The sequence below is a fragment of the Astatotilapia calliptera genome, chromosome 14, assembly GCF_964374335.1.
Source record: "Astatotilapia calliptera chromosome 14, fAstCal68.1, whole genome shotgun sequence".
NCBI classification, from domain to species: domain Eukaryota; kingdom Metazoa; phylum Chordata; class Actinopteri; order Cichliformes; family Cichlidae; genus Astatotilapia; species Astatotilapia calliptera.
The window spans coordinates 27,710,794-27,917,552 of record NC_137435.1 but is presented as its reverse complement, the minus strand read 5'-3'; the positions used below and the strand labels follow the sequence as shown (position 1 = coordinate 27,917,552).

The 206,759-nt window shown below is 41.2% G+C and overlaps 4 protein-coding genes and 1 long non-coding RNA gene across 11 annotated transcripts; 4 read left to right on the top strand and 1 right to left on the bottom strand.

Moving 5' to 3' along the window:
* Nucleotides 1–36,934: 36,934 nt before the first annotated feature.
* Nucleotides 36,935–166,622, top strand: sphkap (SPHK1 interactor, AKAP domain containing). 6 transcript variants are annotated; one of them, XM_080288900.1, is made up of 14 exons: nucleotides 36,935–37,103; nucleotides 57,820–57,915; nucleotides 100,594–100,693; nucleotides 132,919–133,021; nucleotides 134,230–134,340; nucleotides 154,559–154,618; nucleotides 155,019–155,159; nucleotides 156,137–156,389; nucleotides 156,628–159,961; nucleotides 161,276–161,431; nucleotides 162,286–162,369; nucleotides 163,956–164,005; nucleotides 165,130–165,311; nucleotides 165,488–166,622. In XM_080288900.1, the coding sequence occupies exons 3-14, from the start codon at nucleotides 100,650–100,652 to the stop codon at nucleotides 165,641–165,643; spliced, it is 4,674 nt and encodes a 1,557-aa protein (XP_080145026.1). In that variant the 5' UTR covers nucleotides 36,935–37,103; nucleotides 57,820–57,915; nucleotides 100,594–100,649; the 3' UTR covers nucleotides 165,644–166,622. The 6 variants fall into 6 exon arrangements, with proteins under 6 accessions (XP_080145026.1, XP_080145027.1, XP_080145028.1 ...); XM_080288901.1 differs by lacking the exon at nucleotides 57,820–57,915; XM_026191847.2 differs by lacking the exons at nucleotides 36,935–37,103; nucleotides 57,820–57,915; nucleotides 100,594–100,693 and adding an exon at nucleotides 125,073–125,948.
* A 1,008-nt stretch (nucleotides 166,623–167,630) lies between these two features.
* On the bottom strand, nucleotides 167,631–179,852 carry daw1 (dynein assembly factor with WDR repeat domains 1). Of its 2 annotated transcripts, none has more exons than XM_026191850.2 (13): nucleotides 179,715–179,852; nucleotides 179,377–179,449; nucleotides 178,630–178,774; nucleotides 177,869–177,927; nucleotides 177,658–177,780; nucleotides 177,431–177,530; nucleotides 176,784–176,891; nucleotides 175,659–175,765; nucleotides 175,415–175,517; nucleotides 174,910–175,024; nucleotides 174,591–174,667; nucleotides 168,634–168,796; nucleotides 167,631–168,442 (listed from the first exon to the last, which is right to left on the bottom strand). In XM_026191850.2, exons 1-13 carry the CDS (start codon nucleotides 179,752–179,754, stop codon nucleotides 168,408–168,410), a joined length of 1,248 nt encoding a protein of 415 aa, XP_026047635.1. In that variant the 5' UTR covers nucleotides 179,755–179,852; the 3' UTR covers nucleotides 167,631–168,407. The 2 variants fall into 2 exon arrangements, with proteins under 2 accessions (XP_026047635.1, XP_026047636.1); XM_026191851.2 differs by having other exon boundaries at nucleotides 176,784–176,867.
* Nucleotides 179,853–181,492: 1,640 nt separating this feature from the next.
* On the top strand, nucleotides 181,493–190,696 carry slc19a3b (solute carrier family 19 member 3b). The gene is made up of 8 exons (XM_026192686.2): nucleotides 181,493–181,784; nucleotides 187,302–187,481; nucleotides 187,820–187,985; nucleotides 188,107–188,407; nucleotides 188,601–188,752; nucleotides 189,614–189,806; nucleotides 190,036–190,177; nucleotides 190,411–190,696. The coding sequence occupies exons 1-8, from the start codon at nucleotides 181,635–181,637 to the stop codon at nucleotides 190,561–190,563; spliced, it is 1,437 nt and encodes a 478-aa protein (XP_026048471.2). The 5' UTR covers nucleotides 181,493–181,634; the 3' UTR covers nucleotides 190,564–190,696.
* A 244-nt stretch (nucleotides 190,697–190,940) lies between these two features.
* Nucleotides 190,941–206,082, top strand: LOC113036121 (thiamine transporter 2-like). The gene is made up of 7 exons (XM_026192211.2): nucleotides 190,941–191,118; nucleotides 191,433–191,668; nucleotides 191,751–192,231; nucleotides 204,980–205,058; nucleotides 205,187–205,379; nucleotides 205,528–205,669; nucleotides 205,761–206,082. The coding sequence occupies exons 1-7, from the start codon at nucleotides 190,972–190,974 to the stop codon at nucleotides 205,869–205,871; spliced, it is 1,389 nt and encodes a 462-aa protein (XP_026047996.2). The 5' UTR covers nucleotides 190,941–190,971; the 3' UTR covers nucleotides 205,872–206,082.
* LOC145420123 (uncharacterized) lies at nucleotides 202,686–203,314 on the top strand. The gene is made up of 2 exons (XR_013901423.1): nucleotides 202,686–202,788; nucleotides 203,217–203,314. It is a non-coding gene; the product is annotated as an uncharacterized LOC145420123 (long non-coding RNA).
* Nucleotides 206,083–206,759: the final 677 nt, after the last annotated feature.

Genomic DNA, 206,759 nt, shown 5'->3' with positions numbered 1-206,759 from the left:
AATTTTACACAAGCAAAACTAAAACTGTGTTTTCCTAATCATGCACCATTACCACCTTCATGCTTTGCTTTAGCTTCTACAGTTGCCACACATCTGCAGGCTGCTTTGCAACCCGTCTCAAGCCGTGCTGCTCCCATGCATGCTGTCTTGCAGCTGCTCTCCCACATGGAAGGTCATAGAAGTCCCAGAAAAAAACTAATTAGTGTATGGAAATGATGATCTTCTTTTGGACTATAGTGGACTTAACTGAATTAGTGTGTCTCTGTTTTTCTGTAGCACCAATAAAAAAACAAAAAACAAAAACCACATAGCTGTTCCAGGAAACTTCAGTGAAAACTACTGGGAAATTATCAGGAAAATATTAGATCTGGAAAAGAAACCATGACAATGCTACAAATCGAAAGACTAGTTTAAAAAAAGCAAAACTAAAGTACTGAGTAATGTATCCCCCAGACCTGAGCGTGAATTATTTCTTTCAGACATACAAAGCATTTCCTCTGATCATATCCAGATCCCCCCCCCCCCCCCCCCCCCACTACCACGCATCCCTCCTGTTGGATAGTCCCTGAAGTCTTCATGTGATTTAAGATTCCTGTCATAATGAAATGTGGACTGGAATGAAGAGGGGGTGCCTGCGCCTGTCTGTCACAAGCTAAGACTCCAAACTGTCTCTTAACCTAAACCCAGAGGATTCAGCACACATTGCTGTTGCTATTGCTGCTGTAATACACGTAAGTCACATACAAATGAGATGCTGCCCTGAATCCCTCGGGGAAATGTCTGGACTAAGATCCAGGGGTAGCTGGTTTCTCAGGAACAAGGGATAAAGCTCTGAAAGAACAATAAGCTAAAACAGATCCCGAAGGAATGTCAGTGGCTCTGTCTGTAAAATCCCACCGTGTACTGTTTTTCTTATTATTGCAGGCCGTTACATACCTACTGTTATGTAGAGGTTTCATAGAAGTACGCTTGCAAAGGCACTTGCCCAAGATTTATAGTTTTCTGAACAGGACAAGCGGCCTGTTTTAGGTACCATGTAAGATATTCCAGCGTTCAAACCTCTGACACAGCAGAGAACTGTGATTGGACAGCAACCACGTGTCTGGCAAGATGTGGCTGTGATTTAGTGGTAGGTGTTGTGCTTGCTTGATTTCTGGAGTAAGATTGGCAGTGTAAGCAGCCTTAATGTAGCTCAGCACACACAGTTGGAAACAAGGGAAAGCTATACTGTCATTTAAAGCAGAGACCAAAGGTTTGTCTACCAGCAGAGATAACAAAAGTGCAGACATTCTTTACTTAAGTAGAAGTACAAATACTTGTGTTAAAAATACTATGGTAAAAGTTGAAGTACGGACTCATCTTCTTTACTCGAGTAAAAGTGAGAAAGTCTGGCGTGCACGCAAAGTAAGAAGTTAGGTCTTTGAAGTATGCATCTCTTAGCTATTTTTGTGCAAAGCTAACTGAACCTGGTGCTATATTAATGTAATAATAAAATAATATTAGTACATAGGAACTCTGATCGGCTGATCTATGCTAAGCGCTGCTGCTCTGAGCTGTACTGCTCTTTGTAGTTATACACAACGAGATGCAAGCACATGTCTCATGAGCTATCTGGCTAAATTCTATTCCCTTCACTGACAGTATACTGTTTATACTGTCTCTACACTAGACGGTTATTCCTTTGGTATAAAGGTCGAATAGATCTAAACATCATAACTGACCATGAACGCCACAGCTGCTCTGCAGCAGTCCGAAACACTGTTCTTTACTTAAATTAACCACATTACTGCAAGCTAACCTGTTAATCAAGCACTAAACCGCCGGGTGTTTTCATGCAACCTTTGAATAACACATATAATATAAAGTTCCAGTTTATCAAATGCCACGAGCAGCCCTTACCTTTGAAAGCAACCTCTCGTCTTCTTATCTTCTCCTGTCTTTCTCTTATCGTTGTCCATCTCTGAGTAAAGTTATCTCACACTCTTTTCTTTCTTTTCATTCCCCAAACAGTTTCAACACTAGTTTTTTACATAAATCTGTAACTTAGCCCATGTTCAGAAAACATGCTTCTGCTTTATGATTTCTTTCTTTATAACTTCAGACAAAAACAGATTTGGACTGTTCTAAGCCAGAGGTAGTAAAAGGAAAGAAGGGGTAAGGAGACACAAATGAGAGCATAGAAAGTGGAAAAGAATGCGTGAGGACAGTAGGGGGAAGGGGGGGGGGGGGGGGGAAGAAAAACGATGAATAGGTGACAGGAGTCGAGATGGCTCATCTGGCTAGGCATGTTGCACCCAGATGTTGTGGGAGGAGTTTGGGCAATCCAACTCTGTCTGAACCAAACAGCTCACCAAATAAACAACATATGCATCAGTCTTGTAAATGAGGCCAATGACGCAAATATATCAATGCTTTAAAAGGAAGAGAAAAACTTCCCTCTTTGCAGCTATGTTAACCGAGCCTATACCAAACCACAAATACTGTATCCAGCTGGTGTTAACAACTTTGTCCACTTGGTGTCGTCATAGCTCAGCCTTTGAAAGCAAGTCACAGACTTGCAGCTTGTTTGAAGCAGGAGCACTAAAGGTACACCACAAAGTCCTTCCACACCTCTCGCTCTTTAATTTTTAAACAGAGTGAAAGGTGATTGGATCGATGACTCAACAGCTATTTTATGAAAATATGTGGGCCAGTTCTTTGTTATTTGCTTATAACAAAGCAAATTTTATTTGCTTAGGCAGATATTCCTGGCATTTGAATTTGGAAGCTCTTGCTCTGAACCCACAACATGCTAACAAAAGTGCTCTAACTGTGGGTCAGACTGCAAAAACCAAACAAATTCTCTAAAAAATATATTATAAATCAATAGTTTGGTACATTCTAAACAAAAAACAAAATGCACAACAACATGAAAAATCTCAAGGACCTCTTCAGAACATCCTGCCAACTCTCCAAGTCTATGAAAATTGAAGCGGTCACAGAAGAAAACCCCACTCCAGATGAATGACACAAACATAAATCTGTTTGAGTATTACTTTAAGTAAGGATAAAGCTCTGAAGCACATAACATAATTTGCAAGACATGTTGGAGCCAGAAGCAGCAGGATGAATTCTGAGTGCTCAACTTTATGCTGAGATTCAGCCAAATGCAGGAAAGTTTAATGCGAGTGCTCTTCAGTACAGCTGGACAAAGAACCGCAGGACACCTTGAAAGCAGTGCAGGACTCTTTGAAGGTAGAGGTGGAATATTCAGCAAAAGGCTCTCTCAGTCACCTCCAACCCAAAGGAGCATACGGGAAAAAACTAACTGGAGCAAGGAATACCTGAGAACAGCTGCAGTGGAGGTCTGGCAAAGAAAGGTGTTATTTGGTGATGTCCACATGTTCCAGACATAGAAGACAACACACACACACACACACTCACAATACTCAAATAAAATTATTTATAATGTGTAACCCTAACCTTTTTACTGGGTATAACAATGTCCAAAAATTTCCCAACATAACTGTAACTTGCTGAGGCTGTAAGACGGGAAACGGTGTGAACAGCATTAAATTTGGCATCAGCAAATATCCGGATATGACCGAAGCAAGACAAACACAGTCCATTTCAACAGCAATTCAATTCAATTTTATTTATATAACGCCTCAATGCAGCCTCAAGGCAGCCTCCTCAAATTAATCTAAATGTTAGAGGTGCCAAAAGGATATGTGAGCTATTCTCCCTCTTCTCAGTCACTGCAGGGTCTCTTTATTGAAAATGTCACGATGTCTTCTGGTTGAATAGCCTTTCACCTTTGCTGCCCTCCCCGCACCTCAGAACCTTTGAGATGAGCGTCAAGACGAGATCACTGAGCATTGAAGACATATCATGGTAACAGGTCATGTGGCCACAGATGATCCTGTATTCAGTCCAGAATTCAGCAAACAACCACATCTGACCAACAACCACTCACTTGCAGAGAATTTCTGTCCTAGCATCGTGCCTCAGGATTCAAATCCAGCCTCTGCCGACCCCTTAACAGCAGCTAAATGTGTGTCTCGGGTAATCCTGAAGCCAGAGGATCTGCAGGGTGTTGTGAAGATGGATCTTAGAGATCATCTTCAGAACACCCTGCAGATCCTCTGGCTTCTTAGAGATCATCTTCAGAACACAGGACAGATCTCACAGCGCCGCCTTATTTCATCTGATGTTGTGTTTGTGTGGAAAGGATTTGTCCCCTTAAGCCAAGACTTCTAAACAGTGTGTGACAAAGACAGGCAAGCTTAGAGTAGAGCTGTCCTCACCACCAGCCAGATAACATAGCTTTATGATATCCTTTATGTATCGTTATTAGTTATAAAGCAAATAATCAAGAAGATTCTAACCTTGGTTGCCAACCTTCACCTAAATGAGCCGAAGCAAAGGCAAAGAAAATCTCCCCCAAAAGAGATTTTCTCTTCCTGAAGAACATCTTTAAAATGCTTTGAATTGCTCAGCCTGTTAATTAAAACAAATAACTAAGTTCACAATGAGAAACTCAGATTTTCTCTTGTATTATATGCGTGTATGTCCTAGCTGATGTGGTCTTAGAGTTGGCTACTATCACAATAACTGAAAATGAAAATATAACCTCACCATATGTGCAACAGAAATCATGGAAATCTGATAGAAGCAAACAAAATACTCTTTGAAAACTGTCAGGTTCTTTTTATCAGTACAGAGGAAAAAGGGTTTACAAATTCCTGCCAGTCTGGTTCTGCCTCAGCTGCCAACTGTTTGAAATTGCTGTGATTACATTTCGTACGCCAAAGCTTTTATTACACAGAATGTTTGAGTTTCTTTTAGCTGCGGATGCTAACAAAATATTTTCATCTGGATTAAACTGGCAATCTGCTCGAAGGGTAGTGAGCAGCAGATAGTGGTTAACCTTGGAATATGATGAATGTGACACAGATTGGAACCAAAATAGCAGAAGACAGCAAACTTTGCATAGAACTTTTTTTTTAAAAATGATACTCCTTTTTTGTGATATAAGCCTTTTTCTTTTAAATACACTCACGGGCCACTTTATTAGGCACTGTATTTAGTATTAGGGTGGTCTGCTCCTGTGTCATAATTTAAAAGCTCTTTGATATATGCTGGTAAAAAATGCAAAAAATGTCAGAGAAGTTTTATTTTGCATCTTTTTATCCGTTATATCTGCCTATGCTTGTCTGCACTACGTTCACAAGACTAGACACATCTTATTAGAAATAACTGATGACTGTATTAAAATACACACACCTGCCACTTTATTAGGTATACCCCGTACTGGGTTGGACCCTCTTTTTCTGCCTTCAGAACTGCCTTAATTCTTCATGGCATAGATTCAAAAAGGTGCTGGAAACATTCCTCCTTTCAGTCCATATTGACGTGACAGTGTCACACACTTGCTGCAAATTTGTCGGCTGCACATTCATGGTGAATTGTCCATTGCACCACATCCCAAAGGTGCTCTGTTGGATTGAGATCTGGTGACGGTCGAGCTGAGTTCATTTGAGTACGGTGAACTCAGTGTCACGTTCAAGAAACCAGTTTGAGATGATCTGAGCTTTGTGACATGGTGTGTTAACCTGCTTGGAAGCGGCCGTCAGTAGATGGGCACACAACAAAGGGAAGGACATGGCCAGCAACAATACACAGGTAGGTTGTGGTGTTTAAACGAGTTGATACTAAGAGTCCGAAAGTGTGCAAAGAAAACATCCCCTGTGCCATTACACTACCATCACCAGGAACATGAACCGTTGATAAAAGACAAAATGTGTCCAAGTTGTTCACTCCAAATTCTGATCCTACCATCTGAATGTAGAAATCGAGACTCATCAAACCAGGCAACATTTTTCAATCTCCAGTTCTCCTCTGTGAATTGTAACCTCAGTTTCCAGGAAGTAAGCTCCCAGCAGCTTCCTTCCCCTACCAATCATATTTTTTTATAACGACTTAAAGTAAGATAATGCTGCGTCTATGTCTATTCTCAGCTACTAACAAGATCATATCATTAGCTCTGCCAAACTATTTCATCTAACCCCCTGAGAATATGTTTTCCAGTAGCAGAGCATAGTGACAGTTGACAAATTAAAGGAAAGAATACAAGCGAGAAAACATAAAGAATGCAAATATTTCCATGGAGGACAAAAAGGACTAGCCAAGAATAGCCATTTTTCACAGCAGGAAAGGTCCTGCGTGAGGGAGGCATTGTTGAACCGCCCAAACACCTCAGAAAGTGTTGCCAGATTTTCAGGCCATGAGGAAGAATAGATGACTACGTCATCCAAGTATGCCTCGCACCTAGGCACTCCACACAGCACCTGCTGCATAAGGCGTTGAAACGTTGTGGGCGCATTACGTAACCCGAAAGGCATCACTGTGTATTGGAGGAAGTGATCGGGCGTTACGAACGCAGAGATCTCCGAAGCTCTAGGTGTTAATGGAACCTGCCAGTACCCCTTCAATAGGTCCAGCTTTGTAACATACTGAGCAGAACCAACACGATCGAGGCAATCTTCCATCCGCGAGAGCGGAAATGAGTCCGGTTTCGTAACCGCATTCATTTTCCGGAAATCTCTGCAGAAGCGGGGCGTATTGTCCGCTTTTGGTACCAGAATACAAGGCGAGCTCCACGCGCTACGACTGGGAATGGCAAGACCATGCTCAATAAGATATCCAACTTCTTGCTGCATCAAGCTTCGCTTTGTGGGTTTTACACGATAAGCGTGCTGTTTTATCGGCCTGTCAGTTTCCACCGTGATGTCGTGACACAGCACAGATATTTGACTAGGGTGTTCAGAAAACAAAGGTTGATGAGCTGTCACTAACCCTAGGACATCCCTGCGAGTAGAGAGTGGCAAATGAGAGACAGAGGACTCCAAAGTTGCCAACATCTCGGAATTCCTCAACCGAGCCCCCGGCATACAGCCACTTTTCTCCATCAAAACATTGTCTTGTGGGTGGTACTCAGCTTCCGATCAGGCGTTTTAACGACGTAGTTAGTATCGCTGATTTTCCGATCCACCTCATAAGGACCAGAAAATCGAGCTCGAAGGTTAGACCCAGTCACCGGGAGCAGAACCAGCACCTTCTCCCCTGGGGCAAAAGTCCGAACCACAGATTTCTTGTCAAACCGTGCTTTCATGCCGCCCTGGGCTCGCCTCAAGTGGTCGTGGGCCAACTGACATACACAAGAGAGACATTCCTTAAAAGCACACAGATAATCCAACACATTATGCTCCACCCGATGCGATTCGGACAACCATTTCTCCTTAAGCAATCGCAACGGCCCGCGTACCATGTGTCCAAGAACGAGATCAGCTGGGCAGAAACCGAGGGATTCCTGCTTGGCTACTCAAACGGCAAACAACAATAAGGGAAGCCCCTCATCCCACTCCTTACCAGTCCCGAGACAATACTTTGACAACATAGACTTCAATGTCTGGGGAAACCTCTCCAGAGCCCCTTGCGACTCAGGATGATACGGACTGGATGTCTGATCTCAACTCGCAGCTCCTTTAATAGCTGCGTGAATATCTTTGACATGAAATTCGTGCCCTGATCAGTTCGTATTACCCTGGGCAACCCGAAAGTGGAAAAGAACTTCGTAAGAGCTTTCACTATGCCTTTGGTCTTCACAGTACGCAATGGAAACGCCTCAGGGAAACGAGTAGCGGCACACATTACTGTCAATATATACTGATGGCCAGATTTCGTCTTCGGTAAGGGGCCCACACAGTCCAACAACACACGCTCAAAGTGCTCCCCAATCACCAGGATAGGTTGGAGGGGCGCAGGCAGAATCGGCTTGTTCGGTTTTCCCACCATTTGACATGTGTGACACGAGCGACAATGTTTTGCCACATCAGCTTTAAGCCCAGGCCAAAAAAAAATGGCGCAGCACGCGCTGATATGTCTTATTGATGCCAAGATGCCGAGCCGAGCTGGCATTGTGTGCAAGGCTCAGAACCCGAGATCGGTACTCCTTCGGCACCACCACCTGGTGTACCTTGTGCAGGCCAGTTGGAGCAGGAGACCACGATCTCTGTAACACACTGCTCTCAATAAAAAACATCACTGGCATGTCAGACTCCCCCTGTTTTGCAGCGAAAGTGTAACAGGGCTTTAGCGTCACATAACACTGTTGAGCTTCAATTAGCAGGTCCTTCATGATATTTAGGCTCAAATTCATATCTATGGGCAACATAGCCGAGTCATTACCCCTCACCACACTCTCAGAGCCCTCGGAAGTGGCCCCCATCTGCAGTAGCCAAAAACGAGTTCTCCAAATCTACCACTCCCTCCATTTTGCGAGCCTGGGCCCGCGTAATTGCGCAGGAAGAAAACAGTCCCAGCGGGAGGGAGGCAGGATCAGCAGCAGAAATGTGAATCCCCAAAATCTCCGGAGACGGGAAAACACGCCCGCCTGCTAAATCATTCCCCAAAATGAAAGAAACTCCCGCGATTGGCAACCGCGTGTGCACAGCGACTTTCACATACCCTGAAACCAAAGGCGACTGCAAAAACACCATGTGCACAGAGGTGCTTGTAACACTCATTTTAATATATATATATATGTGTGTGTGTATAACTCTGTAACTTCTGTCGGTGCTGTGCTTTTTTGGAAATCGAATTTCCCAGAGGAACCCACCCGAGGGATTAATAAAGTTCTATCTTATCTTATCTTATCTCTTATCTTAATCCCCCACACCAATATGTTCGAGCCACATGATGACTGCTCCGATAAGGGCAACACAGACTCCAACAGGAGAGAATGATAAGCACCGGTATCCCTCAAAATAGTCACCGGCACCCGATCAGTTTCCTCACCCGTTAAGGAAGCAAACCCATGGGAAACAAACAGGGAAAAGTGCGGATCAACGTCACCCATTGTATCCCCACCCACGTCGGCAGGGGGTAACACCGATGAAGGCGCCGTTTCAATCAGCCCCACCCTGCCAGACACCGCCACACCCCTGGCTTCTTTTCTTTTCAGCGCCGGACATGCGGCGATTAAATGCCCAAAGCCATGACAATAAAAGCACGCATGGGGAACGGTCTCCGTTCGGGCACCTCGGCTGGGAACAATTTCTCCACACAAAACACACTTTTATGGGTTAAAACAAACTCTTCCGCCAGAAGCGCGGCGTCAGGAGTGTCAGTGAAGATGGTGCAGGACACGAATGAGGACAGTGACAGAAATGGTAGATGAATTCAAGGTGGGAGGGGGATTACATCAGGGATGAGCTCTAAACCTTTTCTTGTTTACGATGGTGATAAACAGGCTGACAAATGAAGCCAGGCAGGAGTCTATGTGGACTATGATGTTTGCGGCATGACACTGTGATTTGTACTGAGATCAGGGTTTAAGCAGATAAGAACGGAGCGTCAACCACCCCAAGCAACGATGCACAAGAGAGTCTATCTCCAGTGGGTGGAGATGAGTGTTAGGGGTGATTTGAAACAGAAGGATAGCAGCAAGCTTGAAAGGAAAGACCTGCTACGATGTATGATTAGGAAGCAGTGGCAGTGACACAAAAGGAGGTGGCAGTAGAGTTGCAGATGTCATTATTAGTCATTGGGAGTGAGCACAATGGACAGGATTAGAAATGAATGCATTAGAGGGACAGCTCAGGTTGATCAGTTTCAGATGGAAGACTGAGATGATTTGGACATGTACAGGATAGTGAAGGAGGAAATGCAGAGGGTTGTAGTGACAGAGGAGGACGCTAGAGGTATGATGATCCACTGGAGTGGCACACAAAAAGAGCACCTGAAAGAAGAAGATGAACGAGATTGATTATAATCACTAAAGGACTTGATGATGTTTTCCCTTAGGAGTTGCTTTTATTGTCAGGAAACACTGGTTATCTTCGTAGACATTAGTTTTTGGTGAAGTTATTATTCTGTAATTGGACACTTGAGAAAATAACTGATTACCAATACTGGAGGGTTCTCCTTCATGTTTCTTATTGCCAGTGTTGCGGCTGAAATCTAATTATCTGAGTGACTAACTTGTCATTTTCAATTACGATGATGGCTCAGAGGTCTCAGGAGCAGTGAGAATATAAGGTGCTGCACAGATTCAGAGCTGATGGTAACCATAACACTGATGAGCACTTTTTACCGTTCTTATTCACTATAGCTGTTATTTGTTGGACTACCTTCAGAGCTTTACTTCATCTTCAAATTGTGAACATGCGATCGTGGCCACACAAAATCCTCTGTGGGAATTTCGGCTCCTCAGAGGGTGTCCCGAATACGCTTGAGGACAACAAAACGTGTACTAACGCCTCTGCTAATGAGGTGCAGGACATCTGCTGTCAGAACATGCTGCTGAGCAACCGAGCAATGTCAGATGTAATAATGTTGCTCATCATCTTGTCAGCACACTTCATTGGAGATAATCACCCCATCTCCTCTCTTCACTGCACGGGGACCGAAAAGGTCGCAGGTCAACCTATCTAGATGAGTGGAGAGGCTCGCGCTGTGCTACTGAAATAAGACGCAGCCTGAATTTTAAACCTTGGGATCCTCCCTCTGGTCATTCACAGTCTGGTCCCTGCTCTTTGCTGTAGCTGATAGACCATAAGGTTTCAATCTTAGGCATGCAAATTTTTATTTAGTACTAAACTGCATTTAAATGTGAAGTTGTTTAAATCTTGTATAAGTGCATTGAAGTACAACACTGAATTCTGTTTTTTGTTATTACCAGTTAATCAATTATCTTTAGAAATAGAGAAATTAAGCTGTTTGGCACTGTATTAGTGAGCTATTATGAAGCCTAAAAATATTACCTTTAATTTTGCATCAGATCCCCAGGTGGCAAAAGTTCTTCACAGGTGATCTTGTTTAAAAGGCGAACATTTTGAACATTCACACTTAAATGACTCAAAAAAGCAAGGAAAAAAGAAGAAGAAAAAACACACACAGGATTTACTCGCAGACAGATGCTGTGTGTAAGCTGAAAAGCTTCAGCCTTTGAAAAGCCTAAAAAAAACCCAGTAGGTGAATAGAGGCTCACGTTACTGCAATCCATCTGGCTCACAGTATCCGTAGGTTTGGATTCTTCCTTTAAACGGAACAATAGATGTACACTATCAGCAAATAACCTTTCCCGTGTTTGAAAACACACACATTAGAAATGGTCATGAGAATCACAACTCACAATCATTTCTAATGTGAACTTCGGTAGATTTTCTTACTCTACATGATGTGATCAGCTGATTTAGGTTGCTCTTTGTGGATTTAATGACTGAATTCAATAGGATGTCAGCAGATGTTTCACAGCTGTCCTGACTGATGTCCATCCCCTACACTGACACTATGCTGTTTAAACTGTCTTTACACTAGACAGTAAGTTGGCATTCAGTGAATGAATCTAAGCATCATCATCTTAAATGCAAATTCATCTCTGCTACCTTAGATGTAACCTAAATCTGACCATAAGCACTGCAGCTGCTGTGCACTAGTCCAACACAACGCCTTACTGTGAATTCATCCCATGCAAACTAACCTGTTTATCCTGGACAAAACTACCCACATTTTCATGCAACATTTGATCAACACAAGTTTGTGTATCTTAGTTTTTTGCAGGACATTTCACAAAATGAAAATACATAATTTATCAAAACACATCGCATACAAATCCAATATGTGATTAAAATGATGACATCACGTGTAAAATTTAAATTTGCAGTTTATCAAGCGTCACTGTGCAATCCTTACCGTTAAATCTAACCTTTCTTCCTACATCCTTCTCTATTGCTGAGTGAAGATGGCTGTCTTTCTTTTCCCTTCCTGTGAACTACAGAAAGAAAAAGAAATACTCAAGTAAAGTACAAATACCAGAAAATTCTACTTAACTACAGTAACTAAGGGAGTACTTCGTTACTCCCTACCTCTGCTGATGAGACAGTGCTGCAAAAGTCCTTTAAACAAACTGAACTGGAGGTTTTGAAAATGTGAGACATTTGAGCTACGTACCAATTTCCTGCATAGTAACAGTCATCCTATTAAACATCACCTCTGGATAGATGTGTTAAATAGACTAGAAAAATATCTATTATGATTGTATAGCCTTACAATTGCATGTGATGAGTTTTAACCTCTCATCGATCAGGTTAAGTCTATACTGGCAATTATTTTTTCTTCCTGAAGCAACATATAATGAATCACACATCTTTTTCTGGGTATTGACTTCTACACCAACTCACGAACAGAAGGCCAACTGAATAGTTGGCCTTCTGTTCATGAGACCCACCATGTAACAACCTCTCTTCTTCTGAGAGAAGAAGAGAGGTTGTTACATGGACCACATTTCTCTGGTCCACCTTTGCCTACTTGAGCAGATCGATAAGCTTTATAGCCATAAAGCCCCAGACTGTGGTCATCACAAACCTTCAGACTCTCTGGTATAGACTTGCTCTGACACTAAGATTAGAAACATGCTCAGCAATGTTTGCTTAGGAGGGTTCCTCCACAGTTACAGAGCTAAAATCTGCATTACATCACTGCACAGCAGTGTCGATCAAATTACTTGAAAAATTAATTAGTAACTAATTACTGATTACTTCTCCAAAAAAAGTAATCTGTTTACTTAACTGATTACTTATTTTGAAAAGTAATTAGTTACTTAGTTACTTTTTCAAAAAACATGATACACAACCTGAATAGGTAATAAAGCAATCGAGCTTTCAGCCCAATTCTACTTTTTCTGCATAATCCATCATATAAAATGTAATCAACTGAAAAAGTCTCTTCTTGAAGCTTTTGTTAATCTTTTAACTTTATGCATCAAGCAAAAATTTAATTATATGCAACAGTCTTTGACCTGAAGAAATTTGTTTAACATTTATACATATTTTATTTATTTATTCCAGCATATAGAATATATTTTGTGTTTACACTCACGCTTTCAAATAGATGCAAGTAAAACACAGCAGAAAATAAATAAAATCAAAGACTCAGCGGCACTATCGTTTTTAAATCTATTTTCCGCTGTTTAGCAGGAGTGGGGCCAGTGGAGGTGAACCTCCGCGGTGATGTCAGTGGGGGGATCTCTGTGAATTTCACATACCTGTGGCAGCGTGCTCGGTACTTGATCAGAAGTTTAGGGGGGTTTTTTTGCTGTAAATATTAGAAACAACAGATCAACAGCTTTGGCACTGATAGATTTAATGGAAAAGATAACGGAATGTATGGATAATAAGAGGTATGTGCTCGGAGTTTTCTTAGATCTAAAGAAGGCGTTTGATACTGTTAATCATGAAATTCTATTAAAAAAACTGGAAAAGTACGGGTTTAGGGGAGTGGTTTTGGAATGGTTAAAAAGCTATGTAGGGAATAGGCAACAATATGTACAAATAAATGAATATAAATCTAATTTGATGGATATAGCTTGTGGAGTACCTCAAGGTTCAGTACTGGGTCCAAAAATGTTTATTATGTACTTAAATGATATCTGCAGAGTATCGGAGATTTTAAAGTTTGTAATATTTGCAGATGACACAAATATACTGTGTGCAGGTGGGGAATTGCCACAGGTTTTGGAAATGATCACACAGGAATTAACGATATTAAAGAAGTGGTTTGATATAAATAAATTATCATTGAATCTTGATAAAACCAAATTTATGTTGTTTGGAAACCAAAAGAAAAACATCGAAGTAGAAATATGTGTTGACAATGTATATTTAGAAAGAGTAAATGAAATAAAATTTCTTGGGGTGATCATTGACCACAAGCTCTGTTGGAAGCCACACATTACTTATGTTCGGGGGAAATTGGCACGGGGCATTGCCGTCCTGGGAAAAGCAAAGCATATGTTGGATCAGAAAGCACTGCACATTTTATACTGTGCTTTACTACTGCCATATATGAGCTACTGTGTAGAGGTCTGGGGAAACACATACAAAAGTAACACACAAACAATAACTATAATACAGAAAAGGGCCATTAGATTAATAAATAATGTAGGGTACAGGGACCATACAAATGCACTCTTTGTCAAAATGCAAGCTATTAAATTCCAAGACTTGGTGAAGCTTAAAACAGCGCAAATAATGTATAAAGTCAGAAATAAATTGCTTCCCAAAGAAATCTGTAAATTGTTCATAGAAAGAGAAGGTGGGTATAACTTAAGAGGGAAATGGAATTTAAAAATACAAAGTGCTAGAACAACTTTAAGAACTATGTCAATCTCAATTGCAGGAGTTAAATTATGGAACAGTCTAACAGAAGAAATAAAAGACAGTCAAAACATAAAACAGTTTAAAGTAAAATATAAAAACCTAATTTTAAATAAGTATGAGAATGAAGAAAACGGGGTTAACCCAGGACGGTAATGTTGCTGGTAATGGTGTTGCGGTTCTTTTTTGGTTGTTTTTTTTGTTTTTTTGTTTTGTTTTGGTTTGTTGTTTTTCCATAACTTGTGTATCTGCAAATATACACATTCTGTATTTTTCATATGAAAGAAACTATACTGTGGTGGGGCTTGCTAATTTCTTGTTTTTGATTTATGTATGTTATGTTTTGTTTTACTTCATATGTTTATATGTTTCATATGTTGTTTGTTTAATTTAAGACAAAAAAAAATTAAATGAATGAGAGGTAAAACTTGAGGGGGTAGGGACAAATAAGTAAATACTTCAGCCTACTCCTTTTCAAACAAATAATGGAATGATATTTTGTAATGATTGTGAAGGCACATGTTTGAAATGTTTGAAATAAAAATGAACTGAACTGAACTGAACTGAACTTCCCATGCAGTGTACAGTGGATGCTAATGTTTTTGTCACTTTTTACAGAATCAAACTCAAAGTAAGGTCAGTACTTTCAGGCTTTAAACGCTACATGGTCGTACTCTCTCCCGCACTCGTCATATTATCCATTGATGATCTGCACACGTCTGTTACCACGAACGCCACACGCACTTACGTCATTTTTCATGAGACACTCACAAACAAAATCACGGTTTAGTAATGCAGTAACGCAGCGTGCTTACGAGAAAGTAACAGTAGTCTAATTACTTTTGTTGCAATAGTAATCCCTTACTTTACTTGTTACTTGAAAAAAGTAATCGGATTACAGTAACGCGTTACTTGTAACACGTTACTGCCCATCTCTGCTGCACAGTGATTAATAAAAACAAAGATCATGGCATTTGCCTGAGAGTTTAAATTCCCAAATGCCCCTGATTTTTTTTAAAGAACTTTAACAGGTCGCTCTCAAATGTCCAAGAGGTTTTAACCACATGTCACTGAGGGGGTGAGGGGAGCTTCTTTTTCTGTTGTGAACAAACATATTAACAGCTGTCTTTATTCACTTTTTTCATATATACATATATATATAAAGTGTGTGTGTGTGTGTGTGTGTGTGTGTGTGTGTGCATTTCTATTGTCCCTTCCATTGTGTTCTGTAATTTTAGACGGCCTCCCTCTACATTATCTAGATTTGCCTGTCAATGTGTCACATCGCTCCACAGGGCTCCAGATCCAGGACTGAGTTAAGCTGCAAAGAATCAAGGTTTCTAAAACTGGGAATGATTTTAGAATCAATAGATACTCATTGCATTATAGAAATTTGCCAGTTTCTCCAAGCAGTTTCCCCCAAACAATAAAAATGCATGTTAGCCACACCAACATGGTGATACTGGTTAAGGCGGTAATGGTAGATGCTGTTCCTTGACCCGCTTTGACACCACCACATACCTCAAACTAGGTCAGAACTCTGTGTTAACTGCATGTATTAACACTAACACACATCCCAAAACACACAATTTCACACTTTCTACTCACATTCCATGGACCAGCACATATTTGTATTGACGTATTAGACTCATGACCTGAAAGTGAGTGTCCTTTAAAAGATGTGACATGTCCTCTTAAGGTTACATACAAATGACTGTTTAATGAGATGTTGTCTTTGGGCTTGTCTCCTGGTGTCACAGCTGGCTCGGTTCATGAAAAAAATAAGCACGGAAGCTGCTTTAGGGGAGCAGACAATAACAGGAAATATACAGACTTCAGCACTTGATATGATTGGACTTTTTCCATGAATAATAATATATCTTTTGTGAATAACTGAGGGTATACAAGCATTGCATCTCAGGGTAATGAGGCCTCAGCAGTTTAAGCAAAAAGGTTTGTTGTCCAATCGCGCCTGGGCTCCTTTTGTGCAGAGTCTGTGTGGTGCTCGGTTTCCTCGGTTCAAAGACTTGATGTGAATAGTTATCTGTCTCTCTTTGTTAGGCTGTGATAGACTGGCAACCTGTCCTGGGTGTACCCCACCAAAGTCAGCTGAAACAGGCTCCAGCACCCTCTGCAACCTTAGTCGTACAAGTATTTAAAACGGATCAATTTTTGTTGACTGTTCCTTTAATTTGTCATAAAAACAATCAATCTTAGCAAATACTCAAAATGAAAGAATATTTAGGGTCTAACCATGTCAGTCCAAATGTACACATGCCAATATGTGTTGTTTGTACAGTGGTTTCACAGGTTGAAATATGGACAGGCTGTAAATATAATCGCATAACCTTTAACTAGAAAATCTGTGGTTTTCCCCACTTCGATTTGCTTTGGTTGACAGGCAATCTCCATCCTTCAGTCTCTCTGTGCTTGTTTGATAATCCCGGTTTCCTTCCCACCCTACTCCTGACCTTTCTGTGAATACATCACAATTCTCCGTCAGTGCTCTGACATTTCCCTGCTGACCCTCAACGTTCACTACGGGCCTCGGGATAGCAAACAACAAGGCCAGGTGGTTCAGACGTCAAAGCGGGATTTTTTTAGTGTTTGAATGGTGACGGTACTGTTTTACAGAAAGATGGAGATGCAATTGTTTAGCTGCCTGGGTCGAAGAAACTCTCTGATGTTGGTATTCTCAGTGTCTGAAGGACAACAGCCTGCACAGAAAAAAAGTTTATCTGATGTTTTGCTGTCAGAATGATTCAATCCACAATACTGTAGAGTACAAATGGTCTGTTTACAGAATGAAGATTACTCTCAGTGAGCTGTGAGGTCCAAAGGAAGCAGTGTCACTACTGATCTGCTGGTTTATGTTCATGCGTGAAAATGGAAACACGGTGTGAAATGAGTTTCTTCCTGTGCGCAGGCTCTGCATTTGCTTTGTCAAAAAGGACAGTGTAAACCTAACAAGCCGTAGGAAACCAATCCTTTTCATTAGCAGGGTAAATTACGGCTTAACTATGCTGCACACAGGTGGATATACTACACGGGTTTAAATCAGGCCAGCGATCTTCATAGTCATTAGAGGATGCTCACAGTCCATCGGTTTCCAAGTGAAGTATGTTTTTACCTTCACCAGTCTTGAATAAATACCGTATATAAAACACTTTTACTCGTCTTTTTGTCATTCAGGCACACATACATCAGGGGTGAATGTTACGGAGAGAAGCAGGAAAGAAACATATATGTAACATGTTGATTTTTCACTAAGTGGCGCAAGCATGCATCCATTGAAAAAAGCTAACTATTAGCTTAGGTTAGCAAACAATGTCAAATTCAGGCTAAACTGCTCAGCTAGTTAGCATATCTTTAGCAAAGTATCAAATCAGTGGATATTGCAAGCCAGTTACTGTATCTGTAACCACAGCACAACGTAAATTAGTAGCCCTTTAGCATAACCAGCCTAATAAAGATTAGTCCATGCATCTGAATTCATTCATATTAATACTCTTTTCTCTGTTAGCCGCAGCTTAACATAGCTTAACATAGGACACAGATCTTCTCAAACAGAATTGCTCAAACTGTTGAGGCATCTCAATACCCTGATTCATTATGACTATAATGTTTTCTGCTGTCATTGATTCTTACATGTAACAGTAATATGACTGGTCAAGAAAAAATATTTTTTGTTTTCCCCTGGGGACTTCAGACCAGCCATTTATCTAGTTTTCTACACGGATGAAAACAGATTTAAACTTGCACATCAGGTTTTCAAGGTCAACATCAGCGATGTGTTGAGACTGTAGAATATCATTCTATCAACACAATGTCTGGAATTTCAACTGGTTCCCAGCAAAATTGTTTTAATGTGTTTATTCTGTTGACAAACCAGAAGGTGATACCAGAAACATCCATCCTATCCATCCATCCATCCATTCGCTTCCGCTTATCCTTTTCAGGGTCGTGGGGGAGCTGGAGCCTATCCCAGCTGTCATAGGGCGAGAGGCGGGATACACCCTGGACAGGTCGCCAGTCTGTCGCAGGGCCAACACACAGGGACAGACAACCAGAACATGTTAAAGCATATTTCTGTTAATTTAGCTAAAAATAAAACAAGGTTAGTGTGCTCAAAAATCTTCAAGTCATTTGCTTTTGCAATTGTTCCACACATCCAGCTCTTTTTGCAAGAACCAAAGGTAAACACCCATAATGCTCAAATGAATTTTCTTTTTCATTTGCAACATTTTTATATCTTGATAAAACATTTCCTCATTCCTCACCCAGAAAAAAATCAATGTAAGAATGCAAAAAGTGCATCTTCAGTAAAATTCTGGCACTCATTAGCTGATATGCTTCCAGCAGGTTATCCACAACCTCAGCATCTTTGTAATTGCCAAGAATATTCTGAACAACCTGCATGAATGGTTCCCATCAGTCGGCTTCAGTTTCCTGTTGAACAAAAACACCTTCCTTTATTTTGGCTTCACTTTTCTGGAGACCAAACTTATTTCATAAATGTTGAAAAGCATTGCTGTTCCTATCCAGACATCCTAGTTGTCCAATACTTGAGACATCATATTTAAAAAGGGGCATAGATGAAAATGGTTTTTTTTTTAGATTTGACGTTAACAAGTAAAACTTGTTATAGTAAAGGTGAAAGAATCCCAGTAACAAAATGCTTGTTGACCAGCATAAACATGAGCACAAAGATTTCTGTGGGTTCCTTTGTGAATGTCAGACATCATTTTTGTCTATGTGCAGTCTGCCAAGTGATTTCTACAAAGCTACTCTTTAATTTTGATTCAGATGTCAGCCTCTGTATGCTTATCTACATCTCTGATCTCCCTCGGAAATATTCTAGTCATTGTCTGACTACTCATAATGTTCTAGTGTAACTGATGGCTTTATGATGGTCATCTAAAGTGAAACAGAGAGGGAAAAAGTCTTAGTCTACAACTCGACCTCTGTGTCAGTGTGACATTCAGTTGGCATTGTCTGCTAATGTGAATCTATTTTGTTCAACATGTGGGAATGACCGTACAGGCTGTGCCGTTTCTCACTCTCAGAGCTTTTGCGGTCGACCTCTTCTTCTTCCTCGTCTTCCAAATTCAGCTCTAAGATACTGAAACATCACATGTGAATGTTCACCGTTTGATGAGGTTTTTTTTTTATACAAGAGGGTTGGCTTCTCAGCTGAAATGCAAATATATTTTTTTCATGCTCATCTTTTGCAATTATTTTTTCCCTTTGCTCGTTTTGATCACTCACATCAAAGAAATTCACACAAAACATTAATTATAAATACATAAAAAAGATTTATTGTCATTACACAATAATGTACTGTAATGATCTTTAAAAACATAAATGTATTCCTGCAGTCTGTTCTTGACGCATGTATGACTCTGTCATAACGTTTAGGATTATTTTTTTTCAGTTTTAATTATTTTTCTTTTGATTACTTCATAGTTTACTTTGAAGGTTAGTTTTCTTTCATTTCAGTCCTTTTTGATTTTCCAACCCACCCTCATTAGTCTCACTTGTGTTGATTGTCTTCACCTGTGTTTCATCATCAATCACAATTTTTGGGTTCTTCTTGTTGTTTAATCCGCACGCGTCCTTATCGTGCACGATAAGGACGCGTGCGGATTAAACAACAAGAAGAACCCAAAAATCTCTTCTCTCCTGCGGATCCTTACTGGATAAAAGATCACTGAACTATGCTTTTCACTTTACCTGGACTCAATCACAAAGTGATTTGAATTTTAGGGTCCTAATCTCGATGAATGAGTTCAAAGCAATGGGAAGCGGACACACTGAGATGCACATGCATTTACAACATTGCCCACGTATGATCATTAATACTGATGTCTTTTTGTGACCTGTGATATTTTGTAACTCATTTTGATTTGATCTCTTTTAAATTTAGACTTCTTCGTGCATGCGCATATGACCTTTGAGCCCCAAATAACAATGGACATCACCTATAAACCTGGACCTGAAGTAAGAACGTAACCTTAGTGTTGATCTGAACTTTCATAACTTTAATGAATTAATAATAACCACATGGTGTCATTTGATCAGATTAGTAAAAAGTACCTGCGATTTAGTGATCCGTGAAACACTTCAGAGCGTGAGGCAGCTGCTGAACGGATTAGGTATCTGGATAAAGGTGAATTTATGTGGAAGAAATCAGAAATAACACTTACCGACATAAGTTTAAAATCAGTATATGCATGCAAATGAATGCACCGATGATTGCACTTAAATGCAAATGGAAATAGGGAGGCGAGTATTTTATTTAATGGTTCCTCAGGCTGTCACCGTCCTCACATGCACTTTTATTCATGGATGAAGAAACAGCTCTCTGTTTGTTTCTAATACTAAGTGGTTTGGTGCATTGACTTCTTACTAATGCTACTGCACCAGAAGCCAGGCTTATAGTCTGTGCCCTATGCAGCCCTGATAAGAGTAAGAAACAGAAGAATGGATGGGATGTGAGGCATGTCTTCGTTTTTGAGCTAAAAAAAACAAACAATCAAAAAAACAATAAAACCCTTCTGCTCTTCGTCTCTGTCCTTCACTTGCACAAATCCAAATGCATACTTGAGCGAAGACGTGCTATCTTGAGAAAGTCAGACTTTGTATTGTCTGATTTGCCTCCAGTCTTTGGTGTCTTGGTGTTAGGGGTCACTCACTCATTTGCTATGATATACCAGAGAGAAATCATGCATAGCCACAGGCTTATAATCACAAGATTGGTAGGCTTAGCGAAAAGGTGGCGATATGCTGAAAGATCAAAAGAGCATGAAGCTACTTTAGGTAAGAGCATGAGTAAGTGTTCACAGAACATAATTAATAAGGATATTTTCATGTGATGATAGTAGCTGGTTGATTTCATGCCTGGGGTATATAGAGAAGAAAAAGAAACGCCGGCAAAGTCATTCCAGATAAATGTCTTAAGAACAATTATTTTTTCTCCCATAAAGTTGTAAAATGTAAACATTATGCATGGTGATATGGTCCAAGCAATATAAAAGTGCAATCTTTGCACTGTCTATGCCCTCTAAGGATGCCGACCATGGCGAATACACCACATGAAAAGCCATTAATTTTCCAGTTGAGTGCTCTGGTTAGCCTTCCAAGAGGGAAGTCATCCACAAGGGTTTGGGAGAGGGTGAGAGTTCAGTGGGCACAGGGAGGTGCAGGGCCACAAGGAGAAGGTAAGTGAAGGGTTAATGAAGTCCAATTCTGAATGAAGCATTTCTTGAGGGCAGATTACTCACTTTTTAACGAGCTTGCTCCGTCACCCTCATCACCCCTCCATCGCCACCACCAACCCCTCCTGTTGACTCGCTACCAACAATCACAACTGATTACTGTTTGTGAGTTCACACTCACAGCCCCAGGTACTCAGTCTTTCCGCATTTTGTCAAACTCCACACGCATAAGAAAAGTCTGCAGTCACACCGCCGGTGAGGATTCAGCAAAAACTCTAAACCATGAGGCGAGAATGTGCAGAAAAGCTTGATTTAAGGGAGTTAAATAAGGTCACACTTCCTTTAGGTATAACAGAGCTTTAACTTAACTTTTAAGGAGGTGTAAAATTTTTTCATCTCCTCTTGAGATGGTTTCTTTCTCCTTCAACAAACCTGGTAAAGTTACTTTTTAAAGAGTGATTGCCGAGTTAAAACGGTGATTTCATATTAGATATGTATTGTTACTTAAAAATGTACATAATATTGCTCTAGCCAAATTGGGCTTTTTTAATACATTGACTTGTAACTAAGGGAGAGCCATAATAAAGTTGTGTGTGCACCTTCCCATGCCAAACTGTATTATACATGAAGTTTTTAGTAACTTTACTCTTGATGTGACACAAGAAAAAACTATACACACAAGGAAAACATTATGAATATTTTATTGATCTAACATTGCAGATGAGTTACTGATGCCTTCTTATCAGCTTAAAGCAGTCTCAGACCTTTCATATCAGCAAATCATTTTCATTCAGCAAGCCTAGAAATGGCTGTGAGGGAAAATCCCAGTAGATCAGCAGCTGCTGAAATACTCAGACCAGCCCATCTGGTGCCATCAACCATGCCACACTCACTTAAACCACCTTTCTTCCTACCTCCGATGCTCCGTTTGAGCTTTAGCAGGTCATCTTTAGCGTGCCTATGTGCTAAATGCACTGACTTCCTGTCATGTGACTGGCAGATTAGGTATTTGCCTTAGTGAGCAATTGAAAAAGTATTTCTTCCTCATGCTTTTTCTTCAGATCTGTTACCCATGAAGGCACTGAACATAAATACAGTCAGAACACCTCGTTAATGTATTCGTCATATTTCTCTATAGTGTTTGTTGTAGTGGTTGCTGGTGGTAAGTAATCTGCATAGAGAAATCCATCTTTCATTTTAAATGACACAGAGTTAGAACGATTATAATTTTAGCAACATATTGTCAACACTTGTTTTTGTCACTAAACTGAGCTGAGGGGCAGGTCGTCAGCCAGATAGCTGATTGCACGTAAACTGCTTCTGCAGTGATACAGATGCGCTGCATTTCATATAAAGTATGAGCTCATTGGACATTCCTTCTATCTGTGTCATATCGCAGGCCATGTGTTGTCATTTTTTTGGTTTAATTCAAAATTGTTTAAAGCAAGAAATGCCACATCATCTCCTACTATGTGTACTAAGCTTGAGCAAATCTCTCTAAAGGGTTTGCTGCAGATGATCATTCATTAATTTCTCCAGATAAAATGCTTTTATGAATATACACATCTCAGCAGGTTTCTCTCACAAAGTCAGAGCAGCATGTTTGGGCAGTGATCGTAAAATCTGTTATTTATTCTTATTTACAGTGAATAAAATAAAATATGTTTTTTCTTAATTACTAAGGATACATTTCTGTGACAACCAATCCAAACAACTGTTCTAAACAACTGAAAAACCTGATAATGTCAACTCATTAAGTTCATCCAGCTAAAATGTTAATCCATACCAAAGGGGTGGAGGTGGCTACATGAAAAATTGTAGAGCACCCAAAAGGCATGAAGTCTTTAGGTTCTTAACAAACTTTGGCTGCCCAGCTGTAGCTGCGATCTGCAAGCTAAACAGAGGAGCACACATACTTAGCACCTGCAAGCTAGCAATGTAACAAGAAAGAAAACTGATGTTGAAGGCAGATGATCTCCTCAGAGAGGGGGCTGAGGGAACCCATGTCTTTACCGAGCAGAAAGGGAGGCCTGTGTATCTGTTTGCAGTGATTTATTTTTGAGAAAACAAAATGGGCAGTTTGATGTTTGGATCCATATTTAAAAAGCTGATAAAGTGAAAAAGAGGTTAGCAACCCCGGCAAACTGTTTCTCTGTGGCGAATCTCAAAATGATGGATCTCTAATGGCAATTTTACTGTTTCTGTGTTAGGCTTTTTTATGTAGCCTGTAAAGTATGAGTGAACTACATGATCAAAGACCTTTTACCTTTCTTTTCTTTTAATCAAACTTCCTATAAATCGAGTGACTTGTCATGTTTAAGCCTGTACCACACTATGTCATTGCTTAACAACCGGATAATCAGAATTTAATATTTCACTTGACGTAAAGACTGAGCGGGCTTTTCACTGACTGCTGGACAGGTTTATGTGGACCAAACTGTGCACTAAATAGCTTATACACATATACATGTATAATGCAGTTTCAATTTCCTCGTATGGCTCTTAGTAAAACCAAGTTTAAACACTGAGCACACTGTGTTGTTTAGTCTTCCTGGTTTGATTCATAAGTATCATCTCAGCTTTGCTTTTTAAGTTTGATTAGTTTTAATTATTTCTTTAAGTTCTTGAAAATAAGACTGCATTTCTGTCTGTGCAAACTTTAAAAAGCAATAATCTGAGTGGGCACATCTGTTTGTCACTTGCAGCGATGTCACTCCACGTTTGAGTATAAAAAGAAGCTAAAAGGACAAAAACAGCAGGGCCTGTCCGGCCCGCCCTGCCGTGCACATCAGTGGTTTGTCTAAGCTGATGATATAAAACTTTATTTGTTGGGCTCTACGCTGAGACCAGCGAGGGCTTGCTGTGAAAAAGCCTGCGAACTGAAGACCCACCGGGAGCACTGACAGCAAGGTCAAGAGGACCCCCACAAGGTCCGAGGACAGCTCACAATGGTTACAGAATACTGGAAAAAAAATAAATCGATATATATTGTTGTGTAAAATCCTCCTAAATATTTCTCATGTGGTTTCTTTTAAAGGAGATGTAGGTCCACTGGCTATGTATGTCTTTGAAGATCGACTATATATAGTTTTCTAATACGATATCCACCATGATCCCATTACCATGTTAACTACCTCAGTTTCCTCAGGGCTGTTGCACATCATTGCGTGCTGGAGACCTCAAATAGACATGCATGAACTCACTCAGAGCTATCGCCAAGGTCAAACACCACCGTATGGTGAACTGGCAACGACTGTTAGTGTATGAGTGAGAGAGCACAGAGGATTTGTGTGTCTGTACTGTTCTGTTTACTTAATACAGAAATAGTAAATAGTAATGCAGCTATGTTATAATTTCAGTACATTTCTGCAAGACACTTTCATCAACCTAATACAACACCCTAAGTATGTTTTTTTTAAGTGTACAGTGGGTTGTAACATCTATTGTGTGATATCATCAGCAGCTTTTACATGACCTTTTTTATCAGTTTGCAGTAAATCACCTGTTGCTGTTCTCTCACGCTGAGGGAAATTGTCAGGCTACTTAAAAGCTACCCCAATAATAATGCCTTCTGTATTCACAGAGGTTTGGAAAAGAACTGGTTGGACCACCCTTGCAAATAATTGCAGTCAAGCATTTGCAATAACTGGCAACATGCAATTCTATGCAGAAATGTCTTGAAATGATCAGGATCGGGAAATCGGGACAACAGCAAATATGTTTTCTCAGTACTTTATGGTGTTGACTAACATATGATGGTTAGAAAGACACAGAGAGAAACACCATGAACAGATTTCCTAAGCACTTGTTGTGTGTAGCAATAAGTAAGCATTTACTAAGATGATATGATAATGCACTTTAAAAATAACCTTGTTTAATGATTTAAGCCATAAATTTATGACTTATTGGCCTCCTGTGACGTTTACAGAAAGGCAAGCACAGCCACACTCCCTCCAATGTTTAACAAGTGAAATTGGAAGAGCAGATTAAAACAGAGATTAAAACAGAGATTAAAACAGACCGTCATGTGCTGCCTACAGAAATTACTTTTTGGTATTTTTTCTGTCACCTTGTGTGTTTTTTCCCTGTTCCGTTTTCTCTTCACTCTTTCCATCTTCAAAGCAAAACTCCTGGTGCCTTGAAGTTGTACGAGAAAAGGAAAGAGAGATCACACGTATGATTTAATGTTAGTTCACAAAATCTGTTTGTTTTTCATCTTTTTTCTTTCTTCTTTACAGCCTTCCTCTGCAGGTTGGCTGCTGATAAAGGTCGACAATAAAAGTTGATGCTTAATTAATTTTTACCTTTTAAAAAATGACTGGACCGCACCCCGATTGAAACATTTCTATCTGCTGAATTTAAAACTGCAGACCACCAGCTTTCATTTTTTTGAAGTTTTATGCAGCAGAAATGGACAGAAGCTGTTTGGTGACTGGTCTCCCTCCAGACAGTCTTATCAACAGCCACTGGATGGATGGATGGCACCTACTCCTAAAACTGTCCCATGATGAATGGTCCCAATTATTGCTATGACCTTTCTCTCTTTGTTATTCACTTTTTCTTTCCAATTCCTTTCAAAGACTCTCCGTTACACTGTTTACCTCTCAGTGTCTTTCACCCTCCCACTTTCTGTAAAATCTTTGCTTTCTTTCTCCGTTGCACTTTTTCTTTTACTTCACGTGGGTATTTCTTCTTTTCTTTCTTTCTTTCTTTCACCCTGTCTTTCTTAGTGTACCCAAACCCCTATGAGCCTTGTTTTGCCAAAATCAGTGTATAAGTTCTACTTCAATTTTCCTTCAATAGAGATGAATTTTGCACTTCACATGATTCATTTGAAATAACAGCAATCAATCATGCCGCTTGCCTAGTGCCTCTTAAAATCCAGCGGAAATTGTGGCTGTGTTCAAACAGACTTACTTACTGTGCATAAAAATAATATGATATTACCTTTGTTTTCTTGGTAAAGATGGTTATCTAGACTTAAACTATAAACTCTGATGTCTGAGTGTCTTTTTTTCAGATTTAACAAGTATATGGCTTTGACTACTGTTATGTTGTTGAGACACAAGTAAAAAAGTAATTTTCTGCAAATTAAAACCCACTCTGGAGCAGGTTGATCTTTAGATAGTTAAAAAATATTACAGTATGGCGCAGAAGTCTTGATCCACTCTTAATTTCTTTATATTTTGCTGGGAAAATGAGAAATAGTTGCAGCGATTGAAATGTGTGCAAACATACATGGAAATACAGTATTCAATTCAATTTTATTTATATAGCGCCAAATCACAACAAAAGTCGCCTCAAGGCGCTTCATAGATACAGAGAAAAACTCAACAATCATATGACCCCCTATGAGCAGCACTTTGGTGACAGTGGGAAGGAAAAACTCCCTTTTAACAGGAAGAAACCTCCGGCAGAACCAGGCTCAGGGAGGGGCGGCCATCTGCTGCGACCGGTTGGGATGAGAGAAGGAAAACAGGATGAAGACATGCTGTGGAAGAGAGACAGAGGTTAATAACAGATATTATTCAATGCAGAGAGGTGTATTAACACATAGCGAGTGAGAACGATGAGTGGAAAGGAAAAACTCAATGCATCATGGGAATCCCCGGCAGCCTACGTCTATTGCAGCATAACTAAGGGAGGATTCAGGGTCACCTGGTCCAGCCCTAACTATATGCTTTAGCAAAAAGGAAAGTTTTAAGCCTAATCTTGAAAGTAGAGATAGTGTCTGTCTCCCGAATCCAAACTGGAAGCTGGTTCCACAGAAGAGGGGCCTGAAAACTGAAGGCTTTGCCTCCCATACTCTAGAAACAACAAGTAGGCCTGCAGTGCGAGAGCAAAGTGCTCTAACAGGGTGACATGGTACTACAAGGTCATTAAGATAAGATGGGGCCTGATTATTTAAGACCTTGTCCACTGTCAGAGGCCATAAGAAGATCATTTGTAACCTTCACTAAAGCTGTTTCTGTGCTGTGATGAGCTCTGAAACCTGACTGAAACTCTTCAAATAAGCCATTCCTCTGCAGATGATCTGTTAGCTGTCTGACAACTACTCTTTCAAGGATTTTTGATATGAAAGGAAGGTTGGAGATTGGCCTATAATTAGCTAAGACTGCTGGGTCTAGAGATGGCTTTTTGAGTAAAGGTTTAACTACAGCTAGCTTGAAGGCCTGTGGTACATAGCCGATTATTAGAGATAGGTTGATCATATTTAAGATCGAAGAATTAATTAATGGCAGGACTTCTTTGAGCAGTTTTGTAGGAATGGGGTTTAAAAGACACGTTGATGGTTTGGAGGAAGTAATTATTGAAGTTAAGTCAGAAAGATCAATTGGAGAAAAAGAGTCTAACTGAATATCAATGGTACTGAAAGCAGCTGTAGCTACTATTGCATCTGTGGGACTATTATTAGTCATTTTTTCTCTAATGATTAAAATTTTATTTGTGAAGAAGTTCACGAAGTCATTACTAGTTAACGTTAAAGGGATTGTTGGCTCAATAGAGCTCTGACTTTTTGTCAGCCTGGCTACAGTGCTGAAGAGAAACCTGGGGTTGTTCTTATTTTCTTCAATCAGTGATGAATAGTAAGATGTTCTGGCTTTGCGGAGGGCTTTCTTATAAAGCAACAAACTATTTCTCCAGGCTAAATGATGATCTTCTAAATTTGTGACACGCCATTTCCTCTCCAGCTTACAAGTTATCTGCTTTAGGCTACGTGTTTGAGAATTATACCACGGAGTCAGGTACTTCTGATTTGAGGCCTTAGTTTTCACAGGAGCTACAGTATCCAAAGTCGTACATAGTGAGGAGGTAAAATTATTAACAAGATAATCGACCTCTGTTGGAGTAGCGTTCAGATAGCTGTTCTGCTCTATGTTGGTACAGGGCATTGAAGATGATAACAGTGGGTCGATTATATTCTTAAACTTAGTTACAGCGCTTTCAGAAAGACATCTGTGATAAAGTCTACTCTCCACTGCTGTGTAATCAATTATTGTAAATGTAATCAGGAAATGATCAGACACGAGAGGGTTTTCAGGAAACACTGTTAAATGTTCAGTTTCTATTCCACATGTTAAAACAAGATCTAGAGTGTGACCTTAGTGTACTGTGGGGGACAAAGTTAGAAACTTGGCATGGCTAAACATACCACATAATACTTGGCGTGAACCTTAACATGAAGGGGAGACTGGTGGCGTGGTGATCGCGGGGGTCACATTTGGCGAGTGAAGGCTATGCTTGGAGGGGGAGCCAAAGGTCCAGGTAGCTGACAGGGTATTACTGAGATGGGCTGACCTGTGTTTTAAAGAATCCATGAGTGCACTGGTGACAGGAGGGTAAGCAGTTGAGTGATAAGTGTCCTGGAGAGTGGCAGAGATCCTGTGGAAATGGTGCCCAGTGTCTAAGAGGTGAGTCAGTTGTTGATGTGCTGTTGTGGCGAGTCAACAGAGCTAGAGAACATGGAAGACTAGGTAAGTAGACAAGAAGTTAGAATGTGGAGTTTGAGCCTGTTACCGACTTGGGTGAGTAGAGGAAACTGGCAGTGAGATGACAGTGAGGGTGGCCAAAAATACCCTCCATTGATTGACATGAATTAATTCCAGGTGAGCTGCCCCGGTGAGAGGATGGCCAGGCCTGCACAGAGGTGGACACAGGAAACAAGGATCCACAAAGGCCACACCCAGCTGCTCACATGGATCAAGACATATATAAGGTACAAAGAGTTTGTGAAATTCTTTTTATTTATTTTTGTGCTTTTATCGGCTTCATTTTTGACAGAGACAGTGAAGAGATGACAGAAGGCAGAGTGAGAGAGAGAGAGGAAGTCATGCTGCAAAGGGCCACAGGTCGGACTTGAGCCTGGGTCGGCCGCTCAGCCATACAGCATGTGGTCACCTGCTCAACACACCCCGAGTTTGTGCAGTTCTAACTAAATATTTGGTATGATCAACTTTGTTCTTTAACACAGTCTGAACTATCTTATTGAAGGTTTCTTTTCATTTTAGTTCTCCAGGTTTCTTGATGGACATTCAAAACTCTTCTTCAACCTCCTAGGACCCAGCGTCCACATATGGGGACATCACAGTTTGGGTTGTCTAGACTGCAACACTAAATTGTGCTCTTTCAAATGGCTTTCAAACGAGCCATATTGCTCGAAGGGTCGCAACTGTTGTTTCTCATTTTGTTTTTGTACTCAGGAAAAATGCTGCTGTGTTCAGACACCAAATAAAGAGTTTTGCACATCATTACTCAATTGTGACTTTATAGTGTTCTATTGAACACTATGAAGCCAAATAGCAAAGAGAAATTAAAATTGCATGCCATGAAACAGTTTGCGTCTTAGGAGGTTAAATTGGTTTGTTGCTAAGTTGTTTGTTATGTATTCATTCCTTGACTTCGGTACCTTTTTATACTTGAATATTTTATAGGTCAGTGTTAAGTGACTTAACACATATTAACATAGCTTTGAAAATGTCAGGTGCAACAACTGGACTGAAAATGAGTGAAAAAAGCAGCCAATGTCCGAAAGACTTTCAGCCAGATCCCGAAGTCTGGATTATTGGGGGAAAAGTGTAAAGAAAAGAAGGGGTGTCTCAAGACTTTTGCACAAAACCGCATATAGTAAAAAGTTACTCTGTGGTAGTATTTTGTGCAACATCCAATACTTTAGACACATGGAGCTTCTGAAGTTCAAAATTGGAGTGGGTTAACAAAGAAGGAAGAGGGAGCAATAGGCTGTAAGAGGTGAGGGGTTGCATTCGCTCAGGAATTTCAGGCCGAAGGAAAGCTGCTCTCAGTTTTTTGGTTAAATGGCAAACAATTCAACCTACACACTTTTCTTTTTTCACAAAAGCTTCAGTTACCTTTCCTAAGGTCTTTTAGAGATCTGAATGTTTGAGATGTCAACTTTGTATTTTTATCTATTTCTTCAACCCCACTTTCAACCTCTTGCTGTGGTGCTGTTTGGTTGGCTGGGTGGATTCATAGTGGCTCCCTAACTGCCTAAATACATCTACAAAAAAATTACAGTCATCTGCTCACCTTTGTGCTTGTTTCACTTTATAAATCACCAAGTTTGCCTGATAAGTTTGTGATCTGATAAGTGACTCCTTCCTGGTTCACTGCATCCAAACAATTAAGCCTAAAGGCAATTTTCCCCCCGTTTACCCTCAGAGGTACCGTTCACCAGCCAGCATCTCATTTATCTATCCAATTAGCTTCACCTGTAACACACCTCTTTCATTTCCTAAATGATAATGCTCGGTGTCATTTAGGGGCAGAGGCAGTTCTGGAACCAAATTGGCCACTTGGCAGCGATAGCTTTTCATAGTGCGAGAGCTGAGTGACAGCATGCGACAGCAGAAAGTGCACACTGACGAGCTGACAAGCACCCCGAGAGCCAAAACATTTTGTAAATTAGAAAAAAGTGCTGTGAGTATCAAAGGCAGTGACAAGAAACATGCTGTGGGCCAGAGGTCATTGGAGCTCGGGCTCAGATTTTCTGGTTCCAGTTGAGGGAAGAAAACAGACCAAACACAACCCCCATGAACGAAGGAGTAAAAATTGCACACTGTATACAGCATTTGTCCAGGTTAGTTGTAGTTCACCTGTTTCTTGAAAAGAACCTTGAAACCTTGAAAAGGTTTAAATGTATAGCAGCAGATATTTCCCTTATGTCTCTGTAAAGCACTAATGTCTCTGTAAAGCACTTTGAATCACCTTGTTGTTGAATTGTGCTATACAAATAAACTTGCCTTGCCTTGCCTTATGAAAAATCATACATTTGTCTAAATTCCTGTTTTTAATGTCTCAATAACGACAAAACAAGACAGTAAATGAGAGTTAACCGATAGCAACGAATAAACTCCCTTATGTAGCGTTAACATAAGTTAATTCTTTTGCATTGCACTGCATCCAATGACAGCATGGGGATACTGTATTTGTTTTGCACTAACAACATAATGCCATCCAACAGTCTGCTTCCATCCTCAACACATCCCACTTTCCTCTCTTCACTGTGATGTGTTCAGGGTACAGATATAAATAAAGTTCTGGAGGGAACTGAAGCGAAGACAAATGAAGGATGTGTTTTCTTCTTTTTCTTCGTCTTTTTTTTATGTGGCAGATCATTTCAAATGCAATTTTTAAAAAAAAAGACTGAACAAATTTCATCAAAGTCTCAAACTGTTTTCTGTGCTGTTTGCCTCAAAATGTTACAAAAGAGAGGAGACGAGATGAAGGTGAGAGATTAGTTTGAAAGGTACGGACACACTGCTCAGTAAGTGAAATTTGGTGAACTCGACATTTAAATCTTGGGCGTAACATCCATTATAGTTTACAGACATCTATACATGATAAATTGCTGAATTTTGTATTGGAGATTTCAGGAGTGGGACCACGCCTCCAAACATGCTCCTTCCGACCATCATCTATATAGGTTCCTCCAGTTCTACAAGCTGTTCACTGTCGTTTATGTTGCGGTTACTTTTAAAATGTATTCCACTACAGATTACAGAATACATGCCCCAAAATGTATTTTGTAACGTATTCTGAATACTTTGGATTACTTAATATATTGTCATGCTTTAAACAACTACATGAATGTACTAATGCTGTTTGATTTATTACTATTACTGAAGGCTACTCGCCATACCAATACCAACTAGATTTTTAAATCTTAATATAAAATGAGTAACAGTAGGGTGGACATTAGGTAAGGCTGCACTTTATGGAGCGATCTCGTATAGAAAACTATTCCACGCATATATAAAACAGGTCTCCGAACCGTAGTAAAGGGACCTCTGGCTAATACGTTGGGTTCTGTATCGAGCTTGTTGCCGAAAACTAGCTTTACTTTGTTGTCTTGGTCAACTTTGCTAGCGAGAGACAGAGAGAGGCGTTGAAAGACTGCTCCAACGGAACTTATTGTTTCGGAGGAAAACACGAACACGGTGTACAGTCGAGTCTTAATAGCTTACTTACAACTGGGCTCGTCAGGCACTCTTCTTGGCTGCAGTGGTTATTATTATATTTACATGCCTCCATCTCCACATGCTTTACATGCTTCTGGTCGGTCATTCTTTGAATAATAATTACAAAAAATATTTCTTCATGTCATTATGCGGGCCGCAAGTAGAGGTGACATAGGCCGCGAGATTTGCCCCATATATACTGTTTTCCCAAGTATGTTTGCACACGTTTCAGTGAATTTCTGCACCTACTTTCCCATTTTCTAAGTGAAAAATTAAGGCTTTTTCCACAGCACATACCACCAAGTTTTCCGCTATCAGTTTTCCCAACATTTACTGTAAAGGAAGTGACAGAGAGGCGCATTTTATGGGTCGTTATTAGGGTTCATAAAGTAAAAATCAGAGTTAAAATGCTGATTAGCAGATGGGAAATGCAGTGGAAAGACGCAAACATTACAGTCCCTTTTCCCTTTCAACCTCTTCCCCAGATATTCAATTGTCTCTCTCACTCTCTCTTAGCTCCTGTCCTTGTTTCTTCATTATCACTCCTCTAACTTTCTTGCCGTCTCCGTGTGCCGGCCCTCCAGGCGGCCAAAGACAGATGTCTGATAGGTTTTCTTAGCAGCAAAAGACTGTGGGTGATGGCTGCTGCAGATGAAGCGGATGACGGGGTCTGGTTCCTTCTTCCCAAATCCCATTTATTTCACAGGAAAGAAAAGCCAAACTTGAATCTGTGTTGTGAACGGATCAATCACATATCAAAACAATCTTAATGGACCCGTCTGGTTAGATAAAGGCTGAATAACAGAGAAATGGCAGAACAACATGTCCTCTTTGTTGACACATGCTCCCATTTGGATTGTCAGATAAGAGTGGCCCAGAGATAAATTTACCTTTGAGAAGCGTGGCTTTGTGGAACTCTGAAGCCCGATTTTGGCCGAATGTGGTTGTAAAATATCATTTTGAAACTGCCGAAGAGAGTGGTGCACAAATGAATGATGCACTGATTTTGTGTGAGTGTTTATATGCTGCAGCGTGTCAAATAAACCCCGGTGACTACAATATGGTAACTGAATTTTAATCGCTGAATACAGGGGCATGAAAAGCCTTCATAATTTCATCCTTTTCACAGTTTTTCGGTCACATTGTGAGTAAGGAAAAGGGTTGGTTTTTTTGAAAGGTGGACAGAGCAGTCCCAGTGGTCAAACACGACCAAAGTGAAGGGTCAACAAGGGTTACTTACGCCCAATTAATCTCTGCACATCTGTGTGTATTTTAGCAGTTGCAGGGGAATTTAGCCTCTGAACTGAGCCACAGAAAACATGTTATGTATCCTCTGTGGCAAAGAAGCCACAGAACAACATGTGACTCAACCATGACAGGAGAGTTTTTCTTTTTCTTTTCTTGTAAGCGTGTTGACATCAAAAACAACTGGCAGCTTATCTTTGGTTTTCTCCAGTACACAGACAGAGTGTTTACAGAATTACCCTCCTAAATTTATTCTTGTCCCTTTGCTTGCTGTTAAAGAAGCAAGAGGAACTTAATTTATCTTGTCCTTAGCCACTGGCTATTATCTAGTGGTGCTGTGTGTGTATATGTGTGTGAGAGGGAGAGAGTGTCTTTGAATAAATCTTTATGAGGGATTAATATGCGCATACTTAACTGATAATGAAGACTAGACTCAGAGTAGAATGAATAACTATTTAAATTCTGATTTTGAACTTTTGGTCATCTTGCAGTTGCAGAACAAATTCAGGCTGATTGAGCCTGTAATAAGCATGCGTTGTAGCAGCTGTTGACTCTCTTTTGTGCAATCAATTATTTTGCACCTCTTGAATAAAATGTTTAAAACTTGGAAATACAAAAAGAAAAAAGTGCTTTTAAATGCATTGGTAAAATCTAGCAAATTAAGGCACGCTCTAGGGCAGCAGCTGAATTTGTGTGATACTCAAGAAACCCAGCTGCTCTTGGGCCAAGCATATGGTAGTGGTGGGTAGCCCCTGGGTATTTTTGTGTTTGTGTTTAACCTTCACTCACTGTAGCTGCTCTCACAGTCCTTTGGCTGTTTGTGCAAATGCACCATTAGTTAACAGACCTCACTAGGTTGGAAGTTCTGGGCTTCAGTTTCTTGGGAAATAAAAATGGTAAACATCACAACATCACTCAGATAATTTCCAACTACATAGAAAATTTAAACAAACACTTCAAATTAAGGAAAAGAAAACTAATCAGGTTTTATGTTATACTTAAAAAAAGGTTGCTCTGTTAAGAAGGATTTTTAATGTGCATGCTTTCTTTTTCTAAACCAATGAATAAATGCCCTTTTTAAAAGACACAGGCTGATTTTGTGAGAGCTCAGAGAGCAAATCTGGGTTTTTTTCAGCAAGCTAACCGTCTGTTCACAAGGTTGTCTCTACCCCCTTTAGGTTATTGCCATCCCTAACAGCATTAGTACTATTTGGCATCGCTTCAGAGTTGGGGCTTGCTGGTCTGTGTAGCTGGCCTCTCTGTCTAGGAGTAGTACTGTTAAGGGCTCATCGTGCAACCCACTAATCTACTTAAACCTTCATGGTGCATCTGTTTGTGTGCGTGTTCATGTCCTGGAGTATCTCAGTGAGTTCTTTAGGAATTTTTTGACCTGAAGAGCTGAACAAGGAACAAAATGTAAACACTTGTTTTTATTTTTTAATAATGAAGCCATTGTAAAAGCACTGTAGCAGGTAAAGTTGGACATTAATCAGTAGTCTGAGAGATCCATTACCACTGGCTTACTTTAATAATGTGTCTGATCTCATGGTGGCCCACTCATTTACCCGGCCACGTGTTAAGTAACACAACACTTTGCCAAAACTTTCTGTGTCACTAACTGAAGGCTGACTAAAAGCATGGAGCAGTATTTTTCAAAATCTGAAGCTTTGGAACAATTCAGATGTTTAAATTAAAGTGAAGACATAAAATATGTTCCAACAACAGTTGTGCATCACACACAACTGTTGCACAAATACATTTGTGTCCTCAAACACTGCAGCACGATTATGTGCTCAGCCCCAGCACATTACCAGTGTGTGAATGTGTGTGTGAATGGGTGGATGACTGGTTGTGTAAAGCGCTTTGGGGTCCTTAGGGACTAGAAAAGTGCTATACAAATACAGGCCATTTACCATTAGGAGAAGCTAAATAATTACAAGGTAAGTACAGACTTTCAAGCTTTATTTCAGAACTTCCTGCCGGCTATGATCGACTGTATATAAAAGACGGATGCAGCCAATGTGACTATAGTAGACTAGATACTAGAATATTAACCATGAAAACTGGAAAATGCAGTTACATTAATCACACAGCAAGACATATTATTTGCATTGCAGAATCTGCGAAAGCAACCAAAGCCACAGGCAAAGCTGACCCAGCCATTTTAGTGACTTAGTTTAGCTGAAGGCTAGCAAACAACTAGCAGCCTATTCAAAACCCACCTGTCATTCAAACTGACTTCACATGCACCACTTTAAGGTCTAATACAGTTGGAGTTATTAAAAAATTAGTCATGCTGCAAATCGTGTCATTTTGGGCCTTTTAACATATGTGTAGCAGTCCCCCAGACCAAGGAAGGAATAGAGAGAACCTCGACGGGTGCAGTGTTTTTACTTCCATTCAGAATCTAACAGTGTTGAGGTGCACCATAAAAACTAAACAGAAAAAACAAAACACATCTTCTTAGATGCTTATTATTAATACAAACTCAAATATAAATCAACGAAATATCAACTTAGCAATTAAAACATGTACCTCGCGCCACCTTCTAAGGGCTGCAATGTGTTAATTCAGTCACAGTCTGGTATCACGCCGCTTTACCCTTCATTAAGAGCTGCATTCTGGCACACATGCACCACAAGTCCTCGAATTTCCGGTCTTAGCTGGAAGTGCAGCTTGTCGGTGACTAAGCGCCAGAGCCCTCTACTGGACAGTACAAGTAATTATATAGGCTTATAGCAATAAACAAAAACAGATGTTTACAATATGAGTCTAATAGAGAATAACTTTTGGAGCAGGCCTCAAGTGGCCGTTTTCAGCACTGCAGTTTGCTCAGCCTTGCATGCTGTGATTCTGTTACTGCTCATCTAATTTAACGTGAAATAATCATCAGCCCTCGCCTCCCACACTGTTCAGTCACAGGAGAGTGTGATCAATACATGTGGACATGAGTGGGCATGCAGTTGCAGCTTGAAAAAGTGTAATAGTATGATTATTAATAAGTGAGCACTTGCATGCAGATGATGTGGTGATGACACTGTAGACTACCACTGTGGCTTAATCTGTATCACTGCAACTTAATAGTTTCACAATGCCAGACTGTGGAGTTTACAAGGACCCTCGACAAAACCATAAGAAAACAGGCCATCGACACATATAATCTCATTTGAACCCCTGCTTTGTGCTTCCAACTCTCCAGTGAGCATTTGCTGCCTAGCACCCACTCTACTCAGCAGGGATTAGGCACACTAAGACACACTTGAGCTCACATACACACAAACATACTACACTAACGAAATACCCTCTACCTGAGCCTCAACAAGAGGTTGTAGCGATACACACAGCATGAGCGTGGGGACCTTTTTAAAAAAAAAAAAAAAGTAACACAAAGGAAGAGAGAGAGAGAGAGCGAGAGAGCAGTCTAACCTCTCTGTACAAAGGAGATCTGATCGACCCTCATGAGTGTGGTGAGTGCATTTGGCCATATTCTAACAGTACCTGTTGTTTTTTGATGTTCCTCCACTGAGGATTCCAGCATTTGTGCGGCTGTGCTGTGGGTGTATGCGCCTGCTTGTATGTTTGTGTGTGTATATATCAAAGCTTTGTGAACAATGCAGCAATCATTTGTTTTTTCCTTGCAGTAGTGACTCCCTGTGCCTCGCCGGTTAAATTGGAAACATTCAGGCAAACATGGTTGGTTTTTATTCACATCCCTGTGTAGACTAGCATGCGTTACACTGAACCTCATGGTTGTAGACAGTCACATGCATTGCTCAGTGTGCAGCATGCGAAACATAACAGAGGTTTAACACTGCACACTTAACCTGCTACTGTGTATCTCACTGACTCAGCAGTTATTTGTATTTTGGGCTCTTGGCTTTTTAATGCCCGGTGGTGCAGGGGAGAAACCCAGCCCTCATGGCATTCGTATTCATATTTAAATTTATTTGTCTCTGCTGTGTGTTTTGCCATTAGCTGTCAGTTTTACATAAAGTAGTTAAGTCACTGTTACAGTGCAGGCCTTGCATGTTTTTGACAGCTACACACTTTTTGGTCTTAAGGCTTTGTGACAAGGTTATTCGGTGACGTGTACCGAATCCCTGTCACAATACCAGAAATGTAGTACCAGTGGACCAGTTACATGATTCTTGATACCCAATTTGATTCGATATGCAGGATACTTCCAAAGCAGACACGGCTTTAGCAGCGTTTTCACAGCACCTGCACTAATCGCCGTCTTCCACCTGTAGTTTTTCCTCTTATTATTGTTCTTGTATTTCTCATCGTTTTCTTCTTGTTCTTTTTTTTCATGTTCTTATTCTTCATCTTGTGCCTTTTCCTCTTCCTCACCTTCTTCTTCCCAACTTTTTTGCTCTTCTTGTTGTTTTTTGTCTGAAGACTTCCCACCTCATTAGCTATGCTATGGACCAAACAAAAACAAGTACTCAGTATTTTGGTGTCGAATCTGTCTGGTGACATCTCCACAAGTAACCTTTAGGATTCCTACACAACAGTGTAGTCTGTCATTTGTTTTGTGATGCAGTTTTGAAACTAGATTGTGTGTCTGAAAAAAATGATACAAGCGCGTTCCTGCTTCCGGAGCCTGTCCAGGTGATTGCACCCAATGTGACCGCCTCCCCAGTGTTAACAGTAGGTACGGTGTTATGCAGAGGAGAGTACCAAGTTAAGTACATGCTGACTCTGAGCTTGCTGTGCAGGCGAGCAGTCACTCATGCTGAAGATTCACTCTCCTTCTCACCTCACGTCGCCGTGATAAATGTGCGCATGTTGCAACTTGTGTGGCAGAAATCAAAAGATGGATTAGTGCTTCTACTGACTACACAGGAAGTATGTGCATTTTTTAAAGAAGACGTTTGATTTGGCACATTAAAGACTGAAATGCCTGTCTCTATAGCTCACAATTACATGTTTATATTATTGTTTTACAGAACAGACCTTTTTCTCTTTGCGGTCACAAGCCTAAAGTTTTCACTGGGATACTGGTTACAGTGCAGATTGTTGGTCATTAGCTTTTACTTTCTGTGTTTGAGCCCAAGTGGCAGGCTGTAGGGAATGTTTTCGCAGACATCGCACTGTTTGCAGTGTTAGAGTCTGCTTGGATTTACACAAGAAAACAAGCAGATTGAGGCCAAGTGCAGACTTTGGGGAAAGTTTTCTTTTTTTTCCATCTTTCACATTTGGTTTTTGTCACATGACATGTTGTTGTGGTGCCCTTCGCAGCTCCCTGCAGGCTATGAGTGTCAAAAATTTGATTACATAATAAATGTGCCCCAATTTCAAGCAACATATATAATAGAAAATTAGAAGCAGTTTTTGAAACTTTTCCACTTTTAGTCTCAGAAGAAAATTAGATTGTGGTAATAAAGAAATATTGAGCTTACATTATGAACCACATTGTAATTCAAACATTGTTAGAAACTGCAAAGATTTCATGTTTAATAAATGTAAGTATCATATACCAGACAAACAGTAAGCACTGCAATCTTTTGAGCACAGGATGGATTATGCTCTTTGCTCTTTTCAGGGACCTTCACAGCATACATGTGTGACCTGTAAGGAGGCTGGATTGAGTGTTTGTATGGCTGATGACTGCGGTAACTGTTTAACACAAAGAGGTATTATGAAGGATCTACCTGGATTAGTGTAAGGCGGTTTAGCTGGCTTCCTGCAGCTTCAAAGGTAGAACTGCAGATACGGTCTCTTCTATTTCCTTTTTTACTTACGAAAATATTTTATGAGTTATGGAAAAAAAGATCTTCTGGGGGGCTTTTTTTAGTCAAAGAAGCTGCTCTCTTTCATCTCTGGCATCAGTATATATGATCCAGTGAATGTAGCTTCAAAGAACAAGTCTATTTCAAAACGAGCTTCAAGACAATGACTTTAAAGGTTACAACATTTTGCAGTATTTTAAAAATCTGAATATTTTTACTGTTCTTGTTGGGGAAACAATGCGTGGAAGTGATGAATTATAGTAATGTGCAAAAGTCTTGAGCCACGACTTCATTTCTTTACACATTTCTATGGAAAAGAGAAACTGGTGGAGTGATTTATTGAAATATGTAAGGGATAAACAGAGTTTGTACAATTCTAATGAGCTTGAAAGTCAATATTTGGTATGACAATCTTTGTTCTTCGGCTCTGGGGAGGCCAATCCATGACTGATTGTGTTCCATCGTATGGTTTTCTATCCAGGTATGCTTTTACTGCATTTCCAGTGTTGTGCTGAAAAATGAAGCTGTTCCCAATCAGATACTTTCCAGATATTATTGTTTGGTGGCTGAAAATCTGATGTTCATAATTTGGACCGGTTTTCATATCTTTGTTTGTAATTCCATCAACTAGCGAACCCCTTTGTTCTGTAAGTCTTCTATTGCTGATAAACGGAACTGTCCAATGATTGTGTGATTTGTATAAAGTATTTTATATGCCAAATAGATGTTGGCACTCATAGTGCCTTAGGGACAACTGTATTTTCCGCACTATAAGGCGCACTTAAAATCCTTTAATTTTCTCAACAATCGACAGTGCACCTTATAATCCTCTGCGGTTTATGTATGAATTCTGGTTGTGCTTACTGACCTCAAACCGATTTTATGTGGTACACGCTGCTCAAAAATCTGTCCAAAAATATTTTAGTACGACTTTGGTGAGCTATGAAGCCGCACCGGTTGATGGATTGTCGGAGCACTACGGCTACCGTAGTCAGGAGCCTCGCGGAGTAATCTGGGTCCAAGCTTAGCTTCAGGTCCCAAAGTCAAATGAGCACTGCGGCAACACTGAGAGTTAAAAATTGTCTAAATTCTTCCATCTTTAATAAAATGATCAGCTTTGCTGCTTTACCAGGTGTAACAAATAAGTTTAACATCCAGGCATCCATGAAAACAGAATGTATTAAATTTAACAGAGTTAGCAGGACGTTAGCTCGCTAGTTTCCACCTAAACATGATATAGCATGTTCTGACTGAGAGATTTCTGAACAAATTAAAACATACAGCTCTGCTATCACTTCCAACATAAATGAAGGCAGAAAACTAAACAGCAGTGACGTTTGTAGGGTTACTGAAGTTGAACTAGCTGGTATATAATGATGTGCTACGTGAGCGCTAGTGACACAGCTATGTTAGCATAACATAAACACAGTAAAGCTGGAGGATGAACGCCAACTTTTTTCCACTCAATAAAACTTAACATGACGGTTCCTGATGGTTAAGGATAAATCCAATCGCTTGGCAGGATGCTGTAAAGGGACCAAACTTCAGTCAGGAGAACAACTGAGATAATCCATCCACAATATGAGGTTAGTCATTAATATACTGCAACAATACAGTAATAGAGCAGCGAGAGAATTCAACATTAATGAATCAATGGTACAGAAGTGGAGGAAGCAAGAAGAATGAAAGTTTGACTTATCTGACTGTTTTGTTTCTTAATGAACCTTATGATCTGGTGTGCCTTATGTATGAAAACAGACCCATACATTAAGAGTGCAGCTTATAATCCAGTGCACCTTATAGTCCGAAAAATATGGTATTTATGTCAAGATAGGTCCCTAAGTAGGAGGAGATAACTTCCAAAATGGTGGTACTAAGACTGGACTGAAAATCTATGAAAAGCAGCCAGTGTCCAAAGAAAAAGGTGAAAGACCTCCAGAAAGCCTGGAGAATTACTGTATTGTCGGTGTCCTGGAAGCGAAATAGAAATGAGGGGTCGCTGAAGAGTTTTGTACATAATATAAATATGTAAGGAAAGGAAAAGAAATTCCAAGGAAAAAGAAGGAAATAATTGTGACCTTTAATCAACGGCCTCTGCTCCCCATAACACATCAAAGCCACGGCAAAATAAAGTGGGAAAGAGTTTTCTTTAATTGTGACTTCGAAAGGCCAAAGGTGCCACTTGTTCACTTCAGATTGCCAATATTGTCCCTGTGATCTTTACCCAAGCGGGAGCTGCTTAATTTGCTGCCTCAGTGCTGCTATAGCAAAACTTGAGTGAGCACACAAACACAGAAACACAGACGCACTTGAAATCTGACACGGCAGAGGAATATCACGGCTCAAACTGACTCTTAAATGTGCACAGTCACACATAAACACACTCATGTAAAAAAATTAAATAAAATCTACCCACATAATGACCATATCAGTTTGAAAAGTTACTCCTCCATTTGCTTTGCAATTCTTTTTTTTTTAGGACACAGGCTTCCACAAAGATCGTACATGAATTATAGAAATTTTTATTGATCTCAAATCTATAAAGTAACCATTGCAATAATTTCAGCTGAGTACGTGTTGCTGTATTGTTAAAGTGCTACCCTGTGGTGTCGAATGTGGGCTGTTTTTCAGACAACATGAGGAGCTTTCCCTCGGGGCTCGAGTAAGTTAATGTGTCTGTCGGTGAAGCTGTCACTGTCACGGCACATCTATAAATCTACAGTTTGCGCTGTCACACTGTATCTGTCTGTTTCTTCATCTCTGGCTGCCAAAAAGCTGAAGAGAGAATGGACTGCTTATTTCCACTGAAAGGCAAAACTGATCTGATTTGAGGGGGAGAAAAAAAGACCTTTACTCACTGACTGAACCCCAAGAAAAACTCATCAGTGATCAGCAAAAGCAAATATTTCGAAGGCTTTTTCATTTCCATGAAATCTCTCTCCATGACTCATAATTCTAATACTGGCAACCTATCCAGATTGTGCTCCACCTTTCACCCTATGACAGCTGGGATTGGCTCGAGCCCAGCTGCAACTCTAAGACAGCTAAGTGGTTTAGATGGTTCGACTGAATTCTCCATCTTTGTTTTTGCTAGTATGCGCGGGCCTAATATGCAAATGGATCTGCACTAACCGCTCCAGCACTCAGGTGCAGCAGATACTGCAAGACTAGTCTTGTAGTTGCAATAATTCGGTTAATTAATTCAATACATTTTTTTTCTATTTACTATTTTTCAAATTTCAAAATTTGCAAATAGCAGATTTAATTTGTTGTGTTTTTTATTTGACTGATTGTAGTTTAGTAAATCTGCAAATGGATCAAGTTGTGGGATGTCATAAATGACTAAACCTCTAATGAAAAGGAAAACATCAAGTGATCACAATCCATGTCTGCATGCTAAAGACGAGAAGTCTCCAGCATCACTGGGGGAGCAAATTTCAATGGCTGACTGGCCCGAGCAGCTGTTGATTCGGGTGTTTCCCGTCATTGCTGAGAGGTTTTCTGGATGAGAATTTGGAGCAAAGTGTTGCCTTATTTATTTGCAGTTTTGGCGTCTGAAACTGATGAAGAAAAACATTCTACAGATATAATTTTGAGATGTTTGCAGACAGGGAAGTTGGGATAACAAATACTGGAAACACTAAAAAGTTCTTCCACTTCTTGATTGCATCATTGCTGTTGTTTGTGTGCAGAAATTCTCAGTCTGCATTTCTGGCCAGCTTTTGGCGCGCTGCATCACATACGGCCAGATAGAAACAGAGCAGTTAACAGGGTGGCTGATATTATATACTGATGACTAATAAATGATTCAACCACAGCACATTTGATTGATCTGGAACAGCAATGAAGGAAAATGTGTAATCTACTTAATTGTTCCCAGTGTTTCACAGATCCCTGCTTTGCTATCTGACTGCTCTCCCTTTTCTTCCTTTCGGAGACGAGTTGTTTTTGTAGTCTTCACAGGAAGGACTAATGTGCAAGTAGCTTAATGAACACCCAATTATAGGGTTGGGAAATTACTGAGTAGACCAACATTGTGCTACTGTGCAGGGTAATATAATGTCCCTTGCAGATCTGTGAAACAATGAGTTAATAATACTTAGAAAACAATGGCAAACGCATCACCAGTCCACCCTCTCCGGCCAATTTCTGCTCCCCGCTGCAGCACTCTCATATTGTTCTCGACAATGAAGGATAATGAAAACCGAGCACAACAACAGAGGACTCTTTATCTCTGTCCCACTTTGTCTCACTGTTTTTGTATCACTCGCTGATGCTCTCCTTTGATTCCTCCTTCTGGTTACTTGTATCCGTTCCTTTCTCTCCCTCACAAACACATCTGGTCAGGAGAGGAATGCAGGCTATTAAATTATTCAAAGTCCTGGCAGAAAGTATCACTGTCGGTGAACTCGAATGAGTCTCGGTTCAGAAGTGTTTATTTATGGACGGAACGAGAACAAAAGCCACAGCTCTGATCATTTCCTGCCTGTCCTCACGCTGCGAATGAAACAATGTGAGCAGTTTTATTGGTGAGGACAAACTGGGGAGGACTAAGGTCATTTTTTGGAAGGGGTTCTTCCTTCTTTCATGCTTTCCTTTTCAAAGTGTCATTGTTTGGAGTGAACTTAAGCTTTACCCTCCAGAAACAGTTGGATCACCTTTCCTGGATCCAACCTTATTCCAGCCACTAGCTTATCAGACAGAATTAAGCCCTACGCAAAAATTCTCTGATAATTCCTTTTGGGCGGCCATTGATTAATTCAATGAAGAATTATTTATACGCAGCGTTGGGGGGTGACATCTAAAGGAGTTCATTAAATTACCAAACAACCCTACTCTGATTCAGGAGTGCACCTTAATTTCATCATCTGATTCCCTCGGGCTAATTGTGAGTAAATCGACTTTACTCTGCAACTTTACTGTGCCCCTTCCATCTGTTATTATCTGTTTGTGTTCAGTGATAGAAAAATGCCAAAGCAGCTGAGATAAACAACATACCAAATACTAAAAAATTTATGCCTGAAGGGACTTTTACTACCACGAGATGAACACCCACACACTCCACATATGTTTCAGAACAATATCTGACAGCAAATCAATTTTTCTTTTTTTTTTAAATAACGTTTTTGATTGATTCCAGCATCTCCTTGTTATATCCAGTTATTGAGTGGAAGAGTCATGAAGAGTCCCTGATGAGAGAATCTGCTGAAATGGATAATAAAACCCACCAGCATCAGTAAAACAAAACCTAAAACTTGAAAACTTGAAGTTGCTCTTAACCTCACTGCAGTTATTTTTCCTTTGGATTTGGAACTTAACCCAGTAGATCATCTGAAGGTGAATGCAGTATCCTGGGAAAGTATGAGGAAAAGAACAGGGTGCATTCGAAGGTGAAATGGTTCGCCACAAAGCCAGCCATGTTTGTAGCTGCTGTGGATTTTCAGTGTGTGAATATTTCAACCTCCTGGAGGGTCAGTGTACAGAGGGGACTGTGCAGGATGCTGTCAAGGCAGGATTGAGGATCTACCAGTATGAGCATTAGTTAGACAGCTGACATTCTCCAGGGTGCAGCTGACTGAACAGGCAGGAATAAACAAAATACCAGCCTGGGCATGTTAATGAGAGATGAGCGCTAATTGTGTTCAGATCTACACAGTATGACATGGAAGCTGGATGTGTGAGATACATCCTGTCAGATCTCCTGTGTCCAGGGCACGTTTAGTTAAATCAGGTCTTAATTAAATGATGTATGAATATTTCATTAGGAAATTATTTAAAATATCCTTTACTGGTAATGGCATATTCCCAAAAAAGGCTCTGTGTGAATCATAGCAGGAAATATATATAAAATTCCCCTCTTGCCCCTGCAGGCAGTCTATCCTTCAAGCTCGGGTCCTCTACCAGAGGCCTGGGAGCTTGAGGGTCCTGCGCAGTATCTTAGCTGTTCCCAAGACTGCGCTCTTCTGGACAGAGATCTCCGATGTTGTTCCTGGGATCTCCTGGAGCCACTTGCCTAGCTCTCATCGCACCTAGTGCTCCGATTACCACTGGGACCACTGTTACTTTCACCCTCCCCATCTTCTCTGAGCCCTTGGTACTTCTCAAGCTTCTTGTGTTCCTTCTTCCTGATGTTGCTGTCATTCGGAACCGCTACATCGATCACTACAGCCGTCTTCTTCTGTTTGTCTACCACCACTATGTCCAGTTGGTTAGCCACCATCATTTCCACCCGTCTGTATCTGCAAGTGCCACAGGACCTTAGCTCGGTCACTCTCCACCACCCTTGGGGGCATCTTCCATTTTGACTTTGCGACTTCCAGGCCGTATTCGGCACAGATGTTTCTGTACACTATGCCGGCCACTTAGTTATGATGTTCCATGTATGCCCAGCCTGCTAGCATCTTGCACCCTGCTGTTATGTGCTAGATTGTTTTTAATTTTGAAAATCATGTGCTACACTAGCATCAGGGTTTGAATTTCGTCACAAGGCAGTGCGCCCAGGGATCTACAGACCAGGGTTCTTTCTTTGAAGGGTGGCATCTTTTGGTGGGCATACTGGAGTGTAATGATTAAACTGTATGTGTAAGATAGTTTTAGCTATTTAGCTTGGCATGCTAACTAGCTCATTACTAGCCCATAATGCTTTTGTATTAGCTGCAGATGAAAGATAAAATGCTCTCTTCATTTGCATTAGGATTTCACACCTGGACAGAAACTGATTTTGGATATTTTTAGAGATCAGGGTAATGCTAGCAGTTAGAGACAGCTGTTTAATGGGGAAGCTTTCATGCCAGGATGATAGTCTAAGACAATGACACATACTTAAAGCCTCTTGTAACAGTAAAACTGTTCATAGTGAGCATAAAAGCTTTTATAAAGCTTGTATAATTGTATAAAAATTGTTTATATGAATATGAATATGAAAATGGGCTCTAGGCCTGTGGAACTGAAGCCTTAGGAACAGTTATCATTTGACACTGATAAATCAGTTCAGTCACATAGGAAACCTGCTTTTGTCCATTTGCCTGATATCAAGGATTACCAATAATTTTGATACAACTGCATTATTATTGCAAATTCATATGACTTCTTTGAAGTTCAAAGGATGTACCAGTAGTGACGGGAAAGTCTAAAAGTGCATAAAAGCTGTGGGCAGTATTCACAGGACTTTCTCATCTGTTAGTGATGCACTGAATGCTTATGTTGTGTAAGTCAAGGACGAATCTGTATTTTCAGAATTACTGGAAATGCAGATTTTGAAGAGGTCCGACAACACAGTACATCTTAGAAATGTAGTCAGTATATAGCTGCTGTTTGTGCTCGTGCATAAGCAGTGGTGATTCACGTGGGTCATCGCTCCTGTCCCTTTGTTCCCCTCTGACTTTATATCAGGTCTCAGGAGGTGACAGAAAGCATGTTGACAAGTTTGTGTGTCAGAGAGAGGGGGAGAAAAGGATGGAGGGATAGAAAGTATGGGGTAGAGGGGAGGGGAAAAGGAAAGAGGATGTTGGGGGGAGAGGGCAATAAAAGCGGTGAATAAGAAGGAGAAATGAAGTCTGAAAGTGTCAGAGGAAGCAGCAGAGAGATGCATAAAGAAACAGGAGCAGAGATCAGGTGGAGGAGGAGAGCTGTCTGTCGTAATCCTGTTAGAGAGAGAGAGATCAGGTTGGCAGTTTGTTGCTGTCACTCTGAAGAGATTTTTTTCTTCGCTGTTTAAAACATTTCCAGCTCGCCACATAATTCCTTTAATTGATTCCATTTGCTGTTGGCCTGTTCTGTATGAGCAACTGCTCTCTATAGAGGAGCTGGACATATGGACGTGGAAATGTTGAGTTGCTGTTTTCAGAAGGTCACACGTCCCCTAAATGATGCCAGAAAGGGTGGAGGGATCGTGTTGTTACGATCATTCGAAAATTTCACAGGTGACTGAATTAAAATCCTCAGAGCCAGTCAATTCTGCCTGGTAGGACCCAGTTTTACATTTAGAAGTGCCTTAATATTTTGCAACATAGATACAACAGTGCTGGAAGCATTCCTGAATTTCCCATTCCCAAATGTACATGAGCACAGTGAACTCATTGTCTAATTCAAGAAACCAGCTTTAGATGAATTGCGTTTGACCGTGTCCCACACGACCTCATCTGGCACTCCCTGCGATCACATGGAGTTCCTGAAGCCTACGTCAACTGGACAAAGCTCCTCTACCGACAAGTCACCAGCGTGGTCAGAAGCCCAGTGGGAACATCGCCGCCCTTTAACATCAATGTGGGCGTCCACCAAGGCTCGGCACTCTCCCCGCTGCTCTTCATCCTTTGCATGGACACTGCGACGGCGGATCTCCAGTCACCCCATCCCTGGACACTTCTCTACGCCGACGATGTCTTCCTGGCCGATGAATCGCGAATAGAACTGCAATACCAAACGCAGCAGTGGAAGACTCGCCTAGCTGACTTCGGCCTGAGGCTCAACACCAACAAGACCGAATACTTAGAGGCTGGCCCCCAGACCGACGGCACGATCAGCGTCAATGGAGAAGATCTGGCGAAAGTACCTCATTTCAAATACCTCGGATCGATGATCAGCAATGACGGCGATATCCTACTAGATGTACGAGCCAGGATCAACGCAGCGTGGATGAAATGGCGCCAAGTCACCGGCGTCCTGTGTGACCGAAGAATGCCCAATCGCCTCAAGTCAAAGATCTACAAGAGTGTAGTGCGCCCCATCGCCCTCTATGGATCCGAGTGCTGGCCAGCCACCGCAAAGCACGAACAAGCCCTTCACACGATGGAAATGCGGATGCTGCGATGGTGCCTAGGCCTAACACGATGGGACCACGTCATGAACACCAACGTTAGAAAGAGGATGGGAATCGCGCCAATCACAGATAAGATGCAAGAAGCGAGGCTGCGGTGGTACGGACATGTGGTACGGAGCGATGAGAACTCAGTGGTGAGAACAACACTGCGGCTCAGCCCCCAAGGACGTCGACCTAGAGGCAGACCAAAGCGGAGATGGATGGACCGAATCAAGGACGACGTGAAGAAGATCGAAGCCGATCTGACCAACGCCCTTGACCGACCCAAGTGGAGACGACTTTGCAGAAAAGCGGACCCTGCAACCGAGCGGGAAAAACGCTAGGAGGAAGAAGAAGCTTTAGATGAATTGAAGTTTGTGACATGGCACATTATCTTACTAGAAGCAGCCATCAGAGACCAGTACGCTGTAGTCATAACGGGATGAACAGGGACAGCAACAATACTCAGATAGACTTTGGTGCTTAAATGATGCTCAGTTAATACAAAGGGGTCCACCATGGCCACCAGTCTCTGCACGATGGTTCCATGTCTACATATTGCTTACCCCAAACTATGGCAAAGGCAGTATACAAAAACAGGTGAAACTCTTGTATAAACCATAGAGACCTCATTTAAATTTGCAGCTTAGCCATGTCTGGCTGTGATAGCTGGTAGTGAGAGAAGATATCAAATGATCAGGCCATTAAGTGAACCCACAACTCAAGAGAGACATTAAATATGAATGTGCTCAGCAATGTGTTTTTAGTGTTCTTTACTGCGTGACTGAAGACAAAATCAGTCATTTAAGACTTGTGGTGGTTTGGTCTCACGTAAAGTCTTCTTATTGTCCACCTTCTGTTTGTCTTTCTGTGTTTAGGGGTGTGTGTATAGTTTTCTACTGAAAGGAATTTTTGATAACTCAGTGAGCTGGCAGTGCCCTTCAGTGTGGAAAAATCCATGAGCCTGAACTCTGGCAGTGGGTGTTGTGGGATGAGTCGGCCTTATCTTAGCTAGTCAAGGAGCCCCTGGATCCCTTGGCTCATCATGCAGCAGCCGATTACCTTCTCCCTGAATCTTTCTATTGTTTTCTATTACATTGAGCAGCCAGCACTGATAAAAGTGATGGAAATTTAAAGCTCACTTTGAAAACATTCTTGCTATTCTCCCATACTATGGAGTATAGCCCATGTAGGAAAGACTGTGCCTAAAAGCTGATACAAAATGCCCATTGTACTGTAGAAGTGTGACAATATTCAAAGAGCTTCTCAGCATCCTTTGCATGAATAAAATAGATTTGCGCTGAGTATTTTCAGTAACTGTGTAGCTGTTTGTCACCATTGTTCATTTTTTTTGTAATTGCCTCCAAAGTGTTTTCTAATTTATCACAGTTAGCACCCTCCAAACTCATATGGCTCTATGAGAAATTGTCCAGGAAAAACTTACATTCTTGCTACTGAGACGTAATTTTTTTAAAAACACTGCCTCGCTTGTTACAGTGCTAAAAATGCTACTATCAAGCAAATTTAACCGTATCTATTTTGGCAAACAAACATTGACATTAATTTCTTTAAAAACAGTCTGAAATCAGAGCTGCTTGGTGTCGTCCGCTTGATCCTGGTAAAGAAGTGCCATTTTGCATGTTCTTGGCACCAAGAGCAAATGCACCTCTGCATGTGTGAGCAGAGAGCAGGGCCGTACTTTTTACAGTGTGGGCTGTGCCGCCTGTTCGGTGCTTCTTTTTTCTGCTCCCAGTGATTTGCTCAGTTTGTCATAAGTCAGTGAGAAAGAGACTCGAATCGGGCTCTCACAAGTGTTCCAGATTAATGGATTATAGATGAATGGGCTTTTTTCTCACTTGGTGATAAATTAAACACTTTATTCTTTTATTCTCTTATTCTACTACTGTCTCACTCTCTCTCTCCCTCCCTCACACATACCGTCGTTACCTCTCTGCCTTACACATTTTCATTTGTACACAACTGGATTTTTAATCTTGGCCTGCCAACTCATGAGGGCTACTTTCATACACTGCATTAGGAAAGGTCATGGCCCCGGCACTGAAACCATATTGTAGTTAGCTGAGGTGTTTCATGTCACGGCTCTCAGCTACTCTCACTTTATTCTGTGTTAGCACCGGACTCCCAAAAGCACTCAAGTGATCACCTTGAGGTCCCTTTTTCCTTTCCTTCCTTAAACCGCAGAGACCACTGCTGTAGAAAATCATATCTAATTCTTACTGACACAGCTTTACACCTGTCACATTTGCCTTCGGTTAAGTGTTAATCTAATCAGCCATCTCAATCTTTAAGGCGCTCCTAAACTTCAAGAAGGCAGTGACAGAAGCTTAACTAATATGTAATGTTGTTTATAATACCTGTATGTGCTGATCACTTTGTTTATGATTTGACAGTTTATTTAGTGTAAAAAAAAGATGATTTTTTTTATTAATATAAATTTATTTATTCCGATAAATACATTTAAAATTTGTTTCTCTATGTTTGATTTTTCCAACACACACACACAACCTGAAAAGGACACTTATGATCTTCAATAACAACCATTGGCACTGCCTCTCCAGCATTCTGGTTCCATTCATTCCTGGCTGCTGCACACTCAGCTTCTGACATCCAGCAAATTATTTGTCATTGTGAGTTTATGGAACTGACAAAGTTCAGGGCCTAAAAGTCAAAGCGCACAACACTGTGATCCCAGGAAAGCAAAGGAAACCGAACACAGCATTGTGACGAGCTGTTGCTCCAACATGAAACCCACCACGTGTCCTCAGCTAAAGACTAATCTCCAGCTATTGTTTTGTCAGATGATTGTCTTCTTCCTCTGCATTTCACAACCTGGCAGTGTTAACACTCTGGGACACATTACACAAGCAAATAATGCACACATCATCCACTCCTGTTTGCATGTGTTTGTATTTGACAGAGGGATTTTCATTTTTCAGCATCAGTATGTTAACACCACTATAGCATCTACCAAGGAACACTCACCTTTCTTTCAGCATCATAGATAAACAGTAAAACAAATAGTAGCGCTAGTAAAATATAGTCCAATGGGACACTTTTACCTTCATCTAGATGTAGTAGCTGTCAAAGCAGCCGCGAAACACAAGAGGACTCTGGTACTTGAGCTTTGGATCTGGCAACATTGACAATGATGAGGCTGAAAGGCAAGACAGAAGAACATGGCTGCTGTGGTATGGAGTGGTGGGAATGGTGCCTGGGACAGTGGAGAGTTGGTGAGGCAGGTGACGGGGGAGATGGGACCTGGGCGGGTGAAAGGAGGTGATGTGACATTAACACAATCCTGAAGCTGGGCAATAACTAAACAGCGTAGGGAGGCAAATCTGTGAGTGTTGGTCTGAAAACCTTCCACATATTCCACTGAGAACTCAGCCCACCATAATAATTGTTATGATATCCTCCAACTCATAATCTCTGGTTGTCGAGTCTGATGGATCCGTTTTGCAATCAAGGTACTTTTGTTTTCCAGGAAATGGATCTAAAAGCAAAAAGACAAAAGAAATATAAAACTGCCTTGATTTCAGGGATGTGGGGTAATGAGACATAGAGGTAAAAATTAGGCACAGAAAATAAGGACTCACCAAACCTGACAGCAAAACAGAAGAGGAGGCTAGAAGAAACTAAAAGAAGGAAGCGTATTTAGTTTAAGAAAAGTTGACTCTTGAAAGAATATGGATCAGAATGCAGCATTAGTCTGAATGTGTGCTCTCAGTTTTTTCCGTGGTTCTCATGGGAATCTGTGTGATCATAAATTTAATCTAAGAAAAAACATCCCTAAAAGTGTTATAGGAGATGTACTTATATAGTATTCTTCTCATTTCTTTCTCAAGACTTGAGAGAACTCGAATGAGGGAAGTATGGTTTGTGGATGAGTTTCATTCTCTGCAGCATTTCCCTGCACAGAGCAGGTGAAAGAGGCAGAAATGATATACTTTTCATATTTCACACTGAGGGCCACAGTCATTTATCTTTTATTTTTCTCTCGTCGCTGTTTTTCTTCTTCTTCTCAGTTTTGTCTCTGCGTAATGTAGCAGAGTAAAGTAGAGACAGACTGCACTGTGAGATAATAAAAATTCATCTGTCCGTCCATCCATGCAACCTGTAGACAGGAACCTGGCTCACAGTGAAGATTTGTTTCAGCCTGCATTACATTATTGTCTTATTCTTTCATCAATAATTAGCTCTATAATAAAAATCTTGAACAAATTATATTTTAGACCCTTTGACTGAGCTTTTGAAAGACATATTTTTCTTTCTTTTGTTGTATCCAGTATCAGTATTGACATTTAAGAGCTTTATATTGTCATTTGATGAAAACTGGTGAAAAAACTCACTATAGCTTGGCTTTGTTCTGTACACTGAAATCAAGTTCAGTCAGACAACTGATTGATTTGCTAAAGCAACAGAATACAGTTAAGTTTGGCATCAAGGCTCCGAGCTCATCATTCTCCACAAATATGATGCATTTAAAGAAGTTGGGGTGATGAGTGAACTTCCCCCCGCAGCCTGCGGGAGGACTCTGAGGTTATGTAGGAGTTCAAACAGCAGCTAGTGATACGTGACAGGAGTAATACTGGCATATCAGACAAAAAGACAGGAAACTGTGCTTAACGTAGACTCAAGATGTTTGGTATATGACGTGATGAGAGTGAATCACATGTATGACACAGGGTGGCTAGATCCCTGCCTGAATAGCTTGCAGGTTTTTCTCATTTCTAAAGATATATATTTATGAAGGACTTTACTGGGTACACCTTAATGATATGTAGCTCTTCGTTGAACACCCTTTTGAATTCAGAACTGCCTTAATTCTTCATGGCATAGATGAAGAATTAAGAAGTGCTGGAAACATTCCTACTTTGGGCACTAAAGAGGGAAAAGTTGTGCCAATAAAATATCCCCCACCCTTTACACCACCACTGAAGCCTGAAGCATTGATACAAGGCGGGATGGATCCATGCTTTTATGTTGTTCACACCAGTTCTGACCCTACCAGCCCAATGATGCAGAAGATATTGAGATTCGTCAGACCAGTTTTCTGTTGTCCAGATTTAGTGAGCCCACATCAACACTAGCAGTAGTTTCCTGACAGGAGAGACACCCAGTTTGGTCTTCTACTGCTGTAGCGCTTCTCTTTAAAGGTTCAACCTGTTAAGCATTCATAGATGCACTTCTACATATCTTGTTTGTAATGAGGGGTTATTTAAGTGTCTGTTGCCTTCCTACTAGTTAAAGGCAGTCTGAACATTCTCCTATTGCCACAACAAAGCATTTTCACCCAGAGAACTGCCGCTCACTGGATATATTCTCTTTTTTGGAGCATTCTCTGCAAACACTGGTGACGATTGTGAGAAGAAATCCCAGCAGTTTCTCAAATACAAACAGTTGAATAGGTGTACCTAATGAAGTGGCAGGTGAGTGGAAACGAACAGTTAACTAATAAACAAATAATTGACAGAAATCCAGTCAATTTAATGAAAAACATGCAACATGTAAATATGTGGATTAGCTGTTTGTTACTGTTTTCTATTAAGTCACATGGTAAATGGAACATGTTTTGCACTCCTGGCTCGGAAATCAATCAGTGTGATTTGCGATTTTATGACATTTCATTTTAAACGGCGACCTACATATCATTCATTAAATGGAAGTAATTAGATGTATATTAATGATGTTTCCTGCGCCAGCATGCATAATACTGGCACATTCAGAGAGGCACTCCCCTCCTGGAAAGTCTGCAGAAATCATTTTGTTTGGAATCTACAAAGATAATTTTCTTTCAGTATTTGTGAACTCATGTATGTTATTTAATGTTACACATCAGCTAGCTTGGTTTGCATTAGCTTCCCGCAGTGTACATCCACTGCTGACAAATTGCTTTAGTTGCTGGTGTGCTCAGTCGTGACGTGGTGCAATATGAGCAAAAACCCCAGCGCTGTTACTTGCGTTGATTGTTGCTGGAAACCTGACTGAGTCAAACCATGTTGGTAGTGAATTAACAACCACATCCTCTGAAGCAAGCGGAGGATTTAGTTTTTTTTGTCTCCCCACTTTTTTTGTTTATGAATTACAGTTTGCCACCAGTGATATATGGCACTGATTTTTCATTCAATTTTGTAAATAGCTTGTAGCTCTTTGGTCATTATTTTCTCAGCAAGCCTAAGTTAAAAAGTCATTAAGGAGGTAATGACTAAATGTGTACGCAGGGCATAAAAAAATACCAGAAAGAGAAGGCGTATAATGCCAATAAAGTTCTGTCACTGGTAGCGATGACGTGGGAACCAACCATTATTGAAGCTGGGACACAGAGATAGGCTAATCTTAAACTTTTAGGAGCAAATACCAATGGAGGCCAAGGATACTGTTGACTTGGATATGACAGAATGGGGAATATACAAAAGGGTTACAGACACAAGCAGATCCTAGAATATCCACTGGCTTTGTACAAGGGCCGGGATTAAAGTTGAAGTTAACATTTTTTCCTGAATGTACTTATTTTAAAAAATGCAAATAGGGTGCCCATGAAAAACTAAAATATCAGCTGGCTCTTGTAGACCCTTACAGTAAATGTCAATAAAGAGCTAATAAGAAATCAATCAGGGAAGAGATGGAGAACACAACAAACAATGACAGTGAATGTGTGGAAAGGCTGATTAGACTTTTGTTGCCGTGTGAATTCTGTAGCACGGTGCCACACCACTTGCCACCTATCATTAATATGCACTGTGGTGTTACGTGACAAAAGGCCATAGTCGAGGCAATTTCATTTCCTAAGCAAGGCCTCTGAGGAGTTCATTTCTAATGCCCTCCAACCACAGCTCCGTCTAAATTGCATTTGGAGAGAGGAAACGCTGTGTGATTGAGGGGTGGAGGACAAAAAAAACCAACCTTTTTTCGACTGGCCACCAGTTAAAAGGCAGAAATGACACAACGACACCGATATATAAAATTTCATGAATACATGATTCCCTCTGTAGTGTGTTCTCAGTCTCTGAAAGCCATGGCTCAATCTTTCACTGCGATGGAGGAGATTGCCTTGCCTCTGGCTCCAGTCGAAGGAGCTAGGAACAAGTGCTTTACAGCGTTGGCTCCACTTGTTGCATTTTCACTAATAAGACATGCCACTCACACGATTATTGAATGCTGTTGCTGATGTAGACTGATGAAATGAAATTAAGTTTGTGGTTTTCCTTTGAGGAGCAGCTGAGACAGATTGTCTCGTGGCAAACCTCAGAATGAGCTGTCTGTGAGGATTAATCTGGATTTCATTTCAGTAGATGCTGTGTCAAAAAAAAAAGAAAAGAAAAATGCTTGTTCTAATTTTTCATTTCTGTATATTTAGCCTGGTTAGCTTAGCATAAACTAAACAAGCACGTTGGAGTTTAGCTTTCCTTAAATTTAGAGGAAAACGGCTAGCCAGTCAAAGACTTCAATTTGAAGTCTCCACTTCTGTTGTGCAGGTAGTTTTGGTCTGTCAACGGTGATAATCCGCCGCTGGCACCACAGCCTAACTGAGGGATGGACAATGGAGTCCAGTCCTGGCCAAAATCATATCCCCATTTTAAAAGCACCTGCTCCTGTTGTCAAATGACATGTGATGTGTTATTGTAAAGTCAGAATGCTACCGGTCATGTCTTCCTATTAACAGCCCAGATATGAAAGTATTAAAGTGTCCATACTGGAATAAGTTACAGTTTATTTTTTTCATAGTTTTTTCATAATTTATGGACAGTAAATTACTCAGTTTCTTACTCATTGTTGCAGCAAGGGCCAGATGTGATCTCCTTAAAGTGAATTTTAGTTATAATATTGTTATTTTTCTCTGAGTTATTGATTCTGTCACTCGTTAGCTAACATAAGCTAATGTGGGTCTATTAGCCGCAACTTACCAACCAACCACATGACATAACGGTCCGCACTGGCAGAAAGATGGTGCTAAACTTGTTTTTAAAACTTTAACTTCAAGCACTTATTTTTTAAATCCAGCTTCAATACAGTATTATATCTATGTCAGCTTTTAGAGCAGGGCTCCATGATCTAAATTAGCCTTTACATGTGTAGCGTCTGAAAACAAAGTAGTACTCGTTTTTTTTCTTTCCTGTTCGTTACTGTGGGCAGTATATCTATCGAGCAGTTTGTCAAAAAACCCTGATACTCTGGTACTAATTGATACTAAAAAATACTGCATTAGATACTCATTTGCAGGAATACTGATACCAAGTCTTCACCTCCTTCAGCTGACGCACAACTTCACACTGCTCTACAGCACACAGCCTCTCCTCTCCACTACTAGCAGCTATACACATAAACAGCAGCACTGTAAACCTGGTGAATCAGTCTTCATGAAAATTTGCATAAGGTCATTAAAGTTCCTGTTTTAATAACATTGAAATATTAAACAATTATCATAAATGTTAACCTTGTCAGCACAATGGTGAACATTAGTTTAGCTATTAGCAATTACCTGCATTAGCCTTCTGTTATCATTACGGTAGCAGCTGTGGCTAATAACAAAAAGCTAACTTTAATTTTAGATCTAGACAACAAATGATATCAATCCTGCTCATTTATAGACAGACATAACACAATTCTTTGTGTCTTTGAAGCAAGTCAAAGTGTGTCAAAATCCCTGGTTGCAGTTGAGAAAAGTGTACAGGAAACCAGAAAGCAGAAAAATAAGGGGGAAAAGGTTTTCTTAATTTTGTCTTTTTCCCCTCTGGTATTGAAAATGATATAGAGTATGTTCCTGCATATCAGTATCAAGTTTGAAATACTGGTATAGTGACAACCCCTATAGCTACCCCCTTCTCAGCACTCCTGTAAGTGTGACTTAAATCAAAACAATCCTGCTAATGCAGAGGATACATGGCTTAAGAGCAGCAACACTATTAGTGAGACGTCTCTATACTGTGTGTTGTGCTTTATACAGTTTAAAGAAGCCTTTGCCAGCTCAGATGGTAGCAAAGGAGTGCCAAAGTAAAGGAAGCCAGTGCAATCGATATTATTTAATTAAATAGATATGGTGATTAAACAAAGTAATATATCACTTGTGCAGCAGATGAGCCACTTTGTTTGTAGCACAGGTCAAGAGAAAAAGCTAGCTCTTGTTAAGCCATCAAAAGCAAACTCATCGAAACCTTTATGTTTGTGCAGTTTTACAGCATGTTGCAGTACACAGGTTTTCTGGCACTTACACAACAAGAAGTGACAAATGAAGTGTTAAATAGGAATGAGAATTCTGGTAATTACATCCTTTTGCAATCTGTCTGCTTTGCTTGGCCACAACACTTGATGGATGATACGTAATCGTTGCTCTGTGATAGGACATTGTTCAGTCACTTGAGAAGGACAAATGGGAGACTTAATTTAAATGGTCTATGAATTGTCCTTTGTTCCCTTTTAACTTGAGATGTTTTTTGGCACTCTAATTTGGCAATTAGTGAGCTACATTTTAATATGCATTTATATGGAAACTTCTGTAATCGCAGCTTTTAGCATTTATATTTTCCCTTCAGTATGAGTCTGTACAGGAAAAATTACCACCTGTCACAACAGTCAGCCAGGAAAAGAAATTCAATTTCTTTATTGTCCACCTTGTCTTTTTTTTTTTCTTACAAGGAGGGGTGGCTTGAGGTGGGAGATATGGTTCTGCCTCGCCTGCATGAGTGCTCCGGAGGGAAAGGCAAACCAAAAGGCATGCCTTTTTAACAAAAGGTCAGTATGGGCTTTTCTTGCTCCCAGTGGATTCTGCATTTCACTCAGGAATAAAGAAAACAACAACTGCTCCTCTTAGTGTGACTCACCAGGCTTAAAAAGGAGATTAAACTCCGTCCCCCACCCCTCACACTTCGCTTGCTCTTTCCAATAGAGAAGTAATGGTCCTCTCTCCCTGCAGATTGTCTTGAATATACCAAGATGATTATCTATTGTGGGTTTGATGAGGCTATAGATGCATGTATAATGTATGTATAATACATCCTCAATATCCATCCTATACCCGTTTCTCCCTCCATGCTAGGATGAATTTCTGTCTTTAAACAATTAGCTAACAGGGCTGTTTTGTTACTGGTCTGGTGAATATCATGCCACCAGTGAATGTCACTTTTTACCCCTTCAGCTGTCCTATGACTGTGTAGGCAGTCAGAGCTGTGGATCCAAATGCAGGACTCAGATGCAGAATTAAATCAAATCACAGCCAGAGAGCACTGGAACTTGAAATGGAATTACTAATCATGGAGAATATGACATGAGAGAAACACACAGCATGATGGGCGACATGACAAAAGGGAGACTAAGACAATATATAAATGCATGCAGGCATTTAGGGAACAGGAAACGGGTGGCAGCACAGCAGACACTAATCAAAGGAGACAAGAGAAGTTAAGCTGAACATAGCACACTCGGGATGAGGGACTATCAAAAGAACACAGGAAACTAACACTGAGACAGACTGAGACATACAAACGTGACACAGAGAGAAAGGCAAACACATAAAGATATGGACTGTGGAAACACAAAGGGGAACAAAAAAGGGGAGGCGTGACTGAAGGAGGTACCATGGTTAACTTAAAAGAAGACGAGAAGACTAGACAGGGGACATAGGGAGACAAGTACGGATGACACGGGAACAGACTGATGAAAGGTTACGAAAGTAAAACAGGAAATCACCAGCACTGAGACTAATAAACTATTTAACAAACACAAACTCTTGGTTACCGGTACAACAGTGCATGTCTGCAGCCGTCTGTAGAACACGGGAGGCCCTGTCCACAAACTCGAATACCCATGTGTCCCATGGTATATTACTGGCCACCATTTGGTGTGGGGAGGGGGAGGGGGCTGCTTCCTTATTTACAAGGGGTGACTAAAGTTGATTTGGCAGATTTTACCTGCCTTACTTTTACTTATCATGAACAATGTGATAGCAAACCCACAGTGGGTAGATGTAGGTGGACTGTGGGGCTGCATGTGTTGATTAAATTCACATATATCCCACACAGGCCCAAAGTGGTTGTGCAAACACAGCAGTTTTGCCCTTTAGAGTCCATGTATGGGTTTTCTGTGGGCAAACCTCTCGCCACTCGACGGACTTTTAATAACTGTTCGTGCATGATTTTCACTGAAACCTGGCTGGACAGCGCCATTCCCGATGCGGCTATCGATCTAGCAGGCCGCACCGCCTATCGAGCCGACAGGTCTGCGGACTCGGGTAAGAAGACTGGCGGGGGGCTGTGCATCTATATTAACAACCTTTGGTGCACGAACGTCACGGTAACGGAAAAACTGTGCAGTACAGAGGTAGAACTGTTGGTGTTAAAGTGCCGTCCATTCTATCTCCCTCGGGAATTTTCTGCCGTTTACATCTGCGCTGTTTACATTCCACCAGATGCTAATGCTAAGCTAGCGTTAGCACAATTGAGCAGCAGCATCAATAACAGCCTGGTAGCACACCCGGACAGTGTCTTTATTGCGGCTGGGGATTTTAACCACGCGGACCTGAAATCTGTACTTCACAATTTCCACCGTAATGGGAAGTGTGCTACCAGAGGAGATAGAACGTTGGACCAGGTGTACACCAACATGGCGAATGCGTACAGAGCCCAGGCTTATCCCCACCTGGGTCTGTCAGACCATCTCTCCCTTCTGCTACACCCAATATACACACAAAAGATCAAGAGCACTGGGATTACAACCAAAACCGTGAGAACATGGCCGCAGGATGCTATTCCGATGCTTCAGGACTGTTTCCACTGCACAGACTGGGATGTATTCAAGGTGCAGGACACTGACAATCGTGTCGCATTGGACAGTTACACCTCCACTGTCTTGGACTACATCTGTTTCTGTGTGGACAATGTAACAACTTGGAAACGATTCCGTGTGTTCCCTAATAATCCACCCTGGATGACACACGGAGTTCAACAACTTATTCGAACAAGGAACAACGCTTTCAAATCCGGGGACCAGGAGGCATACAGTGCTGCCAGGGCCAACCTGAGAAGAGGCATCAAGACTGCCAAGCAGCAGCACAGGAGGCGTATCGAGGCCAGGTTTGAGAACAACACAAACCTAAGGCAGGTCTGGGAGGGCATCAGGGCTATCACGGACTACAAAAGAAGAACACCATCACCCTCAGCCGACAGTTCTACTCTGGCTGAGGATCTAAATCTCTTTTATGCCCGTTTTGACAGGGAGAACACCGACCCTGTCCTGTCCCCTCTCCCCTCAACCGACCCTGCTCCGGTCCTGAGCACTCATGAGCTGAGGCGTGTGTTCCGGAGCATTAACACCAGGAAGGCGGCCGGGCCGGATGGAGTGCTGGGCCGGGTGCTAAAAGACTGTGCTGCGGACCTGGCGGACGTCTTCACCTCTATATATAACACCTCGTTGTCCTGTTCACTGGTACCATCCTGTTTCAAAGCAGCAACCATCGTTCCCATCCCAAAACAGTCAAATGTCACATGTCTGAACGATTTCAGACCTGTGGCACTCACCCCCATTCCCGCCAAATGCCTGGAGAGACTGGTCATTAAACACATCAGAGCTGCTTTTCCACCATCCCTGGACTCGCACCAGTTTGCATACAGGGAGAACCGGTCAACCGAGGATGCGATCGCCACAGTGCTGCACACATTACTGAAGCACTTGGAACACAGGAACACCTATGCACGGCTCCTCTTTGTAGACTACAGCTCGGCTTTTAATACCATCCGGCCATACAAACTCCGTCCCAAACTCCACCAACTGGGACTTAACTCCTCTCTGTGCAACTGGATTGTGGACTTCCTCACTAACCGTAGACAGAGTGTCAGAGTGGGTAAGAACACCTCTTCCACCCTTGTGGTCAACACCGGTGCCCCTCAGGGGTGTGTTCTGAGCCCTCTGCTATACACTCTCTTCACCCATGACTGTATTTCCTCCTGCGCGTCCAATCTCATTGTTAAGTTTGCAGATGACACTACAGTGCTCGGACTTATATCCAACAATGATGAGACAAACTATAGGACAGAGGTGCAACAACTAGAGTCATGGTGCCACGACAATAACTTGGTCTTAAACACCAAAAAGACCAAGGAGATCATTGTAGATTTCCGGAAGAGGGTTCATAACAACCATCTGCCTCTCTTCATTGGCAGTGAGGCGGTGGAGAGGGTGAGCAGTTTTAAATTCTTGGGGGTAACTGTGACCGAGGACCTGTCCTGGGGCAACCATATCACCTCAGTTGCACGGAAGGCCCAACAGCGCCTCTACTACCTGAGGAGACTGCGGAGTGCACACATTCCCAGATCTCTGATGTTGAACTTCTACAACTGTGCCATCAGCAGCGTTCTGACGTATGGATTTCTAGTGTGGTTCCCCAGCTGCACCAAGGCCGATCAGCAAGCACTCCAGCGGGTGGTGAAAGAAGCTGGCAGAATTATTGGAACAAGTCTGCCAGAGATCAGTAATATCTTCCCCACTCGCTGTCTGAGGAGGGTGCACAGTATCCTGCGGGACCAACATCACCCTGCGCACCACCTTTTCCATCTGCTGCCCTCAGGGAGAAGGTACAGGTCTATACAGGCCAGAACATCCAGACTGGCCAACAGCCTGTATCCACAGGCTGTGAGGCTCCTGAACTCTCTGCCCCCCTCTCACGGACAATAACCATATCCAACTTCTTAATAGCAATGAACTGGTCTGCATTGGTGCATCATATCTTTATTCTCTTCCCCCTCCTGCCCCCCCCCCCCCCTCTTTCTTAAATAGATAACTATCATATCTGATATCATATCTCACAGTACAATAATATTGAATGGGTTGCATTGTTGTATTTTGTCATGTTTCTCAGGTCTTTGTCTGAATTTCTACGAACATTATTGCTAAGGATTGTCTTATTGCATTGGAGTCACACTGGGTTAAATATGTACACTTGGGTTTTAAGGGGTATTTATTATTTTCTTCTTTTTTTTGGGTTGTATGGAAGCCCCAAACGCAATTTCATTGTTCTTGACAATGACAATAAATAAAATAAATACTAACCTACTATAGATTTCGCACAGAAAACCACAACATGGGCCCCGAGGGGCAAAATGACAGTGGGTTAACCCATAAGGGGGGCAATGAGTGTTTTCTGTAGGCACACCCACGATAGGGAGCCCACAGCAGATTACCCAGATCTTTGCTGGTGGTTGGATCTAAATTTTCACCCAGTAGTATACATATTCTGTGGCACAGCATTGTGATGACATAGTTTAAACAAAAAAAAACTTGCTGTTTAATCAATGTAGAAAAGAGCGAAAGCTTTGTGTTTCAGTAATAGCAGCAAGCCAGTCTCCTTATCTTTCCCCACTGCTTCAACAGCAAATCCATATAGTGAGGCTAAGTGAAGTGAAACCAAAGTCACTGAGTGGTAATTGTATATGGAAGCCAATACATAAAACGAGTTATCAACATCCAGTCCTGGCATCTTGTCCAAAACGGATGAGCCCATCATTAAAAGGGAGCCTCTTTGTAAGTGTGAGGCCTCCAGAGATCCCCTGCAGATTGCTTATTTCACGGCCCATGTGTGTGATTTCACCCAGATTTTCGGGAATAGACTGTTTAATGATGAATGCAGCCGGTTTGTGAATCTTCTACTCATGCTGCCCAATCCCTATATCCATTCTCCTTTTAACACAACCCAGAGACAAACACTATTAATAGCTCATGCTGTTTTATTTTTTATTTTTTATTATTATTTTTTTTTTATATAGCTCATGCTGTTAACAGTTAATGATGCTCAAATCAAAAGCAGCAGATCAAAGTTTTTTATGTTATTTTTTTTTTTTTATTTCAAAAAAAGAAGTAATTCAAAGCTCTCACCTACTTGCAGGTGCGGAGATCATGCCATTTTGGGGGGGAAAGGAATAAAGTAAAAATTAGCTCCGAAGTTATTTTGAGCCCGTCTTTTCCCACGCAGATGAAGAGAGGTTTCATGTGCACGCTCAAACAAACTGCAGTAATTACAGCAATTCATGCTCTGCAACAACACTGACGTGTCCTCAAAATGACACTCGGAGGACCATGAGATTAAATTAAAATCAGGACTGCATAAACAAAGACAGTTTCAACATAATCTAAACTTTTTGGTTATCAAAAAAAGTAAAAGAAATAAGTATGGAGAAACCGGAAAGACTTCCAGGAGAGAGGAGTGAGGCTTGAATGCTAAAGAGCAATGCAGGGTGTTGCGAAAATTGCACATCGCATTGCAAATGGAAGAGTTCTTACTGGGAACTTAGGTGTGCATGTGAATCTTGTGTGAATCCGCACACTGTATGTGGTGGAGAGTGTGTCGAAGTACAACCGTGTATTTTCACTAAAATGTAGTTTTTGTGTCATAGACATTCAGTTCTCCTAATAGGACTCTCAGTCTTTTTACACAAAGGTCACAGTCCTAACATCCCAACATCTGATATGGTTTCCACATTCTTCAGATTTCCTTGTTGGACTTTCAGCTTGTTTTGTCACCGTTGCCGGCCGCCATTGCTTATGATCAACAAACTGTATGTTGCCTTAAATGGAAGTAACGTAGCATTGTGTGTGCACATGTTAGTGTATGTGTCTGTATGTTCACATGTCTTCAAACTGCCATTCAAACCTTCACTGAGGGAAGCCCATTTCTCAAATAACATCAGGTATATTGTTGTAACCCTGTCCATTTAGGAAAGTTAGGGTCATGGCTATCAATCTCTGCCTGGTGTCCCGTCTCCTCAGACCTTTTAGCATCCATTCAACCATCCATCTTCTTCCTGTTATCCAATTCAGGGTCACAGAGGCTGGAGCTTATCCCTACTGTCATAGGGTGTGAGGCTGGGTAGCCCTTGGACAGATCTCCAGGCTGACTCAGAGGGAGACACAACCATTCTCCCATTTACACATTCAGACCAATTATAATCACCAATATGTCTGTGAAGGTTCTCAGTCATCCAGGTCATTGTAGTCAAAGGAGCTTGCAAAGAAAAGTGTCTGGACTTCTTTAAGTTGCTTGAAGACGTTTCACCTCTCATCCGAGAAGCTTCTTCAGTTCTAAGGTCAAATGGTGGGGAGTCCCAGATTTAAACGGGGGGATACTCCCACTCGGTTTAAATCTGGGACTCCCCACCATTTGACCTTAGAACTGAAGAAGCTTCTCGGATGAGAGGTGAAACATCTTCAAGCAACTTAAAGAAGTCCAGACGCTTTTCTTTGCAAGCTCCTTTGACTATAATCACCAATAAACCCAACAATATGCCTTGGGCAGATACAGGCAAACAACATACAAACTGCTCACAGAAAGGCCCCAGCTGTCCAGCAGATTCAAATCCAGGACCTTCATCTTCTGAGACTACCACAATGCAGCTGCAGCTGAAAAGAAAGCTGAGTGCAGTCCACTAACCTTTCACATTAAAAGCACATTTAACCCAGTTTTAGCCCGGTCCAGCTTGTACCAGTTACACTTTAGTCAGTCTAAAGTGCTGCACTACTACTGTCACTGGGACTCCGCATCTACTCTAGGAGGTGCACACACAACCCTTAAGAACGGACACCAACGAAACCTGAGAATTGCTGCTAACCATGTCAGTCTCTTTATAAAAGTAGCGAACCGATCTTCTGATGGTTGCTTCAAGCAGGAAAACTCACCATGTCACAAACTGACAAAAAGTTCCCTGCACTCAAATGATCTCCACAGTCACAGATCTCAATCCAGCTGGATATTTGCAAGGTGCACTGAATAAAGTGGCCGGTGGGTGAAGATGTATGATTCAGTATGCCTTTCTATTAAAAGATATGTTGTTACACCAAATTCAGCATTTTGAAGTGTTACACAAACATCCTCTTTTAAATTCATCTCAAAGTCCTTTATTTTTTCATTAAAGGAAATTAGTGTGTTGAACATCTGGATTTTCAAACTATTTCCTTACAGTTTCCAGATTTTTAATTTTTTTTTTTTTAATAATAACAGCAAATTTAAAAAAACAACAGAACAACAATATGGCCTAGACTCAAAAGGTAGAACACTTTTTTTTTTTTTTAAAAAAAGGAAAAAATAAATCAGGAATAAAGATTTTTTTTCTAAACCACCTTTAGGAAATGTCCCTTTGCCTCCTCAACAACATTAAAATTGAATTTTACTCTGTTGGTTCCTGGCCTTGATCTTCACCTGCCTGACCCTTTCTCTAGTCCTTTTGCCACGCTGAGTGAAATGGTTGCCAGCTGTGTTTCAAATGCAATGTCTCCCATGTAAAAAGTAAATTCAGTTTTGCAGTCGAATCATTAACTTTGGAAACTTTCATTTTTCTGATATTTAAGTGTGATAAAATCCTTGCACGATGTGGACTAGAAATCATTCAACCACACGATTTCATGCAGGCAGCAATGGCATTTAATTGAAGATGCATTTAGAAAATAAAGAGCGTGTAAATGTACATGCTGACATAGAAATTACTATAAAAATATGCAGTATGTACTTGATGATACAGGCTCGCCTATATAGCACGTAGTCATTTTTAACTGTTGGTGATTTGATTCCTCTTCTTATCGGCGCAAAATTGCATGCAGTTATATTTTACTTTTCCATCTCCAGCTGTTAAAACTGTCACAGCCTTTGTGTTTGTATGTGTGCGTTACTGTTAAAGTTAGACAAAAACACAGTGTTTGTCAGATCAGAGAATGAGCGTGATCACACTTTTTCAAGAAATAATAGAACAAAACCCAGTCCGCCTTGTGGAGCAGCAGCTCGAGAGCTCACTGAGAGTTTTTGCTCCCCAGCTAAAAGCTCACACAATTGATGAGTCAGCCATGATACAGAAATAGGGACTGTTTCACATCTTTCTTTTCGCTCTTTGTGTCACGCGTCTTGGAGACATGCTCCGCATGTTGCACGGGAGACGCGAACTGAGTCACTGTCATCACAATAGGGAATGTAGAGGCTTCATTATTTGCAATGCACATTTCACTGTAGAGATGCTTTTAAGCCTGACAGCCTTGTTTCTTAACTTTGTTTGTACAGTAGGAGCAATCAGCACTCTGCAGTTTCCTCTGCAGTATATGGAGTGTAATTTAGCTGGAATAACATGCTACAGTATTATGTAGTGAAGATGGAGATGGATGGAGCGAAGAGCAGTCAGTAAATGTAATGTGCATCACTGTGGTTTGAAGACAGGATTTTCTCTGAACAGGACAGCTGAGAGGACGTGGAATAGAATGAGCAATATACAGTCCTGTGCAAAAGACTCACCCTTCATTTCTTTATATTTTGTTTCCAAGAAGGCAGACTTTTTTAAATTAAAGCCAGAGTTTTCCTTTGGCTGCTTTTTTCACTCTTTTTCAGTCCAGTCCTTGTACCTGACCATTTACAGACTAATTGAATTTTATGTTCATCGAGACCTTTAGCTCTGATCTGACATAACAGACAACTTAACAAAGTATCTTTATGTAACTTTAGGCATGTCGTTACTAGCAGCCGTTCCCATAAACGCATAATTTGTTCTCATTTCTCTAATTACATCTACAAATTATGCCAAATTACACAAGAACTGGACTGAAAATGAGGGGCAACAGTGAACGATAAACCTTAATGTGAAGTTTTGGGTTCAAATTATCATCAGTAAGAACAGAGGAGTTCAGAAGAGAGGCTCATCAGTGAGTGTACACAGCCATCTGTCAGATATTGTGGAGGCTCTGTCATGGTTTTGGGCAGGATTTTATCACAATTGATGGAATTATAAACTCAGAAAGGTACCATTATAGTTTGACCCATATTATCTGGAAAGCATTTGATTGGTAACAGCTTAATTTTCAGCTCGACAAAGATCCCAAACACACAGCTAGTGAAGTAAAAGCTTACATGGATAGAAAAAAACAGACAGTGGAATACTTTCAGTCATGGATTGGCCTCCCCGGAGCCCATACCTCAACATTATTGAAGCACTGTGGAATTAAAATACCTTTCCATTGATGTTTCTTAAAGAAAACAGGGTGACTGAGCTCATTATGGCAAAGGATACTTTAGTTTGCATTGTATTACGTAACCTTGCAAATGTAATGAAACCTGTATGGTAGTACATAAAGAGTATGCTCATTATTGGAAAAGTAATAGTAATGCCAGATTTTGTGATCATAATAATAATTAGACTATAATGAGAAAGTCTATTTTTGCAATGACTTGTTTTCTTTTCTTTTTTCAGCTTTTCCAAGAAAACTATTGAAGGAAAAAATCTAAACATATTAGATCCGCTATAAATCATAAAGGCAAAATGCAACTAATAACATTAAAGGGCCAAATGTGCTATTTTCTGAGAGTGGCGGCATTTCGATTTTCAATTAAAGTCACCTTTCCAACATGACCTTATTGATGAGACTCTAGCATCACATAACAGCTGCAGGGAGAGAGACTGAAAGAGGGCTTCCCAAGAGAGATAACTGGATATGCCTATTCTCTAAACTGCCTCTTAAATTTTGAATATACTGTACACGTACCAAACACTATAGTACAAATACGTCTTGAACATGTGTCGACATAAACAGAGCTTTAGTTTAACTGCCTTTCAGTCTTTGAAAGAAGACAGCATGCACCACAGTAAATAACCAACATTACTGTATTAAACTGGTCTTTTCAATTTCCCTTTTTCTTGTTGATATTTCTGCAGTGTCTATATGGTAGTTCACTGACTGTCTATTTTGTCTGTCTCCCTCTTTATACCAGCATTGCTGTTCTTTCATCTTACAACCTGTCATCTGTGCCATTCCTAATTAGAACAGTTAATTATACACTATTTCCAGGGACCAAATTGATTTGATCTGCACTGACCTCGCATTATTTGTGTCAAAAGACATGAGCAGAAAATCAATTTTCCGTGCAGCCTTTCTGCTCCTTCAGCCTCAAAAATTTCTGTTTTCTTCTGAGTTTAAACTTGGAAATGTAACATCAAACGCTGCTCTGTGAACAAGCACTTGTGTATCCATGCATAATGCAGCCACATTGAAAACACAGTTATTACTATTTGCCATGCTGACTTGCAGTCAGGCATAACGCAGGTTGACAAACAGCATCTGTACAGATATCAGCCTTAAACAAGACAGCGAAGCTCCTTTGTAACATGGGAGTATACAGAATATACAGTATATGCACTCACGTGAGGAGAATACACGAACATTTGTTCTGTGTGTGTGTGTTCAGTTGTTTTTTTCCCTATACAGCATTACTCGTGAGCACCAAATGGACTCATAGGTATCATCAGTACCTCAGTCACCTTGCAACAGAAGACAGAAGCCTATTGATTTGTGGGTGAAGCAATTATATGGCTTTGATAGGCTCCTTTCTGACTTACCACACATGTTGGCATGTATATGCACAACAGAGCAACTGAGACATTTTTAGAAACGGGCTACGCTATTGGTGCCTTGTTTCTTTTGTAGAAAACAAGATAGAAGATAATCTGCATGATACCACAATAGATTAGCAGTCTCACTTGCAGTTTAATTAGTATTGATCGTGGGATTTTTCTTTGTTAGCAGTGGTTAAATAAAAATCTATCAAAGAGATACTAGTGAGGTTCAAATTTTGTGTAAAGCAGCCACAATCAGTATCATTGATGATGACAAAGAGTACTGTTAACCTTACAGCACACAATGTTATTGGATGGGCATTAATAGGACCAGAGGTATAATGAATCTTTGAACATCTGCATAAGTGCTTGTACTGAAGTACAGATTTAAATTAAAATGGAGAACTTTGGTGACATGCTGGTGAGGTGGTTAGCACTGTTGCCTCAGAGCACAGAGGTATTTGGTTTGGGTGTGTGTGTGTTTCATGTACGTGTGTGGGCTTGTCAAAGCACATCGAAGTATCCTCGCCCAAGATACTGAACCCACAGTTACCCCAATGCATCAGTGTGAGGGAGCACTTGTGTGAATGTGTGTATGATTAAGTGAATGGTGCTTGTACTAAAAAGCACTTTGAACGTTTAGTTAGAGTAGGAAGGCGCTGTATAAGTGGCAGTCCATTTGCTATCTACAATGGCTGCTTAATAATTTGTAAGTATGTATTCATACATGAAAATATACAGTATAAACCTGCATAAGGCTGAGAGTTAAGTCATCAGCAGGATGATCATGTGATCATATAGCCATATCTGTCTGGTTACAATAAGAATGAGTTCAAATATGACTATGAATAATATTATATAAGTATTTGATGAGAAGTCAGACCCTGCTTTTCACATTAAAAACTCATTCTGCCTTGAGACAGACTGAATGATCTGATGAATGCATGATGAGAAGGAAAGAGGGGGCAAAGGAGCTAGTGCTGGCTCATCATCTACTCTGGTTTTAGTATGCGTAAAGAAAGAAGAGGAAGTGGTTGAACATTTGAACTGCCTGGAAAAAGTCTGCTTCCCGTCTGCTGTGACCTCTGGTGAAACCTGCAGCGAGGCTATAAAATCAAACTTGATTCACTGCATGGAAACCTGCAATAAGTAGTGAGTGTTTGTGTAATGAAGCAAAGGATGACACCAAATTAGACTTTAGACTTTAAAAACGAATGTACTGTCACTTCTTCCCACTTATGTTGGCTAACCTTGTTGAGCACTTAATGCTTCAATAAGTCTAGATCAGAGTCATTAGGATGCTTCATCATATGTCTTTTTAGCTTGACTGGACTATTAAAACATCTGATTAAAGCTTAAGCAAGCTCTTCTCATTAGTCTGAAAAGGCACCTCGTTAATTATGTTGTCATTATATCCTTTGCATGAAAGAGATTTTAGCTCATGTGACACAAAGGCACAACCTGAAAGGACGTTATTGTGAATCGTTAATTGGTATTGACTTTACAAAGTGACACGTTTCCCATTTGGTCATTAAACTCATTGAAAGTGTCATGAACCAAGGTTCACGCACATAGCGGGGACCCAAAAGCAGACTCAGTACAAATCTTCTGGAACTATGTACAGGTTTATTGGTTTAACAGAAAAGATCAGGAACAACGAGGGGAGACAAAGATCTAACTTAACGTCGAGGAAATCAGGAACAGAAATGCCCTGGGAAAATGTAATTGGGACCGTCGGAAGAACCAGAGTCAGACAGTGGGATTGGAGGGGAGGGTGTCATGTCACTTTTGGAAATAATTCTGTCATCATCCACTTCAGTTGTCTTTTATTGTCTTTTAGGCCTTTTTGGTGTTGCTCAGCTGTTAAGTGAATTCATTTTTTAAGAAAGAACCAGATTGTTGAATTGTTACATCTAAAGAAATGGTTTTTTTCTGATTATTGATGAGCAAACTGCCTCGCATTGACAACTCTTTGGGCCTCATATTTAATTTTGCATCAAAATTACAGTGACTCAACATCAGGTGTTTTCTGTTACATTTTTCATGGACTAATGAGCCGCAAAAAAGAGTGTTAGTCACGTTTGTAGTTAATTTTGAGTGTCTGAAAATGGGGGACTGTGAATAAAAAGGGCTTTAAATTTTAATAATAATTTTTGTACCACTGAATTAAACCTGAAAGTGTGAACTTCAGTCACATAGTCAAGACAGCCTAAGCAATAAAATCCCATATTTGAGTTTAAATTTAGGACATGTTTGCACCCTGCACTCAAATAGCACTGTAGAAAAAGTATTTTTTACATGTGTGTATGTGCTGGTCACGCCATGCCTCTCTTGCCCATGTGTTTACACTGGCACATGATCCATGTTCAGTGATACTGTCAGTGTCCTTCCCTGGTTCCCGGCACCCATATAAGAGGAACTGACTGGCTAATGGGTTTTGACAGGGCAGAAAATTGATCAAGTGGCTGATCAAAAGCTCACTGCTAGAAGGCTGTTGAATGACAATTTGGGGTGATGGTGAGTGTGTCAAATTAGAGCTTTATCAAGGCTGAGGCACAGTGTGGTGCTCCCTATCCAAAGCTCATTACCAATGAGTGATGTCTGAAATATAATTTTTTCCAGCAGGATTGTACAGTAAGAGGGAAAAAACTGATTTTATGAGAATGATAGCATAGCAGTGACCATACGCTCTGACGTCTAGGTGGAGAAGCTAAGCCATGAAACTCAATGTTGGTAAGTAAAAGTAAAAAGTAAAAGTAAGTAAGTAAAATTTTATTTATATAACACATTTCTAGATAAGAGATCACAAAGTGCTTTACAAGGTATAGACACAGATTAAAAAGATGAAGTACAGTCAAAAGTTAACAAAATGCAATTTTAAAAAGATGTGTTTTTAGCTGTTTTTTAAAAGTAATCAGTGAATAAGCAGATCTTAAGTTCTGAGGAAGAGAATTCCACAGTCTGGCGGCCACAGTAGCAAAAGCTCGATCACCCCTAGTTTTCAGTCTCGTATACTTAATAACAAGTAGGCCCTGACCACAAGACCTCAGAGACCTACTAGGGGCATAGGGCTGTAAGAGTTCAATGATGTATGATGGTGCTTGTTCTTGAAGAGCCTTAAATGTGAGAACCAGAATCTTAAAGTGGACTCTGAATTCGACAGGGAGCCAGTGTAACTGTATAAGCAGCGGTGTTATATGTGAGTATTTCGATGTTTTCGTCAGAAGCCTTGCTGCAGCATTTTGGACAGTCTGCAGACGCTCCAGGGAACTCTTGTTTAGACATGTAAACAGTGAATTGCAATAGTCCAGTCGTGATGAAATAAAAGCATGAATAACAATCTCCAGTTCAGTATGAGCTATTATGGGGCTCAATTTAGAAATATTTCTTAAATGATAAAAGCAAGACCGAACCAGAGATTTGACGTGAGTATCCAATGTAAGAGCAGGATCGAAGGTTATCCCTAGGTTCCTGATAGATGGTTTCACAAACGTTGAAAGGGGACCAAGAGCATTCATTATGCTGGGTACATGTCTGTCTGGAGCACATAACAGGACTTCAGTTTTATTTTCATTTGGTGTAACAAACTGTTTCAGCTTATCATATGTAAGTCATTTTTAGGTTATTTAATAGAAAAAAATTATTTTTGTATTCATAAATATGCATTCATTAGTGTGTAATTTCTACAAATTGCTGTATTTTCATAAACTATTACAAGTATGTAGGGGTGAGCGCCAGTTTGTGGTAGCCAACACGTTACCCCACCATCTTTAAGACAGTGGCCAAGGTGGACGTCGCTGTTTCACCTAATCGTGTTTTTGTATATGGCTAGAAATTTGGCTTTCGATATTGGCACACTTATTCTAATCAGATTAGACATGTTACCGTAGCATCTCCAAACAACTGACAATGAGCAAGCTGAACAACAACAGCTGGTTTTAACTTATAAGTTAGCATTATGCCTCCTTAACTAACACTGGCTAACAGGGGCTAACAGCAGGTAACACAGTCTAATAGCAGCTAATACAGGCTAGCAGGAGCTAAAGGCAGCAAAAACAGCAGCACTTACTGTCAGAAAGGTTCAGGATATTCTCAACAGCTCATGCCATTATTGTTGTTATCAGACAGAAGTTCCTCCAGACTAAACAGACGTGGACACCAGGTGAAGTAAACGGGGAGCTAACAGCCTGATTAGCCAGCAAAAGTCTCCACAGCGTGTCCAGAGTCTTTTTGCTATCTGAATACACTCATTACAGAATACCACAAAATATGTATACACACATAGATTATAGATATTATTTGAATATGTTAAAATAGAGTGCATATTATAAAATGTATTTTTTTTTTACAGTAGTAAACATGGCAGCCATTGCTATTGTGGGGTACAGTCTAAATTTAATGTTTTTGAACTCTCTCGGGTGATGTCTTGCAGGCAGTGTTGGGAAGGTTACTTTTAAAATGTATTCCATTACAGAATACAGAATACATGCCCCAAAATGTATTCTGTAACGTATTCCGTTACGTTACTCAATGACAGTAACATATTCTGAATACTTTGGATTACTTAATATATTATCATGCTTTTTACAACAACGTGAATGTACTATTGCTGTGTGATTTATTACTATTACTGAAGGTCCGCGTCTCCGAACTGTAGTAAAGGGACCTCTGACTAATACGACGGGGTCGCTGTCGGCTCGTAGCCGAAAAATAGCTTTACTTTGTTGTCTGGGTCAACTTTTCTTGCGAGAGACAGAGAGAGGCGTTGAAAGACTGCTCCAACGGAACTTATTGTTTTCGGAGGAAAACACGAACACTGTGTACAGTCGAGTCTTAATCGCTTACTTACAGCTGGGCTCGTCAGGCACTCTTCTCGGCTGCAGTGGTTATTATTATATTTACATGCTTCCAGCTCCCGTTTTTCCTCGATGACAACTCCAACCTTTCCACTCCCCTTTTTCTCCCTCCTCGCGCTCACAGACACATAACGTGTATGGCAGTCCATTCTCCCTGCAGCACGGACTACACTGCCCATGATGCTACATTCTTTAGAGCTATGCTTGTAGCATTCTGCCTGTTAGCTTAGCACAACAACAACAACAACAACAAAAAGGCGCTCTCTCACCCAGGAAACACACAGTCGCAGAGAGAGAGAGAGCGTCGCCCTGTAACCATGGCAACCGTAACGCTGCCGCCTGGAACAACAGAACGTAGCTGTCAAACAAAACCCAAACAGTCCTGACCCGCGACAATATGAAACAGGAAAGTACCACAGTGTAATCCATTTATTTCAACAAAGTAACTGTATTCTAAATACCACCTTTTTAAACGGTAACTGTAACGGAATACAGTTACTCATATTTTGTATTTTAAATACGTAACGGCGGTACATGTATTCCGTTACTCCCCAACACTGCTTGCAGGTAACCAAAACATTTATTTATTTATTCTACAGTTTATTCTACAGGGGCCACCACATGATCACTCATCCCATTTTCCTCCTTTTTAAAAACAGTGTGCCTGACATTACTCACATTTTTTCTGGGAGTCTGGGAGTTTACTGATTAATGTTTTTACTGTAGGTTGATGTCTAAAAGTTAGATCATGTGCCTCTTCTGCACAGGCAATCTGGCAAGCTTGTTTTAGCTCCTTATATCAGTACATTTATTCTTACTGTATGGAATTATGTCTTTGGCTTTCCTCAACAACTAATCTCCGTATCCTGCTTTGGGAAAGTAAAGTAATAAAGCTCAGAGATGTCTTCATATTTTTTTTTCTTGTATCATCACAACCCATAAAATGAGCTCCCAAAAACGATACATGCTCATTGTCTTTACGATTTGTGTACCCAGAATGATTCATAGATGTTATTGGAGATACAGATGTGACATAACACAAAATCATTTAGTGGATTAACTAAAGCCTCAGGGCTTGCCAACAGCCTACTTGTCAGTGTTTTTGTTACTTAGGTACATAAATTTGCAATTTTATGGATTTAGACAATTTAATACCATGTGCACTCTTGTGTCTTAGTGCTTAGTAATGCAGGGATGTCACGTTTCTGAAGACTTTATTCAGCTGCCTTTTGCTGAATCAGACACACACACACGCTCCCAAAGCTTGCTATTATGTAGTGTTTCTCTCATTTTGTATCCTTCTTAACAAAGCTTAGCATATTAAAGTGTGGTTACCAATCTGTTTTTTCACCTATTGAGTTGGTAATGGCATGTTTTTGTTTTTTTGGATTTTTTTTTTTTTGCCCATCCCGTTTGGTTCTTTTGCCATCAGAATTGTTGTCTAAAGGCAAAGAAAGATGCCCAACGGATTTACTTTACCAAATGGACCATTCCAGCCTTGCCGTAATGGTATATTTGATTCACCTTTGCTTTTATTGTTTATTTTATTTTCATATGCTGAGCACGGGACAGACTTGACTGGGGGAAAGAAAAGGGAGAAAGAAAGAGGGAAAGAAAAAGAGCGGGGAAGAGGACCGGTGATAAAGGGCAAAAAACAAAAACCAACAAAACAAACAGACAAAAAATACATATATCAATCACCTGGATCACCTGTTGAGAACGAAAAAAAAAGAAAACAAGCAGAGAAAAAGAGAGCAATATAATAAACAACATCATCGCAATGATCTATGGGAATATAACAGTAAATACTAAATATTAAACATTATTGTGCAGTACGTAAGATCGACAGTGCACAGTGTGCTTTGAGGTAGCAGCCAAAAAGGGTGTAGTTTGTGTGTGTGAGCACCCGTGTGTACAGCTGTGAGCATGAGCGCGCTTATATTTAAAAGGTTCCTTCATGTAATGATCTGCTAGAGGGTGTGGGGAGCCACAGCCCCGTCCTCCAGGGCATGAAGCAGGTATGGAGGAGATCAAGGCTCCAGACATCCAGTGGCCCCAAGGAGACCAAGGAAGACCAACAAAGGGGCAGCTGCGCCACTATCCTGGAAAGAGCTGAGGAGAGCCCCAGATGAGGGGTCGCTCAGCAGCCGCGGAGCAGAAGCCAGGGGTCTTGCAGTGACGTGCCCGTGAGCTCCGCCGGCAGCCAGCTGTGCCAGAGTGACCGAGCCCCAGGCCGAGAGGCCGAGGGCACCCCACCCCCGAAGTGGCCCGAGTGAGCCCCAGGCTCCAGGCCCCGACAAAGCCACCAGGAGTGGGCCGGTGGGTACCTGGACGCCCATCCCCGGACACAAAGAACCACCAATGCACCGATGTCTGAGGGCGTCTGCTACTGGCAGGGGGAGTGGTGGGGGGAGATAGGCCTCCATACATGCATGTTTATTTTTCTAAATTCACTGACATGCCAAGGTGACCAGGGTTATGATGATTATTATAGATCGGCTAGCATGCCCACCTTTATATATGTAAAACATTACCAATATTGGTTGCTACATCAACATTATGATTGCTTTGGTTGCTAGCAGATTGCCATTGTTGCCTGTAGTTTGCATGGAAAACATCTTCATGCCTGCAAACACTTTCCCGCTACATGCCAAGCTGTAATAAAACTTGCAACGGAAATGGAGAACATCCGTCTTCAAAATACAAGCTGTGATTTACCGCTGCAAACAACACCTTTCAAAAGACAGATCTGCTAGCAACCAAAGAACTCATAACTAGGTTTCCAGTGCTGTACCGTTGACTTAGAGGAACCACTAGCCAACCAATAGGGGAAGAAATATTTTTCAGTGTTTACCATGGGATTGCTGACTGGTCTACAGGACTGTGGGACTTGCTCTTCAAGCATCTTCAACTGAGTATATCAAAGTTAGAGAGGCAAGGCTGAGATTGTTTGGATTTATCTGGGGGGATAGTTGATATATACTGGACAAGGGATGCTGATTATAGAGCTGCCAGGCAGGAGGAAATGAAGCAGAACACAGAGAAGATTTGTGGATGGCGTGAAGGAAGAAATGCAGAGGGTTAGTGTGATATAGCAGAATGCTAGGAATAGGTTGAGGCGAACCCTAAAGGGAGCAGCCGACAGAAGAAGAATTAATTCAGAATTCGAGATGAATGTTTTCCATGAGTGTTATAGCAGTGCTCGCCACTAAGCTACCAGGCTGGACAAAACTGATCAGGCTGCTCCAGAGGCAGAAAGGCAGATGAACAGAGAGGATAGTTGCTTGCTCATGATTTCACAAATTATTTCAGAAGCTTTCCCCATCTTTGCTTACCTAAAAATACGTGCCTGGTCTATTTTTGATAGAGTCATATCCTGTGTACATCAGAGGTTAACGTGATACTTTGGTGCTCAACTAAAGTTGATCGAGTATATTTTGCAAAGTTATCCACAAAAAACACTTAAAACTGTGAGCCTTTGCTTTTCCCGATTAAATAATTTTTAGGCCTTCTTTGGACTTCATTTTCATTTCTTAATCATTTTTTGTTGGTGGTGTTTTTACACTAACAATTCCACAATATTTCCATGCCAACCTTTATTTTAACCATTAGCTGTGTATTTAACATTCACGCCTGTAGTCGTGTGAAGAATGTTCACGTAAATGTCTGCATAACGATGTAATTTACATAAGCCATGTGTATATCACGGCTAATATATGGAAATATGAGTCTATAACTTGGTGCGATTGTGGCTAATGGTTTTCACCGGAGATAAAGAGCAAAAGCATAAAGTCAGCCTTCGGTGTTATACCTGCTCAAGTCAATGAGGCGGCACGTCATGACAGACACCGGACAAACAGCATGATGAAGCAATTAAGACAGGCCTTGACAAACCTTAACAAGCTCTTGGCTGAGCTCCCCTGCTGCAGAGCTTGTTAAACCTCACATGTTTGTGCAAGCAGCCCACTAATGAGCCAAATCTACAGTTTGTAATCAATTAATCTCCTTGACAAGGGTATGGGAAAAGGGAGAATGGCTTTGAAAGAGTTGGAAATGAGAGCGAGGGCCAGACCGACTTTGTTTTTCATATGATGCTCGTTTGGACTCATGTTGATGTTCATTTTTTTTCCTCTGGCAGAACTCAAAAAACATTTGGGCTTCCTGTTCACTAAGTGACGGTACATAATGAAGACAGCGCGTCATGTTTAGTAAAGTGTCTGTTGGAACACATTCATTATCTCTTTAATGCGATGTTAAATCATAATTAATGGATGCAAATCAACTTCAGTTTTACATGTATGACCTCTTTTCACTTTCCTCACAACAGGAATTAGATTTGTTAAGCAAATAAAGTGAAATACAAATCGGGTTTGCCAAAGTAGCTACAAACCACTGCTTCAAAATGTGCCTTTAATTCATTAAAATTCATTGATTTTATTATAATGGAAATGTTCAAAGCATAGCCTGGACGTATAAAATCTACATTACTCTGCACTGAGATCTGTTAAAAAAGAGCTATGGGTCTTTATTGTCTCGGTCCAGGCTTTTTTATGATCTCTTTTGCTCCACAACTCTCTCGTTCTTCCATTTCTCTTTCGTCGGCAGATTTTTAAGCAATTTTTTATGCAGCATGAGCTGTTAATATGCTCTGAGCGGCATTTTGGCATACAAGTACTAAATGCTGTCTGCCATTCTCTGTCGTTTTATGTGTCTCACCTATTATCACTCATTATCAAAACGTATTTCCGTAGGACACTTCTCAATTTTATTACTCAGTCAATTTAATGCACTGTGATTTTATGTGAAGTGTTGTGTTCACCTCATCGAAGCTTGAGAGTCTTGGAATGTGCAGCTTGCAGTTACTTTGGTCAGACTAATTTTACTTCAGCCACTTCAATAAATCTAACTTGGTACAGTTTTTTACTCATACAGTAATAAACAAACTCATACAGAAAAAAATGAACCAAAATAATGTCATAATACAGAATTTGGGTCACTGTGCAACATAATACTTTGATAATATCTGTTACTTACTCACACAGTTTATTTGGTACACCTTGCTAATACTGAATTGTACCCATTTGTTCTTTCAGAGTTGCTTTAATAGTTAATAGAGATTTCGGCCCATTTCACATGATGGCGTTGTAGCACAGTTGCTGCAGATTTGTCAGCTGCACGTTCATGAAGAATCTCCCATTTCACATCCCAAAGGTGCTCTGTTGAGATCTGGTGACTTCCGAAGTCATTTGAGTACAGTGAACTCACTGCCATGCTTATGAAACTAGTGTGAGATTATCTGAGTTTTGTGTTTTCCTGCTGGAAGCAGCCATCAGAAGATGGGTACAGTGTGATAGTTAATAGATGGACATGGTAAGAAATAATATTCAGGTGGGCTGTGGCATGTAAATAATGCTCAGTTGGTACCAAGAGTTCCCAAATGTGCCAAGAAGCTTTGATACAAGGCACAATGCTTTCCTTTATAAACTGTCGGTTTCTTGTTCTAGTTGACAGGAGAGGTACCTGGTGTGGTCTTCTGCTGCTGTAGCCCATCTGCTTTAAGGTTTGATATGTTGCGTGTTCAGAGATGCTCTTCTGCATACCTTGGTTGCTACGAGTGGTTACTTGAGTTGCTGTAGCCTTTCTGTCAGCTTATAGGAATCTGGTCATTTGACCTCTCACCAACAAGGGATTTTCATTCAGAGAGCCACTGCCAGAGAGCCAGTAGATTAGTAGTTTCTGAAATACTCAGAACAGCCAGTCTGGTACAAACAATCTTGCCAAATTTTGATGGTTTATTTGGCTGTAGCTCAGGTGGCAGAGCAGGTCAGCCACTAACCAGAAGGTCGGTGGTTTGATCCCAGTCTGCATGCTAAATATCCTTGGGCAAGATACTAACCCCATATTGCTCTCCGATGCATCCATTGGACTGTGAATGTGTATGAATGTTAGATAGAGCACTTAAGAGCTTAGAAGAAGTGATTGAGTGAATGAATTAGTTGTATAAAGCGCTTTGAGTGCTCAGACAGAGTAGAAAAGCGCTATATAAGAAACAGTCCATTTACCATTTATTTGACCTTCAACAGGTAACCTTGACCGCGTCTACATGCCCAAGTTGAGTTGAGTTGCTGCCATGTGATTAGCTCCTTTAAGTTTCCTTCTTTCATCTGCCGCCCTCCCTGAGCCTGGTTCTGCCGGAGGTTTCTTCCTGTTAAAAGTGATTTTTTCCTTCCCACTGTCACCAAGGTGCTTGCTCATAGGGGGTCATATGATTGTTGAATTTTTCTCTGTATGTATTACTGTAGGGTCTACCTTACACTATAACGTGCCTTGAGGCGACTGTATAAATAAAACCGAAATTAATGAGCAGTTAAACTGGTGTACCTAATGAAGTGACCTTTAAGTACATTCAACTGCATACAAGTTAATACACTGCTAACCAGCTCTGCAGTATATACAATCCTACAATCCTGTTCTATAAATTAATAAAAATTAAAGTGTCCTGATTCTGAGCTGTGTGTTGCATGAAGCACATCTTTTTCTTTTTAAATTTAACATAACTGCTTATATAGTTTTGATTTTAGGCCTGAGTAGATTATAATAAACTAATTGTAACTCGCACACATGTTGCCTATTGTTTAATACATTTATGGAAATTTATTTTGTGTAAAATTCAGCTGCTTAATGGTCTGACATTTCTCTAAGTTAAAGTCGGCCACATCACTTTTTTTCTGTAGGATACATGCCACTAAATCAAATACACAAGACTACAACATGTTTTGTTTTTGTTGAGGTTTGCTTTTGGGGTATCTAGTAACACAATTTTTATAAGAAAAATCCATCACACGTGTACTACGTGTTTTTAAAAATAGCCCTCTTGAGCTGCACTGTGTCAGAGTGCATTTCATTTCAGTTTATCAACCTGGAGCAGATGTTCCAGGGATGCGATTCATGTTTTCTGCATCCTGTTAAGGAGTGATGAGCAAGACCACATTCTTCTCTGCTGGCTGACTGTGCATTGCGTTGTATTCATGGGTAACCACAAAGCATAAATTGAACAGCAGCAGGGAGAGGGCATTTCATCAGTGCAAGTGAGAATAAATGTGCTGTGATACAAAATGTAGCAGAGTAAGGAAAGGTTGGAAGGGAAGGAGAGCGTGAGAGGCAGGACAGACGGGGATTAAATGGATGAGAATCCCTTCTATGCTGTGCTCTTATAGTCCTGGCATTCAGTTCAATGCTTATCCCAAAGGGTCACAACGTTTCACTAATGGATACTGAGTGGATTGATCCCTACAGCATTATTGGAATGGATGGTATGAGGCTGCCAGACACCCTTACTCATAGATGTAAAGATATTTAGACTGTAGAGAAATTTACACTGAAAAGGCACACACACTCATTCACTCAACACACGATTTACTCATGCACCACCCCCACACATCTGTCCAGAGGAAAACGCTCAGTGCTGTCAGTACGTACTCTCTGAAATTGAACAGACATGCAAAGAAATCAGTAATGCTATCAAACACTTCCTGGCTGCTCACAGGCTTCATTTAAACACTGTATGTACATAATTCACGGTGTCTGAAAATAGACCTCTGATGTAAATAATGCAGAGGGGCCATTAAAGAAGGCAAAAACAAACACATGGAGGGAAGAAAGCAGAGAGGAAGAATGAATGAAAGTTAGAGGATCTGTTAGTGGGAGTAGTTTGTTTGTCTCAGCATTATGCCCAATCAGACGAGGCTCCGCAGAAGACAATAGGTAAAAGCAATGGACTTGCTTTTCTAGCCTGATGAGGTGAGCTGCATTAGCTGACAGCCCTTAAGAAATGTGACAGGGTAAACTGGGATAATGAAACATGTAGAAAACATGTAATAGGCTTGACTAAAGGTGCTTACACACTGGATGCGTAAAATCTGTGTTAATATTTTGTGCATTAACAATATTTGCTTATTCTTACTGCAGTTGTTCACACAGACCACATAACTTTGGTGGACAAATCTTCTGAATTTATTTATTTAGATTTTTCTGATTTTTTGGATCTGAATCACACCACTACATTTGGCAACAAGTGCACTCACAGCGAGTGCGAGTGCAAGATTTTTATATTATTATTTTAGTATGGAAATAGTGTGCCAGACACGCAGCTCTGGGTCAGTTGGCTCCCTGAAATTATTTCTCTACCTCCTCAGATGTGGTCCCAACTCTGCTAACAAGAGCTCAAACCGCTCCACTGACACGCTGAAATATCGATGAAAGCAGTCGTGATACAGCTTCAACTCATGGATCAAAACATGAAATTCTCCCTGCTGCTGACTTCTTCTGAGAACTAGATGAACCCAGAATCTCAGTTTCTTCCTTTTCTTGTAACATCAGGACCAGCTCATCATTGCTTGATGTCAACTTCAGACTGCATTTTTGAGGACAAATTTTCAGCAAAAATGCAACATGTTTAAATGTTACACAAGTTCACATATGAAAAATTCATAATTTCATGTCAGTCTGTAAGTTAATGGCCTTAACTCTAAAAGTTTTACTGTAAACACTCGCTAGCCTAGTAATACAGACTGCAACTTATAATGCATGTAGTAGACTCGTTTTTTTTTTAACTTAAATTACATACTTAGTTGTTCAAACAAGTAGCTGTGATTCTACATGCATTCAATGTATGTGGATAGTGTGGTCATGGTGTTAACAAATACCCCAACAATCCCATGACCCCCTATAAGTAAGTGCTTTGGCAACAGTGGGAAGGAAAAACTCACTTTCAACAGGAAGGAACTAGCAGAACCAGGCTCAGGGAGGGACGGCCATCTGCCGTGACCGGTTGGGGGTGAGTGGATAAGGACAGGAAAAAGACATGCTATTGAAGAGAGCTAGAGAGTAATAATAACAAATAATTAAATGCAGAAAGTCATATAAACACATGGTTAGTGGGAAAAGGTGACTAAAGAAGAAACACTCAGTGCATTGTGGGAATCACCCAAGCACCCTAAACCTAATTCTTAATAGTGAAGAGGGTGTCTCTCTCCTGAATCCAAACAGGAAGCTGGTTTCATAGAAGTGGGGACTGAAATCTGAAGGCTCTGCCTCCCATTTTACTTTTAAATTCTCTGGGAGCCACAATTAAGCCCACTGTCTGAGAGTGAAGTGCTGTAATGGGGTGATACAATACTATAAGTCATTAAGATAAGATGGGGCCTGATTATTCAAGACCTTGTATGTGAGGAGCAGGATTTTAAATTCTATTCTGGATTTAACAGGAAGCCAATGAAGGGAAGCCAATATAAAAGAAATATGCTCTCTCTTTCTAGTCTGATCTCAGTACTCTTGCTGCAGCATTTTATGTCAACTGAAGGCTTTTTAGGACATCCTGATGATAACGAATTACAGAAGTCCAGCCTGGAAGTTATAAATGCATGAGCAAGTTTTTCAGCAGTTTCTCATTTTGAAGATATTGCACAAATGGAAGAAAACAGTCCTACATATTTGTTTAATATACACATTAATGGACATATCCTTATTAAAACTGACTTCAAGGTTTCTCACAGTGTTACTAGAGACTGAGTATCTGGTTAGAAACTGCATTTTTATGATTTTTAAGGCTGAGTACAATGACCTCAGTTTTATCTGAATTTAGAAGTAGGTCTTTGTGTCTTTAAGACATTCCTGCAGTTTAATTAATTGGTGTGTGTTATCTGGCTTCATGTATAGATAAAGTTGGGTGTCATCAGCATAGCAGTGAAAATGTATGCTATGTCTTCTAATGATTCTGTTTAAGGACAGCATGTATAATGTAAACAGAATTGGCCTGAACCCTGTGGAAGTCCATAATTAACCTTGGGGTGTGAAGAGGAATCTCCATTTACATAAACAAATTGGAGTATAAGTTAAAATACTTTACCACAGTACCAGTAATACCTACAGCATGCTCTAATCGTTCTAATAGAATATTATGGTCAACAATATCGAACGCTGCACTGATGTCTAACAGGACAAGCACAGAGATGAGTCCACTGTCAGAGGCCATAAGAAGATCATTTGTAACCTTCACCAAAGCTGTTTCTGTGCTGTGATGGGCTGATTAGCTGTCTGACAACTACTCTTTCAAGAATTTTTGATATGAAAGGAAGGTTGGAGATTGGCCTATAATTAGCTAAGACTGCTGGGTCTAGAGATGGCTTTTTGAGTAAAGGTTTAACTACAGCCAACTTGAAGGCCTGTGATACATAGCTGATTATTAGAGATAGGTTGATCCTATTTAAGACTGAAGCATTAATTAATGGCAGGACTTCTTTGAGATTTCTTTAGGAATGTTAATGGTTTGGAGGAAGTAATTACTGAAGTTAGCCCAGAAAGATAAATTAGAGAAGAAGACTAAATAAATTAGAAGACTCAATGGTACTGAAGCAGCTGTGCATAATGTTACTTCTGTAAAATGTTTATAAGTTGTTGTTTTTTTTGATCACTACATTTTTTTTGTAAAGAAATTCATGAAGTCTTTACTAATTAACGTTAAAGGAATGGTTGGCTCAGCAGAGCTCTAACTCTTTGTCAGCCTGGCTACAGTACTGAAGAGAAACCTAAGATTGTTTTTATTTTCTTCTTCAGTGATGAATAGTAAGATGTTCTAGCTTTATGGATGGCTTTGTCATAAAGCAGCAAACTGGCTTTCCAGATGGAAAATATTCAGTTTCATACTTTAATAAGTCTTTATTAGTGATTTTACTTATTTGTCTCTTATATAAAATGGGTAAAATTTTGGTATTGTTAGTATCTGTTAAGCACACAAGTTTCTAGCAGCCAATGTGAAGCCCTCACTGCCAGCAGTTGTTCTCCACTGTTATACCTCTGAGATTTGATCATGTTCAAGTTAAATATTTGTTGGCAAGAAAGAGACATAACTAACCTAAACTGGACTACACTAGCTGAGCTAAATGATTATTCTGGAGTTGAAGGTCACTTTGCTTTGTGTTTACATCAGAATGTCTTTTCTTTGATCTACAACACTATCAGAAGCATTTAGCAGCACAGTCTGAAGAAATTTGCCTTCAGTCCACATATATCCTTTGGGTCATGGTTGCACTTGGAGTACCTGCTATTTTAAACTCAGTGCAGACACTTATATTTGTTAAAATAAAATCATATCTGTAGTGTCAAATGGATGTGAACAGAAGCACAACCTGCATAACTGGAGGTTAAATTGACAGGTAGAGAAATATTCCTCCATTTTTATTGATTCCAGTTTCTCCCCTTATTGGATGATTGTGCTGAGGGTTTATTTATTTGTTCAACTGTGATGCCTGAGCCCCATGACCACAACCGGCAGATAAATACATCACCATGTTTCGCTAAAAATAGGCCCGCTGCTGTTTTGCAGCACACTTACAAATAACACAAAACTGTGCATGCTCACACACAACAGTTTCCTGCACACCCACAAACTAGAAACTGCAAGCACACTGTATGCACACAAATGTAGAGCTTTAGAAGCTGGAAGGAAACACCTAATTACAGTCCCACCTTCAGGGGGCTGAAAAGCAAAATGTAGAGCTACTTTTTCCTTTTTCCCCTGACAGTATACGACCCAGCCAAGTGTCAAGTACATTGTATTAGTGCGGCCACTCGGTGACCAGAGGAGTTCTTTAAGTGCATGTCATGATAGAGGCCCTTCAGTTGTCCTCACACAAAACTGTGCACATGTACACACACACGACATTTTGATCATCTGTCTCTACCGTTCTCTTTTGTCCACACCCCGCCACTTCCTGCGGTAGAAACAAGACAATTGTGTCTGTCTGACTCACCTCAGTCCTCTCCCACTAGGCACTGCATGGTCGCATCTGACAGACCACATCAGACAAAGAGACACTCACACACCCGTCTATCCCCAAGCTCACACAGCAGACCATACCTTTGCAAACAACCGTATAGTTTTTTTGTTGAATGCATGCATACATGTCTGCATTATGAAAATGAAATAGACAAAACTGACAGCATTTTTTGTTATTATTTTTATATATGCAATACAGACCTCTTTCTATGATTTACTCGTGAGTATGTCCCGATGACTGTAGAAAAGTACATTACATGATACACTGCATTTCAGTGCAGTCATTAGTATGTCCAAGACCTATATAAGTCATATATATATGTACTATTGAATTTAAATTACCTTTACCTTGCCGGCTCTTCTCAAAAATGTGCACAAGGACACATGCATCATAAGGACATGAGTATATGCATGTGCTTGCTTCAGAACGCAGTCATCCATATCACACTTTTTACCCATAGTGTACCATCAGAAGTAGTGCTGCAACAGTGAGACTGCAGGGCAAAGGCCTTCTTTAGACTTTATTTGTACAATATAATGTGCAAGTGTGTATATTTTCTCTTTCTACCATATCTGTGACATCTGTCTCTCACAAGCATGCCTGAGATACATCTGGCTCATGTCATGTTGGAGAAGTTGGGGTGAGAGTTAATTGGCTTCCTGTTTTCAAGAACTTCTCTTTTTTATCGTTCCCCTGGCACTTGGTAAATTTCTGTCCCTGGAAAAAGTTTCAGTCTCTGATTGAACCATATTGGGTTACACTTATTAAAATCAGAATTTTTTGCATAAAAGGAAAAAAGGGCAAGTCTCCTTTCAAGAGAAAATATCTGAAAAATCCTGGCGCATCAGCCTTCTCTCCAGACCGACTGTTTAGTTGCAACCTGTCAAGTTCTCCAGACATCCCACTGTAAATCAGAAGTGTGCTGAGTTTTAGCTACATCTTGAATAATGGCCATTTGATAGTCAACTTGCAGTTACAAGTGAAAATTGAAACTAAAACTAACACCACGCCAGCAGGAGCATTTGCAAAGTAGCGTCTGTCCCTCCTCCCCACTGAGAGAGTGGGCTAAGGAGTGAAACACGAGTGGGAGAGGAGATTAAGAAGAAGTGGAGGAACACAGAAAAACAGACAAACACTGGGCTCATGTGAGTCAGAGCACTGAAAAAGTGATTTGTCAATACATTCAGTTAACAACTGCCCCTGAAACCTAGCTGTCAGACACAAGCTAAAAGACCACCAGCCTTCACCGATGATGCATCAGCGCCACAGTACTCATGCAATTTTAAGTACTGTTTTTGCTTTAGAGACACTACCAGCTGGACTAGATGTGTGTGGCTCTATGTGCCAGCACAATTCAGAAGTTTTTTTTTTCTTTTAAAGCTATTCCTGGTCATCTTTTGATGTAAAGGGAATAAAAGAAAAAAAAAATTTTTCTCTGCAAACACTGATAAGCTGTTTTCAAAGGATTATCTATATGAAAGCTGGAGAGAGATGCTGCAGTAAAAGACATGACAAACTGAAGCCCATACAAAAACGTGGCTGCAGCCACAGGCTCTACATGCAAAATGCTTCTAGTGCCTAATAAAACCAGAGCAGACATAGAGCACTGCCACACATTTGAATGCCACGCAGCCTCTCCAAATGTATCGTCTGTCTTGGTGCTTTTGTTTGATTGTTATTATTTGATCAGTGCAGCTGTTTACACTGCCAAAGCCAGCTTTTCAAATCTCTTATCTGAATTTGACAGCATGTACGTCAGTTTGTGAATGTTGTCAAAACACTTCCGAGTGCAAAGCAGTCCTTTAACCTGAGCATTCCAGTGTGACTGTAGGCCTGCTTCTGTTTGATGCTTTTTCTTACTTTTTTATTTTACTAATAATGTAAAATAAATAACTGTTAATATAAATTATGAGGAATGGTTACGATATACAATAATGAATACAGAGAATAGGGTTCTCCTAGGATTTTGTCTTCTTGGCTATCTGTTATTAAGAACAACATTTACACCTGGGCAGGTATTTCCACTTTTCATTTTGCAGCACGTTCCAACCATAAACAGGATCCCAAAAAGCCATATCAGTTTGACTACTGAATCATTGCTAATGATTGAGAAAACTGAGCAGTAGCAAAACCACTACATTAGGCACTAATATAGCCTTTCATGAAACATTTGGAACTTGTAATTATTTATATTTGCTTTCAAGTCAGCCACAATTAAATGGAAAAACTGCCCTTGTAACACAATATTATTTTTGGTTAATAATATAATTTTATATGAGTTTGTGTTGATGATATAACGTTGGGTCTAGTAATGAAGTTCTGAAGTGCTTTTTATGCTTTGCGCTGTGCAGGGACAGCCAGTGGATTGGGCTTGTCTTTATCGGTTAGGGTTGGTGTTAGCTCACAGAGGTGATTTATCTTTATCAAAGAATGCTTCTAAAATGAATAGTCAGTGTTCACATTGCGTTTTTATGCATTTGTGTGAATTGCATTTGTGGGCGGTCGTGGCTCAAGAGTTGGGAGTTCACCTTGTTATTGGAAGGTTCCCGGTTCGAGCCCCGGCTTGGACAGCCTCGGTTATTGTGTCCTTGGGCAAGACACTTCACCCGTTACCTGCTGGTGGTGGTGGTCAGAGGGCCCGGTGGCGCCAGTGTCCGGCAGCCTCGCCGCTGTCAGTGCGCCCCAGGGCATACTGTGGTCACAATGTAGTTTGCCATCACCAGTGTGTGAATGGGTGGATGACGGGTTGTGTGAAGTGCTTTGGGGTCCTTAGGGACTAGTACAGCGCTACACAAATACAGGCCATTTACCGTTTTACCATTTGCAGTATGTACAGCTGTCAGTGCAGCTCGGTCAGCAATGCTGTGCACCTAAATTAATAAAGCATTCGCTCTCATCAAACCAAAATGTTTCCCTGTCCTCACACTGGCTTCATCTGAGCCCTTGTCCCTGTCTCTCAGCTTCTCCACCATTTTTTCAAATTTGCACTACACAGCAACAGGATGCACACTGTAATTGTCCATCATTTTCCACTGTAATACTGAACATGTCACCAATGAATGACTGCAATGAATTCACTCCCTCCTAGATTTTCATTAGCTTCCTCTTGATACCATCTATTGCCATCCCCATATCAGACAAGACTTTGCTGTGTTTAGAGGTAAAAATGCAAAAGTAGCACTGACTGTACTGTTATGCTGGTTGATCCTCTTTTGAAGACATTTTACACTCTGAGCAAGTACAAAGGGACCATTAAAAGTGTGTCCACTCTATCAGTAATTCAGCATTTGAGCTACTTTTGTTGATGAAATACTTTTTTCTAGATCTAGCTATCAAAAGCCCTCTGATGGGCCAGCAACTGGACCATGGTATACCCCACCTCATGCCCTCAGGCAAGTGTGTTTTGCCAGAGCTAGCTTTGTTATATGAACAGACTAAACCAAAGGGAAAACTTGCACCATATCCATCTAGCTATTTGGACCTCACATGTGCAGTTTTAGAATGTGTTCCTTCAATTTCTACTAAAAGACCATTTTCATTATTAGATCCTTGAGTTATCAAAACACGTACAGAGCAAATACTATGAATATTTTTGATATCTATAAAGACAGTGACCTTGAGAATATTCTTCTCAAGCCCAGGCATGACCCTACGCTTCCCAGCCCTTTGTAAACTTGCCTGCTTTTCATCTCACTATCACTCAAGCTCCTTCATCTACTAACCCGTTCCAAAAGAAAACAATGATAAATTAATAGTTGAATTATGTCTTTAGACTGTGTTCTTGCCTTTTAAATCCAGAAATTTTCACTGGTTATAACTGTTATATAATTTTGTCCTTAACTCTTAATTACTGCATTTACATTAGGTGCAGGAAGAGTATTTGGGCTCAACCTCCCTGGTCAGTTATGGCCTTTCTCTGTGCCTGTGTGGTTTTCCTCCTCCTGTTCAGGTACTTTCACCTAATATCTCCTGGGAAAAGTTCCAGACTCCCACTACCCTGAAGTGTTTAAGAAGATAGATGGATGGATGAATCATACAGGAAAGTTCACTTGCATGTATACTAGTTTGGTTACTGAATTCTGTGCTGAAAGGTTGCAACTGTAATTTTCCCCATAATAAATGTAACATAAATTTATTAGCACATTGATTGATTAACATAATATTTTTACAGTCATTCCAGTTGCAGTTACAAAATCCAAATTCCTTGAATTTCCTTTGGTGTAGTTCTATGCAAACACCATAGTAGGGTTGTCACAATACAGATACCCAGGAAAATACTTGATAATCAATACCATATTTGATACCGCAGAGAATATTCTGACTCCATCCAGCAACAGTAATGATGAGGAAGTCATTTGTTGAAAAAGTTAATTTCAACTGAACCCATCTGATTCACTGCTCTGCTCCAGATTTCACTCTTTTGCTCGTATTAGCGCTCCGCACTCTGGACTCTCTGTTTAGCTACAGTTCCCCCGCTGCTCTGCACAGCCAGCAGCCCACCCAGTTGTGTACGTCCATAACCTGCTTTGCCATGGCTCACTATACATATTAATCTTTTCTCTAACTACAGTCCGCTAGCTGCTATGTTAATGACAGCAGATGGATTTCGCGTAATTGCTAAAAGTTAAACAGCTAACGTTAATATGTTAACTGGCCAGTTTAACATTCATGATAACTGTTTTCGTTGCCTTGTACCTGTGACATGTGCAATGACAATAAAGTTGAATTCTATTCTATCCTATTCTATTAATAATGAAATTATTTTGAAACTGGAGCTTTAATGACCTCTAAAAATACCTAAAGTGTTGTTCAGTGTTATGAATGTTAACTGCTTTAGCTGTTAGTGAGGTTGGAGCTGTGTGCCGGACTGTCTCGGTCCAGTGGTGCTGTGTGAAGTTGTGCGTCAGCTACAGGAGGCCAAGATAGTATTGTTTTTATTGATACTGTTGCAAATTAGTATCTTGATGGTAAATTAGTATTGATTAATATTTGAGTATCCATCCTCTTATCCTTATCATAGGGCAAGGGGCAGGGTACACCCTGGACAGGTCGCCAGTCTATCGCAGGGGTAACACAGAGATACAGACAACCAGTCGCACTCACACTCACGAGTAATTTAGAATAATCAATTAACCTAACCCCGCTAAGCGCATCTCTTTGGATTTGATTCAAACTAAAACCTTCTTGCTGTGAGGTAACAGTGGTGGCCACCAGGCCACTGTGCTGCTACTTTCCATTTGAGTATTGATTTTTTTTCTCAACAGTTTGTTTAGCCATTACATCACAAAGTATCTAATTTGTATGTTTCCTCAGAGAAGACTGGAGTGTATGATAATAAATGATATGTCCCTCTGGTGTCTCGGGTATCCTCAGTGAAATATAATCCTGGCAATATGTGTAGTCTGTTTTTTCCCCAAGTTTTGATTCAGTTATTCTGCCTGCTCACTCATACAATGCAGTTGTGCATACATCCATATAAAAATGCCAGCATGTTGACTTCTGCTTTTAGAAATAAAAGAACACAGAAGACATCTGCATGTCACCGAGGAAAACTAATATTTTGCGTGTATTTCCTCACTGAGAAAAACTGAAAACATACACAGAAACCTTCAAGGGAGACACAAAATCAATGGCCCAATACAGAAACCTTTTTATTTCACACAGTACATTCACTGCCTGACTGGAAGGCTCAGCACATGGAATCAAACACACACTAGGTTATCAAATATGCAGTATGCATACAGCAGGGGTTAGAAAAATGAGAGGAGGCATGGCATTGAAGAGTGTGATAAAAAAAAAAGAAAGACTGTGCTTGTATTTCCTCCTAAAACTCAGCTTCTCCTTATCTCAACCAGTCAGTCAGTCAGTCAGTATTAAAAAGAATTATTTCTCAGCTCGCTACAGAGGAGTGCACCCTTCATATGCCAGCCGCATGTTAAAGCTGTTAAAACACAAAGCAAACCTGTCATTGTCATGCGTAGATATGTAGGCTTTCTTCCAGAGACAGAAACTGACAAATCACAAAGGGCGAGAGTGTTAGCAGTTCAGTCTGCCAACTCACCAGTAGATCTGGGTCTGTTCTTGAAAGAGAGTAAAAGGTTATTTATTCATTACAATTCTGTATGCATCTTCTGCTAGTTCTGGGATTTGAAATAGGAATCCCCAGACGAAAGAATAAGTAAATTGTGTTTACGTGATTTGTACTTTCTGGCATATTTAAGAGGTTAGAACTTACTGCAAGAACATTTCTACACCAGAAGTGTGATATTTACTGTGTCCCGGTGAATCTGGGAAAAACGTTATGCCCTGCACCCTACATTTTTTTCATCATTCACTAACAATAAAAATAATAAGTATCCAAAGTGAATTGAACAAACATCAGCCTGATATCACCAGTAATTCAATCCAAATCAATTCAATTCAGTTTTATTTACGTAGTGCCAAATCACAAAAGTTGCCTCAAAGAGTTTTATATTGTAAGTTAAAGACCCTACACTAATACAAAGACAACAGATTTATGTGTTTAAGTTCAGCTAGTTTCACTTGATATTTTTTCCTCTGGTTGCATTCACTGAAGTGGTTCCTCACCCCACCAGTGGGCCCTGCCGCACAGTTTGAGAAATAATCTTCTATCCCAAAAGCCTTTTTTGGATATGTGCAGTCCTGTGTAAAAGTTTTGAGCTGCTATTTCTTTATATCTAGCTTGCAAAGTGTCTATTGATGTATTGAAACATGTGCAAACGTACACGGAAATACAGTATACAAGGTAACCAGAGCTTGTACATTTCTAACGAGCCTGAAAGTCAAGATTTGGTGTGACCATCTTTATTCTTCAACACATCCTGAACTGTCCAAGGCAAGCCTTCTTCTGCTTTACAATATAAAGAGCCTCAAGGTGAAAGCTGTGATCTGACACTATATAAATAAAATTGAAGCTCCTCTTTGGATGTTGGCTGCCTTTTGTTCTGTTCTCTGTCATGACGATCCCACTCTGCTTCAGTAAAGTTGCGGTCCAGGCTCTGGGGAGGCCCATCCATTACTGATAGTTCTTTATTGTGCATTTATTTACTGCGAAGTCTGAAACTCTGGCTCCTTGGCGCAAGACATAAAGACATGAGGGGTGGCTCAAGACCTGTGCACAGTACTCTCTATACATGTACATCAACCTGTTTTTAATGTAATGAAGCATGAACTGCATCGTCTATGAAATGGTGCCATTTGTGGGAACCAAAAGTAACTTCAGGGAATTCCTCTGTTTCTTTGAAACTTTTTCTGGGTCTTGTTACCTCAAGTAACTCTGTAAATATCTGGCCATTTACAACTAGTCTATATTCCACACCAATGCACATGCCAGCCAGAAGCAGCAGTGTCTGTGGGCAAAGCAAGCACACACTCTGTGGACCATGGTAATGGGTTGAAAATGTCAGTGCATCTGTCCGTGCCCTCTACCTATCCTTCCCTCAAGCGTCTTCCATCCTTCTACTTTCCTTTTTGCTTTTCCATCGGGTGCTGTTGAAGGCAGAAAGTGTACCGCAGCTCTAAACTCACCATTCCTTGACCTCAGTTGTCACATTTCTTGTTTTTTCTTTTCTTGGCCATGATAGGTTCATTTATCATTCTGTCTGGCAGGCTCGCTACTTATCTATATCCTTCATTTAGTGTATACTTTATTGGTTTATTTTCAATTTTGTCACTTATGGCAGTGTCCTATTTTTCAGTCGCTCTGCAGCTCCGAGGCCAATAGTGAGTCTTTGACAAAGCATTGATGGGAGACTGAGGATTTCCCTACAAATTCTTTCTGTCGCTCACGCATTTGTACAGCAGACCATGACAACATGCGGATACATACACCGGCAGGCTATACGGCATGTAGGTTATTCCACCTCATGACTCATTTGCGTGTCACCACTTCTCCACCCCCATGCCTTCATGCCGGAGCTCCTTTTTCACTTACTGACAACCTGTGAAGCGAGAGGCCTGATTTCAGCCTGCGATCCACAGGAAGCTGCTCAACGAGTAGTTAAGGAAAGAATGGCTGCCACAGAATTCAAGTATGAGAAACATGAAAGGTCACTGATTTAAAAGCTTCAGCCAAATAAGCAATTTGGAAAAGTTGTAGTGCGTGTGATTTCTGCACAGTTAAATTCATATTTTTTACTAAACTCCAGCTGAGTAATTTCCTGTTGTTTAGTAATTCCTGTTTTTCTGCCAATCACAAACAATGACTCAGCTGCCAAATTACCTTTGCAAGCTTTGTACTCGAGCTGTTTTTTGACTCACCTGTGATTCCTTGTGTAAGATATTTGCCTGTGACCTATTTTTTGATTTTCTTCAGGTTTTTGCCTTTCTGTCTGCGCTGGTTGCCTTGCCAGCATCCTTTGTTAAACGTTTACTCAATTTCTTCTGTTTTTTGGTGTGATCAAAGGGCTTCTCCAGAATCTGAGTTTGCTCAGTGGAATTGAATTCAGCCATTTTAATATGGATTTTTACAAATTTGAGCCAGGCGGCACACATGATTTTCTGTTCCAATCTTTTGAAATATTCAAACTACTGTAGCCTGATTTTGCCTCAGTTTTAATAATCTGTAAATCAAAGCATGACATGAAAGTCACGACTGTTTCTGTCTAAGCGAAATTACAAGTTTATAGCGGTTTGCCTCAATAGTTGCTTTTGAATGATATATTAGTTTATGCTCATACAGTTTGAATTTAAATTTGCTTTGAGGTTCTTTCAAAAGTTTAAATTACCGCTGTGCCAGCCTTTGGAGCAGGTCAGCCACTAATCTGAAGGTCGGTGGTTCGATCCCAGGCTGCATCCTGGCTGCATGCCAAATATCCTTGGGCAAGATACTAACCCCGTGTTTGCCTACTGGTGGTGGTCAGAGGGCCCGGTGGCGCCTGTGTCCGGCAGCCTCGCCTCTGTCAGTGCGCCCCAGGGCAGCTGTGGCTACAATGTAGCTTGCTATCGCCAGTGTGTGAATGTGTGTGTGAATGGGTGAATGACTGAATGTAGTGTAAAGCGCTTTGGGGTCCTATGGACTAGAAAAGCGCTATACAAATGCAGGCCATTTACCATTTGGACCAAGTCTGCAGTGATGATGGAGAGGAAGTGCAGGTGAGACTGTCATAATATGCATTGTCTTTCTGCAGGGGGGCATAGCATTTGAATATTAGTTACACTGAAGCATATGCATATTTAGAAAGCAGTCTTTAGTCTTTCTCCCAACTTTTGAGTCTTCTCTACGGTGGCCCTGAGAGGCCAAACAGACAGCAACTTAAGAAAACACCACCAATAAGAAAAAAGCACACAAAACACAACGGAAATAGGAAAAAACAGATTTCCAAAAGCACAAGGGAAGTGTTTCTGGGGAGACAATAACCCGCCGGACCAGTTGCAGGAACCAAAATATGCTAAGAATTGCTCTGGGATACGCTTAAAAGAAGTGGAGGATCTATCAGTTTTGTGAGGAAAGAAAAGATGAGAGGTAAGTGTGTTAGTCTAACTATTAGCCTAAAAATCCGTCACCAGTATTATATGAATCATGAAAACAAGCCTACCATGTTTTGGGTTCCTGCAAGTGGTCCGTCGGGTTATTGTCTCCCCAGAAACACTTCCCTTGTGCTTTTGGAAATCTGTTTTTTCCTATTTCTGTTGTCGTCTTTCCTGTTTCTGTTGTGTTTTGTGTGCTTTTGCAGCGTTTTTCTTATTGCTGGTGTTTTCTTAAGTTGCAGTTTGTTTGGCCTCTCAGAGCCACCGTACTTCTCTCTACTATTCTATAATAGTATCTGGTGCAAACTCAACTTAAAGAAACTTGAATAGAGGGATCTTTGATGCTCTGAATCTCTGCCCTGACCACATTATCTGTGTTGTTTCTTGGTCTCAGGACCTTACAAATAACAGAGAGTAGGTCTGCTCAGTGCCTGCTGCTGCTGATATGTCAGGGGCTTCCATGTCAAACTACTTGAAAGCTCAGTTGTCTATTTCCACAGCCTCTGCTTTTTTCTGCTCCCATCAAGTCACAAACAGGAGAGTCACTAATCCAGAACTTTAATCAAAGGGCTAGAAAAAAACAGGGTACTCTATCTCGCAGGTGCTATCGGCAGACCTGGCACCACACTGAAGCCCAACTAGGACAAAAACTGCCAGAAGGATTGCGTGGTGGATTCAGTGACGCTGAGCTGCCATCCTGATTTCTCAGAGCCTGTTGAGAAAGCAGAGCAAGAGATGCTCATCAAAGTCACAGTGCTCCCTGGTCCCACTCACTCCAAGTCTCCTCCTTCCTCCTCTCCAGTCACTCTGACATCATTCTTAATATTCTTAATATTATGTCTGTTCCCCACACTAGGATAATCCTCACAGTGTGTAATAAATGATCATAACAAAGTCCGCTATGACTTTGCGGTTAGCATTTAGTGATGATGTCCCATGTGGAAAGTGCCAGCGATTGTTCCCTTGGCATGTTTAAGCAAATGCTAGTATGCTGTTTGCAATGGCTTTGTTTTTCTCAGCATGAATTAGATGTGTTGTTGCACCACTGCGATATAGCACCTGAGACAGAGTGAGGGTGTCACAGCTGTGATGTGTGAAAACACATGAAATTATAAAAACATGTGTCTGTACTGTGGGAAAAGCTTTGACAGTAAAATGACTCATTAACCTAGGCAACCCATGACATTTACCTTGGGTTAAAAAGAGGCTTTGTTATATATTAATGTGCATTTCCTATGAGACAGTAATATTATATCATATTAATCCTTAACCTGTATAATATTTCTATTTTTATTTGTATTTTTAAATCTTTTGTATATTATTCTATTGGAACATTTAACCATCTATTTTATGCAACTTGTAGCTTTCATTATCTAGGCCTTAAATCTTATAGAATAACAACAACAGTGTAATCTGAGCATCAACTTTATGTAACTGGATATCAAATGAAGTCCCCTAATGTTATCCCCAGAGTAGGCCCTGCTATTTGTGTTGGTAATGTCTATGCAGTGGAGACCAAGGGCAGGTTCTTCATTAGTGTTTCATTAGAAAAATCACACGGCCCACCACCAAACAAAAATGTCACAAAAGCATATTGATAACTTTTCCTCTTCCACCAGGTGTAGCAGAATTGGTTCAGTTTGTCCCCAGTGCACCCTTTTTGCTTTCGTCTGACCACTACTCATGCTAGGGCCTCATCTAGGTCAGGATTTTGTCCAGGACCAGTTCAGATTGACTACTTTTTCTTTTCAAATATTTATTTATTGCTATTGTTTATTGCTGCGTCGTCTCACAGCATGACTATTACGTCATTTCTTCTTCGTCTTCTTCTGTTTTACTGGCAGTTAGCAACCCATTTAATTAGAGCAGGTAGTTGTACTGCCCTCTAGTGGAAGAGGATGTCATTGTTCTGCCCGTAACTCACGCCGATTGCTGAGAGTACTAATCAGGTGGAACCAGATAATCTTCCACGGCACACCTGATCTTTTCTCACATCACAGCTACGTGCTGTGGCACAGTGGTTGGGAAGCACTGCACCATACCATACCAAATATGCATCAGGCAGACCTCCAGGTTTTAAACAAATCCCCAGGTTATCAGAGGTTATTTGGAAGAACAATAAAGGTAAAAAGTGAATATTTGCCAATTTGACCCCATAGTTGTCAAAAAGTGCCGTTTTCCTACAGTATGAAATTATCAGTGTTAAAATTGCTTTAGGCGGTGGTTTGAAAAAGCATTGTTGCTGATGGTTGATTGTTTGTCGGGATTCCAGGCTCCAGATGCCTCCAGAAAAAAGAAGGAAAAGGAAGGTAAAAAAGTGTGATTCTCAAAAGGTGTTCTCAATTAGCACGCAACGGAAATGTAGACATACAATCAACTGAGCACATACAGCATGCTTTGAAATTTATTAGCATTTAGTAACAGTGTTAACAATAGTAATAGTAGTAGTAGTCCAGTAATCTGAGTGTAAACTTTATATTTAGAACCAGTTGTTGTTGTTTTGAGAAAGTTTAAAGTTTAAGTCTTCAGTAGCAGAAAGAGGTGACCTGCCAGGCAAAACAGGTCCCGAATCCTAGATCATTGATTATTGCAATAAAAGGTTAGGCTCAATTTGTTTAGGTAATCAAGTCATTAGGCAAGCTGTCAATCATATTCAGTGACAGGTATGTTGATAAATAAACTATATATGGACCAAAGTGTGAACCACCTACACATTACATATAGAGGAGCTGGTCAGCCATGAGAACCCAAACCACGAAGCTCCTGGTGTACAGTTTTTGTGCTGATGTTAATGCCAGATGAAGTTTGGTACTGCAGTTATAGAGAAAGCAGAGCTTTGGAAACTCTGTGTCTGGGTTGCTGTGGTTGCTAAACACTTTTGAATTTACAGCATTATATCATATATTTTTGTAAAGGCAGGCTGGGTGGCTAGGTGCTTAATTTGTATACATGTGTGGTAACTCGAAGATAACTGGATAAAAAACATCTGAATTCAAAGATTAAGAGCTGTGGGTCAAAATTATTCTCTATGTAGTGTATTTGTTTTTAGTAACTTAAACCACACTCATTCCATAGTTGGTTTGTATCTTTACAAACTTCATATAAACCCACCTTAGAACTCTGCAGTAATGGAAGGTGATCAGACAGTAACACTGCACTTTCCCTGCACTCCTGTCGGGTTTTTGCTTGGACTTGGACTCTATTCACCTCTGTTCACCCGTTTGTTTATTCCGTTTTGTTGTTGCCGTGAAATGGCTTTCCAGAGTCATCTCCAGACAGACTGATGGGGAAAGAGAGAACACGGGGTAATAAAATGTTCCTTTGCAATTTATTTTCTTTTTTATGTTCTTCTATATTCCTTCCCCAAACCCTTTAAGTGCTTGTGGACACTGGACAAGATCAAAAGAGTAGCCATCAAAGCAAGATTGCTTCACTTGATGTTTATCTCCACACTTAGAAGAAGCATTTTGAATTAGCCATCACTCTCTGCCTTTGGGACCTTACGCACCTCTTAGGAAAAAAAAAATCTCTTTCTGTGCGATAGCATTGCTTGGAGCTTGCCTCTTCATTTCGATCAAAGGAGGAAGAAAGACTACCGTCAAAAAGGTTATGTCAGCCTGAGAATTTCTGGTAGCCTAATGCAAAGTCTTTCAAATCAATAAGACATCAAAGCTGTCTCCTGGATTAACCCCCACCATGTTTTCTTCTGTTAAAGAAGCGTTATTGTCTTGTATTGATGCACAGAGGTTGATGGAAAAAGTGAAATTAAAGAGGACATGGCGTGCAGATCATTTATTTCCTCTCTAGCTGCGCATAGACCGTACAGTACCAATCTAATGTGTTTCTTTTCTCTGTGCTTGCAGAGCCTGAAGATGCCAATCAGGGCCCACCTGTCTGGCCACTGATTGTCTTGTCTGATGAGCCAGAGATGTTTGTTATAAGCATGGTGTGTTTCAGCAGAAGGGTTTTGCTGTCATGTAATATGAAGCCATCCTGTAGTTTAACTAACAAAAATAAAAGTATATGTAGCCTTTAGAAAGGAAGAATGTGATTCTCTGATGATTAGACTAAAGAATTCAGTACTGAGTCATTTGAAGGATCAGAGGAAATTATGTCTGCTTTTTGTGTTCAAAACTTTACAGAATGTTGTTGGAGTACCTGCCCCCAAAATTTCTGTGCGGTAAATTGAAAAGAATTTTATCTTGGAATATGGAACATCTAAGCTCAAGGCTAAAAGACTACAAGTCTTAAAATAAGATTTTGTTACTGTTCATTCTTTAAGATATGACTTAATCATGCCAATTACTATTGTACCTCAAAGCTAGATACAGTACACGATTCCTAGCCTACGAAAAATACTGTATATTAAAGCACACTTTGAGTAAAAAAGCCTTTAATTTGCTCGGAGATTTACACTCATCAAGGCATGGGATGAATTTTGAGCTTTAAATGATTTCTTTGAACTGTTCTTTTTCCAGCGTGGAATGATTGTACATCATATTGTACCTTAATCACTGTAAAAAAATAGTAATAGGGCACAAGTTTACAAAAGTATACATGCAGACTAAAACGTACACATTGTATACATCGAAAAAGCAGTTCAAAGAAATCATTAAAAGCCACAAACGTGTAAATCAAGTTTGAGAATAGAGCAACTTTAAGCTATCTTTAGTATTGCAAGGTTGCATGTGAGTGCATGTAATTTTAACATAATCTGAATGTAATTTGTCTGTGCTCTAGGTTAAACCGAGTGGTTACACTTTTGTTGGCTAATTCTATTAAATAAATGAATGAATAAATAAATAACTGCCAGAAAGCAGTAAAATGCTGCAAACAGTCTTTTTGTCTCAATTAGTATTTTTGACCAAACTGTTTTTTTCCCACTCACTGGCTTTTTGAACCAAGCTGGTTTGATATCTTTATTAATCAAGAGGATGTAGCCTTATCGTAATAGGATAAGCAATTAATGTGTGTTTGTGTGTGTGAGATTAAAGTGAACATCAACACGAGCTTAATGACTTCATTTCTTTTCTACTCAGACCTCATTAAAATGCCCAATAACTTCATTAATTGGTGCCAAAACCTCATTACAATCCTCCAAGACCTCATCATAGCACTAGGACAACAGTGTTATGTGACTATCATTTCAAATTAATAACTCAATCAGAAGTTACTGTACCTTCTTGTCTACAGTGGGTTAAACATAAACACGGAAAAAAAGTAGTTGCAACAAAAGTTGATAAGCCAGTTTTAATATCAGGAAACGTATCCCTGTTACTTTATCACTTTCATCATTATCAGCAATGCTAAAAATTGTGAGGTCATTACCTTCCTTTTGACAACAATGTGCAAATTTTGTTTAACAATTCTCACAAATAGGCTCTCAATTTTAAACATCGTCAACTAATTAAAATGTTGGAACACAGGAAAAGTGAAAAATTAGCAAAAACAATGCTTTATTACTTAATACCTTAATATGTGTTGAGACACAATAAAGAAACTAGCCTGAAACAAGAACTTTTACATTAAAAGTAAAACATTTGATCCGTTGGCTGTATAGTTTTGATATTTTTTCCAATGTTTAATGATGTAACTCTATAATATTTTAGTTTTACTTTGTCTTGCTTGCTTGGATTACGGCATTAAATAGATTTTTTTTTTAGCTGATATTGAGTGATTTGATTTCACATGTATTCCTGCAGCTTTGTTTTTAGTCTTTCCTTAATTGCATGTGGGCATGAACAATGGCTATGTGGGCCTGCAGGACAAACGTGGCATCAAAGAAAGGCAGCCATCTGTTCATACCTTCTGACACCAATTGCGTGGTTGTATATGTGCTTGTATAAACTCGTCTAACCATTCAAGTGTCTTTGTGTGTTTCAGGTGCAGAACCTGGAAATTAAGAAATTTGGAAAAGAAAAACAAGAATAAGACTGAAGATGTTGTCGGCTTTCGTTGCTGTGCTTCGGACCTTCACTGAGCTGTAAGACCATTGCTTTCTGCTTTTCTTGGTTTCCTGCATGAACCATACGGTCCAGTTACTGTTCAGTCTTTTAAGTGTTTGAACAATATCCATTTTTATATTTTTGTCTCTGTGCAGCACCTTCTTAGCTTTAATCCGAGAGTTTGAATATTCAGGAATTAAACAAATCCTAGAAAGCCCCCCCATTTTCATAGGCTTAAAAGTAATTGGACAAACAGGCCTAATTTTAAATATACTACTTTTAATACTTGTGTGGAAATTTTTCTCAAACAATAACAGCCTGAAATCTAGAACCAAATGGATGTCACCAAATGCTATGATTTGCCATGAGGGGCTTCAATTCAATACAGTTCATTTCAGTTTTATTAATATAGCATTTAATCACAACAATTGCCTTAAAGCACTTTGCAAGGTGAGGTAAATACTCTACAATAATATAAACGATACTGATATCCAGGAAAATGAGGTTTCCAGCCTCTAATTTAATAGATGGCTAATGCAGGTAATTAGTAATACTTAAACTTCTATCATTAACTTGTGGCCCGTCAATTTTTCACATGTTAAGCTGCTAGTGAGGGGAGGGGCTTTGTGCCTGCTGTTTGCAGCTATGAAGAATTGTTGTTGTTGATACAGTTATAAATGTGTAGCGATCTAATCCAAGAGTAGTTTTAGTATTTATTGTCAGTATCAAAGTGACAATTTTCAGTAACATAGGCAGCAAAGGGTACCCACCATGGTACCCACATGTCACCGTTTGTAGTGGCCAAAAAAAAAAAATACCTTAATTTGCTGCTTGTTTGTTGAACTTCAGTAACTGAAAACCATGATCTATTGGCCTGAGATCAGGTGACAGACCTAGCTATTGAAGAATATCCCATCTCTTCACCTTGAAAAACTCTTAGGTTGATGTTAGAGTATGCTTTGAGTCATCAGTCATATCCACTGGCAGCCACGATGTTTGACAGATGATGTGGTTTCTTCTTCTTCCTGCATTTCTCTTCCTATCACTCTGGTACAAGTTAACCTTGGCTTCATCTGTCTAAAAATTGTTGTGAAGGTTCTTAGTTATGATTTCTGGCAAAGTCTAACCTGGACTTCTTAGTCTTGAGTGTAACCTGTGGTTCCCACCATACTGTAAACCTTCTGTATTTCCATCTCATAGCCATCTCATAACTGTAGACTATGAAAATGACACAACTGCCTCCTGAAGTCTTCTTAACTTGTTTACTTGTTGGGAAACTGTTTTTCTGTCATCATCCATTTAAGTCATCTTCTGTGGTCTTTAAGGTCTTTTTGGTGTTGCTGACCTGATTGTTCACTCCTAAAACTTTTTCTCTGTCTCTCTGAAAGGTTTATTTTTTTTATTTTTATTTTTTTCCAGCCTAATGACAGCCTCCTTCACTTGCATTGGCATTTTTTTAGACCTCACATTTAGAGATGGGTTCTCTGGCACTAAACAGCTGCCTCAGTTTTAAACTTGGCGTCAGTTTGCTGTTTTTGTTGTGAAATAATGAGGGAACATCCCTCACTTGGCAGGCATTGTCAAATTACTTTTGAACCTCTGAAAACAGGGGCCATGTATAAATATGGCTGTAATTCCCAAACAGTTAATAAAAAGGTTTTTGCTAAACTTCTTAAATTACAGCTGCAAGTCTGTCACATCTGGATTTTTGATCTACGGTCTACTGTTGTGGTGTGCAGTGTCAAAAGCACAGAAATAAATGTGATTTATGCAGCTTGTCTGTGGTTCTGTGGAGAGGTAGTTGCTTTGCTGCTGTTAGGTATCCATATATACGTTTTTTGTTTAAACTCAGGCAGTAAAAGGCTCCTACAATAACTCAGGCATTTTGTCTCTCTTCCACGCGGGGGCACGCTTTTTTTTGTTGTTGCTCCACCTCATTGACATCTTTCTTCATTCTGCGTGTGATTACAACACTTAATTGCTTCAGTTTATCATCCGGGCCCGAGCCGGTGTTTCCCCAGGGACTTTGGTTAGGGAGACAGAGCGAGGGGAAAATGAAAAGCCAAGCACTTACATGCACTGGGAGGGCCGAGGCACATCGCTGGTCATAAAGCACTAATGGACACCAATTAATCCCATGCAAACGTACACCTATCTGGAACAACCCTGACATATTACAAAACAATAATATGATAAACTTTTCAGATTGGAGTGATAAAGGAATCAAATATTTAGAACATATACTAGAAGGAACAGAATTTATTTCATTTGACGGACTAGTTACACAATATGGGATCAACAAGAAAAGATTTTTAGAATATCAACAAATTAAATCCATAGTAAAAAAGAAATTTAAACCGGGTCAAGTTGAACTACAAACACCACCAAGTGTGGTTCAATTTCTTACTCTTAAACCCCCCAAATTACTATCCAAAATATACAGAATGCTTTCTAAAACAGATGAATCAATATCACTTCCTATTGCAAAATGGGAAGCGGATTTATCAGTTAACTTAGACCAAAACTTCTGGTCTCAGATTTGCTTAAAAACCTTTCATCTAATTAGAAATCCCAGTCTTCAATTAATTCAATACAAAATATTACATAGAGTGCACTATACAGGTCATCGGATGTTCAAGATGGGCTTTACGTCTACCAACAACTGCTCACACTGCCAAACCAATTCACCGGACAATTATATCCACGCTCTTTGGTTCTGTCCACCAGTTCAGAAGTTTTGGCGCGAGATATGTGAAGACTTATCGAAGTGTCTGAAATGTAACATTCCAACTTCCCCCTTAGTGTGTCTACTGGGCAGCTTAGATAATGTCACTACAGAAAAGAATATCGCCCATATGATCTTCACTGCCCTATGCATAGACAAGAAAACAGTCCTCATGAACTGGAAAAATAAAAATAATCTTAATTCTAACCAATATAGAAATTATCTATTAGATTACATTAGTCTTGATACAGCCTCTGCCACCACATCAGATCAATTGCTCTGGGCTCCTTTGATCAGCTCCATCACCTAGTGGGGGTGGGGGGTCATAGTTTGGTCCCGCCTTCACTGTTGTGATTGGTGTGGGGGTAAGGACAGGCTGAGGGCGTCGGGGGGTTCCCCGGAGGCATCTTCCTTGGGGGGCTCAACCCGGGGTAGCGGTCATGTCCGGTTAGGGGCTCTGTTGGCTCTCCGGTGACTGTTTCCTCGCGGCTGCGTGCAGCGGGGCTAGGGGAGGGTCTGTGCTGACGGACGTGGGTTACTGACCTGGTAGCCTGGCTGCCCCTGGGTGGGTCCGGGATGGGCGTGAGGTTCTGGGGGCGCTCCGTCTCTGGGCTGGGACCCGGACCGGGCCTCGGGGGCTTGGGTCCTGGTTGGTGTGTTGCCGGGGTTGTGGGCGGGTGGGTCCATGGGGGCCCAGCCCTGGAGCAGGGTGCCGCCGGTGCGTCGAGCCACCTGGGGGGCTCTTCAACTGGTGGGGGAGATTGTCACATCTTGCAGGAGCTTTCCTCTCCTCAGGAGCTGCCTCTGCAGGAGGGGGAGATACAGGAGAGGTGGAGGAAGATCTCAGCCTGGGTGTTTATTGTCTTATGTAGTCTGGAAGATGAGTGGATGGTGGGGTGGGTGCAGTTTTCTCTGTGGTGGGGTTGGGTGGACTGTCCCGGGCTCTGTGGGGCCGGGCGGCGCTGCTGCACTGGGCCCGGTCTGGATGGGCCTGGGCCCCCTTTCCCTGGCGGGTCGCGGAGTATGGGGGTGCCTACTGGGGTCAGCGGGGGAGCTGGCCCCAGGGAGGGGTCACTTGCCCCTCCCTTCCTTCCCTCCCCATCTCCAGCTGCCTCCCTCTTCCCGCTCCACCACAACCACCCACACATGCAGGGCCTTGGAGTAGGGGTATGTCACCAGGGTGCAGAGGAGGCTACCCCCCCCTCTGTCCCCTTCTGGCTGCCTCTGCCTCAATTTTATCCCACAACTTAGACATTCACATTACTCACACCCTCATTACACATACATATAGGATCTTGGGGGTGGGCACGATACACGGAGTCCAAAGTACCATCAGGGTGTACACCCCACCCCTGGCATCGTTGCCCACCTCTCAATTTTAAATACACGTAGACATTGAGGGCTAGCAGGAGGGACCATGCGCTTACCTGCTGCTCTCTGGCAGGTAGCTCCAAGCCCTCCTGGGTTTTAAATGCACCTTAAAACACACATGCATCAACACTACAATGAGCGGGTGGAGGGAGGTTCGGAGTCTTCTCTCACCCCCGTTCTCTGCGACCTGCTGGAGCAGCGGGGCTAGGACTAGGAGGAGGAGTTGGCCGTCCGACTGCGGTCTGGAGTGTGGAGCCTTCCTACTGCTGCGGAGTCGGGGCGGTCTGCCTCCCCCCACCGCAGGGAAAAGGGAAACACCACCTGGGTCTGGGTGCAGTTCCCCCCTTCAGGGGCAAGGGTACCTAGACCCAGTTCGTAGAGTACGCTTGGGGAGTGTGATCGTGTGTACAACGTCTCTTTATGTCTGTCTCCACGTTGGTTGAGTGTGGAGTAAGTGCATATGAGAGCATGAGGGTGGGAATGGATGTTTGTATCTGTGTGTGCCTGTATGTCTGTGTCTATATGTCAGGTTGGGTGTCAGGCGCCACCTCTCTGGGGACATCTCAGGCCCTCCAAGGTTTGGAGGCCTATCTCCCCCTACCACCACTTCCCCTGCCAGTGGCGGACCCCCTCAGACATCGGTGCATTGGTGGTTCTTTGTGTCCGGAGATGGGCGTCCAGGTACACACCGGCTCACTCCTTGGCGGCCGCTTATCGGGGCCTGGAGCCTGGGGCTCGCTCGGGCCACTTCGGAGGTGGGGTGCCCCCGGCCTCTCGGCCTGGGGCTCGGTCACTCAGGCGCAGCTGGCTGCCGGCGGAGCTCACGGGCGCGTCACTGCAACTCCCCCTGGCTTCTGCTCCGCGGCTGCTGAGTGAGCCCTCATCTGGGACTCTCCTCAGCTCTTTCCGGGACAGTGGCGCAGCTGCCCCTCTGTTGGTCTTCCTTGGTCTCTTGTGTTCTGGGGGCCTCTGGATGTCTGGAGTTTTGATCTCCTCCATACCTGCTTCACGCCCTGGCGGACGGGGCTGTGGCCCCCCCACACCCTCTAGCAGATTATTACATGAAGGAACCTTTTAAAAAAACAAAAAACAAGCGCGTCCATGCTCACAGGTGTACACACGGGTGATCACACCCACAAACTACACCCTTTTTGGCTCCTACCTCAAAGCACACTGTGTTCTGTTGATCTTATGTGCTGCACAATAATGTTTAACATTTAGTATTTACTGTCATATTCCCATATATCATTGTGATGTTGTTTATTCTATTACTCTTGTTCTCTTCTGCTTGCTTTCTTTTTTCTTTCTCAGCAGGTGATCCAGGTGATTGATATATGCATTTTTTTTTCTCTGCCCGTTCTGTTGGTTTTTGTTTTTTGCCCTTCTCCCCCGTCCCTCTTCTCAGCTGTTTCTCTTTCTTTCTCCCCTTCTTTCCCCCAGTCAAGTCTGTCCCGTATTCATTAAGTGAAAATAAAATAAACAATAAAAGGTGAATCAAATGGACCATTACGGCAAGGCTGGGATGGTCAGTTTGGTAAAGTAAATCCGTTGGGCATCTTTCTTTGCCTTTAGACAATAATTCTGATGGCAAAAGAACCAAACGGGACAGGCCAAAAAAAAAAACAAAAACAAAAAAAAAACAAAAAAAAAAAAAACTAATGGACACCAAGCTGCTGAGAGAGCACGGTACTCTGAGATACACCTCATCAACGGCAACAGCAGCGGCGTCTCACCAGTGCGACTTGCATAACAGGTGCCACCAGTCCCTCGTCAGACAGAAAAATAAATGGGACAGATGGTGCTAAGAGAGGGGGTTTGTTTCATGTAATATCAGAGGGATGTGGGGGTTTTTGGTGGTAACTTAACACCAAACAAAAGGACAATGTGCATGGAACAGATTTCCCTGGAATGACATAGCCATCTAGAGTTTAATGTGTCTATAAATAAGAATAGATGAATAAGGATGATAATATTGGGCTGCATGAACGTGTACTGTAGGGCAGAGAAGACAAATGGTAAAGGGCATCAGAAGCACCTGCCTCAGATGCTCCGATTATTCTGGCTCAATCAACTGGGACACGCTGAAGTAGAGCAGAAGATAATTGCAGGTCAAACTACACTTTGGGAAAAGAACAACTTGAATGTGTGGGATACATACAGGTGCATGAATGGGATTCATTTGTCATCACTAGTCTTTGTGGGCATACGTTGGGGGCCGCAGAAAATAGACCTGAAGGCTGGTTGGAAAACTAAACTGTTTTGGCTCATGCGCCATGTGGTTTTTCATTCAGGTGAGTGGGCACCATCCAGTGTTATTTATTTCCCATAATGCACCCACAGTGACACTAAATTTTTTGTGTTCAAGATAGTCGGACAGCAGCCCCCAGGCTCAATTATAGAGCACCATTCTTAAAGCAGCTCAAATATCATTTTAAATTTGCTGACAAATGCCAAAATGTCTAACCTGTAAAAGCCTAAACAGCTATTAGATACATGTATTTGATGCAAGATGCATCTTGTCATCTTGGGTCATCTGCTGGGTTCGCAGCCTTTGTGCGCTTTCATAGCGATCTAGCTGAACAGGGAGCCGCTCGAGCTCAGCTGGGATCCTATATTACACGGCACTCCAGCTCCACATTCTAGGAGCTGTCCAAATTGTTTGGGAAAATTGCTACCAGTATTAAAGGCAGCGAGCCTGCTTTACTTTGTTGTAAACATAAAATAGTGTCAAATCAAGAGCTTTCTCCTGCAAGCGTGGCGAGCGGGGCTGCATTTCTTGCGTGGTGTGCAGGTGTGTGGTGCTGTAAACATGTAATCTGTGCTCAGGGGGCCATGTCTGAAGTAGACTAATCAGAGAGAAGATGGGACTTTAACAGCAGGTGTAAATCAGCAATGATTTTCCTTTGTATTTTTTTCCCCCCTCTTTTCTCACCCTCTCTCAGTTTCTCTCTGCGCATGAATGAGCTCACCATTAAGCGAAACAATGCTAATGGATAATGGTCTGTGGCTTCTGTGCTGCCCTCCCTGGGCTCCTTCTCTATGGATTTTAGCTTCCATGTCCTTCGTATCCAATTTCCTATCCATATAGATTGTCCTTCTTTTTGTTGATGATTTAACAAAGGTCAAGAAGTCTCATCATAGCTTGGTTCGTGTCCAATCTCAGGAACACTGCAAGACTGCCATACAGGCTGTGTTTCTCTTAGTTTAACAGACCGACAGAAGGACAGTCATGCTGCGCTCATGTCTACCCTCTAGTGCAAAATGTTTTCTGTAACGGAAAAAGAAAACATTGATTTTTCTGCAGAAGGACACAAAGAGCGACTTTGACTTTTCAAGCCAATGGTGGGAGGTGTGAAAGGCTCAGTTATGAGTGTTGTTCCAACATCACGCCTCTCAGTTTGCCACCAAGGTCAAGGAAACTGTTTGGAAACTGGAGCAACAGATTAAACTCCCTCACCATGATTTGTATGTCTGTAGAGAAGCTGTGATGTCATGCTGAGCAAACAAACAAAAAAAAAGGGTTGACAACCTTTTCACGAGAGGGCTTGAAGAAGAAGAAGAATGAGGTGATGGTTTTACACTTGCTGTCACCATTTCACCATGTCACCATCCTCTGCTAAACTGAACACAGCCGGTCCGTTCATTCGAACCCAGAGCTGCAGCGAAGTTCACCTGCAGATAAGGTGAACTTTGCTCAACTTCTGTCCAGATGCAATGTGATAACGTTCCTATTAAAGTGTTATTTTCCGTTTCCGATAGTAGTCTTCCGTTTCACTACTATCACAGGCTGATTCTTTTCAAGAATGTATGTAGATCAGGAGTGTCAAAGATAAGGCCTTGTAGCCGGAATCAGCTGGGTAAAGAGTCCAATCCTGCCCGACTGCATGGCTTGGGTGAAGAATGGCATAGATTTTGGCTTTTTAATGATGTTGTCTTAAGTGTTATAGCATTTGCTACATTCATACTACATCAAAGTACTATTCATTACTAATAGAAAACCAAATGACAGAAAAGTTCCTGTTTTTACTCTACCTACCTTAGAAATATAAAGCAGAGAAAGTTTTTCAGTAAGAAAAATAAACTTTGTTTTATAATTAGAAGACAGTCTGGGCAACGAGCTACAATAACCTTTTCTGCACTTTATACTTTTTTTCCCTTCCAGTTCATGCCCAGTTATGTAGCACCAAATCACAACAAGAGTTGCCTCAAGGTACTTTATATTGTACGGTAAACATCTTACAATAATACAAAGAAAACTCCAACAATCAGATGACCCCCTATAAACAAGGACTTTAACAGGAAGAAACCTCTGGGAGAACCAGGCTCAGGGAGGACGGTTCTGCTGTGACTGGTTGGGGGTGAGGGCAGGAAGTCAGGACAAAAGACATGCTGTGGAAGAGAGACAGAGATTAATAACAAGTATGATTAAATGCAGAGTGGTGTTTAAACACATAGTGAGTGAAGAAGAAACACTCATTGCATCATGGGAAGCCCCGCAGCAGTCTAGGCCCATTGCAGCAAAACTAAGGGAGGATTCAGGTCACCTAATCCAGGCCTAACTATATGCCTTTAAAAAAGGGAATGTTTTAAAGTTTTATGAACGTTTAGAATTTTAATAAAGCAGTACTTTTTTTATCGTGTAGAAAAACTTCGACGTGTGATTGAAATTGCACTTCTTTTTCTTACATTACGATATCTCAGGGTTCAAATGTGTGGTTAAACTTCTTTACACTGACATAAAGGGGACTTTGACTGGTTACCCCTTGAGGTGAAGGTTGTTGTGATTTGATAGATTACAAATGAAACTGACTGGAACTGATGTGGCCACCTGGAGATCAAAGGCCTGTATTTGGCCCACAATGTAGGATCAGTTTTACATCCCTGATATCAATATTGAAATTAATTATGCAAAAGGGAGCATAAAGGTTTATACTAACTGCTTGTAAATTTTCTTGTTTTTAGAAAAAAAAGTCATGATCATGACAAAATACCGAGTTAAGTGCAGTAAGTATAAGAGCGCTACAATATAATAAACCTAAGAAACAGCCACGCATTCTGGTCCATTATACTGTGTTTACCGTGGAGAGAGTGAAAGTCATGAATCGTGATCAGTGGTATTTGTATACTGTCGGGTATAGTAGACAAACCCATTCCAATGCAGCATATAAAGGAGTGTCTGCTGAGCTGCAGGCTAGGCCTGGCTTGCCACATGGAGGAGCAGGAATAATAAGAAGTGAGATTGAAGGTCATTAAGGGCACACAGATTTGTTTGTTGCACAATTGTGGCTGATACGCACATATATATATATATATATATATATATATATATATATATATATATATATATATATATATATATATATATATATATACACACACACACACACACACATATATATGACGAGCCTATGTAAAATTTTTATTTAGCCCCTAAGGGTAAATAATAAGGCAGTGAGCTCACTGCGTATAGAGAGGAACATATGCAATAATATGCTTATAGCTGCTCGTATGACACAAATACTGAAAAGCAGACACAGCCACAGCGCATAAACATGTATATAAAGCACGTTGTAGAAAAAAACACAGACCAGGATCTTTGAGCAGATGTTCTGTGGTTGTAGTGATCAGATGGACACTGTTTTATCTGTCCTGGAGACAGCATAACGGTTGTAGGATGCTTGAGTAAATCTGGCTTCTGCCATCTGTCCCAGTGACTCCCTGTACACAGACTGGATCTCACAACACGATACAAACAATCAGAAGGGCCCTTTGACGGGACGAAATCTTTGTGAAAGTGCCATGTCAGCAAAGACTGAGAATGTTCCAGGTTTTTAGAGTGAGAAAGAACTAATTTCAGTGCTATCTGAAATCATTCCTACCACTCTTATGAAACTTACTTAAAGATCAAGCTACAGTTCAACTCAGCAGAAACGCTGAAAACATGGATTAACGACTAGTCTAGTTTTGATTTTAAATTACTTTCTTATATGTTTTTGTTTGCATTTGACAGTGACTCTTCTCATGAATCCCAATTAGCTAGTGGAGGCCTCAGGAAGTAATTTCTCCAAGTAGTGGTAAAAAAAACCCAAAACAGTTGTTGTGTTGTTTCCACTTACATTTTTAAAAATGTTTTTGCCAGATTGAAGGAGAAAGACGTATCCTTTTTTACCGTTTCCTTTTCTTAACCGTTCTTTAAAGGCCTATATAAACGAAACTCTGTAGAAAAAAATTGCGAGTCCAGTTACACATTACACCTACACAAGCTGCTGGGCCACAGAAACCCATACCCCGAAGCATCTGGTGCACCGTTTTTGTGCTGATGTTAATGCCAGAGGACGTCTGAACGCCTCAGCACTCGGCGACCCTGCTCTATGACTTCATGTAGTCTTCCACTTCATGGCTGAGATGCAGGGGTTCCTAAACTTGTCCACTTTGCAGTAATACTGCTTACAGCCGATGGTGGAATATGCAGGGGGAAAGAAATATTTAAAATATTAAATATGATAAACTTGCAGCAGCAGCAGCCTTTTACAGTACTACACTCGAATTTAGTGAGCTCTTTAGAACGATCCATTCTATCACAAGGAATGAAGACTGCAGGACTGGGTGCTTGATTTTACACACCTGTAATCATGTAGAAAATGTATAGAAAACAACAAAATTTAAAGATTCAGAGTATTGGGGCAGCTGATTACAATTACAGCTGATGAAATATGTGTAAGAAAAAGCTTTTTTTTCAAATTTTACCTTGTCAGAGCAACAAAATCAGTTTTATAATATAATGGTTCTCTATGGTATTGTTGTTAATAGTGATGGTGAAACAGCGTGAAAAACTGAACACTGAAACCAGGGGATCTTTTTTCCTAACAGTGTAGAGGAGCAGACCTGTGATGAGAGAATTATTATAATAATAAAAATATATTTTATTTGTGGGCACCTTTCACAACACCCACAGACTCCTTGCAAGGAGTTAAATACCAAAATCACAACTAATTTGAAAAACTAGCAGACAACCACAATTAGTTTCATGTAATGTTGTTTCTTTGTAAAAGCTTAAAAAGCGCTTATGAGAAGAGTCTCAGGGAAGAAACTGAAACGTCCAGTGCAGGGGATCTCAGTCTAATTTATTTAAACTACAAATCAGGAAGAGCCAGCTCTTTGCACCATTTGACTGAGACAAAATTCAGCTTGCAGCCAGCAGCCTCTCCTGCAGGCATCTTGTTCATGACCTTTCAAATGATTGCTGATTAAGAGCACTCAGCCGCCTCCAATGGGGGAGATGAGTGAAGCGAGGAGAGCAGAGGAGAGGTGGAGGAGGGCTGCCCTGTCTAAACAACTGTGTGTAGTGAGATTTTCATTCAGTGTTTACAGTCTTTTCTATCAGCTGAACACACAAACACACACACACACTGCTGAGATAGAAAGTTATCAGTCTGTCAGTTAGTGTTTTTTCAGTAAACACGCACACTGTTAGACTTTTCATCGCCACTTTACGGTAACATACTGGTGTCACTGTTGCCAGCGTCATACCGTGACGCCGTGTTACGGTAGCTTACCGTTCTGCAGGATGATACCGTTTTTTGCTGGTGTGGTATAATATTCTTGGACAAATTATGGTAACGCACAGTAGCCTTTTTTACGGTATCTGTCGTTGTGTCGTAAATTACGTCAACAAAGTAACATCATACTGTGATTAAGAAATTGGTATGTCACTGTAAGCCCGCTGCAAGGTAATACACTGCAATATATTAACCAGTAACTTACCGTTATCACGCATCATCAGTACCAAAAATATTCATCTCTGCTAGAGGATACAGTGTCCCAACAGGCGGTCATTTACTGTTTAACAGGTCGTAATTTACCGTAATTTCAGTTAACAGTAACATACTGTAAGAGACTGGAGGGTTCCAAAAAAACACACACACACAAAATATAATTCATGTGCTTTACACCACTTTATTTCAATTCAGATTTTTCCCTGCTGAAATACACATTTCCAAAATCAAAAACTGAAAAGAACTGAAAACATATTTTCATTGAGGAAGCACTTGTTTTTACTAAACCATGTAATCCATTATTTGCTCAGATGGTTGTACAAACAATAACGATATTATGTCATATCCATATCATGGCAGACAACATATGCTCAAGTGTTGGGTTTTCTTAGTTATATTTTGTAGGGTCTTAAACCTACAATGTGAAGTGCCTTGGCATTCATTTTGTTGGCACCATGCAAAAAAACTGAATTGTAATGAATATAATATCAAGCCCCACACTTCTGCCTTTATATACACTTTATATACACACCAAAATACTGGCTCACCACCAAATCAATGCACAAAACAGGGTCCACAAGGACATGGATGAGCGTGTGTGGTGTGAAGGAACTTGAGTGACCTGCACTGAACCCTGATCTTGCTTTGTGGACTGAGTTCATTGATTTGTAGGGTGAGCCAATACATGTGACAATTAAAGTGTAAGTAGCTGAAATAATTTTTAACAAATGGGTAAAAGAAGGAAAAAAAATCAAAACTATTGCACTCAAAAAACCTATTGGACAGAGACAGCATCTTGCAAGATGGCAAGAGGGCTTGTCTTCATTGTTGCTCGTCTTGTGTAAATGTCCAGAAAGCATGGGCCATGGATCATCTGTGGAGACATGGGTAACAGCACATTGGTCACTTAAATTATACATGAAATTCACTAAAAATGGCAAAAACAGTTACCTAATTTGAAGTTCTCCACTCAAATTCAGTAAGCCGCTGGAGGAAAGTTGTGACATGAGGGTGAACAACCTTTCGCTTCACAGTGGTCCCAGTCCTTCTGCTTGTCCCAACCTTGGAGGTACATTTGGCCGTGTGACCCTTGTGGTAACTGGATAAATTATTAAAACTATTAAACAATAAAAAAAAAAGATAGTCCAAGCATTAGCGCTTGCTGTTACAAGACGTCCAGGGGATGTGGGGCAGTAACAAAAAAGTGTCCAGGTTGAAAAAGGAAAAGACAGTAAGGCAACCTGGAAATTACACTGTATTTTTTAAGTTAAACTTGGTGGTCTAGCTGCTTTTCCTATCAAAAGAAAGAAACACAACAAAAGCTAGACGCTGCTCTTTTAAACAGGAAGAGCAAGTCACGAATAGTTAAATGATCAACACCCTCCTCACAAGCTCCAACACAGAGCCTCTCTGGCCCTGGAACCCTTCTCTCTCTGGCCTCGGGTGAGCAGAGTCAGCTTCACAGACGCCTGTCACCCAAAGCTAGAAAGACAAAATCACAACAGGCCCTGATAGAGCCGTAACACTGACCATCTTTACAAACACTGTATTTGTTATAATTACTTTTAATAAATAAATTATGCATAATTATTGTATGGATTATGGTCAATTGCAATGTGAATACATTTTGATTAAAATGGAAAATGGCCTAAACATATGACAAATGAATTAACTTGTCAGTTGATGTTAGGGTGAGATCCATTCATGCGTCCATTCACCTCTGCTTGTCCTTGTTAGGGTGAGCTGCTCAGTGGAAACATATTACAGCTGCTGTCTATTATCTTCATAAATTATTGATCATGTGGTGCTTAGTTCTGGCCACCTGACAATGTCAAAGCATCATCATTAATCCCCATAATCGTACAGAGCACTCTGATCTTGGATTTAACTGACGTCGCATCCAAGGCAGGCTTCTCGAATTAGTACATCTCTAGTGTATGGACCTGTATGAACTTTCTCTACATAGGAAAAAACTGCTATAAGATGATTGAAAACAGGGTTTTATTTAAGATATATTTCCACTCCAACTTTGTTTTTTTAAGAAGATATAAAGCTTCTCATGTTTTAATCCTGGTTATTTTCTCCCTTGCTTAAAGCAGAGTTTTTAGCCACAACACTTGACACATCTTGACCTCCGTGTCTTTTAGTGTTGCGAGGCTGAAAGAGTTCATCTCTCTCTTTTTTTGTAATGTTAACTAATGACTACTTTCATTTCCAAAATATCACTCCCAAACAAAGCAAAGGCTATGTTTTCATAATGGGGGAAAGAAAAAGACCTCTAGGGTTTAAACCAAAGTTCCACTTCTGTGGATAAAGAATATTGTGTACCCAGCAAATGTTTACTGAAACATGAAAGCACATTACTGGGTCGTATCAGATGGGGAAAAAATGAAGAGGAAAAAAAACCAACAACCAAAGGAAAGACGCTGGATGTTTGATGAAGCATTGATGAGAGTGTGAGAAAGAGAGAATGAGTCAGCAGCAGCTTGCCCGCACTCTTCCTCTCTACGGACAGATGCTTTCCTAAGATTAATATTCCCACTCAGGGTTTATTCGCCTGTGTTATCCCCACACTCACCAGGTGATTTCACGCTTCGTGAGCATCCAAAAAGCCCCCTTTTCTCTGCAGCCGGGAGTCCAGCCTGTCACCGATTTTAATAAATGATATTGATAAACCGCTCTCGTGGCTCCGAGTGTAACGGGAGTCTAAACTTAGCCCGTCGAGGAGCGAGCATTGATCTGACTGTTTACGCACACCCCCGTGCCATTCACAGCGTTTCTTCATCAATTATTAAGCTTCGGAAATCTTTACAACTAATGCCTTTTTCAGATCAGTCATAATTAACTCGTGGCCAGTTGTGGGCACCTTATTCTGTATGAAAGGCACCGGCAGTCATTACAGCCAGCTCCGTTCACTGTGCCCTTAATTGATCACAGATTTAATAGGTGGCAATGAATTATAAATCACTGATTCCACTGATGTCTCACAGAGGCGTGTGGTGTCCTTTTTTCTCAGTCCACAGGTAGTTGAATGGACTTCAGACAGTCCAAGATATTGATCTGTGGGAGGTAATTTCATAGCATATGCATGGTTGACCAAATGTCAGAGTTGTGGCTGTGTGTGCGTCTTGTGTTACATGCTTAAGAATATGTGAGGATCAGCATGTGGAAGATGTGTGCAAGTCATTACCTCTTATTATTTGAGACCGGACCTTTAAATCCTCAGACATAAATGCATCTGATAATTATATCTGAATCCAGACCCCTTTCTCACACACGACAAATCTTTTTGTTTTGTGCCACTTGAAGCTGCATTAAATCTTTCAGTGTAGAGAAACTGAACCGTTAACAACCACGGTGAAGGCATCAGCATCAATCAAACGTACATTTTCAGTGCTAGTATCTGTATGGCACTGGAAGTATGGCATCAATCGACTCCTAGCACATCTTTAGACAAGATTTTTTGGGAAGCTTCATTTACGCAATGCAGTATCCTGACTTTACACATAACAACAATTTGGTGTTTTGGTTTTTTAAACCTCTGTTAAGTACGTCCTAATGATCCAGCACTCCAGTACTGGACAGTAATGATCTCCATCGGTGCCACATTTTTATCATGTTTAGCAGCTGATGATTTACAGTCCCTTAATTAAACAAACCCTGCCTTCTTTTACTGGCCTTATTAAACATGACAAATGACACAGACAGCATAGTTAACCTTTGAAAGATATCTTTTTTTGGCTCCTTTTACTAAACTCTCCCATAATTATGGCACTGTCTTGACCTTTAATGACTCTGTTACCAGTAAGAAACAGTAATTGAATTGTTGAGTCAAAGCATCTGGTAGTCCATTTGTTCTCGGTGGTAATTGTAAATGTTAGCTGAGGTCTGCTTTGGTGTTGGCAGGGTTTCTTTGTGGCTGCTGACGCACATGCCTAACAGCAACGTTGACTAAACAGATCGGCATCCCTCTGTGACCGCTGCACGCTTGTTAAATGACATATTAAAAATTCATTTTAAAAAATCACATTTCTTTGTTTTTTTCACTGGTGTTGATTTAGATCAATGTTTTTCACGCTGTAGTTGTTTAGTTAGTTTGGAACATTTAGGTGGAAAATCCCAAACCAAAGCACTTTTTTACTTTTCTTGTACTCTTGTTACAATGCAATATCTCATACTGTATTTGGGTGTTTCATTCATCATCAAACAACTGTTTGTTTTTGAGGAACCAGCGAACACTTAGAAACTGAACAGTGACATGCTTGAGCTGTCAGTGTTCATGAAAAAAGTACAGCTTATATCATGGCTCACTGCCACATGCATAGACTTCCTATAAACTCGGCAAGAGAGTGTACTGTAACTATACAATATAGTTACAGCTGCTAGCTTATTCACAGAGAGGCACCACCAGGGGGGTTTCCTGGTGACCAGGAAGGCACTAAACTATGGTGTGATAGTTTTAGTCTTTTCATTAAAACATCATTTTGTTAATTAAGAATTAGAGGATCTTTTAGTTTTAGTTTTAACTAGTTTTCGTTTAGGCAACTAATTATCATAGTTATTGGACTAAATCTAAAGTTGATTCAGTGTTTTTACCAGCGAGAGTTGCTCCACACAGTTTACAGAGCGTCTTAATTTTCTTTAACATGAAATGCCAAATGTGTCCTCTCACGCTTTTTGTCATTTTGTCCCTTTTTCGTGAGGAACACGGAGCATCCGAGAAAAACTTGTTAGTTATCGTCTTGTTTTTGTCAGAAAAAAAGTTTGCTGACAAAAACTAGATGGTGAAAATTATTGGTCGCCGCTTTACAACATGGTAATCACAATCAGCACAGTGATTTTCTAAATACTGACTTTATGCTCAAACTGCACACCACATGCCTACCAGTGGTGTGAACTGATTGCTTGTGTGTGAATGTTAGAAATGTTAAAAAGCCACTTCTCTGCTCCGTGAAGAAGATTAGGGTGGACAGACGCTAATCAACTGCCAAGAGAGACCAAAGTGATGGACAGAGAGAGGTTTACATTCAGAGTAGGAGGTGGCAGCAAGATCGTGGACAGAGAAGCAGATGGGGAAATAGGGAGAGAGAGGAGGAGGAAATATAAATTGAGTCTTTGGTTCAATTTGTCTCTTATATTTTCAATGATTTTGTTTTTAATTTTTTGCTGCTTTGAGATTTGTCACACGTAGATTGGACTACATTTAAAAACTGCTGATATTCCATCATCTTAATCTTAATGTATGCAATTTAGATTATTATGCATTAAATACAACTTACTATATTATTCACCAGCTGGCCTGTCACTGACTTGGCTCAAACAAAGCTGCAGCTAGCCCAAACCTGCCGGCATCCTCCCAGCAGTAGACCGGAACCACAATCTGTCACCTCCACCTGCACTTACTGTAGTACAGTGCAACCCTGTGCAGCACACAGCCTCCCCTGGCATCTTTCATGTCTCCCCACCCTTCATTAATTCCTCATACAACCTTTAGTGCACCATTTCCACAGGTTTTCCCTGAAACTGTTCAGCATCGACATCGACTTCCAATTCTTTTGCCACATTCCTCTATATGTAGTAAGTAAGAGCTTTAAAATACATGCATACAATATCTTGACTGAATTTTAAGTTTATAATGAAAGTCCCAAAATGTGTGGTCTCAGTTCTATAATTAAGATCGATGACGTGACTGTGGCACTCACTTGACACCACTGGGGTCTACCAGCTCTCATGATTCTGGCCCAAAACATGACTCCACCACCTCCTTACTGACGTCGCAGCCTTGTTGGGACATGGGGACCATCCACTCACCAGTAAACAAGGCTGTTTGAAAATTAATCTTCATGTATTCCTGGGCCCACTGCAACTGTTTCTTCTTGTAAGTATTGGTTAGAGGTGGCCGAATGGCAGCTTTATACACGAATGCAAGCCTTTTGAGGTTCCTACCCTTTGAGGTTCCTACCCTTTGAGGTTCGTGGGACTCCAGAGGCACTAGCAGCTTCAAATACCTGTTTGCTGCTTTTTAATGGCATTTTAGCAGCTGCTCTCTTAATCCAATGAATTTGTCTGGCAGAAACCTCATTATGCCTTTATCTGCACAAACCTGTCTGTGCTCTGAATCAGCCACAAATTTCTTCACAGTATGATGATCACGCTTAAGTTTTTGTGAAATATCTGTTTTCATAGCAAGCCACTGCACTATTTGACACTTTTATGCAGCAGAGAAGTAATCTTTCTTTTCCATATTGCTTGAAACCTGTGGCAAGCTTCTTAAGTAGTTTTGCTTTAATTGGGCTCACCTGGGAAACTAATTATTATTATTATCAGTGATCCAAAGAGCCCTGAGGCACAATACCATCCATGAGTTTAATGCAGAATAGTTTGAAACTTGGTGAATGGCTTGAATGTTGGAATTGACCAGCAAATAATAAACATTTCAAACAATCAGTCTTTATTTTTTCCAGGCTCATAGTTCATAGAAATGAAGCAAATTTCCATCCATTAAGATCTCGTTCTCAAACGTGTTTGGCCTCCAAAAAAATTTATACATTTAACATTTTACTTCCACTGAGTAATCTCTGTCTACTGACCTTATTACAGACAGTAAGATTATTATCTGACAGTTTCAACTCTGAAAAGCTTTGATGTTTGTCCTTCTTGGTTCTACAAAATATTACAGCGCTGTTACAGGCATATCTGACCTCATGCTACACATAAGTAGAACATACATGTGAAGGAGCTGCTGGAGACCACACCATCATCTGCATACATAATAGGGTTCACTAAAATATTACAGCCTCTCAATTTCTTTGTCAAGCCATTAACATGACCGATAACATTTTCACCGTCAAAGTGTTTTAGTGTGCAGCCCATGTGACACTAATTGAACATTTATTTTCAGTCCATAAAAGTGTACTAAAAATATTTTTTATTGTATTTCATTATTTGTTTAACGTATTTTGAATGATACTGCATGTACGTTGAAATGACCACTCACCGTTGACACTGAAAAGCAGATGCAGCGACCCTCCCCATCGTTGACCTTTTCATGCGATTATTATGATCAGGTTCCATAATCATAATTTCATTTTGTGATGAGAACACAGGTGGAAAGAAAGATGGATGGAAAGGTTGAACGTAATTAAATATGGAGTAGCTGAAGTGAGTGGGTACTGCGATTACTCCTATTAGCAAGGTCATTATCTTCAATTGCTTCCAAGAACTGATTGTCAGTGAATTCTGTTTCTTGTTCTGTCTTCCAGCATGTTTGTGTTTTAAAGGAAGAACTTACTCAAAGACACGTCCAGATGTATTCAGCAGCTGTGAGTGGCTGTGATGGGGATGGAGTGCTGTACGGCTGACTGACCTAGCCCACTTAGCAAGAAAGAGCCCATGTTCAGTTTCCTGGTCTAAGCACAACCTTGATGCAGGAGGGAACCTAAAGAAATCACCCCTGGGTCAAAACTTCATGTTGATTTGCTGAAAGGGAAAAACTGAGCAGCTTTTCTCCTTTTGTGGTCATGACCTGTCAGGGAACTGAAGCCCTGCATGGATACCACTGTCATCACCCACACCATCACCGTCATCATGCTATTTAAAGACTTAATTCTCTATTCCAGTATTGCTGCCGATACTGCTTGGTCATAGACAAGTTAGTATAAATATCTTATCAATGGAGAACAGTTCTAGGAAACCAAATAAGCGTTATTGATTAGTCTAACAGTTGAATTTTATGAAAGTGTATCATTTGATCTATTAAATGTTGAAAAATAGTTTGTCTCCCTCCTGTTTAAGGTGATGTCTACAGATGCTTTGTTCAGCCAACAGGAAAGCAGACAATTCTCTGGTAGGAGGAGCTAACAACTGCTTAGCCCGTTATTTTCTGTCAATTTTTTCGACAAATTGATTCATTGTTTCAGCTGTAATTTGATTGTTTCATTCAAAAAGCACTCTAATGATTTTCCTTTAGTGAGTAGATGATCAGGGCAGGGAAGGAAGCTCACTCGTCAACAGATTTTGCCCTGTGCCTCTTTATTTAGCTAAAGAAAGCCACAATACCTGAATATGTATCAAGTAACCCTGTCGAAAAAAAAGAAAAAAAGAATGAACTTTAAATCCAAAAGATGCTGAAAATTAAAGTAGTTTTTTTCTCTCATGAATCTGCAGTAGGATATGAGCCCTGGGAGTGTGGGACCTTAGAAATGTAGAAGGTAGTGGGGATGCAGAAGCTAATACATGGAAACTAGAAGCTGTAGTGTTAGTAGCACATAGAGGGATTGATGAGTTGAGGTGGGATTTAAACACTCCAAATAGATAGATGAGTGTCAAGTGTGCGAGTTGATTAGCAGAAAGGTTGGACCCATGCCCAGACGGACATTCACAGAAAGATGGACAGGAAAACAGACCAGAGAAAAATAATAAGGATGAGATCCTGCTAAAAGAAACATAAGGGCAGTGAAGGTGACCGCTCATTAGGATTGGGCGATTTGCTCCGTAGCCCAATCGTCCTATAGGCCCCCTGTGGCATTGCTGATGATTGATAACATTGCCGCCAGGAAGCAGAGGAGCCTACCATTATGGTAGCAACATCCAGTCAGTGTAATGTATGATGTGTGGCTCAACAAAACACAGCTTGGTGAAAGCGAAATATCCACACTAGGTTGTTCACACTACAAATAAAATGTGACAGCAAACTCGCTCTAGTATGAACGGTTCACGCCCCTCAAAAGAAGACGTCACACATAACGCGCTCTGTTTACGTGCTCTGTTTACAAGCTCTGTTTATGGAAGTAAAAATGGCAGCTGCAGAGCAACTACTAGGTGTTGTTGCAGCAGTCTATCAATTTCTCCCCATATGCTAATAATAATGTATACTTTATTCATCATGGGGAAATCACTCTCTCTGCATGTGCCCCATTCACTCAGCGAAGCAGCAGGCAGCCACTAAGTAGCAGGGAACAGTATCTTGCTTAGGGATAGCTCAGGGTAGCCATTCAGTGGATTCGAACCCCCAACTTTCTGAGCATGGGGCGACCACTCTACCTACTGAGCTATCCCTGCCCTTTAATAAAGTCCAAAACCTCAGTTTCTAATAAAGTTTTTATCTGTCTTGTGTGAAACTTGTATGAAAAGCATACAGGAGTGAAAGCAGATATAAGATCCCTTGAAAGATTATATAAATGAAACTTGTATGTTTTGGATACTTCCTAAAACAATATATGAAAGTAATGAGAAAGTGGCTACTTTCATGAGTAAATCATATAAGCCGTATATGATTCACTATATGAAGTAAGCCAAATCTTATGCAAGTCTTTTATAAGTTTTTTCTATTTCTTTTCTTTTGGGTTGACTCGCTCCGTCTCCAGTTTCCGCCACCATGCTTTCTCGTTTGTCTTCTCTGGCACTGTTAATTGGCGTCTGTCTTGTGTCAGTGACTTAAAAGACAGATTTAATGCGACATGACCATTCGAACAGCAGTCGCTTTCTAAAACATCAGATATGTATCGGATTCAGTACCACATACGAAAGTGACCCAGGTTGGATTTGAAAATATCAGATTTATGCTGTTCACACTGTCATACCATGATCGGATATGAGTCGCATAGGGTCAAAAAAGTCGGATTTGATGCGCTTTCGCCTGCAGTGTGAATGTAGCCTTAGTCAACATGGTAAGTGATCGTAAGTGACCAGGTATCAGGTGAACAGCAATAACGTTATTAAGTCATGACATTTACAGCACTTATATTTTTTTAATATACTCCCGATTCAGACTTCTGAGGACAATCTTTGTAGACCCTACGACAAAACTCATGTAAGTGGCCGACGTCGTTGCCTGTATTTATGCTTGTGCTGGCATTAGTGTAGTTACTACTGTGTAGATTTCCCCATGAAGCATAAATCATAAAGGCATACAAATATACTAACTTCACTGTCCCTCCTTACACAAAGGTACATTTTTCACCAACATACTTTACCGGTGGGGATAAATGTCAAGGAGACGCACAAAGGTGGTCACATCAGTCAGTTCAGCGGTCATTAATGTCTTCCTGTTTTTTCTCCCATTTGATGATAGTAATGATGCATCACTGTAGTTGCTCCACACATACACGGTTATATGTCGGTTTTATGTGGAAGGTGCAAAATGAAACTATATATCCCTTATTATGAATCTGAATATGAAGATAACTTAATGCATCACTGGGGAAGTGGGATCAAATTTGCTTCAATTGGCCAGCTACAGCCATTAACTTTGACCATCATCAATCCCTGACATCACTGTCCATCAGCAAAACCCCGCTGTTCATGTGGAATAATAATAAAAGTGAAAAAAGGGATTTATTGATTTGATTGTATGAGCATATAGCGGCTCAGTTTTAAGATGAAATGGAGCAGTTAATTTAGTTTTACTGAAAAAAGTACAGATATTTAATTTGAAGAAGGTGCTGTTATTTGGATTTTAACAGGTTCTGTTTCAGTGTTTATTAACTGAGGATTAGCGGCCAGTCCTGCCCAATTTTGCTTGACATAGAAAGCATGACTGCTGTTTTTTTTTCTTGCATGTTCTGCAATAATCTGTGATCCAGACTTCAAAGCAGAGGTACAAAAAGTCCACGCACGAACTGTGGGTAGAATTCAATGCCACTTCCAAGCTCATTTCTATTCTGATAAGGCTTGTTTACGTATTTACTGACTGAACGTTCACCGTGAACCCACAGGCACCCCCCTCACAAGTTCACGGTTGAATTCTTCGCACTCCTGATGTTCTAAAAATACCTTTTTAACGTCACAACTGCTCAGATTCATCATCGCATCTTCTCCTCTCACGTGAGATATTTCTGTCACTAAATTAAAAATACCCCTGCTGTGGCAGGCTTTTGACAGAGGGCATGTACTCCAGCTGATTCTTATCTAATTTGGTTTTTACTTTGGGCCTTTGTCAGATGTCTGCCCTCTGTAGATGAGAGCAGCCTGCACTTTCATCTCCACTTTAGTTGTTCTTCCGTCTGTTATTTTAAGAAAGTGTGCAATGGATTAGTTCACCCCCCTGAAAAGCCTTTGGATTAAGAGGTGTGGAGGATGATGGAGAAGATGATGAAGGGTGGAGAGTCAGAAGGGGAATGAGAAAGAGGAAGTGGTGTAAAGAAAAAGGGAAAACATTAACAGCGCAAAGACATCTTTCCTGTTGGTGTTGGGTAGTCAACATCTGTGAAGCTTCAGGTGCAACAGTTTGTGTTGTGTGCTGTTACGTGTTGTTTGTCATATTTCTGCTGGCTCCTCTGGAAAACGCTAAAACTGACTCGCTGTTGCTATGCGACTGTTTAAAACTGTTTCAAGCCAGTTTTGAACCCCAGCGATCCTTGCTGGAAAAATTCAATGCTGAAATCTTCAAAACCATCAGTACCCTGCATGCTGAGGCTGAATGTTAAATGTGTGAATACCAAATAGTGCTGTCAAGATACTTTGACTTTCTATTACAAACAAAGAAGAAAGAAAATTACCAGCTTTTTAGTGCAGGGTCATTCCATATACAGTCAATCCAATCTAGAAAAAGTTCCCACATCTTCAAAATCAGCTGGGGATTTTGGTACAATAACTTTTGGACATTTAATGAAGCCATGTGAAATTTACTTTCATATAACGAATGAAAAAATGGTTTCAAACCCAAATATAAAATGCAGAACTTGTGAACACGACTTTCCCTTCCATAAGCTACATTAAATGCAGCATGACAGAGAAAACCACACAACCTCTCCAAACATTCATCACCAAACCTTTCACAATTCAATGATATTTCCATTTAATTTTACAGGGGCAATGTAATATTTCCAGTACAGAGAATCAGGTTTGTGTATCATTTTTAGGCCTAGACTATGTTAAAACAAAATACACACACAATACTGGATTGGTCCAATAATTTACACTAGGGCTGCAGCTATTGATTATTTTAGTAACTGAGTAAGCTATTGATTATTCCATCAATTGTTTAAATATTCAGATAGGAAATACTTTTGTCTTATTAATGAATGAAGAATGAACTGGTTCTAATTTTCGCAATGTTTTAAAGTTTAACTTCACATCTGTCAGAATAAACCTAAACCCTTTGTGTGTATATTGAAATTACCTGAAATTACCTTTAAAGAAAACACTTTCTCAAATGCAAAAATATATCAATAATCTCAAGTACAGTAAAAGGTCAAATCAGATTAGATAAGATATACATATAATCTAAATAAGGCATAAAAAATGTATCTTTACTCTGTCTTTATGGGAGGCTTTGTGATTTAATAGGAGACAGGTTTTTGGCGTAGACATTAATGTTAATATTAATAATAATTCACAACCCTCAGGTTAGTGGCTAATAGTTTGATGGCCCATGTACATTCTTGTTGGCTTTTGAAATTAATGCGGTCTAGCACATCCCGTGCCCCCCTTTAGACTCACCCCTGTTTGCTGCAGGTATTGCTTCCATGTAAAATACACCTGACCCATCCTTCACATTTGGGGAAATGAAGGATGCATTTGTCGGCTGCATTTGGAGCAGCCTTTGAAGTGGGACAGCCTTCGTCGCCTGGCTGTGACGTAATCGGCCTTCAAATGTGGCCTCAGAATTGGGACACAGCTAGTGTTCATCAGTTAACTGGAAAAAGGTATTGCTACAGTTAGCTACAAATCTCTCCTTTACTGGTATGCTATAAAATGACAACAGGTTGATTTCAGTGACAATGCTAAGCTGGCTGGTTCTGATATATTAATCCCAATAACTATTTAAAATATGGTTTTACAGTCACTGGTTAACGCTACATCTGCTAGTTTCGACATTCCTCGATCCTGCTAGCTATGCTAACAAGACAACTGCCCCAACTCTGACTTCAGGTTCGATCACCTGACAGCAAACACAACTGAACAAGCTAGGACAACTAAGTTAACTAATTTTAAATATTACAATAAACTCTATGAAATATGATTCCAGTAGAAGTTATGTAATTTAAGTTTTTTTGTGATAGTCCAAGCAATAAAAGAAGGTCAGGCACAGGTTACAGTCCAAAAAAAGGTTTTTTTATTTCACCCAAATACAAACTTGGTTAAATTATACAAAAAAATCTCAACCTTGGGCCCATAAAGGAGGTCAAAGCAACCAAACTCTAGTTAAAAGCTAGCACAAAACAATACTACTACTACTAACTCTAACAAACTGATGTATCTAAAGGGGAAATTTAAATAGTAGCTGATTAGTCCACAAAGTCGTAAAAAAAGGGGTAGAACACACAAAAACCGGACTGAAACTAACATAACAAATTACATTCCCCCCATGATCCAGAGTTGTGGTATGACCCAATTAGCAGGTCTCCATATAGGCTTGCTCCGCCCTTTTTCCCACTTCTTAGCTCATCAACCAAAGGACCTGGAGCAGCTGCCACTGAGGTAACTCCGAAAACAAAGAAAGATTAAATCATACGCCCAACTGTGTAAACTAAAATGTCCGTACTTATTTTAGAATACAGTATAATATGATTGTATAAGTAAATTAAATCTAAACCGAAACCAACCCTTTCTTACTCTGTAAATTAAATACTATATTTAAAGAAAGATAAATCTAAGTGTAGTGTTATGTGTAAGTAGCACTGAGATGTTTGATAGATATTACCCAATATGTGTGGCTGTAACTGCAGCCATCACAGTCTCTCCCAATTAAGGCCAAACTAACAGCACTGATCTATTTGGTGTTAAATTTAATAATAATTATTAGGGATGGGTATCGTTTAGGTTTTATCCGATGCCGGTGCCAAACCGGTACTTTTGAAACGGTGCCGGTGCTCAAACCGGTGCTTAAAGAATGGAGAACACAAAATTGGTCCAAAACCCTCTCATGTTCAGCTGTTTTTTTTTTGTAAAAAGATAACAATGTTAGCTTTTTCTGCAGCTATAGGGGATTTATGGCATCACTCTTGGCTGGAAGCAGTGCTTAAACAATGGAAAAGATAACAAAAGCATTTGTGAAGATTCGATGTTTTCAGTTTCGTTGCAACTGTCTTAAATTCAGTTGTGTAACTGTTAGATGCTGCTGCCTCTGCCAAAACAAGGTTTATACTTCTAAACAGGGTTCAACAAATCTCAGAATTACACCCTTGACTATAGAAAGATTTACTGCCCTTTGATCACCTACTACTGTTGTGTTAGTTTTAGAGAGATGAAGAAAATCTCAAGCAAAAGGCCTGGGTAAGCTCAGATGAGCCAGTGTGTATGATGTGCTGTCCAACCACTTCTAGAGATAAGTGTTCATACTTTCTCACAGTGGTTACTCTTTAAGATGGAGCAAAAAGTCCGGGATCACAAGGAGCGGTGTGATTGAATTGTACAAATGGTGCACATGTTTAGGCAAGCTCTTCACAAAGCTATTTATGTTGCAGTCAGTAGTTCTAACAAAATATGATCAAAGATGGTGTGCGCAGAATGAGAAAAGAGAGCTCTGAAGAAAAGTTCCGACCCTTCACATCGCAGCATACAAGGCCCACTGGTGCATTGAAGGGATGGAGAAAGTTTTTGGATATTAAAGGAAGTCCTGAGAAGGAAGAAGTCTTCACGAGGAGAGAGTGTGTGCGCGTGTTTGCTTGCATGTGTGTTAGCGAGTCTGGATTCAACAGTATGATGATTTTAGTGGCTGCAGTGTGTGGTGTCGTTGAATTGCAGTGCTGACTGGTCTTTTTATTATTGTGGAGGCTTATTTTCACATTCGTAGTCAAAGTCGCTGCATTGAACTTATTCTGGGTGAGATGGGCAAGTAGTGGTGGTTGTAGCTAGGGAAGTAGTACAGGTCATCTGCTAATCAGGAGGTTGGAGGGTTGATCCCTGCCTGCTCCAGTCTCCAGTTTGGATGCATAAGTATCCTTGGGCAAGTGATACCCAAGTAGCCCTCCAGTGCATTGATCGGAGTATGAATGGGTGAATGATACATGTTGCATAAAGCACTTTAAGTGCTTAGAGTATGAAAAAAAGCTAATCTAAGAACCAGTTCATTTACTAAAACAGAACTATTGAATCTAACGCGTTGTTTGCCAAACTTATAGTTTCTAAATGATCTAACTCTTATTAAATTATTTTAGGTGTCATGCACAATTCCGAGGTGTTCTATGGTTCTACTACACCTATTGAGAACACAATATTAGACACTCTAAGCTGAGGCTTAAAACCTGCCATCAAAGACGGCAGACAGAAAAGTTCTAATCTACATGACAGTAAACGCAGCATTTCATAAAAATCGCATGCTTTGCTGTGACACCAGAATGCTTCTTTCTTCTTAAATCTGATATTAAATCTATATTTAGAAAGTGCAGGTGATGGCGGGGAGTAGTGTAGTGATATTCTATGTGGGTCACCTTTTAAGGTCACTCATGCACACCGCCCAACAGCAAAGTCTTAGATGACGTGGGAGTTTCTGTTCTGCTGAAAACCAAGATACTCTTCGACACTATCCTCCATACTTGATAACACAGAGCTGCACTGGAAATGCATGAAAATATTCTGCATGCTTTGTTTTACTACACACAGAATAATGAAACTCTAAAGCCCGACTGATGATGGGATTTGTTTGTTTTTTTAAATTTACATTATTTGCAGTTATTCTGTTGACCTGTGAGCTGCATGGGTTTCCCTTATGTGTTTTGCTTTGCCTGTCTCTTTGCAGAATTGTTTGTTTATTTGAAAAGATTCAGGGAGGACAAACTGCTTTTCAACAGAAGAGAAGCATGAAATTAGCTGGTACCGTACATAACCAGGGAGGGCATTAACAGTTGGTGAGAAGTGCTGGCTAATGCAGGACTGTTGCTATTTATATCAGAATGTGGAAGAAGCTTTGGATGGAAGCTGGCTGAGCAAGACAAGTTTATAGGCACTATCTATATGTCTTCATTAATTTTGAATGCAGAAAAGTATGGATGGGAAAACTTCATTTGAAACACTGAATACTTTATCATGTGGGTTTTTTCTTATTTTCTGTATGCTGCATGGCCAAGACTGCTACTACAGAAATTAGGCTTTGATATTGTTAGAGCTGAATGAAAGCAAAGGGTAGAGACGCAGACTAATTGCGGGATGCTGATAACAGCATAAGATGTATTTTCTTTGAGCACAAAAGCATTCCCTTTGGTAAAAATGCTCCTTTGAGCAGAGTGAAGGAGCCCAACTCTTTAGTCACCATACAAATCTACAACAGAATCGTCTTTTCTCCTCCTCTCTTGCTCTAACACGCAGACAAACACATGGTATAGTGTCAAATTAAAAGACCAACCCTTGACCTTACGGTGATGAGATCTACTCTAAGGGAGCATTTTGCTGGGTTTGCCCCTTCAGAGATCAGGATCACTTGCAAATCAATGCAAAATAGTTGTGAGTGATCACCTTTACCCTACGATGAAACATTTCTATCTCGATGTTTTCTTCCGGGATGATGGTGCTACCCACCTAAAGAGCATGGTTTGCTGACTAGTAAAAGTCATTATGTTTCAACACACATGAGAGCTGTGAGGAAGCCAGAAAAAAAAGAAAAAAAAAAACTGGATGAGGGAATCCTTTGGAAGTGTGGTGTTCCTTCCTTCCAGTTCGAAAGACTTGCAGAATTGGTGTCAAGGTAGATTTAAGCATTTATGACGGCACCCAGTGGCCCAGAACCTTACTGAAACTCTTAATGCTGGGTTTTTCTGGAACTTGTCACTCCTTTGCATCTCATCAGGACACCTGCTGTCTCAGATCTTTCATATCCACCACTTTCTTCACTTTTTCTCTCCTTTCCAGCAACATTATTCTCACTGCAATAACAGAACTGAAGGTCATGGTTCTTTCACTCCCTAGTCTGGCTTTTGGTGACCTCCTTGGATCAAAGGGTGGAACATTAGTTGATGTCAGATACAGATATATATGTATTCAATAGTTCTCTCAGTTGGCAACTACCATGTGATGTGTGTGTTTGTGGTATAGATTCTGCCCCGTGTGTCATAACAGGCTTAAAGCTACAACCTTTTTGAAATGTGTAAAGGATCAAACGCCTGTTTAAAGTGCTCCTAATGACAAGCCCTCTAAGAATTATAGCCAGCTCTGCAGTTTCTTCCGGCTCTGCAGATTCATTTAACATTTTCCACTGTTTTGGATTTGCTGCCAGCAGCTTTAGGCTATTATTTTGGTTCACTCTCCTGGTGCTCATCAGCATAATTCCCAGATGCACTGGCAGCTGTCTTCCAACAAACAAGCTCTGTCAAATGACACACTACCTGCACAGTAACAAACAGCCACAAAGTGAAGCATCCGGTTAAAAGGAGACTGCTTCTCTCTGGGGTTAATTGAGATAAAGCTAAAAGTGCTGAATTTTTCATTTAACATGAACCAGAGCTCCCAGGGGAATGCTTGTTGCCCCTTGCCTGCTGAATGTGTAAACTGTCTGGGCACCTGGCTCGCCATTTTGACATTTCGGGATAATAAGTCAAAAAATTGTGCCTGCTGTTGGCTGGGATGCTCGCAAGTGTCAAAAATAATTACCGCCAGTAATCAAAAGCAGACAAAACAATTACACGCTTTAAGTTTAACAAGCTCGATGTGCTCGTGCATGGACGCGCGCGCGCTCTATCCGTGTCAAATGCCCTTGCCTGCGTCGTGCACCTCGTTACGTTTGATCCACGGGCTCCTGCGCTTCCACACGGCACAGACGCGCAGAGCGGACAGGCAAGCGCTGCTGCTGCTCATTCTGCTGCTGATTCCACGGGGGGAGGGGGGGCTCGTCACAGTCCCCATCCAGTCACGCTGAAACGGTGTGGGATTCCTTCACTCCTCGATCAGGGATGCGCATCTGGACCGGAGAGTGTCCAGGGGACAATTACGCGTCAAAGCGCTCCACTGTACCTCTTCTTGTCATCCTGCCCCCGCAGAGGAAATAAACACGTCGTCTGAGGACAGTTTGGCTGTTTTCTTTTTCTTTTTCTTTTAATACAATGGCAGGCGCAAAGTGCCTTCTGAAGACGCCGAGGTAAGACGTCTTAATTATAGTAGCTTTAAAGAAAAATAACACATCGACGACCACATATTCCAAAACGAAATCTGTCTGTGCAGCAACTGATTTGAGAGCATGTTGTTCAGACTTTGTGGTGTTCTTCTTTCACTCGAGTGGAACTTTAATGTGTTTTAGGGGGGCTTCGCACAGAATTTTAATGTGATATTTTCGGATATGGTGTTTTAGGTAGTTTAAGTCTACCTACAACATGTGCCAGTGCGGCGTGTAATTTGTTGTATAGGCTCCAGGTGTACAACGTGGGGATTTCAGTGCTGTGCAGAGTGCTTGTTTACTGTGAGGGGGAAAAACGCACTAAATCCATGCAGTGTGACACCAGAGCTGCTTTCAGAGAAGGCTATTGGCTATTGCCAGTGCTCTGCCGTTAATAAGGTGTTTTACCCAGCCTGGCTTAGTTGATAGAAATGTCTGACAGTGGCAGCAGTCACGTTTCCAAATTTATTTATTTTTTTGCCCCTTCTTGGTAAGTTTTAGTCTTCTGCTTCATGTAGTCGAAGGTGAAATTGAAGGCTCGTGCAGTCTATAGATCTTAATTTGCCACGCTGGTTATTTTTAGTTGTGGAATCTCAAAGATAACGTCAAAAGTTACCAGCTTGTGGACCAGTAAACTGGCCCGCTCATCCCTGAGCATGAAATCCTCAATCGTACAAGCTTTCATAGTGAATTACAGCAGCAGACCCGGGGAGGGTGACGTGTCTAAAAACCAGACATTGCAGGGGGTTAATTGTGTCCTCACTTCAGGCTGATGCCTGTTGGTTACCTCGGGCCCGGGAGCACTTGAGCGCACATAACTGTCAGTCATCACCGTGTCGTGATGGAGAGGTCGTTAGGTGCAAAGATTAGAAAGCAGGTCGCGCGTGACAAATCATTTCCCCTCGTCTTCAGTTTTCTGTGATAAACGCTCATCGTGTGCATGAAAACCACCAACAAACCGCTTTATGGCGTTTTTCCATTTTCGTCTCTTTCCCTTTAAAAGCGTTTTCCCGCGTCCATTTTTCACCCTGCATCCATCTAGTTTTGTGCAAGCATCCGACAAATTCACCGCAGAATCATTGTGTGTGTGTGTGTGTGTGTGTGTGTGTGTGTGTGTGTGTGTGTGTGTGTGTGTGTGTAATGGGTGTTTTGATGTGCGCCTTGCAGACACAGCAGCCTATTTAAAGCACGTCATATCCACTTATCTCCAGTACATTATTTTTATCTTATTTTGTTTTTTTCCTAGTGGTTCAGGACATTCACAGCAAACTCATTTTTCTGGTGACAGTTTATTTACATCAGACATGTTCATTAACTGCAAACGGATACAGTTGTGTGATTCCCCCGGGAAGAGGGGGGGGGGACTTTGGAAACAGAATGCTTTTAATTTGCTTTGAAATATGTGGATTATAGAAAAAAACAGCTGTTCCTATTTAAATATGCACCCCCAGCCTCTTCATTTTCCAAATTGATCCTCATAAATGCCATTCCGGATAAGCTTCGATTTGGCTTATCTCAGTGAAAGCATGCATAGAGGATAATGACGCCTTTCTGAGATTTTGGAGTTTGCGGTGTTTCGTCTCGTTGTGCACTCTGACAGGTACGCCCGTCACTACAGTTTGTCCAATAATTTTGTCCTGCGCTCCAAATAAAGGTCACATGTTGTGATCCTTTCCTGCTGCTGCTTTCCAAGTCAAATTTTTGGATCTGGCACAGAAGCTCTGATGTTTGGACGGTGCACTGCCATTGCTCCATGCTTGTTTGATATTAGTTTATTTCAGATAATGGAAACCACTTTAGAGTCTTGTGAATACCATGAAAGCCTCCTGCTAAAAGCAACAAAGGTTTGGCTTTACATTTATGCAGAATGTATTTGTATATCTCATTCTGGGGGAGAAGACCACTTTTTTTTTTTTTTTTTTTACTTAACAAATGATGCGATAAAAGGGGTCTTGACATCCACAGACAATAAATAAATAAATAATAAATCAACTTCAGTTATTCATTAGAAATGTCACTTTGGTTGGATATAAACTGTTACATTTTCTTGACTGTAGGATCAGGGCTCAGGCATGGGTAATGGCTTTGATCCTGTCTCGTTGGGTTATGAAGGGTCGAGCTGAAGTGAATGAAGTATTCGGTGCAGAATATTGAAATGCATCTCCCGTCTGACAATAACTGTTTGCTTAATTCAACAGATGAGTGTCCCAGCTTTACAGTTTGAGCAAATGTGACAGTCAATGGGCCGCTCCAGTAAGCCCAGATAACCGCTCTTTACCGATTCCAGATTTTTTTTTTTTTAAAAAGGGAAGTCTTTGACGAGAACTCGCTCTGACAAAGTCAACTCTGTGCCCTTTTGCCTTGCAGTAACTTCCAGTCGTCTGCCATGTTTGAAGGCTCAGAGTCTATCGAGGTGGAGGGAGGCAGCACAGAGAGCGCAGTGCCATCGTCCATCAGCGCCTGTAAGAAGGTAAGACTGGGTGTTCAAAACCTGTCTTGGTCATAGCATCTTGGATATAACAGGATGGGGGGGGGGGGGTTGCTTGTTTCTCAGCTCATGTTTCTGTGCACCTGTCTGTCATATTTGCCTTTCCATCAGTCTATATGTTTCTAGCAGTGCCAGAAATTTTCATTTCCTCCTCCTGGGTGCCAGTGATGCTCAGGGGTTGTGTAATAAGAGGAACAGTCAGGCCCCCCGGGTCAGCCCAGTAGATTTATCACATCCCAGTGCCACAGAGACAGGACGAGAAATAATACAGATCAGTGGGCTGAGGTGGTGGCTTAGATTGAATTTCCTTTCAAAGTGTGTGTACCGTAGATCTTTTGGGTGTGTGTGCCTGACTGTACATTATGTATGTGTGCTGGTGGAGTCTAATTAGCCTACTGCTCATGTTCTTAACTGACTTCCACCAAAGTGTCCTGTACAGACAGAAGGTGATATCTATCTTATAATTGGGCCTCTGGCTCCGCTGACCTGTGGCAGCAGCCTTCGATATTATCGCTCTCGGTGAGATCAGCTGACCCTGCGTCACTTTTACCTGGCTGAAGGCCTGCACAGATGGCCTGTTCCAGAGGGTGCAAGCATGGGGGGACATGGTTTGTCACTAAAAATACATAGTGAGAATGAACAACGCAGTCACGTGTCACAATAATTGCACAAGAATGCTATTAATGGATAAAATGTGATTTTAACCTTTTATCTGCTGCACTTGAGTAGTACAAAACAATCTTCTTTTACAAATGAAAGATCACAGATGCATTTAATGAGGTCAATACCAATTACTGTCATAAGAGGATCACTGATTTTTGCAACTGAGAGGTTATTAAAACAGCTTGGCCAGCAGTTACAACACACTAGATTATTACGGAGAAGAACATTATAAATAACCAGCTGCGTGATTTTACGTTTCATCCTAGGGTTTCATGAAAATATCACCTAAGGGAGGACACTATCTGTGACTGCTTAGTTGACAGATTTCTGATGCCTAGCTGCGGACACTTAAACTGAAATAAATGTCCTAGAGAAAGGTCAATTGATCCCATCCTCCTGAAGGGAAAGCAGAGTGGCAGATGAAAGTGGATGGGTGACTCAGAAAGTGTGTGTGTGGTGGTGGGGGGGTGGGTGTCATTCGCTGTGTGCGTTGGTGCATCTGAGTAGAGTTCATCTGTGTGCTTCAGGTTCTGTGCAGTAACAGTGTGCTGGACTCATCGGAGTACTGGCTGAGGAATGAAAAGGCTCTGTGCAGACTGGGCCTGCTGGATGACGACATGGAGGGCGGCTGCACCATGGTGAGTAGCATACGCGTTGGCAACAAAGTCTGACCACATCGGCTCTAGTGTTCAGTCTTTATGTTCAGCGATGGAAAGGAAACGGTTTGAAATTTAAGGCAGGAACGATGTGAAGGCCCATCTTCAGTCTGCTTCCACTGAGCGTGTCTTTAAAAACAGATATTTTACAGCAGGCTCGTGGTAGCTTCTTGTTGCTATTTAACTGAAAGGTTTTGCTCATAATCTACTCAGAAACTTTGAGTAGATACAAACTGCAGCTCTATTCTGCTTTCTGCTTTTGAAAGCTCACTTTAACGAGCAGGGTCTTTGATAATCATTTATCACTTTCAGTGACGTTACGTCTGTCGGGTGAACACTTTTCGCACGTCATTTCAATTTGCTGTTTTGTTCACTTTGTGAAATTGTAAATTAACAGAGTGCAAACACTGAGTGGAAGCCTTTTATTTTCCTTAGCGTCACTCTGTCTTATGAATTGTAAATTCAGTATGAATTACATTCAGGATTTGCATCTGTCAGGGGCTAAAAGGCACTTGGTTCTTGTTCGGGAATGGCCGGTGTTTGATCCTTCAAGCATATCAGTTCAATTTTACACCATCGTTGAAATGTGACATAAACTAGATCAACGCTCTTAATAAAATGCTTTACCCCGGAGTCTCACAATCTTTAATGTAGGTGGGACTCATTAAGGAAAGTAGCTGAAGTACACAATCTGTTCTCTCTAATAACACCAGCTGTTTCTCAATAAGAATGGCATATTCTTTCACGCTGTCACAGCCTAATAATAAGTCTACATTCAAGCCCCTCCGGGATAAAATTAAATTTCTTACCTTCAGCTGCAGATTATCTTTTGACTCCCTGCTTCTTGACTTTTTCTTTAAAAAAAAAAAAAAAATCCCATTTATATGTAATCTACACATATTTACCAGGAGAATCCAAGCAACACTTCTAAATCACCGGTCACATCTTGCAGCCTCATCTCATTGACTGCAGGACCAGCTCTATGGACCAAAAGCTGCTTTGCTTTCCACGTCTACAAGTTCTAATGATTCTGTCAGTTTATAGCACGCAGGTCATCTGCAGCGAGTTGTCATTACGTTTTTATACATGATGTACACATTCAATGTCATTTTCTGTCTGAATGGTACTGCATCCCACAATCACATAAACAGACAGTTCCCTTGTGCAAAGTTGATGTTGGATTGCACCGATTTGTGAATAACAAAGCCAATATTTACGGGATTGACTGTCCAACATGCTCTGTCCACTGAATATTTCCAGTAGTTTTTGAAGTGGAATTTAATTTCCTGAAGTGCATTTTCTGATGTGAGGAAGGGCAGTCGTAGAAAATATCCCAAACTGATTCTCCCCAAATCATCCAGATTGTAGGTGTAAATGTTCTTAATGGTTAACATGATAAGCACTACATCACCATGTTAGAATCACTGATAATTATTATTATTATTTTATTATCGCCATGCTAAACTGCAGTGTCACAGACCTGCCGTGGATTTTTATTGTTTTATTGCTACTTCTGTTGCTCTCAGTTCACAGCACATTTTTGAGGTTAGCGTTGGGGGTTAAAGTGGGATTTGACAGGTGTGTCTGCAGTGAAACACAACAAACAGTAACAGGGTTTTCAAGCCTTAGCTAACCAGTGCCATTGAACTTACTGCAGTTTATCCTCGCTACTGAATCAATACACGAGCAAGAGTTACTTTTAATTTCTATAATTATCTCTGTCACAGGCTAAGATGGTCAGTTTTATGTAGCTAATGTAAGTGGCAGTAATACACCACTTAATAAGCAATAAAGTGCTTGCACATTGTTTTCCCCCATCCATAAAAGATGCCTCGAGTGCTTGGTAATCATTACCAAGGTAACAGGAATAGCAGTAATTTAGCAAAGAGCACCGTTCTCACACTCATGTCACACTTCGTAAGTGTGAGCAGCTGCATGCTGAATTGAATGTTCCTGCAACCACCCGACATGAGCGGCATTCTTGTAGATGATGTGCACAAGCTTCGAACAACTGTGTTTTGTCAGTTTTCTATTTCACCGAGATCCCAACATTCCTGTGTTTCACATACTGATCCTGCATTTTTCATCAAAAAGCTGTTTAAGGTCGCCATCAATTTAAGCCAACTTGCTTCAGTTTGGTTGTCTTTCACAAACAAAACATTTGAACAGCAGTTGGTTAGGGTTTCAGAGCTGTGTCTCTGAGATGATCCTATTATCTACTGGGGTTTTTGAGTGTTTGCCTTATAGGAATTACTTAGACATACACTGACCCTTTTTTTTTTCTTTTTTTTTAATTATTATTATCTTTGAGCATGTTTAATAATAAAAATAATCCAAAGTAACAGAGTTGCAAGATTACATAGGAAAAGAAAAAAGGACGAGATGAAAACATGTCTACTTTAAGTTTAATAGATTTATAGAGGGCTGATGATCTGTACATCGCTCAAAATGCACCTGTTATCCACTGGTTGCGCAACCATGAAAAAATAAGTACATGCATACAGTTTTCATAGGCAAGGCAAGTTTATTTGTATAGCACAATTCAACAACAAGGTGATTCAAAGTGCTTTACAGAGACATTAGAAACAAGAACAAATAAAAAGCATGATTTAAAATTGAATAAAACAAGCAAATAAACTAACTAACTAATTAACAAACAAACAAACAACAGTATATAAAATCAAAACAGATAAAATCAGAACAGTAGATAAAATCAGTAGTTAAATGTAAGTTTTGAAATTTAAGCTTAAAGTGTGGATTTGGTGCTTTATTCAAATGCAGCTGAGAACAGGTGAGTCTTCAACCTGGATTTAAATAAACTGAGTGTTTCAGCTGATCTGAGGCTTTCTGGGAGTTTGTTCCAGATATAAGGAGCATAAAAGCTGAATGCAGCTTCTCCGTGTCTGGTTCTGACTCTGGGAACTGATAAAAGACCGGATCCAGATGACCTGAGGGATCTGGATGGTTCATACTGGGTCAGGAGGTCATTGATGTATTTTGGTCCTAAACCATTCAGAGCTTTATAGACCAGCATCAGAACTTTAAAGTCTATCCTCTGACGGACAGGCAGCCAGTGTAAGGACCTCAGAGCTGGACTGATGTGGTCCACTTTTTTGGTCTTAGTGAGGACTCGAGCAGCAGAGTTCTGAATGAGCTGTAGTTGTCTGACTGATTTTTTTTTTTAGGTAGACCTGTAAAGATGCTGTTACAGTAATCAAGCCTACTAAAGATGAATGCATGGACTAGTTTTTCCAGGTCCTGTTGAGACATCAGATCTTTTATCCTTGATATATTCTTGAGGTGATAGTAAGCTGACTTTGTTATTGTCTTAATGTGTTTTTCTAAGTTTAGGTCTGCATCATCACTACACCCAAATTTCTCGCCTGGTTTGTGGTTTTTAGATGTATAGATTGAAGTTCTCTGGTGACCTGTAATCGTTTTTCTTTGGCGCCAAAGACTATTACCTCAGTTTTGTTTTTGTTTAGCTGGAGAAAATTGTGGCACAACCAGTCATTGATTTCCTCAATGCATTTACCAAGAGCCTGTACAGGGCCTCGGTCTCCTGGTGACATTGTGATATATATTTGTGTGTCATCTGCATAGCTGTGATAGTTTATTTTGTTGTTGTTTATAATCTGTGCCAGTGGGAGCATGTAGATGTTAAACAGAAGGGGTCCCAAGATGGAACCTTGGGGAACTCCACATGTGATACTTGTCTGCTCAGATGTGAAGTTACCTATTGATACAAAGTATTTCCTGTTTTCTACGTATGTTTTGAACCAGTTTAGTACAGTTCCTGAAAGACCTGTCCAGTTCTCCAGTCGTTTGAGTAATATGTTGTGGTCAACTGTATCAAATGCTGCACTGAGATCCAGTAAAACTAGGACTGACATTTTTCCACTGTCTGTATTCAGACATATGTCATTAAACACTTTGGTCAGAGCAGTTTCAGTGCTGTGGTTCTGTCTAAAACCTGACTGGAAGGCATCGTAGCAATTATTCTGTTTTAAGAAGTAACTGAGCTGTTGGGAAACTGCTTTTTCAATGATCTTACTTAAAAACGGGAGATTTGAGATCGGCCTGTAGTTGTTCATTTGTGTCTTGTCAAGATTGTCGTTTTTCAGTATAGGTTTGATTACAGCAGTTTTTAGTGATTCTGGAAACACACCTGATAATAAAGAAAAGTTGACGATCTGTAACAGGTCTGACTCTAAAGTCTTTGAGACCTTTTTGAAAAAACTTGTTGGCAGGCCATCTAAACAGCAGGAGGAGGAGTTCAGTTGACCTAAGATGTCCTCCAGGTCTTTGCTGTTAATAGGTTGAAACTGTTTCATAGTGTTTAAACAGTTTTTTGGTGGACACAGTACATATCCTGGATCTGCTGTTGATGTACCAATTGCTTGTCTAATTTTTTGGATTTTTTCAGTGAAGAATTTGGCAAAGTCATTGCAGGCCATGGTCGAATGAAGTTCAGCTGCCACTGACACAGGAGGGTTTGTTAGCCTGTCAACTGTAGAAAATAAGACCCGAGCATTATGGCTGTTTTTAGTGATGATGTCAGAGAAGTAGGACCTCCTTGCATTCCTCAGTTGTAAATTATAATTGTGAAGTTTCTCTTTATAGATGTCATAATGAACCTGGAGGTTTGTTTTTCTCCATCTACGCTCAGCTTTCCTACACTCTCTTTTTTCATTTTTCACCAGTGTGGAGTTTCTCCATGGAGACTTTTTCCTTCCAGAGATAACCTTCACCTTAATGGGAGCAATAGTGTCCATTACATTTAACATGTTAGCATTGAAGCTATTGACGAGCTCATTGACTGACCCTCTGGGCAGGTCAGGTGTTAATGGGAAGACCTGGTTAAATATCTCACTACTGTGTTCAGTTATACACCGTTTTGTGATCACTGTTGTTGATATATTTGTGTGGGCTGAGATTTTACTTTCAAAGAAAACACAGTAATGATCAGACAGGCCCACATCAGACACAGTAACGTTTGAAATGCTCAGGCCTTTGGAGATCAGTAGGTCAAGAGTGTGTCCTCTATTATGTGTGGCCTCTGTTACATGCTGAGTCAGCCCAAAGTTGCCCAGAGTGTTACTCAGGTCTTTAGTCCCTTTGTCCTGAGGGTTGTCCACATGGATGTTAAAATCCCCAGCAATAATTACACAGTCAAAATCAACACAGATCACAGACAGCAGTTCACTGAGGCCATTAAAAAAGTCTGTGCAGTATTTGGGAGGCCTGTAAACATTAAGAAACACAACTTTGGATGGGGCCTTCAGCTGTAAAGCCACATATTCAAAAGACTGAAAACTTCCAGGAGATAGCTGCTTACATTGAAATGATTCATTAAATAAGACCGCAACCCCTCCTCCTCTCCTGCTCGCCCTGACCTCACTGATAAAACTGTAGTTAGGAGGGGTCGTCTCGATGAGAACAGCTCCACTGTTACTTTGGTCCAACCAAGTTTCAGTTAAAAACATAAAATCAAGGCTGTGCTCAGTGATTAAATCATTAATTAAAAATGTTTTCCCAGCTAGAGATCTAATGTTTAATAAAGTCAACTTAAGTGTTTTAGAGGTATTACTTGTCCCCTCGTGTTTGGGAGCAGTCTGTGGCACACAAGGTATGTTTACTATGTTTAAAGATCTTTTAGAATGCAGCTCTCTGTGTTTTGACAAGGCCACATGTCTCCTGTCACCTAAAGGTACAGAAATTTTAAAACCTTCTAGTAAACAAGGTCCCAGCTTCTCCTGGGAAAAGTCATCACTGCCATAATCCTCACAGCCCGGACCCTTCACATATCACATATCAGACTGCGGAGACAGGGCATGAAGAGGAACTAAGGGGGGCGAGGCTGGGCAATGTGACTTCGATTGCTCTGTTGAGGGCGGGGCTCGATGGCGAACCTTTGGCCGCTCTGGTGGGGGGTTTATGGGGGACAAAAAGGGATTGGGACAGGGGGTAGATCTGAGCCCAGCATTGACCCGCTCCATCATCTCCTCAGTGAATTTCAGGTGTGAGGAGGAGGGAGAAAGGGAGGGGGAGGAGGGTGATGGCCTGTCAGGGGTTTGGGGGACTGGGGAAGGTCGTGGTCCCTTGTCCTGGTCGTTGGTGTTGTTGAGAGAGTTGGAGGCAAATAGGGACCCCTCTTCTTGCCTTAGATGTCTCTCCTTTCTGAGGCTCTTCCTCAGATGCCATGGATGTCTCTCCTTTCTGAGGCTCTTCCTGGGTGGGGGCAAATGGAGCTCCTCCTCAAGGTTTCTGCTGGGCTTTGTCTGTTCTTGGAGTACTGTTTGTTCCTCTTTATGAGATAACTCCTCGTTTATCTCAGCCTTGGCACCAAGCACGGATGGATGACGTACGGAATAAAACAAGTTGGAGGTGAACAGTTTCACCCCTGACTTGTTAAAATTAAATCCATTTGCTTTGAACAGATGCCTGCGTTCCCAAAAAATATTAAAGTTGTCGATAAAATGCACTGAGTGGTCAGCACATGCTGATATAAGCCATTTATTCAGTGTAAACAACCTGCTGAATCTCTCGTCTCCTCCTCTGACCGGCGGTACAGGTCCACTGATGAATACAGCTGCATTCAGAGAGTTTACAGTATTTAATAATCCAGTAAAGTCCCGTTTCAGAACCTCCGACTGTTGTTTGGACACATCGTTTGACCCTGTATGCAGAACAATGTTTGTCACAGTTGGATATTCATCTGCAATTTGAAGAATTCTCTCCTTCAGGTTGTTGACCATATCGTTAGGAAAGCAGAGGACTTTAGTGTTCTTACCGCACATCCTTTGTACATCCTTTACGGCAGAGTCACCCACAATCAGAGTTTCAGGCCTAGCCTTTAGCTTTCCCTGTGGCCTTTCACTTTTCAACAGATTTTCAGACCTTATTTCGCTGCTTTTAGATGGATGGTTGTCCGATATAGATCCAGGGTCCTTTGATAGTGGAGCAAATCTGTTCTGCAGTTTCACATTCAGTTGTTTTGGAGGTTTGTTGTTAACCTTCCTATTCACGGTTGTCCAGTCCTGTTTCCTCTCGTATACAGGGGTAGAAGAGCTTCTCTGTCTCGTAGGAAGTGAAGGCCAGTCGGTTTCAGAGATTTCAGCTCGCTGTGCCCTGCCTGTGATACGTCCTCCCCCTTCCAGGAGACATGATTTATGTCTTGGTTTTGCACCAAGACAGTCTAAGGGGGGATTATCACTTGAGGATTTATAATAATGCACAGAGTCTACTTTCTTGGTCATGTTATCTGTGCTCCTTAGCTGTGTACTAGCTTGCTCATCGCCATTGTTTTGAATCAAAGGCAAGGTTGTTTCATTTCCACACAGTCCATTTACCTCCACGTTTACTTCTAAGCGATGAATTTTTGTCTCCAGTACTGCAATCTTCTGCAGGAGGCTGTGGTAGTCATCTGTGGAGAGGGAAGGCATCTTGTTGCTAGTTAGCCTAGCGGTTAGCACCTTTCCAGGCTATTGAGGCTGCTCAGTGCCCAGACGCTGTAATCAGGCTTCAGCTGTGTCTAGGCCACAGACACACGGAGCGCTGAGGATAAGGTAACCATAAAATGTTGCTGTTTCTGTTAAGAACACTCTAGTCCTAATGATCTACAAGTGTCCAGAAGTTATCGCAGGTAAGCTCACACAGAAAAAAGGGAAAAAATCAGCATAAAAATCAATATAAGAAGCAAAGCATTCAAGAGCAAAGAGATGAAGCGTCCACACTCACAAAGGGGAGGTTTCACCTGAAACCTTGGCTGATTGTGGAGGAGTTATAGGAGTTAAAAGGACAAGTGGCAGCCACTTTCTGCTAATCAGATGCACTTGAATCATCAGCAAGTGTGCGCACCTCTATCAAATCAGAAAGATTGGCAGTTTCTTGGTCTGTAGCATCAATCCAGACACAAACTGCAACACAAGACAATCCAGGGGTGGATGTCGCAGCAAATTCACCTTAAGGTCAGACGGTGTAATGCTCAGAGCAAGCGTAAAAAAACCCAAATGTGTTAAATATTAAAGTTCAAGACAGTACAATTAGAAAAAGACTGAACAAGAACGGCTTGTGCGGGAGGGTTGCCAGGAGAAAGTCTCTTCCTCTCCTAAAAGAAGATGGCAGCACAGCTTAGGTTTGCAAAGTCACATGTAAACTAAAGACCTCAGGAACAGTGTCTATTGGACAAACAAGATCAAAGTGGAAATGTTTGACCATAATGCAGAGCGCCATGCTTGGCAAAAACCAACCACAGCATATCATCACAAACATCTCATACCAGCTGTTAAGGTGGAGGGCTGATTATATTTTGCTGCCAAAGGATCTGGATACCGCAAAATTACTGACCCAACCATGAACTTTGTACAGCAGATATGTCTCTGCTAAGGTTCTGAGTCATCCAGGTCATTTTAGTCTAAGGAGGTTGGAAAGAAAAGCATCTGGACTTAAGAGCTGAAAGGTCTTCAAGGAAACTTATCCAAGAAGCTTCTTCAGTTCTAAGAGCAATTGGTGGAGAGTCCCAGATTTTAAGCCCTATGGGAGTGTACCCAAGTGGGTCCCAAGAGGACCCCCTAATGATCCTCTACCTAGTCACACGAGCCAAGGTGTGAAAACGGGCGTGGGTCACAATCAGCCAAGGTTTCAGGTGAAACCTAGCCCCACCCTATCATGTGATTTTCTGAGGTCAAATGGCCCAAGTTGTGAGTGGGTGCTGAGGCTTCTGGGAAGGGATCTCAAAACTGGATTATAGATGGCAGACAGTTGGTGTCATAAGACACAGGCCTCTGTTCAAAGATGGTCATTCGCAGTGGACATAGATGGCTTCTTTCACTCTTCTCAGATGATTTGAAAGAGGAGTCTGGGAGCATCTGGGAAGTCCAGATGCATTTCTTTCCAAGCTCCTTAGACTTTGCAGAGCAAAGTATTCAAATGCGAGGCTGTCTTTCTGACAGCTAAAACCTGGCCATAACTGGATCGTGCAACAGGACAATGAATCCAAGAACACCAGCAAATGGAGAAAAACAAGAATCAAGTTGCTGCAGTGGCCCAGTCAAAGTCCAAACCTCAACCTGATTGAAATGTGAAGAAAGCTTATATATGCATAAATGCCTGTAAATGATGTGAGGGACGGAGGGACTTTTTTTGCTTTCCATGAAAAGCTGTGTGTGACCAGTGCCAACATGAAAATAAAGACGACTCTGCAGAAGGCTATTCTCAAGCTCCTACCTGAGTTTATGCAGACAGTGTTAATTTTTCTTCCATATAACGTAAGCCCTAGCATCTTAATCTTCAGGTTTTGTATAAATAATACAATGGCCATTTGTTTTCTTTACTCTACTGTTTTCTATGAATCAGAGGAAAACGTTAATACGACTGCAAACAGATGAGACCCGTCCCCTTGGAGCAACGCTCTCGGACTGCAACATGACAAATCGCTCTCGTGACTCTCAATTCACCGTTCAGCTTTTCTGCAGCTTGCACAGAGAATCAGTCAAACTGGAATTTACAGTTAATGCCATCATAAAAGAAGCACAGGGATGAAAATGTACTTTTATATACAAATATGTACAGTTTAAACCTTGATATCCAAAGGCCAACAAGTCTATGAGGTTAAGTTTTCTAAGGAATGATCGCTTGAGTGAGGGAAAGGGGGAAAAGCATCAGTGTTTGTGTGTTTAGGAACAGGAGTAGTCTAAAATGAGTGTGGAAGGCCAAAAACTGAGCTAAATAAAAGATAAAAGCTCTGGATTTTCTGTGTTTCGCTCCATAATCCACCTCTGGCTGCATCGCGTTGTCACCTTTGATCATTCACTCATGTTTTAATGCATGAAGTCACAGAGAAGTGTCATGTTGCTGCGATAGTCACACTGAATTTCATCACACCCCTGAGTGCTCTGACAAGATGAGCGTTTTGAAGAGAAATGCAGCACCTAATTTTTTTCTCATTTGCGAGGCAAATTGTTGCTTAACCTCTGCGAGTTTCTATTGTTCTATCTGCTACTTGCATTTATTTACCAACATGATTTAAAACTAAGCTGTTCATAAAACTCCAGCAATAAAAGAAGAATTAGAGAGCAGAAGTCCATATATTTAAACTATTGTCGGCACTTTTCACATGCAGGAAATGTTTCCCAAACTGACACGAGAAGTTTAGGTTAGCCTTCAGAGCCTCTGCCGAACACTTTCCATTCCTCTCTCCATCCATCTTCCCCTTTGAACTGCAGTCCATGTAGGAAAATGACCTATTCATCACGAGACTCAAACACTTCTCACTTGGGTAGTGTGTCGTGTCCTGACCTTTCCCTTCCTGACAGAGAGAGAAGGGGGGGACAGAATAAATATGCCATCGGCCACGGCAGCAGCGCTGACTTAAAGCAGGATCGGAGCAGGAAACAAAACCTCCTTCATCCAAGACTTAAACCACTTCTCGCAGTTTCTTCTTTAGACTGTCTGTCTTTTTTGACAGATTTTTGCTTATGGTGCAAAGCTGTGGTCTAAAGTCCTCCTATTTTTTTGTCTTTATATTAGATTGTGTGTCACTAAGTCTGAATATTTATAGTTGAGGCAAAGATGAATTTGTCTGCTCAGGGGCAACAGTGCAGAGGCATCCAAGATTTATTTCCCTCCCTCTTCCCAAATTGTTTTGAGAGACACTGTATTTCCAAAAGTATCTGCTCACCTGCCTTCAAACGCACATAAACTAGAGCGACATACCATTCTTAATCCATAGTGTGTTGGAAATCTAGTTTTTAGTGCATGTTTATTTAATATTGATCGTATAGTCTTAGTTCAACGTGTAGCTTGGACGGGGTCTTGTTTAGGTGATGTGTAGCTGTCTCTGGAGCTGGAAGCCAGCCTAATGTGCAGTAACACATTTGGGAGGTGTGTAATTTTATGCACTGGCTTAATATCGTGCGTTGGCTTTAGCACAGTGACTTCACAAATTTAAAACAATGCATTTTGAATGTGGACGCACGCGTTTCTCTTAGCCTAGCAAGGTGACAATAGAGATAGTAAAAGCAGTGGAGGAGGAAAAAAAAATATGAAAATGATGGCTAATAATGAAATTGCTTCAAAGCACTTACATTTACTGTAATGTCTTATTTAACAGATTTAATATTAGTATGACTACTGTGTTTCTGTGGCTGCGTACCAGAAGGGATTTGGGGTTGGTGATAATAGGATTACATTTCTGGAGAGAGGAAATGGGAGTGTAACTGTACAACAGATGTAAATAGAAATAGCATTGATTAACTTCCTACGCACTCTCATCCAGTGATAAAGCCAAATCATTCTTTGCATTGCAAACTTTGTTATAAACTGTATTGTTAGCTCATCTCAGCACTTCTCCAAATGTGTAGACACAATTGAATGTATGCGTTTCAAAAACTGAAGCATCACCTACCCGGGGCCTTCAGAGACCTGTAACCTACTCTTAGTCATTTTCACCTCAGTCCTTTAAGGTTTGAGATCACTTAAAAGATCCTACTGACATGTTTCCACCTGTATTTACTGAAAAATATGACCCTTTGGTGAATGTATACATCTGTCAACTCAACTGACATATATAGTAAGAAGAATCAGAAGACGACAGCTGTATTTGTCGCCTTTCTGATTTCTTAGTTTTTTTGCGTCACACTTAAATGTTTCAGATCATCAAACAGATTTTGACAAAGCTACTCAAACCTACCTGCCCTGTGTAAAAGAGCATTGTCCTGCCCTTGTCCTCTAAACCTAATGACTGGTTCTGCCAATCTTGGCAGCAAGAACTGCAGTCAAGACATTTTGTGTTAACTGGCAATGGTTTTAATTCAGTCACATTGGAGGGTTTCCCCATTTTCTGGTAGCGAGCAGAATTCATGGTTCCATGAATTACAGCCCAGGTCTTAAAGCAGCAAAGCAACCCCAGAACCATGTTTGCCTGTTGGTATGATGATCTGTTTATGAAATGCTGTGTTAGTTTTACAGCAGATGGAACAGGACTCAGGCGTTCCAAATACTTTAGGGGTTGCCTTGTCAGTCTCATTGACGGGTCTTTGTTTTTCTCATTGGGACTCTCCGTTGGAAGCCATTTTTGCTCAGTGTCCTTTTTTTATTGTTGAAACACAGACTTTGACCTTAACTGTGACACGTGAGTCCTGCAGTTCTGTAATGTTGTTCTGGCTTCTTTTGTGACCTCCTGGATGAATTATCAATGCACTCCTGGAGTAATTTTGGTGGACCGCCCACTCCTGGGAAAGTTCACCACCTTTCCAAGTTTTCTCCATTTAAGGATAATGGCTCTCACTGTAGTTCAGTGGAGTCCCAAAGCCTCCAGATAACTTTTTCCAGACTGATCGATGTCAGCTTTGTTTTTCCATCTGTTTCTTTAGATCATGCCTTTTGAGATTTTTGAGTCTATTCACTTTGTCAGGTTCTATTTAAAGAATTTCATGATTCAACAGGTCTGGCAGTAATCAGGCCTGGGTGTGGAAAGCTAGCAGCTACCTTTTCATACAGTGTTTGTTTTTGTTTTTTCCTCTCAATAAATGAAATCATAATTTAAAAACTGAATTTTATATTTACTCAAGTTATTACTCAAGTAAACTTGTTTGTGCTGAAACATGTAAGTGGCAAGCGAACAAATACTTTTTCACAACATTGTATGTAGCATTCTTTTAGCCTGGGGCGCTAAATTCAGCAGCTCACTGCCAAGCAGTGATCGTATAACACTGCGTGATTCAGCAATAGAAAGGCACAGCTGTTTAAAATTAACCTCTTTTTCACGTCTGGATTTGAGAATAGTACATGTTGTTGCTTTGTTGTTGTTTTTTTATTTTAAAGCTATATCTGATCACGCATATCAAATAGGAAGCGACTAAGCCTGGCCAGTCTCGGTGTGCAGCATGTGTTCTTTTCCTTTATGGCCTCGTGGACAGCTGATGTTATGCATTTTATAGGCAGGTACTTAAATGTACGACCACAATTTCAGGCTGTTTATAATCATCAGTCTGTGTGAACAGCATGCCTGTCTGGTCTCAACACCAGCACAGTGTAGCTTGCAAAATTAATATGGCAGAGCCACTGAGCCTTGCTGTTCTCCCCCCCCTCCCTCAAAAACGTAGTTTGCATTCACCTACACTTAAAATGGATTATAATTAAAGTTGCCAGCTACCGAGATAAGTCAAAACGCATTACAAGAAAGAAATAAAGGAAGCTTGGGACCATGTCCATGTGTTTCCTTGGGACCATGTCCATGTGTTTCCTTTTTTTTTCCTTTTTTTTTTTCTTCTTTTTAATTACACCACCAGTGGAAACGAAGGACATGCAAAATATACCTGCAGGACAACTGCATAAAAAGACCAAAGTAAATGTTTGACAAGTACTACTATTTATGTAGTATTATTTCAGTAATTAGTTCACGTTTGTGGAATTTATTGTTAGTTTTTTGGGGGGAAAGATGAGGAGAAAGCGTAAATAGGGTTGTTCAGGATATATGTATTTTAAGGCAATGATGAAAAAAAAGAGCCACTCTTAAAAGAGAAAGAGGAGACAGCAGAACCAAGAGCAGCAGCAGCTGTGTGTAGGAGGATCAGAGTAGGGAGTAGAGAGGGGGGCTGCTTTGGAGGAACGAGGCTTTGATGGACAAAGGACGCAGAATGTTTGTAATGATTTCTTATATTGACCATGTCTGTGCACATAATGTTGTCTTGAAACTCTATCTGTAAAGTGTGTGTGTGTGTGTGTGTGTGTGTGTGTGTGTGTGTGTGTGCGCGCACTAGTACAAAGAAAGAAATGTGCTTGCTTGACAGTTTGGCTAAATAGGATTTTATGCATAAATAAGTCAGGACAATTGTACCCCTGTGCAGGATGTGTGCATGCCTGCAGAGTTGGGGTCATAGATGGACACTCACTATAAATCTAACTGTATCATACAGAAGCTAAAACTGTACAACTGCCCTGTGGACAATTTCAGCATGTTGACAAGTATTCTGTGTTTAACATTTATTTTGTCTGTATCAGGCAATCCTCCGCACATTCACACACTACATTCCTATAGGCTCAAAATGGAGGGGTGATATGTTATGCTAGTGATCATCAAACAATTCTCTGTAAATGAGACATGTACCTGTATAAAGGTTAAATCAAAGAAAAATGTAATCTCTGATCAGCTACACCATAAAAAGGCCCCCAAAAATAGCCAATGGTCCGCAGGTTTGTTAAGCAGTATCAAACATTTCACAAGGTTAATTCCAAAAATAAATGTGCAATTTAACACATGTTTGGCTTCAAAGTTCAGTATGTGACTTGTTTTTCCTTAAAGTCTGTTAAAACAATGGCGAGGACATCTAGCACCTAAGCTCGCTGGTAAAACTGAAATTTGTTTTCCTTCTCTAGTAAAGGTCATCTCTGACCGTTTTGGTGGTCTGTCAGCACAGGTGGTCAGAGTCACCCCGAGTTCCCACACTGACCACCTGGGCTGAAGCCGAGCACAGCTGTAAATTTTCACGGGTTGAGCACCTAGTGAAGCACGAAAGCGTGGGGAGACGCTCAACAGCAGGTCTTAGCCAGAGTTCTGACACGAACACGAGCCTGCGTGTAGACGTGCACACCCTTAAAAAAATTTACAATTTATTTTCACAATACTCTTAAATCACACCGTTACTTTCTGTGAAACAGCTGTTTGATAGAAATGAACCCTTTTGGCTTTTTCTTTTCTGAAAGCTCTCGTTGCTTTCACTGTTGCTCCTGGTTCAGTTTGGTAAGGCAAGGCAAGTTTATTTGTATAGCACAATTCAACAACAAGGTGATTCAAAGTGCTTTACAGAGACATTAGAAACAAGAACAAATAAAAAGCATAATTTAAAATTGAATAAAACAAGCAAATAAACTAATTAACAAACAAACAAACGTATATAAAATCAAAACAGATAAAATCAGAACAGTAGATAAAATCAGTAGTTAAATGTAAGTTTTGAAATTTAAGCTTAAAGTGTGGATTTGGTGCTTTATTCAAATGCAGCTGAGAACAGGTGAGTCTTCAACCTGGATTTAAATAAACTGAGTGTTTCAGCTGATCTGAGGCTTTCTGGGAGTTTGTTCCAGATATAAGGAGCATAAAAGCTGAATGCAGCTTCTCCGTGTCTGGTTCTGACTCTGGGAACTGATAAAAGACCGGATCCAGATGACCTGAGGGATCTGGATGGTTCATATTGGGTCAGGAGGTCATTGATGTATTTTGGTCCTAAACCATTCAGAGCTTTATAGGCCAGCATCAGAACTTTAAAGTCTATCCTCTGACGGACAGGCAGCCAGTGTAAGGACCTCAGAGCTGGACTGATGTGGTCCACTTATTTGGTCTTAGTGAGGACTCGAGCAGCAGAGTTCTGAATGAGCTGTAGTTGTCTGACTGATTTTTTTTAGGTAGACCTGTAAAGATGCTGTTACAGTAATCAAGCCTACTAAAGATGAATGCATGGACTAGTTTTTCCAGGTCCTGTTGAGACATCAGATCTTTTATCCTTGATATATTCTTGAGGTGATAGTAAGCTGACTTTGTTATTGTCTTAATGTGTTTTTCTAAGTTTAGGTCTGCATCCATCACTACACCCAAATTTCTCGCCTGGTTTGTGGTTTTTAGATGTATAGATTGAAGTTCTCTGGTGACCTGTAATCGTTTTTCTTTGGCGCCAAAGACTATTACCTCAGTTTTGTTTTTGTTTAGCTGGAGAAAATTGTGGCACAACCAGTCATTGATTTCCTCAATGCATTTACCAAGAGCCTGTACAGGGCCTCGGTCTCCTGGTGACATTGTGATATATATTTGTGTGTCATCTGCATAGCTGTGATAGTTTATTTTGTTGTTGTTTATAATCTGTGCCAGTGGGAGCATGTAGATGTTAAACAGAAGGGGTCCCAAGATGGAACCTTGGGGAACTCCACATGTGATACTTGTCTGCTCAGATGTGAAGTTACCTATTGATACAAAGTATTTCCTGTTTTCTACGTATGTTTTGAACCAGTTTAGTACAGTTCCTGAAAGACCTGTCCAGTTCTCCAGTCGTTTGAGTAATATGTTGTGGTCAACTGTATCAAATGCTGCACTGAGATCCAGTAAAACTAGGACTGACATTTTTCCACTGTCTGTATTCAGACATATGTCATTAAACACTTTGGTCAGAGCGGTTTCAGTGCTGTGGTTCTGTCTAAAACCTGACTGGAAGGCATCGTAGCAATTATTCTGTTTTAAGGTAGGTAGCAATCAGCTGGTGAAAGCAGCAGTCAAATCTCAGACGGAGAGGGAGTATTGATCTAAGACTCATGAGGTGGTCAGACACTCCAAATGAGTGTTAGTATGCTCTGCGGCTGCTCAGCGGGCTCAATAAACCACCTCGAAGGTGATTATTGTAAATGTCAGCATGTCCAAGGTTTGTTACTCCATCAGTTAGTGGAACTTTAACCATGAACTTCACTTAGAAAATGAATATAATTAGTGATAAGCTACCTTTATCCGTTAATCAGCTTCACTGCATATTTGAGTCAAGAGATTTGTACACGTCGTTCCTGATGCAACCCCAAATAGGTTTGTATCTCCTTTCTGACTTTCTAAGCAACCGTCTAAACCACTACACTATGAAGCCATAATGTAACTACTGATATAAAATATAAGTCAAAGCTAATAACCTCTTACTACTGGCTGTTGCTCAAAACTGGAGCCCATTATTCTTCATCACGTTCTAACATCAAACCATTTCTTTGTCCTCTTTATCTCACCCACCTGGTCGGTCCTTCAGAGACGGGCTGATGCACCTGCGTGTTGTCCACTATGTCTGATAGAATCAGAGCATGTCCCTGCGCTTGCGTCACCATGAGACGGCTGAATGGTCCTCTCCTTTCCCAAATGTAGAACAACCTCCTCTCGACTCTCGCCGTCTGATAGTGTTAAATTGCTTCAGTCCCCTCTCAAGGTCACGGGTCTGGATCGCTCGATTTGTTCTGCCTGTGGGTTGTGCGCAGGCGACGTGTTGGTAGACGGGTGGGAGATGTCATGGTGGCTTTCTCTGGGAACATTTCCAAATAATCAGCACAAGCGAATACTGCTGAGACATTCATAAGCTAGGGAACGGAACCGGCTGTTCATCCCGTGATGAGCAAGTGGACAGGAAGTGAAAAACTGCAGACACAAAACCAAACACAGTGAAAGAAGTTAAAAAAATCAATTATCAGCCTCCTTTTTGGATCAGATTAGGTTCAGCATGTGGAAATATTTTTATACTGGTGTGTAATCTAATGCCTGATGTGCATCTCACTGGCATTTAACGGCAATTGTGACAACAGAAAAGGTCGTCATCACGCCCTGTAAACTGATCTGAAAAGACGAGCAAAACGGCAAACTGCTTTCACTCCTCGCTGAGTAGATTGCTCTGATTATTTTGATAGCGAGTCAGCAAAGGAGAATGTTATAGGTGACACATGCGGCCCGTGAAGGGCACCAGACAAACATAAATGAATGACTAAATATCCATCCATCCATAGTTAAATAAAAATCCACCATCCTCATCAGGGTGCGACTGGAGAGACTTTTCATAGATTCTGTCATTGTCAGCTGCCATTAACTTCACATCTTTTCTGTTTGGCTGAATCTGTTTTCGAGCAGCATTTTTCATCCTATTAGCCTTCATAGTTTAGAAATCATTGTTTGACTGGAAGATAGCAGATTGAAGGTGAGGGGGGGAATTGGCCTTTCTGAATGTGTCACATTATGCTTTTGGCTGAAGGATATTTTGACTGCTTCCATCTGACTTTGCAGACAGGTTTTTTGTTTTTTGTCACTGCCCTTTCTTTGAAAGTTATCAGTCTTTTGTTTCTTTTAACTCTACCATTTTCTTTGATGAAGAAGCCCTGACTGTGTTTTAAAGATGGCAAAAACAGCAGAAGCAAATCCTCATGTTGGAATATAAACTCATGAGTACATTGGCCTATTTATCGCAGCAGTTGTTGCTTCACTTTAACATCTGCAGCTAGAAAATGTGACATTATTTCCCCCCAAAATTACCCAAAAAAATACATGTGGATCTGTTGTGGCTTCTATACTTTGACACTGCTTTCTGGGACTAGATCTTCTTTAAGCAAACACAGATAAATGAGGAAAAGATGAAAGTCGTGAGGTATGTGTGCCGTCTCACAACTGCTGCTTAAAAGCCTAGCAGCAAACGCCAGGCACACCTCAGGAGGTTCAGGGGAAATTATTTCAAACTGTGATGGGCGTCAAAATGTGGTTATTTGAATCTATATTGTTTTTGCAGGTCTGTAGAGGAAAGAATGGGGTTAGATATCAGCAGGTAGAGCAGACGTGGAGGTGGCGGCAGTGAAAGGGAGAGCTAGCAGTATTCTCTCCCCCCCACCCCAAAGTTCACTGAGAGAAGAGAAGATACCACAGTAACTAAGAATGACTAAATTAATGAGCAACCAACAGATGGTTAGATGTTAGACACTGTGACCTTTCATGATCCTAAAAAAATCAACAAGAGCCAATTTTTTTTTTTTTTTTTTTTTTTTTTAATGAAAACAAACTGGTTATTCGTTTTTCTGTTATCTACAATCCCACAGGGATTTGTGAGGACACAAAATATGCAAACCTTAGGTGGAACCAAATACTGAACATAATCCAACAATAGGTGCAACTGAATATGTCCAGTAACTGTGGATCAGTCCTTTGTTGGAGTTTTTGGCTTGTTCTCTGTATAAAACAGCTCACTGTACAGCTTCAGCTCTAGGATGTTGGTAGATTTCCTCACTCGAACTGCTTCCCTCAGGTCCTTTTATGTAATTTCTGTTTGATTACGGTCACGTTACAAAACGTTAACTTTATGCCCCTTATCTATCTTCTATAAAACCACTCGCATCCTCAGGGTGGCTGTTTGCCGCATGACCCACTTTCTCTATTGCTTCAATTCATATCCTGACATTTTCATTTGGAGTTTGCTGCTACGATTCAGAATTCATTGTTCCATCAATCGTGGCGAGCAGCCCTGACCGAGATGTAGCTCAGTCAGCCCAACGCATGGCACGGACATAACCGGGTTTCCCCTTCTCCAAACATAAACTGTTTGGAGGATTTTTTTTTTTTTTTTTTATTTTTGTCACATCCATACACAAGACATTCTTTAACAACCCTCTGGCTTGCCACCATGACCTTTAAATGCAAACTGCAGACAGGCTGGACGATTCTGTCAGGAGAGCAGCATGTTCTCCATGCAGGGCTGCAAGGAGTACATACAGAGCAGGAGTCAACAAGAGTTGCTTCCCTGGATTCCTTTGTGACCTCCCAGACTATTACACACCTTTTTCTTCTAGTGGCTTTTGTCGATCAAGCGCGGGGTCACCCTCCTCTTGAATTTCCTTCATTGTATTTCTCTGAAATTGCCTTTGTATTATAGTTATTACAGTAATGCTCTCATATATGCCCATCTGTTAAACAGAAACTGAACAGCCAATCACATCAGGCCAATAACTGAAAACTACTGGTTCTAATTTTACCTTGCTAATCCTGAATGTTTTCATACTTTCCATTAACAATGACAGATATGTAATACTCTCTGAGTATCTATAATTTCCTTCTCTTAAATTATGAAATCGTGATTGCATTGCAAACATATCGCTCTGCCCAAGGCACTTCGAAGCACCCTGCACATTCATATTGAGTAGGGGTGCTACTCAAGGTGAACTGCACTCCCCTTCCAATGCTGTTGCAGCTGAGCTGTATTCATTTAGCCACACAGGACAAACTTGGCTGCGCCAACTTAGAGCAGAGGTTGTATGCTGCAGAATCAAACAGCAGCTATTGGACAGTCCCGGGGTCCCAGTACTGACATGAGAACTCCATCACATTAAACCTGCAGTCAGAGCCGAGGGAACGCGAGACCGGCAGGGAATGAAAGACGGGGACTATGACAGGCACGCTGTGAAAGCGTGGAGACAGCTGAAGAGGAAAAGCAAAAGAGGAGACATGGGGAAAGAAAATCATTTCTGGTTTACACCTGCTCCTACCAGCCCCTCTGAGACAAAAACATCTCCTTAGAAAGGCCTCTGTCAATATGACAATGTGGTGGCCTGAACAGACGGCTTCTGTAGTGTAGCTGATGGACAGGCAGTGCAGAAACTTCAAAATTACTGTAAAATCCCGTCATCCTGACGCCCTCTTTTTCTTCACTCTCAGGTCTGTTTTGTAAATCTGGACCCACAGAAAACTGACTGTCGTGATGACAAAAGCGTCAAGGTGAGCAGATTTCTCCTCCACCCTCATTTGTTCTCTCCTTGCACCCCTTCCCCCCCCCTCCTTCCTTCCCACTTTTCATCTCTCAGGAACTCTGGTCCTTGTATTTCACATACGATACATACATTGGCTCAGTTGCCATGGATTCAAGATCATTACCCAGAATTAGAGGGATGATTTGTGTAGAAAATATGCAGATTTTGCAGTCTTTTGCAGCTGGCGGTGGTGGGCGATCAATGATCATTCCACATGGTTCAAGTCCTCTCACAGGAAGAATTTTATAATTATGTGTCTCTGACTTGGAACCGCAGAGAGCACATTATGTTCAGCTTTGAAGTGACTTGACTAAACGCTTTGTTGTTATCATCTAGTATTGTCTCTGTGCTTGGATTGTGTCTTGCAGAAATTGGCATCTGTGTCTCCAGATCTGCCAAAGCTTGTTGAGTTACTGACCGTCCACCAGCCGAAAGAAAATGAGATCCTACTGCTGGGTGGATTAGAAGCCACAGAAGCTTGCCAAGCGCACCCACACCCCTCAGCTCAGGTAAGTTTGTAGTGGTTTTCTATTCGTTACAAGTATTTCCAGCCTTTGGATTGACTGGCCGAGAGCACAAGCTGTTCTCGTACAGCAGCGCTGTGCGATTAGATGTGAACCTTTTGTGCTGGGAAAAAGACCCCACATGAGGGAGTCCATTCGTTTTATGGAGCAATTCTTCCATTTTTAGTCTAGTAAAAGCATGTCCTCATCTTTTGAGGCACACTGCTATCTTGGCAAACACCAACTTCAGGTTTGACTTTTATTTTTGTGCAAAAAAAGCGATGCGTGTGTTCCAAATATAGTCATGTGAAAACTGGGCCGGTAACAGACAACTGGATTCAAAGTATGTCTGAATACAAAGCAGCAAACATCAAGAGTAAAACATTTCCATAAAAAAAAGTCTGATAAAAAGACATTTGGTTTGAACTTTTTCGATGCAAAGGATGCGTTCACACTTAATTCATCCAGACGCTACCGCAAATATGACTTTGTTCAGCAGGTGCGTGTAAAGAAAACACACCTGCAGGTACCGAGCAAAAAGTCGCTTTTTAATTCCATACTCTGAATTTTTAAACGGCAATAAAAATTACATACAGACACGTAGCTAACTAATAAGCCTTTCTGTTGGTGTATTTGTCATTAAATAAAAAATCCCCTGTTGCGGTTGCTTTTTTGAAGCTCATCCAATAAATGTTTAAAACTGCTGTGAGAATCAATAAACAGCCCTATAGGAGCCTACACAGCCTATTAAACTTTCATTAGCAGGTCCGAAGCAATTAATAGTATATCAAATATATGGAAGAAAAACAGGCAATAGAGCTGTATAATGTTTTAAGAGATTTATAGTAAAGTTTGTGACTATGTGTTAACTGTGCTTACCTATGTGTTGTCTGTAGTGGGTTTTTTAATACTTTAAGACCTTTGGACACATTATATATTGAGTATGTGTGAGTGTACATGAAAGTTGTCCGTGCTTCGTTCAGGGTGGGCAGAGATGCACAGGTGTGTGCCTGCTTCAGTGTTCAGGAAAGAGCCAGCCTGGTAGCATCATCTTTGAGATCAACAAGTTCCTGATCGGCCTGCAGTGGGGAAAAGAGCGACAGTGTCAGCAGGGCAAAGCGGCTGGACAGCGCCTCGATGATGACACCAATCGCTCTATCTCGTCCATAGAGGAAGACTTCCTGACGGCCTCAGAACACTTGGGAGATGACAGCGAGGACGACGGCTTCAGAAATGGTGAGTACAGCAGGGTTTGTTTTCAGCTGGGTAAAGATTATAATTATTGTTGTTGCACTCAGAAATGTATTTTCTCTAAGGGAAATTTTAATTTGACACAGAGTCAGTGGAGGGCAAATCGGGATAATATTCTACTGTTGATGTGACATTTTGGAAACCGGTGGCGCTGCTTCCTAATCAGTGTAGACGTTTGTCATTCTCTCTTTCCACGGCTTTTATTTTTTCCCTGTCTGTTCAGAGCCAGAGAGCGGTGACCTGGGAGAGAGCGTGCCAGAAGCTGCACAGAAACACTGTGTCAGACTTGCAAGTCATCGGGGACAGCTGGCACGTCATCAGCAAAGGGAGGATGCCGAGGTGAAAAAGGAAGGGCATCAGCGAGCAAGCATCCAGACTAAAGAGTCAGCGGGGTACTACGCCACCAATCTGGCTGAGTCGGTACTGCAGGATGCCTTCATACGGCTCTCTCAAGATGAAACCTCCTTTGCCTCAGAGGCAGCCATCAGTGTGTCCCTCTCTAGTTGCCCTCCCAACTTCAAGAGCCCTTCAAAGACTAAACAGCCTTCCCAACAGCGCACCTGCTCTTTTGAACTCCCTAAAATTGTCATTGTTCAGAGCCCAGACAGCTCTGACGGGGCTGCAGAATGGCCGGAGAACCAGGTGCCTCACGTGCCCGATCACGCTACCAAAACTGGAGAAAAGCAACAGAATGAGACGCAGGCTCACAATCCCCATGACAATGGCGGACACGTATCCAAACATGTAGAGGTGGCTTTGGCCTGTGCTGCCAATGTTATTGGCACTATTACTACCCCGCAGCTAACAGAACAGCTCGCCATGGAATCTGCTTCGGAAGAGGACGTCAATGAGGAGCTGCAGGAATCAGAAGATAAAGAAGAGTACTCCTTCTCCTCAGCTATGTGTGGCATGGCTCAGGTAGCCGGCGCTGTCGCAGCTGTGGACTTAATGGAGGAGCCCGGAGACGGCGGCGATTCGGACACGGATCCCGCTGAAATTTACACGGCGTCCCGCGGTCTGATGTCTGCTGCCGAGGCCTCCGCAGCCTTCACGCTGCACTGCAGCGTGGCAGAGGGAACCAGCGTTGAAGCATTTCGTGCCAACATTGCTGAAGTCCTGCATCGGGAAGCAGCTGAGGTGCTGACTCAGCCACAAGGCTACAGGAGTGTAGCCCATCTGCTGGAAACCACGCATAACAAGATAGTAGATGGCATTACGTTTTCCAAAAAAAGCTACACAGATGAAAGGGAGGTGGATGAATTAATAAATGAAGTGGCAGACAGTCTATTCAAGCACGCTTTAGAGAAGGCAAAAAAGAAAAAGGAACTGGAGGGTACCGGGAAGGAGGCGCCAAGCTTTCAGGTATTTCTGCAAGACAGTGTCAACAATCTGCTGTTTGATATTCTCTGCCTGACACAGAAAAAGATCAGCCACATCTCCACGTGTGACCAAGGGTCATGCGACACACGAGAGGGTGATGCTTGTGTTAAGGAACCTGCTAACATCAAGGAGGATGCCAAGGATCCATTAAGCCAATTACAGTGCTTATTTGGGCATAATGAGAATCTAAGCGGCGTGCTGCACTGCACAGATAAGTTATCCACAGTTGCAGGGCTGAAGGAGAAATATGCGCTTGAGGAAGGTGATGTCATTGCATCGTCCTCGGCAGCAAACATCAAAGAACAACAGCAGCAGTCATTGTGCAGGCAAACTCAGTCTAAACCCACTTCCTTGCCAGCCAAAGACTTTTCTGACAGCCAGCAGGGCAGTGGTGCAATCAGAGAGCCTTTAAGTGAAATCCCAGTTCAGGTCACAGAGAGGAGAGGACGACTGGGGACAGGCAGTGACAGCAGACAGGCCTCTCTGACACCTCAGTCCTCCCTGAACTCTTTCAGAATAGACTCAGAGTCCAGGACACCAATTACTTGCTATGCTGATGATTTGGCTTCCACGGTGGTGTCTATGGCCACAGAACTTGCAGCAATCTGTCTAGAAAACTCCACTGGGAAACAGCCCTGGTTCTGTGCCCTTAAAGGGTCCTCTGCTGAAGTCCCCGAGGGTTATTTGATCCCTGCTTGCCGCACAGTACTGAGGAGAAAAGAGGGTCAGAACAGCAATTCAGCTTCCAGAAAACATCGGGCGCCCCGCCTAAGTGAAATTAAAAGGAAAACTGAGGAGCAGCCAGAGCTAATGGAGCGGCTGGTCAACCGGGTGGTAGACGAGTCTGTAAACCCTGACGAACCGCAGGACCCATTTGCCCTCTTTGCCTCTGAGGTCACGGCTCGGATCCTGAACTGCCCTGAACTCAATGTGGTGGATACCTCCAAAACAGGCCAGCAGCGCAGCAGACTGCAGTGTGAGAGGTGGAGCCGTGGGAAGGCATCCAGTTATGAGAGCATTCCAGAAGAAGACACAGACCCATCCGGCACACCCAACACTCTGGGCCCGGGCAGCCGGTTAGGTCAGAACTTGAGTCGCGGCAGCTCGATTTCTAAGCAGTCCAGCTGCGAGAGCATCACAGATGAGTTTTCTCGGTTCATGGTTAACCAGATGGAGACAGAGGGCAGAGGCTTTGACCTTCTGTTGGACTACTATGCAGGGAAGAATGCCAGCAGCATCCTGGCTGCTGCTGTACAGCAGGCTGCATCAAAGAAAAACGGCCACCTTAATGTCAGGGCGTCATCGTGCCTGTCTAAACAGTCGAGCACCGAGAGCATCACAGAGGAGTTCTACAGGTTTATGCTTCGGGATATGGATAAGGAAAACAAAGAATATGGCATTGCAAAGACTAAAGAGTGGAGCAACAGCCTGTTCCCACCTCCTCTAAGAACACCCTTCTGTATACGTCAGTCTTCGGTGCCAGACCGGCGCTCCTCAGACTCGCGGCTGACTGTCAACTCGCCCATAAAAGCGAACTCTTTTGATGGATTTGCGCGGAATGTGCACGGGGACACATTAAATATCTTCCCCACCAACTCTGTGTCAGCCACAGGACTGTGCAAGTCAGACTCATGCCTCTATCAGAGGGGTAAGACTGACCAGATTACTGATATGCTAATTCATGAGACCTGGTCAAGCTCTATCGAGTCCTTGATGAGAAAGAACAAGATCATCGCTGATCCTGAAGACAGTATTGATTTGGAAGCTGCAGGAGACTCGCAGCCCCATGTGCAGCAGTTTGCCAATCGCCTGGCAGCTGACATAGTGGATATTGGCAAATCTGCGCTGGGGGGACAGCAAGATGTAGGTGGAGGCACACCTGGGTCACATCCACAGGCGCACATGCCTGTTGGTGAAAGGAGGAGGGGGTTCAAGCAATCCCATCTACGCTGTAGCCGAAGTAGGTCGAGCCAGGAGCAAGCTGGCAGCATCGGGGGAAGTGACAGCGGTTCAGCCTGCATAAGGGGCCCCAGAAATGTGCCGCTGATCCACATCGAAGGAGATCAGCGAGATGAAGAAACAGTCTCAAACCCTGAAAGAACAGGGGGACATCAAGAAGTGTCATCAGACACGCCGGCTACCAAGCATACGGAGAGAGCTCCCACCAACAGCAGCAGGTATTACACTGCTCACAGGCTTTTGTGTGAGTCCGACCCCTCCTTCTTCAGGCAGAGTTTTCTTTAATAACCCTGCAGCAGAATAGTCATCTACTGGATGTGAAACGTAGAGATTGATCTCTCTGACAAGAGTAAGGGAGAGAAATAAAAAAAGTGCTCGACTATTTTTAAACAAAGTATGAAAATCTGGACTAAACACATAAAATGCAGGTGTACAGTGCTATTTATAGAGTTTGATCAAAGCTTAGTCGGCACGCAGAGGATCTATTTACTGGGTGAACTAATCTATTTTAGCAGGTTTGGCTAGGCTGTGACTCACATTGTCTGGGTGATGTACTGTGTGTGCAGAAAGCTTTTAGCAGCTTCATCCTTTATCCACAGAGTGGCCGCTGAAGTCCCCTTTATCAGTACAAGCTGCACTCACACTAGGATAACAAACCACAAAACACTCGCTGATATTGAAATAGATAGAATCGGAACTGAGATTCTACTGAGACAGCCGAAATGACAAAGAATTTGGGGGCTGCATTGTCAGATACACGAGTAATTGAAACCAGACTGACGTTTTAGCAAGACAGGGACTCGGCATGGTGGTGAGATTTATTCTAATGCTGTAAATGTCTTGAGGGGCTTTCACGGGAGACAGCAGATTGTAGGACTGTCAAGGAGAACATTTTTAGTTCACATTTCTGGGGTAACAAAGACTGCATGTTTCCATTTGGACTGTAATGACACCACTAAAGTGTATGAGCAGCATCACTAATGTGCAAGAGAAGCCGATAAGTGGAATGTATGAAAGCTCAACGTAGAGTTTTATTGTTTTGTTTTTTTTTTTGTAACGCTTGATAAAACGTGTAATCCAGAAACAAGTGGAGTGCATGTGTTTGTCCCTTGTGTGCGAGTGCAAGTCAGTCACTCGCCGATTCAATAAAACCTGATTTCCCTGCAGAATTGAGGATGGCAGCTCTCAATCATCTGATTATGACTTAATTTAATCAGTGTCCTGGAAAAAAAAAAGCTGAAAATCCAACAGTGCCCATGGGAAATGCAGTGTGCTGGTGCATTAAAGATATTCAAAGGAATTGGCTTTCTTTTTAATAATCATTTCACACTCCAAAGACATTTGTCATTTGTAGAAAGTTACTGTTTACAGTAAGACATGATCCCGATATGGGCTTATAGAAAGGAGGTTAGTAGTAACAAATCTGGGTGTCTGCGTAACAATAGTAGTGCATAGAGGAGCAGGAACAGTAGCCAAAGTGACCAAAGCATTGCCGCCGACATTGTGGACATCTTGCGGTTTGCTCTCTCCAGCAGTGACAGGGACAGGACAGCCGTGGCTGCAGTAGTGAAGAGAGACAAGCGTTCTATGAGTGCTAGCAGTGAAGAGAGCATGGGGAGCTGGTCTCACATAACCCCCGAAGATGACCCCCACGAGGAGACCAGTAGTTTTATCCACCTGAGCGAGGGGTCAGTAACCGCTGCTCTTTTGATACTGCTCCAAACGCTGCTGCTCACACCCTCACCCCGCTCTCATTGGCCCATTGCTACTAACTGTGTTCTCCTGTGCCAATGCCAATTTACTCCCTGCCACTCCAGTATCCACACCTGCTAATGCAGTGTATGGCAAGAGAGCTCGCTCTGCAAAGCCAGTGGTGCAAGAGCTCTTATATCATGGATCAAAAGGCCAGCTCATAACATCCACTAAACCATTCTCTGCTTCATCAAATTCTCATTTATTTACCCAACTAATCACCTATTAAAATAAGTTTATGGTGTAAGATCCCCTTTTTCCTTAAAACAAAAAGAAGAGATGTATACCATAATGATTAAACTCATTTAATTTCTCAAACTGGACAATCAATGATCTGGGCAGTTCTGAGAGTTAATAGGAAGTAGCAAGGTACTGTGTTTAGAGCAAGAGTAGTTGTGCGCACCACCATAACACTGCAACCTCTCCATCTACCTGCTTACTTTAACTCTGCCTCATCCCTGATCTATGTTGTGACACAAGGGCACGGCTGCCGGCCTTGCCTGTCCACCCTCCCCACCTAACTGCCTCCAAATATGCCTCATCCCCATTTCCAGACGGACCAGCTGCCAGGCAAAAAAATACGAATCACCAGCTCTCCCAGCTTCAGTGCCCAGTTCTGCTGCAGCTGCTATTTATATGTTAATCACCAGCTAATAACATGACCTGCATCCCTGCGCTTGGACATTGTTCTCTTCACAAGTGAACGATCGTGTTGGATGTCTCGAGACATCATTTAAATGACACTTTTGCTGTTTTTTGTTTTTTTTGTTTGTTTGTTTTTCCTTCCTAGGAATGGGACCAGCAGCACGTCTAGCTTAGGCCTGGTAGACCTGGATTCTTTTTCTGATGTTCCCTCTCAAAGCACAGTAATCCAGTATGTTTCTGCTATCACTGTATTTCTCATTATGTCTCTGGTGTGTCAACAGTGACATTTTTAATACACACAAACCTTGCAGGTATTATTTTCTCTCACACATGCTAGACAAGGATATTAAGTGTCATTCCAGAACAAATAACAATTTTCTGTTTAACAGACAAAAGCCTTTTGAATTTTCTGCTTTTATTCTGTTCTTTTTCATTTGTCTAAACGGTAAATAATCAGGTTAACAGTGCAGATTTTTTTTTTAAATATCCAAAAAGGTTCGTAATTTAGTGAACTATTAAAAAAATCGTATTTTAAAACCCTGATTCCACAAATGTTTGCATGCTTCATAAAATAAGAGAATTCTGTGATTTTCAAATGTTAAAAACCCACATTTTGCTCACAACAGAACATAGAAAACATATCCAATGTTTAAACTGAGGAAATGTTGCATTTTTTTTAAAAAGAAAAAGGGTCACTTTGATGATCGAAGATGCCACACACACACACACACACACACACATGGTCATGGTTGCCACTGTGCAGCCTCTCCTCTTTTAACAACAGTCTGTAAACATCTGGGAACTGAAGAGACCAGCTGCTGGATGGAGGATTCTAGCTGTTCAGCAGTCCTGAGTTGTCTTTCTTCATATTGTTTCATCATGCCCCAGATGTTTTCAGCTGGCAAAAACTCTGGTCTGGACTCCTCTTGCTGAAATATGCAAGGCCTTCCCTGAAAACGTTGTCATCTGGATGTTGCTCTAAAGACTGTGTATACCTTTCAGCACTTTCTAGATTATGTCACACGTCTTCTTCTGCGCATGGTAGATTTAACCTGCATTTGCGGATGGCACGGTGAACTAACAGACAGCGATATCTGGAAGTGTTTCTGAGTCTATTCAGTGATTTCCACACAGCATCCTGTTTTTAATGTAGAGGGCCTGAAGATCGCAGGCATCCAATATTGATCTTCGGCCTTGGTCCTTGTGCACAAATTTCTCTAGATTCTTTGAATCTTTCGATGAAATTATGCGCTGTCAGTGATGAGGTGCTCTAAGTCTGTATTCAAAGGAACAGTATTATAAAACTCTTCCACAATTTGTGAAATTGACCTAATTCGTTGCAAAATGTTCATCCAGCTGGGTTTTTTTTTTTTTTTTTTTTTTTTTTTTTTAGCTAATCGTTTTCATTAACTTGTCAAATTTCCCAGTTCAAACATTTATGTTCTGTTGTGAATAAAATTGGGTTTATGAGATTCTAATATTACTGCATTCTGCTTTCATTTACATTTTACAACATCCCAACTTTGGATTTGGGGTTATATTTTAATTACATGAAAATAAATACTGTTGCATTGCTTTTAGGTTACCAGAACATGTGCAACTTTGTAATTAGCGAGCTTTCAAGATGTGCTTGTATCCAGATTTTGCTACCTTTGGAGAGCCAGGCTTGATGCTTTTCCTTGCTGTAGCATTGCAAGTTGGTTATTTCCCATTTAAGCATTAATGATACTGCTTTTCCCAAAATTTCAAACTGCTTCATTAATGTATGTCAACATATGTGAAACTTTTAGTCTCCATTATTTTCTTTCTTTATAGCGAGGAGACTGAGAGATGCCACCTGGCAGGAGCCAAAGAGACTGTATTTGGTGAGTGTAGTTTCAAATTCGTAGTCATCAATGGTGTTATTTAGAGACTGGCTAATTTAGCGGATATTAGCTATTTATCAATTTGCTGGTATTGTTATTTATTAACTGTTAAAAAAAATCAAATAGTAGAGAAACAGCATTTAATGAAATTATGAGTGTTGATGTCGCATAGTTTGTCCTCTGGTGGACAATCTGCAACTTCCCTACTGGCAACACAGCACAATCTCAATTCAGCTCAATTAACAGTCGCCTCAAGGTGCTTTATATTGAAATGTAAAGACCCTGCAATAATAGAGAGAAAACCCCAACGATCATATAACCCATTATGAGCAAGCACTTGGTGATAGTGGAAAGGAAAAACGTCCTTTTAACAGGTAGAAACCTATTAGTTGATCAGCCAGAGATTAATAACGAAAAACGATTTAATGCAAAGTGGTGTATAACCACATAGTGATAAGAGGTGACGGAAGAAGAAATGCATCTAGGGAAGGCCCTAGCAGCCTAGGCCTATTGCAGTGTAACTAAGGGATCAACAACCAGCTGATCTGAGCAGACTTGGGTGAGTAAATGAATAAAAACATGCAACAAATGTTGCATCTAGTTCATATTCTCGTGCGTGTGTAAGAAAAAAACAAAACACTGACCGATATATTGGAATGTTGGATTTTTGAATCGCCAAATAATTGCTCTTAAAGTCTTATAGTGTTATATCCACTTGTGAATTATACACCTTCCTCAGTTTAAACATCTTATTACTCATCAGAAACTCTTGAGGGATTCAAGGCAGAGTGCTGTGATTAAGCCTCAAAAATTACACACACACACACGTGTGTGTGTGTGTGTGTGTGTGTGTGTGTGTGTGTTCATAAAATCTTAAAGGTCCATTGTTCCAGAAGTGTTTTATCTCAAAGATCATCATTGTTTAAAGACTAAGCAAAACTGAGCCCAGGAGAGCTGAACACGCTGCGTGACTTTTTCTTTTGATGTTTCAGTGAGTTTAGAACAGGCTGAATTGTCTGTGCGCCCCAACACTGCTTTGTTAGTGAGGACAGTATAGCTATCATCAAGGTGTTATTCAGTGCTGACTCGTACTACGTTATGCCATATTATATTTGATCTGTTAGAGAGCAGTTCAGCAAGAACAGCAGGCGACAGAAGCATCAGGGAGCTGTTGGTGGTAAACTGTGACCTCGAGCCAGAGTGCATGGACCTGGAGCTGAGAGTGGCTCTACAGTGGATCGCTGCCTCGGAGCTAGGCCTTCCTGCTCTCTACTTCAGGAAGTCCAAAGAGAAGAGAGTTGCAAAGGTAGGCAAAGCTGCTGGCTTGTCAAATAATACATTTATAAGTAGATCATGTTACTGATGTATTGTTTTTGCTTTTTGTTCTGGTCATTTTCTTGCCTGATTTAACTGTGGGGGGGGGGGGGGAATCTACAGCTCATGAGACTGTACCTTTTTTTTTTTTTTTTCTTTTTGTCCCAGTTCCTGAGGGTGGTCCACCTGATGTCTCAGAAGGCGTGGAGGATTGCAGACTTGTTTGACGCTGTGGTTCAGTTCTGTAAGATGCACGAGAAAGCGGAAGAAGCGGGCAAGTCTCTCCAGTCAAGCCTGTTCGATTGGCTTCTGGAGACACTTTAGGACACTTGCCGCCTCTAATCGCAAACAGTAACAATACAAGCTCACTCATTCGCTCACATTTGTAACATGTTCCTGTTTGCGCGTGTATAGTCTCATCACACCAAGTGTCTCCTACCGAGAGCTGAAAGCACGACGCAATCGGCATACTTGAGAAATTCATACCTCTCACCCTTGTCCAGTTGGACCGATCTCCCTTTAACGAGAGGATGTTCTTGTTTCCAGAGTTACCTCTCTAGCGTCATGCACGCAAACACACGGCAAACTGTAGGTACACGGGTTGGACGTTCCTGATGGGAATGAATCAGCCCTCCAGTGATCATAGTTAGCAGGTTCTAACTGCTCCAGATTATATAGAAAATACATATTTACAAATTCACACAGTCGAATCATGGCTTTATTTATTTATTCACTCAGAGAAAGGCACCTATAGGACATACTGTAGGAAAATCAGGTTGTAGCCTTCCCACAGCTCAACATGCTCAAACCTTTTGTATTAAAACTACTTTTAAAAGAGGCTCTTTAAATCTAAGCCCAAAAAAGCCCTGACACTTTCTTCTGATGGTCACATTGAAGTGCACATTTACTTAATGTAAGTAAAAGGTCCAGATTTTTGTTGTCCATTGGCTAACGTACCACCTCTGTTGTGACTTTGAAACTCAGTACGTATGATATTTTATTCATGTTACTTAAGGGATTATTTTGGATAGCTGTACTGTATATACTGTAGATTTTGAACTGCTGCACCTTGGAGTAGTGGACCGCTCCTTTAGCTTTTGCTATGTCTAAAAAGACAGAGTAAGGTTTGTAATGTTGAATTTGTATGTGGATTTGGTCAGTATATTTCTCTACTTAGTGGTAATCTTGTGTTACAACAGCATCGCGGGGGGAAAAGCACATGACACAGCTGTAAACTTGGTCACAGTAGAAATGAATGTATTTATCTTTTGACATCAATAAATTTCTGTGATGTGAAATAAGAGCAAGTGTTGTGTCATTTGTAAACCAGGGAAAATAAAATCTCAATATTCAGGGGTGCATTTATGCACACTATTACACTCCACTGAACTGTTTCCCCAAAAAGAGAGAGAATTAAAACTACTAAACACAACCATACTGATAGGTTTATTATTGTAGTTTGCATTCAGGAACGGTGCTGTATACAACTGATGCATACAACTGTATAACGCCAATTCAAAACAGCAGTCTCCTGCAATATTAGAAACCCCAAGAAACACACAAACCCCTGTGAGCAAGCTCTCTGTGACAGTGGGAAAGAGAAACTCCCTTTTAACAGGAAGAAACCTTTGGTAGACAGAACCTGGCTCAATGAGTGGCAGCCATCTGCTGTGACTGGTTGGGGGTGAGGGGAAAGAGAAGGTAGTATGAACAAAAAATATTGGCTGACTGTTTCAGTGGTGGTGTCCTATTACAGTCCCGCATTTTAATTGAATGAGCTCTTTAGAAAGAGACATTTTCTCACAAAGGCAGACTGCGTGGCTAGGTGCTTGATTTTATACACTTAATACATTTGAATTTAAAGATTTAGTACTGTGGCCCTACAGCTCTGTTCATGTATGTAGGTCTAGCACAAATCTATAAAAAGGTATAAAGGTTTTATAATCTTAATCTAAATCTCCTTATCATAAAAAATCCATAAAACCATATTTCAACACAGAGCTTTAAAGTAGCAATTTGAGAATTCCCAAACGTCATAGTTTTTAGTTGTGTGATAATACGGGGACTTGGCGAGAAAAACACTGTTCTAACATGCCAGCTATGACAGACACTTTATAGAGCTGCCTGCCAATTTTCCATCAGTTTCAAACCACCAGCTTTTTCATGAGCTCTCGAAAGAAGATAAAGATATCTGATCGAACATCATGTTTGGGAGATTTAAAATCCATATGTCAATACAGAGAATTTCAGTCACAGACTGCAAAAGGATAGTCAATGTATTTTCAGTCTGGGTTGGACAATAAATCTGCAGTTTGAGTGATGAAGAACAAGAAATTCTTTATTGTCAAAGCAAAGGTGAGTGCTAATTAACTAATGGTAGGCAGCTACCCAACAGTATTTAGAGGTTTCAGGGTCACTACAGTCAACACTGTGGGGCAGTATTTGACAGGTTAGTAATATGTTAGTTGGGTGTACACAATGTAACATGACATAAATCTAATCAGAGCTTTTTTCCAATGTCAGTTTAAATTACCCATGACTAACAACCTTAGTGTGGACAAGGAGGAATGTATGTGATTTTTACGTTGCACTTGTATGGAAGGGACTTTGCAAGCGTTGCTGTGTGATTTGTTTGTCACTGTGAACCGAGTCACAGACTCATTCAGCATGTTGTATAGCAAAAAATAGTGGTGGGAAGCAAAGGAAAGCCTGTGTTTTCTCATCAGGTGGGCACTCCTACAATGATGTGAAGTTACCTGAAACCCTGGTACTATATGATGTACAGTTAATCCATCTATTTCCTATAACGTCAATTATTGCTTGAACAAAACAAACAGCTTTTGAAATTGAAGAATTGGACTCCTTTTGATGACATCTTCTGAGCAGAGATTCCAAGCTGCTGTTGATTTCTAGGACCACATTAACTTCACACAGAAGTCAAAGTTTAAACTGAGCAGGAGTTTGTGATTTTTTTGTGTTTTTCTTTTACAGTAGTCCACAATCGAGCAGACACAAAGTGGGCAATATTTGGCAAACACAATTTGATTGTTGTGTTCATGTAAATGCCCTCCTGAGCCTCAGGTAATGTTCAGTACCAGATCCGGCATGTGTTATCCTTGCTGCCTGCAGGGAAGCACAAATACAAATGGATAGCTGCACAGAAGGACACAGCTGCACGCTTTTCATCTAAAAACTGCAATTAAGCATTTGTGACGGTTGTGATGAAGAGTACATTTGCCTCCTACAGCTACATTTTAACAGTGTACGATGGTCAGATGGGGTTTATGTGTGTTTTCTGTGTCAGTTCTATGTACCTGTAATGATTGTGTCACCCTCGTAGTTGAAGACGCAGGAAAAGATCTCGTCTGTGTGCCCCTCCAGGACTTGTAAGCAGACTCCAGAGTGAGCATCCCAGAGCCGAGCTGTCTTGTCTGAGCTGGCAGTCAGGACTCTGGTGCCCTGAGGGCTGAAACAGATCTACCAAGAGAGGCAGAGCCAGGACAGTTAGCCTTTTTTCGAGGGTTGTGGTACATTTGCAACAAAGTTGCTGAATAAGAGATTATGCCAGAGAAAGTAGAAATGACATGAGGGGTGGAAATGGGTGAGTCTAGACCAATTTTACCATATCAGTAGCATTATTCCATTGAGGTCATTCAACTTAAAATGCTTAAGGAGGATAAAGGCACCAGTGGAACTACTCTGAGATGATAGAGGAGCGTTATGAAAATCATGGCTGAAACTGATTGTATTATAGTCTGGGTTTATCATTCCCTGAGTGGTTTTATATCCTAACAGTGAGGTAAAGGAAGGGATGATTAAATGAAGTTGGCCCTAGATGGCCATGAAAGTAAAGTATGTTTTTTTATTAAAATTCTAAACTCAGTGCCAACGAGAGACCCCCAGACAGGAAATGGAAACTGTCTAGAGAAGAAGCTGGCAAGGATAGAAGATTGAGGTGTGGGTGGGGTGTGTGTGTGGGTGGAAGCTATGACAGGTGCCAAAATGGAAGGTTGATGTTTTAAAATGGACAGCGAAGAGAAAAAGATCAAAAAGAGTAAAGGAATGAGATAAAAAATAAACAAAGCTGATGAGTGTCTCAGTTGCATACTGCATATTAAAGTGGACATGAAACACTATGTGTAGAAAGGCTAAATTACATCATAGAGCACTAGTCCAATGTCACTGTCTGAGAAGCTGGATTTAAGAAATAAGTGTTTTTAAGGTCATATGTTGTGTCAGTACACAACAAGACGTCACAGGGTTGTTTTTTTGGTTGCTGCCTTACATTAGTTTATGTTAGCTAACTAGCGATAGAACCAATACCTCAAGGATAAAAATACTAAGTAGCTAGACTGATCACTTAGGTTTGAGGGCATTCATTCATGTGTACAGCTCTCTTAAGCTCCAGTCACAGCATTTTAATCAGTTTGAGTTCTCGACTTAAACCGGGCAATTGCAACACCCTGACTCTTTACCTTTTCAGCCATTCTGTTGTAGATTTGCTGGTCTGTTTAGAAGCACTGTCCCACTTCATTACATAACTTAGTCCAAGCCTCGTATTTGGCTCTAGAATATTTTGGTATACAGAAAACGTCACAGACACCTCAGTGACTCCAACTTGCCCCGGACCTGCAGCTGCAAACTAAGACTAAACCATCACCCCTCTACCGCTGTGCTTGACAGTTTGTATGAGGTGTTTGTGTCGATATACATTTTCTATTTCGCAGTTTTGGAAATATCCTCATAAACACTGCATTGTGGACAAACATCTCCACTGTGGTCTTGTCTGTTAAAAGGATATTGCTTTCTCCAGGCACCTTCACAAACAAGCCAAACTTGTTCAGTCTGTTTCTCTTTATGCCATTATGAACTTTAACATTTAGCATGCTAACTGATGCTGATGATCAATAAATACATTTGATTTGCAACAGTTAGCAGTTACTTGTCCTCTTAACCCCTATGGAAGCAACAAGGACAGGGGTGCCCAATCCCGGTCCTCAAGAGCTACCGTCCTGCAGCTTTTAGATGCATCCTTGTTCCCACACACCCGAATCAAATGAATGGCTTGTTATCAGGCCTTTGCCAAACACGATGGCATGCTGAAGAGGTAATCAAACCATTTGATTCAGCTGTGTTGGAGTAGGGATGCATCTAAAAGCTGCAGGATAGTAGCTCTCGAGGACTGGGATTGGGCAGCCCTGAACAAGGGTGTTCTTAGCCAACTCCAGGCCTCGAGGGCAGGTGTCCTGCAGGTTTTAGATCTCACCCTGAGTCTACACACCTGAATGAAATGATTAGTTCATTACCAGGCCTCTGGAGAACTTCAAGAGATGTTGAGGAGGTAATTTAGCCATTTAACTCAGCTGTGTTGGAACAAGGACACATCTAAAACCTCAAGGCCTGGGTTTGGACACCACTGTGTTAAATAAATAATGACACCATATAATACGTCATGTGTTCTTGTTAATCTGAGATTATTTTTACCAGACTGGAAGCAAGTGAACTTTCCTTTTTATATAACTGTATATATAAAATGGAGGAAGGATTAACAAGGCTAAAGCATTTGTTTAATCTGGCATTACTCAATATCGTCTCTCTTGCATGGTCACTAGGTTACATTGGCCTAACCAATCACATCTTGTTTGTAGCGTAAGAATGACTCAAAACTACGAGAACCATTTTTGTTGGTTAGATGTAGAGGCTAACTTTAAGGTAAAAGTTAATTTTAAAACGCATTTCAACAAGGACCTGCAAAAATGCTACTTCCTACACCATATGGATTTTTTCAATGAAAGTTTGGAGCATGCTGTAAATGGGCTCTACAAATTTAATCAAACACTGATTTTTTCCATTAGATTGTCATTTTGATTTGAATTAAGGGCAAGAATAAAGCAAATGGAACATCCAGAATAGGAAAGAGTCCTCTTAATGCTTAGTTTGAAAACACAGTTATGAGAAGCTATCTATACCAGCGGTCCCCAACCCCTCGGGTCCATGAGTCGTTTGGTACCAGGCCGCGAGAGTTGAGGCTTGAGTGTGAAAGTTATGGTTTTCAGGATTTTTATCGTTATTTTTTTTATCGTTTTTCTCATTAACTCGGTTTCCCTGGGTCTATTCCCGTGTTGTGGATAAATCTTCTTTTTTTTTTTGCTACCGATACTGGTTTTATTTTTAAAGGCCGGTCCGTGAAAATATTGTTGGACATAAACCGGTCCATGGCGCAAAAAAGGTTGGGGAATGCTGATTTATACCATCTTCCACACAGAAGAAAATATCTTTAGACCTTTAGAACTAGTCATTTAATTAGCATTCCATCATTTATAATATATTATCATTCACAAACAAAAGGGTAGCAAAGTGAATTTACTACAGCAGTGACCGAGATGTAATAAAAATAAAATTAAAAGCTTACTGAGTGAGATACTGAAATAGAAGGAAAAAAACATGGGGAAGAAAATGGTTAAGAAGCATGGACAGGAGGATGGCTGGTGTCCTGTTAGGGAGAGATTAGTGTCATAATCCCCTGGAATCGTCTTCCATCCAGCCTGTTTATTACTGGCTGTCTAATGTGTTTTAGTAAATGCACACAGAGAAGCCCTCTGAGCCAGAACCTGTGGAAAACCCACACTCGTGCAGAGCATCGCACTTGACAAATATTAAATGGGTGATATCGCTCCAAATAAAGAACAAGGTCAGTGCAGGGTCAGACAGCAGTGCCCCATGCCAGAGTACTCGCATGTATGTGCTTGCGTTACTACTAGTAGGCCATGTTAATCAGGTTTAGAACTGTGCTCACAGATTTCTGGCGATAACTCAAAACATCCTGAAGCTTCGAGTCCTGTCCCTCCATTTCAGCATCAAACGCTGTCACATGTTAGCTAGGTAATTTAAAAAAATGACCTATTTAAAGCACTGGCGAGGAAAACTGTGGTCTGAGTCAATATTACACAAAAATCACAAGTTTATTCACAGCTGCTAGCTGCATGACGCATGCCCAAAGTTGTGGCTGTGGCCCTGGTTATAGAATACTTAATAATTTGTTCTTATTTTTATTACTACATTTGCCATACGAATACTGAGATCATTTTCTGAATGGTTTCAAACATAAGACTCACAAAAGGGTAAAAGTTTGCTATGAAATCAGTAACTTAAAAAAAATAACAGTCTCACATCTGTGCTCTTTAACTATAATAGCTACAAAGAAGTAATCGCCCAATCACACGGCATCACAGCAGTGCATTTAGGCACCCATTAGGCACATAGACATGGTTGAAAAGACCTCAAATTGAGAATCAGAATTAGGAAGAAAGATGATTTTTAGTGTCGCTGAGCATGGAATGTTTGTTGGTGTCAGATGGGCCAGTGTAACTACTGTCTAGAGATGGCACGATACCACTTTTTTATGTCCAATACCGATACCGATATCATAAATTTGGATATCTGCCGATACCGATATGAATCCGATATAGTGTTTTTTAATCAACAAAACTGTTTTTTTAAATATCTTGCTGCATTTTCTATAAGTTCATACTCAAGTTTAAAACAACAACTACACTAAAGCTATTCTGTTATACCTGTATGCAAAAAAAAATATTTCATGGTTCAGCAATACTGATCAATCTAATAAACTTAAACCTACACCATCCTCCCTATTCTGGTATTTTAAAGAGTACTTAGCATAAATATTAAGCAACCTAACTAATAGGGTTCCAACTCCCAGCAACAACAAAAATAAATTAAAAATGGGGAACCACCCCTCACGCTCCACCTCATGATGCTTAATCGACGTAATCAACCTTAATTTGATGCAGTGTGAAAAAAAATGCACAGAAATCAATTATTTTTCAAGAAATATTAAATAGATTCAACATCTTTCTTCAACAAAATTGCAGACTGCACAGATGGTACCTTCCCAAAGGAAAAAGTACTATAGCTTACTAGGGTATATATATTAGACTTAATAGTCACTATATACAGTAATTGACTTCTATTCATTTTACATCAAATTAAAACTTTGGGTGTCAGATAATTATTTATTAAAAGCTAGACATTTTAAATGAGAATAAGAAAGAAAAGTATGTCTTTGTGCCCCCTTTTCCCTGTTAATGCCCTATCGGCCCCCCTGGCTAAACTTTGCTAGATCCGCCCCTGCACAGTTACCAGCCGTCAGCTGCGTAGAAAAGGATCGTGGTGTAGAAAGTAATATTAAATAAATTCTAACAACAGCTTATCAAGCTTAAACGTGCTGCTGTTGTTCAGCCGCTGGTTTCCTCTTTCTGGCGCGAAGTGGGCCAAAAACAAACAAAAGAGACGGACTCGTGACAGAAAAGCCGATCAGCTGATCATTAAGCAGTTTCATGATTGAAGTAGCAGCAAGAAGAGGCAGTCGCTTGTTAAGCTTAATGCAGGAATGCTTTACAAACATTCAGAGATGGACTTACACACTTGCTTTACTTCTCTCGGGGATAACTTTGTCGGAGATGAAATGCCGGGTTGCTAGCGAAGCTCCAAATGCTATCCAGACCACCGACAGGTCCTGCATGCCACAGCCGCTCTATCACGTGATGCATACTGCTCCGACGTGCTAACGTTCTGAGGTGAGTTACGGCGTGTTGCAAGTTTTGTGAGGTGCTTTCGTGATATTTAATGGATCGGATTACATTTTTTATTTTTCTCCGATATCCGATCCAGTAATTTAGGTCAGTATCGGACCGATACCGATACGTAATATCGGATCAGTCCATCTCTACTACTGTCTACTGAAATTTACCTACAACCATAGGGTGGACTAAAAAGAGAAAATATCCAGTGATCGACAGTTCTCTGGGTGAAAATACTTGAGTCTCAATTTCTGCTGCAACGTTTAGATGGTACGGTCAGAATTTGGTGAAAACAACATGAAAGCAGCCTGACCCCTGAATCAAAGGTTCAGGCTGCTGGTGGTATAATGGTATGGGGTATGGCAAACTTCGGCATCCTTAGTAACGATTAAGCATTATTTAAAATGCCAAAACATGTCTAAACTCACCTTAACCCAGCTTTTTCAACAGCAAAAACCTGATATACGTAAGGTGTACCAAGGGGCAGGGTTACGCTTTACAAGTTAAAATAATAGTTAATACTCACAAAGTTGAGAAGAGTGATAAAATGCTGAAAAAGCTTGAGCAACACAGTTATGCTTTTTCATTTAATTACAGATAAATAGATGACAAAAAATAGCCATAACTTAAATTGTTCTTTTAGAACAGACAGTTTGGCTTCATCAACTTACCTTGGAGATATCGCCATCATGGCCTTCTAAGGTTGCAAGACACTGATGTGTTGCTGTACTGAACACTCTTGCTGTCCCTGAGAGTTTCAGGAAGAGAGAGAGTTTTCAGCACACAGGCACAGCTTACAAAATTATAAAAATGTTGCTTTTGTTGTGGAAAATCCAAATTTATACAACCAATAAAGCTTAGGTATTTGTAGAAATCTTTAAATGCAGAATCTTAAATTCTGCACAAGTAGTATATTTAGGGTACGTTTGTAATACCGTGCTAGTACAGTTTTACTCGGAATGTAATCTTTTGACTGAAGTGTTGTCTCACCATCAGCTGAGGCAGTAGCAATGAGTTGACCACTTAAATCAAAACACACATCCAACACCTCTTCTTTGTGTCCAGTGAGGGTGGCAACACACTTCCCACTGACAGTCTCCCAAACCTGCGAACACATTTACACATGTCAAAAAACAGAATTATACATGCACACAGGAGCGAACTACATAACTGGAGCATGCATTCATCATGGAGCATGGAAACACCAAACTCATGAAGTATGCATTTGTGAATGTAGCATTAAACTCTGAAGTGGCTTTATTATGGCCATCTCCCTCAGAGGAATGCAGCGAGGTGGATAATTCTCACTTGTGAGCATGACTCATCTTGGTGTAATTAAGGAATTAGGATTTAATTTTTCTCCACAGACCTTAGACACAGGAGTTTGCGAGAGAGTGGGAAATTGAAGACGGTAAATACAAACAGACATGTTTTCAGCCTCTGACAAGAGATTTTGGGAACAAAAAAAAGATATTTGGGCTTAATGATAGCTTACTTTGCAGGTTTTATCCATGGAACCAGTAACAATCAAGGAGCAATCCCAGTTAAACTGAGTATTGCTTATTTCTCCCATGTGACCAATGAGTGTGTGGACCCGTCTAGGGGAAAAAACAAGGAATTGAACAGCAATTAATCAGTCTCACAGCTTTGTAAGGCAGAATCGATAAGTGTTACATTCTCTGTGAAGTATAAATGATGACACATGCACAAATGGATGCATAATATTGATAACTTCTGACCTTCCTGAAGCAACATCCCATATAGTGACTGTGTGGTCGAAGGAACCGGTGACAAGTTGACTACCCACTGTGTTAAAGCACAGCGAGAGGACCTCTGCGGTGTGACCCTGAAAGGAGATGGCATTATCTCTCACTGTCTTATTTCGTTTCTCCCTCACAGCCACTCACATTATGGATGAAAAAGTGCATCATAAAATGCAAATATTTACCAACCACAACAGTGTGGCTTATACAGCTGATTATTTTCACCTTGTGTGTGTGTGTGTGTGTGTGTGTGTGTGTGTGTGTGTGTGTGTGTGTGTGTGTGTGTGTGTGTGTCCCTGCAGAAAAGTGGGGCTGTTGTCCTAGAAGGAACTACATCAAAGGCAGCTTTAAGAACTTTGGCAGGTGTTTATGTCTTACTGTCCTTGGATGGATTTGTCCCAACAGTGCAAAGTACAGCCTCCAAACTTTAGAAGTGTGTATTTAAGATCAGAATGAGTTTGAAGGTAAGTGTGGTCCAATTCATAAGTGGTGGCTCGCACCCACTTTGATCACCTGTCCCTCATTTATTTTACTTTTTAGGGCTCATTTGAGGTATTTTGTGCATAATGTTTAATGTTTTCAAAGGCGTGTGCAGTCTGGCAACTAAATGGTGTCATAGCTAGTGTGAGCCCCCCATATTATAGTCTCCTGAATTTGTTAACATAAATACACAGGTTAGCCTTACCGGTAGATTTATAAAATTGAAGTTAACTTAAAAAAAAAGAACAGATTAAAGAATCTGCACTCAGTTGACTGCATTACTGATTCTTCATGGTGTGAGAAGCTAAGTGAATTGAGAGGGGCAGAGAGTTGCTCCTTGCTGACACAGATTCAGCAAGTCACACTATAAACCCACGTGCAGTCTGCACATTAAAGAGGTCTCACTACTCCCCTTAGAGAGGGCTATCAGTGCCTTCTTAAAGAGTTTGTCACATTCCTATCAAATGTTGGTCATCAAGAGCACTTGACAGCATTCATGTCACTTTCACAAGTGACTAAAAAGTTAATGAATCATCATTAATGAATGAATGTGGGTCACAACACCAGGATAAGAAGAGCAAGAAAAGCAATGGGACAGAGTTTGAGGAAAGGGTATCTCACAGTCAGTGTGGCCACTTCCTCCCCACTCTCCACATCCCACAGCTTGGCAGTGGTGTCCATACTGCTTGTGGCCACCAGCGTACTCTGGGGGTTGAATGCAAGACACACCTACAAAATTTTTTTACTTAGGTTGTATTGTATTCTGTAGCAAAGCTGAATAGTATATGGCATATGAACTGCTCTAAACTCTCGATTTGAAACAGTTGTTTCTATTCTTGGCTTGATATGGCAATTTACTGATTATGGTCATCTCACCCATATGCTTACAGCAGCCCAACCCAACCTCTTGTTTGTGAGTCAATCACAGCCAATCAGAAAAAAAAAGCTCATTTAGAGAGCAGATGGACTTAATGGGAGTAAAATATCTTGCCTCAGACAGAAGATGAAACAAGCTGCCCAAGGCTCAGTCTTAGATAAATGGAGATTACTTGTAAATCATGCAAAGCTACTATGAGTCCAAGAATAAAAATGTAGACAGTAAATAAAATGATAGGTCCTGTTAAAGTACTAAACACAATACCATAGCAGAACCTTGTAGTTTAAATGCTCACATAGCTTAAATACTGACTTGTGTTTCAAATATGAATCAGCAATCAACCAAAAACTAACACAAATGAAATTCATTTAAAACAAATCATTATACATACTATTTCTCCCATGTGTCCCCGATAAGTATGAAAACATTTGCCAGTCTCGGCACACCACAGTTTGCAGGTCTTATCAAAAGAGCCAGTCGCAATCTTGTCTCTAAGTTTAATAGAGAGAAAATAAAGCAATGAAACATTCATTTTTAAGATGAAACACTGATGTGAATCTTCAATTGAGCAATGCGACCCTCCCATGTTATAAAGGTTTTCCTAAAACAGCTCATTACCCATAAGGGTTGTTGAACGCAATTGCATACACCACGTTTCTGTGACCCTCTAGCACGTGCAGCTCTGTGCCTGAGGCTGTGTCCCAGACTCTACATGTCCTGTCGTAACTCCCAGTTATAAACCTGCAGTGTGAGAGAAAAGGGGGAATTGCACAAACTGTAATTTCTCCTAAACAACAAAGTGGCAGGTTACTCAGTGTTAAAAACTCACCTTGACCCAGATTTGTCAAAGGCAACATTTGTCAGTGGCAATATGTGTGCCTTGAGCTCCTGGAAAAAAAATTGAAACTGGTCTGAAAAATCCAATTTAGTTATTGACTACATTCATCTACATTCATCTTTAAAATTACCCATGTAACTTCTGTATGTATAATTCATTTGACTATAATGTAATGTGAAGGCTTCTTCCTCCTGGCCCACCACTGGTGGAATAACTTTCTGCTCTCATTAAGAACAGAAAGATCTCCCAATTTTTAGATGCAGGCAAAATAAATTCAGTAACCTCTGATCTCCAGCAATGCAACTGACCCTGACTTCCATTTAACTCCCCTAATACATGCGCATGAAGCACTAGCGACTTAGTAACCCGATCACTGCTGCTTTCTAGTGCCTCTCTAAAACAGTAGTTACTAATTTCACAAATCACATTCCACATATGTAAATAGCATCTGCTAATCGCCGAGCTAATGGATTGTGCCCGTTTATTCATGCTGCAAAAATGTTACTGTTCCAACAGTCTGTGTGGAATAAAAGCATTAATATCATAACTCAATAAGCAACACGTGTGCCATGTTTCACAGACAAAATAAACTTTAGTTCATAAAACCATTCTTTCATTAAAATCAAGGTTACAAGGAGCACCAAATAACTTTCAACAATGTGAGGGAAATAGATAAATGTCTTCACTAGCAGGAATTCCTTGTAAGCGTCATGTCTACGTGTTGATTTATTTACTGCTGTTTTGTGTCTGACCTTGGAGAAACAGAACCTGTGATGGTCCTGCTGGGTCTGTTTCTTCTGAAGTCGAATAACCAGCTGTTTGACCTGATCAGCCTGAGCCTTTGTGACCAGAGGCTCTGATTGTCTGATTTCTTCCACCAACTCATCTGGATTTGTTCTACAATTTTAAAACATAAAATGTGATAAGTCTTTTTGTAATTTTAGGTAGCTTGATGGCAAAAGAGAGAAAAAAAATGTAAAAAAAACAAAAAACAAAAACAAACCAAAAAAACCCAAGACATTAGGAACAGAAAAGGGAAAGAAAATGGAAACAGAAAGGGGGTTTAGGATAACAAATACAGCTTAACAAAGATTACATTTACTCTACAATTTCACCAAAGTATGTTTAATGTGTGTTAAAATATCACTCCCCGTGTTGTCAGATTTACACCCTTGTGACTGCCAGTAAGAGCTGAAATGAGTAATGTTGGTATTCCTAAAGTAAATGGGTCATTTAAAAGAAATCTCTAGTCTAATGTAATGCCACATTAAGGAATTGCAACTCCTCCACAGTCCAACTTCATAATAAATGCAACATGGTTACAAAGTGTTTTTAAATAGGGTTTTAGTCTGCAGAAAGTCGTTTTTTAGTGGTAATGTAACCGTAGGTTGTAACAGTTTGTTATTGACATTATCTTCAGTGCTGAGATCACACACACACACACACACACACACACGCAGAGAGAGAGAGAGAGATCCTAACAGGTACAACTCACGCACTCTGGAGTCAAATCCAAAAGATCTATTGATTTGGTCCTCAGAAATCCTCCTTTCTCGTATTCAAGGATTATACCTGACAGCATAAAAAAATGAAAAATAAAAGAATTAAAGAGAGGCTGACATTACAACACCTGGGTTCTAGTTAACTTAACCTGTTATGTCTTATAATGACAAACTATCTAACCCTTCTGCCGATTTGAGTTTGAAAAGCGTTAGCTAACTAGCTAATGTCAGACAAACTTTAGGCCATAACGATTTAATATGAAGGTTAGGCACAGTCATATGACCTCCATGAGAAGCAACATTTTAGATAGGACTACAAACATAACTTGTATTACCTGGCGGATAATATCTGAGGAGAAACCGCTTGAGTTTCATTATGACTTCTAATAAGGTCCTATCACATCACATAGAAACAAACCGTTGTTATGGCGACCGGACTCGCGTCCGTTGTATTAGGCATGCGTACCGCGCATGCCTAATACAAGCCTTAAAGGACCGGCGTTGCACCAAAAAGTGCTGGTCTGCCAAAAAGTGATTTCAAGTTTCTATGTGTGTTTTTTGTTTTTTTTAAATTATGTGTAATGTCTTTACATATATTGATAAATAGACTTTAGACTATATATAAAATAATTACCAGTTTTGCAAGTATCTTTATGACCCGGTCCTTTTTGGCCAGTTAAAATATCTACATTGTCATGCTGCTGCTGTCTTTGCCAGATCGCTCTTAAAAAATAAAATTTTAATGCCAGTGAGACTTTTTTAACGGGATACATAGGCTAAAGGATATATAACAGTCACTTCTAAAATTCTACCTTGTGACAGGAATGTTGTGTGTAGCTCAAGATGAGTTGATATCATTCATGAAGATTACTTTTGACATATATTTCAAATATTATAGGCCAGCAAGTCATGTACAGCAGTTTAAACACGGGCAGTCACTTTTTGGCAGACGATCACTTTTTTTCAATGTCTAATATATTTGCTCTAATAGATTTTAGTAAACTAGATTTACGAAAGGGTTGTATATAAAATAAAAAAATAACCTGTTTTTCAAATAACAGTTTTTCAAGGCTCTGCGTTATTAGTCCTACTTTATAATAAATTAAGTCCTTTTTTTAAGCATAAATGATGTGTACATAACTGTGATGCAAGGTTTTTATAGTTAATTAAAGCTAAAAAATTGTAGCTTTTACCTTGTCACAAGAATGCTCTTTCCTGCTCAAAATGACTTATCACTACTAAGACATATGTTTCCGGTATGTTTGCCAGATCAGGAGCTAACAAGTCATTTACGACACCAACAATCAGTTTTTGGTGAATGCTGTAAAACACCTTTTTGGGAGAATCCCTTGTTTTTTCATTTACTGAATTCATAAATAAATAAATACGCAAAATTTCCCAATTTTCCAAACTGATTGATGAGTAATGAGTTTCAAAGTTTATTATACACTGTAGTTTGTTCATGAACTGTGGTGCATACCAGAAAGCAGCTCTCTGCTCTCTGTAACTCATTGACAGTTATCACAAACACTTGATTGCAGTTGTTGCTGCTAAGGGTGGCCCAACCAGTTATTAGGCGTAGGGTGCAATCACTTTTTCACACAGGGGCCATGTAGGTTTTGATTTTTTTTCCCCCTTAATAATAAACACTTTTATTTCGAAACAGCATTTTGTGTTTAAATGTATTTCTGGTGGCATTCATATGTAAATTTGTGTGATGGTCTGAACCATTTCAGTGTAATAAACATAAAAAAAACGGAAATAAGGAAGGAGGCAAACACTTTTTCACCCCACTGTATGCGGATGCCTTCATTTTGCCTGCAATCTCTAGCCAATCTTTTCATATAACTCAATGCAGTGAGTGCAGTCATTTGTAGTAATAAATTGTTTGAAAACATCCAAATATTTCATGTTTTGTTTTATTAGCAGCTCTGTCTTTATACTCTGGGAGGGAATAGTCACTTGTATATTCCCAATATCAGTATGCCTATTAAGAGTGTGAGTCACTCCAATCCCACAATAAATGACTGTACTTATTTCCTCACCGTTCTTCTTGTCTGTTGCTCCCTGACAGGTCAAAGTCTGAATAAGGCATGTGTAGATGATTAAGTGTTTATATTCTAGCTACTTACAAGGTAACCTGACGAAAGCTCAAAGTGCTTTGGTATTAAACCAGATAGTGTTTTTTTAAATCAAGACTGAAGTGCAACTAAAAACAAAAGGAAACAGCAGGGAAATCTCGCTGAGATACTAACATGGGGTGCTGGGCCAAGTTGAAGTCATCTGGATGGGTTTACCCCACAGCCATCCTGTCACTCTATGGATTTTTTGCAAACTGTAGGGTTGCAGAACCTTTCCTGACACCATACCTTATTGGACCACGGAAGAACATTTCTGAAGAAGTGGTAAGGACTACGGACACACTTTCTGTCTTTTATTAAAAGGCAAGGCAAGTCAAGGCAAGTTTATTTATATACCACAATTCAACAACAAGGTGAATCAGTAGTTAAAATATAAGTTTTGAAATTTAAGCTTAAAAGTGTAGATTTGGTGTTTTATTCAAATGCAGCTGAGAATAGGTGAGTCTTGGATTTACCTGGATTTAAATAAACTGAGTGTTTCAGCTGATCTGAGGCTTTCTGGGAGTTTGTTCCAGATATAAGGAGCATAAAAGCTGAATGCAGCTTCTCCGTGTCTGGTTCTGACTCTGAGAACTGATAAAAAACCGGATCCAGATGACCTGAGGGATCTGGAAGGTTCATACTGGGTCAGGAGGTCACTGATGTATTTTGGTCCTAAACCATTCAGAGCTTTATAGACCAGCATCAGAACTTTAAAGTCTATCCTCTGACGGACAGGCAGCCAGTGTAAGGACCTCAGAGCTGGACTGATGTGGTCCACTTTTTTGGTCTTAGTGAGGACTCGAGCAGCAGAGTTCTGAATGAGCTGTAGTTGTCTGACTGATTTTTTAGGTAGACCTGTGAAGATGCTGTTACAGTAATCAAGCCTACTAAAGATGAATGCGTGGACTAGTTTTTCCAGGTCCTGTTGAGACATCAGATCTTTTATCCTTGAAATATTCTTGAGGTGATAGTAAGCTGATTTTGTTATTGTCTTAATGTGTTTTACTAAGTTTAGGTCTGCATCATCACTACACCCAAATTTCTCGCCTGGTTTGTGGTTTTTTGGTGTATAGATTGAAGTTCTCTGGTGACCTGTAATCGTTTTTCTTTGGCACCAAAGACTATTACCTCAGTTTTGTTTTTGTTTAGCTGGAGAAAATTGTGGCACAACCAGTCATTAATTTCCTCAATACATTTACCAAGAGCCTGTACAGGGCCTCGGTCTCCTGGTGACATTGTGATATATATTTGTGTGTCATCTGCATAGCTATGATAGTTTATTTTGTTGTTCTTTATAATCTGTGCCAGTGGGAGCATGTAAATGTTAAACAGAGGGGGTCCCAAGATGGAACCTTGGGGAACTCCTCATGTGATACTTGTCTGCTCAGATGTGAAGTTACCTATTGATACAAAGTATTCCCTGTTTTCTTAGTATGTTTTGAACCAGTTTAGTACAGTTCCTGAAAGACCTGCCCAGTTCTCCAGTCGTTTGAGTAATATGTTGTGGTCAACTGTATCAAATGCTGCACTGAGATCCAGTAAAACTAAGACTGACATTTTTCCACTGTCTGTATTCAGACATATGTCATTAAACACTTTGGTCAGAGCGGTTTCAGTGCTGTGGTTCTGTCTAAAACCTGACTGGAAGGCATCATTAGATTAGATTAGATTAGATTAGATTAGATTAGATTAGATTAGATGAAACTTTATTAATCTCTCGGGTGGGTTCCTCTGGGAAATTCAGTTATACAACAGTTCATAGCAGTTATTTTGTTTTAAGAAGTAATTGAGCTGTTGAGAAACTGCTTTTTCAATGATCTTACTTAAAAATGGGAGATTTGAGATCGGCCTGTAGTTGTTCATTTGTGTCATGTCAAGATTGTCGTTTTTCAGTATAGGTTTAATTACAGCAGTTTTTAGTGGTTCTGGAAACACGCCTGATATTAAAGAAAAGTTGACGATCTGTAACAGGTCTGACTCGAAGACTTTGAGACCTTTTTGAAAAAACTTGTTGGCAGGCCATCTAAACAGCAAGAGGAGGAGTTCAGTTGACATAAGATGTCCTCCAGGTCTTTGCTGTTAATAGGTTGAAACTGTTTCATGGTGTTTAAACAGTTTTTCAGTGGACACGGTACATATCCTGAATATGCTGTTGATGTACCAATTGCTTGTCTAATTTTTTGGATTTTTTCAGTGAAGAATTTGGCAAAGTCATTGCAGGCCATGGTCGAATGAAGTTCAGCTGCCACTGACACAGGAGGGTTTGTTAGCCTGTCAACTGTAGAAAATAAGACCCGAGCATTATGGCTGTTTTTAGTGATGATGTCAGAGAAGTAGGACCTCCTTGCATTCCTCAGTTGTAAATTATAATTGTGAAGTTTTTCTTTATAGATGTCATAGTGAACCTGGAGGTTTGTTTTTCTCCATCTGCGCTCAGCTTTCCTACACTCTCTTTTTTCATTTTTCACTAGTGTGGAGTTTCTCCGTGGAGACTTTTTCCTTCCAGAGATAACCTTCACCTTAATGGGAGCAATAGTGTCCATTACATTTAACATGTTAGCATTGAAGCTATTGACGAGCTCATTGACTGACCCTCTGGGCAGGTCAGGTGTTAATGGGAAGACCTGGTTAAATATCTCACTACTGTGTTCAGTTATACACCGTTTTGTGATCACTGCTGTTGATATATTTGTGTGGGCTGAGATTTTACTTTCAAAGAAAACACAGTAATGATCAGAAAGGCCCACATCAGACACAGTAACGTTTGAAATGCTCAGGCCCTTGGAGATCAGTAGGTCAAGAGTGTGTCCTCTATTATGTGTGGCCTCTGCTACATGCTGAGTCAGCCCAAAGTTGCCCAAAGTGTTACTCAGGTCTTTAGTCCCTTTGTCCTGAGGGTTGTCCACATGGATCAGATCACAGACAGCAGTTCACTGAGGTCATTAAAAAAGTCTGTGCAGTATTTGGGAGGCCTGTAAACATTAAGAAACACAACTTTGGATGGGGCCTTCAGCTGTAAAGATTCAAAAAACTGAAAACTTCCAGGAGACAGCTGCTTACATTGAAATGATTCATTAAATAAGACAGCAACCCCTCCTCCTCTCCTGCTCACCCTGGCCTCACTGATAAAACTGTAGTTAGGAGGGGTCGTCTCGATGAGAACAGCTCCACTGTTACTTTGGTCCAACCAAGTTTCTGTTAAAAACATAAAATCAAGGCTGTGCTCAGTGATTAAATCATTAATTAAAAATGTTTTCCCAGCTAAAGATCTAACGTTTAATAAAGCCAGCTTAAGTGTTTTAGAGGTATTATTTGCCCCCTTGTGTTTGGGAGCAGTCTGTGGCACACAAGGTATGTTTACTATATTTAAAGATCTTTTAGAGTGCAGCTCTCTGTGTTTTGACCAGGCCACATGTCTCCTTCTGTCACCTAAAAGTACAGAAATTTTAAAACCTTCTAGTAAACAGGGACCCAGCTTCTCCTGGGAAAAGTCACCACTAGGGCTGGGCGATATATCGAGTTTTTTAAAAATATCAATATATTTTCATACGAGATATAAGATGTGACAATATCGTTTATATCGATATAGTATATGTTACGTTATAATTATACTTGTGGAGCCGCAGGTTTGCCTCTCTTTCGTCCACTTATGTCTCTCCTTCACTGAACACAACTCCCCCTCCCCCATAGCTTCACCTGCAGGCAATGACAAGATGAAAGAGGAAAATCTCCGCTAGCGAGTTACCTCGGATCGCCCCGTGCGTGGGGCTGGACGGTGTCAACGTGTTAGCGAGCTAACCGCGCTAACGAGCTAACCGCGCTAACGACATGCAGCCAGGAGGGGCTGCACGGCCTAAAATCCTTTCATTTTCTCAAAAATCGACAGTGCACCTTATGTATGAATTCTGGTTGTGCTTACTGACCGCGAACCGATTTTATGTGGTACACAGCGCTCAGCAATCTGTCAAAAAATGTTTTAATATGACTTTGCTAAGCTACGGAGCTGCACCGCTTGATGGAGCCGCCTCGCGGAGTGATAGTACTGTGCTTCAAAGTAATATTACCGTACTGTGTGTGTATAAGGACCACAAATGGCACCTGTTCAGAGACGTGGTGCAGCTGTGAAATCTGTCTCTTTGTTATTACGCTCAGCGTCTGTTAGTTTACATTTTGACTGCACAATTGTGAGCTTTTCGTTATGCACAAAAACAACATTGTTTTCTTTTATTTATGGACCATGATTATTTAATAAATGCTGATAATTTATTTTTGAGTAATTTCTTCATGTACATCTACGCTGTATGTAAAGAAAATGCCCATTTGACATCTGGGACACAGTGTGACTAAGAACTCTCTTTTTGTTCTTAACTTATGGCTTAAAAAAAAAAAACCGAGATATATATCTTATATCGCCATCCAGCTAAAAAATATCGAGATATGAATTTTGGGTAATATCGCCCAGCCCTAGTCACCACTGCCATAATCCTCGCAGCCCGGACCCTCCACACATCACACATCAGACTGCGGAGACAGAGCATGAAGGTGGTAAGGAGGAACTAAGGGGGACGAGGCTGGGCAATGTAACTTCGATTACTCTGTTGAGGGCGGGGCTCGATGGCGAACCTTTGGCTGCTCTGGTGGGGGGTTATGGGGGACAAAAAGGGATTTGGCTGGGGGGTAGATCTGAGCCCAGCATTGACCTGCTCTATCATCTCCTCAGTGAATTTCAGGTGTGGCGAGGAGGGAGAAAGGGAGGGGGAGGAGGGTGATGGCCTGTCAGGGGTTTGGGGGACTGGGGAAGGTCGTGGTCCTTGGTCCTGGTCGTTGGTGTTGTTGAGAGAGTTGGAGGCAAATAGGGACCCCTCTTCTCGCCTCTGATGTCTCTCCTTTCTGCAGCTCATCCCAGGTGGGGGCAGATGAGGCTCCTCCTCAAGGTTTCTGCTGGGCTTTGTCTGTTCTTGCAGTACTGTTTGTTCCTCTTTATGAGATAGCTCCTCGTTTATCTCAGCCTTGGTGCTTGGTGCCAAGCACAGATGGATGATGTATGGAATAAAACAAGTTGGAGGTGAACAGTTTCACCCCTGACTTGTTAAAATTAAATCCATTTGCTTTGAACAGATGCCTGCGTTCCCAAAAAATATTAAAATTATCAATAAAATGCACTGAGTGGTCAGTACATGCTGATATAAGCCATTTATTCAGTGCAAACAACCTGCTGAATCTCTCATCTCCTCCTCTGACAGGCGGTACAGGTCCACTGATGAATACAGCTGCATTCAGAGAGTTTACAGTATTTAATAATCCAGTAAAGTCCCGTTTCAGAACCTCCGTCTGTTGTTTGGACACATCGTTTGACCCTGTATGCAGAACAATGTTTGTCACAGTTGGATATTCATCTGCAATTTGAAGAATTCTCTCAATCAGGTTGTTTGACCATATCCTTAGGAAACAGAGGACTTTAGTGTTCTTACCGCACATCCTTTGTACATCCTTTACAGCAGAGTCAGCCACAATCAGAGTTTCAGGCCTAGCCTTTAGCTTTCCCTGTGGCCTTTTACTTTTCAACAGATTTTCAGACCTTACTTCACTGCTTTTAGATGGATGATTGTCCGATATAGATCCAAGGTCCTTTGATAGTGGAGCAAATCTGTTCTGCAGTTTCACATTCAGCACTTATATGAAAGCAAAACAAAACAAATAAACATGCATCAGTTTTCATAAGCAGTGCGATATGCATGTCATGAAAAAGAAGTACAAATGGGATCATCAGTACTGTTTTGTTGTGCTTGTGGTTTCCAGCTGACCAACTACCTGTTTCCTATCTGGACGTATTCCTACCTGGCCTTTCTTTTCCCCGTCTTCCTCCTGACTGACTTCCTGAGGTACAAACCCCTTATTATAGTACAGGGGTTCTTTCTCATCACCAACTATATTCTACTGTGCTTTGTCCCAGGTCTTCCTGCTATGACTTTCCTTCAGGTCAGTTAAAACTTCTTGTTGTTGTTTCAAGAATGAAGAGTGAAAGGTGCTGTGAAAAAAAATACTTTGCCACTTCCTGATTTCTTACTATTTTGCATACTTGACACACTTACATCCTTCGGATCATCAAACAATTTTTACTGTTAAATGTAGCTAGTCACAATCTTTTTCACACAGGGCCGGGCAGGTTTGGATCGCTTTCTTACCCTTGAAGAAATCTTTTAAAAGCTTTTGTATTTATTCCGGTTATCACAACTTAAATCATACCGTTGTTAATGCATTTAATAGAGTTTATCATGATCTACTGCCTCTTTACAACTGCTCTATTCCATCAACAGGTCAACTATGCTGTAGTGACTTCCACGGAGGTTGCCTACTTTTCCTATATTTACAGTGTAATTCCAGTAGAGAATTACCAAAGAGCTACTGGTTACCTGCGCAGTGCAATGTTGGCTGGATATACATTTGGCGCCACCCTTGGCCAAATGCTTGTCTCCCTTGCTGGTATGGGCTCGTAGTATTTGATCACAATAATATGAAAAATAACATTTGATGCATGACAAGAAAGAAAATTATGAACTGAACTTTAAACAAGCACTAATGAATGATCAATTGTAACCAACAGGCCTGGACTACTTCTATATCAATACTATTACCCTGGGAATTGTGAGTGTGGCATTTCTCGTCTCATTCTGGTTGCCCATGCCCCAGACAAGCATGTTCTTCAAAGGGAAGAAGGCTGCAGCAGTAGACTGCCAGCAAGAGGGGCCACAGGGAGAGAAGGAGTCAGTGACGGATAAGGATGGAGAAGGCTCGGGGAAAGGGAAGATGGAATATAATGGCAGTGCTGGCTACTGCAGCAGAGAAAACGTGGCCGCTGCAGTTCATCTGCTTTGGCAAAGCTTCAGGGAGTCCTACTCTTCCAGGCATTTCTTTTCTTTCAATATTTTTTTTAAATCACTAAGATGCTTTGAGTGCCCACTTGCATTTAATTAACACCTGGGATTACTACTAATTGGTCCAAATTTTTATAATGTATTCATAGGGTACTTCTTTTAAACAGTAGAAGTAGCTGTACAGTCATCATCATAATCTCTTGTCATAATTATCACCATTCAGACATTTAATCTACTGGTCCCTGTGGTGGGCTCTGGCCACAGCTGGTTACGTGCAGGTCTTCAACTACATCCAGCTTATGTGGGACCATATAGAGCCATCTGCCACATCATCCATCTACAACGGAGGAGTGGAGGCTGCGTGCTCTCTTGTAGGTAAGATTGGTGTTAGAGCGGGTTATTTTAGATTAAAAGTAATAATTACAAGATGTTTCAGTCAAGCGACTGTAACAGCGTGAATGTGTCTACATCAGTCAGGGTGAAATACATATTGTTTGTTTTGGTCTGACCTCATTTATTATATATAATATATATGCTCTTAATAAATGACATATGAGATAAATTGAGATAACTTTACTTTTCAACTTACTTTTATATCAGAGTAGAGGAAAAATGATGTAAGAGGGGGTCCACTCATTTGTACTGCAGTGAGCTGGAAGCAGGACTCTAATCAGAGTTCTCTGTCTCTGCTTCAATTAGAAAAGGCGAGAAGACTGCAGCACAACCACATCATGTAGCAAAATAACATTTAACAATGTCATTACAGGCTGCCATTTCTGAATGCACATAGATCTATAAAAACCTGCAATTAAAGGGAATCAGCTGTGCCATATCTGTGGTAACTGATTACACAGACAATGTGTATTGATTTTGAACGGGAATAGCAGCACCCTGGTCCTTTTGGTTTAAGCTCGGCCCGCCTCAGTGCGAGAAGAAGAAGAGTAATTGCTTCTATTAAGGAGATAGAGTTAAAAGGTAATGGATTCTTTGATTATTACTGATAGTTGTTTCCAGGAGTTGGGTGAAACTGGTTCATCATAATAAGCAAACGTTGTGGAGGCCAGGAAATGCATGAGTGTGCATGAGGCCACCGCGGCCTTTATTCTCCCGTTAAAGGGAGGTTAGAAGTAATGGACGAATCAGGGAATGACAATGGGAAGGATGCAAATGTGCAGTGGAGGCGCCGTCCGCTGGGATGTCAGACTAATTGCTTTATTTTTCTTCTTCATGGGCCAGGTGCTGCAGCAGCCTTCTCTGTGGGCTACATCAAGGTGACCTGGGTTGTGTGGGGAGAGCTGGCTTTGGGGATGTTCTCAGCTGTAGGGTCAGGTGCTGTGTTTCTGATGGCATTCACGAGCAGCATCTGGGTATGCTACGTCGGTTATGCCATATTTAAATCCTGTTACATGCTCCTCATCACCATCACAACGTAAGTGCATGATAGAATTTCTCCACGCTGCTCCTCTAAATGTGTTTTAAAAGTGACAAGAACAACTTAAAGAATTCATTCAAACGGACTGTTTTGTCAGTTCAATACAGAGGAAAGGATGACAATATTAGTTTAGAGTCAGCTTACTGGTTGCAGTGCCATACAAATCTATTGCAGTCTTAGAGTATGTGCTGAATCTCTCATAATTATAAGGACTTTGTCACCGCAGGTTTCAGATCGCCTCTAACCTCTCCATGGAGTGCTATGCTCTGACTTTTGGGATCAACACTTTTGTAGCCCTCTCACTGCAGACCATCATTACAGTCACAGTTGTTGATGAAGCTGCACTGGGGCTGGACATCGTGACGCAGGTACGTGTACAGGCTGTAATTATACTACTGCGTATTTGAATGGCAGCACACAGGGATTTAACAACAACTCAAAGTCAAGAACCCGATGGTTCTTGACTTTGAGAGAGTGACACCTGGTGGTTATCATTAGCTGTTGCACGCAGGTCTATTTGATGCAGGTGGTTCACTGCCATAGCATAGATAAAATAATTCTAATAATGCTTAGGATTATGTGTCGTCTCTCTGCTCTGCAGTTTATCATCTACGGCAGCTACTATGCTGTCATATCGCTGCTCTTTTTGATCCGAGGAACCTACACCGCCTGTGTGAACAAACCCTGTCTCCGGCACACGGAAGCCAAGGAACCTGAGTGTGTGGAGGAGGTGATTGCTGCAGGGCGTCTCTGACCTGTGTCAGTGCCCGACAGGTTTTTGGAAGATTGGAACTAATTTACCTTAAACAGCTGCAAATTAACTAACGAGAGCTTGTAAATATGCTTTTCTTAAACACTACAAACTGTAACATTAAACGTTTATACACTGAAAAGCAAACATTTATGTGTTGTGTATTTTTGCTATCTGCAACCCAGACAGGAAGACAAACAACACAATAAAACAGTTACTTCTGATTGGTATTAAAGTCCAGAGTTTTGGGCGCTTACCTGTTTAATTTATCAAAGTTTTATCTCAGCTTGTGCTCGAGTGTCACCAAGATTGTGTTGCTCTTTGACCAGGTTGCTGATTAACAAAATGCCTAGAGAGTTGTGAGGTATTTTTCCCCCATCACACACTTACACATGAAACAGGAAAGCCAACATGGAGGCAGTGAAGAAGTGGAGATCAGACTGGAAGTATCCCACTATTCTGCTTTGCATTTATGGATTCTTCAGCACAGTTAGACCACTGGAGCCTTTTCTCATCCCATATTTGACAGGACCAGATAAGAATCTGACAACTGAGCAGGTATATATGACATATGCTAGAAAGGCTATAGTGTAATTCAATCAAAACAGACTTAGAAAAGAAATTATTTTCAGTTTTTCGGTCCTTATGGTGAAAAAGTTGGTAACTTGCTCTTTTGTACATGCTGCAATTACAAATAATCACACACACATGCACACACAAGCTGGTGATTCATAGCAGAGAGATAACCGGCATCTTTAAAAAGATAAAAATAAAAAATCTAAGTGATAGAAATCCAATCAAGATTCTGAAACCTTTAATCATTTGCTATAAAGTCATGCATTTCCTGCCTTTGATGCGTTTTTCCCTGACAGGTCAACAATCAAATTTTCCCAGTGTGGACATACTCCTATCTGTCCGTACTAGTGCCGGTGTTCCTTCTCACTGACTGGCTGCGTTACATGCCTGTAGTGGTGTTTCAATGTGTTATGATCTTCATCACCCAAGCACTGCTGCTGTGGACAGCAAGTGTGCCAGCCATGCAGGCTACGCAGTTCTTTTGCGGAGTTGCGACAGCCAGCGACGTGGCCTACTTCTCCTACATTTACAGGTCATGTAGTACATCTCACAGATTTGGATTTTTAGCATTGCTCATGGGAGACTTGACATTTTGAATATGCTCTTTATTACAGTGTAATAGATTTGAAGAGATACCGGAAGGCCACCTCTTACAGCCGCAGTGTCCAGCTCCTGGGGTATACAGTGGGCTCCGTGTTGGGTCAGCTGCTTGTCAGCTTCGACCTCATGTCATACAACAACATCCTGGTGTTCACTCTGGTTCTCACTGCCATCGCTCTCCTCACTTCCTTCTTCTTGCCAGTGCCACAGAAGAGCATGTTCTTTCATCAAAGACGTGGGAGACAGACTGCAGCAGAACAGTCAAACGCAATAAATGCATCACTGGAAGATGGAGGAGGTGAAATGGTGGAGAGTGGAGAAGGAGAGCCTGATGCTGAGAAGCTTGAATCTATCATTACGCAGAGTTGCGGCCAAGTCCTCCTCCAGCTGTGGAGGGATTTCCGCCACTGCTATTCCTCTAGACAGCTGCTCTACTGGTCTGTGTGGTGGGCAATGGCTACCTGTGGGTATAACCAGACTGTCAACTATGTGCAGGTCAGTTATGAACAGTGTTGGGTAAGTTACTTTAAATGAGTAACTTAGTTACATTACTAGTTACTTCTATCAAAAGTAACCCAGTTACTTCAAGTTACTCGTTACTTTCAGAGTAACTAGTTACTAGGGAAAGTAACTTTGGTTTTACTCAGAATTCTCTTGTTTATGTGTTGCTTCCGTAACTGGATACCCAGCAAGATTGGCAGTCTTCTAGCTTGCTTACTTGCCACAAGTGCACTGTGCCACCTACCAATAGAAAGGAAAAGATAATGTGCACATTTCCACGAGAGAAATCCCACGCCTGATTCTATTTGGCCTGCTTTTTACATCCAACACCAAAACTGCAGTCGTGGTGCTTTCGATTGTACTCAGAACTCGGAAATTCTGCCTTCTGAATAGGAAGATGTAGGTAACACCAGACTGCAGCTGAGCTGCATACAGGGCTGGACTGGGACAAAAAAATCATCCCGGGCATTTTGACTAGAGACCGGCCCACCATTATAGGAAAAATCATAAAGCCTTTGAATGAAAATAAACACTGTTGTGACAGTGATGTACACTATTCTGATGGTATATATGCATCAATCTATCAATCGTTTGTTGCAAGACTCAGATAATTTTTTTTTTAAAGTGAGACATTTTAAATGAGAATAAGAAAGTATTTCCTTGTGCCCCCATTTCCCTGTTAATGCCCTACATGGACCCCTGGCAACACTTTGCTAGACCCGCCCCTGCACAGTTACCAGCTGTCAGCTACTTAGAAAAGGATCCTGGTGTTATTTGTCTCTCAGAAACAGTTCATAACTTCCCTTCAACTCATTCATGTGACCTAAAAGGTAAACCTGTTTCTCCATCACCTGTTCAGCTCTGATGATCCAGTAAGGACATCTCCTGGTTTCATCTTCATGTTTCCCTCTCACCAGATAACCAAACCGATATCATGACCAGCAGCTTTACAGCTGTGGCTCCAGCAAACATCAGCTGATACTAGAAATTAATATTAAATAAATTCTAACAACAGCTGATCAAGCTTAAAAGTGCTGCTGTTGTTTACCGCGACATCCGCTGGTTTCCTCTTTCTGGTGCAAAGTGGGCGATAAACAAACAAGAGAGAAAAGCTGATCAGCTGATCATTGATCAGTTTCATGATTGAAGTAGAAACAGGAGAGAGAGGGGGAGAGAATGAGAGGAGAAGAGGCAGCTGTGCAGCGTAAACACAGAATAACTCCAGCTTTGTGTCTTTTTCATTGTAGCTGAAGTCCGGGACAAACTGTGTTCCTTTTCACCTCAATACGAAACGCATAATATTTTCTCTGAATACGAAACGATTCCGTTTTTCACGGGACGGTTGACAACTCTAATAATTAACCTTATGAACAAAATAAAGTTCAACATCAGTAACATAGCACCACCCAGCTGTATAGAAACTCCATCATGCTAGCTAGTACAGTACGAAAAAGTCAGCATAACGAAAATAAACTCCACCTAAACTTGGTTCATATCTGACCCAGATGGACTGCAGGTTATAACTTCTTACCTGAAGTTCAATCACCTGAAACTCGGACCAGCGGCAGCTTCGGGTCTCTCCTCTTGCCTCCCTTTTCCTTCATCCACCTGCTGGCTTCCACCACTTGCTAATGTTATTGAATCTGTGGAAGCTCCGCGATGCCACCACACGAAGTAACGAATAACGAGCCTATCTAAATCCCAGTAACGAGTAACGCGTTCCCGGTTTTGGCATAATAACTAGTGTCAAGGATATCAACAATTATCAAACACTCAGGTGAAGAAACAACACTTAGACACTTGGAGAGATTTTTAACGTGCACGGGTGAGCGCTCAACAAAGAGACTCACACTCAGCTGCAGGCGTTTCCTTTATTTAAAGCATAGATAGCAGTTCCTGTTTTTCATGTTCGTGTGTATGTGTGTGTGCAGCAAGTCAGTTTCTAAGAATAATAAAGATAACGCGAGTCAACTTCTGCGGACGTGTGGGTGCGGTGAAGCTCCTATCAGCTTCTGAAGATGTGTATTTTTGTGCTGATCTTGTGGCCTTATCACATGGCACACGCGGCTTGCAGTTTCACGTTTATCAAGCTGAGCTGCACAGTGAAAATATGAACATTATCAGTATTGAAGCAAAGCATAAAAACATTTAAACATTATTCTTTGACATTCCCTCCTGTTGTTAATGTTTTCACTCATCACAATACATTGTTCATCAGTTAGCGGCCACTTGTAGAAACATTTTCGGTCGTAACTTCCTTGTGCATGTGAACTGTGACGAAACATTCTGGAGCTGTAACGTAAAGCAGTTAGGTTTAGACATTACTTTCACAGTCTTCTTGAGGGATTCCGACGTATGCAATAATGAATGTGTTCACCATGTATAGAATCATCGATCTGATACATGGCAGGATACATGTGGAAAACATACACAGTAACAAAAGCAATACTCCTATGATAACCAGTCCTTTCATTAATAGAGTCTTCCAGCTGCCACTCAATAGCCATGTTAGCCAGTCTTCAGAGCTAGGCATATAGTCCTCAAATTGGGCTCTTTGAAGCTTTTTCAGTGTTCAAAGCATCCGTCATGTTCTGAGAGTGCATGTTGTCTGGTATGTAGGTGCAACAAGTGGTGTTGAATAGGACACAGAGCCCTCCTCTTTTTGCAAGTATCATGTCCAGGGCGACTCTGTGTTGCATGACCACTATTCTTATTGCGTCAATTTCCTCGTTTTGTGCCTTGTTGATTTTTGTTGAGCTGTTCAGGAATAGTCCGAATCTGTAGTCCAAAGTCTCAATCCTCAGCATGTTTTTTCCGTTTCCCACCCATGGGAACAGTGAGTGCAGGACTTTCTGTCCAGTAGTCCATAACTTGAACTCTTGTGGTACGTTACTGCCCCATATTGAGTCGTGGGGTCGGACGTCGCTTGCTTCTCGCTTGTGTCGTTTAGTTGATGAAGTTGATCCAGGGGTAATTTTGAATGTGTGGTCTGACACCAGAACTGGGGCACAATTCCGGCACTATGTTGAATAAATGTTTTAATCAAGAACCTCTACTAAGAGCTTAGTAAAAGAATATAAAAGTATAACAGACAATTTGAATGACCTAGTAATTCAAATAGCCTCGTCTAACCTGCTCCTCAGAATAACTTAGACTCTGCTTTCACTTCTGCAAACTCTCTGCAACTTCCTGTCAACTGCAACTTAGTCTTTCTGAAAGACACACACACTGTTTAAACCTCTGAATACAATATCAATGCTGCAGATTATATATGGATATAATGCAATAGTAATAATGATGATTATTTACCAATAGCAGTAAAATAATTTCCCTGCTCCACACTCCCTCTCCCGACCTCTGGAACACCAGAGGTCGCAATACATTGTGTCCTCGCTCTGACCCTCTCTAGCTGTCCTCTGGCTCAGCAAATCAGACAACCTCATGTCAGCCAATTGGTCCAGTAATAAACACCAGCTCCCACTCGAGAATACTCCATGCGTAAGATTAGGTTTTCTCAGTCCCTCTCTTGTGGTCCAGAGATCTTCTGCAAAGGAAACAAAACACCTTTTCCTGCACCTCCCTAACTTATCATAATTGGGACTCTTTAATCAAAAGCCTTATCCTAATTATCTTCTTACCTTATTGACTTGTATTTATATATATTCTTCAACGTTACTCGTTACACGTCCGGTTGCACACTCTATTTTCCCTTATCTGATCATCACATCCTGTACACAAACCGTCGCTGCTGCAAATTCCTCTATTCTAATCTAAAGTCACCTTTTTAACAAGAAAATCATTATAAACGCCTATTCTCCTAAAAGCTCCAAAAGAAAACAACCACTTTAATCAATTAAGTTTAAGCATATAAGCAATTACTCCTGCATACATTTCATCATAGCTAAATGCTGCCTAGAAACAACTCCTGTTTGTTAATACTAACTTCATCTTAAAACCTCACATTTCCTATGTTATAACCTGTTTTTGGTATAGCCTTTTTATTTCATTTTGATCATTTTAATGTAACAATACCTTCTAATTCTAATTTATCAAACTTAACCAAAATATATGCTTTCCTTCCTTTGGTCCGTCTTTAACCCTCCTGCCTTCTTTTAATAAACTCACACCCTTCCCCCTAGGGACCGTTTTGTGCCACGCCCCAAAAAATGCAATAAAAACCTTATGTATTCATATTTTTTTCCACTTTAAATTAGCCAATCTTTTAAAACTACTTCTCCCTGAAATATTCATATAAAGTTTTAATTATATTTCGGGGGTTTTAACCCTTTTAATCGCAGTTTAATTACATGAGCGCACCGTTTTTTTAGCCCCAAAAAACAAAAAAACTAAATATTTTCCAAAAAAAAAAATTGAAGTAATATTTGATTGTTATTATAATTAGGCCTTTAGATGGGTCAAAGATTCGAACCAACATTCGTTTTGATCCAGCATTATTTTTAATGCAGGGGCAGAGGAAATTCAATATAATGGTATATTATGGTTTTTCACTTTTTCCCCAATAAATGCTTTTTTTCCTTGTTGTGTTCTAAAATAAAATGAAAAAAATATGTAAATGAAAATACAAGCTCAGTTTGAACCAGAAAAACTTTTATTTTGAACAATGAACATCAACATTTATGTTTTTGGGAACGGGAAAGATATAAGTAAGAAAGAGCAAGGGAGGGGGGGAGAGCATATGTGGAGGTGTGGTGTGTATGTGGAGGTGTGTCAGAGTCCTCAGCTGACACAGTGGCTGCAAATGATCAGAATGTGGTCCTTGCATATGGACTTCCCGCATTTGCAGCAGGTGCCGACAACGCGTCTCCTTTTCTCGGCGCAGAACTCGCACTGTCTCCTGCCCTTGGAAGTAGGGATCAGGGCGGGGCCTGCAGCAGCACTCTGCGCACTCGTCACGATGGCTGCAGCACCTGATGAGCGGGGAAGGCGTCCTCGCTTCAGTATGTGTGGGTGTACTAAAGCTTCACCCACTTCTTCAACATACAGCCTCCGTTTGTAATATTTCTGCTCATTCCAGGATGGGTTGACAGCTGTCCACAGCACGTAGGAGTTGAACAGTGACACGTCCAGCAGGTTGTGGAAGAGTGCCACTGGCCAGCGCTTTGTTATCCTCCGACAGGAATAGGTGCCAACAACCTAAAAAAACACACACACACACACACAAAAACAAAAAATTTCAAACCTATGTATATTTTACACAAGAATATATGAGCAAGGAATAAATCTGTGCGTAACTGATGCGTAATGACACCTACCTTGTCAAGGTTGTCAACACCACCTTTGCACCGATTGTAATCCTGGATGATTACTGGCTTTCGCTTCCCTTCCATGCTCACATACGGAGAGCGGTGTTTTGTGCTCATCAAGAGCACATTTTTGCCACGTCGGGGAACATAGGAGACAAGAGTGTGGGTGAGCGTGAAGGCGAACGCAGACGACAGGACCGCTCTCCCTCTTGTCTGGAGCAATCGAGGCGGAAGCTCCGGCTTGTTTTTCCTAATCGTTCCAACTAGGGCCACTTTCCTCTTCAACAGCTCTTCTGCCAGGGCAAAGGACGTGAAAAAATTGTCACATGTGACCACGTTTCCCTGGAGCCCCTCTGTGAGCTCCAGGGCCACCCGCATCCCCTGGTTCACCTCCGCGCGATCGCCAACTTTGCCCGTGTATATCTGGAGTCTCCAGGCGTAGGAGGTTTCCACGTCGCATACAGCCCATATTTTTAGACCGTACCTTGCTGGCTTCGTTGGTATATATTGCTTGAACTTGCATCTTCCTCGGAACGGGACGAGCTGTTCATCAACACAAACGTCTCTGCCTGGGTTGAAGAGCAGCTCCAGGCGAGTTGTCCACAAATCCCACACCTGGCGGAAGGCAGCCAGCTTGTCCTGACGGCGTCGGGGTCGGGTAAGCTTATCATCAAAACGAAGCGCCCCGCCGATTTGTTGGAAACGCTTCAGAGACATGGTGGCTCGAAAAATATCCCGTCCGCATTTATCTACAGGGCTGTTTCGAGGTGACCGACTGGGAAACACTCTGTGAGCCTCACGCCGAGGACATCAATGGGCTTACTGAGTGTATCACAGACTACATAACTTTCTGCACCGACTCCATTGTTCCAGCTCAGACTGTTCATTGTTACCCAAATAACAAGCCGTGGGTGACTAAGGACATCAAAGCCCTCCTCAACAACAAGAAGAGGGCCTTCAGAGGGGGCAACAAAGAGGAGGTGAGGAAGGTCCAGGTGTTACTAAAGGACAAGATCAGAGAGGCTAAGGACAATTACAGGAGGAAGCTGGAATGGAAACTCCAGCAGAACAGCATGAGAGAGGTGTGGAGGGGCATGAAGACCATCACTGGATTCAGGCCAACCAACAGCAGGGGAGCTGAGGGAGGTGAGAATAGAGCCGACGAGTTGAATCTGTTTTTCAATAGATTCGACACCACAGTGTCTGCTCACACCCCCACAACCTCACCTGCAGTCAGCCTGGAATCCAGAGCCACACCACTGTGCCAGCCTCTCTCTTCACATGTTGCCTCCTGTGAGATTCCTGACACCCCTCCCCCACCCATCACCTTCACTCAATACCAGGTTGAGATGCAAATGAGGAGACTTCACTCAGGCAAGTCTGCTGGACCAGACGGAGTGAGTCCCCTTGTCCTCAAGGCCTGTGCCCCCCAGCTGTGTGGAGTCTTTCATAAACTGTTTATGCTGAGTCTGAGTCTGCAGAGGGTCCCGGTGATGTGGAAGACATCATGCCTCGTCCCTGTACCAAAGACGCCTCGTCCCAGTGGCCCCCAGGATTACAGGCCCGTGGCACTGACCTCCCACATCATGAAGACCCTGGAAAGGCTCATCCTGGACCAGCTGCGACCCATAGTAAGACCACATCTGGATCCCCTTCAGTTCGCTTATCAGCCTCGTCTCGGAACAGAGGACGCCATCATCTACCTGCTCAATCGTGTCTACACCCATCTGGACCAGCCGGCGAGCACTGTGAGGGTCATGTTTTTTGACTTTTCCAGTGCTTTCAACACCATCAGGCCGACCCTCCTGGGTGATAAGTTAGCAGCGATGCAGGTGGATGCTTCTCTGGTGTCCTGGATTGTTGATTACCTGACAGGAAGACCACAATATGTACGTCTCCCACAGTGTGTGTCTGACAAGGTGATTAGCAACACAGGGGCACCACAGGGGACTGTCCTCTCCCCCTTCCTCTTCACCCTCTACACCACAGACTTCAGCCACTGCACAGAGACATGCCATCTTCAGAAGTTTTCTGATGACTCTGAGGTGGTTGGATGCATCAGCAGGGATGATGAGACAGAGTACCGGGCTGTGGTCGACTCCTTTGTCACGTGGTGTGAGCAGAATCATCTGCAGCTCAACGTGGCAAAGACCAAGGAACTGATCGTGGACTTCAGGAAGACCAGGAAACACTTGACCCCTGTTTCAATACAGGGGGTCAGTGTTGACATTGTGGAGGACTATAAATACCTTGGAGTACACATTGACAATAAACTGGACTGGGCTAAAAACACCACAGCACTTTACAGGAAGGGCCAGAGTCGTCTCTATTTTTTGAGGCGACTGAGGTCCTTCAACATCTGCCAGAAAATGCTGAGGATTTTCTATGAGTCTGTGGTGGCCAGTGCGATCCTCTATGCTGTTGCATGCTGGGGGAGCAGGCTGAGGGTCGCAGATGCCAACAGACTTAATAAACAAGCAATGTTGTGGGGATGGAGCTGGACTCCCTCAAGGTGGTGTCGGAGAGGCGGATGCTGTCCAAGATAAAGACAATGTTGGATAACACCTCCCACCCACTCCATGACATGTTGGTCAGTCACAGGAGCTCGTTCAGTGAGAGACTGAGATTACCGAAAAGCACCACTGAACGACACAGGAAATCATTCCTGCCTGTGGCCATCTCCCTGTACAACGCATCCACTTAACACACTGTTTGCTGCTACAACTACACATGTTTCTTTTCCAAATATTTATTTATAAGTGACTTATGTATGTATGTATGTATATATATATGTATATATTGTACTATTCTTAGTTAGCGTATTGTCTGTCTTGTCTTAATGTTGGTTTAAAATGGAGCACTGTAACAAAAAATAATTTCCCCCAGGGATCAATAAAGTATTCTGATTCTGATTCTGATCACCCCAGAGGCTGAGAGACGATTCGTGTCTTGACCGGTAAACACCAGCTAAAATTAGCAGCCCAACATAAGCACGCAATTCATCACAGTCCATGTCATACCAGCCGGCGACTTCGCGTCTCCCGTGCAGATTAGTCATTGCCACCGTGTGCTGCACAATTTCATCCGTGAAGAGGAGTGCGAAGCTGGATCCCGGGTCCCTGATTCGGGCGACGGCGTAGTGCGTCGGTCCTGGGGTGACAATAGCTGCAGGAAAATAGCGGAGGGTCTCCGTCTGAGTGGGGGACCAAATGATTTTGCCATTTTTTGCAGTCCATCCCGAAGCTGCTTCCTCCGTCTCCCCTTCGCTCTCAGCGTCAGATGTTTCTTCGTGGGAACTGGACTCAAGCTGCTCTAGTTCCACAGATTCATCGTTTCCTCTCCAGAATCCTCGGAGGAGGATGAGGAGCTATCCTGACACTCGGAGTCCTGGACCATTTCCAACACTTCATCTGTGCTATAATATCTTGCCATCCTGAAAATGACTACTGCCGCTGTACTACTCATTCTTATAACCTCTGCTGCATGCACCTGCATAAACAATTTGAGCCCGCAGACAAAATAAAGTCTAATTTGGTTTAGGCCCCTGCTTTTATGTTTATTTTGTTTACATTGCAGAGAGGAAAGAGAGGAAAGACTTCTAAGAGAGGAAAGACTTTTGAAGTTAGACACAGACACACTTATTTTTCTCTTTCTTTTTAATGATCAAAATGATAGTTTCCCCGAGGAATTACAGACCCTGGTTGCTGGTAAGGCAATTCTTAAGCAGAGTCGCCTGCTAACACTTGCTCCAGAGTATGATCCGGCTATTGGACTGATAAGAGTTGGGGGAAGACTCAGAAGAGCAGAAGGTCTGGACTTGGATGCCATGCACCCCATAGTCCTTGATCCGCAGCATCCGGTGACTAAACTACTGATCAGGCAATACGATGAGCAGCTGTTGCACCCTGGGCCAGAACGAGTGTTCGGGGAGATGAGGAGGAAATATTGGATTCTCCGAGGAAGGGAGGCAATCAAGCGGCACCAGCACAGCTGTGGTGAGTGTCGAAGGTGGCGAGCCAGTCCTGATATTCCTCGGATGGCAGATCTACCCCCCGCGAGGCTGCGCCTATACAAACCACCCTTTTGGTCCACTGGGGTCGACTGCTTTGGCCCTTACAACATCAAAGTGGGACGGCGCACTGAAAAGTGGGACGGCGCACTGAAAAGCGCTGGGGTATCATATTCAAATGCATGACTACGAGCTGTGTGCATCTTGACCTGTTGGACAGCATAGATACCGATGCCTTTCTCATGGCTCTGCGTCGGTTTATTGCACGCCGGGGCAAGCCATATGAGATCCTATCTGACTGTGGTACCAACTTCAGGGGAGGAGAGACCGAACTGCGGTCTAGTTTCTCAGCTCTTGAAGCCCCCATTAAAGTGCAGCTGGCGGAGCAGAGGATTGAGTTCCGGTTTAATCCACCAGGTTCCCCCCATTTTGGAGGTACTTGGGAACGGGAGATAAGATCTGTGAAGACAGCTCTTCAAGTGGTGTTGGGAGGCCATACGGTGACAGAGGCAGTTTTGCAAACTGTGCTGATCGAAGTGGAAGGGATCATTAATGCAAAGCCTCTTGGGTATGTCTCTTCGGATGTAGCGGATCCGGATCCAGTCACACCCAACTTATTGCTAATGGGGCGACGAGATGCATCACTCCCCCAGGTGATTTGTGCTTCGAGTGAGATGCTGGGAAGACGGCGATGGCGCCATAGTCAGATTCTGGCGGACCATTTTTGGTCCAACTTCCTGCGTCACCATCTGCCGGATCTTCAGAGGAGACAAAGATGGCAGGGGGAAACTGACAACTTGACCATGGGACAAGTGGTTATGGTGGTTGACTCACAACTACCGCGAGCGCAGTGGCCCATCGGAAAGGTGGTCAAGGCCTGTCCAGGGCCAGACAGTCGGGTGAGAGCGGCTGAGGTGACAGTCAAGGGACAGACATATCTTCGACCAGTTGCCAGATTAGTCAGACTCTCAGCCTGGGAGGATGATGAGTACTGTCAACCCAATGGTGCTTAGACTTTCGGTTGAGGAGCAAATTTATTACTTAAATTTGGGGGCGGCTGTGTCCGAAAGTCTCCTTATATTTCAATTGCATCGCTATAAGTGCAGTGTTAATTTCTGTCGATAAGTTCCACTTTGTTCTTACTGTTTGCTGCGGTGATGACGTCACATGCTTTTACGACGCTCCTGCCGTATCACGAGTCCGAGGAGCACTAGCCATGTTTTTCTCCATGAGTGTGGGGGAATAGCGATCTCCAGCCGTGTGCGTTCCTGTGCAAATGTGAGTCAAAATCCCTCCAGTTCTACGAGTCTATTTCCACTTATAGCACGGGTTGTACTTTGACATTGATTACAGGGGGTTTATGCTAGGAGATTTATCGAGATTGGTAGAGGCATGTGACTTACCACCGTAGCATTTGTTGCGGGTTGGATCTGTGTACTGCGGTTGTGTTATTTAGCCACTAGAGGGCACTGAAGACCATGTAATTGCGACCTTTCCTAATTTGGGGGCATTAGGTCCTTTCTGTTGTCTGAGATATGTAGGTATTCTTGTTTCCTGCCTGTTCAAATGGGATTGTGGGACTTTCTTATGTCAGAGCATTCAGCTGATTATTTGTGTTACAGTTCATTATATTGGCATGATGTTGGGAAGTGACGAGTGTTATATTTATATGTGAAAATTGTTTCTCCTTGTTTCTTGTTATTCAGAACCACACGTCTGTCCACCCCTCCCACATTCGTTAAGTATGCCTACTGCTGTACTGTTGAGCTGCTATTAACTTCCATTAAAGTATATCCGGACATCACTCTCTGTGCCCCACTCTCTGACCGGAGTTTAAGTCCTGAGGGAGCTATCATCCCAGCATCCCAGAGATAACTCTCTAACAATATCACCTCTAGTCCCTTGTATCCCCAAGCGAATGGACAGGCAGAAAAAGGAGTCCAAATAGTAAAGAGATTGTTCAAAAAAGCAAGAGACAGTAAGACCGACCCTTACCTGGCTCTGCTAAGCTACAGAGCTTCATCCCTGGAGTGTGGGGCATCACCTGCTGAGCTACTCATGCATCGCAAGCTCCGCACCACACTTCCACACATTTCCAAGGAAAATGACAATGCACATGACAACAAGCTGACCGACAAAAGGATGAAACTCAAGCACAGACAGAAAAGGAACTATGACAAAACTGCAAGCCGTCTGGAACCGCTTCAGGAAAGAGATGTTGTGAGGATTGCAGGTCCAGATTTCTGGGACAAAAAAGCAACAGTTCTCAGCGAAGTAGGGCCCAGATCGTTTGCTGTTCAGACAGAGAATGGACAAGTGTTAAGAAGAAACCGGAGAAGTCTGTTAAAGACACAGGATGTTAAACAGCAGGACACAGAGACTGGAACTGAACAACGAGGTGCTAACCCTGTTGAGCACCACAGTGAGCCTCCTTCAACTTCCCCAATGTCTGAGATACTGAGAAGGTCTACCAGACCTAAGAAACGTACAGAGAGGCTCATAGAACAAGTGTGAACTGTTGTGGTAAAGAATTGTTAAAAAATAATAATAATAAATCGCAAGTAAATAACGGATAATAATTCATTTAGAATAGTAATTGTTCACACTTAATTGAGACCTGCTGAGTTATGTGTTATTGACTGTTTAAGTTGTCAAAGGTGAAGAGTTCTAATGTGCTCGAGGGCTGTATGGGATTCATTTGGTTCATTCTGGAAGATGTAAGGTATACATTTGGATTTATTTTGTTTGACTTGTGCTACAACTTTTGGTTATAAAAAAAAAAAAGAGAACACTACTGAATGTAGTTTGTTGCACAATTTATAACATGTTGAATGTTAGACAAGAATGTTCAGATGTTACAGAGTAACAGTTCTCTTTGGAATTGTGCTTATTATAACACCAACCTGTTTGGAAAGGGGATGTAATGATAGTTGCTATTGTTGAAGCTACCCACAGGGGGCGCTCTGGAATCAATAAGATATACAGAATAGAAGAAGAAGTGATCGTGGTAGAAAGAATAATAAACAGCTAGCTGAAGCTAGCACCAGGAGCAATTCTTGATGTTTTATTCATAGAGGAATAAGAACATTACAATTATCAGTATTGAAGCAAAGCATAAAAACATTTAAACATTATTCTTTGACAACTAGTTACCGTGCTCGTTACCACAATAATAACGTAGTTACTGTAACGCGTTACTTAATAACGCATTAGTCCCAACACTGGTTATGAAGGCAGCATAAACAAAAATGTGAGCTGTAAAAGCATCTGAATCACTGCAGCAATCCAAATTGCTACATAGGGGCTGCTTTACGATGGGTTTACCTGCAGTGAACAAGTAGTGCCTTGTAGTTGCTGAAGCCTTCTCTTGTGTTAATAAAAGGCATTTTAGATATATATTTTAAACAGAAATAATTAAACACACACACATCCTTGAACAACTTAATGATACCCACACCATACTGCGCAGGTGCTGTGGGAGCATGTGCAGCCTTCTCAGAACTTCAGCATTTACAACGGAGGCGTGGAGGCAGTCTCAAACCTCTTAAGTAAGCAACATTAGATGGCATTTCCCCCCCTCCCTAAATCAAATGGAAGTTATCAGGGACACATAAGATTTCTCAGTACCTAATCAGCTGTCCTAATTTGTCTTATCCCACGTGTACATGCTTTCCAGGTGCAGCCACTGCCTACGGGATAGGCTTTACTGAGGTAAGATGGGAGCAGTGGGGAGAGCTGGCCCTGGGTGGTTTCTCTGGACTGAGTGCAGCTTCACTGTTCCTCATGACTTTCACTGGCAACATTTGGGTCTGCTACAGCGGTTACGTCGTTTTCAAGTCACTGTACATGACGCTGATAACTATAGCAATGTAAGAGTGTCAAGTCACATCAGGGTTATACTTTACCACAGTTTAGTTTGATTTTTATTGCAGATATAAGAGCAAAAAAGCTAAAAAATAAAATAAAATAAAATAAAAATTAAAAAAAACCCTCCCCAACCAAATTCTATGCTTGTAGGTATCAGATTGCAGCTGATCTCTCAATGGAAAGATATGCACTAGTCTTTGGGGCAAATACCTTTGGAGCACTGGCTCTACAGACGATTATCACGTCTGTTGTAGTTGACAGTAGAGGGCTAGGCCTGGCCATCATTCCCCAGGTAAGCCATCAGATCACAAAATATGTACAGCAGCACTGTTTATTTGTCCATTAGCGTCATTAACCTTTTAAACATGTACTCTTCTTTGCAGTTCACCGTGTATTCCAGCTACTTCTTGGTTATCTCTGTTGTTTTTTTACTTCGGGGTCTATTGGTGAGCACAAAGAAGCAGAAAAGAGACAATTCCTCCAGACAAAGATGAAACTCCAGGCAGCGAAGAACACAGATTCTGAACACGTATAGAGCGTTATAGTGTATCACTTATGGTTTCCCATCCCTAAATTGACCTCACATTAGTTCATAAGTAGCAGATAAAAAGTCTTTAAATTACTTACTTCAACATGATGAATAGAAATCTTTTTTTTTTTGTACAAAAACAATAAAAGAATGTTTCACACATTCATATAAATGAATGCTTTGGTCGTTTCTTTTTACTTAAAATTCATTTTAATATATATACTGTATATATTTACACCTTAACTTAAACTTTTTTAATACACAATGCAAGTAAGTGGTTTTCAGTTCATCAGCCATTTCTTCTGACTGTCATTTGAAGTGTTGCAACTCTGTCAGCAGGGCGGAGACAACAGAGAAACGAGCCCCCCACCCCACCCATCCCTGATGTAGCATTCAGTCCTCCTCCTAACCCTAACCCCACCTTGACAACAGAATATATTCATTTCCTTAGTGAGAACAGTTTATCTAAAGGGTCCTGCACAAATAGTTTGGTTCTTTACAAATACAGTAACTGGTAGTACCCATTAGCTTTTCAAAGCAACAGTTCTGTCTTAGCAAATTCTGTGTGTTAGATACAAATACTGATATGTACAAAGAGCTAATTTCCTAAAAGAAAAAAAAAGTACAGAATTGCAGCATAATGAATGGGATATACTGTATGCAATAACTTAGTTTTCAACCAGTTCGATTATACATTGTGGCTGTTGCGAAATCAGTTTTACCCCGGTGTGTCCCTCTGCAAAATCTTCACCCCTTTGTTAGTTACAGCCAGCTTTATAGAGGCGTCCCCATCATAAAACCCCCCAGGGTGTGCTGCAAACTGTGTCTGTGTCTATGTGCACGAGCACATGAA

Coding starts and splice junctions, on each gene's coding strand:
- sphkap (XM_026191847.2), top strand. CDS start 125,836: ATGATCCAGAGTTGTGGTATGACCCAATTAGCAGGTCTCCATATAGGC. Junction 125,949..132,918: donor CTGGAGCAGCTGCCACTGAG/GTAACTCCGAAA, acceptor TTTGCCTTGCAG/TAACTTCCAGTCGTCTGCCA. Junction 164,006..165,129: donor AGCCAAAGAGACTGTATTTG/GTGAGTGTAGTT, acceptor TTGATCTGTTAG/AGAGCAGTTCAGCAAGAACA.
- daw1 (XM_026191850.2), bottom strand. CDS start 179,754: ATGAAACTCAAGCGGTTTCTCCTCAGATATTATCCGCCAG. Junction 177,928..178,629: donor ACAGGTTCTGTTTCTCCAAG/GTCAGACACAAA, acceptor TTTTTTTTCCAG/GAGCTCAAGGCACACATATT. Junction 174,668..174,909: donor TGCTACTGCCTCAGCTGATG/GTGAGACAACAC, acceptor TGAAACTCTCAG/GGACAGCAAGAGTGTTCAGT.
- slc19a3b (XM_026192686.2), top strand. CDS start 181,635: ATGGGGTGCTGGGCCAAGTTGAAGTCATCTGGATGGGTTTACCCCACA. Junction 187,482..187,819: donor CTGCTATGACTTTCCTTCAG/GTCAGTTAAAAC, acceptor TTCCATCAACAG/GTCAACTATGCTGTAGTGAC. Junction 188,408..188,600: donor AGGGAGTCCTACTCTTCCAG/GCATTTCTTTTC, acceptor ATCACCATTCAG/ACATTTAATCTACTGGTCCC.
- LOC113036121 (XM_026192211.2), top strand. CDS start 190,972: ATGGAGGCAGTGAAGAAGTGGAGATCAGACTGGAAGTATCCCACTATT. Junction 191,669..191,750: donor TACTTCTCCTACATTTACAG/GTCATGTAGTAC, acceptor TCTTTATTACAG/TGTAATAGATTTGAAGAGAT. Junction 205,059..205,186: donor GGCAGTCTCAAACCTCTTAA/GTAAGCAACATT, acceptor CATGCTTTCCAG/GTGCAGCCACTGCCTACGGG.